This window comes from Ciconia boyciana, chromosome 2, assembly GCF_034638445.1.
Source record: "Ciconia boyciana chromosome 2, ASM3463844v1, whole genome shotgun sequence".
NCBI lineage: Eukaryota > Metazoa > Chordata > Aves > Ciconiiformes > Ciconiidae > Ciconia > Ciconia boyciana.
In genome coordinates this window covers 92392500-92680857 of record NC_132935.1, presented here as the reverse complement: position 1 = coordinate 92680857, position 288358 = coordinate 92392500, and the positions used below count along the sequence as shown (strand labels likewise).

The following is a 288358-nucleotide window of genomic DNA, read 5'->3' as shown; positions in this document are numbered from 1 at the left end:
CATCTGCTGCCTTATAATGCTGAATTATTTTCCATTTTTAAAGCAGCTTTGAAACAGTTTAATTACAAAACTGCATACATACATAACTGCCTCCAAGCCACCTAATTCTTCTGGCTTTTCTGAGATTCATTACACAGCTTCTGTCAATAATTTGAGTTACTAAATGATGGGATCAGTATCTGGGCAAGGCTGAAGAAAGGTACAGCTCTAAGTCCCAGCTTGGAAAGAGCCTGTATATAGTGCCTGTATCATGAGACTACTATTTGTAGCAATGCAAGTAAGCAGACAGAAGAAAGCATTAACTATTACTGGCATTTAGACATTATGGTGATGAAGACTGCATTTATGCAAAAACACACACATATACAGTATCTGAACAGGTAGGTCAATATGAGAAAAAATTACTGTCACTCATGTCCTTGATAATCTATGTAGAATCCAGTATGAAAGCCAGAGAAAAGCAACACATTTCTAGAAGCTGAGATTGGCATTGCAGAAAGATCACTATTTATTGATTCGGTTATACTGTAAAACTGAGGCCATTTATAGCTGCCGAAGAAATGTCAACGAAACATCAGCTGACTGTGGTTCTTATTCTCCTATCAGCAAATGGGCGCTGTTGGACATGCTGCAATGTGACAGTCTTCCTATTTTATGCTCAAGTCAGGCTAACTGAACAAAAGGGAAAAGTACACAAGGGAAGTTTTTCTTTCAGACATCTTTTCAGGCTTTGCAGCTCCTGCTTGTTTTATGTCTACACTGAGGTCAAGCTAGCGTGGACTAGCATCGAGCACTGTTTACCAGAATGCCTGAACTAGACAAAAAGCTCCAAATCTGGCATTTCTATGAATTCATGGAATTTGAGAGAGAACGTGGCAACCGGGGTCATCCATTGATAGGAGATACTTTCTTTTCTTGCTAAAGACAATAAGTTTGACATAGCTTTCTGAACTCCACAAATATTGTTAGATTTTTCTCCTAAAACCAGCAGTAATGAAATACGGTTTACAAAGTGAGGGATTTGTGGACAAATCAATGAATATCCCAGCTGTTTGCAAGAACTGTATCAATCTGAACAATATTAGTCAGCTACCTATACTGGAGAGAACTTTACATTCAAGAAAGAAGTTCCCCCCTGTGAACATTCATTTTTAAACTGATTGCAGCATTAATTCAGACAGGAAAGCAACTGGTGAAGGTTGCCTATTAACTACAGGCAGTCTGGTAGTTACAAGGCACTGGAGGCTTTTGGTGGGTTATAAGGCCCTGCAGTCAACTGTTAAAAGTATAGGTGTGTTTTTAACCAGTATTGTGCAGTTGATTTGCTCACTAAAAAGCACATATGCAAAAATAACGTTCATTTTCAGTTATCACTCAGCAGCTTTGTCTGGAACAAAGCAAAGTGAAAAAGCGTTTCCCACAGGAAGATGTAAATATTTGGCAACTTTATTTTCTTTTTATAATATTGCTTTTGAAAATTAATTAGGATCCAACCTAAGATCAACAAGGATAGGATAATTAAATAAAAATATTTGTACCAGCCGGAAAACTCTTTGGGCAGGTGGTATTCCTAGAAGAGCTGTTTAGATGGTTTTTATAACTTCCAGGAAAGCAAACAGCTATCTCTAAAGTGGTAGCTGCATTGTTTCACAAAGTTTCTGCCCTAAGGACTTAAGGCACAGTAACCTGGTGGTCACTGTGGCTCTCCCTTGTGTAGACGCTATGTTATCTGCTCTGTTGTTGTCATGCTATCTTTTTAAAAACTAAAAGTGAATCCAAGCAGAAGAGTGGGGTTGGTTTTTTCCCATGTATGGGAAAGACAATACCAAAATAAATTACGTGCAGAATAAGAAAAAAAACCCCAACCCCCAAAATGTATGCAGCATGTGTAAATGAGCCATAGCTTCAACTGGTCATTTTGAAGGCCTTCTTCCATGGTCTATATTTATTTAAAGTATCAGTCCTACTCTGGTGAAGATTGTCGAATCAGGTGAGCTGCTAAAATGCTACTCATCTGGGCCCTGTGGCATGTCTGTTCATTACATTTTGAAGGCATGATAAAATGTCCCATCTTTCTAAAGGATTTGACTTGCTGTCAAGTCATCATTTATGCCCATGGGAGGACTGATGAAATGGTCCTAGCTGAAGCCCTATGCACAGCCAATGGATCCAAAGAGTTCATGTTTGTGTTAACGCTGTCCTTTCCAACCCCTCATTTACCAGGTCCCTCCTCACCTGCCAAAATATGCAAGCATTCAGCAGCACAATAAATTCGTGCTTTTCAGTCTTGAGAAATATTCCATAAGTCCAACACTGCATCATTCACTTGGAAAAATGTAACCAAAGAAAAGTTTGCATCCAGAAACAAAAATCAGATAACTGAAACACCTAAACTGTGTCTGAAGTTCTACAAACAGAGAGGTTGGATTTGCTCAGGCTCATGCCAGGCTTATTTAAGACAGTGAAACTCCACTTGGTTGTAAAAAAATGATTTGGCAAGTCTCTGCTAAAACTGACTTCATTTTATATAAATTATGCTAGTTTCCTCAGAATGGTGGCTCCAACCAGATCAAAGCACAAAACAAGGTAGTCACCGACCTAGGCTATGCTCCAGATACAATTTCTCTTGGCTGTTTTGCCCAACTGGGGACTTGTCCTTTCTTTAGGCTCTTAGCACATCTCAGAGTTAACATGAACAGTCAGTGGGATCGTGTTCCCTGTGGTCTGCGGACCTAACATCAGCTCCATTTCTTCACATTTCATTTATTGCTTTCCTTGGTTATGGCTTCAATAAGATTTAGAAAAAAAATGGGTTTAAAGTATATAAAAAAGGGACATTTTGATTTCAGCTTTCCCCCAGGTGTGGGTATGTGGAATCAAAGCACCTGGAGCTTCCCAGAGCACAAGACCCAAGGCCATCTTTCCTTTATGACGATGGCTTTTGTTCCTTCTCTTCAATAAAAGATACTGACTAAATAATGATCATAATCCTCAGTTTGTGCAATCTAAGGAAACTTATGCTCTTTCCAGTCTCTCTTGTGGAAAATGTGGGACCACACACTCAGTTTTACCTTTTTTTACTAGGTCATTTCTTTCCCCCGTGGTCTTTTATAACCCTTTTAGCTGACCACATAAAGACAAGGTAATGTGGCAGAGTTCTTGTAATTGAAAGTGCTGTGGAACAGATTTAAGGCCGCCTTGGTGATGGAGAGGGGCATGGCCTCACAGCTGAAGGCCAAGTTCAGAGCCAGTATTGGCGCAGTGGTTTGCACTGACTGCTTTAGAGCCATGCTCACTTTCTGAATTTGGCCCAGAGTCTCTTTGGCTAGGGAGTCAAACAATGAGCAAAAAACCAGTGGTTATGAAACTGCGCAGTTATTACAGCCTCTAAGAACTCAGCTTGTAACGTATTAGAGTTGTAACAAAAAAAAAAAAAAATTGCAATCTTTGCCTAAATTACTTCACTTGTTTGACAGCTGATTCCTATTAAGGGTTTGTATGGATCATACCAGTAATCTTGATAAACCTCTGATAAGGTGTCCAGATGTCCTGGTTTTGCCAGTTTCTAATTAGCAGTCCTGGGGTCCTGTCAATTTAAGTTGGTGTTTGCTGCCCAGGGCCATAAAGTGAAAAGTTCTCTGCATCTGATGTCAATTCTTCAAAGAAGGACCCCCTCCTTACCATTGGATATTGAGTCCCAGTTGGAGAGACTGCAAATTTGATCAGCCTAACAGAAATTACAGGCAAGCCTGGAAACAATATTCTCATGTGTATGTCCTAAGAAAGTGCCATTCTTCCTCCATGCTTTGCCTGCGCCTATGGACAGACATGCCGCAGCCTTCCAAGGGAGAGACGGGGCTTCCTCTTGTCCTGTGTCCTGCACAGACAAAATCCCATACCGCTTCTCTCTACACCCTGACAAGGTTTGTGTCTCAAATATGACAAAAGGAGAAAAAAATAAATATACTAAATCCTGGCTTGATAGGGCTCATTTCCTCACAGGAATACAAGGGCAGCTGGAAACAAATATGAATGGAGAGGTAAACATATATGTGAGGCTCTTCTTAAAGCTTGCTGTCCAGAGACAGTCCAAGTGACTCAGCGCTGAACTGCTGCTCCAAGGATGGTGTTTTCTAGTCTAGGACAGGAAGCACAAGTCATCTCCAAGGACCTCATGCTTTAGGGAAGCTTGGGGGTCTGTATCTGGGCACACCATTGCCTCTTTTTGGCAATATAACAAGTAAAGGAAACGTGCAGCTAGAGAGGACTCCCACCAGAGGAGAAAAAACCCTCTGGTATCTCAAGTGAAAGAAACTGGTAGCTGATTTCCTGTCCCTTCCCTAGCACCGTTTCAGTAGTGATGCACATTGCATGCTGCTAAGAACATACACCACAGGGAAAAAAACCTCCCCACCTTTACCTTGCTGAAGGACAGCCACTGGGAGGAGGCAGAGGTCGAGGGGGAGCCAAGCATTTAAAAAGTGAAAACCTGAAGGGCAGGAAGAGCAAGCAGTAGGTGTGCAGATAGAGTTAATCTGATTAGTCCTTCAGCAATGTGTGTCACAGCATTTTGCTCCCTCCCTAAAAATATCATTCATTTATACCAAGCAGGCTGAAGCAACGCCAGCTACTTCCCTGCCTACAGGGATCCCAAGATGACACTCCTAAAAAGTGGAACCATTTAAATTTAAAATTCGTGGGCCAGACAGATCCAGTTTAAAGACTGAAATGAAAAGTGCAGGTCATCTACCACCTTTCAGACTAGTGCTGGGAAAGGGAATTACGTGTGACAGTTCTGGCAACAAATTCAGTCAGACCTTTCTTTGCTCTAAATGCCCTTAGATCCTGTAAAACCCTTATCCTTTTCTTCCATAGCTCCAAAGGATAACATTTCAAGAGCAAGCAAACTATGAGTTACTGAGGTGGGAGGCAATCTAAACGTTGCCATAGTGGTTAAAACTTAGAGTTCAGCTTAAGACATTGAGACTTCTTGTAGCTTCTGTAGTAAGACAGTTAGAAAGCAGTAGATACAATCTTTCATGATGCACAACAGTGTAACACTTCTGTTTTAGTGTCACCATTTGCTCATCTTCTAGTACCTTTCGTTTTTATCTCTTTTCTCCTGCCATTATGTGTGCATGCACATTGGAGTTGCAAATTACAGGGCTGCTAGAGGCTTCAGAAAATAAAAAAGCAGCTACAGAATCCTAAAAATACCATCTCAGGCACTGCCTTTTCATCCGTATTCAGGAGGAGAGAGCTTTTGCCGACAATCCCCCTGTGTTTTCCATGTTAGGGGAAGGCGTGACCCCAGGAATCTGCCAGAGTGGCTTCACTGCCACCTTCTCCACCCTCTTTCCACTTTCCTCGCGGTTGCAGGAGAAAAGCAGAGATCTTAGAGAGCACAGAGTTGTCTCTGAGATTATCAAGGGTCAACCCACCAAAGATTTCTCAACCAAGGCCTTAACAAGGGTATTGAATTGTCACGGTGAGAGGTAAATCCGGGAGCAACAAAAGCTGTGCTGTGAGCCCGGACACCCTGCAAAAGGAAAGTTGCTGCGGTGCTGTCCTACAGGCATCGGCTGCTGCCGAAAGCACAGACGCAGCACTAGATACAGACGCGCTCAGCTCAGGGGTTTGGTATGCTTCCTCAGCAGACCGGAGTTGTCCCTGTTTAGTTTCAGTGAAAACTCATCCAGCCGATTCCACAGAGGAGAGCCTTCAATACGAAACACAGTTTGCCAGGAAAGTTAGCCAGTCATGTGAAATCTCAGAAGTAAAATGAGGAACCCCATTTGTCAGAATTATAAACTGATAAAATTGGAACCTTGCCTCTCAAATAATATTAATGGTAAATATAATGCAGCTTTTCAATGAGGAGGCAAGCTAAGCAAAAAATAAAACAATTAAAATAAAACTTCTGGATGTCTGTCCCATCACTGGCTCTATGAAATGTGTTGATGTGGGAAGCAGAAGCCCTGCTTTGTAGAGATGCAGTTTTTCACTCAGTGCCCGCTAGACTGTATTATGTCCTTTACGTACACTTTATGCAGTGCAGGGACCTCACTGAGCAATTTCCACTCATGCTGCTCCTGCCCGGTATCAAGCTTGCCGCAAACTTTGCATTCTTGTTTTCTTTATGAACTATGGTAGTTCAGACCACAAAAGACTATTGTTGGATATGTTGGAAAAAGCAGGATTTATAGGCTGTGCCTGTTTTTTCTTTCGACAGATAAACGCTAACACCAAAATTATAGCAGAAACTCTTTAAGTCCAATAATTAAAAACAAAAGTTAGTCCCTATGGCAAGAGGTACTAAGGTCTGCAAGATGTCCTTCAAATTGAAACTGACTGTGTAACTCACAAATAATATGGATACAAATTAGCTATATGTGATCACCCGCTTCTGTTTATCCAAAGCTTATTCTTTTCTTGTGGTTTTTGCATACATTGCATTTACAGTGTGAATGAGCCACACATACCTAGTGTTTACCATCCAGTATTCCACATGGGGAAGATGGTAATTAATGCTTTGGTTTAAATTCAAGAAAATCTTCCCTCCTTTCCATGACCCAGTGCCTGATTTGACTCTTATGACAACTACAGCTGCTTACCTTAGAACAAAACAGAAAGAAACATCTATAAAACACAGTACTTCTCTCCAAAAATATGATACCCACTGAAGAGGGCTGCAAAAATTCATTAATACAGTGCTGGAAAAAAATAAATCATGGAAAGATTAAAATATGTATTTCAACATTTGTCTGGTGAACTAACTCCTTGTGATGTACAAATTAGGCTACACATCAAACAAGCCCCTGAGAAAATTTCTTGCGCTTCCTGATTTCAGTGACATGTGAAATAAATTTTTTCTGGCCATTTCCAAAGACTTAATTTGTAATTTTAACAAAATGCTAAGGACCAGTCCAGCCCCTGGATAGACTTAGTTTTACTATGCTTTTGACTTCCAATAAACGAAAGACAAGTTGCTGTCATGGTATGTTAGTGTTTTTACATCAGACCCTTGATGGAGTCAGGGAGTAGAGAGTAACAGCAGTTACCGAGGAAAGCTAAACAAAACCCAAGCAGGATCAACAAGCCTTTTGCAGAGCTTGTGAGCATCTGAGTTTGGACTGGGCTGCATTTGTGGGGAAGATTCTTGTTGATTTTTATCTTGGCTGAACCTCCTCCCTAGCGTCTCCAGTCTGCAGCATGGACTGGCGCACATACCAGGACAGTCCAGTGCCTTGGCAGAGATTTCCACCGCTGGCAGCTGGAGCTCAAACCCTGGCCAAGGTCAAAAGAAAGAGTGATGGTGGTGGTCTAGACCTATCTCCCGGAGGAACTTTGTCCACGTCATTCACACACACGCAAATACAGCCCCCACCACATGTATTTGGAAGTCAGGGCTTCGGAGAGTCCCTGACCTCTCTCCACAGCGCTGGAGCAGCAGGGCTGCTGCCGGTCAGGACGGCGTCACATTAGCGGAGCTGTGTGGGAGGCTGGCACAGTCCCTGCTGATGCTCTGCCTGGTTTCAAGCAAGCCTATGAGCCCCTCCTTTTCACGAGCATTACTTTGCTATGAAAGATTTCACCATAACGAAATATTTTGGCAAAGCCCCCCAGAAAAGTCCCCAGTCCTTTAGCGATGACAGGGCAATCGTGCGGAGGAGGTTCCCACCCAAGCGCTGGGAGCCGAGCTGCACGGTGCACGGGGATGGCCACTAACGGAGCAGTGGCCAGCAAAAGCCCTCCCATCTATTAGCACTTCTGACTGGTCCAACTCATTCCCAAGGAGTCTTTCCTGGGGAAACACACTTAACAGGCTCATACATACACACACTGGCGCTTCACGAATCCCTGTCTGCTAACAGCAAAATAAACAGGGCTGGTCTGCAAGGCCAACAGGGCTGGACTGAGAGCTGCAGTCACGTAGCTCCTGCAGAAGCACATGTCCCACTGCTGAGGGAATCAGACACCCCAGCTAACATCCTTAACTCCCCCTCGCGCCCTTCTTTCCCACCCCTTCCTCTTCCCCCTCCCCCACATTTTTTTTTAATGAGCCTTTTCCTTAAATACCCGGGGCTCCTTCTTTCGTCTGACTTCCCTCAGGGGCACTACCAGCCCCATCTCCTTTATGGACTACTGGACCTTGGCATCCCTCCAGCACTACAGAGTTAAGAAAGATATTTTCTATTCATCAGTTCTGACTTCATCACATATGTCTCTGTAGAGTAGGTCAGAAGGCAAAGCCTGCAGAGTGCAATAATATTTGTACTGCTGTCTAATCCTAAAGGAAAATTCGTAGGAGGGAAGCAGAACCAGTTAAGAGAAAGCCAAGTACCTCCAAACCGCAGGCCTCTGCAATAAAAAGGGGAACAAAGAGAGATGGCTCTAACAATACCCACAGTGTTTCTTAATCTAATTATAATTTTACTCTCAAGTTTGTCATCATAAGAAATGCCCCTCATAGGCTTTTGTTATCTTTTGCTCTTTCATAGGTAAAGTTGCTCACCTGGTTAAATAGAAAGTTGCTAGTAAAACAGTCCAAATATATAGCAGATGCATAAACATACCTTGAGAAATGATTGCTGGAGACATAAAATCTGATTTCCCCCACCCCCCCCAAGTTCTTTTGTTTTCTTCCTCCTGTGGTGAAAATGCACCTCTCTCAGAAAAGTCCCTGTTTTCTCTTGGACTGAGGCATGGTGTCCTGCTTCAGGCTTGAATTATAGCATCACAGAAAGTATTTAAACTTACATTTTTATGAGACAAGTATCCTATAAAGGAGAGCTTTACCTTGCTCCATGGAAGAAGCTTTACCCTTTGCAACACCTAGAGTGAGGAGACTTAACAACACAGCTCACTTATCCATTAGAAATATCTCAGGTGACAAACTGTACTCCATTAAAGGTTCAAAGTAGAGGAATGACCCCCAACCATCAAGAACACCTCTAGTACTACCTGTGGCTTTCTTTTCTTCTATATGAAACTTTAATAAAAAATCCTTTCTAATTCTTTCCAGGAAGACAAAAATATCACCTCTAAGTAACACAGGTCCTGAGTTAAAACTATCACTTTAATTATGTTGGTTTAAGAGAAGAGAATCCTGCAAGAAAGAAATAATATAAATCAATCTCTCTTGTGAGAAATTTCTGTAATCACTGTAAAAATGCTTGCAACAAGGTATTAGGAGGTAGTATCACCTCAATTTAGAATCAGTAAGCATACATGACTTTGACTGTTGTCCTTCCATTACCCTTCCTTGGAAAAAGCAGTCAGAAATGCTGAAATGACACCTAATTCTTCTCATTTCCTCTGTGGAATTATTCTTTCAGTTGATCTGAGTAAGTCTTTTCTGTCTAGAAAGAGCAGAGAAAGGTAAAGTTACCTTTCTTCCCTCAAAACTGGTGTGGTTTCCTATTTTCACTGGTTCTGGTTAAGTGAAATACCGTGGGCTCAGCTCAGCTGCCCAAATGTCTGCTGTTTGAGATGCCATTGAGCATCCCGCTCGGCCTCCTGCTGCTGGAGCCACGCTTTGGAGCTGTGTAGTTGCATAAACTCTCTAATCCACTCAGCGGGGTCAAAACCACTTGGGAGAGATCGCCAGTCCTGAACTATTGAACACAGATCCTGTGCCCCTGGCTACCAACGGCTCCAGAATCACACAACACCGTTCAAGAAAGGACAGCCTTGACATGGTTGCAGATCTCTTGGGCTTTGCAGACAAAATGGCCTAAATACTTGTGTAATTCATCTCTGCCTTTAATAATGACAGGAGGGCTACCATTGGGTTACCTTTTGGATCTTTCTTCAATATACATGCCATTATGGAACAAGACAAGAGGTCAGTTTTCAAGGTGGATACTGAAAATTTGCTGCAGAAGTGGCAAGAATCATTAAAGTAATCATTTGGAGAATCAGCTCAGCCCTGTCCAGGGAAAAGTACTTTATTTCTGAAATGTGGAGACATCAAAAATAATTTTTGCCTCATGTTTGGGTCATTTCAAGTATGGTTTGAGAGACACAAAATAGGAGCAGGGAGAAGAATGCTATATAAATCAAATTAAAACATCTTTTCCCCTTTCCTCCCCACTTTGTCATTAACTAAATGCTTGATCTCAAAATTTCTCAGGAATATGCCATCATCCTCAACCTGTCATTAAAAAATGCTTGCTGTTCTGCAGAGAAAAAGTACCAAAACATGAACAGTAAGAGGGGTAAGAATATTCAAAAGAAAGTGGGAGGCAGAATTGCCACAATCTCTTAATTAAAGAAATGAGGGATGAAAGAACAGACTTATGATCTCCCTACTGAGGTTGAAAAGCTGGATAAGGTGATTTGAGACCATATTACACTAATGCCTGTGACAATATGGGATAGTCATGTACTGAGCTAGACGGTCCATTAGGATGCAATATGGGAAGAAAACAGTTTGGTCTGAAGCTAATACGCGAAATAGAGCTGTGGTGAAATAGATTAAAGTTTTTTTGAGGATGGAGGTGAAAAGTAATCACATCATAAAAGAAATAAAACATTTATAACTAATTCATGTGCTTCCTTTTTCAAATGAATCTATGAAAACTAGATGTAAACTTTCCTCTCCTGCCAGTTCTGAGAAAGTTTGTTTTCCAAGAAAAAGAAAAAAAAGGAAAATAGCACAGTAGACATCATTCTTCATGAAAGATGAGGAACAGGATACCACGTCTTAACACCCATTTGTAACATTATTTGCATCCAAATGTAGGTTCATTTTTTATACGTCCCTGTTCTACTTTTATTGGTCTTGGCAGATTACGTGATATGAGATGTGCTGCCTCAGCCTGACAGATGGAGCTGAAAAGCTTTCTACTGCTTGAAGATAAATCAAAATAGTAAATGTAAAACTTGTGGTGGACAGAAGAAACAAAGATTTTCTTGCGGCTAGATACAGATCCAAGGCAGGTATCATACCTGTCCCACTGCAGCATTTGTTCCCCAGCAGCATTCATGCTCTCCAGGATTGCCCTTCCTTTTTGTTTGTTGACAGTTGACTACATGCCAGGGGAAAACTGACAGCTCAGAGCTATCTTAGTCTTGGTCAGATGTCCCCCAACAAGAGGAAAAATCTGCTGTTCTTCTCGAGCCAGATGGAGAAGGTTGCTCCCTGCTGCCTCCCTGACCTGGACCAGGAAAGCCCTGCTGCAGGTGCCTTCTCTGAAGCAGCGCTCCACACAGCTCACAGGATGCCAGCACAGCCAAAATAGCATGCAGAATTTATCACAAAACAGAAATATATGTGAGGGTGGAGGGAAGCTGTTGCAGTGCTGTAACCCAGGTAAAAGTCAGAGCACTGCCCTTCTATTCTGCCTTGGATCGAGCCAGACTTTGAGGGCTGCAGTCCACTCTACTCAGTTATGACTGCATAGAGAATTTCAGCTTGAGTTTTGGCCTGGTTCCAGGCAAGATGAATGAGACTAATTATTGACAAGTTTTTGCAATACTTTTAGGATTCAAGTATACATTTATGTCACAAGTCACCCAGGTCTTCTCAACTCATTTGATTTTCATGATGTTCTGATTAAACATTAAGAAGGTCTGGTGGATATATATGGTTTGAGTTTTCAAAGATGCTCAGTTTCTCACAAAAGCATTGCCCATAAAACTAGAATAAACACAGAAAGAAGAGCCAGCAAGAGAAAAGAGTCATCTTTGAGCTAGGAATTACAATACGCAGCAATCAAACACAGCATGGGATGATTTAACGAGGTTTTCAGATGTGCTAGAGTGGCTGCGCTTTGGAAAGTCCTCGCTATTTTTAGTGACCTGCTAGAACATCAGTATCACCACATAGGCTAGCACACTTCTTTCTTCTAAGAATAAACTTGTTTCCTACAGGTCTCAGAAAGATCTTTTCCTCCTGAGTGCTGCATCACGATGAGGGGTTGGGGTATTGACCAGCTCTGCAATGGGATGTCAGGTAATAGCTCTTTGCTGAGTCACTTCAGAGAGTCACACAGGAGCGCTCTGCTGTGCTCTGCTCGTTTCTGTGATCTCATTAGCTCTTCCCCTTTGCAAGCATCTCGTTCACCCACAAAAAATGTATATGCAGTCTAGTCATTACCCCGTTCCAGTAGCCTGGATCTTAATCACTGCTCCGTTCCTAGTTGTTCTGTGATGGGATCAGGCATAAAACAAATCTGCTCCTGATTCTTCCTGTCAACAAATGAACTAAAGGCCATAAACTACCCTCTTCCTAATCTACTGTTTCAGCATATTAGCTAACATAAACCTGTTCCAGTGACCCATGTAATAGCCACACTGACATTTTATGCTTGGTTTCTCAGTACCATATGTAAATGATTAAAAACTACAAGGGTTTTCTTTATACAAATCTATTAATAGCTTGGGCATTTTTTTGTTCAGTTTTTAGGGTAACGTTTGAGTTTGAAGTGTGGCACATATAGGAGCGGCTGGCGTCAGAAGCCACTGCAATATACATTTCAGTTTCCTTCAGGCAGCCACAGCAAGAAAATTGATGGCCTGTTCTCTGGGGCTGGTGTGTTCCTCCTTGGCTGCTGTCTCCCACGCTGCTGGTGTATTACTCTGTTTTCACTGGAAAAGAATGCAGGACATTCAAGCTATTCCAAGCAGCATCCTTGATGTCTGGATTTCATGGGAATGTTTCACACCGCAGTTATTGCTAACTGCTAACTTTCATACCTCGGACTGTTTTTTTTGGCAGCTCCCTCTGTTTTGCTAGCCGAACAGATGTAAGCCAAAGCAGCCTTCGGTGCAAACACGAGATGCATCGCCGTCTATCATATTGTTGCCAAGTGGGAGACCCAGCTGATGGCACCCTGCTATGTGCAAAAAAGGAGGGAAAGAAAAAGAAATAGAAAAGAACTTTAAAAAAAAAAATAATCCATCTTTGCTCTCATCTCCAGGAAAGGCTTTCAACTCATTCCATGGAATAACTTGGAATTTCAGCATCTTAGTGCAGTTAACAGGCATTTAGGCAACAGTGCGTGCATGTACAGGAGCAAGAAGATGATGGCCGTGTCTAAGAAATTCTGCCCCTCTTCATGATCTTCTCCATGCTGTAGGAAAGCTTTTTAAAGCAGTTAGTTACTCTCTGAGGAGTGACTGGAAAGGCTTGGAGGAGGTAGGGGGACTGTAACACATAACCCGCCATCTCTACCACTTGCACATCTTTTCTGTTACTAGTGCTGTCTGCTGTTAGGAGGTCACAAGCCAGGCTGGGTTAACCATTCTTTACGGTCTTACAGCTGGCAGCATGTCAAAATATCCTCAACACTGGCTTGACATTGCAGGAATGAAGAAGGGGCATGGGAAGAGAGGGATTATGTTTGAAGCTGCTCCTGTAGTTGATTTGATTGATACCAGAGAGATAATACAAAGCTTGGACTCAGACCCAGAGTTTGTCAGAGTTCATGGGTCTTCAGATGGAGAGGTTGGTTCAACTCCTCAAATTAGGGGCTAAAAAAAGTTCAGATGCCGATCTGGTTTGCAATTTTCCTCATGTGGAGTATGAAAAACTAGGGCTTTGGACTGAGTTCACATACCACACAGAGAATAAACTATTGTTTATGTCACAATGAAAAAGCAGGATAATTATTATTAGGAAGCTGGGTTTACGTTCTATTCAAGAACTCTGAAAATCCCACAGACTGTGGTGAGTAGAAAAACAGAGCAAGACAGGAGTCTTTCAGCAGATTATTTAACAGGCTTTTTATGCTGGTTTTCTTTTCACTTGGAGCGCTTCTATATAGAGAACTGGTTGCAAAGTGTCATAGAAAAATCTGCTGACCACAAGGCGTTTCCTCAAAGCATGTCGAATGCGACAGCAGCGCTCAGAGAGGGGAGCCTGCCACCAGCCCTGCCAGGTCCGCTGTGGCCACAAGCCAGTTGCTTGCCTTCCTCCCATCAAGATTTGGAGAGCTGTCATCCTGATGTCCCTCTGCAGTCACTGGAGGGAGAGGTGCACGCTTCCAGAAGGCAAAATGGATGTTCGGCTCTTTCAGAGAGTGGTTCGCCACACAGTACTAACCGTTGAATTCAGAGGGTGTTTGGGTTATCTGCATTCCTTAGGAACTCAATAAAGACACCCCAAATGAAATGCCATCATTCTTCTGTAAGTACTGAATGGATTAGGCATCTTTGTCAGCCAGCCTTTGGTGTAAAACAAAAGAATATCAAGCTGTAAGGAAACTACAGATTTGAGAGGGGAAAAAAAAAAAAAAAATTGAGTTTAGTCCAGTTCAGATCTTTCCTGCTAGTATAATCATCATCTTACTGACAGAGAAGAAAAACACAAAGGCATTAATGGTTTGTTTGAGGCCACACAGGAAGCCTGAGAGAGGGCTGGAAACTGAGACTGTATCTTCAGCATCCAAATCCTTAACCACAAGGCCATCCTCCTTTTCATAGCTGTCTGTCTTGGGGAAGAGAAATAGAGTAATTCTGAATCCCATGGGCCAATAAATTATATTACCATGACATGCAGAATCAGTGCTTTGTGCTAGTGTATTCTTTGCTGCTTGCAATTACCTTACCAGGGATCACTGGGCTGCATTTATTGGAAGACCGGTACATAATTTGGTGGAGATAATATGTCTTACTGTTTCGTTAGACCTATAAATGAGCTCAGTGGTCTCTAAATCTATTGTCCAGTGAGTAATGGCCCATATTGCAAAAGCTCTCCACAATTTATCATCATCTGCAATATATTTTGAATCAACTTCTGACTGGAAAAGCAAAGGCTGCTGCAGATGAGGCTGAATGACACAGCTGGCTAGAGGAAGCTCGGACATACTGCCAATAGGTCTATCTGGCAATACTTCTTCATGTTTCTTATCACTCCTTGTGCTTTTAAAGATTGTGATGGGGGGAGGAAAATAATGAGTTTTTAGTGATTTTTTTTTAAACATAGCAGTCTAAGGATCAAAGATGAAGTGAGACAAGGCTGGTAGGGAGAGGTAAAGCCTTATTTTAAGCATATAAAATAAAAACATCTGGCCTAATAAAAGATACTAGCTCTGCCCTGTAGTCTGGCTGGAGGTCAGTAAGAGTGCTGCTTTGGTGTGGTATGTAGCCTTTGCTAGCTGGTGTTGCAGTCATGCACGCAGCAGTTCCTCACAACACTGGCCCTTGCAGAGCTCAGAGATGGAAATAAATAGCTTACTGTTTCCTTCAACTCTTAACAGAAAATATTGAGCCTTCCTGTGTAAGATGTCTGAAATGTTAAAGTGAATCAATGTGCTGTGAATGAAGGATACGCAACAAATAAGTCACGCATCGTACTCTGGGCCTTTAAATGGTGGAGATTTGGGAATTGCTCTTCATGGCAAAGACCAGGAATGACCATTTAAAAATTGTTCCATCATTCAAAAGTAGTAGATATAAGAGGAGGTGGGAAGGAAAGAACACAGTAATTCATTATTATGAGTGGGAGCCACAGTGGGGTTTAGTATGGGTGATCTTCCTTTCCTTTCCAGAGGACAAGTGACCGGGTTATCTGCACTCTTCTGAAGGGGTTGTGATGGGAGAACAGTGATGTCCCCTCACTCGGGGCATGACTGTTGCAGTTTTTCTACAAGTGCAGGATGAACCAGGTGAGGCAGCTGCAACTGGGCTCCTCATGCTGATGGTGCTGCAAGAGCCACCCACAAACAGCAGAGGGTCTGAACCCATTCCTTTCCACAGGTGTTAATTCCACCAAGACATTGTCAACTAAGCCTGGGTATAGTCATCCTGCCAAGCTGCTCCATGCAACCCAACAGACCATAGTACAACTAATAAAGGAAGGAAGCCAACCTTGGGAGCAATTTAGGATACCGGAAAAGGTTAATTACCTTGCTGCCCTGAGTCAATCCTTCCCCTGTGGCTCCCATGTCAATCCTACAGCATTTTGGAAAGCAGTGCTGTGGCTAAATGGATTTTCCCAGAAGAGGCAGGGTGAAGCCCTATACACACATTCCAACACGTAGATCAAGAGGTGGAATTTCATCAGCCCACACTGAAAACTAAGTATGTCAGCACCGCTTATTAGAATGAGGTCTCTTCTTCAACACCCAACTGTGGAGTTAGAGGTCTTGTGAAGCATTGTCCTCCAATTCTAGGCAGAGACACATACCGATGAGGTGCTGTCCAGATACCCTTTCCTCTTAGCTCATGTCCTTGTCCTATAATAATTCTTAGGCATTTCAGGATCTTCTGAAAACTGTAGAGCTGCTGTGACTAGACTTCATGCAAATACATGTGACTATTGGAGGCCACATGTGATATTGGGCTAGCTGATAGCTTACGACTGCGTCCGCTTCCCAGTGAGAGAGACTAAACAATTTAACTCTGTCATAAACCATTTCTGTATGTTTAAAGTACTAAGGGAAACCACGTGAAATGCAATGAGAGAGACAGTGTCAAACTTTACACGCAGGAAGCACCTTATACTCATTTTAGAGTGAAATAGCTGACCTTCACATCTTCGGAGGCATACAGGGGGTGTATTCTAATTTTGTAGCCTTCACCTCTCCAGTCTTGTGCCTGTTTCAGGCTCAGGCTTCAAAGCTGCTCAGAAGGACCTGGCCAAATGCAGAGATAATTTGCTAAACATCCTGAAAATATGCAGGTTTGTGAAAGTTGTGCCTGGCAGCTATTTCCATACTCCCTCGCCAATGGAAAAGAAATCTAAGTGCCAGAGGCTGTTCAGTAAAAGTTCACTAATAAACCCTGAACTGTGTGTTATAGGTATTTTTGTTAGCCAGTGTGTGTTATGTTTGGCTGGAGAAGTACCTCAGCTTTCATTTTATGCAAATGAACCAGTCAGAGACAACTGACAAAATCTTGGATGACCAGGCAGTATGGCTTTCTGGACTCTGTTGCACTTCAGAGAGAGGGAGCATGCATATATACGCAAATTAAATTCATCAGAGGTTGGTTTCTCTGCAGACATGAGCTTCCTGGAAATGGAAGGGTCCTCCATGTGGGCTCATAGAAAGGAGACACACTGGCATCTGCTCTGGTCCCACATTAAGAACATTTCATGTTGAAGAGGAGCCACTTCACTGCCAGCCTACTGCAAGTTTAGCATCCATATTTCCCATTGACTGGGTGATATTGAGGAAAACCTTATAAATCTGAAGCAACCTATAAAGGGACGGTGCTTTAAATAGTTGTAAAATTTACATCAACATAAAAAAACTTAATCCAGATGTTTGTGACTGGATTAATTACTTGTAAGTGTTCAGGTAGTGTGAGTCAACAATTTCTTGCTTGTAAGTTGTTCACTAGGGAACTACTTTCTCCATGCACCATTTCTGCTGTGTAATTCATCACTTAGGCCCCATAATCATGTTTCTGATTCCTGGCTGAGTAACTAAACACTTTTAGTCCTGTGGACACATTTAAACAGGAGCATAAGGAAGAAACAAGTGAAAAAATAGTGAACAGACAAAAAACACTTTTCAAACACACTAACATCCTAAATTAAAACAGTTGTGGCCCAAATTTTTAATGCAAATAAAGCCTCTGTGCAATCATTGACATCTGCATCATCAGTTAATCACAGAATTGGTGGAGCTAGACAAGAACACAAAGAACTTGGTTACAAATGCCACTCTTACTAAAATCAACACACCCTGGTGTCAAACCTATTCTACTTCAGCACAGGATGGTCAGTATAGATACCTTTAGGCAAAGAGAGAGAAGAAAATCGTTACCTTTTTCCTGTATAATTCTCTCTCCCATTAGACAGAGGCAGTTTTTGTTACGTTGATTGAAAGGTATACTTAAGAAAGGTACTGCTTAGGTCTTGTTTCACTATAAAAAGTCCCTGGCATAAGGCTAGCTATAACTCTTCTAAACTATCCATTTTGAATGACTGTCATTAGGAAAGAATTTAGTGGCTTTGCATTTCATATAAGGTAATAGTTTCTAGAGGATTTTGGGGCAGCAAATAATAACTTTAAACGGTCTCAGGAGAACTGTGGATGACGTACAGCATTCAAAGCACCTGAGAGTGTCTGTCTTTTACCACCAAGTTTAAAGCAACTATTACTTACCTTCTTGTTCTTGTCTAAACCCGTTTCTCCAACATAGATAGGAACAACTCACCCAGTATTGCCCTACCATTGCCCTCTCAGTTACAGTTCATACTAATCCTAGCCAAGTTACTACCCAAGAGATGTAGGAACTGCAAAACAATATAGTGAACACTACTGTAGAAGTCCTGGGGACATTTTGAAAGAAGACTAATTTTCTTTATAGTATTACATCTTCAGTGGATGCTTCACAAACCAATGGCTGGTGTGGTGAACAGAGGGAACACTGTCAGAAGATTTGAACCCAGCTCTTGTGATGATGTAAATCAGAACAGATCTATACACTGCCAGTTTACACAGCCTCAGACTTGCCCCGTAGTCTCCTGTTGAGGAGAAAAAATAATTCATGCTGTATGCTGCTAATGGAAGCGCCGTGTAGCTTTATTGCATGCTACCATTGAGCATTTGTGGAGAGATTACAGAAGCATCCAGTGCTCTGCATGTGTGGGCACACATGGCTTTCTTTGAATGTATGGATATCATATATAGATGAAAGTTCCTGGGAATAAGATCTTGTCAACTCGAGGACAGTTGGGTTTTCCAGCTGAGTTCAGTTCTTTCCTTCGAGACAGGAGGAAAGAAAGACAAGGGGAAGCAGACAGGTTTAAGGGGCCAAGTTCTGTAGCATTCAACTCCAGCAAGTTTGAATAGGTTGAAAGTGAGGGCAGAATTTGTCACATGGATGAAATCCTGGTAGTGCTTCCATCATCTCACTGCTCTGGCCACAAAGAAGCCAGTAGGAAGCACTGAGGAGCTTTCTTCACTTCGCATAGCTTAAATTATTTTTAGTACAGAAAGCTCATAATAAGACAGCAGATTTTTAGTGTTTCCAGGAGGGCTAAGCAGGTTTCTTCTTTGGGACAGAAGGAGGGATGAGGAGTGAAAAAAAAAAAAAAAAAGAAAAAGCTTGTGTTCAAAATCTCTCTACTCAAAACCACTTAATCTTAGTTGTACTTCGAAGATGGATAAAAATAAGGAAGAAAAAAACTGGTTTTGGAAGTGGTAACATGTTATTTTACTAGTTTTCAAATACTTTAATTAACATAACTGGATTCCAAGAGCACTCCAGCACAGGCCACAAAACCAGAATAGGCTACACACAATTTCTAGGTAGAGACAGATAAATAGATGCTACTACAGTACACACTAGAATTTGGATGAAAACAGTATCTCCCCCTCACTCCATCGTGAGAGTCATAGCCAGAATATATGTCTTTTCATCATTCAGTCATTTAAATCCTCATATAATGTGGAGTAGCTTCAAGAGGACAAGACAAGGAAAGGCAGATTAGAATTAAATATAACATTTCTCTAGGAAGAATATCTTCTCTGAATCAGGTAAAAGACGTGTTATGAACTTCGTTCCTCTTGATTCCCTGTTGAGTAACCACGGTCCATTGCTTAGGACATAGATTACAACTCAAGTTTCTACTTTCTGTTTTGCCAACAATTCCAAAAATGCATATTCGTTTTTAGGTCAGCCCAAGATCATTTATTTGTTTTTCTCCAGTTGGCCAGCACACCAAACCCTCCAAACCTCAAATTATTTATGTTTTCCTTGTCTCTAACACTGTATCCCACCAGAGTGAGCAATACATCTCCTGGGATTACACTGTTGCCGTGACCCAATCTTCATCCACGTTTTATCTAACAGAGTTCAGAAGAACAACTTCTAGCAGAAATAAATTTCAGGTCCTACCAAATTATTTTAAAATAAAACTTGAATGCAAAATTAAAGTATTTATTACACTCAAGAAGCTCCAAAATAACCAGAACCACTTTAAATATGGCTATTTCATCAATTGCGCTTTTTATTTAGCTGAATCATCAAAAGAACAAAACGAATAAACAGTGAAGTCAGCACTGGGGGTGGTAAAGAAGCTTTTCACTAAATGATAATATCTGTGTTTGAACTGCCTACAAAGAAGACTTTTAAGTACAAGGAAGACACGTAGGGGAAGGGGAGAGGAGCAGATGACCAGCACAGGCAGTTGTGGATAGAAAAATGCTTTTGCCATGTTTTTCTTCTCATTCTTGGCCACAGACTTCTCATGTGATTTAAGATGGCTCTAGAGGTAACATGTTCTTGTACTAGGGATAACATAATTATGGTTGAACAAGTAGTTTTGTATCCTTGGAGATGCTCTACTCCTTTACCCCTTGACTAAAGTTTTTTCTATCTTGCCTTGAAATCCAGAATGTGGTTTAGAAATTTGATTGGACCTTGTATGGTTTTGGTTTTGCTCTTGCTCCAAAATCTTCACCTTGCTGCCTGTTTTGGGTCCGATTTTAACAAAGCACAGAACCACATACTTCAGTACAGCTGAAATCAAAGAAAACTATTTAAAGTCATTTAGCCACTTACGGGCTTTATTGATTGAGGTCATAAGCATATACCATTAACAGAACTGTGCCTTGTGCATGATTGAAGAAGAAATAAGAAAGATTGAAAAAAATTAATTGTAAAAAAAAGAGAAAAAGAGAAGCTGTGCTTATTCTAAGTAATTGTACTTCAGGGCAGAAGGCTACACTTATAATGGCATTGCAGAAGACGGATTTGCACACCAATGCTGTGTTCCTGAAGCTCTCCAGCGGTAGGTGCGCATCCCTCCCTCCAGAGGAGATTCCTTTCCAAAATGTCCCCCAGTCCCCACCTTGAAAACTGCTTTCCACTGCTGTCTTACACAAGAGAGGACCAACACTCCTAACTCAGAGGATTTTCACACTTCAGAGTGTCTCCCCATAATTGCAGTTGTGCTGCACTGCTCTCAGGGTTCCTGGACCATCTTTGCAGCAATTTTTCAACCAGATGGTTGTCCTCAAATATGGTTACTGAATGGCACATTAAAGAGTTCACAACAGAACATGTACTGCAGGTATAAACATGACGTGAAGAATGGCTAGGGATGGGGCCAGAAGGAAGTATTACTGCAGCTGAAGGGGATGGTCCCACTTCAAACTGCACTTCTTCCCCCTCCCTCCATTTCAAGGGGTGAGAAACAACCTTAAATATCAAGACAGAATGTTAATCTTTATGTGAAGCATTTATTATTTTTTATTATTAAAGTTCAAACCTCTAGACTGTAGCCAACTCTTGTTAATTTTTATTTGTAACAAAATTCATATATGACAAAGTAAATAAAAAAAAAGGAAAGCTCTGAAGATGTGGATAATTACAGCTGAATCTTACTGACATCATAAATCACAAAAGACCCTAGAAGTACTTGTAACTATGTCACTCTAAATTTCCCTTTGGGTATTCTGTGCATTATTACACACGCTCTCTCTATAAATGCAGATTTAAAAACCCCATGAGTTTCAAATGGCACTTTATTATGGAGCATTTAAATCATTTCTGAGAGCAAGATCAATTTAAGCATGCAGAATTTTTATTAGTAGCACAAAAGAGGAGTCCAGCTGTTCCTATGGAGCAAACGTGTGTGAACCAGGCTTCAGAGCAATTTCTGCTGTGCCAGCCACAGTGTTAAACGTTGGCCAAGAGGGACTTTCGCAGAACAGAGTGAACTGAGTCTGCAGCACAGCTGAGGCAACACTGCCCCACATTTTGCATTTCTTATTAGAATGACCTAGTCCCTGAATCACCCAAACAAGCCTGTCAGAGATCTTGATTTCACAGCAGCAGGAGCTGCACAAAACACAATATAAGAAGTTCTTCAGGCTCTCAGAATATGAAAGGGGGGGGGGGGGGAAGGTGTCAAGACTCAAATATTTGTCCATCTAAGAAGAGCATCTACGTTCTGGGAACCAATGAGTATGGCCATTACAACCGTAGTATAGACTGGCACATTATTTATTTTACCCATATATACAAACACTGGCTTAAGTTGTTTTTTTCAGTCCAACTCATGAGCTCAGTCTTAACTGCCAGGAATATACCTCCTCATTTGGGAATCACTGCTACAGTGCAGGTAGCTAAGTCACCATAGAGCACTCACTGGAGCTACTAGAGTTTACACCATTTATGAATTCATCTGCCCCTGGAGCCATTTTTATTTCCAACAAAGCACTCTTCTTCCAATGAAATATATGCCTTTTTAAACACATAAGGAACATTTTCCAGAATAATTGATCTTTTTCTCTGAATGCTAAAAAAAAAAAAAAAAAAAAAAAAATCAGACAGAAAAATGAACTGGGTCTGCCCTAGTTGGCCCCTGATGGCAATTGCAGAGTAAAATATTTTAATTGCCAAAAAAAGTCCCTTTTGCCAAAAATCATGTCTTTATGGAGCTTGTCAGAAGTTTTCGGTTTCTGTCCAAAAAGCTGCCAGAGTGAAATCCAATCACTAATGACAGCAGGATTAAAAGTGCACAGACTGGCTGTCTGAATAGCAGTTTATAATAGAACAAAAATGTTGTGGATTTTACACAGTTGATTCATGGCAAACTTTTTAATAGGACATATATTTTAATATCAAATGCCCATTATTTTATCCCCTGGCATTTCTTGAATACATGGAAGATGTTGAGCTGGAATACTGAAAAACAGAAGTATTACTTAAAGTACATTTCCCTTTCTCTAGTGACAGTTGAACAGTTAATAAAATTAATTAGAAGTGGGTACTATTGGAAATACAACAATGTTTGAATCCTTCCCAGTCTAGAACACTAATCTTGATTAATTTACCAAGGCTTCTGTATACAGTAAAATGGCTTTCTCTGCAACAGGGGAACAATGCAAAAGGACTACAGCAGAGCCCCACCATACGTTAGCCCATGTCTCTAACCACAGGATGGATTTGCAGTGGCAACTCCAAGTAATTAGCTAAGTATTGTATGATGTTAGCTTATAGCATTTAAAAGTGGAATGTACTGTATGAAGACCTCATAAATATGATTTATAGAAGGAGGTGGTATGGAGGGCATATAGGAGTTTTGCTTTCTGCATCTTTAAACACAGGCATTTCTGACCAGCAGAGCAATTGAGATTTTGAGCATGTGAAAGAAATTTACACCTCAACAGAGTATTAAACCCTCTTCCTCTCTTTGATGACTAGATTAGCTTGAGTTAGCTAGACTCAGGTTAGAGGTACATCTGTCTGTGCAGCATTTATACTCTTTCAGCTACACATGCATGCACATGCACATGCGTGCACACAAACACTCAGAGCAGCTCTTGGCTCCTCAGCCCTTCAGCACAAACACTCGGGGCCAAGAAGATCCCACATGCAAGCTTTGGAAAAGACATGTGAACCCCTCGCTACTGTTAGAAGCTGATGGGTTAAGAAAAGCACTGTTTCAGAATCTGGGTCAGAGATGTCAGGAGCTGGGGAAGAATAAATTCCAACCTGAACCACTGTAATAGAACTGCCCTAGCATAAATCAGAGCCAGTCAGGTATATTTTGACATTTTATATACTCATGGCTTAATACAATAATTTAAATCACACATCTCCTTCATTCATCTACTGAGCAGTAATGTCACTATGTATTTACCTGCATGTACACTGAAGCCAACTTTTTGGCTCAAATACAAGATTAATTTTACCCACCATTTTAATTCTTATTGTAATATACAACTCAAGTATGAGACTTTCCTGAAGAGAGAAATCTATACTATGTGACGGTAGTACATCAAACAGTTTGGAAATGAAAACATCTGCTCTGTTTTACTGAAATCATTTGATGCTTATCTTGTCCCAGTCAAATCAGAGTTAACACCTATGGATTTCATTAAATTTATTCCTTTCATGGGAATGTTCGAATCACATCTTTGGGATGTCTCATCGTATATAATATATGTATATAATACAATAAGACACAGGGACTATTATTTTGCATTTATACAAGAACAATGTGAAAGAGCTCCTAATATAGCTGTACTGTCCCTTAACACTCTGGGAGGCACCATTGTCTTTAATGATGTATTTGTGTTCGCTATACCCCTAGATTAAAGAAAAACACTGTTTGGATAGACACAGCAGTAGTTTTGCCACAGAAGTATTAAAAAATAAGAACCAGGATGAAAAATAGTGTAATTAGTACATTTGGACCTCATTATGTCTGCATTTATTAAGCATTCTACTTTGGATGAAACATTAACAGAGAAGATTAACAAGCTTTTCCCTCCCAATGATATGGATAGTAAAATGATGAAGGTCAGAAATAAGACCCATTCAGCGCAGAACAGCAAGACAGCCACTAAACCCAAGAATATTAATAAAGACTTATCTGTGCATCTTCAAAAACAAACACACACCTCCATCCCTAAACCCCACAAGCAAGACCTCCTTTTCCTCAGAAGCAGATTTTGGAGAGATAACATTGATTAGTGTGGGAAATAATTGCATAGGTTGATGAAAGCTCTATATAAACATAAAAGGTCCTTTGGGCTCCATTAAGAAGAATCTCAGCTGTTATGGAAAGTTAAAAAGAAAAAAACCACAAAGCCCTGGCTCCTTTCAAGTCAATTGGGCTGGACTCATAGCATAAAAAGCTACAATGTGCTATACTCTGGGGGCACAAAAGGTTTGGGCCCTAGATTTCAAAGCACTGAAGAAAACGAGGGAAAATATTCTTCCTGAAGTCTGAAAGAATGTATTCTTTAAAAACCATTAGGAGATGGAAGGTAACTTTAAAGTTTCTCCAAGGGAGATAAATAAGTACCAAATGACAACAACAACAACAACACCTTTACAATACTTTCACTTTTTTTTTAAATTCTTATTCAGCAGCTGAGCTGTTTTCAAGCCAGTAGGCAGTTTCATCTTCTCTCTGTGTTTGTTACTGTGATTACTGCAAAGGAAAAGACAGAGGTTCCTTATTTTTGTTTTTAAATGGGAAAAAAGTCATCACAGAGACTGCATGTAAGAATCTGCAGCACCTTAAGAACTAAATAATTGATATTAAATAGTAATATTTTAAAATAAGTTAGAAGAACAAAAAACCCCAAACATTTGCAACATCCAGTAATTTCAATTTAGATGTGTTATATAAATTCTTTTTTAGATTCATCTGGTCTAAACTAGCACCATATACTTTCAATAAGGGACTTTGGTTTTTCCCTCACTCTTTTACATACTTTAATTATTTTAATGACAGTAATACACTTTCCACCTCAATGCAAACCTTGGTGAATGATGATTTTACTTAACAGTGCCATAATGCCAATCTACCATGCCTTTTAGGTGACAGTTGCTGTTACTTCTTGTTATTTTACATTACACATCTCAAAATAATTTGGCCAATCATACACCTTCTTGTTCAGGCTTGTTCAGTCTAATAATTCTAGGTGAATAATAGTTGTCAAGAGATTTCTTCTTTTTCTAGGCCTGTCAAACTAATCAGTTGATTGTTGTTGGGAGTTGCCAAATATATGATTTATGTTCCTTAGTTTTGGGAAAAGTGATTAAAAAAATAGAAGTGACAAAGCGATCTAGATACTTTGCTGTTATAAAAGAACAGGTAATAATAATTCTTAACAGAACTCACTCCCAGCCATCCTGTTCAAGCAAAGTATTTTCTATTCATCTCCTCGTTGCAATACCATGAAAGAATAACGTGACTCATGAAAGTCATCACAGGTACACAGTACTCCTCTTCCGCATGTCTTTTAGATTGTTGATCTCTCAAGTCTACTACTTTTTCCATGGAAAACACTTTCCTTCTCCCATCTTCCGGCGTCCACTTCTCAAGGGTGCATACTAGCAACGAAGACAAAATAGTAACAATTGTTTTTAAAATACAGATGAAAGCCTGTCAACACAATATTTTAAGCTCTTGCCAAAGACTGATCTGGTTAAAACCAAATGTGTAGGGCAATGCAAAAGACATCATTGCCTTGATTCAGCAAAGAATTAAATTATTTTCTTACATTTAAGTGGCTGGCTGTCATTATTGGATGATTAGCCATTAGCTTAGCCATTATTAGATGATTAACATCTTGCAACTCCTCTCTTTCTAAACTATTCAGAGCTGTTTAAGTAAAAATTCTTGTTTTATACATCTGAACTGCCCTAAAATTATTCATACATATAGGAAAAACTTTTCCTGGAAGTGGTTAGTTGAAAACTTCTCTATTCCCCTGCCCCTTATCCCACCCCCTTTTCTTAGGAGGATTCAAGTCCCACTTTAGTCAACACGAGCTTTGGCATTGACCTTGGTGGAGCCAGGATTTCACCCCTAAAAGGTCAGGAAAGGAAACTAAAGAAGCATTAACTTCATAATTCTCAGTCTGAAAGACAGCCAGGAAAATAGACTAATGGAGTCTCAGCTTGCAATGTACCAAGATAACCTATTAATCAAAGAGAGAGATAATTACATGCATAGTACTTTACATTAGTAATCAAAAGATGGACCACCATAGGAAAATAAGTGCAAATCTAAATTAAAGGGGAAAAAAAAAGAACATTAAATTCAATTGAGTTATTCTCCTTTATCCACTGTGGAAAGGACTCAATATGTTGTTTATTTCAGTCTGGGCCACTCCTTGGCCTCTCAGTTTTTCTTAACACAAGGCTCATCCTTACAATTGCAACTCATACACAAGACAGAAACAATTCATAGTTATCTTATTGAATCTTATTGCCTTATTTTTTCACATCTCATTCAATTCTTTGGTCCACTTGCTCCCAATCTAGACTATGCTTTTGTGTTTTTCCTCCCTGCATATTTGAAGATGAAACTAATTGGAAAGGTAACATTCTTTTTCTTCTCTGTGTGGTTCTCTGGAGTCTATGGGAAACCATCTTCGCTAGCTACAAAGTTGGTTATTTCCTTATCTAGGGAAAATTCCAAAGCAAATTCTCATAGTGTTTCTAAAAGGATTTAGACATAAGCATAATTAACAGTCTAATTGGCCTTTCACTTGCAGAATTAGTAATTTGCTATAGACCCAATTCTGCCAAACCCTCACTGACTAAAAATAATACTTCTCATTCAAACCAGCAGAGAAAGCTCTTGGAAGGGTGTACCCTTTGCTAGTGCTTCAAAAAATATGGTTGATTGTCAGACTCTGCTGTACTTAATGACAATTAAAAGGACCAATCAGTCTCTCATCGTTCAGTGATTGATCCTTTGCAGGCACAAAACATTATTCAGCTATTTGCAACATTTTCAGGGGACTCATCAAGGTAAAGAGAGATGACTGTTTATAAAAGGCTTCCTCTCTGTCATATAACTCTAGAGGATACACAACCCACTAAAGAAAAATGGTGGTAGGAAAAATGGGCATTTTAGAGGGGAATGCATCAGTCACCACTTATTTTCCATGACAGTGGAAACATTATCAGAGATATACAATCATATCTGTCCCATCATTCTATCAAGACCATATGATATTCTTTTCTAAGGACATAAATCCAGCTCCTCCCAGTACTCCAGTCAAGCACAAGTCATACAGTTCATCACAAGTAAGAAGTTTCCTCTACCACAGCCAGCACACAGCTTCTTCCAGCAGTCTCCACCACAGACCTATAATAGATTTACACAGGTCTCTTTCCAATGGCAATGATTTCAGAACCTCGCCAGCATAACTATACACACTTTGTCTTACTACATGAGTTACTACAGCTGAGGAACGGATGTTCTCTCTATTTATTTATTTTTTTAAGGATGTGATATACCTCTTTTAAATTCAAGGCACTTCAAATGAACTAAGGTAGTACTGACACACAGAGTGGGTTAACGCCTTTATTAAGTCTTTTCAGTATGAAGAATACAATCAACAGAGCCACAAGAGTTCTTCAGATAGAGAGTAGGTGTCCGTCTCAGGTAAGCTGGTTCTTTTGCTGTACTCCACTGACTGTATTGATGAGCTCTCCACTAACTATAACAGGAGCTTAGATATTAGCTCACATTTACACAACTACATGCAGAAATCTTAATTTGTGTTTTAACGTGGAGCTGAATCCCACACACAGTTTCCATCCTGGATAGCTGAGCACCACTTCATTTGTGCCTTGCAGCGACTGAATCCCTCTCTTGCCGCCTTACACAGGCCAGGTCCTCAAAACATCCCTCCTATACCTTTCCAGGAAACAGCTGGCACCCGGCCTGAGGGTTTACCAAACCCAAGCTCTTGTTGGGCAAGTGTCACCTCCGAGCCTCAGGGGCTCTAGGAGTACCGTGGCAGTTATTTACAGTTGCAGCAGCGTTGCACAAGGGTAAGGATAATTACACACAGGCAGCCTGGTTGCAAGCCAGGCATACCTCCCCCCTGCAAAGACTTGAGCAATCTCTAAGGCACTGAGCGGTATTTCAGTAGGCCCTCAAAATGATCTACTGCTCAGTAAACTTGTTGCCACCTTTTTCACACTGATCTCAACACCTAACCACTGTGAAAAGCCAGTTCTCTCTGGAATACTCGAGCTAGATCCTCCCCAAGTCACCCATCATCACTGTATTCAAGCACAAGATATTTCAGGAGACCTTCTGAGATGACAATCCCTTTGGGCACTTGTACTACCATTTGGCATAACAGGACTGTTTGAGAGACAGGTCAGCACAGCCTGGAGACAAGAACTTGGACTGCATGAAAAATAGCATCATGATGCCAAGGGAAAAAAGATGACTATGCTAAGTCTTGGTAGACCTAAGCACCAATGTGTAACAGCTTAAGGGACTGATCATTCTGTATATCCCAAGCCTTACAACGAGCAAGGGCCTGCTGTCACGGCAGTGATGTAGCCCGCGTGGAGCAATGGATCTGAAATCACCTGGTTCATATTTCATTGCTTTTGGTGCAATATACCGTCATCTATCTTGCTCTGTCACACCACTCATCATACCCTGAAATAGGGTCGTTGTTGAGCTTTTTTTGGTTTCAGCTGTTTCACTGCAATAATATGACCTTATGAAACATTTTTTAAAAATGTTTTCATATATGAACCATATTTTTAAATTTCTGCTTTCAGTCTCCAAACAAAGAATGGTTATTCTGTAATATAGTAAGAGCTATTTACTGGTATTTAAACCACAGACTTACTGTAAGTTTTACAGCATTCAAAATGCAATGTAATTCTTCTTTTTTTTAGCCCATAATAATTTATTGCCATAATCACATCAGCACTGTCTCACTCTTAAAAAAAAAAAAAGTTTGTTGAAAAGCAGACTGTGAAATACTTGTATGTTACTATTTAAATTGCTATTTAATAGATCAACAGCAAGCCAGTGGCTAAAAGCAACTTAAGCCTGACTGGCAGTGTAATTCTCCTTTTTTACTGTTCTCTTTACCTTCTCTCTTCTGACTCAGGTTCCCCCAAACACACATACACAAACACTCTCGCTAGTTCACATAATGGTACTGTCTGCTGAAGATCAAAATTTCGGCTCTGTACCTTGACCACAGCAAGAGACACAGTCTTTCTTTTTCTCCCACGTCTGTTTAGAGAGTCTACCCACCTGGCTTTTCCTTGTGCAGCAATGTAGGGTTTGCAAAGTAAAAAGACCCACCCACACAACAACAACAAAAGAGAAAAAACAAACCTCACACCCCAAAGAAACCCAGGAAAACCCAGATCTTGAAATCCAAACCCTTCAATTCCTAAGCACACAGGAGGCATGCTTATTGTCTGGGCATGTTATTCTCTAGCTAGGACTAAATGAGACTAACTTTATTTACAGTACATACCTGAAGATTGATCCAAAGCTCTTTAATATCCATGGGTTCACTCCCACTGCCACTCTCACCACGATTTGAATCAAAGCTTTACTGTGCTTCTCAAGCCAATCTTGTACAAGTCTTGCCAGCTCTGTCTGGACCCAAACCTGTACAGATTAGTCCACCCTCTTCAGCTCTGTAGATGTCACTGGGGGAGCTTGACTCCTCCAAACCAAATTTGTTTAACATCTTTAAATCCTGATTTGGGCTCATAATTTGGTGTGACTGGCACATCTCCAAACTGGCAATTTGCTGTAGGCCCCCACATTGCTCCCTATGCCACTTGTTCAGGAGAGACAGAGGATTAAGGAGACCTTTTCATACCACTCAAGTGGATCAGGTTGCTCAGAGCCCCATCCAACCTGACCTTGAAAGTTTCCAGAGATGGGGCCTCCACTACCTCTCTGGCAACCTGTTCCAGTGCCTCGCCACCCTCATTGTAAAAAATGTCTTTCTTAAATCCAGTCTAAATCTGCCCTCCCTTAGTTTAAAACCATTGCTCCTTGTCCTGTCACAACAGGCCTTGCTAAAAAGGCTGTCCCTATCTTTCCTACAGGCCCCCTTTAAGTACTGGGAGGCTGCTATAAGGTCTCCCCGCAGCCTTCTCTTCCTTCTCTTCTCCAGGCTGAACAACCCCAACTCTCTCAGCCTGTCCTTGTAGGAGAGGTGCTCCAGCCCTCAGATCATTTTCGTGGCCCTCCTCTGGACCCAGCCTTACTGGGTCCAAATTTACCTGGCCTTACTGTTGACGTAGTGATTTTTGCTCACATTGTGTGACAGGATCAGAGGAGATAAACTGATTTTTATTTGTTTTACACTACAAAGGGAATGCTCTTTATATATTCATCAGTCCAACCTCTTTCAACATATTTCACACAAGAAGATCCTAAGGAAACTGCAATTTCTAGAAGTGTGTAGAGTCTTCTAAAGCAGACTTACTGACAGAGAATACTTCCAGTTGGTTGCTAATGTATTCTAGAGTTTCTTTTCCTCCAATCATTTATTTCAACTTCTTTTCTCCCTTCTTATCTTATTCCTTCTCCCTCTCCCCCAAAGATTCCCATCCTCTCAGTTGCGGCAAATGTTAAGCCAATTGTTTGAGTGACTGCATGCTAAGGGAGGAGAAAGTGTCTAGGGAAAGTTGATACAAGGGAGAAGGGATGCTGGCAGAGGGAAGAAAAAGAGGGGTACTTCTAAACGTGATTCTAATGAGTTACATTTATTGTCTGTGTAATTAATCTATGCTTTTTTTTTTTTTACAGATCCACATAACATGATCAAACAAACTGAGTTTAAACTATTGTAACCAGTCAGATTTTGTTCACTTTATGTGGCTTGTTCTGGTTAGGGCACGTGCATATAGGAGCACATTTGCATTTTTCACACTTGGATTTTCAAGAAATGTCTTTGTTCAGCCTCTAAACTTGCTATATTCTGATGGCCTGGTAGGGACTGTCTCTTATAGTTTGTTGTTGTGCAATCAGAAAAGTTTCCAGTTATCTTTCAGTTTTACACCGTAGAATGTAAAGTCCCTTTATGATCCTTGATTTTTCCACCACCTAACATCTTGGCAAGCATTCCACATTTTCTTGAAAGCTATTTCCTTTCTTAAGCAGTCAACCTAAATTTAGAAAAGCTGGGATGCTGATGACCTCTACTCATATTTATCCACAATTAGGTAATTCCACAATCACTCTCAGGGCTCTTTCACCAAGTTATTTGTCTTTGTGTCACTGTGTTATACACTCACAATGAACTGTTGTCTGCTTGACTACCCAGATCTTGTTTGGAAGAACAGACCTATCAGACCTTTTAACATCAACATTATTCAACCCTGAGTCAGACAAGATGGCTATTAAAAAGAGGCCTTACAACATTTTAACCTCATAACATGTAAGCACAGTTCAATTGTGAGATGGTTCGACCTTTTTTCCCACCCAACCCTCTCTTTCCTCAACATATAAAACCATATCCCAGAATCTGGCACTGCAGTGCTCAACCAAAACCCAGAAAGATTTTGCTAAACCTACTGCTATAGTCACATCATAACAGACATAGTGAGTGTGGGGCAAAAAATAAAAGAAAACAAGAAGAAATAAAAGAAAACAAGGGGGGAAAAAGAAATCAAAATAGGACAAGTCTGTTCTTTTATAATGGACATGAGTTTCTTATGTAATTCCTTTCCTCAGCTTAATCAAGGGGAATTTTCACCATAATCCTTTCTTTCCCTGATTTTCAGGCTTATGGAGTAAGTTTTTTTAGAGGACATCACCTTTAATTTTTTCCCTATAATGAGTCAGTCTGACAGCCTTACCTATTGTTTTGTGTTGGTGGCAAAGCCTAGCCATCTCCACAGGGCAGTAGGAGGCAGAGACACTTATTTCAAAGCTTCAGTCCTATCCCGACCTGAATTAACCAACCTCAGCAGCTTTATCTCAGCCCACACATAGCATGTCACATAACTTCTACTAGCACTGCATATCTGTTGCTGTGGGAGCTACACAACAGGGTTTTTAAACTCTCTTCCTCAAACCTGAGGCTTCTCTTTGGCATCTCCCCTGGGGCAGGATCACCAGGGTGGCAGCAGAGAAAGTCACAGATGAAGAACTAGCACAGAATAAGGGAAAACCACATAGAAGCATGCAGACACACACATGGAGCACCTACCCTCAGGACAGGATGGGCAGAGCCACTGCAAACTCAGCCCTTCCTGCAAGGAAAGGACACTGGAGAAAGCTGAAGGAGGAAAGAGAGGGAGAAATATAAAGGGGCCTTTCTTTCCTGAAATGAGCTTTCTTCCTAGAGGACTCAATCTTTCAGCATGTGCAGGCTTAAAACCATTTGACTCTAATGCAGTTTTGTCCAAGAGGACTTCAGGACTCGACCCTACAATCTGAGAGCAGAGAAGTTGTCTAAGGGAGAACTTTGAAACTATATTCAGGTCAAGACACACAAATATGATGGAGATGCACATACTACCCTAAAATTATGGATAACAGCTGCCAAATATGCATCTTGTAGGACTGGTATATTCTACACCAGTAATTTTCAGTGGTTTGGTAATACAAAGTGTCCAAAATGCACCAATTACTTGACTATTAATTTCCAGCAAGGATTTCTACCACCCCTGAAGATTATACTCCTGACAAGTTCTTTAGAGCAAGAAATAGATAATTTAACTTCACAGCATCTCTAGACTTTATCACACCATTATCATCATACAGGGCATATCAAATGGCACAGCAGACAGTATTCGTGCAATTTATGTAAACGGAGCTTACAATCAATTGATCCTGATATCTAGAAAGACTGCAAAAAATGTGTAGGAAATCTCATTCTGTGGGGAACAGAGAGAAGAGCTCCCATTTAGATTTTATGGCTGAAAATAGAGTAATGGAAAAGTAGTCATATTGCATTTATTGTACTGATGATTTAGTGGAGTTGCTATGTTTTCTCGTTAGCTGAGAAAGAGTTTTCAGTCTACCTAGATACACACCATCCTTCCCTTTTGGGAAGGACTCCAGGTTCTGAAAGAATTCAAATGTGAGTTTTATTTACCCTGCAGGACATATAAGCAGTAAAATAAATTACATTAATCCTTCATTTCCAAAGCCAACTGAAGCCAGTGGAGTCTTCAACTTCATATCAACAGTCTCTGCTCTTCCTTCTCTTGAGGTTTCCCAGCCCAACAGGGAGTTATATGCTGTTCTCAATAAGGGCCTTCAGGGATGCTGGTTTTCACCAGAGGTTCACAACTGTATCACGTAGCAAGTGACACAGGTGAAAGTGACACTTGTGCCCAGTGCAGTAACGTGTGACAACAGAAGGGTTGCTTCAGAAAAAAGGGAATTATTTCAACAGTGGAAGATGACTGATGAAAGCAGAAAGTCTTAAAGAGCAGCCAAAATGGGAAAACCCCCAAACACTGAGCCTTTCTTCTGAACCAGTTATATTTACAAGAAACAAGTACGTGCCCACACTAGCCACTTAAAGTCGGAGTGTCAAATATTTACAGCTAAATTAACCTTCACTCGGCTGGAGCAGAGGCACAAGGAGCTCAACAGCAGCCACTTCTGCCCAATGCCCTGTTGCAATGACCACAAGAAAATGGTTAACGCCTCTCTCCTAAGCCCTGCAGCCAAAGTGCTGGACATGGAGTGGGGCAGGGGAACCACAGGCCCCTCAAACCCACTTGTGCCAAACACCGCTCAGCTGCCCCTGTCCCCTGGCTGCTGTTTGAAGGGCTCCGGTTCCCCAGGAGGCCCAAAGATGCTAGGTGAGGAAAAAAGCCAAAATAAAACAGACTCTGATTGCCAGCTGAGCACAAGGGCTTACTGCCGGAGGAATGGAAATCATTCCTTGTAAACTGAGTGCCTTTAACAGGTGGGTTGCTGAGAAATAACACTCGGGTCTACTTTTATTCAGTTTCTCGAGCTGGGCTCCCTTTGAAAGCCATAGCTATTGCTCCCACACTTGAAGAGTCCAAAGCTTTGAATCTGTGACTAGTGTAAAGCTCACTGTAAGTTGTATAAGCACAACAGACATTTGGAGAGGTCTACAGTGTCTTATGCACTTGTATGAACTACATTTCCAAAAGCAGTCAACACCCAAAGCTCTCATAGAACCCCTCATTACTAAAGCGCCTCAGCACCTTGTTATCCTTAAAAAGGGAAACATTCATATAATGCCCCCACATGCTATTGCGCAGTGGCAAGGAGAAACACAGGGAGATCAAGGACAAAATCCAGAGATGAGGGAGTGGAGAGAAATTTCAGCACGTAACATAAAACAGCAACCTTGCTTGGAAAGAAAGGCTGACAGTGCCTACCTCAGGAGAAGGTTCCAGGCTGCAGCTCCAAAGCAGCCTAAGGCACCTCCAGCACCCAGGAGAAAGGAGCAGGGCTGAAGGCCAACCCCACTCCATCCCAGATCCTACCAGCCAGGTGCAGGCATTTCCCCGCTCATCAGGGGGCAGGAGGAGGGGGAAATGAACTCCTTTTGGAAGGGCCATACTTTTCCCACAGACCAGATTGGGAGCACTGGTTCTTAATATACCGTTCTGGACTTCACTTCTGCCAAAAGCTAAGCTTTTCAGCACCTGACTTTCAGACACTTAGGTTGTTTTTTGGATCTATCTTTACAAGGTTTGCCAAAGATTGCATAGGAAGGCTGCAACAGTCCAAGGTCTTGAATCTCTGATCTCCTGCAGTCTATATTGAAGCGTTAATCACTGTGTCATTCTTCCTCCCCAACAGGTTCTTTCTAAGAGTTACAGTAACCAAAAGAGGGAAGAGTTATATCCCATTATAAAATACATGACCAATCATATAGTTGAAATTTAATGCATAGCAGCCACTTACATCAGCCTGCCAGCAAGCTTGTGACAAAGAATTATTCACAAAATGGCAACTGGCCCAAACTGGCAAATGCCTTTGAAAACAGAAGCTGTAATTACATATAGCTTGGTTTGGGATAATTAGCTAAATACCGGTCTCTTCTTGGAGAGAGGTACTTTCCAGCAAATAGTGTTTTTGACCTAAACAACCACTATGAAGGACAGTAGAGCATAGAAAAATTGTGGCCTCCCGCCTCGTCTTCTTGTGTCTAGCTTTCAACTTCAGCCCTCGCCCGGCACCGCCGAGCGGGATAGCAGCACGCCCGTCTGGCTCCATACATACATTGCCATCCTGTGGCCAGGCTCTGCCAGCACAAGTGACTGTCCAAAGGAGGCAAAAATAATTCCTGTGAACTGAGTGCTGCTATTTCTAGAGAAGTAAGGTACCACATGGCACAAGCAAAATAGGGCTTTATAGTAGACACAGGCTTGAGCTAGAAAATGCAAATCCAATCACATTTTTGAACCTTTGCAGTTCAAGGTGCAGCTGGATTTATGATTCAGCGGACTGTTGAAAAATACCTGAATAATATTGAGATGCAGGTAAGGAGCAAAGGAGCTTGAGGGAGAGGGGAAGGGAACGTCAGACTTTGAAATCTTAAGCAAAACCAGAAGTGGCCACCATTGACTTGACCCCCACGCGGAGCATCAGGGAACAAAAACCGACCGGGGAAGTGTAAACACAAAGGAAAAGTCTCGACATGACAGATGATCCAAAAGCCTCTGGAAGCTTGACCCTCCTACCAGGAGGCAGTCAGAAGGAGGGCATGACTTGATTAGGGTGAGTGACAGGAGAAAGAAAGCAGAAGCTGGGTGGGAGTCTGAGGGTTGCTGGCGCATTTCAGAAAGTTGCCCTGGGTATTGTATCCAGCCCTCTATGGCCAGGGCAAGGGGGACGTGCAATTCTAGTAAGGCTGTGTTTTGGTTGCCTAATTCTTTTGGCCTCCATCGAGGAGGCAATATTCCCCTTGCAACTGCTTAGGAAGGCAAAAGGAAGATGTTGATTAGCACTTAGCAGAGGAAGTGGCTTATTTGGCCTGATTATAATCATGGGAACTTTGTTCCCTCTGCTCCAGTGACCACATTGGTAGCATTAACTGGAAAGCCAAGTAACTGGTAAAGAAAATGCTGAATCAAGCTTAGTCTCATACTGCTTCTGTAATTTTCCTTGAACAGACATACCAGGAACCTTAACTTTCTTCATACATTGGGCCCTTGGTGGCTTTCTCCCAAATAAGCCATTTCACAGCTCCTTATTGCGTCAAAATCTGCCTCTCTGTCCCCTGCGTAGCTGCTTGGACAGCAATAAGGTTTCAACGGGGGTGCCTGACAGCAAAATCTGGGCCTGGGATGTACTGTAGCTACCAGTGTATCATCATTAAATATGCTGAACTTGTGAATTATGTCTTGAGAGCCTTTTCTAGACAAGGGTTTTTGTATGTGTGTTTAAAAGAAAAATTTACAGTGCCATAGACATTAATTTCAGTTCAGGGTCACGCAGGCCAGAAGCAATAATGAAATGGTATTTTCATAATAGACATATTTTATGGTTGTATTATTAAGTGCTGGAAAGGCAAACTGAGATTTTCCTTAGTTCTGTTAAATTAACAGCTTAAGTCAATGTACATATCAATTAATAGGCATTCATCTCAGCACGGGCTGGAAATCCTTCAATGCGGGCAGCTAGAGCTTTTCCAGGGCCTGCTTATGTGTCAGTGTAGAGCAGCCCAAGGACTGCTTTAGGTCATACTTTACATTTCATTACAGTGGTGCATTTTAGCTACGCCGTCTCCCTGCCTTGCCATGTTGCATGTCCCCCAAGGTAGCATACGCTCTGTGAGACCCCTGAGTCTGGGTCTCTGTGGGCTGTGGAGGACGTCTGGTGTGGGCATGTCCACACCTTCTGAGATCTTGTTGGTTTTCAGATTATTAGTGTAGCTGAAAATTAGGCCCACTGGATTTGAATAGCAACAGCAAAATCCAGGAAAAAGACTGGCTTTCCCCTTCGTAACAGAGCATCGCTGTTATCCTGCAGCACTGCAGAATAGGTTTCTTTTTTCCCTGTTGCCCTCAAAGGCAAAACAAGAAGAAAAAAGGTAGCAATCTGGCAACTTTCAATGAAGAGAACAGGTTAAAAAAAAGAAGAAATCTTGCGGTGTAATTTTCAAGCCCTGTTTTGTACAGTGGAGACTACCAAAGCTTATTAGAACGCCATGTGGGAAAACGATTTTGTTTGGAAGATGCAAATAGAAAAGAATAATTAAAAGGTAACAGAAGACCAGTCCACTTAGTGCTGAAGCAGACACCCTGGGCTTAGGAGCACCAAATAAAATTACCCTGAAAAATATCCACGTAATCCTCCCATCTTCTCTTTCTCTTTAGATAAGAGTGGGGCAGAATATTCCAGGGATTTAAGGCATCATTTGTTTACATGGTCATATTTTAATCATCTGCAAGAAGCTAAGGTTACACAACCCCAGCGTTCAAACGATCCCCTACCTTGCTGTTTATACGAAGTGGGGCCTGACATTCATAACGTTCCTGGGCTGCTCCGAGGGGACAGGAGGAGAGGGATGGGGAGGGAGGAGGAGGAGGAGGAGGGAAGAGAGGAGAGAAAGGTCAGCTCCCTTTTTAAGCATTTCTGAGCTTGCTGGAAGCTTTCAGCGTGTGGGTGGTAGGTGTATCGGCTGACACGGGGAAGTGTAAGCGTGAAGCTGGCCACCCAAGACCTCAGGGTCACTGCTGACACTCCAGATCTCCGAGCTGGGGAAGGCACCTGCTTTCTTGCCAAAACAAACCATCTCCTGCTATGGGCATACTTGAAAAGACCTGCTTTTGTCAGCCCGGGGGAAGAGGGAAAGGGAGGGGGGGAGGGGGGAGGAATTAGAGGGATGTGGGGGCTTTTGGTTTTACTTAAACAGTCTCAAATAACCAGTTTACAATGCAGCGATGTTCTTCAGAATTTATTAAAGGGGTGGGGGGGAAGGAGCCGAGGAGACTTGACTCCAGATCTGGTGAGCATTAATATGCATCGTGCTAGAATTTCATGAGGCAAGCGAGTTTTGTAGCCCTTGCTCTGGTGGTCCTCTGCTGACAGGATCTCAAGCCGCTATTTGTTATCTTTAGGCCTGATAAGTACATCTGGTTTTGATTCAGGTGGCCGCGAGCTTGTCTCAGAGTTGAAAAGGGTGCTTTGCTCAAATTGAATTTTCTCACAAATTTCAAACTGGGATGAGAACCAGAAGAAGCTGGGCCCTGTCACACAAAACTCCCGTTTTGCTTGCTTGGCCCTTGGGCTCGTAAAAACCTGGCACAAATCAGTTTCACCTGTTTGGCTAAGTGAGTACATGCTAAAAGTAATAAAGCTATTAGTGCAATCAGATATTTCTCCCCATGTGTTCTGATGTAAAAAGAGAAAAAAAAAAGAGAAAGAAAGTGGGGAGGTGAACTCTTCTCAACCCTGCCTGTCACATATCTTCCTGTGTCCCTGGAAATTAGTTGCAGAGAGGCTGCTGCCGGTTCTCCACGCCTTTCTGCTTGGGCATCGTAAGCTGGCAAGGAGACCTGGCTGCAAAGAGCTGTTCGACTCCATCACCCTCCTTAGAAAAGCAATTTAAGTTGCCATCTGAGGGGAAAGCACTTTCTTTGTTGTTCACCATCTGATCCTTTCCAGCTCTCTTTGTACCACTACCAGACTTGCCCCTGCTTTTAGGCAGCGAAGCCCCACCTGACCCTCCAGTGAGGACTGCTTCAGTGCCTGAGCAACCAGAGTCCTCCTGGCCCCAGACACAGTCCCTTCCAGCAGCAGGACAGGGCTGGGGTGATGAGCTCCTGGGATGCTATAAAGTTGGAAACAACGCACGCTTCTGTCACCATTTCCCGGCGCAGTGTATCATGTCCTCACAGCCGGTGTCTTTCATGGCTTATGGGAAAGACTCTCAGGCAAACTTAGAAATGAAAGAATTTAAGAGGCTTCTGGCCCCCAACAAAGACCAGTGACATCTCTAATTAACTCCACTCTGGCAACACATTTTATTACCCATAAATTTGTGGCATTCCAGTGGTGTCTCTTGCTCGTGCATGATGCCCTGTAAAATGCCCTGGGAACCTGCTGGACAGAAGACACCATAAAAGCATACTCTGTAACTCTTCACCCTGTCATTCATCCATACTCCGCTTGAGGAACCTTCAGGACAAAACATGGCGCATTTTTTGTTTGATCTATTATCTATTTTCCACATCCCTTTTTTCCATTTCATTATACTTCGCTTTGTTGTGCGTTTTTCGTTGCAGTGGCTTCTCTTATGTCTCCTTTTATAAGAAGCTTCACCTGCCATGGAGATTAAGAAATTACATTTGTGATACATACTTGTCATGCCGTCAAAATGTAGATAGTCTTACCTTAACAAAATGAATAAAACAAGCCCCTTTATATAAAATAATAATCCTCACAGAGATATTTTAAAATTGTGTCAAAGCAACTCCCTAACCTAGATCTGACTGAAGGAATAAAAAGAATGATACTGTTGGCATTTTTCATAAGTATTTCTCCATATTTTCCAAAACTAAAATGCTATAAAAATATAAACCATCTGTATAGCTTCTTGAAGAGAAGGGTGTCATTCTTGAGGAAAAAATTACTGAATTTTCCTTAGAATGTTTTATATGTTAACATCTTTTAAAAAAAAATCTGACTGGATGTACCAGTTCCCACTCCTAAACCTTCAGAGCAAGAAAACTGGCAGCTTTCTGATATGAAAGGTCAAGAAAGTGCAAAAAGCCATGTGATACCCATTTCCTCCAATATTTAATAGCCAATATTTAACATGCTAATCCATGTACTCTCTGGTGTTCTCAAGAAAGGTACCCCATTTGCATGCTCTATCTGTGTACCCCAGGTCTGAGAGGAATTCACTTTTGAAAGTGTCATCATAATTTATCATGGTCCCTTTTATTTAAAGTGCTATGTAATGAAAATACCGTACCTTGCTATTGTGGGTGCTCCCATGGAGCGAGCGTTCCTGCATAGCATACAAATGGCGCAGTTCCCAATTGCATGACTGAGCTCTGAACAAAGGAAGAGACCTGAAGGATGCTGAGAGGACCACTGGGTATAAACCAAAGGAGGAACTGAATGCTAGAGCCAATGTATTTCTGTCCACCAAGACCCATCTTGTTTGGGGATGATTTTTGTGAGTGTCACATTCTTAGGCAGGCTGGTGGAGACAGAAATCCACAGAGTATCTGGGTGTCTCCTTCAGCCAATTCTAGGCCCCTCAGGTGCTTGAGAACGTCTGAGGGACCTCTTCTCATTGTCTTCATAGCTGTATGGGGTTTCCTACAGCAGCTTTCTACCAGATGGAGACTCTGCCATCTTTGTGGGATCCCCAGCCTCATAAATGCAATACCATGAGACATCTCTGTTGGCATTTGGGAAGCACTGTAAAAATTCAGTTCTGTGGCTGTTCTGATACCACCAGGAAGGTCACCGACCCACTCCGTCAAACACACAGGCAGAGCTTTCAGACAATGTCTGCCCCATCTCTTCAGGGTGTAGCTTTGCTTTTGAAAAAAGCAACAAAAAACCTGCTCATAGCCATATATCTCTTTATGTTGTTGGAGATGTCACTTTGAGCCTGTCATCAGGCTGACTGAATCCATGGCATTATGTAGGTCGTGGTTCTCTTCCACTCACCATTTACTTGGCACGGAGTCACCCGGGTCTGGGACACAGAGGCAAGACGTGGATGAAGGCATGCCCACGGCATACCCACTTAGGACGTGGTTCTGGATTCCCTGTTCACACCAGTCCGCTCCTCTAGCATCGCACCACTCGCATTTCTTACAGATGGCAGTAAGGCATTGGTCACCATAATGGCAAGAGCAGCCTTTGCGACTGGGTGGTACAAAACTGATAGCTGTTTGCCACACTTGCTGCCCTGAATACCTCTGTCTAGTTGTTCCTAAAACTGCCAGTCCGACTTTCCCAAACTCCAAGTAAATGCAACTTCTTATCTTTTGTCCACTTCTGACATCCTGCCTTGCCTTTGCACCCGACCTGCCGAAATTCTCCTCATTCTTCTGGTGTTTCTCTAGGCTGTGAATGACAGAAAAGAATGGGAACAATCAAAAAAGAAAACACGCTTAATTTCTACCGGTGGGCTGCTTCCCTCCACCCACACCGGCCTTGTTTAGGTGGCTGTGCGCACACCATGGGCCTTTCTAAGCTGACAGAGTTCATGCAGGGGCAGCAAAGCCAGCTCACTGCAAGTTCACCATTGAATTAACATCCGCAGTGTTTCTTGGCCCCTCTGCATGATCTGTAGGGAAGAGACAGATCAAAGGGAAGGCCATCGAGTTCGGGGACTTTTGCCTTCTGAGTCACAGGGACAAAATGTCACTGGCAGAAGAACAGCGGTGGGGGCGTTGGAGCATCATTCACCGTGGGCAGGCTGAGGAGACAAGGAAAGGGTAGAGCCCTGGAAACAAGTCGATACCCCTGTCCCTATCATCCTATCGTCCGATGCCTATCGTCCCCCAGCTGGGGATCACGGTAGCAGAGTACCATGGGGTGGCTCATTTGGTCTTGGTGCTGCAGCTGACACAACTCCACCAACCACGACTTGTCACCTGGCCTCTCTCAAAGCCCACCCTAATGCTCAGATCAGTTCAGAACAATTTTTCCTTTCCGTTCTCCTTTCTATTCTCTCAGCTAAAATATAAGAAGGCAGAATTCATTTAAAAACCAAAATCTCAGTACTTTTGTTTTTTCAGTAAGCTATTTTACAATGATGTATGCTTTTCCGCTTTACCTTTCTCATTTTTCTTTCCACCAAATATTTTCCAACAGCCACAGTCTAACAATAAAAGCAAAATATTTAAAGTACCCAGAAAAAAAAAAATCAGATTTAAACTGGTTGAAATAGATCACAGCCACAGAAAGCACATAGAAGCAGCAAGAATGACAAAACTGCAGAAGAAACATACTTTAAAAATGAAGGAGATGAACAAAACAGGTTGGAATAAGTAAAGTCTTTTTTTAGAAGTCCTTGCTTCTAGGTTTTCTCTCTACAAAATCTTGTGCTGTTTGTCTTTTGCTCTTTCTAAATTAGACAATTCTTATGTGTAATTCTGTAAATTCAGAACTATAAATATATATTTTATACTTTTTATAAATTTTTTGGTTTAATAAAATTAAAAATGGGTAAAGAAAAAATCTGTTTTAATTTAATATGTCAGAAAGATGCTGGAAAAGGCAGGATACAGGATAAGAGCAGAAAAAAAGACAAACAAATTTACTTATTCTATGGAGGGATACATGCCATCAGTAATATTATCCTGATGTTTTTTGAATAGTTTTAATTCCAGGAAGTGCTTAGAAAATTTACTTTTATTTTTTTCCCCAGAAATCCACAGAGGTTTTACTTTTCTCCATTTTTTAAATAGATCTTTAAAGTTAACCACAAGCATAATTACTTTTTTAATTAGGATTAGTGTTGAAGTGATTTACAATATTTAAAAGGTGTGAAGTAAATCAGAAGTGAGTTTTGGGAAGAAATGACCCATTTGTACAAAACTAGATATTGAGAAACTCAGAATGAAATTGACCTTTGTTTGCCATACATCTCTTTCTGTAGCAAAAGGGCAATGGATAATTTAATATTTCTATGTTAGAAAACAATATTACAACAGAAAGTACTCTATTGCAAAGTCAACAGATTTTAAGTTATGAAAGAGAAGAAAAGGTAGAAAGAAATGGGTTTGAAAATGTATTTTGTTTCTTTAAGGATGGATATTCTTGGTGCAGTCTTGTGGTCTTAGGAATTTCAGGATCTATCTTTCAGTTTATTTAATTTTCTATTTCCTTTTCTCAGCCCACAAATAATCCATACACAGACTGTGATTCAGTGTGTATTTTGTTTATTGACTGCAGTAGAAAATACCATCCTATCACTTCTAGAGACATTTATTATAGTGCACAGCCCTCTTTCCTCAAAAGGAGTTGATTTTCACAAATATTTGGTTCTCTCCACTGACTTGGATAAGCTGCACAACCAAACAGCAACCTTGGTCTCCCAGTTAAGTGGGAACATGCTCAGAAACAGTTATTTTGGTGTAGAGCTCTACGAAACAATTCAGCAGACTATCCAATAATTTAACTGCTTTATGTATATGAATAACCTAAAGCAGACTATGTTTAGGTGCGATACTGAGCTATTTATCTCCATTTTGCAGGAATGGAAAGAACCTCATCTACAACCACTCGAGACATGCACCAGGAACACAACCTCACCTCTGTTCTTTGTGAAAGGCATGGAAAAGATGTGCAATAGATGCACAAATTTTATTCAGTTCCTAACCCTTACCTATGCTGCAGTCTGCTCTTCTTGTTGCTTTGACTTAAAAAATATATATTTATGTATTTTTTTTCCTTACCCTTTTCTTTTCATCCCCTCTCTTCTACCTGTGCTGAAATTTTACATGAAAGCACCAACCAAAAACTTAGGCTTTCTCTTTGAGTACTCCCAGCAGGAGTTACCTACTACTGGGTATTGGGTAAGAGATTTTTTTCCACACTCAGGGACATGTATCATTCAGAGAAGCTGTCAAGGAACATTTATATATTTACCCTGTAAACTACACCTGAAAGTTTCATTAGTTAGCCTTGGGGCTCTGATTTGTGAAGGGCTGGCACGGCTGTTGCAGCTGAGAAGAAAATAATCCCTGCATGTTTTCCCTGCCCTATGTGTAGGGATGGTTCATCTTCACATGAGCAAACCCCTGACTCGCTGCAATTTTTAGAGAGGCACTGAAAAGCAAATAGTGACGGTTTACCTTAAAATACCATGCAGTAAAGCACAGCTGTTCAGCAGCTCCTCCACAAGCACTTTAGCCATCTGCACGGTAAAGGGCGAGTGGGGGCTGCAGCCTCTCACGGTCCAACAGATCCCATCTCCACGTTGTGAATCAGGGCACAGGCACATTTATACGTCACAGATTTTAAAGCCAGAAGGGAACACCGTTGCCATTTTAGCCTGACCTCCTATATGCATTATAATGTAACCTGACTTGGCAGTCTTATTACAATTAAACAATTACTTTTTTCATTACATTTTGAACACTTTCCCCCATAGAAGAAAGTTAAGCATGTCAGAAAAGCTGTTGTTCCCACAGGAGTTTACACTGAGTTCACAGAGTTCACTGGAGCAGGTTATAGATGCAGGAGTTTCGTATAGTTCCTGAATTCACCATTTGCTGATGCTTTTTTTATGGCACTGAGCTCTTTCTACTGTCATGTTTGCATTGTCAAAATGCTACAAAAATTAAGCATAGACAGACCTATAGTGAAAATAGTCTGTGAGGTACATTATTTGAAGCAATAAAGAGCCCCTTAAAGTTAGTGGCAGCTGTGGCCTGAGTATGCCCAAAGGCATGGCATTTGAGGGGTTAAGGTTGAAAACTGGGATCCTAAGAAGGTTTGGAAGATTATAAATCCAAACTGGTTCCAACCAGATACCCACTAACCAGTTCTTTCAAGAGGTGTACAAGAACATGACTATCATTTTGGGGCAGCCGGAAGAGAAGTAGTGGAATAGTATAACTTGTGCACTATAAACCTGTCTGGGTATTTCTGGCATTATTGTTAAATTAAAGTTATATTAAAATGAAACACTTCACTATTTAGCTTTCTGTCTGCCTGGCAGGTTTTGCTACATAAATCTAGTCAGAGAAAATTGGCCCATTTGAATTGGACATTGGATATGGCATTTCTGCACCATCAAGAAAATGGCTGCACATTTTTTTAATTGTTACCCTCACATATAATTTTTAAACAGCCTTATAAAAATGTTTTCCTTGTTTCACTCCCCACTGAATTAAGAATGCACATGAATAGTTGCCAGTTGGCCTATGCGATAGTCATTCCAGCAGGCAGCAATGAGAAAGTATGAAGTGGTTTTTGGAAGAACTACCTTTCTTTGCAAAATGCACTAGACTTTGCATAGCTTGAAAGAGATGCCTTTTATTCCCTGCAGACCATTTCCTTCAGATTGAGAAGAAAGAAGAATTTCCTAACTGGTGAACATAAGGGATAAACATAAGAAGTCTTGCATGTACTACTTGTGATCTGCTTTGCAAGTAAACAAACTTTTGCGATTTTGTTGAAATTTAAGTGACTTATATTCTCCAAAGATCTTGACTGTGCATTAAGATAGAAGTCTCTTGTTGATATAGGCATGTATGGTATTTAATTCTTTCCTCGTGCCCTCCAGACTCTGCCTTTCTCACAAATACACATGTGCATAAACATACCCATTAACATATTGATGACTGCCATGTAGTTGCTTGGCTATAGTTATTTTTTAGGGGGTTGGGGGAGGAGTCACAGTTTCCTGGAAAACATCATCATGCTGACATAGAAAATGACATTTGAGATGTATGGTAAGGACAATGACCAAAGTACTTTTTGCTGCCAGCTTATCGGACAAAAGCCGTATGAAAAGGTGCATGTGGTGCTTCTGTTCTGTCTCCGGAAGAGAGAGAGGGGAAGTAAATTCCCAATAGGGCTGCACTCACCGCTGATGTCTCTAGAGCGGTTCAAAGTGAAGAGATAAGGAGACAGCTATTTTATTGCATTGTATTAAAAACAAAAGTCAAACAGTTTTCAAAAGCAAAGTCAAAAAAAGACTTGTCAGATGGAAAAAAAAAAAAGAGGATGACTAGAAGTGAGCGCAGGCAGGGCAGTTACGTGGTGTGACCGAAGGCACCGGCGTTAGACGGGGCTGCAGGAGCTGCCTGCCCTGTTGCACCGACCCCCTGCCTGGGGGGCATGGAGCTCCCCAGGGCCCCCAGGCCCTCCGAACAATCGCTGGTTTGTTGCAGGGACCAGCTGCCCGGGGCCACCAGACCCAGCTGGAACAACACTCCCCGCTGCCAGACTGGCCTGGGGAGCTCCTCTGCTGGGTAGCACCGGGCAAACCTACGGGAAGCATGAATAATTGAAGGTTTTTAGCAAAAAAAACCCCCTAACAACTAATTTTCCACTCTGGCACTTGCTTGATGCTTTCAGCTCTCAGGTAGCCCCAAAAGACATCCACACTCCGGGACCAAAGCCCAATCCTGACCCCAGCAGAAGAGCAGGAACCTCAAATTGCTTTTTAGGAGTCCCTACCACATAGGAACATCTCCCTGCTCTGCCCAGCTCCTCACCTGGTGAAGCCGATTTATTCGTGAGCACCATGACAGGGTGAGTGCAGCGACCACAGGGGACACCCGCTTCTGTCCCAGGGCTCTGTCTTGAGCAAATCGGGGCTTTGCTCAGGAGCTCCCAGCCCGTGATACAGGCACCATCGGTTTGCTCCATCTCTCATGAAGCTCCACATGGCGGTTGCAAGAGCTCCCAGAGAAATGCCAGGGAACCCTGGAAAAGACACCTTTTATAAAGATCTTTTCTTGTTTCTGCTTTTGAGGATTTGGTTTCTTTCAGTGTGCTCTGGACTGTTGTCATCTGGCAAGAGCTGGCTTTATCTAGATCTAATTGTTTTCTCAATTAAGCCTAGAGAGAGAAGTTTTCCCTCTTGGATTACTAGGCTCATTTTAAGAAGATAATTTAGTGGCTTAATTTAGTGACTTTAAAATTAAATTTTAACTTCAGTTTTTCCCCCCATGCTGAGGCGTATAATGAATAAGTTGCCTCCTGGGAGGGGTAAATTTCTCTCCTGTTTTTCCTTAGAGGAGAAGACACTGGGGAGGAAGGAAGTAAGAGATGAGTTGAAAAAAATTAATCTTTTCATGTTTGGATCCTAATTCGGAGAATTAAGACTAGGCTAAGAAAAATACAGGTTAATCTTGACACCCCAGCATGTAATCAAAAGCAAGATCTTCCTGCTGCCACCAGGCTTCTTCTATCCAGATCAAGTTGTGAAGAATAAAACAAACGGAGAAGGTATCTTTTATCGGTTTTGGAACCACAGCACCCTGTGCCCCCTTTTAGCATTAAACTGAGTAGACCCAGGCATGGGTAGCACTTTCCCCTCTTTCCTGGCTTCACCTGTGAAGGCAGTGGGGCTGTGAAGGGCCAGGTGGAGAGGCAGAGCTGCTTGTTCCCTGCGGCACCAATGGCCTCCAAATGCAGAAGAATAGCTGCATTTGATGCTAGAAGAATAGCATCAGTTAGCTGACTCGGGCTATTTAGTTTACCTCTCCCCTCTTTAGGTCCTGTCTCCTGTTCCCCCCACATCGAACCCTTCCTCCATCCCTTTCCACCATCCTCAGCACTGCCAGCTCCCCAGCAAGCCCCCACTCAACAGCCAACAGAGAGGTCCTGACTCCACCGTCCCCACCAGCGCAGGGAAATCCTGTGGGTAACTGGTTGTCCTCGCATAAATTCTGCTCCTCCAGAGAGGCCTGGTCTATTGTCATTCAAAGTTAATAATTTCACTGGGATTTGCACAGTGTCCTGGAAGTTCCCAGTCTGGAGATGCTGCTAAGCACCCAAATCTTGTGCTAATCTCCACTGTGATGGACGGTTTTTAAAGTTTCTGAAAATCAGGGTCTGTGCATGGGGGGCCACAGGTCTGGAGGAGCAAGCAGAAAGAGCAGCAGAGCTGTCCATCCAATGCTTCTTCACAGAAGGACTGGAGTTTTAAGGGGATTTATACTATTATAAGTTAGTTTTCTGGATCCTATTCAGATCCCCTTTCTTATGCTTTGCACAGACAAATCTGTTGACTGCAGCTGAGATCAATGTGATCTTTGTCTCGCAAGGATGTCAGGAACATTGAATAGGGCCTTTTGTTCCCATAATAATTTTTATTTTTCAAAACATACAGTGACACTTCATAAGCAAATGACAATACAGCTTTAGAAAAAGCTGATGAAGGATTAATGTGCCAAAAAACCTGTTAAAATCTGTTAAAGAATGGCAATTCCATTAAGAAAATTAGCACCTGAGAGTTGAAATGCAGTAATGTGGTGCTACTAGTACTGCTATCAAAAGACTGGAAAGCACTCAAGTGGCAGCTATGTAATAAATAATATATATTGATCTCCAAATTTGTAAACTAGAAGATGTAAGTTTGTTGGGCAATTACTTTTTTTTTTTTTTGTAATGCAATTCAGAAAGTGTAGTTGATACACTTTCTTCCTTACCTGAATCTCTACACATATTTTTAAAATATTACGACTACTAAATACGCCTGCCTTACAGAATTATTAGCAATTTTGTCTTCCTAAGAAACTTTACCTTTTAAACATGTGTCTCATCACATATCCACTTATTTGTCTCTCCCCATTGTACATAAAAGTTCCTTTTCGCACCTCACCCCTCCCACGCACAACCCCTCACTCGTACCTCACACATCGATGTACAGAACAACAGAGAAATAGCAAAGCAGGCTTTTTCCTGAAGTCAAGAGTAAAAAGCATTTTAAAAATTCTCACTATGGAATGTAATTAAATTTATCCTTTAAATGTCCTATATTTTAGAAATAAAGGCATTTAAATTACTCACATTTAAACACAAACATTATTTCACATTTGAGTACTAACTGAAATTATTAATGTTTTCTAGAGAACTTTTCCTGAAAAGTTGGATAATTCACAATGAAACCTTTCAGTAGGTAATCAAGTTTTTTACTAAGAAAAAAAAGGAATTGCCTCCAGAAAAATCTGTAAGATTATTCCTTCATAATTCTGTTTGTTAGTCTTGCCTGATCCTACTGAGGACCAGTTGTACTTTATTCCTAGGCGTGCTTCTAGAAACGATACCTGTATACTTAAAAGTTAGCCTTGAAAATTGAAAGTCTAATGCTCTATGCTAATTTCAGACTTCATTGTGTAGGCTGAGCCCATTTCGTGTTGAGTGCTGCACAGAAAAAGCAGGCAAAAAACCCCACGTCTCTGGTGTGACTCTTCAAAGGAGCCCCGAGATGATTCTGCCCCGTGAGTACGGCCGTGGAGTCGGTGGTGGTGCATTCAGAGGTGCGGTGAGGCCTCTGAAATGCATTTCAAATATTTTTACAAGAAACGGAGAGATTTGTCCTTGAGAATTCTACGTGCCTTGCGGAGGGCTCATAAATAAACAGCTTTCAGGATAATGTTTCACACTTCAGCTAACTCAAGAAAGGAGAATATGTTACTCCAACGATTTCTAAGGAAAAGAGTTCCTCACAGAGCCTCGTAAAATACAGAAGTGCTTTCTGTCAAGATTTGCCTCCATATGACTGTGTTTCCTTTGGTGTGATTTAATTACCTGTATTCTTTGGTCTCTTAAGTCACCCTAGTCACATACATACCTATAATTCTATTACTGAGTTTTCAGTGTTTGCTGGTTCCACTTTCACACACACCCCCCCCCCAAAGTGTTTCTCAAAACCCTCAACACTTCTTTTCTGGTTTTTGCTTGGTTTGGGTTTTTGTTGGTTTTTTTGGGTTTGTGTTTTTTTAAACATTTCCTGTTTCTCTCAATTTGGAATCCGCAGCTCCATCAGAGCAGCAGAATATGCACCGTAGTCACAGATCACACATACATCAGTTCCCACTGGGCACCAACAAGGATATACAGATCAAAAAGGTCCTTTCTCATTAACTTATAGTTTAAGCACTAGTTTACAGGGAACACTACAGAAAATCCCTACTGTAAAAATTGCCGATTGCCTCCTTAGGTTTTAATTTCGTCCAAGCTATTTGATCTATCCTGTTATAAGAGAAAAAGATTTGGTCTCACCTTGCTATATAATTTAAGAAACCTTTGTGCCACGCGTGATGATCCCTTTCGGTGTACTGTGGGTCTCTGCTCAGGGGTCTGAGCTACAACTTCTGGGTGACTTCTATCAACTTTATCAGATTTTAAATCAGACTTAAATTATGAGCACTGTGTTTTTCTTTGCTGCATACTGCTGCTTCTAGTGGGGTTTCGTGACAGCTTCTCAGCCCCTAATTCAGGCTACCTGTGAAATGCATAGAAGTGTGCTGTAGGGATCAGCTGGCCGCTCTTTTCCCCAAAGATGAAAATTAGCAAAAACCATGAATATTTCTGACCAAAACCAAATGTTTCATCTAAAAATGAGAAAAGTCTATGGCAAATAAATGTGAACAACATGTTGTTTTGTCTTGCTCCCTTCTCTTCTGCTGCTTCCAGTTTTACCTCCCCAAATTTAAAATCTGTTCAAACCGTGTTGTCCCACTCCTGTGCCTGTGTCGTAGGATGATAATTGCATATTACAAACAGCTGCTCACATCTTTACATTAAGGTATAAGTTCTTGATTCATACGTATGTAAGTGCAGGTATAGCAATCCTAATTAAGATGTAACCATAAAGCTATTTGATTTTTCAGGTCACTGGTAAAAACACAATAATTCTTTCATCATTTTCACCTTATCCTGCAAATAATATTTTTCCACCCTATTGAGATAAAAATTTCATTGTGAACCAAATATTTTATTCAAGGCATTTCATTTCCTGGATTGCCTTGCCAATTAAAATTTCATTTCAGTAAATTATATCTTGAAATATTTTTATTTTCAGAAGAAAAACTGAGCCGTTTTAGTTTGAGAGTGTCAAATCAGTATTGTGAAGCTCTCTCACATTCCGTGGAGGGGCTTTTTTTTCCCAGCCAAGATCCTTCACCAAAATCAGGAAACAGACCAAACACCAAGGATCTGGACCATGGCCACAGCAAGTACTTCTAAGCTGTGGTTAAGCCTTCCTGCAGGATATTTCACACTGCCCCTGCCCCTATAATTTTGAGTGCAGGTGAGCTAAAAGAGGGATATTTGATGGAAAAATTGAATTGAAGAACAAAATTGAGGAAACCAGTGGCATCTCATAGGGACAGAGCAGGGCTTCTCAGGGATGACCCTGATGACAGTGAAGTTTAAAAGAGAAATGGGGCTTTTCAATAACTTGTCAGCTTGCCCGGCTGTTTTCTAAATGACAGATATATCCATATGCCATTTTACAGCAGGGATAGGGTTGCTTACGAGCACGAATCCGCAGGAAAATTTGGAAAACCCGCCTGAAGCTCCTTTTCTCCCTTAACCCGCAGCTGGAATGTGGAGGAGGGAGAGGGGTGACGGGGGAGCTGTCGTGGTGGCAGATGCCGCCGTCCTGTTGCCCAAGGTAGGGCAAAGGACCGTCGGTGCAGCGGTGGCCTCGGCTGGCTGGCTGACCTCCCCCTGACTTGGGGCAGGCAGGAACAGAAAGATTTTGTGCTCTGGCGGAGCCGGGCCTTCCCGTGACCCGAGCAAAACCCTCCAGCCGCTTTCCCACAACACCGCGCCGAAGCCTGGCTGCAGCTCTCCGTTTATTTTTTCAGGTGAGTAGAGGCTGTATCAAGTACTGGTTTCTCAGTTGCTTTTAATTAGGCTTCTGGAAGCTGCTCTTTCATCTTGGGCGAAGCCTGCGTCACTTCGCTCCAGCTATTTTCGGTCCTAAAGCCATGGGTTTGCTTTCATGCGGCTAATTGAAGGCACACGGGAAAGCAGAAAAGGGCTAATCCCAACGATTTGAGATATTTTACGGTTAGGGTAAAACCGCACGTTTTTTAGCTGCAGAGAACCACTTTCTAAATTTTAACCTCACAACCACTTCCCTGAGGGGAGGGGGGGGGTCACGGGACAAACCGGCTGTAACGACATGAGACCCCCACGGGCTCCCACACACTGTATGGGAAGGTCAAGCAGGTGATGAAGACCTGATGGGATATAATAGACTGTCTTTGTTTTTAAACTCCTGCCCTTCTGGTCAGCTCCTCCTTATCTCCCAGGTAAGCAGGTGAAGAAAGCTGGAGTAAGTCCAACAAATTGCCAACTAAACTTTCAAGGCACCAGGCAGGGACGTGCAAGGCGTGTGACTGCCATTAACATTGGCTGGACTCCTGCGATGGGATTTACCTTTGTGGCTTTGAAAATGAAGTGATAAAAGACATTTCACCAGCTTACAGGAGACATTCATAGTTGCTGTCCAAGTTTACGGCTATAACAGCTGTGCCCCGTGTGGCCATGGCATCCATCACCCTGTCCTGCTCAAATCAGCTGCACAGCCAACGTCGCCTTGGCGCGCAACAGGGCATCGGCCCTCTGTGGCTGCTCGGTGTTGTGGTGTGTTGCTGTGTGTTGCTGTGCGTGTGTGTTGCTGGCACTCTCACATGCACGCCCACCTGCTCCCTCAGGCTGCATCCATGCTGCAGGTCCCAGGGGGACTCCTCTGTGGCTGAAGTGCTGTGTGTAGCACACCTTTATGGACAGTCATCAGTGACAAGACGTCTTACCACCTCTGTGTTTCTGAACGCCTGAAGAAATCACTGTAATGACAGCTTTGGAGCTATGCTTATAGACATGTACGCTTTAGAGGCAACAGGGTGAAAGCTGGTGCAAATTTACGTAAATGCATGTACTGGGTATGAGTTTATATCTGTTGTGAACCCAGCCCACAGTCTGATACACCTGAAATACCTTCTCACATCAACAACTGCTTGCGATCAGAGCCTGCCACCCCATGATATAGACATTCATTTTCTCAATAGTGCCACTGAACTACGTAAGGGCTTTTGACAAGTGTTTCTTCTGTAACATCAGTGTCTGACACTTAATAACTGGCAATTTTATTGAACTTTGAGGCAGATAACCCACAGCACAATTCTTGTATTGATTTTTAAACACATATATATAATATACACATACACATACATATATAAAAAAATATGTATACCAGTTTGCAATCATCTGTTCCTGGACATGTAGCAGTATGTTTTGTGTGGCAGTTCAATGAATAGCACAAGCAGTTAGGAGCAGAAATCCCTCCATCCCAAAACATGACAGTGCTATGAATTGCCAGAGGCCCACAAAAGGTTGAAGAAGCAGCCATTTTCTGCCCTGGCTGTTCCACAGGCCTTTGATAGCTTTTCTCTTTCGTGTTGCTGGAGTCATATTTTCCTTTTCTGGCTAGCCGGTGTGTTGTGCAATACACCAAGTGTGTGAGCAGCAGTGAAGCGTGATGAAGCAGAGAGATCAGGGGTACCACTGGTGCGCTGGGCTGTGTGAAGGGCTCCAAGCTTGGGCACTCTTCTTCCTCTGGCAGTTCAGAGACCTACAGGAATTTAGGAAATAATTACGTTTGTGCTCACTGCACCTTGATTAAGTTATCTAGATGAATGGACAAAGTGTTGCTGCTGTTAATTCCTCCCCGCACCCCTTACATACCATGGGACAAACTTTTCCTCTCCAGAATACATGTGCAGCCTCTTGACTCGCAGTGCTGTATGCCTGTACCTGGGGGGGAAACGCGGTTCTCTGCTCAGGTATTGGTGGTGGGAATACCGACAGAGGGATGGCTGTGCTCCGGGCTAACACAACCAGCACAACTGCAAAGGCTTGTGATCCAAAGGATGCAAATGGGTGGACGGTACTGGGTAGAAAGACAGTAAGGAGGCAGAGGGGTCAGAGTAATAGTCAGCAGCAAACACAGTGCTCTATTTTTGGTCTTTCCTTTCTTCTTTTGAACAATAAATGAGCTAAAAAAATGCATTTCTGGGACAAGGCTTTTTGCAAAATTGGAACAATAAAGATAATGTGCTTATGGGAAGATTTTAAATTGTTGAACGAGTTTGTCCTGATAGTCTTCTAAAGCAGTAAGTTTTGGGAAGCCAAATCTCTCTGTTTGAAGGCTGAAGTGACACCGCGACTATTCACTCTGAAACGACATTTTTCACTTCACAGGCAATCTACAGCTTCTAAAGCATTTTAAAAGGATTAAGTAATTTGAAACAGAAAATAAATAATTCCTGTCTTTTTGCATTTCAAGAAAATCTGAAAAATTCTGCTTTGGTTTAAACCAAACATTTTTTCGTCTGATACTTCTGCTCAGCAACTGAACTGAAAACCCACTATTCATCCAGTCCCTACATAGGTAATTGCAGTTTGAAAATGGGAAAGGTTACATAAATTATGCTCAACAGTCCTTCTACTTAATTATTTGCTGGCTATTTTCTTGTAGCTTCAAAGCACAAGTGGCTCTCAAAGCAGGATTTGAACGACGTGAAGGTATAGGGCTAGCTTACAGTGGTTATGGGTTCATATTTTGCATATGGAGCCATTATTCCAACTAATAGATCACCACCAAGAGAAGCCATTTAAAATATCTTTATGGCCTATATCCTGACAGGGAAGGAGTTGTAAAAAGGTCATAAACTGTGCCAAGAAGCATAAAAAGAAGTTGGTGTTCTGCATTACAAGAAATGCAAGATAAGGTACTTGCACGTTCCAGGCATGGTGGGTGGGTGGGCAGGGGGCCTAACAATATCCAGATGGGCCCCGGAGCACGGGCTGGAGGTAGGCTCTGCAGAGCCGACCCTTTTCGTCTGCCGTTTCTTATCCAGATCCCTACCTCCTCATCCCTGAGTTTCAGCCTTTGCCTTTCATAGCCTGCCCACTCTTCAGTCCTTGCTGGGCTGGCTGCCCTGTGTCCTTCGGTGCCTGGGCTGCTTCTTTGCCTTTCCCAACTAGCCAGGAGGCTGTACCCCCCAGGGCTTTGCTCCTCCAGCCATGCTATGCTACGAAAGAGACCACAAACCCTCTCCTCGGCCCCCGGCAGAGCAGGTGCCTGCTATCTCAGGGACTGCTTCAGGGGTGGCACAGGGGCAGAGGAAGCCAAATGGGTGGGCTGGTTCTGCAGGAGTTTCCAGTTGCTGGTCTCGTCCCCTGACAGCAGTGAGGTTGGGGACTCAGTAACTCTGTCTAAATCCTGCGCCTACGTCCTCTCCCAGTTCCCCCAGGGAGCCTTTAATGAAAACACGGTGGCAGCTGGTGGCTGAGTGGGGTTTGTCTGCTTTTGCACCACCACAGATTTCCAGGCAGGACACACTTATGTCCCCACAGGATTTAGCCCTTGTGCATAATGCCTTGTGCATTCCTGCTTTGAATTTTGCGCTCTGTCTTTCAAGAAGAATCTTAATTTTGAGTTTCTAAGCTGACTAATATTTGGATATTTTGAGAAAGCTTCAGTGCTCTTAAAATGATTTCTTTTTTTTTCCTGAAGGAATATGCTTTTTCCAGTCTTCTTAACTAAATCTGTCAATGGAAACTGCAAAGGGGCAGATCCCCATTTACGCTGTGACTTTTTTACCTTATGCTGCCAGCTTAGACAGACCGTATGCTGAGTAAGTTGGGTCCCAGGCTCTTTTGAAATATCACAACTGTGCAAAAGAACTTTAGTGTAAATAAGAAACAGGCTGTAATGAGCAAATGTTTGGGTATTAATTCAGTCTTTACCTTGGCAAAAATCTCCCATTGCCTTCAATGAGAATTTCCGTACGTGGGAACGGAGCAAATGCTATAAGCTAGTTTTCATAACCTTTGTACATGCTTGTGAGCACTTGCACAGATGCTGAGTCACACTGGGATGAATGCTGTGAGTAACTGCTTACCTATCTTGCTGTAGTTTGCACAGTCCACTTCTGAGTAAAACCTGTGAAGACCTTTGACTCAGAAGGGACAACATGTCCATGCTTGGGACACTCAGGGCTTCCCTGTCAAATTCGGTCTCCTATAGATAGTAACAGCAGAGTTCTGATTATAGCTGTGCTTGCGTAACTCCTGCAACGGAGATTCACTGAATCCAAAGTGGCAGAGTCAGCATTATGCCATGATTTGCTGGCATATCGCATGTTAAACCTCTGCTGTGGAGACTCACAAACCTGCTGGTGCTAAATAATCACTCCCTTTCAGTCTCTTCACTTGCACCGCTCCTTGCCAGACTCCAGTAGAGATGACTTAGCCAGCACCGAACTCTGCAGGAGACCATGGGTCTCAATACCTACATTTATTTCTGACAGACCTCAGCCAATGTGCCTCTCTTTTTCCAGCAAGAGGGAAAAACATACTTTACCATTTCTAGCTCTGCTCCCTGCTATGCCGTCTTATGAGCTCTTTGTCTGACCTATATATTATATAGCTATCATACTTACGTAATGACTCTACTGAGGCCAGGGCCAGAGGAAGCTAATCCAGGGATTTAGGTTCATATGGTATAGGATCGCCTGGAGCCTCTCCTTCCACCTGCAGCAGAGGTGGCCAGAAAACTCCCTCTCTCCTGTAAAGGCAGGCATTGTAGCCAGTAACACCCTTTCTCCAAATGCACACCAAGCACCAAGAGAACGTGTGTGGGACTGGAGACAAGGATGGGCTCATTTTGGATACTACTGGAATTGTGACTGGCACTGAGGATTTAGCTTTGCATGATAAGGCCCCTGGTAAAGTCCTGGGACTCAATCTCTGAAGGCTCTGCCTGAGGAAAACATGCTGGTCTCAATTTCAAAAGGCTCCAGAGGTTTAAATAACCCAAGAGTGCCTAAAGCCCTTGCTCAGCTACCTTCTAATTATAGAGGTGTGTGAAGTCCCTTGTCACGTGTGTTTACAACACTGTCATCTTCTAGCCACCTAAAGCTCAGGCTTTTAGATAGTCTCAGCATTGTTTACCTCTCTCATTTACCATTCTGGGTTGCAAACCAAGTCCTCCACACCTGGGGTTTACCACGATCCACAGAAAACTTGTCCCTTGCCCATTTCACTTGTGAAGTTGATCTTGGACACTCCAGTTGGATTGGTGCCTACAGAAAACACAGCCAGGAAAGGTGGTCCCTCCTCACCATCTTCCTCCGAGGGCTGAAAGGTTAAAGCATTCACTGAGGATCTGGGAGACCCTGGTTCAGATCTTTCCTCTCTCTGCAGTAATTTGAACCTGCATAAATAGCCAGTGTGCCACAGAGAAAGTGAGTGATAATGTCACAGGCCACACACAAAGCCTCCCCTTGGGATGAATGATGCAGATCTCCGTATTCCCACATAAATGCCCTGACCTCTAGACCTCACCTTCTGCAGTCCAGTGAAGAGTTATTACCGACAAAGTGAAACAGCTTCAGTGGTGGGAAAGGCCTGCCCTGGAACACCATATACAGCCTGGTCATGGCTCACATGCACCTACACTGGAAGTAGAAGATGTGCATTCAGATCCCCTCAAACAGAAGCAAGAATTAAGCTAAGATCTGACACACCCCAGGGTACTTCTCAGTGGTCCCATCTGTGCCTCAAGGCCATGGCCGGGAGACTCATCACAGCATTTAGTGTTAAAGGTGCCTGTAAAAGCCCTGTAACAAATGCTATAACACCCTACAGACAAGTGTGCTTACCAGCCATTGACTACCCAACAAGCAAGTAGGGACTACCACCCTTACCAGCTGTAAGAAAGGCCTGGCTTAGGTGATTATGGCCAGAGCTACAAATCTCAAACTGATGCACATGCTTTTCTAAAAGTGCGTGAAACATAAATGTCACTGTCCTGAACATTATGGCAAGGAAACTTTCTTTGGGATCTTTTTGAGGGTCCTTTCGGTGTGCTGGGATAAGAGAGGCAAAAACAATTTCTGCAATGTCCTCTTATAGGAGAGGAATGATAAAGCAGAAAGATGGAGCCATGCACATTTCTGATCCTCTTCAAATTTTCCTGTTTAGTAAGTGTGATGCCAGAGTCACTGTTACCACAGTCTGAGTCTGCTGGGCATGCCTATGCACAGGTCCTCACAAGGGCTATCTGTGTCCCATGTAGATACATCTAGCTAAGTCCATTTTGTGTGAGCATCCAGCATCTCCTGGTGAGGGTCAGATATAAATGCAGCTATAATCTTTTTGGCTATGAGGAAAACCCTGTAGTTCAAGGTTTTTTGTGCAACGAAGAGTATTTATGTGTGTATACACACACCCTTTTAAAAGTATAATCCTTTTGCAAATGGACATTTTCCTACTGATCAGTAAGTGCATTTTGAGGACACTAAATGCTCAACTGATACTAAAGGGGACAATCTCATTTTTATTTTTGGACCATGGTGAGTGATAGATTTCAACCTCCTTAATGCTTAAAATTCAGAGTGTAGTTTTTTAGTATGACATCATTTCACAGATTAATGCAAAATTACAACCAAACCCATATGGGAGAAAAGCTAGCCAGGGGTGAATTCCCCAAACTGAAATCCAAAGGCTTGGGGTTTTTTACATGTAATATTGCCCCTAAAGACCTTTCGTGTTTTCTGTGTTCTCTGCCTCTGGTAAGCTAGGTGGCTCACAGCAAACAGGAAAGGTTCATGGCTTCTCTGGACTAATTACCAGCTGAGAGTTTTAACCTCAGAATCCTTTATTTTCTTCTAATTTAACTGCTGTGGTTTAACCCAGCTGGCAACCAGGCACCACACAGCCAGTCGCTCACTCCCACTCCCTGCCGGTGGGATGGGGAAGAGAATCAGAAGAGTAAAAGTGAGAAAACTCGTGGGTTGAGATAAAGACAGTTTAATAGGTAAAGCAAAAGCCGCACACAAGCAAAGCAAAGCAAGGAATTCATTCACTCCTTCCCATGGGCAGGCAGGTGTTCAGCCATCTCCAGGAAAGCAGGGCTCCATCACGCGTAACGGTTACTTGGGAAGACAAATGCCATCGCTCTGAATGTCCCCTGCTTCCTTCTTCTTCCCCAGCTTTATATGCTGAGTGTGACAAACTATGGTATGGGATATCCCTTTGGTCAGTTGGGGTCAGCTGTCCCAGCTGTGTCGCTTCCCAACTTCTTGTGTACCCCCAGCCTACTCACTGGTGGGGTGGTGTGAGAAGCAGAAAAGGCCTTGACTCTGTGTAAGCACTGGTCAGCAATAACTAAAACATTCCTGTATTATCAACACTGTTTTCAGCACAAATCCAAAACATAGCCCCATACTAGCTACTATGAAGAAAATTAATTCTACCCCAGCCAAAACCAGCACATTCTCCACCCTTTATTCCATACCATTTACGTCATGCTCAGGTCCCACACTATCCAATACATCCTCATTACCCACCACCCCCCTTCTCATCCTTTGATACAATACACAGATATCATTGCCTTAGTCTATGGACCACCCTTGTGAAATGTCTGTAAAATGTCCATGAATGTCCACAAATGTCCACTGAGTTCATTTAGTCCATGACTTTGGGCTCTATCTGTTACAGTGGTCACTCAGGACAGGAGAGGTGGTGTGTTGCTTGGAGTTATTGGGCACCAAAGCCAGCTCAGGTCGGGTCACTGCTGCACTTGCACTGTTTCTTGTAAGGCTTGTCCTCCACTGGTTCAGGTGGTTCCTGCTATAGTAATTCCTATAACATGCAACTCAGATCATGGGTTACAACAATTTAAAGGTATTTCCATTACAATCTCCACCCCTGGTCCTTTTGGGACAGGTTATAGGGTTTAATATTGCAATGAACTCCTCCCCTTGCTCCTAGCCTGGCTAGCCAAAAGGGGTTCCTGCTATAGTAATTCCCATAACATGCAACTCAAATCCCAGGTTACAACAATTTAAAGGTATTTCCATTGCAATCTCCACCCTTGTCCGTTTGGACCAGACCATCATGTTTAACATTGCAATGAACTCCTCCCCTTGCCCCTGCTCTGGCTGGGACTTACCCACAGACTGCAGTCCCTTAGGGTTGTACCAGCTCCAAGTGGAGCCTTATCTATGTGCCACAGTGTCTTCAGGGATATACCTGCTGTGGCATAAACTTATCCACACCCACAGTCGCTTTGAGGTGCACCTGTTCCAGCGTGGCCTTCTCCATGGGCCACAATGCCTTCATAGATATACCTGCTCCAGCGTAGCCTTACCCACAGCCACAGTCCCTTCAGCAGTAAACCTGCTCCAACACGGCTTTACCCATGGCTGTAGTCCCTCCAGGGGTGTACCTGCTTTATTGTGGGCTTATCCACGGCCACACACTTTGAGGTGCTCCAACATGACCTGTGATGCTTCAAGGTGTACCTGCTGCAGTATGGACTTATCCACAGCCACAGATGCTTCGAGGTGTACCTTCTCCAGTGTGGACTTATCCTTGGGCCACAGTCCCTTCAGAGGTATACCTGTTGCAGCACAGACATAACCACGGCCATAGATGCTTCAAGATGTACTGGCTCTGGCATGGGCTTACCCACAGCCACAGATGCTTCGGGGTGTCCTGCTCCCACGTGAACTCATCCACAGGTCACCGTCCCTTTAACTAGAGTTCATACTGGAGTTCCAGCCTGTCCAGTACAGCAGCACAGAAACAGCAGCGATGCCCTGGCCATCTGCCAGCCCAGGTGCATCGCCATTGCTGTTATTAAAATGTTCCCAGGCACAGCAGAGTCAGATGATCAGCAGTACAGTAGTACGGCAAGCAGCAAAAGCAAAAAGCAGCCACTAAGGAGCACTAGACTCTAACATACAGTAAGGCAAGCAAGCCCCATGGCAAGCACTGGAGCCTGCCAATTAATAGCTAAACAGCAATAACAGCTATAAATTCGATCTAGCACATTCCAATCAAATCTGTCATTATCTCAAACCCTTCAAGCCCCATGTTGGGTGCCAAAAAGGATGCTCAGCAGTAACTAAAACATCCCTGTATTATCAACACAGTTTCCAGCACAAATCCAAAACATAGTCCCATACTAGCTACTATGAAGAAAATTAACTCTACCCCAGCCAAAACCAGCACATAACCATGGTCTCTTCAGAGCAAGAAGACTGTGTCAGCAAGAGAAGATCTGAGATTTCATTTTTCACCTCATGTCTACTTACCCAGCCTTCTAAAGAACTGACTTTTAGGCAAGACTCCCTGGAACATGGCCCCAGAGACTGCAGTCAGTGAAAAAAGGGATCAAGCAAACATTGAGAACGACCTTCAGGACTGATCCATTGAGTCACAAGACATAGTTGTATCAGTGACTACATTTGCTGTCTCCAGATGGAAGTATCCTCCTTTGCAGCAAGATGTGGGAGGGAACAAAGGAACCAAGTCTTTCTCCCTGCCTTCATACATGCACAGGATTCTTGAAGAGGGTGCTTATGTCAAATATATATGTAAACGAGCACCCTAGTATACAGTATTGCCAAGGCAATGCAATCAGAGGCCCTGCGAAGTTAGATTGTGGATGAGCAGTAAGCAGTATGTTAAATTGCTTGGACATGGAGAGTTAATCTAATGACTCATCAATAATTTGTGACTACTTTCTATTCCTGATAATATTTCTGAGACATCATGCAGCTCCAGAAGAATGACCTATGGTCTCTTCCAGTTCTCAACATCACCAACAGGATTTCTAAGTTCAGGCAAAAAGACCAAACTGCTCCTTCAGTTATACCTGGAACTGAAGGATGTGACAGAAAAGGGAGTGCAGCATTTGATTTTCAGAATCTTTATTATTAATAATGTCTCAGAAGCCAGAAAGAGCTTAGTTTGGTTTTTTAGATCTATTGGTGAAGCTAGAGCAAATTATCTTTCTATTTGTTAAACAATAAATCTAATTCCACATTTATTTCAGTTTTCAGAGTACAAAGGCATGGCTTACTTTTCAGAGTATAATTGTGCTGGCCAAGTTCTTAGAAACGTGTCTTTTCTTTTACTGTCACCCCAGTCCATTAAGTAACAGTTTTCAGGCAGAGAGCATGCCATAAAGTATAGCATTCTGTTCTGCTAAATACTTTGGTGATTATCTCAGATCTAAAAGCAGCATTGGCTTCGACCTTTGGTTATAGACCACTCTTTATTGCTTCTGTGTTGTAGGAACATAATTTGCTCTGTTCCCTTGATAAATAGCTTTCTGTAGTTTTGTCCCCTTGCATTTTAACCTTTTGTTACAGAGTTAGCAGAAATGACTGAGCAAGGAACATTTATTCAGAGCTTCTTATGTGACAGACTGGGAAAAAAAGCCTTCGCACACTGCCGAGTTTGGAAGGTAAGGAGAGAAAGGGCATGTTTTGGGCAAGCTCCTTTGGCAGGATGGGGATATTTTGTGGTAAACTGTCATTTTAATCTGAGGTATTTTAGACCAGACAACTACAGCTGCTGTCAAAGAGAAAAGCTCCCCATTTCTGCTGATCTTGCAACTTTGGATAACGTGTGTATTTGCTGCTGCCAGTAAAGCAAAAGGTTCTTCCAGAGGGCACTGCTGATCTAGAGGGCAAAGCTATATATAATATTTTTTGGTATACCATGATATGTTGGTCCTAAGGGAACTCAAGCATCCAGGAAAGATTGAAGTTAGAAACGTGGGTGGAAGCTTTGCAGCCCACAGATATTTCTAAATCCAAACGACATCCTGAGGAAGTGAGTCTGGAAAGGCACTTTCTCATGCTGTAGTCTTTCCCAGCTATTAAGAGCGTTATGTGCTTCACAGCACCATTCATGCACCAGAAATGCAATCACTTATCAGAGATGAAGGCTATTTAATCTATTAAGGAATTCAGCCTTCAGATTAATGCATGGCATGCTGCTGATACTCCCTCTCCAAACATAATCTATTGCAGCCATAAATGGTGAAATTAGGCATGACAGACTGAGACTTGCAGTCTTAACTGCCTGCCAGACGGGTTTGAGTTTTGCGTAGCCACCCACACTGAAAAGAGCGTCCTTGGCCCCTCAGATGTTTTAGGTACAGTTGGAGCAGTCAAATCGTTAAAGAAGATGTCTATTTGTAAGAGGTGCTGGTCAAATCTGGGCCCTTATAATGAGATATGTAAATGTATAAGGAAGATGGTTTTGTGGTGTCCTGCGCGCACACTTTATGCACTTATTTTTTGAAATTTTGACCCAACCCTATGTTACTAGCAATTGGGCAGCCCAAAATACATGATAATAAGCTAGTTGGAGTGATAACATTTCCTTCATTTGACTCTTAGGTGAAAATTTCTTTGGGACTCTCTTTCTTTAGACCTCCTCAGTCTGTCCAAGTGACAACGACTCTGTCTTTGTTCCAGATATCCTGAAAGCGAGGCTGTTTACAGTTTCTGTACTTTAGTGTCTCATCTCTCTTCCCACCAGGGAGACAAATGAATAGTTGAAAGAAACAAAATAAGGGAAAAGGCAAAAATAGCAGCTGCAGCAGAACGAGTGATGAAACATACATACTGTTTTTTAAAAACGCTTTGTCAGAAAGGGCTTTATAGCAATGCAGTTCAAGTCTGCAAAGGACTGGACTGCTGGGGAGGTCATGGCTTTCTAATCTGATGGTAGTTCTGTCATCGGAGACCTCCTAGTGAAGAGGTACCAGCACCATACAGACACACAGGCATGCACGCATGCACACGTGCATGCACACACATCCTGCAACGCGGCTGGCATTACCTGGCACTATGGGAACACCGTGGCTAGCGTGCGTTTTACCTGGAAGTCTTGGAATGATTTTCATAACGCCGTTTCATAACGCCGTTTCTTGAATTTATGGCACCCTTATGGCACAGAATTAGTTCTGTTTTACAGATTAAGAGATTCAGAGCCAGTAAGCCTTGTGAATTAGGGACAGGTTAGAAGAAAAGGGCTGGGTTGATAGGGACAAATATGGAAAGGTACACGGGCAACTACAGAGAAACTGAGTCTTTTTGGAGCCTAGATAACATCTAACTGTCATAATTCACTGTTGACAGCCTCATCAAAAAGGCTAAGGACTTAAGAAATGTGGAAAATAAACTGTTCTTCCCCCACTTTAGAGCTCTCCAAAGCTGAGATGAAGCCCCTTGGAAGGCAGATGTTTATACTGCTATGTGTGCTTTATTAAGATTTTTTCAGTACTTATATTTTTCACAACAGGGATGTATCTTCAAAGAAAGGACCACCAACTATCTCCAAATGACTTAGTGGCCTGTACAAAAAAAAATGTATTTCAGAAACACTTACAGGAATGGTACAGATTTTCTGATATTGCAAAGAGAAACACTGCTTTGGAACAATGTCTTGTCATTACAGATCCTTTATGACATGCCGCTCACTTGGCTGCTGCAGATTTCAAACTGTTCTGAGCATTTATCGTGTATCTTTTCAAAGGCTCTCTATCTGGTGCATTAACACTTTACATTCCTTTAGGTGCATTAATATCCTGCCTATTGTGGTCCTTCTCCATCTTCCTGTTATGCTATGGTAACATCTGCTGGTGGAAAAGTCTCTACTGCAGTAAATGGCCTTTAAATACCCAACAATTAATAAGCAACTTCTAGAGTCAGTTTAGCAACCTGCTTTAAAAAAATAGTTCTAGGAAATGCTTTTAGTTGGTGTAGATTTCAAATAAGAAATTAGTTCAGATCATACAAATAAACGAGGGGAGGAAGGTCAACATGTTCCGGCAGAGGAACAGAATTTATTTCCCCAGCCTCCAACTTACAGTAATATTCAGGGTTCCAGAGATTTGATTCTGATCAAATACTAAAACTCTGCTTTCAACAAAAGCAGGGTTGGCAAATTTTTGTATTTTGTACAGGAGCAAGGCCAGAGAGCTGGGAGAAAGGAGAGTGACATGGTAGTGCTGGAGTTGGGTAGCGGGGAAAAGAAAATAATTTATATTGGTACACCTGATGTTCTCTTTCTTACAAATGTGCTATTCTAGAAGGGGACGCTCACAGAAACCAGTTTGTGGATATAGGTGCATCAGTATGAACTCCAGATTTCTTACATCTAAAATTCAGAGGTCCGTCCAACTTGGGACACGAAGGGCTGTGTTCAGGTCAGGCACCTATGGGCAAGGTGAACATCCATGGATACGCTAAACTATGTAAAAATGGAGGGATCATGAAGCTTCCTTCACCAGACCTTATTCCAAGAAAATGAGTGTCCTTAGGAACAAACCCATATGGAGGAGAAGTGATTTCTGGCTATTATGCAGATCCCTTCATTGGGCTTGGGGAGGCTGGGCTGGAGACCTGCCTCTCCCACCTGTCTTTGCTCAGGCTTTTCTGTCAGCAAGACTGATGTGACGTCAAATGGCTCCTTCATACGTCAGCACCTGGGACTCTTAATGCAATGAGCATTATTTCCTTCCTTCCCCTCTGGATCAGACCCTCCATGCCTCTGGTGCATCCCCAGGGAATTATTTCCCGCTGTCTCCCTGCAAGTTTTGAATGAGATGGAAAAAGAAGGAAACCAGTTTTCTGTGTTGCAGAAATGACAAAGGAAAGAGCTTTCATATGTGCCCAGGGGCTCAGATTGTAAAGACTGATTTGGTGCTATCTCCCAGTCTCAGGTGTGGGTGGGTTTTTAGCGGAGAGGTGAGGCAGGGGGAACGCAACAAACTCATCTGAGTTTTCTTTAGTTCAAGCATTTCTTGTCAGGACTTACTGAGGAAAAAAAAAACATTGAAAGAGCAAAAGCAGGAAAGGGCCATTTGGCTTATCTTGTTCACTTCCTGAAATCCAAACAAACTTTCAAAAAAATCCGTATCACACCCTATCCATTCACCCTGTTTCCCTGCACTGAGGATGGGAGAGTCTAGACAAATCTGGGCTTTGGGAAACCATTGGAACTTTTTCTGAAAATGGGTTCCAAATATTTTGTTAAAGGCTTCGAACACGTTGGAAAACACTAGCTAGGGGGTTGAGGGAGGTTTTTGGGTTTTATTTATTTGTTTTCACTCTAAGCACCATTGCCAAGAGCACAGGGGAGACGGGCTGGGAGGTCTGCGCCAGAGAGCAATTACTCACACGAGGCAGTCTCGGTGACTTCCTTGGGACACCATTTGCCAGCAGTGACTCAGCCAGTATCACCAAAAGTCAAACGCCAGCCCCGGCTGGATGTGACAGCCCCCCTGGCCCTTCCACACCAGGTGCCTCGGGAGAGCTCCTGCCTTTAAAACTCTCATGCCAGGTGCAAGAGCATGGTTTTCCAGGGTCTACCCACCTGGCTTTCCTCTGGCTGTGCCCTGTGGCTCCTCGTGTGGCTGTGAAGTCCAGCTGTGTGGCTCCTCTTTTTGGCAGGAGATTTCTGGCCCCTGGGGTGAGAAGCAGCAGCCCCTTCCCAGCTCCCGTGCCTGGTTTGCACCACCTGGAAGCCAGGTCTGCAGGCGTACGCAGGTACTTCATTTCAAATGAGGTGCCTAAAAGCCTGTGTGCATCTGGGCTTTGCTCTCTGTTGACCCAGGGTGTATTTTAACTGCTGGCTGGCAGTTTCTAGACTAGTGAAAATCCAATTCTTCTTTACAAGTCAGATTAAACAAAAAAAAAGAAAGAAAGAAGAGCAGCAGCAGAGATATCCATAGCACTATTGGAGAGGGGAATTGCCTCAGAGCGTACGCCCACCTCCTTTCCCTGCTCACTCCTCCAGCCTTCTGCTATGGTTGCCAGCTAATAAATATATTCCCCTTTTCTTGAATCCCACCCTTTGCAAATATTCTGTTCTTTCTCATGTCCTGATGGAAGAATTGCTCCAGAAATGAGCCAGTCTCTCTGGGCGTCCTGGAAAACACATGGCTGCTAACTTTCTGCCATGAAATAGAAGCAAGCAGGGGATTTGCTTCAGTCCATGGAGATTTAATTGACAGTTCACTGAGCTAAGTGATGAAAGTTGGGAGCCTTCATCACAGATTTGACTTCTTAATGTCTTAAGCCTTTCTTGTAAGAAGCAGGGAATGTGCATGTTCAATTTCTAGCTGGTTTAAGTGCTTTATCTAATCAACCTATTTGCGTAAATGCAACAAAAATATACATGAGGATTTCAGAACACTTTTACTACTTGTATCGATTTTTTAGTTTTATTTTAAACAGTCCACAAATCCTGATACTGTAGAACATTTTTTACCAGCTCCATAAGGCAACTAGCAACCTTAGAAAAGCTGTCAGGAAAAAATCATGGGGCGATGCTTCTGGGAGACAACTAAGGGTTTAAGGGCAAGTGTCACCAGAAGGGTAACATGAGGGAATTTTTGACCATTTCCCAACTAATATGGAAATCAACAATCATAACACCACGTTGTGAGATCCTGAAGTGGCCCAACTCCTTCTTTTATGTTATTTAGCGGAGGCTGGATGGCTTTGGGAAAAAGTTAGCTCACATGTTCCCCTGGAATACAGGCTGGGCTTTGGGAAAGTGTGGGAAATGCATGTAAATATTTTTCACACACTTCAGCATATCTTACATTTAGAAGTGGAAGAAGAGAGAGTGAAACCAGGGGGGGCGAATAGGTTTTGGTGGATCTGCGCTTCTCAGATATCCGAAACCAAGACATCCTGGGGAACTTGTAAGGAATCTCTTTCTCCAATGAAGCAAGGACCAGTTTCTAGTTTGGCCATGCAAGTAACAAATTTGGCTAATCGCCTGAAAGTTTGGATTAAACTGTTAATAAATTAAGCCTAAGGAGCAGCCAAAATTCACCTCTTGCTGCTAAAATCTGTATTTGATTGAAAAATCCTGTGGTTTGAAAGAGAAAGGAATTTTGTGCCAGTTTTATGTTGTTCTTTGGATCGACACTTAATTGTCTCTTCAGGAGAGGCTCTTCCATGACCTGCCCTGTGCCGGGACAGAGTGGAAGGGGGAGCACAGACCTCCCCGTCCTCCCCCCGGCCCCTCTCCTGGCTCACACCCCACCGCTTTTTTCATTAGCAAGCTACAGGGCCCAAGTGGACCATGCCTCATTTCAGAAAGAGGAAGACAAATCCAAGGCTCTCAGCCAGCTTCTAGGGATTAACGGGCATAAATAGTCCTGGAAATGCCTGGAACTCAAGTGACTCCTAAGAAGGAAAAAAAAAAAAAAATCAAAGCCCCGGCCCATCCTGTAAATTGCAGCACTAGCACAGAACTTAAAATTTCAAACGTGTGGTCCTCATGTTTAAAAAGAGGTCTTTCGCTGAGCGAAAAATATAGGAGATGTTTTTCACAGATTACATCTTATAATATATTCTTGACAGGAAGAGAGATAGGATTATAAACCAGAGCAGTCCAATACAAACTGTGGTCTCCAAAACACCAAATCCCCAAATATTGCACCATGGGCCTTTCTGCTTTCCTGGCCAACAATCCCTTTAGATGGATTAGTTTCTGAATGTCCTTCATCTGGTAACGGAGATTCAGTCAGGTAAATCTCACTGAATAACACAGAGAGAGAGGTACCTTCTGATAAAAAAAAGGGGGTGTGGGGGAAAAGGGACAAAACCCGTTTTTGAAAGTTGGCAGAGGCAATTTGCCCCCTTCTGTAGACTACTACTTTTCACCTCTGAGCCAATCCTGTTGCACAAATAAGACCAACCAAAAAAGGTCAGGCTGGCGGAGCCTTAACTTTGGGATAAAGGGAGACACTGGTGTTATGTTTTGCTGTTTTCTTTGGCTTCTTTGTTGAGAGGGTGGGGTTTTTTTGTTCCTCCTTGTCTGAGCTCCAGTGATCTATCCATCTCTAAATGTTGACACTTTAACCCAATACAAATCTCCCTGCCTAGCTTTCTGTCTTTTCCATTTTCAGTTCAGATTTCCCTTGTGGACTTGCAATTCACTCTCAGATCATTAATGTCCTTTGCTGGCAAATCCCTCTCGATGTATGGAGCAAGAGCACTTGCCGCTGACTGATCTTCCTTCACCTCTTACTTCCAATAAGGAATGCAACTTCAGCTCCCTTTTGACGTTTCCGGCTCCTGTTTTTCTACCCCTATCATTCGTAGTTGCATAAGGGCCACTTTACCTCAGTTATCAAGGCTCTTTATTTCTGCTCACTCATTGCTGATGTTTGTCGGTAACCTCACTTTTCTAGAGGGTTGGCAGACAGGAGGCAAGACGGACTCAGGCAGCTGAGCACGGGCTTTTCTGACTATCCAGGATGTGGCATAAGCCAAGAAAGTCCCCCCTCCTTCTGAAGAAATAAGGACAGGGGGAAAAAAAAAAGAAGGAGCAATCAAGTCTCAAGACCAATTTAAGCAGAATGAATGGGTCTTTGTTCTCTAGGGCAGGGTTTGCATTTATATTTGCTGTGTTAGCCACGGTCGTGATTTAATTGCACATCTTAATGACTTTTGGTGTTTTCCTTAAAGACCCAGAAGCTGGAATCAAGGGATTCCACAAGGCCCTTTATATTCATTCAGAGCAAAAGGTAAACCTTTACTTTTGCAACAAAGAGGAAGCAAATTCTCCCCAAAAGGCTCCAAAACCCAAAGGAAAATAAAAGGAAATTGACATTTGTTGTTTTTAAGAAGTCTCAGGATCTTTAAGCCATTCTCAGGATTTTGGAAGGCATGATGCTTTGATGCTCAAAACTGACAATGCTGCCTTTATGTTGAGTGTGCCACCACGCACGAGTTTGAGAAACGAAGAGTAAGGACTCCGTCTGCTTCGTCAGCCCTTTCAGCTTGTTTCTTCCTCTCTTGGTTCATCTTGGTTCAAGTAGCGGCAAAGAGAGAAGACACTGCCCGGCTCACCTTGGCTGCCTTTTGAGACTGCCCATCCCTCATGCCTTTGCTAGTTAGACACTCGTGACATCTCACCACTTACAAGAACGCTGGTGTCAGCACACGCTGTACAGCGTGGAGCTTTTTTCTTATTTAAATGGGAACACATGAACACAGGGTTGGGGTTCTCAGGAGAATGAGGCCGATGGCTGATCTCACACTGTCCTCGGGCGAGACCCTTCCCCGCAAACCAGCCCAACCAAAGGCTGTGACCCTGTCTAGCAAAATCACCCGTAACATTGCCATAACTTCAGTGGTGATCACCATGGCAGGAAGCAGAGTGTGAGTGGGATGATCTGTGTCCTCTACCTTCTGCTATCTGATTTTGCCTATTTGTCACAAACTGCTTTCTGCAGACTTTTGCCCTCCTCTGCCCATTCTATCCTCCAAACGACTACCAGATTTGTCACTGACAGACTGGGCTGCTGGGGCTTACGTTAACTTTTCTCAAGTGAGCTAGCCGCATTCCCTATCTATGCTGGGGACTTGTGTAGGCAGCATGAGCTGCAGCTGGGATAAGCACCAGAGACTCGAGTTGAAGCTCTTCCACAGAACGTGCTGACTGGTCCACCAGGCTGCAGCTGAGCTGGCTGTGGACATGAGGAGCTTCACCCCACCCCTGGCTGTTCGTTGTCTTCCCTCTGCCAGAGCTGCTGCCAGAGCTGCTTTTGCTAGTGTTTATTAGCTGCTCTCTGTCAGCATGAGCTGGTTTAGCAATGATCTACCGCCTGAGCTTAGTTTTTGCTTGGGAAAGGCCGGGGAATGCTCACACTAGTGGTGACGCAGCACACCTGGGTGGCAGGGGTTTGTGGCAGCATGGATGGGTGGTGGCCAGCAGCTGGGGATGTAGCTTGTTTAGACAGGACTCGAGAGGAGATGTGTGACCAAGCCTGGAACAGGAGTGGACTCCGGTCAAGCCACTTTGCATCTCTGCTCTCCTTGCTGCCTTTGGCTTGCTTGTCTGCTTGGATTGTAAACTGTGCAGGCAAGGGACTTTCTCTCAGCTATGGGTTGGAAGACCAAAATGAATGATAGCAGATGAATTTGCTCTCAGTTCTTTTAGGCCTTACTTTAAAACATTCTGCTAAACCCTCAAGAGTATGTTTTTTCCTCCCTGGCAAACCTGATACCGCTGGAGTTCCTCACTCCTACCCCCATCACCATCATGGGCTTACAGTGAGCCAGATTTCTGACTTCTCTTAAGGCTGGATTATTTCTGCCTTGCTCTCATACTACCTGTGGATGTCTTCCTTCCCTTGACCCTCACAAACAAGGCGTTTCTTGATTTATGCCATATTTCCGTAACAAGTCTCCTCTGTTGACCTTCCTGGTTTCTTTGGAATTTAGGCTTTGAAAGAATATATAGCTCCAGCCATTGGTGGCTGGGATGAAAACCTTTGGACTGATCTGAGACACTGTTGTCTCATGGGTTCTTCAGCTGGTACGCAGAGAGAGGGCAAGGCCACTCACAGCAAACTGACATTATTTCTGGAGCCCAGTGACTGCTACTTACGTATCAATGTTGTTAACCAGATGCCAAAGGACGCAGGTCCTGCCCGTAGACTGGGAACTTCTGTCCTGGCAACAGTGAAAGCCAGGCACTGGGAACTTGCAGGTCATAGCCGAAAGTTAGTGACCTAATGACCAGTGAGGCTAATGGCGATCAAGAGCATGGAAACAGGCAACGGGGGAATGAATACAAAGGACTCCATGCTCCAGTTACACCTGGCACTGAGGTGACAGATACTGGTATACTGTGTTATATTTACAGTATAAGAATGGCCTCAGAAAACCGACATATAAATACAAAAGAGACTTATGAGAATGATCCAAACTTTTTGTGGTGAAAGATGGGCAAGAGCAACCCCAATTATCTTAAAGAGAAGGTCAAGGTGGGGCTTGGACAGTCAGTCTAGAAGTATTTTGGTGAGGAGGAGACATTTGCTAGTAGGGATTTGTTCAGGCAAATGTAAAGCAAGAGACAATGGCTAGAAGGTGAACAAAATCAGACAAGAAGTAAGATTTTTTTTAAAAAATATGCTATAGTTTAAAAGGAAATTAATTGGGGGAGGTCTTATGGCATCTAATGTACTGAAGATCAGACAAGGCCATCACAGAGGTCTTCTCTGACCATATAATTTCTGGTTCTATTTCACGAATAATCATTCAGCTTTCATACAAATAGAGAAAGAGATAATATATGGAACTTGAGACCTCCATTCTTGTCCTTTCTCTCAGGACAGCAACAGGACTTCTGTGCACAAAGCAAATACAGAATAGGTGTTTTAGTACACGAAAGACCAACTCTAGTAGTTGCCTAATGCCCTCACATCCCATTCAAGCCAGTAGAAGAGTACTCGTCATCTCACTGGATGTGTGTAACTTCCTACAGAATCTGTTTCTCAACATACAAACCATATGGTATGGAGATTTCTCTTTGTAAAAGGAGTATGCAAGCTTCTTCATGCTTTTCTACTCATGTCAGCTGATTTACATGCAAATCCTAAATCACATCTGTTTTCTGCTCATGTTCTGCAGAGGACCTCGAGTAGTGCTATTGATAAAGGAAGAATGGTGTAAAATGGCAGTAAGTAAGAAGCACTCCCAGCTCCACCATTCATTTCCCCACATTCACCTTGGCCAGTCTCCACATTGCACAAACTCTCTGATACTTTTCTGGTATCATACCTCAGACACTTCCCTGGGCTCTTCTACTTGTGTGCTAAGAACAGGCTTGGCATGGGGAGAGGTTAAAAGCTGTACTTAGCACAGTTTGTGCCTGAAAATAAATAGCGTTATATTAGTCAGAGATATTTTAAAGGTCACCCATCTCCACATGCACGGGCTGGCAAGGTGGTCCCTAACTGGGGTTTGGGAGTGCCACAGCACTACATACCCCAGCCGGCTCTGGCAGTCCTCTATGTAACTTTACTTTCCAAAGCAACCCCTCAACAAAGAGCTGGAAGTGACCATTTTATTAAATCAGAAACAACAATGCTGACCTCTCGTGGCCATCCTAGCCGTTTGCAGCAAGGTCTCACAAGTGGCATCTTTGCACATCAGCTATACACAGCTACCAGACTCTGCTGGGTTACCAGCAGGACTGAGGCTCCCTGGCCCTGGGGAGGAGGTGCAAAGGGAACCAGCACCTGCCCCACACGCTGTCTCTTGAGATGCTCCTCATAATGGGGGCATCACCTTCCCATTGCTACCAGCTCCACCCCAGTGGTACTGACTGACTGCTAATTTTGGCCCCAGCTCAGGAAGGCATCCATGGTCAGGACCCAATTGCTGCTGTTGCACAGAAATCAAACTGGCTGCACACCTTTGCTTGCCTGCTGAACAGTGACCTATCTGAAAGAGAGCGGATGGGGAGCACTGAGCACAGCCAAGTGCTGCTGAAGCTGAACATATGATTTCAACGCAACAGTAATAGCAGAAAAAGCATTGGGACAACAGGTTATAACAAGATAAAATTCTACCATGAGTTGATGTAAAATACATTACAGAAAATTTTCTTGGTCATTTATGTGTGGCAGTGCCACCCAAACAACAAACTGCAGCTTTTTGTGACATGCCACATTTTTAATTCGTTTCTGAACTTTGCTTTTTTCTCTGCCTGCTAATGCTTGTGGGACTAAGTCTAACATTTCAGGCCCTCTGAATAGCTCTTAGACAGCACTTTTACCAGGAAAAAAAAAAAAAAAAAAAAAAGACCTCCTACAATTAGAAAGCTTCTTCCAGTCCCTGTAACATGGGCATCTGCAGAGACTAAGACCAGAGTAGATGAAAGCTGCTCACAATGGATATTTCTTAAGTCTGCACAAGTGAACCATAACAAAACATAAAGCTAAAAGCAAAATGAAGAAACCTAGCAAATGTCAGTGCCAGTTAAATAGCTCCTTTCAGCAGTCTGGTGGTTTGGCTTACTTAAGTGTTACCCATGAAGTGGGCTTTGTCACTGAGGGATCAGAAACCCACTATGAACTGCCTGGCGAAGCAGAGGGGTACCAAGTGGCAGGCGACACCGCGCTGCCGCAGGAACGCTCAGTTGCCACATCGAGGCCATCACGTTTTAACGAGGCAAGTCCCTGCCGCATGTCTTTAAATCATCTCCAGCCCCTGAGACCACACAGTCTGAAATGGGGTTGATACGTCCAAGGACTTGTCTCTGCTTCAGAGCTGGGGGTCTTGGTACCCTCTCCGTGAAAGTACTTATGTTTCTGAAGGACCAAGGGTACCTCAAAGGTCACTTGCCATGACCTGTTTTCAGTTGTCAGATGTCACACCCTGCACATGTTATGGAGATAGCCAAAGATAAGAGTTTATGAAACAGTGGCTGGACACCTAAAGCAATGAGGGGAGGTGCATTTAAATTAGCTGGTGAGGAGTGGACGGCTCTGGAAAAGGACAACTTTCACCTTCCCTTCCTCTCCCTCATCTCTGCCACAGTCACGGCCCTGTGTCCACAATGGACAGCAGGACGTTGTGCCCTGGAGACAGCTTTGCATCTGATTTGTTGGTGGTAGCGAAGATGTTCATCGTGCACCCACTGGCGATGGGTGCAAGCTGGGAGCCGGAGGGCAGACACAGCCAGCTCAGCACAGGGGCGGTGCTGCTGAGGGTGCTGGCCCTGCTGCACCCAGGAGAGCCTGAAAACTGTGACCCGTGGAGCAAGCCCTCCAGCGCTGCCTCCCTCTGCAGCTAGTCCCGTCACCGGCGGTGGGGGCAGACCCCCACGCACTGCGCTCCCTGCCAAGGCTTTCATTGATTTAGGAGCCGGTCCAAAGGGGGTAAAGGTGCTCCTCGATTTCTGCAAGCTTTATAGCAGGCCCTCAAATGGCACAGCCTGGAGCTGTGAGAGTTCGGTCCTGCCCGTGGCCAGGCACCCTCGCTTCTCACTGCAGTCACCCAGAGCCGAGGGGGGTCTGGCCCCTCACCCCCATATACATCGCCAGCCTGCACTCCAAGTACAAGATGGCTTAGCTCCCAGATGAATACCTGCTGTATGCAAGAGATGTGAGTCACCCCAGATGAAGTGATTTCCCCCCGCCTCTTTTTTCGGATGAGGAGGCTTCAGGAGAGGAATTTGGAAATCTCCAGTCCCTTTCCAAAAGCTTTCATTAAAACAGCCCATAAAAGCAGGCTCTGGAAACTTTAGGAGACCTTTAAGAAAAAAAATTAAAATTAAAATTCAGTTTTATTGAACAAATGGGCAGCACTGAAAATATTCAGAAAATTAAAATTAATTTGAAAATAATTAAAAATAAGAGAAGCTTAGTATATGTTTCCAAGTTCTGGGTAATATTAAAGTAGCATTAAAAAATTGCAAAGGAAATTTACTGTGAGCAGGTGTTTGAAATAATTGGGGGAGAAAAAGGGTTGACTATTAATTAATGAAGAATTATGAGTGTCCCTTGTTGGATTTTTTTCCTGTAGTCAACATATTTTTAACCACATGGACTTAGTGAACACATTTTAAAAGCGTGGAGTTGCTTTACAGACACATACGGGGAGCTGAGTGTTATTTTATCCCCATTTATTTTATTTTCGCCAGTGGCATGCATTTAGCAGGAGCTGTTGAGAGGACCGAGGTACTATGGCAAAGTCTTCCTCATCAGCTATAAAGCGCAGACACTAATATTTTCAGCACAAAACCTCCTATGCCAGGGACAAAGGCACTGAAAACTAAACCACAGAGACTGCCTTCAAGAAAGGCAAATGAAGAGCAAATGTATAAGGCCTGGTCATGCACAGGAACTCACTCTGGGGTTTCACCCCAAAAGATTTTTGGACACCTTCTGAACTCATCAGGGCCCCATGCAGACACATGCCGGAGCCTGAGCACGGGCTCAAGATGTGGCTACGGCACCGCGGTGTTCCCAGCAGCGCAGGGTTGCTACCAGCGCTGATCACATTAGGGACCCCGCTAGAAGACATTTTTCAGAAGAAAGGGGAAGCAAAGCCTTTGTGTGGATGCTATACAGCCCGCTAATTTGGAAGGAAAATCTCTCGCCTACTTCCATAGGAAGGATGCCAAGAAAGAGGCTTTGCCTGGGCTAACCAGCATGGGGCTGTTGAAATGACTGGTAGTCTCGGGGCTGTCTTGAGCAGGTGTAAAGAAGCAGCAGCTGCATGTCCTGCGCTCAGCTATTGTAAAATTGTTCTCTCGCCTCTTTGCTTCCTCCAGCCCCCAAGCTCTGCCAGCCAGGTTGCGATGGCTTTGCTCCGTGTTGGCCAGGAGTGCTGAGCTCCCCGGGGGATGAGTGCAACTCTGGTTGATTTAACTTCCAGCTTAATCAGGAGGGTGTCTTGTTCTACGCTTAGATTTTACACCTGCAAAGCTCAGGCTCGTCAAATACAGGCTGATATTAAATGGGAGCCTTCCAGTGTAAGAAGCCAAAGCTGCTCCTCAAGCATGGTGAATGTCTCAAATGCTGCAGCCAGAGTTGTGGATAAATCATGCAGAAAAAGTGCTACTTACTGAATATAAACCAGTGCCAGTCAGAGGTTGCTTCCTGCTTTCTCACCCTCTAACTTTTTTCTCAGTTTTTGCTCTTGCTCTTCATTTTTTCACTAGCCAGCCCAATTTAAGGTTGATTTAACTCTGCAGGAAACATTCCTTCTGATTTCAGGCTGGTTTATTAGTCAGAGAACTCCTAGATGAGGTAAGGTTAAAGTGCGTTCCCCAGACAGCAATACTGAATAACAAGCCAACAGTCCGAGTGTGACAATTTAGGAGAAAAGAGTGACACCAGGTCCCTTGACCGAGCACCAGAAATTTCAGTAATCTCTTCTTTCCTCCCTAGTGACCTGGTCTAAGCACTTGCAGCAAGATTGGAGCCGAGAGCACCTCACGTCCTAGTTATCTGCAGAGAGAGCTGAGGCTTTCTTACAAGGGGTGAGTACAAGCTGTGAGCTTGAACAAACCTTCAACTTTGGTGTATTTATTTCAGTGGAAATTACTCTCCTTTTATCTTCATGTATCTAGAGACAGCAGTCGGGAAAAAGGCCATGTTTCTTTTTATTGCTTACTAGTATAAATGACAGGCACATTAAATACAGCAGACAAAAACCCTGGAGTAAACAAAATCAGCATTTATTCCTCAGTCATCTTTGTACAAGATTGCTTCATGTTTTTCACAAAAGAACACATACCAGAGATACAGGCGTTAATCTACAAAACCAGATATGCAAGCCAAAGTGACATGGTACATGAAAATCCATGTGCTTCATAATTTAGTTCTCACATGCCTGTCATCTAAATTTAAGCGAAGTTGCTGTGGGGTACACAAACATTAGTTCTGCCACGCCAAAATGTGATCACTAACTCTATGCACATAGCTAAACAACATATTTACAAAGCATTATCTCTACCAGTCTTCATCTAAGATTTGAAACAGGTAGTTAGTTGTTCAGCTACCAAGCCTTCATGGAAGGTGAAACAGTCTAACGTCCCTAAACGGATTCATGCAGTGTTTAGTTTTATTCACACGAGACACAAGGACAAGTATCTATCGGTGATGATAGAAGTAGTATATGAAGATGCAGCATCCTCCTGGAAGGAGTTTGGAACATGGGTGCTCATTCATTCATCACTGCTGTGGGTTTGACACTAAGCAAAACTTCAATCGTTATCACCTATTAAAAGTCCACAAGCTAAGAATTGCCCTGCTCACTGGTGGGGCCAGGGGAAGGGGACAGCATGTTTTCAGGTCCCCATCAGCGGAGAAGAGCTGACAAACACCTGCTTTTCTCACAGCTCCTGCTGGTGGGGGCCATTTTGCTGAAAGAGGCTGTCAGTGATTTGTAATGTCAGCCTTAAATTGAAGATGCTAAAATACCTTGACTCTTACTGCAGCAATTTAACCACCGCAGAAAAACAGTATCTTGATTGAGATTCCTTAACTGTTAAAAAATTAAGGTTCTTTTAATTTTACAGGTCAGGACGGGTGCAAAGTAGATTTTTTTGGCAGGGAGGCAGGGGTTAAACTGGGCTCTTGTGCTACTCACATCACAAAAGGTGGACCAAGCACTTCCCTTATTTAATTCTGTGGAGCTGCACTGTTATTCCTGGTTGCAATCAGGTTATAGCAGAATTTAGCTTAGGCTTTAACTTTATTCAGCTTCTGACACCAGAAGGAATATGAAAAAGAAATTAAGTAGCTGCTTCTGTTGTAATCTCCTGAGTCGATTATCACAGATTGCCAACTGCTTATGCTGTGAGGGTACTCAGGGGAGTGACTGGCTGCAGGTGCTTACAAACATGGATATGATAGTATGGACATCTTTCTGTGGAAAAGGTTTTTATCCATTTCATCGCCTCCAGGATGATCAACATATAAAAAGAGTTGGAAAGCCACTAGTGTCCCACCCTGAGCCAAAGAAATTTGCTTCTAATCCTGATGCTAATGGTAGACTACTCTAGTATATCTTGGGCAAAACTCTCCAAGATTTTCTCTAGCTGAATCTCTCTGCTGCATCTATAGAAATGGGAATAACAGCATCCTAATTCTTGTAAGTGCCAGGTGATAGCTGTCTTTCAATGCCTGACAAGTAAAGTCGTGCTTTTCTGAGTACAGTTACATCTGAGACCCTAGGAAAATCTGCCAGTTACAGAGTGCCTTCAACTTCCAATGACTTCCCGCAGGTCATCCCTGCAGAACAGCCCCCATGTAACATTACTGCTAAAGCTGCCTTTCCGAAGAAAAAGCCCTCTGCCTTTTTGCAGTCCAGCAGGGAGTCTGTATGCAAACCTGAGGGTCAAGTCATCACCTAGTATAAATCACTATGTTCCCATGATATGGCCTTTAATTTTTACAGGTCAGGAAGAATACAATGGTGCACACAGGCCAAATACTGCATCTTGACACTTTATCCCTTCCACCACAACTGATGTTTCTGTATCACTCTTGTAGTACCTGCAGCCATCTCTGACTGTCTGTGCATATAGAGCTAAATGGAGTAACAACAGCTAGTACAGTGCCTTTCACACCCAAACCTGCTCTCGAGCACAGTAATTCACAGTTTCCAAATGCAATTGCTTAAACCAATACTCAACAAAAATGATAAGCAAACTCACATAGATGCAGTTGACTTATTAGAACCTAGTCAGCTTCTTATTATTACCTAGTAGAAAATAAATAATGATGTGTCAAAACAATAATTTAATAATTAATAGCAGTCTCTAGCTATTAGTTGTTCTAGAACGTATTTAAGGAAAACAGAACCAAAAACAAACTTGCATGCACACACACACACAAAACAGCATGCTGCTCAAAGTGCAATGAGACAGAATTAGAAAGCCACTGAAAAGAAGCTGTGTCAAGTTATTATTTAACTAAAATTACAACAGCCAGAAAAGATACAAGCTAACATCTCTGGAGACTTTTTCTCAGGCACATTGCTATACATGTGATAATTACACAGCAGTATAATTTTTTTACCCTTGATAACGATAATGATCTTGGTAATGTGCCTCCCTTTTGACTCGGTGCTGCAGAGCTAGAGTCTATGTGGTAATAACAAGAAGTACGCTTGGGATTTTCTCCTCCTCCGCTGGACACCTGCAGGCTCACGTTTGTGCTTAACCCTGGGCACTAAATGGCACCTTCAGTCACTGTAGAGACTCGCTCAGTTCAACCTCCTCCAGCTGTCCCCACCTCAACTGCATTCCCCACTATGGGAGCTGTTCCAAGGATGAAACAGTGGAGCAGTTTACAGATAAGACTCAAGAGCGTGACCATCATGTTAGTAAGAATGAAAGTTAAATCCCTTGAGTAAATTAGCACACTGTCCTGTTGCACAAGCAAGGGGATAGCGAGGTGCTCCCTCCTCAACTCATGCCTTCTGAAAGGGCCTAGCCTCCCAAAGCGTGTGAAATATGTCAAGTTCTTCCATCCTCCCTAGTAATTCACGTGTGCATATTTCTGCTGTACAGATGAACTCTGTGGATGTGCACAACAGAGGCCACTTTCTCCTATGGCTCCTGGAGGATTTGTGGCTGGCTCGACGCAACACACTCTAATACAGGACTGATCTTTATGGCACTAAGCTCTTAATTACTACTCAGATGTATATATCCACAAATGATAAATCCTCTTAATTCAACTGAGCAACAAAGCAGATAAGACTGTAGTCACACTGTTATTTTAGTATAGTTAATAAGATTCAAAATGACATGCAATTTATTCATACCCATGTAAAATCTACCACAGGAAAAACAAAACCCCCAAACCCAATCCTACAATACTGGCACTAAAGTGCATAATGAGATCTTGTCATTCCAAAGTGGTCTGCTGCATTTTAGTCTGATCATTGAGTTGTTTACTGTACAAAAAGCTACAATACCTTGAAGGCAGTCAGAACAGGAGTGGGAACTCCAGCTCTAACAGAAAGGTAGCTTTTCTATTTATTTTGCACAGGCAAACATAAATGGAGACTAAAAATAAGCAGCCCAGTTTCTATCTAAAAGTCATATGCTCGTTTTCTTGCTTTGAGACTGCTTAGTCTTTTCCCGAAGAAAGTTCCATTTCTGCTAGTCAAAGTTTACTTTAGTTAAGACTACAGATAAGGATTTGAAGGTGGCAGTGCTCTACATGGTATCATAGTTACATGGTGAGTCATTATGTGATAGTAGTAATGGGTCTCAAGTATTTGCAACAACTAGTACAACACATCAGTATTTCATAGATTTCACAGCTGTAAGAAGCCCTATTCATTTACAGGAGCAGTCTTAAGAGATCTACTACAAATGGCTTTAAAACACTGGATCAAACTAGCTGTAGAGAATGTCATGGCCATGATGTACCATTAATGGGCCTATTTTATTTCAATATGAATGCTATCCAGAAAGGACAAAGGCATGAAAAATAATTCATTGGGTGGTGATGAATAATACTGTTTTGTCTTTATGTTGATCCCCTTTAAAAAAAGATATAATTTAAATATAAATACATATGAAATGTATAGATAAATATACAGAGATAGCTATGTTAATATGTAGTTTGATCAGAACTGGATTAATCAAAGAAAATCTAAAGGCACCACAATATGTCAGCATCATTGAATAAAATACTCACTATACTTTGCATTTATGTAGTTCTGAAACCAAGCAGTCAGAAAGCCATATACAGCAGGGAATAAGTCTCATTATTTTAACCTCACAGCCTAGGCAACTAAGACTCAGATTCACTTAATGACGAGCCATAATCAAACAATCTCAGGTAAATAATTCAGCTGTTCTGACTCCCAGTTTTTTATCTAGTTAAGAATCAGAAAGGCCTGGGAGCAAGATAAGAGAAGAAAACTTTAGAAAAACAGAGAATTTTCATTTGGGCCTGTACCCAGAGGTTATAATGAGCAGAGGACTGACGGTCCTCTTTGCCAATGGCCTTAATCAGTCCTATTAGCATTAAACAAATTAGCTGGTGTAAAATCACCCTCTGTTAAAATAACTCTTAATTATACTTGCATAGTGGACAACAGAGTCTGCATGGGTACAAGTGAATAGTGCCTCGTTTTCTTTCTTGTTTAATTAATCCAAGTGTATTTAAAGCAAACAGTAATTCATCAGGCTAAAAAATCCTAAAATGTGTCATAACACGGTTGCAGCAAATTCACCTACGTGCAAGGAAAGTCTCATTTCTCGCTTCCACTGGTGTTACATTAACATGGCTTTAACTTTGGTTGAGCTAATCCTTAGCTCATTTTAGCGTGACAGGAAAAACAAACTTCAAATCTTCTACATAAGGCAGCTGTAAATTGGCTGCAATTTTTTTTTTTTTTAATTATTTGACTCCAGTGTCAAATCAGCTTTGGCTACAGATATAACACAGGGACAGACTGCCTTCTGGGCTGAGATGAGAAACAGTCAACTTAACCTGATAATTTGAACCTTAAGGAGCCTTTGATAAGTAAATGAGGATGTAAGACGAGATAGATAGAGAAAAGTTCGTTATGAATCCAAGCTAATGTAGCGCTCCCACACATGGAGAACATGGTGCTCCAGAAGAAACACTTTCCTGCAACCTGGATAAATACTCTCCTTCTTTCAATAGCTGAATAGAGAAGAAGCAGCTCAGCAATGCTGGGACTTGTCCTGCAGCTAAAGTGCTGTTGGTCCATTTAGTAGAAGTCTCGGTCACGGCAGGGGGGTAAAGCACCAAGACTGCTGATATTTTCCAATCTCTTAGCAGCAGTAACCACACAGCAGCTTTTCTGCAAAATAAACAAAACAAGAATCCAGTTAATTCAGCAGTATACTTTTTTATTTGGTTAAGGGTTCTAGGACAACCACATGGTGGTTTCTTTGTACATAAGGAAAAGAAAGCAGCGCTGAAGCTTCTTGCTTACAAAGGGTTGCTGCAGCCACCTTATTTGTAAGATGTTTTATACAATATTAAAAAGACAAGGCCTCTTTGTTAAGTGGAGAAATGGTCCTGGAGGTCTCTCCTGAAATGCAGCTACTCTGCTTTTTTGCCTCTCTTGTCATACAGATCACAGCATGAAAAGGCATGCTGCAAACCTCTCCATTTATTTGTGTTACCAATGCAAGCATTTATAATGCCAGGTCTAAATCAACTGGCACTTGAGTGTATTATTTTGGGTTAAATGTGGTAACCATACTGCTTGCCTGATAAAAATAGCTAAAGGGATTCTTTAAAAACAAAGCACTGCTATGACTTTAGATCCACTCATTAAGTAAACTCAAATAAACTCCAAAAACACATGCAGAGGAAATAACACTGCAAAAGCCAAAACCAGGTTTTCCTGCAGGTTAGATCATGGGTAGGTTACTATGTTACAAAGCTATAAAAAGTTTATTTAAAAATAAATTTGACTGTTGTTGGACAGTCAATTTATCTCAAAGTTGATTTTGGTTGTAATAGAAAATTGTGTAATACAGTGCTTCCTGCATTAGAGAGGGAGAGTTTTCACCATTTGGTTGCTGTGCAGTTAGTGGCTTGATATGGGAAATACAGATAAAAACACTAGGCCTCTAACAGGTCAGGAAAACCTGTTTAGAAAACTACTACATAGAAGCACTCAGGTGAGTGAACAAAAGCTTCATGTAACCTGTCCCAGCACCAGTGAAGGGGGGATGAATGCTGAGGATCACAAAGATGTATTCATTCCCACTGGATTCCCACTGCAGAAGTTGATGCTGAGACATTACCGTAGCAGGAAGTTATGTGGCTTCAGAGAGCAAGTAGGATATAATAATGGCACCTTAGGCCTCACTGACCTCCAGTGTACCATGGAAAGGCAGCTTCAAGTCCCCAAGGTAGCTCATTTAAAGATCATTAACTTCTGTGTTACTACACTACACTATATAAAATCTGTTCTAATTTTACTTAGTCAAAACAGAACAAAAATTTCAACCTCTCACACTACTCTCTTTACATGTTTCTGGACAAAACCTGTTGCAAACAAAACCCAGTACATCACTTGCCCTACCAAGCGGACGATGCATGATGGCAGCATCAAAAACTTGCTTGTGGTGAAAAGTGGACTACTTTTATTCTGGCATCCTGGTTGTTACTCATGACGCACGACTAAAAGGAAGTGGTTTTACAGTGTGTGTGTTCTCAGCCTCATTCACATCTTGACCCTCCACTGACTTTAGCCCAGAGATGCCCCCAGAACCTTTGAGTGGTTCCCATGGTCCTTCAGCAGAGGCACCAATTTCTGTGGTAGTTGGTAAAAGGGGCTGTGGGAATTGGTATACTGGTTTATGGAGATACTGTACTGCCTGAGGTAGCCTGATTTCAAAGTGGCTGAGTGAGTATGCTTTGGTCAAAGACCAGAGACAGAACATGAGAGCAGACTTGAGTCTCCCTGATCCCAGGGGAAGGCAACCAAGCCAGCCTGAGAGCCACTAATGAAGTGTTTGTTAATGAAAGGGCAAAGACAAGGAGACAGAAAAAAAGGAGAGAGAGAGACGGTCTGTCAGAATTGTTTGGGTTGCTATAGGCTACAAGGGCAGAGAAGTGCCCTGTCAGAACTGGGTCCTCAAAAGTGTGGAGCAGCTTCTTTTAGGGGACACCTCACTTTCATTTCACTACAGTTAGTGGAGCTGCCCTGAGGGTCTGGCCCGTGCCTTTGCTAAAAAGTAATTACTTTTCATATTTCTACCCTTTTTAAACCATACTCCTAACCACAGCATGAAAACCTGAAAGCTTTCAACACTGAAAAATTATTGGGTGAAATCCTGCCCCATGACAGCCAGTGGGAGCATAACTATTCCCTCTAAAATGGCCAGGGTTTGAAGCTCATATGGCTTCATATATATGATCTTTTTTTCACATTGCTGTGACTTGGTGTAAGTGATAGGGCCAGTTTACATTTTGAATGCTTTCCAAACAACAGCAGGGATGGTGGTGGTGAATACAGTTTGGACCATGCACTTTGGACTATGCAAGGTCTTCAGCCACCCACTGATCCCTTCCACAGGGGCTCCAGTACTTATGTCTGAAGAAACACTTGGGACCCGAAACAAACCTTCTGTTTGGCAGCTCTTTCAGAGAGGTTATTGAACTGAGGGTGCTTGGGACACACCTTTAGCCTTCTTCTAGGGGAAAAGAAAAACAAAAAAAAGAAAGAAAGATGACATTATTGGAGCATTAATTGAAGATCAATCACATCTTACCTCTAGTTAAGGTAATGGCAGAACACCACAACATCAGCATGTTTAGTGAAGCTATTTTTGTAAAGCACAATAAATATAAACAAAAAATACCAGGGGAGGAGCTACAAAGGATGACATGAGTTGTAACAGGTAGGGTTTCCCCAGAAGAAAATTGGTGACAGGAAGCAGCACAGCAGGTAAGCAGCCCGTGTTCTTGTAGCACTTGGAAAAGACAGCCTGTTCCCCAGGTTGCAGAATTGGAGCTTCACTAGAGCCCAACTAAAGGAGTCAAATTGTATCCTATGAAACCCTCTAAAGAGATACTTACCTCTGACAAACTCTCTTATTTTTACTGTGTATGCACACTTATAAATCTTCTAATAATCTCAGGGGCATTGCTGTTCTGGAATATTATCATGAAAACTAAATTTCAATGAAAATTACAATAATTTATTTGATTTTTATTATTTCCCATTTTATACTACTACTTGTTATCCTTACTCTGTATAACAGGAACATCTCACAAGGACAGAGCTGTCAGGACACTACTCAGTCCATCCTTCCCAGAACCCACACCATCTCATCAGCAGAGCTACTACTGCTTTCTTATCATCATAATCTTTGCTCTTATTTTAATAAGATTATTTTATTAATTAATAATATGGTCTCTTCATTCTTAATGATGGCTATAGTTCAAAAGGCACCTTCACATATACATGCTAGGCAATAGAGCAGTAATTTTATTTAACATAGATGGGCTTTGCCAGCAAAGAAGGAAGTGAATATTGCACTTCAAACACAGTAAAAATTTTGAAACCTGCTTAAAATTATCCCCTGATGAACCACTGAACCACAGAGTGGACTCGCTTAGATTCAGCCAACAGCAAGCACATCAACAGCATGAATCTCCCAAACTCACTGACTACTAACAGAGGAATATCCAAAACGATTTAAAATCTTGTTGATCCTCCAACTCAGCCCAGTGGAATTGTTCATGTGAACAAACAACTGCTTCTTTTGTGTTGGCCACTAACCTGGCTACCCTTGAGGGGCAAGAAGGTGCTTAAGTACAAAGATGTGCACTGGCTGAGGTTCCAGGCTCTGTTAGGAAAGGTATCCCTTGGGAAAAGGTAGGATGAAATCTAACAGCACTCATAGGGGACTTCAGGAGAGCCTGAAAGGGTTTTCAAAGCAGGAAGCAGAACCATCCCCAGCTCAAAAAATCTTTTCGTATGGTAATTCAGTGCTCATTTTGTAAATAGTCTCATTTTGCTACAAAATGGATCCACTCCGCAACACACAGCAACTGCATGACCATATATTTCTTCCCAGACATGCAAGAACTGATGAGCAAGTGTGAGCATGCAAATTATAACAGCTAAATAAAAACAAAAGGACACACATGTCTCACAGCAGCAAGAAATACAGCAGCAATGGGGACTCAAAAACAGACAAGAAAAATGTCAAAGCAAATCGTGATGTGGCAACACAAGAAGGCAACAGCAGATCTACAATGCACAAGGATATTTAAATTTAGGGACCTGGAGTCTGCAGTGGAGCTTGTGGTCTGATAACCATGGGTGTTTTAAGGCAGCAGTTGCACTTATTCTCCAGCTAAAGGAAAACCAGAATGCTAGTAAGTGTTTTTCCTAGAATCTTACAATTTGACAATTATCTCCTACAGGTCATGTGTTCTGCCACCATGCAATGCTGTCATTTCAGGACACTACGCCAGATGGCAGCTAATGCATAAAGTTAAATTCGGTTTCACAGCAAAAATACATTCAGGTAACTTCAGATCATTTTATGGACATAATGAACACCATCAATGAACTGGCATTAGAATATTCTATGTGGACATAAAACACTTTGATAATTCATGATAGTTCTGCAATGGAGCAGTAGTGACACAACTGTGACATAATGGCATGGAACACACATTTCAAAGATACAGGGATTATATACCATTTTTCCTTGATGAGAAGCTTTGAGATGAAATCTTTGGCCTGATCAGAAACACCTTGAAATTCCTCATCTTCAAAATCCCAGCTACAGGACAGGATATTGTTGAGGGTCTCATTGTCATCATCACCCAAAAAAGGAGACAATCCACTGAGGCTAAAGTAAAAAAAAAAAAAATGTTCAATCCTCCCATCTTTTCCCCTTTCTGTACACAAACTCCAATGTGCCACCTATGATTGTTCTGTTACTCCTGGCCTAATTTGCAACATGTCATTGTCTAAGAAAGTCTCCAGAGCATTCCCATTCTCTCTTCTATTTACATGTTTAAATAATCACCCTTCTTCCTTCCCTAACAAACCAAGCATTACTGTCTTTCATGGTAGGTCATATTTTCTTGACCTCTGACCACTCTTGCATATACCTACTGGGAACTTACCAAGCAGTCTACATTACTCTGGAAGTGTGATGCTCAAACAGTCATGAGAAATGTCCAGTGAAACAAAGAAGTTCATGGTGATTGGAAAAGGGGAGATATTACTGAATATGTAATTTGGAAAGAAGCCTACATTTTCTATTTTGGGTACAGATTTTGTCAACCTTCCAATATAACAAGGAATTTGGATGACTGACACAGTTCAACACAGAAACAGCTTACAAAGCAGAGATTAAATCTGACTTACAGCATATAAGCAATGACTCCTACACTCCACATGTCTGTAGGAAAGGAGACAAACTCATAATTCACAACTTCAGGAGCAAGAAATTCTGGAGTCCCAAAGTTAACTCGAAGTTTTTCCCTGGGTTTATATCTAGGAAATGGAAACATTAACAGAGAACATCAATTATAGCCCTAATTAAAGTTGTATCGTAAGTTGTTTAGCACTTAGAGGGATTTCAAAAGCATACAGGAAATTCAGTAGGAAAACAAGGACAGACAGAGGTACAAAATAAAAATAAATATACCCATATATAGAATGAAAAATGTTTGCAAGCTTTATATCACACTTCAGGGCAAAACTCAACTGCTATACAAAGGAAGACATGCAGATTTCAGGGACTCCTCAGAGCAGCTGTTATCATCTTTTTGGGGCTTCTCCATATCATAGGTATGGAATTTTTAACCAGTAAATCCTTCACTGAGGTTACAGTACCTAATTAAACTAGAAAGTGCTATAGCATGGGATATATTGTAACAGCCCTTGATGGCCTCTTATACTCTTTTTTGAAGAATCTTGTAACATCGGAGACAAGAGACCAGACAAGATGTACCACTGGTTTTGTCCATTCTAGCTGTTCCAATCTACTTATGTGCATGTTCAGTCAGCATCAGCCCTCTTTCAACCTTTTACCTGAAAAAAGGTTTCAGAGCAAATCCTTTTTACTCAGCTCCAAATATTCCTTATTAAAAGATATCCCTGGTAATAGAGATATCCCTATTGTGTATCCCTAGATACAGAAAGGAGACCATTATATATCTAATATGTCATTGTAGAGATGTGCTACTTTTTTCATTGTTTCCTAATTCATTTATGATTAGCAAGAACACATGCACATACCTTCTTGCCAATCCAAAATCAATAATTTTTATTTGATTTGCTGCTCGGTTCACACACAGGATATTCTCGGGCTGCCAAGAGAAACCAAGAAACACTTCAATGAGAAACAAGTATGAAAAACTGGGCTTTTAGCAAACTGTAGGGAGAAAAAAACTAAAAACACAGCAATCATCTCATAAGCACCTTTTGCTTTTCTCTTTCAGATTTCTCTGCATGGGTCCCCCCCCAGCTATCACACAGCAGATGAGGTCGTGTGTTCTATGCCTTGCAACTTCTTTTTCTTCTCCTTGGCTTTTCAATTTGACATAAGGCAGCAGTTCAGATAAATAACTCATTAGGAGGAGGGGGACAGAGAATGCAGACTTCCAGAGGGGGGTTTCAGGATGCTGGCACAGTGATTTTACAGACCTTAATAAACTGACACTGATTTTTTTAGAAAAAAAAAGTATTTATTGGGCTTTGAAGTTTATCTTACAGCTTTAAGTTTCTGAGTTCATGAGTGTTCTGGCAGTAACTCTAATTGAACACTGATATATTAAGCTAGTCACATCAACTTTATGCTTTTCTCAGATATTTTAGCAAAAGGTAGGATTCACAGGTTAAATCTCTCTGGGTTTTCATAGGGCCAAATGCTGTTCTTCATTTCCCTGGCAGGAATCCATTAACTTCCTAGAATTACTCCAAATTCATACAGAAGGGACTGAGAACAGAATTTGGCCAATTGTCTTTGAAACATAAATACCTAAAATACAGTCTCATATTCACTGCCAGCAGTTTTACAGCTACCTCTGTCTTGTTGCTCATTGAGTCCTCTTTGAAACAAAACAGCCCTCAACACTTAAAACATTAGTTAACCTTTGTCACCATTACTAATTCATTTTACATGTAGGACTTTTAAACACCATAGGACTTTTAAACACCATATGTCCATAGTTTCTGAGGTCCTGGATGATTATGGTCAGGATGATTTTCTTTCAATTTCAAGCTTTTTTCCCCAAATTCATTTGTTACTGACAGCGATCTATGAACAAGCAAAACAGAAGGGAGAAGCCATAGCTGGCAAGCACATGAAAAGCAGTCGCTGGGAAGAATTTCTTGGATTGTATATGTATCTTTTTGTCAGCAGTTTGACCTCATATTAAAATTGTGCCATCCCCAATAACATAATTAATGTGTCCCAAAGAACCATGCGAACTTCTGCTTGACAGGTTTCTGGGTAACTGGATGTTTATAAAGAAAGAGAAAAGTGAGTCTGGTCATTGATTAGCAACTGAAGCAGGTCCCAACAAGCATCTGGTCGTTTGCCTAACCACTGCAATAATATATACACTAACAACATTAAAGATGTACTATATTAACTCCATTATTACAAGCCAAAAACAGCACCCATAATAAAAATCTCAGCAAAGAGAAAACTGTCTTGTGCATTTTTTGGGCTTTTTTTTTACTTTGTTGCAAAGCTCAGTGATCACTAGGAAGCTTTATAGCCAGTCATAAAAATAAAGACATCATCCCGTTTTATTCCTGCACTAAACAGAGGTAAGAAACAAGCCTATTATTTGATAAAAACTTGGGTTAAGGGAGGAAGAGCCAGCTCAAATGTACAGTCTAATGAAAAATACCTTTACAACAAATGTTTTCTGAGGGGTGACAGTTAACCATTAGCAGTCAACCAGAGTAAGAATGTGCAATTGACAGATTTTTTTTAAAAAGAAGTGAGGTGACTTTTTGTGTATATAGTTGAATAGTTCAGATAACTAAGCAAGTACATGGCAGACAATCTGCCACCCTTCTCTGGGCTTTCAGCTGCACTAGCAGCAACTGCCTCACCCAACATATATGTACTGTATTTGTTACATCAGCCACTGACTATTTTCATTTCTTTCATTTTAGCGAGTACATTTTAATGTATTTTCCCTTAAGCTGGCTATCTATTGATGCCTTTTCATGACCATGACAGTGTAGTGTAGTCCTCAGAAAGATGTGCAGGATTTCCACTGATCCTGAATGACCCTTGAATTTAGCTCCACTCACTCATGCATTGGTTTCTGCATGGTAAAAAATGGGGATAATAGCTACCCCATAGCTGATGTGTAAAACAGAGATCTTGTGCAGTTGAATTAAATAATATTTGCACAATATCTTGAGATCCAAATATCAAAATTGAAAATAGCAAGATACTTGTAGTCAGCTGCTGGCTTTCTGTAAAATCAGTCTGTGGAAAATTCAAGCACTATGGGGCTTGATGACATATGACCACAATTCTCATCTAATTTACTTACTCCTGTAGTAATTTAACTGATTTCAATGTGGTTAAAGTAAATACATATTGGTCTAAGGAAAGCAGAATAAGGCCCTTGGTTGTTTCTGCCATGGCAATCTGCTAAGCTGTATGGCCTACCATTAAGAATGAGTTTCCACAGCTGTCATTGCACAAAACATAAATCTCAATTCTCTACCTTGAGATCCAAATGAAGAATGTACATTTGGTGCATGTACTGAATTCCCTCGCAGATCTGTTTTATGAACAGGATAGTATCCATCTCTGTCAAATTGCAGTTTTCATCAATAATTCGGTCAAATAACTCTCCTCCTTCCACACTGATGAGAGAAAGACAATAAAATGCTGACAAAGTCCAAATCCAATCCCATGCAGTTAGAGTAATACAGAATTTATGCTATTGACTATTTTAACCATTCACAGTCAAGTTCAGTAAGGTGGGTCTACAATATGAGCTTTTACTGTGATCTGAACTTTCCAAGAACTGGGTTCTGATGCATACTGGCCTGAACTTCTTCAAGGTCTGACAGTCCAGTCTCCCATCCATTGATAAGTATGAAAGTCTTGAAATCTGAACCTTATGCTGTCTTGAGTCATCATTTTGTACCAGTGAAATTAATGAAGTCACATGGAAAACCAAGACAACATGCTGGAGAACCTGCATTTAAATCTGCAGTCTCCTCCCTCAGAGTTTGAGAGGGACATGAACCGAAATTTCACTTGGAAACTACCCAAAGTCAACAAAAATGACTTCTTAATTTCTCATCACATTTCAGAATGCCTCCAGCTTACCCATTCATAGCTACACAGACATTTACCTTTTGTGATATTCTAATCATGTAGACCAAATTCAGAGGACTATCTGAGAATGTCCAGAATATCCAAACTCACATAACTTTGAACCTTCTGTCATGCCTTTCAATGTTCCAGTTACTCCTTTTTTGGCTTCCTTAAGACAACATCTGCTTAACTTGACTTTAAGGCAGCTATTTTGTGCCTAATTAGCTTGATAACCCAGCATAAAAAACAGGTTTATCCATTCAGGCAGCCAGTGTAAGGATTAGGCACAACACCTACAGCTGGCTTGTCTTTGGTGCAAGATGTCTTCTCGTTTGCCTCACAGAACTGGAGGTATTCTGAGAGGACTGTTTCTTAGCTGTCACAAATTAAAATTTGAAATTACAGAGAAGATATATAACACAGTTCTATCTTCAAATGGAGCATTGGCTTTACAGCACCAGGAATGTGGCACATCACTGGAAAAAATGCATAAATGGCTGCATGAGAAAACTTTTCTCTTAAATTCCATTATTTTTGTTCCTGAGAACATCTTTCATATGTTCTTTCCACCTGTAAGAAGCTCTATTTCTAATTTCAGGAGAAAGTAAGAAGAAAATGGACAATTCTAGCAAAAGTGGTAAAGACAGGAAGGGAAAGAACACACTTACTATTCCATGACTAGTACAATGTCATTTTTTGATTCAAAGGCATCATATAGCTGGATGAGGTTCACGTGATTCAGCTGGTTCATGACATTAATTTCATTCTTTACTTCATCCTGTAAAGAGTCATGAGTATTGTTACAGGAGCCTTTTCTCTAAGAAAGCTACATGAAACAGGACATAGTTTGAATCAGACATCCACATTATCTTCATATTTTCACTCGTGGCAACCAAACACAGGGTTTTTCCTTCAACTACTCCTGCAGTGGTAGATGTCAAGGCTATAGGAGCTACTAGACTGAACTCAGAGCCTGAGTGGGGGACTGCTTCAGTAATAAGCTATTTGGGGGGAAAAGGAAGGGGAGAGCCCACATGGACAAGTGGTGGGTTCACAGGGATGTAAAGAAAAGAGAGAAGCAGAACAGGACTTGGTTCAACCAGCTGTAAGTATACAAAATCAAGCTGTGTAAGAAAAGTCCAGGATAGTCCTCAAACCCTTCCTTTGCAGTCAGGGGAGAGAGACTGGTACCTCCATTCAGCCCAACTATTTTAGACATGCAGTTTAGGATGGGCTGAATCATTCGCTGGTGGTGCTAATCTGTCTCCATTGACTATAAGGGGATTCTTGGTGATCAGCTTGGCCACAGCTATACCTTGGCAACCCCAGTTAGCTGAGACAAATCCCACCCTTGAACGCTATTAATGACACCACTATCACACAAAGGATGCTATGCATGTCTTTCCTGTGAAAGCAAGTCCCACATGGCCATGAGGTTTGCAAAGCAGGCCAGACTAATTCTTCTCATCTGTATTTGTGTTGATGTCAGGAGTGCAGATCATGCTTGTTATCAGCATCCCTCACAGTGACATCAAGTCATTGCAGCAAAGGCTACAGCGTGCTTGGGAGGGAATACGCTATGTCACAGGCCTGACAAATGTTTTTACCACTAAAGAAAACACTAATAGAATTAACAGCAGAAAGCAAAAAAGGAAAGCCAAAAAAGAAACACAAAGAGCTGAAAAGAAAGTTGGAAAAATTAAGATTTAAAAACAAAAAGAGAAAACCCAAAAAGAGGACTTTGATGAGTTACTCGAAGTTCTGGAGGAGAAGGGAAACAGAACTAGAGCCAATGGTAATCCAGCAGGTCCTATGAGTGTGATGGCTTGTGAGCCACTTGGCCATGGTCTGTTGTGTAGCTGAGGAACAGTGTGAGATCCATCAGGGAACAAAAGACTAATATCACACTCTACCAACCTTCTGTTTAGGACCTTTCGCTTTTATAATTTTGGCCGCTAGCTTGAGACCTGTTGCTTTCTCTTCACATTTGTGCACTTGACCAAATCGCCCCCTAGGGAAAAAAAGGAGAAAAAAAAAATCATCCAGTGGTACTGGTGTCAGCCCTGAATGTAAACTAGGTTATAAACAACAGAAATTATCCTCTCCCTACTGGGTTCCATTTCAATTGCTCTATTGCTGCTATTTTGTTGTGTAGATTAGACTTGCTACTACTCATTTAGGCACACCAAAATCACACACTGTTCTCGCTGTGGGATATTATCCCACTTGTATGATTCACTATACTCACCTCATAACATGCAATGACTAATCCTGGGGAAGTCAACATACTTTAAGGATAATAACTCACTTATGTGCACAATCTGCCCCTTTCCATCTCATCATTCTCCTCCAAGGGAGGGCTGTGATTTCATGATGAAACAAAGCCTTACCCAAGACCATGCCACCATCAAAAATGTCAATATCACTCTCTCCTAAACAATGCCAGCATGAGAGATCAAGTAACTACATGGCCTGCCAGATTAACCTGCTGATCTATCTGAAAACATGCATGTGTTTTCAGGGATGGGACCCACTGAGAGAAACAAGGCTACAACATGTCTCTACATCCTGCTGGCTGCAATATGAGGTAAAGTATTACAGCATCCTAGGAGCCCTGTCATAAAGCCTGAGGGCAGCTGGCTGACCTAGAACAATATCAAATACAAGCCAAGTCTGCTGGTGCCAAACCTTAAGCAAAAATTCACTCGCACAGTAAAATCAGCCTCCTGTTTTCATCCCTCTCTAAAGCACTGTTAGAGCTTAGACTTTCATGACTTCGGCTCTAGTGAGACATATTGCTTCCATTCACCTCCCGGGGTGCTTGGCTGTAAATTTGTGTCTTGCTTTCCACGTTGATTGGGTTCACCTGACTTACCCTCCCAGGATTTCATTCTCGCTGACATTATAATAACTGCTGATCCCCACCCTTTTGGCTGAGACAATCCGGTGATCAAATGGTGCTGGTGGAGTAGAACTATCATCTACAAAAGACAAAACAACAGATAGCGTATGAGTGGTCACATGCAGTGCTTGTCTATCTCGTATTTTAGTCCCTCTTTTCCCCAGATAAGCTCATTTAAGAACTGAATACACCTACTGTAAGTTTTATAGATAGGTCCTTCTCTGTTATTTAAGAAGGGTTTTATTCCAGGAGCTCTGGCTCAGAAAACAGGGTGTGGTTGGGGAGCTACACTACTAAGACAAGGACTCCTTTATTAAGTTAGCATATTCTGCACAACTGTAGCAAGAGGCAAAGTGAAGACCGCTAGACTAATCCAATGTATCTTCATGCCCACAAAGTGCCTCAGCAATTTGTTTGGAAGGAATTCAGCTTTTTCTCTGATTTTTTTTTTTTTTCCTCAGGACTGTTAATAGGTGAGTATGTACCGTAACTCTCCAGTGCAGTAGGAAGAGAGACTGAGCTCTCCTCTAGGCCCAGCTAAAAGAGGCTATTTCCCAGCTTTTGCTGTTCGTCATGAAGAATGCCCTTCTCTACTGATTGACACAACTTCTCATTCTCCATAGTGTGGTCATCACCTTTAAAGATCACATTTAGAGCTTGTGCACATGAGGGAGTTTCACCCTGGCAGGCAGCACCTGGGATTTCCAGTATAGCTCAGGACTTGGTGTGGTAGGACACATGGTAACTGTCACGTGCTGCTCTGAAGAATTTCTGTCCTTAAAAAAAGATGGCAGATAAAAGGTAAAGAGGGGCACAGAGAAGGGATGGGTTCCCAACATCACACTGCAGCAGCTATGGAGTTTCGGCACAAATGCAGGTCTCTGGTATTATTGTCCAGACCTCCACATGCTGGACCATTCTGCCATCCTGATGTCAAAATCCCTGCTGGAGACCAGCCCTGCATGCCTAATTTCTCTTTGGATTTTTTGCGGGGTGTTGCGACTTCAGTTTCATACCCACGTTGTTTTTCATTTGATTGATATTCCCGAGAGTGACCTTTGGCTGACCAAGGTGACAAATACTTCTTCAACTGGTTGGGAGGGCTAGAGCCCCAGCGTTTCAACATGAGCTCTCTGGTTTGGAATGCCAGCTCCCTTTTGTGTGAGGCTTGTTGAGCAATTTTAAAACCGTTCATTACTCCAGTGAAAATGATTAAAAACACAAACAAAAAAAACCCATGACAGCATGTAGCTGGCAGGAACACTTTGGTCATTAATGTAGCAGTAGATTGTCCTTATTCACAGTGAATGACCATTTTTCCAGGACACCAGCTGTGTACCTAGATTTTTTTTTTTGACAGTGTTAATAACTTACATGGTCAGGAAGTTAGTTCATGGTCAAGGAATTGTGAAAAGCTGTGGCTTCTGGAAGTTTGCCACCTACTTGGGATTCTGCAGAGTTTGAATTGCACGTCCTTAAGTATGGGTCTTTGTGTGTTACCGAGACCCACAAAATGCCAAGAAAACCTCTACCCTAAAGGCAGAATTTGACTCTAACAACACAAACTCAAAGGGCCCCAGCACGTAAGTGACAGAAGAAAATGTCTTTCTGAAAGCTCAGATCCCAAATGTTACCAAACTTTGGGCAAGGACATGTTCTTTTAAAGCGGACAGAGTGCCTCTTTAAAACTATGCCTAAGTGTTAGCCTTCAAGATTTTCCCAGTGACAGACCCTCTGTTTTTCTTTTCCTGAACACCAGAGGGGATTTCTCCCTATTCAAGAATGACCTACTATTACAGATCAAAGATGCTCCAAGAGAGACACTCTAACCTTAATGTCATCCCTACCAATCTGCTAGAGCTCAGGACAGGTTATGGAGTTTAAAGTTTTAGTACACTATCTCCTGTTTCCTGCTACAAGAGACTAGCACAAACATTTAATAAATGTTTGCCTTTCCCACTCTCCCCCCATTCCCAAAGCAAAGAAATTCATTCTGAGTCCTATGCATGCACACACACACACATATATCTTCAAATCCTTCAGGCCATCCTCTCATGTGCCATCATTTCATATACAGGGATAGGCACTGAAATTCTCAAGCTGAAGGTCTAATAGTAGAAATCTCTGCTTCAGCCCAGTAAGCACTGCTTCAGAGTTCGGTGCCCGAACACCATTTATCTGACTGTTCAACAGCATCAGTCAGGCTTCCACACAAAAATCTGTATTTTTTTATTTTATAGCTGAAGTTGTTCTCACTTCAGATTGCAATGGTACGAATATGAGCAAGCTGGTTTTGCAGGCTACATCCAGAGCATTGCAGATTCTGTGTTAACACATGTTCTCAGCACTTCCACAGGTCAACCAATTTTGCCACACATTATATAATTTCTCCCACCACTCTATACTTAGGAGTTTTAGCTCTGTTAAAATAAGAGGGAAAGAGGATAGTATTAGTGGAGTAGTTGTGGCAGAAGCGAATTAGTTGCGATTAATTTCTGCCAGAACAGAAGCCTTTAAGATGGAAGCAAACAGAACCATGTTATTTCCCATCAGCTTAGGATGGGACATGAACAACTGCTTCCCGTCAGAGCTACCATGCACACCTTTCCCCCCTACTAATTACAATCATGAAATCATGCTCTTCTACGGATGTCCCTCTCTGATCGTCACTGTAATACCAGTGGAATCAAATGCTTTGCCTTTAGGAATACTTCCTTTAAGAGCTTTTTTTAGTTTTACATATGCCATCAGCACTTTCTGCATCTAGCCTGCTCTTTTTATTGTCATCTTTGATTAGGCCTTCATCATTCACTCGATGCTTACTGCTACCACTATGCTCAAATTGGCAGGTCTGCTCAGTGACTGAACTATAATTTCCTGTACCTTTTTCGCAGCCTTTACACCTGCAAGGACAAAACATGGCATTAGAGCAGGGTACACTTAAAGCAGAGCAAATTTAGAAACATACGTAAAAAATGCCTACACATATATTGCATTCAAATAACATTAGGTTATTTTGCTTCATGGTGTAAAATAAACTGTTTTAATATTCACTTTGAGAAATAAAAATGACCCCTAAGTTAATCATGACAGCAAAATGTTTCTCCATTACTGAAATCCTCGCTTGAGTTCTTCTAAATTTAACATTTGGCTATCAATCTCACCTTTAAAACAATGGGAGAGCATTGGGATTTCACTCTGTTCATATAGGTTCCTGAGAGCTTAAACTGGTTTATCCCTGAAGGGCTATATATCAAATGCAGCAAAGAAAGAATTACAGTGAACAAATTTATCAGCTTAATTGCCTGGGCAAAGTATCACAGTTTTATGTTATCACTTAAGTTACTACATTTTGCAGTAACTTAATTCCCAGTTGGTATATGGCCTAATCTAACCTTACTTTGCTCATAGGTTATATGATGCTGCAGTATATAACATAACAATGGGAGAATTCTCAGAGACGAAGAATAGCCTAATATAATTCCCATGTCCCTAACCTATTTCCCAAGCAAACACCCAAAGCACACTGCTAGTACCACATATGGTAGATTGTTTGCCTGTCTTTTTTAAGGGCGTAATTTCAGCTTAGAGTTAGATCAGAGAGATAAACTCATTTTACACTTTTGTATTGGGCTGGATTTTCACCAATATTTATATTAACCAGCCACTTTGACTTGAAACTTGAACTACATATTTTTCTAAAGTATGGGTGTCTTAAGAATGTGCAGCCTGAGCTTCAGACCTTACCTTCCCTCTGGTGCCTCTTGATCATGGCTTTGTCCTGCCTCATCTTCATTTGGGGAAGGAGCTGGTGGTTCCTCAACTTCTTTTTCACTCTTATCAGCATTTCCCTCCCCTTCATTCTCCCTCTCCTCTTGTCTTTCATCTCCAGACACCTGATGTTCCTCCTTCCTCTCCCCATCTCCTGGGGACTCACTCTCTATCTCCTGCCCAGTTATCCTTCGACAAGCATCATCAACAGCATCTTCTTCTTGCCGCTTTTCTGTAGTGAAGGATTTCTGAACCGAGCTTCTCCTGTATTTGTAATAGCTTTCAAAAGCCAAACTTTTTCCTTTCTCCTCTGGCCCTTCATTATGAAATTTGGGAGGATCCATTTCAAGCAGAACAGAACTTTCCCTCTCGGCATTTTCCTTGTTGAGCTTATCAACTTCTTCCTGAGAGCAGTACTGGCTCTTCTGGATGCCCCCCCCTGTAAGTAAACAGATTACCAAGGAATCTGTCAGTAATTCTCTGATAGTAACAATATTAAAGTAGGGTTGCGCACTTAGCATAAATTCTATTGCATTTTCAACTAGGCACTTGCTTTCCTCTCCCACTTTCAAGGTCAGTGTAAAAGTCTCCTAAGCAAGAGCAGACTACTTCTTTAAAAAAGGGATTATCATGGGTCACAAACTCTTCCTTTTGGACACAGCACTGGAAAATGTTTTTCTCACTCAAATTTATTGTCAGCCAAGTCAAGGTTAATAAACTCCTCATGCAAAGCACTTTTTTGAGCAGTTTGCCACCATGTGCACAGGCATGTGAAAAGTAGGTTGATGTTGCTTGGACAATTCTCATTCATGCTGATGAGCACACACATAACCCAACCAACTTCAGTGGAGCTGCTCAGGAGAGTAATGGCTCTTTCTGTGCAGTTGTACCCTTAGGAACTAGAAACTGATCAGAAAAAAAATGTTCTAACCTCTTGAATCTGGTGGCTTCTTCTCTTTTGTTCCCATATCATTCAAATATGACTTTTCTTTGATGACCTGTGAAGAAGGCAATCAATGTATTAGTATATACAGCGTTCATGTTGTATTGTTCTGCATGAAATTGCAGCCTGATTTTTTTGGTCAAATCCAAGTACTCTGTGTTCTAACTCACGCTTTTCCTATAAATGATGGTCCTTATTTTAATCACTACCAAGCTGATCAGATTGGTACCAGTGTAAAGCAAGAAAAATTATCTCAGTTGTAATCAACATCAGTGTTGGCATAAACACAGCCCAGAAAAGATCAAGATTAAGCCTCAGGGACTAAAAGAAAAGAACATCCAGAAATGAGCTGTTGCCCTGCACTAGCTTTTGCTGTTAAAAACTAAGTTGGTTAAACCAAAGCTAGAAATATTTAATATTCTAGTAAAATGTTCAGTAACAGTCTTACTGACAGATTTCAAAAAGTTTTTTGCTGTTAATCAACATCTGGTAACAGCATTTTTAATGATCGAATAATTTATTACAGGCTGACCGAAACAGTTAGCAGCAATTGGAGCGTATAAACCATAATGTCAGCTTTGTAGCTTTCTCTTATCTACATTTTACAATGTTACAGTGACATCTAGAGGTGCTTTATACCAGGCCAGCTCCTCATAAAAACTTTACTATTACTGTTACCTTTATGGCTATTTACTCATATTCCTGTGCCGTTTGCTCAGTGTGTTTTTTCATCAGCCACTCCTAGACTTGTAGTAGGATGGTGACCACAGTAAACCATTGTGTCTGCTGTTGCTCAGTGCTCCTTTTCCACCCGCCTTTTTCCTCTCACAGTACTATGAAACTGGCACTATCATTATTAATAATAGATCCACAGGGTGTGAAAAATGCAGATACCTCCAAACATCTTCCAGGGAGACTACTTTCGGTCTTTGAGCTACCAGCTGAAGCAGCATAATACATATTTCAACAAAATATACAGAGCCAGACACTGAATTTTGAGTGTCTTAATCATGCAAGCACTCCCACTGCTTATTCTTATTGTACTCTGGGCATGAATCAGTCCCATTAGTAAACATTTGTTCTGGTAAGCCCTCTGCGTTTTTTATGCTTCATTTTTTTGGTTTTAATTTCATCAGGCTATATAGAAAATAGGCATGAAATTAAAGCAATGTGTATCCGCTATAAACACTGAGTTCAAGGGAAAGGAAACTCCATGAGAAGCAAAAAGAGTTGAGAAAAACTGGATGAAACTGCATGAAAGGATTTCAGCAGGAATTTTTCAGAAAATCTTGATCTGCAAGAGTCAAAGAAACTGTAATATGAGCATAAGAACTGAGACTGACACTATTTGGGATGCAGTTGGTCCCAGGAAGTTGCAAGCTACAAAATGGAAAAGGCATAAATACCACTAGGTAAGTACCCTTGAAATATAAATTGGAGCCTTGTTCAAATGGAACTTAAATATAAATGTCACGATTCCAGATGGATCACAGAGAATCAACCAATGCTCACTCTGTTTTTTTAATGGTGAAAACCATTAAAAGAAGTAGGGAAAAGCCTCGGACTTATTCATTCTGCAATGTGACCACAATTCGTAATGCAATCAGATTCCTGTAAGTATGTCAACCTCACCGTACCACTGAGGACATCAGCTCTGATCAAATACAGTCAGCTGAGCAAATAACCAGAGAAACGGCCTCCAAGCTCTTTGATGCATGGGGCCAGATCTCACTTCTGCATTCAGAATTAATTGCAGGCACACAGCACTTCCTACTAAATATTGCTGTAGTTTGCAGGTGTGAAATACAGAAGCCAGCTTTTGAAAATCTATCTAGTGGAACGCTGGACGATGCCAAATATCTGAAACTGCCAGGGCGTTACATAAATTACTACAGCGTTTATTCAAGCATCATTTCTGATCTCTTACATTTTAACAGCAGATGAGGAGCTCATACTAATTTAAATGAGAGAAAAAAAAAAAGAATACCAATGAAACATTTACTGGTATCCTTCAGAATCAATAAATGTAGCTATTTCAAATAAATACAGGGTCAGTAGTGCACTAGAATAAGAAATACAAATATAAGGACTAGATATTGGACTATTTGTAGGCACATGAGTAGTCTATACGTGAGCATCCCAGTTTTCTCCATGTTTTGCTCTTTACAGCAACATGTGACTTCAACTTGTCAAATCTTGACCTGGCAATAAAACCACAAACTTTTGCTCATTATTTCTTCCCTGTAAAGGGTGGGATTTTGCCAGGTTCTCTGGAGCTGACAGAAGTCAACGCATCCCTCCCAGCCGGCTGCATGCCGCGAGAGGCACAAAGACCTCCCTGTAGTTTGTCGGGGGTATGCGTCCCCACAATGTCCAACCCCAGGCAGTCGAGCCAGCTCCTGCGAGAGCCCACAGGTCATGAACACCCAAGGCCATCACACTCTTCTGAAAACCTCATCTGAAAGGCGTGGTGGTTTGTTAATGACATCCATCCCCCCCGACTACTCTTCATAACACTCCTCTTCCTTCAGTCTGTTAGCAGTGCTTTCTTAAGAGTCTTTTTAACTTAATCCCTAATGAGATTTTATTTATTTATGTATTATTCTTCCTGAACTTTCGTGACATGTGACTTTTTCCAGTCTGTAATTTCTAAAATTACAGGAATCAATATTTCTTAGTGGAAATTATGTCTCCACCTTATTTTTTCCCCTTCCTTTAATGACTTGAATAGGCACAATGAATTTAATAGCACTACAGTCATTTTCTCTATTCGTACAAGCCAAAAGCTTTCAATGAAGTTTTCATTTTAATTCCACAAAAGGTTAAATATGAAAGGTTGCATTGTGACCCTGCAAAATATACCAAATCAAAAAGGTGTCTGTACCTACACAAGTTGGTATTGTGTCTTCAAAAATACATTTTCCAGACTTAAACTTATTCTTTCATACAGAGTATTGCTAGACCCTAAGTAACAGAGACAGAATAAAAGCCCACGTGATGATAACAGAATAATGCGAGATACTCCAGAGGCTAAAACTTCAGTATAGACCAATGGAAAAAAAACACACTTTTGGAAATTATTTAAATTGACTTTAGAAACCTGCAGAAATTAAGCAATAAGCAATTATATATATAAATATAATATATTTTAACAGAAATTTCAAATGCAGCGAGAAATTAATGTTTTTTATAGACATCTGACTCCTTTTTAATGAGCTGTACTTAGTTAAATTCCTTCTTTATACTGTAGCAGTCCTACCCTTGGAATGTTTTCCTAGCTAACTTTCAAATTCTTTTTATTCACCTAATAAAATTCTTTGATTTTTTTTTTTCCTACTGCAAAAATTTTTTTAATGAATGGCCTCATGAAGCAGCCCCAACCGTTTAGTTAGAGGTCCTTTATCACCCCATCACCTTTCATTTGATGTCAAGACATTATTCTCAACTTCAATCAGCCGATACTGAGACACAAAACTTTGCATATACCTAAACCACATTTCTTACTCGGTGTCTCTTTCTCGTGTTCTTAAGATACTTTGCAGAGCTCTATTATGGCAAGATATCCTGGTTTTGTGTAAGACCTGATCACCATCCATTTACCAACATGATTAAGTTACTTGAGCTTTGTGATGAATTCATTTCACTAACAGCCAGAAATCAGCCATGGGCTTTGCCACCTGAGCACGGTACTGTGGACGCTCCCAGTATGTCCACATTGGTATGCAGGAGAATGCATCACATACGACAGAGACCTTGGGGCAACAGCATGCATGCTGATGCCTCCTGTGCTATTCCCCGAAGCTGGAATCCATCCCCTCCTTCCCTTTTGTGTTCTTCTTCAATACACACCCTTTTTCCCCTCAGCAATGTAAAATATTCAGTGAATTTATTTCTGATACAAATTTATACATGATACAAATGTACACATGGGAATTATGCTTTTACTGGCAGGCAGTACATCTGTTTCTGTGTCATTATTTTTTTGCTACACTACACAAACTGATGGCACCTTCAGGCAAAGATTTTGACTCTTCCATGATCTTTATAGAGCTCCTTGAATGAGATAAAGAAATCATTCTTCTGTATAAACCAAACTCAAGTCACAAGTACCTTTTAATCACACACAAAAATAACCTCTGAGCCATGAGAACTGTGATTCTCCCACTAGGAAATACAAGAGAATTTCTATGTGACCTGCTGCCTTGAAAATACATTGGTAATGAGGTAACAACCTCTGCATGAAGACACATACTAAATACTGAAAAATCCCTTGGAATAACACCATCCTAGGTGAGAAGCTGAAGACCAGTGAAGCCAAAGCCTTGTCCATTCCCCACTTCAGTTTTCCAGCTTCCCACCGGCTGCACTGGAGGAGCAGTGGCTGTCCTGTTTCAAATGGATGCTTCCTCCTGCCAGGCCATTCTTCTCAAAACAGGGAGTCTTACAGTGAAGAGTAGAACAGGCTTTCATGCAACCAGGCTCCTGATGAAGCCCATGGTCTCAAGCGTGCTATCTGCTATGGTGAAGACAAAGCATATTGCACTAATAGTAACAGGTTGCTTTTAAACAGCTTCACTTTTGCCTTGAGGTCTAGTCACTGTCATTTAACAGAGTCAGCATCAGGTAGAAGAGCAGCTTTGGAGGTTGATTTTTTAACTCCAGTTGATTGGTATAATTTTAATGTCTCTGGAATACATGGAGGCCTGTAACAATAACCAACAAATCTGAGGCTACCAATCCACCTCCTAAAACCAGAGCATTCAGTATTACCTAGCTTTGACACATGTCCTTTCACTTCACCTGGGAAATCAAATCAACCTGTTACTATCACTTTTGGGTTTCTCACCTGAAGAAATCAGGGGCAACATCAGGCAAGCAGAACCACTGGAGACTCTGGCTGCTTGTCTTACCAACATACTGGACAGCCTCATATCTACCCCTTCTCTGTACTGCTCAATGCCCTCACATGTGTGATAACTGACAGGGTCCCATGTGCTTCACAGGTGTACATGTGACTCATATGCACCTGTGCCATAACCACAAAATTTTCTAGGTGCTATTCTCCACTTTTTCCCCATTACCTTTAAATGGCTCATCCTCTAAAGTGGGCTCCACTATCGTCACAGTGTGAGAAAGGAGGAAAAAAAAATCCATCTTGAAAGCCATATCAGTGGCAGATCTTTTTAACCGTGGGCATAAACCACCCATCTGTCAAACTACTCAGGCAATTTTTTGCTACAATATCAGTTAAGTAGCCTCATTGTTAAGAGAGTATTTCTAAGCTTTACTAACTTATCTGAGCTAAGCATGCAATGATACAAATGGCAAATGTCTTCAGACTTCTTGAACTGCCCTTCCTAAGCTGCTTTTGGGAAATCACACTGTTGGGAGATTTCCAAAGGGTTACAAACTTCAGAAATCATCCCCTACAGCTTTGATGACTCACTTTGAATTGGACTCCAGAAATGCAGGTTTCCTAATAACGGACTTCATTTAACAAGAAGGGGGTTTGGGTAGAGGGGAAAGACCTGGGATCTCTTTATTTCCCCTTTATAGACAGACCTTCTCCTGTGGCACCTCAACATGCAGGCAGCACCCAGCCAATGGAATGCGGTGGGACTCCTCCCAGGCCCTGTTGGGGCTGCTGCCCAGCCACCCATCACCGCTCCTCCTCACTGGCACACGTGCACAAAACCCGGGGGGCTGCCAGGATAGCACCAAATTAATTGCATTCCAGAGTGGCTACCCTTGTCATCAAAAGCCAGTGTGGTGGAGACCCCACATTTAGTTGCAATAGCACTCTCCTACCAGAGGAGGCATCCAAGGATGGTACCCTTACTACTGGCAGATGTATCTGACTTCTGACAGGGGCTGAGAGGAGTCCTCACCTGAAAACTCACTAAATGGCTAGCATATCTGATGACAAAAGGTGGATTTTAGATGAATGGAGTGGGCGAAGACCTCTTGCCTGAGCAAATCCCTCCTACCACTGTCTCACCTCTTCAAGGAACCTTCTGCTTTTACAGGACTGCTCTCTGATGACCTGCCTTGTCTTGCTCTCCTGCACTTACCAGATATCTCTTCATCATGAGGTCTCTAGTTTTGCAAAGGAATTGTAATGGATTCCTAAAACAGTCACTGTAACATGCAGGCATTAACGTCATGCCTATAAGCCATCTGAGGTGGTGTGCAGGTATTCAGAAATCAGCTGTGCCTGCTTTGATTCCACATGTTCCTCAGAGTTGTAGAGAAAGCAAAACCACAACAACAGTGCACAGGGCAGGATCCTACCCAGGGAACATTGTAGAGCAGACAGCAACTTCAGAGGCTAAATGAAAGCAAAATTAAACAGCATTCTGAATTGGAAGGGCATTATAAACTTCCTATGGCCGTCAGTAAGGGAGAAAATGGGGCAAAACAAGATTAAAATGTCTTGTCTGGAGAAAACATACTGGGTTTATAGACAGAGAAAGTCAGAGAGAGAATTATAACTCTAATATATTATAGGTAACTCAAAAACTGGAATACCTCTATCAAGAACATATTTAGATAAAGGCATCAGTCCTGAGGGGAAGAGGAGCATTCCCGAGTATGAGGGCAGACGAAGGCGCTGACTGGCTGCATTGCCCAAGCAGCAAACAACCCATCTGCTGAGATTCTGCAGAAAGCCTCTACCCTCAAAATCACTGAGGATGGCAGAAACTCTTGCAGACAGATGAAAAAAGAAAATGAAACAATTCCTGCCTATTTGGCTGGAATATGAAAAAGTCACAGAACACAGCCAATCTGGAGAGAATTTAAATAATGCATAAGGGACCCATTAGTATTTGTAGGCAAAATGAAGGAATCAGAAGAATGGGTATAGACTGAGGCTGAATGGATCTTAAAATACACGTGGCAAACAGCAGTTTCATTGCAGACTCCTACTAAAGCAGCCAGTGAGTTGCGACTGCAGTATGAGACCTGCACGGGAGGGACAGGGGGTTCAAACAGAAAGCACAGCTCCCACTGCTGGGGGGTTTCTAGTGTGGGAAACAGCCTCAAACTGCTAATAGTTATTAGTCCTATGGCAAAGCCTGTAGAAATGGCAGGAGACTGAAGTTACAGCAACCTACAGGCAACTGCAGAAAGTTCAACACCGCTTTACGATGGCAACAAAAGGGATTTTCTGACTCTCCAGGTGAGTATTCACAGGTTAATAGTATGGAATCTCTAAACTGTTTAATTTGGAGGAAATAAGTGAAGTATTATTTTACTCCCGTTCTTTATAAGTGGAAGGAATAGGACTGAAAATGGAGTTACAGAGTCATTTTGCAACAGGATTATCACGGACTACTTAAAAAGGTGAATTTGAGGAAAACCTCAAGACTTTTAAAGACCCTTACTGTAGAACCACTGATTTCCCTGGGTGGTAGTAGTGAGAAAATAACTTAAAACGACAAGTGATACATGCTACTCCTCTCAGCTGTGTGGTGATAGGGTCACGCTGCACTCAGTGGAAAACGGCTGGGAGACATTTGGCAGCACTGACAAAGCATGAAGTGTCTGCAGGCTACACAATATTATAACTCCAACCCAAAACAGAAATAAACTAACCTCCTGTATGAGGCAGTGGAGGTATTTCAGGATGGCAGTAAAAGGCAGGAAAGCAGAAATTTTGCTTCAGAGGAGAGCAATCCCTATATTTTGCAGAGCACAAAAAGTCCCTGTAGAGCCTGTGATCTGGAAACTGTTCCAGCTGCTGCTGAAGCCAGAAGAAAGTTTACACACCCCAGCTGCTTATCACCCCCTCTTTACCTCTCTCCAATTCCCCCTCTTCCCTCCCCGTTGTTCTGCCTTTTCCACTGCTCTCTACTTAATCCAGGTCTGTAAAATGAGCCAGTTGGGAAAAATGAAAAAACAATCCTACAATTAATAAAGCAAAGAGCAGCACCTCTCAAAAGAGGGAAGGATGGGAAGGCAGGTGATTAAGCAGTATGTAAACACAATCCACTGCCTTATCTAGATGTATCCATGGCCACCTACTGCACCACCTACTAGTAATTAAGAATGACTGGATTATTTTGCAGAACCAGGCTGGGGACAGCCAAGTATTTGTCAGTCAGCTCAGCTGTTAGAACTAAGAGGTGACATTTGCTCCTAGCTGGGGCAGGGTGGATGACAAATAGGCACATCACCCAAAATATCTGACCATATCCAGCAGTGCACAAAAGCAGGTACTGTCCTTTCCCATTAGCTGTAGTGAATGGATCACTTTGCTCACAGCCATAAGGAAACAGAATAGGACTGTGTATGTCTAAAGTGATTGCAGGGTTGCTCAGTGTTGCCATACGGAGCCCACCTAGGATAAAAGAGATGTTGGTCTTACTGCCTGGCAGCCAGCGCTTCTTCAGGTTCAGCATTGTTCAAAATTGTTGTCAGGTGGGACTAGAGACAGTGATAAGGATTGTGTTTACAGAAGCAAGGATTGATTTCTACATAATCAGGTAGGTTTGTTCACTGCTATGCCACTAGGTATCAGTGGTACATTTCAGGTGTAAAAGTCTGCAAGGGTGACATCCCCTATTTCTGTATTCCTTTGCTTTTCTTTTTGCTTTTGTCACAATTTAAAACCTCATTTGTAAATCCAGTTTGAATATGTGGCAGGCAGAGGCACAGGCAACCAACTTCACAGTGTCTCAGTCTTTTTACTAACTTGCTCAGAGATGCTGTTCTTACCCCTCCAGGCAGAGGAGAGTCTGCCCTGAACACTGGTAAATACTGGCTCCTACTAAACTGTCAGCCAAGCTCAGCAGTCTCTGCTGAAGGATATCATACCATGTTCTTTTATTCTTAATGCAGGGCTGAATTCAAGTCTGTTTTTACTTAAACCAAAGATGACTGTTTACTAAAGCCAGCTGTTGTTCACAGGATAGCTTGATAATTTTATGATGGTTCTTTACTAATAAATCAAACGCACAGAGAGGAAGGTAATGACAAGCTAACATATGTATGCTATCTCATAAAACAAACAAAATATTAACAACGTAATAATATCACCAGCGTGATTCCAGACATGCTCGTGCCGCCTTTCCTAAGTCCTCATGCTAGACAAGCTCCTACCAAGTCCACTCAACATCACTGAGAGTCTGCCTAAACAAAAATGAATCAGTGAGGGGATTACAGATGGAGCTGCTGTTGGAAAAAGACAGATACTCCGCTTGCCCCTCTTCTCTTTGGGTCTTTGTCAGTAGGCTGCTTCTGTTTCCATCATGTTTAAGCCCCCTACCCTCCACTTCCAAACCCTTCGTAGCTCTGAACTCTCCACTGGGCACCTGCATCTCTGCCATCCCAGCTACCCTCTGACCTGCCAGGAGCACGACTTCCCCCTCTGACCTGCCCTTCCACTACACCCACCGGCTCCCACAAACTCACCAGCAAAGCCTGCATGGTCCCCTCCTTTCTCTTACCATGCATTTGTAGTGCAGAGAGCCTCGCACCTACTCGGGCCTCCAGGAGATGCCAGTTCATTAACATCCCAGTCCTGATTCAGTTTGTATTTATAAATAGGTTAGATGCATATGTAATTTCACCAAGACAGGTAGAGCTCTACCACAAACTGCAATGATCACAGCATTACAGAGATGACCTGTGGGTCTCACTATGATGGGGCTTTTACAACAGATGTTTTCATTGATGTTTTGAAAAGTAAAAGAAGCCCTAAACTCAGATGCTCAAAATAAGCAATCTCTTCTCATCAAAGTAATGGTACAAAAGAATAAAACTTCTCTTTTGTTAAAATTCCTTTATTGAAACCAGTCCAACGTGATGTTCAAGAAGGGCCTGTAGAAACCACTTTTGTTGTCAGTCTCCTTTGGCAGGGCAGCCACTTTTCCCTTCAGTTAATGATGCTCTGGAAACAGGGCTGCACATTTTATATCCTTACATAGTGGCAGATCAGCCAGTTCAGCTGACAGAGCTTTACAAGATGGTCCTCTGCTGCTACTCAGCACTGACTGCTATTTTTATGGTTTCCTACAATGGCTCAAACACTTCTTGTCTACCTGAGAAGTGGGGCTGCCTAAGAGTAACCAAGCTGAAAAGCACCTGGTTTGCTGGCCAGACCAGTCTGAGTAATATTGGGTGCTTCTTTTTTCAAGCAATGCCATTTCCAATAATATCTTCACACGATGTTTTTCCTGCTCAAAAACTTCAGAAAAACAAACTCAAGAATTAATCTTTAAATGTATCAAAAAGTCAAGCCTGTATGTGACTTTTTTGGGGGAAAAAAAAGGCAGAAAAGAATATGAAAGGCAACCTTTTTGGTTCACTGTAGGTTAATTAAAAATCAACACACTTTGTCAGAAGAAATTCCTTAATTTTCTAATACTACTGGGCTTCTTTACCAAACAAAGAATAGTTAAACTACCTTACAAGAGCCTATTATAATCAATGGAGCCTTTCAGGAAATTTTTGTGGTCTTTTAATCTGACCTGTAAAGAACACGATGAAACTCCCGTTACAGTGACACAGGCATTTTTTCCCCCAAGGAAGTTTACACAAGCCACAGCTCCAGTTACAGTAACCCTACCTCAGATCCCAGTTTAGAAGTACCCCCCTCCCCACCAATGTCAGCAGAAATACCAGATCGGAACAGCACACTTAAGATGTTCTTTGAAATAAAGGACATACATATGTACACGCCCTGACCCAAGAAGGATTTTTACCAGTTTCACTAAGCTCTAGACTCCACTGCATATAACATGACTGCTGCAACCTGATTCCCCCAGATAATTATAAATCCAGAGAAGATCACAGTAAAATGTATGGCCAGGACCCAAGCCTCCTGAAGTCTGTGTCAATCTTTGTCACCCATGTCAGTGACCCCTAGTTATGTTTTACAACTGTAGAGAAATCGTTAGAAAAAAATGAAGGTATTTATCACTCAGTAGCTTTTCTGTATCTTTTCCACTGAAACTTGCTCAGTTTGTTCTAATACTTTTCATTTTTAGAGCATATTGGTTGTTCTCTCTTAAACGTTAACAAAATGAAAAAGTTAAACATATAGCAGAACATATCCGTAGCTTGCAATGATTCCTGACAAGATGAAACACAAACCTGGGCTCACCTTTTCACTTTTCTTCTTGAGCAGGGCATCAGCTGTTTTCTCTGAGAAAACGTGCATCCTAAAAAGATGTCCAGCTTCTTTTGTATAATCACCTGCCTTGCAAAGTTTATGTTTTTGAACATGGTGTTTTGCACTTGAGTTATGAATTACTAATGTTTTAACCTTCTCAACCAGAGGCCCTACAAGCTTCTGTAGTCCAGAAACACTTTGTTCCAGTCCATCTAGTCTTTTAACCTGCCGGTCTGCATTCCTGTTTATATCAGAAAGAGATTTTTCCATTTTAAGGCAAAGCCTCTTCATTTCATTACTTCTCAGATTTTTGTTTCTTTCCATCCTTGATCCAGGTTCAGATGTTTCCACCTTTACAATCTCGATGTCTTTTTCAATGCAACAGATTTCTTGGGAAACGCTGTTAAGCTTCTTAAGGACAGTGTCTTGCAGAGTCAACAGCTTATCTATTTTCTGTTCAAGGGAAGCAAACTTCATATCCATTATGTTAAAACTTTCAGATGTGCTGACATCACTGGTTGCAACATGAAGAATTTGCGGGGGTTCCATTCTATTATCAGGCCCTTGGTTTTGCAAAGCGTTTGGATTGAATATTTTGGCCAAGTTGTTGACCATAGACGTAGAACAGCTCTGCCTGCTTGATGTGGTCATTTTGCTGATTTGGGTACAGGATGGAAATGCTCTGATGATCAGCTGCTTGAGGACAATATCAGTTGCAAACGCTTCGCATCCAGACTCCTCAGATACACAGCCAAGTTTGGCAACTCCACCTCAACTAATTTATAAACTACTCTCATATATTTGACTAAAACAGAGGAAAGAGACACCCAAATTATTTAGGAAGAAAACGCCTTTGATCTATTCTTTTTTATATATATATATCTGTTTCCAAATGAAGTGAATATAGAGATGCGCATCCTAAATGCACTCGCTTCAGTGACATCGCCCTAGCAGGGACTGAACTATTTGCACTCCAATGGAATTTGACAGCAAAAAGGCTACGCGATATGTGAGAGGTCTCTAAGAGTAGAGACACTTTGGCAGTGCTGTTGTTGCTTTTCAAAAGCCTAGTATGTAATGTGATCCCTGCTCTGAAGAGAATAAGTGTCCTTACAGGGACCTTAAATGTGGCTGCTTGAAATTACTATGTCTTAAGGTGAGCTTTTCCAATGAAAACCTCTATTGCTTGAAAAGCCTGTTATGCCAGGCAGGAAGTCAACAGAGTTGTTAAAAACCAAATACATTAAAGGAAGTAAAAGAAGAAGGTGACACTGAAATGCAGATATCTGAAAAAATCAGAGCCCGTTTCTCTACCCTGTATTTTAGCTACCACATAGCTAGCTCTTTAGACACAAGCAATTCTCTTCATAGCCAATATCTTAATTTACTTCTGTATTTATTGAGACTGTACTAATTTGCCACAAATGAAGAGGCTCTTATGTTATACTATGATCTGGTCATACAAATTCCAAAATGCAAAGTTTGATAGAGAGACTCAGTTCTTTGCTTTGTTTGCATGCCAGTAAACGTCTCAAAACCAGTGATTAGTATTCATAACTCAAACAGTTTGTTTAAGTTTTGCTTTTGCAAAAGGCCTTCATTTCTTTCAGAAAGACAATATTGGACAAAGAATAAACGTCATGACAGGGAACAGGATTCCCCTAGGCATAGGTCTGAACTGTTGAACATTTTTCATGTTGGTTAGAAAAGTAAAAACATAATTAAAAAGAAAGAATAAAATGAGAACTTCTTATCTCAAGTCAACTATATTCCACATGAGCAAGAAGCAAATCAGTATGGATCACCTTGATGGAGAAAGGCTGCCTCTGAAATACAAAGAAAAGGCTAGCTTGGACAAATGACTGTCATAGATTGACCACACATAGGTCATTCTGCACTTGTGCCATACCTCTTATAGAAATCAACACGTAAAGTCATGCAGCTGGTTGTAAAACAGCCAGACTGCTGCTCTACTCAAAGGATCCCAGTGAATTATTTATTTTGCCAACCTCAGTTTCCCATCCTTTAAATGGGGAGCATGAGGGATAATTAGGTAAAGGACATAGCGAGTTCTGAATATCTAACACACTAAATAGCCTTTCAAAATTGCATCTGTTCACTAAATGAAGAATATGAAAGATCTTCTCTTCATTTTTAGGTGCCAAAGATGTCTTTTAGAGTCAATCACAGCTGAAATTTTCAAAAGTTTCCAAAGGCATTCTCCCACAGTCATTTATGAATCAACATGTAGTCAGTGATAATTCAGGAGCTTGTTCTCCAGTTACCACAGGTTAATAAAGGAAAAAAGTTCCTAGGTACATTTGTCACCTTCTGAGAGCAGTGTGTTACTGTGAGTGAAAGGTGAACTGTGTCCATGCATGACCCTAAAACATGGATTGAAATATCTTCTTTACATAACACACATTACCAAGAGGTGACCACCATGTTTTATTGTGCATAGCATATTCACTGAGCAGACTGAGAAGGTTAAATGATTTTAAAATAGGAAACAGGATAGGAAAAAAAAAAAAAAAGAAACGGAGTTTAGGGATCCCTATTTCATGGACAGAATAACACACAGGACAGCAGTCACAAAAGAAAAGAATATGGAAGCAAAGAACATCATGTCAATTCCAGCAGAGAGCAGTTGTGTTTGAACCCCTTTGCCTTCTTCCGTTCACCTCTGTTAGAAACATAAACTAAACCCTCCTGACAGTTTCACATCTGCAGAAGCCCCTGTTAGACACAAACTTCCAGGAGAGGTGTTTGCATGTCTTTAAAATGGCCAGGTTTGAAGAGCCATTTATCTTGGATGAAACATCCCTGCAGGAGTTCATGGTGAGCTTCCCCCCTGACCCCCACACCCCCTGCACAAAAAAAAAGGTTAAAGGTTTATTAGACCTTGCCACCTGTCCAGCTAGGACTCCTGCTCTGGGGGATTTCATAGGCAAAGCCTGTAAGCCACAAGGATCCTCTCCAAAAGTAACATTATTTTGTAAAAGCAAGGAAATTATTAAAAAAAAAAGGACATACAGATAGTAATGGCAAAATCATGTGTTATATTAGTGCGCACAGCCACATATGTTAAACATTTAAATCTCTCCTAACAGTTGCCCAGGGAAACGTTACGTGAAATACCTCAAACCAATACTATAAACACTAATAAAAATTTTAAGCTCTGTGAGGTAAGATCCTATTATCAAGTATCATCTGTAAAGTCCTATTGATTTAATATTATGTCATGACATAGAAAAATGCCGGACACTTTTAAAAAGTAGAAAGCAAACTATAAAAATGCTTCATTAAAACCTCATCAGTATGCATTAGTAGTTCTGTCTGAAGCTGAAGTGAAATGGAAGAGAGAACTGCTGTGTAGTGGCTAGAAAAGAGGAAAAAATGAAAGCAAGCTAACATTGGCTTGTTTTCTGGGCTCAGAAAGCTCTTGGCAGTAACTTCTTCACAGCTGGGAATCTGTGATCTGTGCCTCTTGCTCTGTAAACTGGAAATACTCTTACATATTCAGGTACCTTTCAAGAGTTCAGTGAGAATGAATTACTTAAGGGAAAGTCTTCTGTAAAAAATTGTATTATTTAAAGTATTTGAACATTTCTTTCTTTGTGGGATGGATTATTACCGCAGCTACTTTATGAAATTCAGTAGCATTACATGTAAATAATTTGAGATATTTTTAATAGCCAAATACCTGAATACACTTTTCCTAGTCACTGAAAGAGTCTCTTAGCAACTGTACCTATCATTAACACACAAAATAAGCCCACAGAGCAGCTTTCTTATTTTCATCTCACAAATTTTAGTGATGACTGGTCATTGGATTTGCCTAGCACCAAAACTGCTAAAAAGTCTGTTGGAGATTAAGGGTGCAAGCTGCAGCAATGGTTACCCTTCATGAACTGAAAATAAACAAACACAAGTGACCAAAATACTGTAGAAAGAAAGCAATTCCACTAGTTTTGAAGATGACACAATTCCCCATATGCCTAACTTTGCCTAATATTACGTTTCAGAATATTACCACTAGGACGCTACACTATGGCGGTGACAGTGTCAGCCCAAAGGCTGACATTGAACCCTGAGAATTTTTGCACACAGGTGTAACAAACACCTGCACTATAAAATATAGTGCCAATCAACTGTGAAAATGGATAGTATTTAATGATCTGCCAAAATAGTTTTATTTCTTCCATACAATTGCTGCTCCATTGATGTGAAATTCTTCTAAGTGGCTTTTACATAAAAAATTAACCTGTATTTCTTTTTTATTTCAAGTTCAGCTGAAAAAGACCTTAAAGCAGCATGTGTAATTTTCAAAGCATAGAGGCACCTAAAATTCGGAAGAAATAGCAATGAAGTAGCAATGGATAAGTTGCTGCTACTGTGACTTTCCCATTTTTAACATGTCTGCAGACATGATACAATGAGTCTGTAAGAGATGTGATAAAAGTCCATACTTTGTATAGACATAGATAAAGGGGCTAAAGGTGAAGACTGGACAGACTAGAGAAGTAAAGTCTTCCTTTTGCTTTCTCTCTTGAACTCAAACTGCGGTTAGTGTTATTTTCTCTGCGCACACAAATATGGAAAGCTGGCTAGCATTAGGAAATTACCACAGACAAGTCTGTTTGCTACCCCAGCTCTGTTAGCTGTCTGCTTCTGAACAGTGAGCCTCTGGTTCAGAGATGCCTGGACCAAGCTTTTAGCACGTTCTGACCCAAAGCCTGTGAAGGACAGGAGGACCTCAAGTTCCACAGCATTTGGATGTCAGTCTCATAGGTATTGGAAAGAAACATCTTTTAAAAATTATCAGAGCCCAAAACATCCAAACAGTCTCTGATCAGTAAAAAGAGGTAATACTTGCTTTTTTTAATTTCACATGACAACTTATCAGTGCAAAGAAAGCCTGCTTTCTGTTTAGAAAAGTTGTTCACTTAGTTTTCACCAGCTCTTGGTCCTCTGATTGTACTCCTGAGATGTTAACTACCCTGCCTTACCTTATCTTCTTCTACAGGACCCACATTAAAAGTTTTCCTCCCCCTCCCTGCTTTTTTAGCCTGAGTCTTTTCAATTTAGTTCAGTTCAGTTCTTCATATTTCCTAACCATTAAAGGCCCAGACAGAGCACCTCGTAAATTTATGGCTGCTGGCATCAAACATTATAAACAAGAGCACAAGTGGAAATGTTTGAGTCGTAGAGTCTTATTACAACTTTCTTGAGCTGTAAGCCGTGTACTGCATTTGCTGCATTTCGTGGAAGACTGCTATCACTGAACCTTATCTGGAAAACACAGTACCGTGTTCATCAATCTCGACCCATTCTAGATAAGATATCTCCAAAACTCCCAAGTCCAGTTTGGCATTTTACTGCTGTGGAGGCTTTTACTGCTGGTGTTTTTCCCCCAGAAATAACATGGGGCCACCTGCCATGCATGAGTTTGCAGCACGTGTATGACACGCCCCACATTCCAGCCATTGCTCACTCATATGTGTAAGCAGCATATGTTCTCCTGACATTTCTGTACCTACATCCTGGCAAGGATCAGGTTTGCATAGGGTATATATTTAGGGTGGGGAAGTGTGAACAATTAGCTCTGACTTACAAGTGGTAATTTAGACCAGGCCACCGTGACCTCCACCTTCAGAAGAAAAGACCTTATAAAACAACCATCCTCGATCACTCAGAGATGCATTATATGAAATTTTATGCAATCTAGGTAAGAGTGGACAGGGCATGATGTATTTCAAGTTATATCCATACTGAAACTTCCTGCACATTTATTACTAAGATAGTGGGAAGATCTGGAGGAAAGTCAGCTGTCTTTATGCAGCTAAAAGACAGTGTGGAGCAAATACAGTTCTTGAACTTGTATGGAAGTTTGTCTCATACATTAAGCTTATTCTTGAAAACTCCTAGTGCTGGAGCTTCCATAACTTCTCTAAGCAACCTGGTGCAGTGCTGACAATTTTCTCTGTTAGAGGGTTTTCCCAAAGCATAATCTAAATTTCCCTCAGTGCAACTGAAGTTGATTTCTTCTTGTCCTATTCATGGATGACAAGAACAGTTTATTCTCTTCTCCTTTGCAGGTACCTTTTATGTATTTGAAGTTTATTATTGCATCTCCCTCTCAGTATTCTCTCAAGTATATAGTTAGATTGCACACAAAAATATATTACCATTTTCTAGCAGTATTGAGAAAAAAGGGGAAATTTTTTCTTGAATATTTTTCTGAAGAAGTTGCCTTCCTATATGAAAATAAATTGAAGATACTCTGTGTCTGTGGACATATAACAAATTCCGTTGTGAAAACGGTACAAGTCAACATGTTATGCTTCATCACCCAGAAAACAGTGTAAGAGCTGGCTTTCCTTTGAAGGTATTGATTTCCTCTTCTATTAAAAAAATTGCTCAAATCCCTAAAATAAAATCTCAGGATAGATAAAAGAAAAACATCAATTCATAAACATACAGCAGGATTCAACTTTTCAGAAGCTCAGATAATAAAATTATCTACTGTTTTATATTTTAATTACTTAAATTAAGACCTTTGTAAGATTATCCTTATCTACCACTCCCTTACTTTTCTGCTGGCTTTTAATTTATTTTTATTCCTTTCAGTGTCTATTTTGTGCCTTATATATCCCTGCCCTATATATCTGGAACTTCTATGTTCCTCTTCCTTCCTTAAAAATTAATTCTCTCCAGCAATCTTGACCACCTTCTTGTCTTCAGCTTTTATCCTACGGTTGATCTGTATTCATCCACTTAATGCAAACTCAGTCATAAACTAAGAAAGGGCAGGGAATATATGTTAGCCTACTTTTATGAAGTTCTAGTTCAAATTCTTCATCCTAGTGCTGTATCTTTTACAAATAAACAACAAAAAAAATCTTTTTCTGAAACTCCGATCAAGAGAGATGCAGATTTTACTCCCTGATTTGCCATAGAGATGCACATTTTTTGGCTGGACTGGCCATAGGACCTAGCAGAGAAGTTCCAATAATATATTTTATATCTGAATCATCAATTGTGTTTTACAGATAAATCATGTCTTTGTATTTTTCCCCATCGTGACAGTGGTCATAAACTGTAGACATCCCTAGCAAAGGCGGCTGCCTCCTTTATTCATTTGCAAAGAAGTTGTTTTGAAGAAGACCTTTATATCATTTACAGAATATTTCTGTAGAAATCTCAGTAAGATTCAAATCTCAATAAGCCTCAAAGAAGAAACAACTTCAGACTTCGGGGAACAGGAGAGCCACTATCTAAAATATTAAAGGATTGCTATACGCTAGTCACGAAGCACAGAAAGTACTGTACACAGTAGTGCACAAGTGAGAGCTAAAGTATGTCTGCTCTTTCTCTAGTACACAACAACAGCTCCCTGAGAAACAATATAAGCTTACAGCTGCGCTGCTCTGAAACAGATTAGGAAGCAAGCATGAAAGCTATGAAACAGATTCAGAAAGTCATGCTGTTTACTGAAAGTTCACAGATGTCTGTGATGGTAGAACAGAAAAACCATTCTCTTCCCCCTCCCCTCCTCCTCTCCACCCTTCCCAACCAAAAAAGATACATCAACATGGATCAGGGAATTTATCCAAAATGATACATTTCTACAATCAGCAGTCACGTTGGACTCTTTCTCCATGGGGGCTGAAATAACTGTATGCCTAAGATTAAGTGACATACTGTGTCATAAGTGATATACCTTTATGGCTCCCCTGGGGTCTGCCCAAAACACTAGTCTGGAACTCTGCTTAAGGTCAGAAAAGGAAACAGCTTTATACTGGGCAGGAGCATACAGCAAGAAAAGTCTGGCACTGAACTTCATGAGGTAGGACTAGGGAATTTACTGCTCCACAGGGCTCTCTGCATACAACTACTCTACGACCTGTTAATTAATTATGAATTCTGACTTCCTTTACTATAATGACCCTGGTAACTAAGTATCCTGGAGATGCCCTAGTGATAAATGATGGCAGCAAGTCCCTGAAACAAACTACAGAGACATCCCGGTTGCAGTTCAGTGATCAATCTGCAGATGCCATGTAGATACACTACCACCTTCAAAGTTTGAGCATCTCTGTAAGCATTCATATGACCACTTTTTGCCAAAAAAACCAAACAAAAAGTTAATTGAGCTGTGGATCTCTTTGTAGAATATATCTAGATCTTTGAAGATGAAAATGATAATGAAAGACAAAATCCATGTTCTGGGGGTGGTATTCCTCGTATTCTGGAGCTCTGCAGATCTCTTTCATGTGGAAAAGCATTTGCACAGGAGAGGTAATCCACTGCAAGTTGCACGGTGCAGCATTTATCCAGGTCAAGCACAACTCACTCACACATGGCGTCCCACTGTTAATGGGTTTCTTTGGGTGAGTAAGAACTGCACAGCACATAAAAAAGCCACCATAATCAGCATCTGTCTGCTTAACAGCTGAAGCTGAAGTTCAAAGCATTTCACTGTCAAAGTGCACGATGTTCTTTCACTGTGGGTTGGTCTCCACTATCATCATCTCCTGCTGTCAAGATATCACATCAAGAGTCTCACCTCTGCTTAGCTGTCCCCAATTTACTATACTAAAAACAAAACAAACCTCAAAACCCAGAGTTTCTTACGGTTGAAAAATACTGTGTGATAAATTACCCATTAATAGCCTAAAACTCTATTTCCAGGAAGCCTGTTTAAAGGAAAATTCCTGACTTTCTGAGGCTAAAGCAGAGGTGTCATAACTCTGAAACAGAGCAATGAAAGAAGTACTGTCTCCAGGTGCAGCAGGAGCCGTACCTCATTTCATCTGCTGGGTAGACTGGTTAAAATCTTTGGTTGCAATCCAAAACTTTCTGGCAGCTAGCATCCTGTATTAAAATTTATAAACCACGAAAGGCCTTTTCTTACAAAAAAGTTAATTCAGGATGGATAGGCTGAAAAGACTTGAAAGGGACAGTCATCAGAAGTGGTTATATGGAAAATTGGATGTAAGTAACACCTTTTGCTCCATCAGAACATACTAAAAATACAGTAAATGTAATTTCAGTGAGAAAGGGAAACTGTATTGATTAAAAGATCTTTAAAAGAGCTGTGGAGAAGAGCCCCAAAGCTGCCTGACCTGTTGGGAGGTAGAAGTTTTACAAAGGATGTATTATCTTCTCCAGAAGAAACATACTGATAGCTCAGCTTCCTTCAAGCTGCAAAACTTAACTACTGTCCAGCCCACAATATCAGAGCCCTGGTCAGAAACAGTGGACATCCTCTGCAGTGGCTGCCCACTCAACAGGCAGTATCAATAGAAGGGGCAGTCAAGACCCATGTGTGTCTCGGGCTGTCACTCAGTGAACAGCTAGCTTTATAAAACTAACCTTTAAAAAGCAAAGGCAACTATCTTTGGATTCATTATGAGTTAACCTATTTTCTCTGCTGTAAGAACACTGCAAAGATAACAACACCCAGGCTAGTGAAGGTCCCAGCGTGGCAACAAGGGGAATGTAGTGCTCTTCTGATGAATTACTACTGATTCACTTTCACTTGTGGTGGTTTGTTCCCTGCTGCCTTCTACTGTGAGACCAGCTATGGGAGTGCAGAAGTGGGAAGGAGTGTTTTGGGATTTTTGCTTGTTTGTTTTTTTAAAATACCAGTAAACACTCTCCACAACTACTATTAGCCTATTTCTGCATCATATACTCACTAAGAAATTATTTTATCCTGCTCCACTGCTAAGGCACTGCACCAAAACCAGGAATCCACTCATTCTGTAGGTAAGCCAGGGCATTGGTTATTTATCCAGGCAGACATTTTTTAATAGTATGACTGCAACCAGAGTTGGAATTAAACAGACTTTAACTAAGTAAATCAGCACAAAAAGCTGCGTGCAGAAAATACCTTGACCCATCTCTTTTTCTTCCTGAAAGTCTAGTGACAAAAAAAGTGAAATAAATGGCACATTCATATTCAGCATGAATGTCAGAATCCATGACTGTGTAGAAGAACAGAAAGCACCATGAGATGCATATACTGGAGGCCAGTGTTTTTAGGGAAGGGGTAATTTCAGCTGATTTTATTTGTAGGGTTGGCTAATTCTGGTGAATACTTGTTGATATTTTAATAGATTGTAACTTGCGCCTGGCAAGTTGCCATAGCATACCTTTATGCTTTAGGGATGAAGAATTCAAAGAAAGGGTGTTACATAAAATTTAACTTCTGAGCTTCTATTAAAAAGCCCTAAAATCCAGGAAGTTAAGTGTTACAGTGTTTCTCCCCTTTGATCTCTTTGTTTTATACCGATACAAATAGCCCATTCTGCTCAATTTCATATGACAGAATGAATGGACATGAGGATAAATAAAGGTCACAGAAATCTTCCTCCCTGTCTTCCTATCCTGCCCAGGGTGCATGTGCTAATACCATGTGGCACTGGTGGATATTCTCAGTGACAGAAATGCCTTTTAGCTACATGTCTTCTTTTGTAGCTATTTTCTTCCCCCTAGAGCGTTCATTCCAAAATGAAACATGGCAAGTTCTCAGCCTTACAGCTGAACTTTGAAAGCCATCACAATCACCACCTATTTTTGTCTCCTTTAACCCCTGCTTATTTCAACCATGATCATTCCAGATGCCCAGCCACCTGGCTGTAAAGATTAGCCACATTCAGTGCCCAACCAAAGACATTCAGGAAAAGAACTATATCAACAGCCATTACAAAGATCCTGTGTGGCACTTCTTCAATTTTCAATTACCTGATGAGATCTAAAAGGTGTTATGGTAGCTGGCAGGACACTAATACATAAAACAAGCTGAGATTCACCAAATATCTTCTATAATAAAGCCTTTTTGTTTTAATTAGTCAAGCTTTAATAGTCCAACTTGAAACTTCCAAAAATGAACATCAGTCTGGCCTTAACGTTGTGAGAAATTTCAAATTAAATTATTTCCAAGAAAAAAAGAAACTTAAAAAGACATTTTCTGTGTGCTAAATATATCACCACTTACACAAAAGCTGTGGAGAGGACTCTTGCTGACAATTACCTGCCTTTGCTAACTGAATAAAAAAATGCTCAGACTTCACCAACTGCTAAGGCTCTTATGCCAGAGATTTCACAGAGTCTTTTCATAGCTACATGCAAGCTGCATAGAGCTTGCTTTCCTGGAGGCCATCGAGTCACGGGAGGACTTTCCTTGCAGATGCAGGGCATCTTGGCAGGATTTACCTTGCAGATGCTTCTCGCACCTTCAAGAGCCTGCAGTGGCACTGGCAGATGCACCCCTGCACACTGACATCTTTTCTCCTGTGCTTTCACTTCTCTCTATGATATCCTTCAGGCAGTCTAGAATCAGTAAAGAACCTGTTTAAATGGAGCAGAGTGAGTAACGCGAGGAAGGATGCACTCAATGGGAAGAAACAAAAGTCCTGAGAATCGAGTTGTTGTGAACAGGTTCCTGTTTACCATCCAGGAGGGTCCCAAAAAAAGTAGTATGTGACCAGATGTTAGGACAGTCCATAAGAACTGGGGGAGAAATTCTGAAGCTGCACATTTGCCATTTTTCAACTTCTCAGTGCTTTTCTTGGGAAGCAGTGTTCCTTAAGGCAGGCCAGGAGTAAAATAACAGCTGCATCGTTCAGTAAAGAAGATGAGCTAAGTTTTTATTTCATAGAAATGCTGCAGAGAAACTGCTTTCAGAGGTCAGTTTGGCATCTGATGAGCACAATGACCCAAAAGACACACAGCTGGATTACAGTGCCTATAACTGAAACACTATTTCCCTACCTTAACATGCAGGCTAAGTAAAATCATGTAAGATTTAAAGTGCTTGGCCTTTGGGCCAACTGGCTAAGCAAAAAGAGTGCTTCCTTTGGCCAGCCATAGCTTTTCCCAGACAGAAGTTTCTTTTCATAGAAATTTTATCAACATGTAACGCTGGATAAGTCTGCAGTTTGAATAAACAATAAAGTACACCAGCGTTACAGAAGTTGGCTAAAGAAAACAGTCTGGCATTACTGATTCATTAATATTCCACTGCTGAAACAGTGTGCTTCAGCCTGTAAATACTGAGAAATTACTTTTTTTTTTTCTTTTTACAAAAAAAAAAATTTATTAGTGCTACGCTGCCTGCTGAGAAGCCTCACCTCCCTACCACATTGTATCGCTTACACAATTGCAGTCCTACCTCTTAAACCCCTGATTTCATGCAACTACCAGAGTTTTCTCTTTTTTTTTTTTCCCTCCAGAAAGTGTAAAGCAGTCTTTCATTAGACTTTGAAGAACTCCAGTAGTCAGCATTATTAAACTACAGTCCAGAATGAAAGCCTTGTGTTAACAGAATGGCTTAAGAATAGCTTAAACTAGCTCACAAGTGTCTAACGCCAGATATTTTTTCCCAGTGAGTACAGAAGAACCAAACCAATGGACTTGATCTGCCTACTGCAGCTCAGCAGTTGTATCACTTCTTTGGCAAAATGCACACATTGTGCTTTCCTGTTGTCACCTGCTCCAAATTAAAATTCAGTTACAGTGCACACCTGCAGGCTACTGAAGTGGAGGCTTTAAGCCTTTGCTAACTCCATGCTGTGGGATTCAGCACTAGTGTTATGAGGAGGATTTTAAGCTAAAGACACCAGAACTGAAGTATGATCCATTTAGGAAGGAACTTCCACACAGGCGGCCAGAACAGGTGCAAGGTAACCTTTGCTGAGAGTAGTCATGTTTCAGTGTGCTTCACCATCTGATATCATTACGTGCATCCAGAAGTGTTTCTGACTGCTCTTTGAAAAGTCTTTGGGGAAAAGTTTTGCCTGCTGTTCGTACTCACTTGTGAACTTCTGAAGTGCCTGCTTGAACATTTAGGTGAAAACAACTTCACTGCTATGTTATAGGAGTCGGAACCCTTCAGAAGCTGAAGAGAAGAGCGGTCATCCTCTGAACAACTCATGCAGGAAACCAGCTGCATGCACTGGTAAACAGGCCTAGTTTCCTAGTGAAGCAGGTGGTCAGAGAAAGCACTGCCCTTAGGAGAGCCTCAGTGCTCTCCTAGAAACTTGTCCAGCAAAAAGGAAGACAGGTGAAAAGTTTGTACCCTTACCTTTCCCACTTGCTCCATGTAGTTGTCCCAATAGCTAATTGGATTTCTTATCCTATCTGAGAACAGAAAAGGGGGTGACAATGTTTAGCCAGCATGGTCTGCTTCCACCTGCTTCCCTGTGCTTCTGCATAAGAGGGACTATAGGCTATCTCTAACTTTGCATTGTTAAAATGCAAAGAAACAAGGAACAGAAATGTTAGAACTCTTGCTGCATTCTACAGCTGACCACAGTGAACATCCAGTATCATGCAGTAGTATACCATTTAATAAAACCTCATAAATAGGAAACTCTGACTTGAAAAAACAGCAGGATTAAGAAACATTATAGCTATGCAATGTAAGAAAACTAACATTCCCTAGGACACAGCTCTTCTGCATTTCTTGATGTGTTTTCAGGATAAATTGTTACCTCTTTTTTGTATTTTAAAAAAGTAAACATAACATTGCTTAGAATAAGTTTGTTGTAGTTGTGTTAATGAAAGACCAGATCTGGATTCCTGAGTGTCTAGTGACTCTACTTCTGGGACAGGGAAACACGAGAAGAGCAGTCTTGTTATGAAACAAACTCCTCTTACCTCAAAGGCCCTCTCCTCTCTTCCCCTGACCTATCCTCATCTGCTCACTTCTTCTATTTACAGAACTCCATTAACGTTACTCACTCTAATTTGATCACAAGTTTTTGGGCTCCAGACAGAAACTGCCTGGCCAATTTCCATGGCCTCTGCCCTGTGGAAGGGCAGAGTGTAGGATCAAAATGGTCTCTTCTCACTTCACGCAGCTGGTGGAAGCTTATTTATAGGCCTTTTTCTCTTTTAAACTCTGGAATATTTTTGGGATCACAGATACAAGTCACACCCTTTTTCTCTTTCCTATTTGAAGGGAAAGCATAGGTTTCCCTTCAAATCCCTACGGATACTCCTGTCTGGCTTTCCTATCCACCTCAGCAGCATAGCCAGCAATTAGTACTATTACACTGGTTAAAGCTGGACATAAATGCAAGGAAAATGAAGTTACAGATGCTCTAAAACCCATAAATCTAACTCTAGTCATCTAAAAGATGTTTAGCCTAAGGTAGGCACCCTCTATAGCCAAAGGAGAAAAAAGTGAGTGATGTCTACAGGATAGTTCAACCCCATGTTACAATGAAGGACAAATAGGAAGCGTCCCTGGTGGTACTGCTCTCCCTCCTGACTAAAGGAGGAGACCAGCTTTGATTAGACACCTGACTTTTCAAGGGCTATGGGCAGAGAAGACTAATCTCACATTTCACCCCCACTTCGAAAATGGTTACAACTATGCTTAGAAAACAGTCCATCATCATCATCACAGAAACTTCAATTACAGCTTTCAGCATCATTTCCATTATGTCTCCCCTTGTCCTGGGCAAGACCCAGTTCTGTAACCCTGCTCCTTCTGCACCGTTGGGGTAGGCTCTAACTAGAGAGAACAATAAAACAGCTTATTCTCATCTCAAAACATTAAGTAGTGAGTCTTTGATTCTGTGAGATGATGTGGCAGATGGTATTTTCATCATGACTCCTAACAATGTATCTCTCATTAATTTTGCTTGGAGAAATGGCATCAGCAGGAATCATGGATTAGACCTTGTCCTAAGGGTATGAAATATATGAGGACTGATCAGAAATCACAAATTATTTCCTCACTCTGCCTACACAACACAAATGAGCATTGCAAAAGGGATTATTCCTCTCAAAATATCCGACTTTCACCCTTTGGAAAGGCAATTTTCACAAGCTGGAAAAAATCCACGCTCTTTGGAAAGGTAGGGCAATTTCACAGAGCAATCTCACTTTGCAATTAGGCCATGCTGTTTGGTTTCTTCTTAGCCTGCTCAGCTGGTTTTATGGCCTCATAAAACAGTTCATTCCTCTCTCTCTCACTTGCTTTCTTTTTTCTTTTTGTATTTTTTAAAGAAATATGCTGTTTTTAACTAATGCCTTAGTCTCAGTACTCACTGAAAAGTCATACATACACCTGTAAGTAGTTTCATGGCTCTAGAAAATCATGATTGCTGTGACAAGATGAATGGGGAAAGACTGACTGCCGTTTCCCCCAGTGCAAGATGATGGAGACATTCAACACAAGTATTGCACATCAGTTTCAAATGAGAAACAACAGATTTTCACACTAATTACTTGTTGTGGCGCTTACTGCCAACAGGATATTGTGGGGGCGATGGGGTAAATGGACAGATAAAAAGGCACTGGACAGAATTACAAAGGATAGCTTCATTAGCAGCAATAGTGAAGATTTAACTTCTGGCCATGGGCTGCTGTCTGACTGTCTGAAGCTAAGAGGGTCTCACCAGGAAACAATGTCACCTCATGTTCCCCAATTTTAGATACTGCTACTAGCCACCTGCAGCTGGGATGCTGGCCAACCTCAAAATCCAGAATATTCATATGAAAACCCCTGCTTAATCACTTGTAATCCTTTCTTTCTGCCACTAGAACATAGTGAAGATATTCATTACTTCTAGGTCTGTCCTACCTAACATCATGGAAGACTTCTGGCTCTTTGGCTTCTCTCCCATCCTGCTTGCACCTGGAAATATTTGGAAGCCTTGCCGTGACCTCACTCACCTTTCTGCCTGTGGGATTCAATTTCGTGACTCCTGCTTTTTTTTTTTTTTTAACCTAGATTTTTCATCTGACACTATGGAAAATGAATTGTGATTACCAGGAGCACAAGTCTCTATTCCCTGACCAATTCATCAATTTAATTCTCCAGCACGAGAATTAAAAATAGTTGTCACTGGAGCTAACCAGAGAGCTTTGAAAACAAAACACTGGAATGTGTTGGAAAATGATGGCTTATGAAAGCAGAAGACTTTGACAGACACATGAGGATGTGCTACTTCCAAATAAAACTAACCAGGGAAGAAGGCAAAGCAATGCTTCCAACCCTGCTGGAATGAAGCATGCCTAATTTTCATTTCAGTGCAGTTTTGCCTCTCTTCAGGGGCACAAAATTATTACAATGAAATGGAAAACCTTATGAAATGAGCCAGATTATAAATTTCTTTGCAAATTAATTTCAACCAGCTTGCTTAGTCAAAGGTCTTGTTAGCTTCTGGAAACCTACTGACTGAACCGAAGTATACTTATTGTGAAACAGAATCAACTAAATTTGACATAGAAAGACAATTTTATGTGAAGCTGGGTCTAGGTATTTCTGGTTTTGTTTGAAATGTGTCTGTGTTGAACACAGCATACAGAGTTAAGGCACAGCATGAAGCTCTGACAACAGATATAACTGTTGGGATCTGCACAGATTTTTTTAAATATTTCTTCTTTCCTTTCTCCTTTTACCCCTGCACTACTACTTCTTGCCATTTTCCTTAAAAGATATGGTTTCTTAACGTCATGTTTCAGCCACAGTATCTGCAGAGTACAGCCAAATCCTTCAATTCATCGGTTTTGCTGCACTAGCTGTTTCAAATTTACTTTCAGTGGTAAACATGCCACAATGGGGAACATCACTATATATCAAGTAGCTGTGATCAGGCAGATCAGGTACCAGTAATTTTCCTAATGGAGATCCAGTGTCAGAGATCAAGCATGAAGGATCAGATGTCTGCATTGCCACCGTCCAGAATCAAGTGTCATGGATCAGGACTGTAACGGCAAGGAACGAAGCATCACGTGTGGCAGAGCTGGGAGCAGATACCGCCCTGGACCTCAGTGGGGGGACTGCATCTCTGTAGCTTCACCACTGGCCATCGAGGGTTAACGCAGCAAAGGAAAAGGTGGTTAAATGATTGCTCTCTTAGGTGAACCCAATGCCTCTCTGCCAAACATTGATTTGGTCATACAGGAGTATCTCTGGGCAAGCAGTACCTGCAATATTGCATCTGCAGTTAATCTTTTTAGACACTGCTAGTCATGCATTTGATTTGCTGCTTAATATAGAAATACTTACATGTTTTTTAAGGAACACTCCCTGAATGCACGTAGTGACAAGGGAACATCCCAAACTTGCATAGCAGTGCTCCTAAAGGGAGCTGAAGGGGCATGATTTCTTGAAATGGTGCAATGTGAATCTCAAGGACCCGTCAGTGCCTTCTACTCCTCTTGTGCACATTATCACTATGCCCAGTGCTTTTAGACTTAGCTGAAACTGGGAACTGTAGTGGAACATGAAGAAAAGAAAAAGAATTGGAAGAAAAAAATCTGGGATTGTTTTTAAATTAAAAAAAGAAAATATTTCTTCTCATTTGGTTCATGTTTCAGGTTTTTGCGATCAAGGGAAAATATCAGGGAACTAAGGTCAACTCTCTGCTCAGTACCTATTTGCTGTGCACCCCCTTAAGCAAGTTGCATAACACTTTTCTGACTCAGTTTCTCCATTTTTCAAACGGGGATAATAATACACCAGTATCATTCAGAGGAGTCATAGGATGTTTTGAGAGTTTTAGGATTGGAAGGAGGCATCAGGCCATGAAAATGCAAAGAACTGTTATGTTGAAAGCTATCCACAGGAGCATCTGTAACTGTCACAGACATCATCAGAGCTGGAGTGGAGTGGATATGTGTCACACTAACACAAAGAACAATTATGCCTCTTTTGAGTAATAATAGTTAAAGTAAGCAATCTATTTTAACCTTTCCCCTTTCTGAAGGAGTGCTCACATGATTGCTTACTGCTATAAGAAAAATAACCCATAGACACAAAGCCATGAGTAACAGCTGAAGGAGCATGATTTCTTGAAATGGTCCAACTTGAACATCAAGGACCTGTTAGCCATCTGCTCCTCTTGAACACATTTATCACTGTGCTCAGGTCACTGTTCAGAAGCATTTTGTGCAAAGCTGTTGATTCTTGTAACCTGGGTGTTTAGACATGACAGAATGCGCATCTGCAGCATGCTCTCTGCCTACACTAACTCCATGCACAGCATCTCTTAGGCCCTCAAAGCATGAAGAAACTTTCAAGGAAGAATCGTTGACTTAATCCATGTGCTAATACTGTATATGTGAAGATTAAGTAGGGAGCTGCTGGTAGGCTCTAAATTCACATCATTTCAGCACACTAACAGGCATTCACCTGCTTGAACAGACTAATCCCGATCAAGGAAAAATTTCACTGGACAGGAGACAGTGAGGGAGAATTACACACAACAAACATTTTACATGAACCTTGAATACCTTATTCCACTGTGGGGTACAATAATTTACATGTCCCAAATAGAGACTTAGAAGTGTGCTTTAATGTAAATAAACCATGCAATTTGCTTTTTTGAGGTTTCTCGGGCTTTCAGGGCTCATTAGAAATTGAAGAGACAGAGTTAAACCTGATTGCAAAGTAAAAGGTTTCAGTCTGCTTCATTAATGCTCCAGTCTCCCTCACAGCACTACAAGTTAGTCTGCTCAAGCTCAGGACAGACTATTCAAGTACAATTGTTTTAAAACTTAGTTTGTTTTTTAAATACTCAACAGAAGAATCTGAGCCAACAAAATACAATGGAGAAAGAGAAAGGTAGATTGAAAGAAAAATAAATTAAAAAATAAATTCAGCTCTTCCACCTTCCTGTCTCTTCCCACCCTACCTCCCCAGTCTATAGGTAGATATAACAATCATTCGAAACATGAAACCCTGCAAATGTCTTGCAAACCTTGCATCCTGGCTTTCCTTCATCCAGGGTGGAATAGATGGAAGTCTCTAAGGAAGGCATCAGAAGTGCCTTGTACAGTGATATCGTTCACTCCTTATCTAGACACTCATCATCTGGAGGCACAAATCTTCTTTCTGCCCTGCTTCATTTTGAGCTGGGAAATAAGGTTGGTGAATGAAAGCAGCTTTAATTTTTTTACGTTAATACACAGAGTCACAGATCTGTAGATTTCAGGATAGGATGAGCAGTTTATAATCATGTATTCTAATTAGCTTGCATTAGTTCCTGAAGATTATCTTGTGATTCTCAAGAATCCCTCAAAAACAGCTCATTGTCAAGATGCCTACCACTGCTGAACCAAAAAAGGAAACACCATTGTCCTCAGGAAGCACTCCCGGAAAGTACTGACACAAGTAGGTTCACGCAGAACATCCAGAACTATGGTTTGAAGCTATGATATATTTTGATAGTGCTTGGTATTAAGTCCTTGGCATATCAGCCATCTCTAAATCCCATCTATTATTAGCAGGGATAAAGGAATATGCCTGGAGCCATTTAAGGAGCAGAAACAATTGGAGAGAGGTGGACTTATTATAGTTAACATTCATATCACTGAACACCATGTTTAGAAAGTCTCCTAAGCCCACAAGACTCGTCACCATCTGCAGGTACTTCAGTTTCCAGATAGCTTTGATATAGATGGTTTATAAGCCAGGACAGAAGAGCCAGCTACAGCCATTGCACCATTACATTTCGTGTCTCAGGTCTGAACCTTTGTCACTCCAACACCTGCTGTGCTGCTGACAACTACAGTCTTCTAATTTTTCAAGCTGCTCTGACACCATTAGTATCTCTTCAGAGGTCCACAAGCTCTCAGAGGGGCATGAAACCTGATGTCTGTGTTCCACTGCCCAGAGATTATTGGCAGAACCTTACAGGATGAGCAGCACATGCCTGTCACTGCAGAACCAGCCGTGCCTATGTCTATCACTAGTTCTTCACCTCAACTCCAATGTGAGCCCTGTTTTTTTGTCAGCCTGGAAAGCCAAACAAATGGGCTATTCTTATACATGTTTATTCCACAGCTATGAGAAATATGCACTCAATTTCTAGGCATTTGCAGAGTTCACAAGGAGCAGGCCACCAAGAGATTCCCAGGAAGTTAACTGGTTCCTTGCCAGCATGGCACCCAAGCTCCCTACCTCTTAGGACTTGAATATTCCCATTTACAAGCACAGTTGCCCCCTTGCAGCTCAGGGTAAAGGAAAGCAGAAATGTGGTCAAGAAGGGTAACGCCCCCTTTTCTTTTACAAGAACAACAGGATCTTTCACTCCCAGGCATTGTGGTCATAGCAAAGGTACGGAAAGCCTCTCTAAAGGAAATTCAACAGCACCCAACTGATCTCTTTGGGAAGGATTTATGACAGAGCCAGCCCAAGCACAGTTTGCAGAAGAATGTTTCATGCTTTATCTTTCAGTGGGCTGCTCTGCTGTGTTGTTTAATTGCTTAGTTTGTTTTCCAAATTTTAGCTCATCTCAAGCAAGACAAGGTACTCTACTCCAACAATCTCTCAAATACCATCCCAAAGAAAGTCCATGAGAATTAAAGACCCATTATAATCAGCAAAACCTGGTTCAGAAAGTCAGCAAACAAGACTTCTTTTGCAAATTCTGAAACCTGATCTTCATACCTGTTTTTTCTGTTTCTCCATCTAGATATTCCCAGGAAAAGACAACTCCCATTATAAGCTCGTTGGTAACTCAGACTATGTCCACTCAAGTCACGCACATGTGAATTTACATTCACAGCAGCTGGCTGAAGTCTGATGACTTCTGATCCCTTGCATGTCTACCACAGAGCACATTTACTTAGTATATGATGTGTAAAAGAATGAAAATCATCTGGGAAAGGCAAGTGATTCCTGTATCATATTAACCCCCCAAATTTTCCTCCCCACCCCTATAAAACCACAAATGACCTGACATTTTGACTGCTCTTTGTAGAATCCAGCTCCATTTTCATTCCTGAAGATAGCTCTCTGTTTTCTAGAGAGAAAGGTCAGTAATTCTAAGAAATTGAAGTAAAGAATGCCAATCACTTGAAAGCAATCAGGCTAATCTGTGCTGCCCACAGTACAGAATTCAGCATAGGCAAAGACAAGAATTCTTCTAATAAAAATTGCTATGAAGGACTCTAAAGCATAAAGGTATGTTCTGCCTTGTAGAACATGAAAATATCTTTCCTCCACCACCAATGTCATATTCCAGCATCACCAATTCCAAAAATCTACTCTTTCATACTACTTGTGGGGTCTGGGCTAGCCAGGTGGCTAAACCATTGCAGAATCAGCTCTTAACATAGAACACTGAAGAAGCCAGGTTAAGTGAAATGGAAAAAGTCCTCAATGAACAACATATGAGGGACTTTGTAAATATATGGGAAAGCTAGAAAGGCAGATGTGGAAGGAGCTGAAAGGAATTGTGAGCATAGAGGAGACTACAGAAAATAAGATTTCTGAGGGGAAGAAGACCATAACTGATCTCACACTATTATACCAGGAAACACATAATCAGCAAAGCCTCATAAAGCTCATATACAATATTGCTCCACTATGACTACTGTCGACTATTGTCAACCATTGTCAATTCAAAAATCAAGAAGATGATGAGAGGAGAAAGAGCAGAAAGAAGAAAAATCCAAGATTTTTTTTTAAAAGCAACAACAGATACAAGGCTCAAAACATGATAAATAAATCTGAATGTAATACGCTTTATAGGACTGAAACCCGCATCACCTAAACCCTCTAAGGAATGACTTTTAGACAAAATTGGGATATTAGCGATGTCATTCTTCCAGAAAGGTTTTTCACCACTAGAGGCCACTGTAAACTGTAGTTGCTCTTCATCAGTCCCTCAAAAGAAAAAATACACTGTACACAAGGTATGTAGGATCCATGTTTTGGGGTGAGACAGAACTGAAACATCACTTGCAGAGTATTTGAAAAATACCTGTAGCTAATCAGTGAGGACTTCTCTTTGCTGGGGACAGACTTATTCTTGTTCCACCTTATTCCAAGCAGAGCAACTTACAGACCGCTGAGAGTTTAGACGTGTGCCTGCACATACACAGGGACCAGTTTTGCATCTGTCAGCCTGCCTTTCTTACAGGTCTTGCAGATACTCTTCCTGAACATCAGCAAGCTAACAACAGGTAAGGTGATTGGGGACACAATGGGACACCTACTATTGCAGCTCATAAAAATCATGGGTGTTTTTTTAGAAAATGAATGTAGGATTATCTGCATTAGGATCTCTAAAAAAAGACAAATGTTTGGCAACAGTTCCTAATAAAAACATAAGCCTGGTAGGTTTGAAGGTTTACATCCTATGCAAGCCATAGATCACAGCTCATCTGAATGCAATTTTCTTCTCTCTTTTCATTGCATTCAGATAACCATTATTGGGAACAATTCCTAGCCCACCCCATTCAATCAGATAGCAGTGGATATATACTATATATATTACAGATTTTAAACTGATGCTCAGACAGTAAAGGGATGTTAGTCCAAGTTTCTGTCTCCCATATTGCAGGAGTCCTACTGATAGGAATATCAGAAGAAACAGCTGATGTTCACAAAATAGAAATGATGTGTCACTTCCAGGGAAAATAAATATGAAAGCACTGGGAAAGAATAAAGAGAAATGAGCCCGGCTAGTTCCCAATGGCTTAAAAAAAATAATCCAGCTTCATAAACCAAAGAATTTACATTTCAGGGGTACAACTGAAGCTCCCATTTGACCACAATTCTGACAATGAATCAGTGGCAGCTGGGCAAGTTTTATCCGAAATGCACATTTTATTTACTGAAATTCCACTTTTTGGTGGGGAGAGGGAATCATCCTAATGCAGGTTTCTTTATTTTCTGCTCAGTGAAACACAGCAGACTGATTCTTGGCTTTTGTCAACCAGAATAACTCCAAAGGAGTTTGGCCTGTTTTGATCTCAATGGAGAACTTCTGTAAAAGAGAAGCAATCTGGGTCTCTGACAACTCAAAAAGAAATTAAAAAGGGGCCAGCTTTCCTTCGCTCCTCCGATTTATCTTTTAGCTTTCCCTTCATTCTTTTGTACTTTAACCTATTTCAAGGAATCAGCAACAGAAGGTTTATCACACAATCCACGGTACAGCAAAATCCTAACATAAACTAAACCCTGCAGAATGAAGCTTGAAAAAATCCTCTGATGTGATTAAAGCATTATACTGGTTAAGCAAAGGCTAGCCACAAAGACAAGTTCACTGAACAATAACTTCATTACTTTGTTGTGTCATTTTCCTTTTGTTTTTATTTACACATAGAATATGAGCTCCTTGAAAGAGTAATTGCCTTTTTACTGGATGTATGCTCAAACAACCTCAATGTAAATAAATACATAATACCTAACAACCCTGATTTAACAAAGCATTTCAGCACATGCTTAACTTCAAGCATGTGAATAGACTCACTGTAAATAATGTGTAATCCAAGACCACCCACATAGTGAAGCATCTCCAGCCATATCCTTTAGCATGTCATTTTAGCTCACTGGAAGGTAGAAAATCTCAGCTTTCCACTGGAACAAACAGTACTTGCTTGTTTGCAATTATAATTGACCAACAGATAGCAGTACTTTAAATGTCTTATGTAGTTCAGAAAGCTACACTTTAGTTTCATCTAGTTCTTTCTAATACTGAATGACTGTTTTGGACTGCAGTGGAGTACCACAAAGACCAAAGGAAGCATGCCTTTATAAGCTGAGAAGACAAAAAACAGGACAGATATTGAACAATGGATAAACAGATGCTCCAAAGCAATGTTTTGGGGTTTTTTTCTATAAAATGTTTATTTGGCATAAACCTCAGTGTTTCATTTGGCACTCAAATTAATTCCCATTCCAAATTCATGCTGATAAAACTTTTATATAACACTACAGACATGCACTTCTCTTCTTCTTGACCTTCCCTGCATTGATAGGTTCCTATAAATTATTATGATTTCCAAGCTAAAACACAAAATGCAGTTTCTAAAGTCAAATGTAAGTGAAAGACAATGTGAGTTTTTTATTTTTAGAGTCTAATTTTTTCTTTGGTGTCTGCTGAAGATTTTGGAAAACAATTCATAGTTCCAGACACTGCATACATTAAGAGTATGATTCCAGATGCAGGAGATCCTGGGAACTATGGAGACTTGGCAGATCTGGAAATAGAGCTTAAATCATTATTGCCCACCCATATTCTTTCAATTAAGCATTCCACTGATTTTAGAACCCAGAGATAGCTAAGAAGCCAATTTTCTCTACCACAGTCACATGACGCTGAAATGGAGATGACTGAAGAATTTGTGGGGGGAAAAAAAAGATCACCCACACACTTGGCAAATGCTAGCTAATAACATGAAGGCTTTCATACAACGTGTGTTAGATAATACAATTCCAGATATAAGAAACAGGTGTGATAAGGAAGACATTTCTTTCATTGCAAGGGGGCCATGCTGTGGTAGGAGTATACCTCAAGCCCCGGCCTGGAAGTCAGAAAGTCTGGCTTATAGCCCTGCTTCTGTCACAGATCTGCTGGGTGACCTTGGGTGCTTCTTTCCACCCCTCTGAGCCCCTGCTTCTCTATACAGTTCTGTAACGGCCTGCCTACTTAGACTGTCAAGTCTCTGATTTGACCACTTTCACTCACTCACAGTGTCCATAAATAATTTCTAATGCAGTGAAACTCTGTATTGCCTGAGAGCACAAAGAGCAAATGCTCATCCTGAGCTGGCCTCCTGAACTAACTAACCGCCCATGAAATTACTGCTAGTGAAGCAGAGAGACCACGTACAGCACAGGCGTGAGCCAGGAAGAGTGCAAAGAGGCATCACACAAGCTTTCTTTACAAGTCCCGTACTAGCCCTCACAAACATCTTGAATCAATCTGTTAGCAATTGGTGGCAGCCAGAAAATATTTCATAGGGATTCTTTAAGAAGATCATTAAATAAAATCTGCCTGACTTGTTAGGAATTCCAACCACAAATTCCTAGCTAAAGATGTTCCTGCTTGTTCTCTGGAGCAGCATCCTGATAAACATAAACAATTTTGAATAAGCAACGTACAGTTGAATTTACAACTTATATTTGTTGTACAACTTTATAATAAAGATTTTTAATACATATTTTATTATGCAGCATTATGTGTACAAGGTGTTCTCCTTACAGCAAGGAAAGCACTGTAAATACTGTATTTAACGAACCCGGTAACTAACATGACAGGAGAGGCAGTAGTTGTATGTAGAATCAGGACAATGAAGAGAAAATGCCTTCAAAAACCTGGGCAATTTAAGTATTTGGATAAATCCATACCTTTGCATGTATCTCTATTTTAACACAGTGAGTTGTTCTACAACTAAAAATGAAGCTTGTACACAATGGAGTTTAAAGATACAGATCTTGGATGTAGTGCTGGAAAGCTGCAACAGGGAGACAGATCTGCCTTTTTAGCGGCTAGAGTATTGTCTTGAAAGAAGGACAGCTGAGAGGATTAGAAGTGACTAAAATAAAAATATAGAAACTCTTTATAGAAACATAAGTTAATAGTTTTAGTCAATTTGACTGATTCATTTGTCCTAATCTTCTGAATTCTGTTCATTCTTCCATTTTAGTGGTGCTACATGGACTTATGTTTAAACCCTCCAACTCTTTAGATGTCCTCACCAGCAAGCTACATTTCCATACTGTACATTTCTATTCTTATAGAATAGAACAGGTTTCTTATGAAACCATAATAAAGCCCTGTTAAGATATGAGTTGGAAGAAATACATAGGGTAGATATAAATAGGAGACGTAGGATGCCTCTGGGGTTGTCTAAAACATGCAGGACCACGAGGCTTTAAGCAATTTCTCCAGATTAAGAACTACCAAACATGGGTCTACTATAAATTTCAGAAAGACAGCAGAAAGTGTTTGGTTTGACAAAAGCAACAATTCTCTTGGTGAACATGTCCTTTAAAATGTAATTATGATATTAAGGGCTGTGGCATCGTCAAAGGTCAACAGAAAATCACCCTGCACCTTGTTGTCTCACTGCCAACAATTAAGATAAAAAGCTGTAATTTTCTCCTATCATCTTCAACTGCAGTCACTATTTAAGATATGAGGTCAAATAGACAGGCTCATAACTAGATAGGGTCACAGCTGAAATTAAACCCATCTGCCCACGTATCTGCTCCATCACTGTTTAGTCCAGGCATGGAGTTAGGGAGATCTTCTGTACCAGTATGTGTGCTTAGTTAGCCTTGAAGACAGGGAACTATGGAAAAATATCTCTCTTCTCTTTTTAGTACCAATAGCAAATTCCTTTACGTGTAACATCCTGTGTGCTTTCTTTAGCATAAGGTCATATTATAGAGCTCCATTTTAATTTCTCTCAGGAATTTAATTTGTAAATGTCAATCAAGCACTTAAAAGCACTTGACTACACAGTACTTAAAAAAATCCTCCCTTATATACAAAGCATGCCTAACAAACAGTTATGTTTTCAATATAAGCAATTAAGGGATTTAACTCGGGAGTGAAAAATAAACCATTTTCAGCAAACACAGAAGGACCAAACACCAGGAATTACGTTGGATTGTCCATATAAGGGGAAAAATTAAGATCCTCAACTCCTCAAAATGCTCATTACACATGAGGTTTCCGTTCGAGGTGACAGAAATGTGACCTCTCCTATGCAAGGGCCCTTGTTTGGAGTCATCACGCTGCACTCAGCACTGGAAAGTCACTTTTACTGCACCGTGACTTCTGCTAAAGATGTCCACTAGACATTGCACAAGGGTGCCAGAAGAGAAAGGTCACAGGGACAGTCTGGATGTATCTCCCTGCAATTCCGTGTATATTACAAATTGGCTGGGTAGGTAACCTGTAATAAGATACCTTTGAATGATCGTGGCCAAAAGAATTCTTTGCTAAGCCATGCATCTAAGGTCAAAGAGGAAAAATACCTCCTTCCCTTAAAAAGTCTAAACAGACAAGATTCAACTTTTTTTACACTGAAATAAATATCTATGCCTTTGCTGTATCAAAACTGATCTGATTTTCATACGTTTTAACAGTCACATATTCCAAAGGTTATGACAAACCTCTCACCACGGTATTCATAGGATCTAAATAAAAATCAAGGAGAATGAACTGGGGGAGGAAGAAGTGAATTGCATGTAAATGAACACCAGAAAAATAAAGAAGACATCTAGAAGCTGCTACAGATTTTTGAAATTTTAGATCCTGGACCAAATGGTGTGCAGGACCTTTGCAAAGTAATCAGCATTCATGAAATGGCTGGGATCCAGGAGTCTGAGGGTTCAGAGGCATGCCTCCCCTCAGATCTCAGCATATAGCTATGTAAAGAGGATACTAGACAGAGAGTCAGCAATTCATTTCCATATTACAGATGTCTCTGTACGGATGTCACAGGCTGAGAGCATGACCTGAGGAGACTCTTCATCCATCTCTCTACCTGTTTCTCATTTTACTGCTCCCTTATCCAGCTGTTCAGACAATGAGTTCTGTGGAGTGGATTCGACCTGTACTGTGCCTCACACAATCTCAGTTAGGGTCTCTGCTTGCTCATAATAACACATACAATTATTACCAAAGGCCCTTTACAACCCACCTAACAGATGCAGGCTTACCAAAAGTACAGTTACCTGCCACTGGCAGGAGTATTCTGCTGTAGTATCACATACCAAAAGAAAATTGATTTACTGAAAGTTATTTGCTATAGCTTTAAATTTTCTTTCTTGATTAACGCTGCTTTGAGGAAGGAGCATCATGACCAAAGGGTAGCACTGTTCACTCACACTCCCTTAGGAAGCCAAACTCACATTTTCTCCAGAACCACAGAAAAGTGAGCAAGACCCATAGAGCTCTTTAGTTCCCATCCCCATTCTCTCCTCACTTCGGGAGTTCAAGGAGAGTACCATTCTCAAATATTGAACTCTGGTAGAGATCACCAGCCTTTCTGATCACACCAACGATGCGTCCAAACCTTCACAGGTCTGAGCCACAGGACACGTATCAGCTTGCAGAGGAACAGGGGAGCTCTAGGAACAGTTTACTTGCAGTTGACAACAATACTTCTCTAGAAAGAGAGGGGGAAGGATGAGTCTGGAATGGACATGCCATGGGGTCCTGAGATGACACAGCAATCTTGGTCTCAGGCTGCTGTTGGCTCATTTCCTCCCAAAGCTAAGGATTCAGATTGTCCAGGAGTCCCTGCACGAGCACAGCCCTACTGCCAGTCCCTGGCAAGGACACTTGCCCTGCTCTTGAAATACTTCTGAGTCCATGCCACCTTTCTACGTATGAGGACTTATGAGATAGCCTGGGAAACTTGGACTTCATGAGAGACGTTTTAACTCAAAAGAACAAATGTAATTTATGTGCAGAGCAATCAAAAAACAAATCTCTGACAGGTGTTACCACTCTGAATGTCAAAAGTGGGTTCATGACATGTGCAACAAAACTGGCAAAGAGCTCTGACAGTCACTGACTTATGCAAAATTCAGGAAAAAAAAACCTTACTGCAGATAAGGACTAGAAAGCAATTTTTGGTAGTCTTAGCACGGGGTATTTTAAAATCTGTTTTCTTCGCAATGCAATGGATATAGTTCTCTTGCTAACAAATACCATTTAATACACTGGCCTTAGGTCTTAAAAACTGGAAAATAAATTGACAGTAGCAAAACAGTAGAAGTGCAATAAAAATAGGAGAGTGGAATGAAGTGAACTTCTTTTTCCTTCCTTTCTTAGTGAGCTAGGCATAAACAAAAAAGTGGATCTTTTTTCAAGCTCATCTGAGTGCTGTAACAGCTTCAGACTGCATCAGAGACAAAATGCAAACCACCAACCACAGACTTGATTTTTTTTATTTGCCAGTGACTCTACAGAAACCACTTTCTATAAAGAACAGAGTGCTAGTATGTTTTTCATGTGTCTATTAATTATCTTCTCTTTACCACTCTCATTTGACTGTCTTACATGAAACGCAGAATTCTACACTGTTAGCAGTTTCAGCAATTGAATGTGACTGAACTTTAGATTCAACAGAGCTGCATATCAGGGACAACATTCTCCTTGACAGTATGGTACTGAACAGCTAGCTCTTCATCTTCTATCAAGTTGGTTAAACAATGGACTTAAAGATCATTACTTAAAAGGAACATTAAAAAAAAAAATCATCATTCAGTAACTGACACTACCAAATTAATTAATAACATGGATAAAGACATTTCTAACATGTTTTTACTTTCTGAGTGTCCCCTTAGTTTTTCCTTTCTTTCTATTTATCCATGCATATATGTCATAGAAGCAGAATCAGTATAAATGGAAACAGCATCAAAAACCTTAACAAAATCTGCCTGGTTTGCTTTTACTGAGAAAAATATTAGTACAGATTTCTGAAAGAACAATTTTTCTGATGGATTAGAGGATATTCATATAATGAGCTTCTTAGGTCATCATGGAAGAGTATACAAAGATTCTACACTTTTTTTTTTTCTTTCTTCAATTTTTTATGAATCTTATTAATCTTGAGAGCTGATTATGTGTAGTTAATATTTCAATTATTCTCCTTACCACTGTCCTGCAAGCTCCTCACACAATGTGTGAAAAATTGTTATATATTCACACTAGGTCATGGCTCTTTTGGCTAATAGTACTAGAAGAATATGCAAGTGTGAGGTTGCAGACTTTTCGGACCTCAAACCTTCGACATGAAATCAGTTCTGAGATTCTGCAGGTGGATCTCTTCACAGAAAGAAAGAAAAATTTCATTTGCAGCAAACTAATTAAAATCCTAAGCATTCTGGCAATCTGCATCCTTGGAGCTACTTTAGAATGAGTGTCTTCCATTTTGCCTTTCTAAACTCATATATTTCTTTTGTTTAGGCAATGTTTCCTGTTAAGAATTCTTCTAAAAGCTCTTGAGTTAAAACATGACAGGTCATCACAGCACTGTATTACTTTCTGGGAAATCACAGCAAACGTACATACTATGTTTGACTGCAACATCTAGTGATGTATTAACTAGTGATGCTAGTTGTTTGGGGACATAATGCTACGTTCACTTGACAACAACAGGAAAATAACGGGCATGAGCCTTACTGGGGATCTGCGAGCCCCACAACAAGAAGGGCTGGCAACCTTGCTCCCACCGTGGTGAAAGAGGTAACCTTGAGGCAGTCCCTTGTACTGCACCCAGTAGAGGTCACTAGAGGATGCATCATGTTTTAATGGCAAGACAAAGCACTCCGACAGCAAGGGGAGAGACACACCTTCCTGCAAAAGCACATTAGCTGTCTAAGATTTACTGCTGGAGAGGCTCTCGTAAAAGAGAGGAATATGTGTCGCTCCATGAAAGAACAGATAGGTTTAACTGGCCACATCTGAACACAGGCAGCATTCATCCAGTCAAACAATATCGATGCCGATCCGTGAAACATATCTAACTTATTAAAAGTATATCTACTACCTGCACATTTCCAGATGCAGGGATCTCTTTCTTTCTTCCACAGCTTAACACAGTCCACAAGGTGTGCCAGAGATATGAAGCCAAAAGGCAGAAACTACCTGCAATCCAGGCAGCATTTCTTTGCAGGGGTAGATCCATCCCTTTATTTTTAATCAACTGATTAACTTGGCTTTCCTGGTCTAGCAGATGCAATTTGGCAGGCACCCTCAAAACCCTCCCCAGCTCTGTAAGTACAACCTAGGTAGACAAGATTTGGGCACGCAGCAGGATCCCATCTCACATGTCAACACGTTCCCTGAACCTATAAGGAAAAGAAGTGATGGCCTACTGACAAGCGTGAAACAGGTGCAGGGATCTACACATGAGATGTGTATTGCACGGACTTGAAAGGCAATTACTCTGACATCCCAGAACTTCTCAAACGAAAGCAAAATGTTAGCACAATCCCTCTGCAGTTAGCAGTTCGGGCCACTGGTTATCTTTTTTCCCTTTTAATAGGCAAGAAATGGAAAAAAAATACCCAAAGAGCAAAATTCAAGACAATCACTTAAAATGTGTCATGGTGCACATGCACAGGAAGGTCAGTTTGAAATGCCATGGCGTTATTGTCTACAGTCCCTTCTGTTCCTGTGCTTGCAGTCTATCTACATTGCTCCCATATCCAAACCACCACCATGCAGAAAGTGGGTCCTAGCTGTCTCCCCATCTCATATCCAACATCTGCTCACCTGCCAACCATCAAATCCTTGATCCAAAGGATGGAGGTGCCCAATCATTTGAACCACATGGATGTGAGACACTCAATATCATCAAGATAACTTCTTTCCCCTAAAATTTCCAGAAATGGATAGACTGCTTCTGCTGAATTTTCCCAAGCAATTCAATATGATGCAAATTCTGCATGGAAAATTTTGGCTTGAGCAGCCAAAACCTGGGAAATTTTTAAACAACTGAAAACGGGGTCTTAAAATTGGAAATGGTAAGCAACTTTAATAAAAAATTCTGCTACTAGCTCCATTATAAGCCCAGGGAAGCTATCTTACTTCTAGAGATAGAAAACTAAAAATCTGAGGAACAAAGCGTGTCATGGTTTATTGTCTTATATATAAGGATATAAAGATATATATAAGGATTGTGAAGGACAATTACATAAGGTCCTAGGTCTATATATAAGGAAGGAACCCTTATATATAAGGATTATACATCTTCTGTGCAACAGGTGCCCATAATTACAGAGCGCTAACAGTCATTGTGGAAGATGAAGCAGTAAGAAGAAACAGTGCCATTTCTTCTCTGCTTGTGTATTTATCTGACCGGAGGTGAATAAGCAAAGAATTTAAAACACTCCCTCTGGCTGTGGAGAAATATGAGTGCCAGAAATCTCAAGTACTAAAAATTCACAAATCACACTACAAAAATCATGACATCATTTGAAAAAAGCCAAGAGATTAAAAAATTATAATGACTGTTTTCCTTTCCCTAGTCAGCTCCTGGCTTCTGAGACTTCAGAGCACTCTCAGGTCACATTTTGAGTTATTATGTAGTTGTTACGTTGGGGAGGGTGGGTTTAGTTGTGGTTTTTTTTCAGTCAGGAAACTTTGATACTCCTCTCTTTCTTTCCGAGACAGACAGACATATTCTCACAAGCATGGGAACAGGGAGCACTAAGTAAAACAAAGCTGCCTGAAATCGCAGAATCACACACATTGCCACATGACAACAGAGTGCCATGAACTTAAGACCTAAAGAGTGCACTGCAGAAAGGATATTCTGTAAAACTGCACCAGGCTGAGGCTGGCAACATGACACCTGATAACAGCATTTCAAGCAAGCTGAAAAGGAGGTTGGTAAAAAAAATTGTGCCCAAATTTTTTTAAAGTCCACTTACACTTTTCTGACCATACCGAGCCAAACTTTAGACGGGGTGCTTTGATTTCAAGGCTGAAGAAAGCCTTTGAGGGTTTTGATCTCTTCATTAATTAATAAGTCTCACTGCAAATGTACAGAATCCCTTGCAGGATTTTGTTAAAGAGTCATTCTTGATTAAAATTGTAAAACAAGAAATAGGTTTCTGTCAAAATATTTAGATCAATATCTTGAACAGTGTTTGGGGGCAGAGAAAAGTTATTTTCGGTTAAATTATGCAACAGTCATCATTTTGTTCCCTGTTTGAAATACTGCCATGACTCTGGCCTCCCCTGGAAAAAGGAACTTGCAAAGGTATGGTTACCACCACGGTCGTTTCCAACACAGAGGCTGCAGAGAAAGTAACTGCTAGAGAATGTGTGGCAGTGGTCAAGAGGGATAAAGAAGGCTCAGAGGAGACAAGGCAGATCACACTCTGACTGGAGACAAGGAATTAGAGGACATTTAGCCATCCCCAGGCCTAACGTAACTGAACACCAAATATTGAGTATATCCAACAGCTGGGCTAAATATTTAAAAGTTAGTCCTTAAACTGTTTTCAGAATAACATCAAATGGATACTTTCACATGGAAAATTGTATTGCCAACTCAAGAAACAAACTACCAATGAGAAGTATTTTTTTCCACCTTTGTTAAAAAAAAAAATCAAGAAAACAAACACCTGTCCTGAAGTGAAAGTACTCCAAATGTCTCCAGAACTTCAAAATGAACTGGCATAGCAACTATCTATTCAAATAACACTAGCTAGTGGGAGGTTTAATCCTTACTAAATTATTGTTTCCTTAAAAAAGCAGGACTAAGAAGCCCCAAAATATGGCAGTAAGGAAACACCGGCTCTGCTTCTTGCCACTTCTGTTCTTTCAAGGAGGACAGCAAGGGCAGTATAGCTACTAGACGTTACTGCTCATACAACAGTAAGTTGCAAATGACAAAGTCACATTTTTTAGCAAATGTTAGGATTCGCATTTATGTTTACTGATAATGGGAGAAATTCTATTCTGGTACATAAGACTGTGGTTTCACTAATTTAATACATCTCAGCTTATGAACTCAACTGCAGTAAATGACTAGAGTACAACTCTGCAAATGTAAGGTAAAACCATAGTAAAAGAAACATTTAAACAAATGAGTTTTACCAATGCCTTTTCTTTCCATTTTGCGGCAGACCGTAAGTGTGCAAGCAGTCAGTTGCCACCGCTCAGTGGACAGCAAGCAATGCATTACCCACACTAGTTCAGCTGTATCTGAGCTCTAGCTAAAGGTCCTTCACAATGCTTACACCTCCAAGGGAAAGCTTGCTCATGTACATGCACAGGGAGCATCTCTCCTGTCATAGAATATTACCCAAATGAACGTATTGGCACCACATAGCAAATAAGTAAGAGAGATGGATCGTAAGTCGAGGTAACAGCCAAGCCTTGTAGATGCAAATTGATAAGATCCAGAAATCCTACAGTTACACTGTGGACTAGTAATAGCTTAGTTGACTAGTAATAGCTTCAGCCATAGTAACTGCAGTTGGAGCTGCAGCTCTCTAGGTTGCAAGAAATTTAAGAGCAGCAGCATTATGCTTGCAGAGAGACCCTGAATTTCAAATCTCTTTCCCTGGGTGGTCTGCCAGAGTTCAGAAAGCTTTGAAGCTTTGCTTAGGACTAGATTTAGCTTTTGTTGAATGTTTATTTAATATTGCTCTCCTGAAAAAGTGGTCATGTAATTATTACCCAATGTGGGTGGCTCACTTTTGTTATTAACTTGGTAAATACAAGCCTAGGAGCTTCTGTAGTTCTGAATGTTACTAACAGAAGAGAATCAAGCTGCATACATCTGAATCATGGAGCCAGGGTTTAAAAACAAGTCACTGACCCTGAAGAAGATAATTTTACAGTATTTAAAACTCAACAGACATTGAGGAGAGGGAGTTAGTTCCCTAAATTCACATAGTGATTCAAAATCTAACAATTTGAATTGCATTCTCGCACCCATCATTTACCAGGTAAAAGCCAGAAGGAAGAGACTGCAGGTTTGCTGACCAATAGCGTGCAACTTTGGCTGGGCCATCAGAAGCAGTCTAGGTGGGGAACATGGAGCTCACTGGGAGCTAATGAAGCTGGGTAAATTGTGCGGTAGTTTCACAATCAATTTACCTTTGCATAACCTGGTGCTATTGTCAAAAGAGGTGGTTTTACCTTCTCACAGCTGCTTGTTCCTACCCTGTGCCACCCCCTCCCTTGGACCAGCACAACCCCTTAGCGTGGCTGTTCAGTGCAATGGGTCAAGGGCAGATCTGGATTTTTATTCTTTTTTTTAATCTCGTTCTCACACATGAAAACCGTTCCTATAAAACAAAATGTCTTTCACTTGATATGAAGCAAAACTTAGCCGAGACACAAAGCCATGTGCTGCCAAGTGTACAAATGGGGGGCGAGAGGGCATTCTGAACAAAACACATGTAAAACAGGTAAAGAGCAGTTTTGCCATGAGTTATTCTGAGTCATCCTCTCCAAGAGCAAACGGTCCCTGGGGAGAGCTGGTGTGGCAAAGAGTGCCATCTAGAGGACTGCAACACCACAGCTTGTTCACGGCGCCGAGACGTACATTACACTGTAAAGTCATTACTCATAACTGATGGTCTACAATTGCTGGGTTTGCTTTCCGTAGTTATATGTTAACGTCTCTGGAAAGTCTTTTTTTTTCCCTTTTTTAGATTGGGGGTGGGGGGGTGCAAGAATATACTGTACTGAAATATGAAAATCGTGTTTGCTTATTTTATAAAAAAATATATCTAGAAAAATAGTTGGCTTGAGGAAGGGGATCATTTTGTTCTGTAATTATAATCAATTAGTCTCAGAATATTTATCTCTTCCAGCAAGTACACAGTTTGACCACTCTCTTTAGATGCTCTCTTGAGTTGTAACCCACTCCCATTGAAGCTAACATGTTTTGTCACTGCTTTCAAAGTGAGCAGGACTTCATCCACAGAAATTACGTTCATATGCCCACAAGCATACACATGTAAATGCATACATCTGAGTAAAGTTTACTGTATTTCCTGCGAGCACAATCTTCTTTACTTCCTCTCCTGATCAGTATGATAAAACTGTTCATCAAGCAAGCAGACCAAGCTAAAAACTTTCAAAGGAAGGTCCTGGTTTTCCTTTCATCAACATTAACAGCACAGCTAGGGCCCAATTCTGTATCCCATTGAGAAATTCCCCAAAAATTTGTGTGAAAGTTAAGTTTTGCAATTGAATTTAAGCTTGTAAAAGCTTAGGAGAAATATAACTAATGTTTATGTATCTGGAAACCTCACTCCAGTGGTATATTACCAGAGTTCAGTTGGACTGCCTTTCACCTTTGAAGTCTTGTCCCCAGGAGACCGATGAGCTAAAATGAGAATACAGAGCTATTTCTCCAGCTTGCAACTAGCCACCAGCTGTTCATCTTCTAAACCCATTCCTTTCTCTCCTGCTGCACCTCCAAACTCTCCCTGCCTTTTCTCACAGCATTCCTAACAAAGAGCCAGTTCCAACCATTAGATTGAAGAAGCAAACATCAAGAGTTTTTGCAGCAAAAAGTGGTGTTAAATCCCCCTACCTCAGCTACTTTCTGCAATTCGTCATCAAACTAAGATACATTAACACAGGCAAAGCAGCTCACGTAGCCTTTTTCTTGATCCTAAAGGGACAAAACTCAAAGGCAGAGCTACACAGCGGCAACAGCAGTTTTTACTTTCTCACCTGTGCAAGTTGTGATTTTCATACTGAAAGAAACCTTTCTTGAAAGAGCTAATAACATCCTCCAAACCCCAACCACCCAGATTTTTTTTTTAATTCTCATTTTCACTGTAACACTAAATGAAACTCTCTAAAATAAACACATGCTACTTATGTGAGACATGCTTTGTTTGTTTTAATATATGGATCATTTTCTTTATCTACAAAGTAAAAATTGTAGTAGCTTGCTGAAGACTGGAATAATTTTGTACAAAAGTGGCCCAGCAGATTAAGAATTATCAAAAATTCAACTTCTTAAGTTGTGAATACAAATGAAAACATCATGAAATTTACTTTACACCAATGCTCCAGGGTAACATCTGAACAAAAAAATATTCAGAATACTTGAAAAACTGCTCTACCATATCAGCACAATCAGCACACAAACAGCCACAGCCCAAATTTTTCAAGTCTTTTCACAAACTGGTGTGTAAAATTAATTTCTCGTTGCCCTATTGCAAGCACATTTTCTTAGTTCTTGTCTAAATGACGTGTCAATAAAAACACTGGTTCCTCTACACTCTCCCATAGAAAAAGCATAATACAAAGAAATGTGTTGCTACTTCTAAATACATTTTGGCTGATCACAGAGTCATTTTTCTGCCAGAGACCCCATTCTATGATGCCCAGCACCGTTCTTACTGGAGACAGGTGCTGCACAGATACACCAGACAACACTCAGCCTTGCAAGTACAGCACGCAGCATGTAACCATGCCCTGCTCCTCCAGTGTTAATGGGGAGCAAAGGACAAAGCTGCCTTAGTTCCTCTGGGAAATCTGCTCTTTCCATGGGATTCATTCAGTCCCCACTAACATCAGAGCTGTTGGATAGGACAAATGCTTTCAAAACATAAATCCAACAAAATCCACGTTTACCTTCTGCTTCTGAAGAGCTGCAGAACCACACAACTTCTTTACAACTTCTGAATATGAGTCCAGCTGTAAATAAACCCCAGAATAAAAACACATGTGCTCGCTTCTATGAATCCAAAAGATTAAAAGATGCTGACCAGTCTCTCATAGCTGCAATACATTTTCACAGATGATAATGAAAATTTCAATTCTACTGGGAAACACACATAGTAAACTCTTTAACTAGCTGAAAGAAGAAAGGGACAGTGCTTTGGGAAGATAAAATTAATTATGCAGTTAGTTATTTACCTTTTCATCTTCTGTTCCAGGATCTGATTCACTGAATTTTTCTTCCTGAAAGCTTCTAGTCCTCTCCATTTTTTCCATGCTCTGAAAAAAGGCTGTTTTTTCTAGTCTGTTGCTGTTGAATCGTGTATTGATCTCTTCCAACCTGTTAATCTTAAGTAGCCTCATACTATGCCCAGTTAATTTACTGTCTGTTTTCCTCTCCACCTTAGATTCGTAAACCAGTGAAGACTCATAACTTCTGATTTCTCCTCCTTCTTGGCTGTACAAAAGAAAGACAAATAAAAAGCATCAGTGTCATTCATGCATTTTAGCTTAGAAAACTGCCATTGTTGCAATATTTTATATTTCAGCTCTCTCTCCTTACACTTGCTGAACCAATACACAAATATAGAGTTACTCATATAGAGTATACTCATCTACATTGAACACCAGATAAGTCAAGCAGGCTACAAGACCAATGTAATTTAGTTTGTTCATAGAAACTATTTAGTTCTAGCAAGTCTATACATATCGCTGCTGCTTGCAGACCTTGCTTATGGGACACTGCCCACTTTTTAACCACTTTAGTGGTTCCCTGTTACTCAATGTGTTCTCCTTCTCTCTGTTGCAGTTCCAGCAAGTGGACGTGTGAAGACCCTGTTATTAAGTCCATTAATATTTTAGATATTAAACAAAGTGGTTTAGGCCTGAACACAGTCCTTCCCTCTCTTCCCACTATCCTATACCACAGAAACAGGTAATTGCCAAAATGGTGATGATTTCAGGCCCTCTGTTGAAGGCTGCAGAAGAACACAGTCCTCGGCTGGGCTCCTTCCCACTCTAAGCGCTCACTATGGGCCTAGTACTTATATGATGTACAATCATTGAGGCTTGTCTAATGGTAAGATTGGCTGGAAAGTTGTTGCAAGTCAAGCTGTTAGTTTTGATTAATTCTCTGTAGAAGGGCTTTTATTCCACAGTGGTGGGTTTCCCCCCCAAGTAATCACTTGGTTACACTTGGAAAATATCTCCTTTTGCACAACTAATTTTAAAAGAGTAAGAGAAAGTACTTTAAAATTTTACTTAGCAACTCTGTGTAGACCCAGGAAATAGAGGACAAAAACGTTTTCATTGTTATTATTGTAACCCTTCCTTCACTGTACTGGAAACCCAGCTACAAAAAGCATGGCGCTAATGTTTTAGTTCTACTAAGCTGAATCTGGTCAATCTCATTACACAGCTCATGGTTTTCATTTTAGCTTGCACAAATACCATAAACTATATGGTGTAATTAAGAATGTATATACAACCTTACAGTCATTAGCAGCACAGAGAAACAGCTTTCAGTGTACAACGAAAGACCAAATTAAATCAGTTCTTTTTACCCAAACACCTTCCAACAGAAAGTGTTCCTCACTGTGTTTTGACCCCACATCTTGTGCACATGCAACAGATCAGATGTATACCCACATCAACTAACTGCACTGCCCATAGTTACCCCTCCAGACTCTTCCCAGATGCGAAAGATGCCACATGCTATCACGTGTGACACAGGAGGTGGCTTGCTAGGGGTGACATTTATAGATGATGGACAGCAAAGGACAGTGCAAGCTTGCAGCTTGCAAATGAGCCTTTCAGCAAGATTCCTGCTACCATGTTATTGCAGCTCTAGAGCGTGCTGTTAATATGAGATGCAGGGACTGCAAGACATTCATCGTCTGAAGAAGTCATGCACCCGGTATGTAAAAATGCCAGGTCTGCTGCTTCTAGCCTCTATCACCACCTCTCATGGCTCTGACATCCCTTTCCATCCCCTTCAGGTGAAAGGACACTTTATGAGATTTTCTTCTCCTGTTTCTCAAGAGCAGGGTTCTTGAGTTTTGCTAAATGCACTGACAATTGCAGCTGACATACCACAAGGGCTCAGTCTAACCTTTGAGCCATTATTCTACAGATCCTTTGATGTACTCCACACCAAGGGGTGATGCAACATACTCTAAAGCTGTCAGAAAAAACAGGTGATGTTTCCAGATGCCCTCCCACTGCCTCCACGTCTCCAGCTACTCAAATCCCACAGTGTTTTAGAGCGACCTGGCTGTGAAGACTACTGGCCTGACATGACTGTAACCAAGGAAAGTTGATTCAGGCTCTCCATAGCTCTTCAAAAGAGCACATCATCCTCTAGGTTATGATCACCAAATGTGGCCATCCATCTAATGAGAATGACAAGTTCTACTGAAAGGACATGTTGCTCCTTCAAGCTGACCAATGGGTCAGTTATCTGGGAAAATATTAATGGATGGCAAGCTCAAAGGTATTACTGAGCTCTGTTACCAAGCACAAACTAGGACTGAGTCCAAACATGCTTGCCCTCTCCCCCATTATTACTTTAATATACGCCTGAAACAATAAGCTAAACAACGGGAAGTTTCTGAGGTGCACACAGTGAAATTTGTTTGCAAGTGCCTCCTCCACAGTCCCAGAGAAGCAATCCCACCCTGGCCACGTGCCACTGAGCAATGGGAGGCTGTGGCCTTCCACCTTATTAAAAGGAAAAAGAAAAAAAAAAAGATCAATTGGGTCTTGAGTTCTGTTTCCCCCAAAGGAGGGTGAAAACCTTCCCCCCATCATTTACATTCCCCAACTTTGGAAGATGCTTTCTTCTAGGTCTTCAGCAAGCCAATCTCCTACTTTAAGCAAAATAGCTTGCTTCATGAACAACACCAACGTCATAAAAACACAGAAACTTGCCTACCTGTATGCACAGGCGGTATATACCTACAGTCCTACTGCTTTTTCTGCCCAGTAGCAGGAAATAAGTAAATTTGCACAATAAAAATGTAAACAATAAAGTAACAAAATGTGCACAATAAAAATATAAACAATACAGTAAATGTTTATAAAACTGGTTAGAAATAGAAATGGGCAGGCAAATAGGTATCAGCCAAAAAGAAGAACCCACAAACAACCCCTTTTTCTTTCACCATCTGTTTTTAGACCATAACCCCTTCAGCCAGAACTAGGTTTACCTGACGGGCAATAAAGCACTTCGCTCGAAACTCAGTCCTTTGGCCTCCATCTTCAGTTCAAATAAAAACTTTATTTCTGACCCGTTGCCATTTGCAAGCCAGCCATTTTCAAAATTTAAGCTCGGGAACAGGTACCATTAGCCAGCAGCCAGACTTGTTTACCTCCCAGTACATCTTGACATTAGACTGACCCCAATTTTACAAGCTGGGAGTGATTATGTAATGGTATATAATTAAACCCAAATATATAATTTAAGAAAGAAAACAAGATGTGATGTGGAAAGAATTACAGTGGGTTAAGTTCAGGTGGTAAAGCAGGATGCAAATAGTACCATTTACTATGCTTTTCTTTCAAATACAACCTGCCCTGCATTCTGTGTAATACAAGAGATGTATTTTCTCTATTAAAAAAAAAAGAATTTATTGGTAGCTCTTCAACTGAGAATTAAGTTTTCACATATTTCAACGAACGGCCAGGTGGACCCCCAAATACACAGACCTTAACAATATTGATCAGTGTGACCCCAAAGTAGCTCCACAGTGCTTCAGGCCATTTGAACGGAACTGGTGTGGCCTTGCTCTTCTCCCACCCCTTCCCCAGGTTTGGCTGCACAACCCCACTGAAGCAGCGTGCTAGCTGGAAACCTGCACACCACAAAGCCAGCAGTGACAACCCTACACTGTCCTGGAATCACAGCCTGACAGACCACAGAGATACTTCCGTAATCCCAAATAGATTTTCCAACACCTTATGTCAAGGTAGAAAAACAGTAGCACGGGTTACAAACACAACTAAAGGCGGACGGGCCTCTGCGGCTAAGGAATTTGCCCTGCAATGCCCTGGGAGTGCCCGGGCAGAGGGCAGCCTCTCCTCAGGGCGCCATGTTGGTACCTGCCCACAGAGGCCTTTCCGCCCCTGACGGAAGCCCCCACAGCGCGGAGGGCTGGCTGAGGACGTTGTCCCCTTCCTCCCCTCGAAGCCAGCGAGGCTGCTTGCGGGGCGGTAAAACGGCGTCCACCTTCCCCCGCTGCTAGGGGCGGGGAGCGGGCGGACTACAGCTCCCGAAGGGCTGCGGGCTCCGAAGGCTGGCGGCGTCGCTTCCTGCCCCAGCCTTGCCTCGCCTCACGGGCCATCCGTGGCGGGAGCCGATGGAGGGCGCCGAGGAGGAGCCGGTGGTGCAATGCCCCGTGTGCCTGCAGCAGCTGCCGGGCGCGCACATCAACTCGCACCTGGACCAGTGCTTGCAGGCCGGGGAAGGTGAGGCGGAGCCAGGCTCATCGGTCCCCTGCAAGCGGCCGCGCCTCGCCGCCGCTCCGCCGGGGAGCCAGGCGCAGGGGGAGCCGGAGGAGGCCCGCCCGGCCGCCACCCCCTCCGTCTTCTCCCTCTTCCACAAGAGCCGCGGCGGCGGGCAAAGCCCGGCAGCCCCCGGCAGGAAGAGTGGGGCGGGGCGGGAGGAGGCCGCCAGGCAGCCGGAGGACGGAGGCTCAGCAGCAGCCGGCTGTGGGGCGAGGCTGGCACAGAAGCTGGAAGGGAAGCCCCTGGCCGAGCAGCTGCGGCCGGACACGCTGGGGGATTACGTGGGGCAGGAGCGGGTGCTGGGAGCCCAAACCCTGCTGCGGTCCCTGCTGGAGTCCCACGAAATCCCCTCCCTCATCCTCTGGGGGCCACCGGGCTGCGGCAAGGTGAGTGGCGCCGCCGGGCCCCGCCGCCGCTGCTCCCGCCCTGCCCTGGCCCCGCCGGCGGGCGGCTCTCCCGGGCCCGGGGGCGGCGGTCAGCGACCAGGCAGAGGTTCACACCGTGCAGCTCGGGCTGGACGTTCAGGCCCTTCTCTGTTTCATGTGGCTTTCGAGGCCGATGAACTTCAAGGGTGGGACCTGTTTATTTTTCTGAACTCGCTCCTTTTTCCTGTCTTCTTGGCTGCTTCTTTGATGTCTTAATGTTGGCTGATGCTCCCAAGTTTTCGCTTGGATTACAAAAACACAACCTGCCTCCTGAATAAAATAGAAGTGCATCACCCCCACCAACCCCACTCCCTGCAGCTTGCACTTTGGTTATGCATGCCCTTGTTGGTTTCACATAATTTAGATTTGGTAAACTCCAAAGCCGTTACCTAAGCTGAGAAGCTTAAAAACAATAACAAACAGAATCCGTAAAAATGTCTAGGAAATGGGGTGGAATACTGGCAGATTACTAGCGTAGGGTTTGCTTTACCTCACAAATTCTGGCCCCTGACAGAAGGCAGCTCAGGTGTGGAAGGGAGCTAAGGTTGTGGCCAGGCACTCATCCACCTATAAACAAACCCTCTGAAACTGATCAGTCTTTGCAGGATCTGACCGCTGCATGCTCTTGTTCTGCCTCTTTTAAGATACCAGGGGCTGACCGTGGTGAATCCCAAAGCACACTAATTGCAGCACAGCGGTGAAGGGATCCATAGCTGTAGTGAGGGAAGGACCAAATGAATGCCTCAAGTGTGGTCAGGAGGGAGCACTCAAAGACCTCCCCTTCATTTTGTCCTTTTTCTCTGTATTCCAGATTTGGGGGGGGGGGGGGCAGAGCTAAGCAAGCAAAATATGTGGTTATCTCTGTCAGTCTAATGTGTGCACAGCACTAAGTTTTGCATATTTATATATGGATAGATGTCTTGGGTATGTGTGGGAAATCCGGGATAGGGAAAATAATAACTAATGAATTAATGCTAGCAGAGGGGTTAAGGACAGAGCAGCAGCTTGCTTGTCTCGGCATACTTACTTGAAGATAAAAAGAGAGTTGATATGTATGGTATTTGAATAATAATGCCAGTTAATCACAGTTAATAAGGAGCAGGTATGAGAATAATTGAGAGATCAATACTGTTAGCAATGATGCAACAGGTTGTTTAGGCTAGAAAACATACACCTGAAAAGAACCAGCTGGTGAACTTAAATAATTGCCACTTTCTTTAAAATAAAAAGGTAATATCAGAAAGAGAGAGATAAGAGGAGATAAGGTAAAGAAGGGCTGTTTCTAAAAACTCATTAAAGGGTAGGTGGATTGACTGAAGCAAGATGGCCTATGAGAGAAGTGGAATTGAATTCTTTATTAAATAGGAATCCACCTTACTGAATGAGTAACATGTTCAGGGGCCTGCTTCTATATTTATTCATACTCTTCTGCCTTTGGTTTCTTGTTATCTGTGTCAACAGTGTCTGCTTGCTCTTTCTTGAAACCCTTTTTCCTTAGAAAAAAATGCTGTTACAAATACAGTGGTAACAAAGCAAAGGCCGCATACAGTCTCTAGAAATTAGAACTGGATTCAGTGGCTTTTGGATTGTGATCTGATGAACCCAACCTTTTTTGTCTGTGGAAATGCTTTTTCATGAGCTTGTGACAGCTTACGCTTGTGTTTCAGGTCTTCTTTAGGAACCTTCTGTGGTACTAAGACTGTCTTTGAGTAACAGGTGATCTGTTTCATGCCTGTAATAACACAGCTTTCACTCTCCTTTCTCATGACCTGTCTTCCTCACCCATATGCCTTATGCAGAGTTGTATTTAGTAAGCTTGCTTCTCACAGAGTTTAAATTCTACTGCTCGTCAGTCATCCAGCCTGCCTCAAGACTGTGCCTTTTGCCCCATCAAGGAAGAGTTCCACAATTTATCTGTCACATTTTCTCTCTCCAAGTACTTAAGCTGTTGGGTAGCTCATCTCCTTTCTAGGTTACTCCTCAACAAACAGTTCTGAGGCTACATGCTTTCAGCTAGCTCTTGATGGACCATCCGTTCCTGGCTGAACCAGAAATTCCTACTGCAAAAAGTTGAACTTTTCCCTTCACCCATGCTTGTCAATATTTCTAGGATGGTGCTAGACTATACTTTCGTCCCAGGCCTTCCTCCCCATAAATCGTATTGTCTATCTCAGGTAAATGGCTGAAAGTTCTATCCTTTACTTGGATATTTTTTAATTAAATTCCTGTCCTTACAGATTTAACATGCAAGGCAAAATAGTCTTCCTAAAGATGGAAAAAGAAGTCTGTGGTTGCCTGCCTCATTCACTTACTATTTGGGTTGTACATATATAGCATGTCTAAGAAAACATTTCATGAGGAAGTAACCTGAAACAGGTGGAGGATGGACAAATGAAAAGGAAGCCTATTTCTCTTTTTATGTGAAGAATCACATAACTTAGTGCTTGAAACTTGAAAGATCTTGTGAAGGAGAAATAAGTATTCTCACTGTCTTAGGACCTGGTTGGACTGATAATAAAAAACTTCTGTTGAGTACAGTCTTTTTCAGTGGGAAGAATATTAAGAAATAATTGTGCGTTATGTAGCTTCAAATGTAACAAGCCCACATGCTAAGCTCTGCCCATCAAATAAAATAGCCTTACATTAGAGGGTAGGTGCTAAAATAGGAGTATAAATAGATACGCCGGTCTAAATTCAGAAGTGCTGTGTAAGATGGTCATACACTCCCTTAAACCTCTTCATACTCCTGCTGCCCATGGAATCTGGTTATTGCAGCCCATCTATGCTTTCTTCCATTTCTACAGCCAAATGCCATGCTAACCGATACTGCTTTTGAAAAGGGTAGAGCAGGACTAAGTAAAAAAAAATAAAATAACTGGAGATGGAATTAATCCTTGGCGCCAAATTTCAAATTAATTTATGTATTATTTATCAGTCTGGATCTTTATGAGACGTAGTAGTTCAACAGACTTTTTCTAAGCAAGAAGAGAATAATCTTGGCTATTAAACTGCTGTAAGTGCAGTATTTCATATTGTAGGTCAATAGTACTTTTGGAGAATTTTTATCATGAAAGTAATGAAGCTAGCTACCTGAGTAAAAACACATGTGCTTTGTACTGCTCTGCCCAAATTGATTTCAGCCTCAGCTGGTTTGAATATTCAAGGAAGCACAATGAAAACTGAAAAGACAAAATCAGGGTACTTCTGTTGTGGGTTTATTTTCTTTTGAGTTTCCATCTGTATTGAGTCTTCTTATTTTAAGGGAGCGTGGTCTTTGTACTTTTTATTTGAGATCCTAATTTCTTAGGAAGCCAAGGTGCTCTAGGTGAAAAGACTTTGACTCTTTGTTTTTGCTTTTGTCACTCTTAAGTGTTGAATACAAGAACATATTTTTTGCTTTTAAGAAGCTGACCAGATGCAGGCCAGAAGAGATGCCGTGGTTATTAGCTTAGGAACAGTTAGCTTGTTCATCCTGACTATGCAAATTTTTAAAAGCCTGTATGAATCCTAGTGTAATCCGAGTAAGCCGTACTGTGATTTATGATACCTTAATGCAGGGATTTAGATTTTTGCTTGTCTGCCATGGGTCACCAATTTTAGTAAAGAGTTAGCAGAGGGACATAGCGTAATTTGAGCACTGATTAATTTTGCTGCCACGGATACAGTTTAAGCCTTATAAACCTGAACATTCTGTATTTAAATGTGGTAAACATTCCCTCTTATGTTTGCTGTTTAACAAGAAAAAATGTAGACAGCAAGTGTCTAGAACCTGCTCCCTACAAAAGATAAGACAAAGAAAATTAAAGCGTGATTTTCTGGGGTCCATATCTGCAATCTAGTACTAAGGTAGAATATGCCGTGTTGATATGTGTGCAAAACATTAAAAACCCCAGTAAGTGGTCTTTGAAGTTTCTATCAAATCTCCACTGAGTTTATATTTTATTTCTAGGACTCCCTTGTATTTCTTTTATTTGTTTTTATTCAAGAGTCTGCTATATGACACATTGAAACACAGACAGCAAGTCCAACTTACATATTTTGCTCCCCGCATATTTATTGTCCCTTTCTATTTTGCTAATTCAAGTGATTACCTAAATGGCTATTTGATTACTTGAGTATATTTCGTCTTCTCTTATTCATACTGCTTGGGGCCTGATTTGAACCGTTTGAAGTAATGAGTTCTTTTGACTGATTACCGTAAGACTTTTAACTGAAAATGCATGATGTCTTTTACAGTAGCGTAGAGTGAAAGTCTAGAACAACTCAGAAAAATGAGTTTGTCTTTGCAGTTGCCTGGGCGAAGTCTTTGAATACAGTGTGCTTGATTTTTCTTATGCCAATATAAGTCAGGAATAACTTAGGGTAGCTCTCTAGGAAGAGAAAACTGGAAGACAAAATACAATTGTATTTGTAAAGCAGATGGAATATAAGGAGACAAATCTGGATGCAGCAATTCGAGGCACAGCTCCATTTCAGTCAACATTATGCAATGACCTTGCCTCTGTTTATGCTTGGTCAGACTTGGATTTTGGAAGTGCTGTAAACCACATGCTGTGGCTGTTGTTCAGTGACACCTTACTCCTTCAGTAGTCTCACAGTGGGCTATTTGGGGTGTGAGGAACCAAACAAGATGGGTAAGAATAGCATCTGCCCTTATATAAATGCCAACTGCTGCCACTTTTGATTGCATTTATCTCTATAGACAGTGTCCTTGGCCATGTTCATCTGCTATCCTGCCAGTTTCTTTAGACACAGGCTGGCTCATCTCCTGTGATGCAGTGTGGTAGCCTAAGGTCAGCTCAGCAACATTGGGTAGGACAGACCCCAGCTTTTTAAGCTGCATCCCAGGGAACTGCTCCCCTGGCTGGCATCCAAGGATGCCGGCACTGTTGGTGTCTCACTCAGGACAGTGAAACTGAGCGTGGCCTTTCCTGACTGCTTGTCAACCACAGTATGGCCCTGCTGCCCTCAAAGGGAGGGGTGAGGGTGAGGAGAGGCTGTTGATGGCAACACCATGTAAGCAAAGATATGGAAATCCTGGCCAGAATAAAGGAAGAGGCAAAAATACCGGGAAAGTAATGGTCAGAGGGCAGCAGAAAAAAGCAGGATGCCAGTTCAGAACTCTGATAACATAGTTTAGACCCTACAAGTCTATAGGTGTAGCTAGCCTGTTGGGCTTGTGTTTTGCACTCGGCTGTCAGTCTTTTGTCATCCCTGCCACAAACATAATTCACGCTGTGGTTTGCTCTGGAACAAACCAGCAAAGTCACTTGGTGGGAAAGCCTAGATGCTGACTAGATTATCCCTGCTCAGGAATAACCCATGCTGCGCTGCAGTCTATACACTAGTGCAGATCTGTGCCAGATCTGCTTTGGTCACCTAAACGTGGCCTAGAAGACCATACAACCTTCCAGACTTGTTGAGAGAAGCACGTATGTTGGAAGGGCCCATCCAGATACAAGGAGAGCTCTTGTACCAGTGTGCTCCCATAAAGTGTAGTATGAATGTCGACTCCTCATGAAGAGGCTGTGAGAGGTGAAAAGGGCTGTGAAGCTGGAACAGAATGACTGTGAGTTGTTCTGTACACCTTGCAGGAGCTCTCTGACATGACTGCTGAACACAGTATAGATGTAACCTGAGAGACCATGTTTTTTCTGTGACTGACAGCTACAGTGGCTGTTTTGCTAAATTTATGCAATTTAAGAATGAATAAGGAAAGTCTCCATTAACAAGCAACCACAGGCAGATCCCTAAACAAGGTCTACCTGATCTTCCACAAGAGTGAGATAAGAATGACCTTAGATTTCAAAATCAACTTCTTGACTGGAGTCTTCTTGGCTATGATCTGACCATACACGCTAATCTCTTCCCAATTTTTTCAATTCCACTTTCTGAAGAGAGCTAGGCAGTGCCACTCTTTATTCCTGGAAGGGGTTTTGGTGAGCTAATGCAGTGGACATAGTTTAATGGCCTGGTGAAGATGTGCAAAAATGAAAAGACTACCTTACTCTTAAGTAGGTAATGTTAGTCATTGAACATCAGCATCAGTAGGACAGGCTTAATTTGTACTTGCTTTTTACTGTTTTCTTCCAGCCATGGGTGTGAGGTGGCATTGACTAGTGGCAGCGCAGAGAATAGGGAACTTGGTTACACTCAAAGAGAGTTGCCCAGTCAAGGAAACTTGTGGATACACAGAAAATTCTTGTCTCCTAATACAAACATCAAACTAACCAAAACAGCAAATCTGATTGACTTATCTGCTCTGACAGTGAGAGGTGTGTGGAGCCAGGCAAACTTTGTGGGTTACTTTTATTTCATCCATAACTCTTACCAAAGCCTGGAAGAACTGGTAGCATAGTTGCTGGGAGTGGACTTGTTTGGCTATTTTTTTGTTTGGTTAGTGGGTTTTTGTAAATCTCGGATGGTTGCAGCCTTTGGGAAAGGATATTCTCATTTGGGCTGACATGAAGAAATTTGCAGGATGGTGGAGGAGAGTTTCGTGAGTTAAGTGTTTGTTCTGTGTGTAATGAATTTGAAAATAAGTGACCACACACTCAAGTTGAAAGTGTTCTTCATTGGTAAGTAATGGTTCATGAGTTTCTTGGTGGATATGTTTCCATATTTCAGAACGGCTCCTTACGGTGGCACTTCTTTAGCTTGTCTAAACAGATAAGTCAGTAAGGTCTTGCAATTTTCAGCATAAAACTTGAGATGATAGGTGCGAGTTTGGACAGTTTGGTGGGATAATGGGAGAGAACTGAAATTTCTGGAAGGGGCAAGGATACACTGTGAGTTTTGTGAAAAATTTGTAATTTCTAGTGAAGTTAGGAAAAGGTTAGTTTGCAGGATCACTCCTATTCTCATGGATATAAATACCATTTAATTTATGGGAAACAATACTTCTGCTCCTCCCCATAAGGAAAAAAACATGGATCTAAAGAAGAAGCACCTGTATAATAAAAGGAGCAGAATTTCAACCTGTTTAGATTTCCTCTTCCTGCTTGTTATGCTGGTTCTGATACAGACGTATTCATTCATATTAAATTGCAACATCAGTGTCGCTATTTTAAAATACTTTTTTTCTAATGTAACAATCAAACCTACTTAAAAATTTATTTCAGATAATGAAGGATATTCAGTATGGTTTCTTCTGCCTTATTCCATATCGGATTTTAAATTTTCTTCTTATACTTCAAATACATTGCCCCTGAATTTACGGAGAGAAACTAGGTGTTTAGCATACTAGTTGCAGTTCTTCTGTGCTAGTGCCTTCATACTTAGGCTACCCTGCTTAAGTTAAGTCTCCACTGGGTTATAGGTTCCCCAGGTTGTAACCTGATAGTAACAGAGGGAGAAAACAGTGTAGCATGTTACTGACTTTTGCTTGAGATGGTAGGAGAAAAAGCAGCATAAAAAATTGAGCTCATGGGAAATAATAGGCTTTCAGAGGAATAGGGAAAGTTCAACTTGTATGTGATGGGCAGTTTGACTTGCTAGATGATTGATTGTGCAGAACAGAAGGAAGAGGCCGTGAACATGCCGATCCGTGTCAAGCACTGCTTTTGAACGGCGATGTATGTTATTCTTATTACAACCTTTGTTGACCCAGAATTTGGCAAAGCGGGAGAGGTACATGCTGGCTGAGAGCTGTGCAGCAATTTTCAAGTAGATTCTTGGTCTAATAGTAACTTTCAAACAAATATCTTTTTAAATTTTTTTTTTCCTAAATTAGGGGTAGAAATACGGACTCCTGTGCATGTGTTTAAAAGCAATTCTTCACTGCTTTTTTTTAAACAACAAAACTGTCTGTGACCTGGTGAATGAGGGCCAGGATGCAGTATGAGCTACCAGTTCAAGTGGAGCTACAAGAAGAATAGCCGCTTGATTCCGCACCCCCCGCCACTTTTAGAGAAGGAAGAAGTACATTTTTTCCTTTTTCATCCTCAAATTTGATGTATTGGGGGCTTCCATGCTTTCAGTGATTTTTAAGGCATGGGTATATCCTCTGAAGCTACATTCAGAATCAAGGCCCTTCTGTAAGGAAACACCAACTTTGTTTTTATTTTGTTAGCTTAGTTTCAAAGATAGTTTCACTTTTCTTTTTTGGTTTCCCAGATCTTCCTGATTTCTGTAGGCTTTGCTGCAAACACTTTTCAATGTGTCTTTCCAGTCTTGTCTTCTGTAGCAATACAAGGAGAGGAGGGGCTGGTGCTTTGAGCTCCAGGGGTGAGAGAGGATCTGACACAGGATGCGAGTCTTGTATCAGGACGTAAAATGACACCTCTTCTGAAGACAATCAGGAAGCCCTTACTAAAACTAAAGCAAGAATAAATAGCAATACATCCTCCCCCTTTAGCCTCCCCTTTCCCATCTTGGGCCGGTTGCCATTTCGGGGATGAGGAGATCCATTAAAGAGAGAGAGCAGTGCTATTAGGGCAGTGAATGAGGTCCTGCCAACACCACTGGTAGCCGTGTGGTAGGTGGTTGCTTCTGCGGCCTCCATGCTAGAGGATCGGGTTGGCAGCACCTGCTGCTTTAACCTCAGTACTTGGAATATCTTCTGAAGGGGTTTTGTCAGCACCTGTCCCACTCCTCATCTGCTGAGTTCCTCCTGTCTTCAGTCTCCTTGGGCTCCTTCTTTAATAGAAGAGTGAGCTCGATGGAAGAATCACCTGTTTTTCTCTAGCAGTACTTTCAAACAGAGATACACTCTGCTTGGGACATGCAGATACACCTACCTTTACTAAGGGTTGTGAAGGAAAGTCTGCAAATTATGCCTGTGATGTGTTCAGGTGTAGTGAACCTTCTGTGCTTTGGTAGGCTCAGTGAAATTCCCTATATATAAATTCTGATTTGAAGGAGTTGTCTATAAGGAAAGAAAAACAACATAGCTGCTCACTAAAACCAGCCAACAGTTTGTTCAGTCAGCTGTCTTTTACTTCCCTGGGCCAGTATTTGATTGCTGTTGACTGTTTAGCTTTGAAGAGTTACATTTTCTTAAGTATACATAAAATTTTTCAGTACTAACATTCTCATGCTTTTGTAGGCAACTACTTTCTGATTAATTTCATTTCTATGTGCAGTGGAAGTAGGAAAGGCTTTAATTGACAACATTGTGGCTTTTTATTTCTTAAATGTGGTTGCACTGTAAACTCTCCTGCAGGTGTCTCGGAGTAGTCCAGCTCTTTATCCATTAACATACTCTACAAAATAACTGGACAGTGAATTGCAGTCAGCCCATCTTATGTGACAGAAATGTATTTGGTGAAGAGTTCTTCCGTGGTAAAGGAGACAGCTGTCATTGCTGGCCTTTTCAGTATTGCGACTGAATAGGTCTGGTATGTAAAAGTGCAGGCATTAGAAATGCAGTGGTGGAATTGGCAGCTACCTCTAGCAGGAAGTCTTCTAAGTCTTCTGTGTGCTAGAATAACATGAACTAAAATACCTTACTCTATAAACTGTTTACACTGTCCATATGTCCAGAACATACAGCTTTGTTCTTTACATATTTCCTTCAAATGAGTAGTTTCTGTGTCCAAAACGATTTTTACAAAGCTTTGTCCTGTTGCTGTTTCAGACTACACTGGCACACATCATAGCCAACAGCAGCAAAAAGAATGGCACAAGGTTTGTGACACTGTCGGCCACAAGTGCCAAGACAAATGATGTTCGAGATGTCATCAGCCAAGCCCAGAATGAAAAAAGACTCTTCAAGAGAAAAACCATCCTCTTTATTGATGAGATCCATCGTTTCAATAAATCTCAGCAGGTATTGTACTATGCCACTTTTTGGAAAAAGCCTTTGTCAGCACTTCTGTAAAATTTCTCACTTTGCCTTGAGATGATAACTTACTTTGGGCTTTTGACTTTAATGTTAATGCTAATAGGGAGATGCTAATGTTAATGCTAATGTTAATAGGGAGAAACATAAAAATTAAATTCCATAACTAACTTCCAATCAATGTTTAATTATTGTGATTCAAAGACTTAAATAAAAGTCTGAGCTATACTTATAGTTGACTTATGTGCTGGGCTTTGTGACATTTTTCTGAAATTTTATTTCTGCAAAGTCATGTTAGTAGTGTTTGCTGTACATATCTCCATTTCAGCCTCCTCCCTGGGGGGTAGCATTCTGCATTACCTTTAAAAGATCTGGAATGTGGATTTGCCTAGGGTGTTTGTGTGGTTTAATGTTGTCCCTTCTTCTCTGCGAGAAAAAAGACTATAGTACCATTAAAAAAAAAAAAGAGACCATAGTCATACCATGGAAAGCTTGAATTCTGTACTACAGGTTGCAGTTTCTGTATCAAATCATACTCCAACCTTCCTATAATTTTCTGAGCCATCCCATAGAATTATGTAGGGAACTGTAGCCCTGAAGATTGGTTCAAAGAGTATTTAGAAGTAGCCTTACTATTTGTTATATTTGATAAGGCAATTTGCAGATTCTTGACACTGTTTCTTTTCAAGTGGTAGGGTCATTCTCAGTGCAAGCACAAGTTATTAAGGTGAACGGCCCATAACGTGCTGTATGCATGAAATTAAATCATTTAGATAGCTGAGCAGATGAGCTGCCTTGTCAGTGAGGTTATTTGTCATATCAACAGGGAACCCAAAGACTCACAAGACATGAAAAACGTAGCCTACTCACATGGGATGTTTCAGGTTGTCATTGATCGAGATCAGCTTTTTCTGCTTCCCTCCCATCCTCAGGACACTTTCCTTCCTCACGTCGAGTGTGGGACGGTGACCCTGATAGGAGCGACCACAGAAAACCCTTCCTTCCAAGTCAACGCTGCTCTTCTGAGCCGTTGCCGGGTGATCGTCCTGGAGAAGCTCTCAGTTGAAGCAATGGAAGTGATTCTGATGCGGGCCGTCAGGTCTTTAGGGGTCCAGGTTTTGGGCCAGGGCGACCAGCACGGCAACTCTGCAACTGGCAGCAGCAGCAGCAGCAGCAAGAGCTCAGAGTGAGTACTTTATGGGCTGCAGGGTGTTAACGCACACAGCCTGAGGAATTGACTGCCTGCCAGGGAGAGAATGAAGCAGTTGGGGGGTGGGAAGAGAAACCCTAGCCACTTCTGATAGTAAAGAAAAGAAGTGGCAGCATATGGCAGGGGCGGGGGGTGGCAGGAGAGAGAGAATTCAAAGCACTGGCTCTCTCTGTCCAAAACAATCTCACCGTGAGGATTAGGAGAGTGAGTTTTATACTTGGATCTGTAGCTCCTCACGCTCCCAGGATATTTAAATCTGTTCTGCTCCTGAGGATTTGCTGTGGAAGCCTGTAACTGGGTCTTTGTCATGTCCTAATGTGTGTTACTTCTTGCTACTGGTTGTAAAAGCATCATGTTACCATTAAGTGTCATCCCTGCTTAAATTAATTTGGAAGTGCCCAACAAAAGTTCGTTTTCTGATAATTTTTTTTTAAATAAGATCAGGGAGGACACTACTGTTCTTTAGTTGCAGGATAAGTGCTGTGGCATGTTTTATGGTATGCTGTGGGGAGAGGGGGCTGTTACTGTGAGGTGTTAATAGGTTGTTTTAAGATAGACTTTGTTTTTCTCTGCTCCTTGTTGTCCAAGACAGATAGAGTCACGTTAAACATTTGGGAGAGTTTTGGAAAAAACGAGGTCCACATTTGTCCGTAAGGGATGTTATCTGCCTCCTGAAATGGCTAGCTGGCAAATAAGAATAATGCTTCATACTGCGCTACTTTCATGCAAGTTATTACAGTTCCTTCAGGTTGATGCTTGTCTATACTCCTAGTAATTTACAGTGTATTGACGTGGTGGTAATTGGGCAGGCACTCCATATGAAATAAATGAGAGGGAATTCACTCTGTCCTTTAGCTTTATCACAGAATGTAAGCACTAAGAATTGCTAACCTGAATGCTGAAGTCGGGGCAGGGAAGAAAAGCTATTGCCTTTTTATTTTTAGGGTACCCTGCCTCATGGTTTACTCATTTGTAGCTTTTACATATTGTAGTAATGTGAATTTTAGAAGAGAGGGCAGTACTGCATGTCAGCCTTAATGTAATGGCACAGCTGTGGTTGTGGCTACACCCTGACTGGGGTTCGGAGACTTTCCTTTCTGTACAGGATTAAAGTACAAGGCATAGTTTCAGCTGCAGTTGTTTGGGTTTGGATTTCGCTAGACTCTCCATGTCTGTAACCTTCTGTTAGCTATGGATGATTTAAACAGCACGGTGTGGTGCTTCATCAAACTGAAAGAAGTCTGGCAGGCAGACTGTCAGACTAGCAGAGTTTCAGAAATCTATCCATGGAGAGACATCCCATCGCACTCCAATGGCTAATGTGGGAGCCAAGCATTTAAAAATAAAAATGGGGTTCAGAATTTAGGAGTGTTTGTTGCAGTTGTGTGTTAAGTCTTTCTTGTCTTTCTTGCTGCTATGTGGTTCTGGTTTGTAGTTGATTCATACTGTTGCTGATGAGTTTGGCTTTTTATAAGCCATCCTGTCCCTTACTGTGGTTCTGGTTTTGGTCTCCTTGTTAATTCCTTCTTCTTGCTTCACTGTCCATACCATTTCTGCTCCCTCATTTCCTCCCCTCCTACTCTGCAGGAGCAGCTGTGTCTCGTCTTTTACTTCTTCACCTCCCTGCCTCTATGAAGCAGGGCTGTCATTAGATGCAGGCAGGTAACAGTGTTCATGCTGTCCTGAGGAATAAATGAAAGTCACTAATTACAGTTGAATTGGTCGTTCACTATGCTTACCTTTGTTCCAGAGTTGGAAAAGGAACTGTAAGGCAGCATGTCCCCAAATATGGGGCATGCCCACGTTGAAAATGCTGCAGAGATTTAGCCAGAAGGCACAAGGGATGTGTACATTGAATTTTGGGTTTCAGTTCCCATGTGAGTCTCCCTTCCCAAACCACAGAAGTGTAGTATGAAGTCCTGCGTGTGCTGCTTGGCCTCAGTTTATCAGATGGTTTTGGTATCACATCACTTGTCTGACATGATGGCTGACCTAGGTGAGATTTTGAAGAGTATGGTTCTTTGTGGTCTCTCCTATGACCTTGAGGAATAAGGTGAGGGTGAATCTTCCTTAGTCTCTACAGGCATCTTCTGTGCTCAATGAGAACACGGCCATCACTGAGTGATTCAATAGGTTTCATTGTCTCTGAACTCCATGCACGTGCAGCGGTTATCAAAAGGAAAGTGTGCTCTGCCTAAATCTGTTTCCTTAAATTTTCTTGGTGGCTTTTTCTTGCTTCCACCATTGCTGCAGGTTTCTGATAAGGTTAGGTCACCTGGCTTCTCTTTCATCCTGCTGTGGCCTTTTCTTGCTGTAAAGCTGAAATAGAACTAGCAGGAGGTGTTACCTACTTCGGTATCTTTTTCTTCATTATATCATCACGCTCATAAAGCTTCTTTGACAGTTTTTATATTAGTTACTGGATTTCTTTAGGATAAGATGTGCTTTGTGTTATTTTTTCATCAACTTTACTGCCATCAAATTGTGTCTTTTAAACCCTGCAGTAAATTAAGCTGAAAGATGGGGGAATATGAAAGGAAGGAAACATACTCATGAAGAAGAAAAGTAAGGAGGAGTCAATGTTAAAGACTCTTTATATTGCTAAAACTTCACTTGTGCTTTCTGCAGTTTACACTGTCTCAGTAATAGCACAAACTGTTGCAGGTGTCCACTGATACGCTACATTTGTACTGTGTCAGTGATGGAGGAAATAAAATTCTTCTTTTCTTGTTTTTTTATTTTTATCATTCAAGTGCTGCCCTCAGAGTGGTATCTCTAATTGAAGTCAGACAGTAAACTGTGTGGTGGATTAATGTATTTGAAGTTAGGTAGCACAGAAGGCGCACAGCTGAGGGTAATGAAAGGATCCCCAGTTTCCTGTTGGCAAGCCCAGACATCATGCAGTTCAACTCCTTAGTGGCTGTATTACAAGTACTGACAGGTTTTGAATTTACTGGTTTGTAAATCACGATGTTGAAGATGGGCTTCCTTTGGGTCTTCAGTGTTCAATACCTTTTTGAAAATTATTCCCTTTTTGGAACATCCATCCAATTTCCTTGCAGAAAATAGAATTGCTGGGATGAGAGGCGACATTCAAAGACAATGCTGTAAGGCAGTGAGAAATATATATCATACTGCAGTATTTCAGATGGAGAACTGTATTTGCCTGTAAAAGTGTTGCAACCTGTCAAGGAGTGAGTGTAGTGAGAATAGTTGCACTGAGAAAGTGAGAAAGTACTGCTTTATATGTGAAAGAAGCAACAGGTACTTTATCTCATATTCTGCTCAATTATTTTTAAGTCTTTCATTATACAGGTTCTCCTTGCTTGGACTTCCTTATATTTACTTTCTGATATTGCTTACACCTTCTTGTCATTGGAACAAACGCTGCGGTGTCGTACAGGTTTTATGGGTTATTCATCATACGTTCTGTGTTGGTTCTTGGCACAAACCGTCTTGAGGGCATGAAGATCAAGGAGGAATTGGAAGAAGGTTTTATTATCCTGTAGTGGTAGTTTTCCATTCCTTAAGCTAGTATATCTTCTTCATCTCAGTGAGTGATGGATCCCGGGGAGTCCCTTTTGACTTGTTGATGTTTTTGTCCCCAAGTATCATCGGTTACAAGGTACCAACATTGAGCATTGGCATCCAGTGAGTGTTCAGTGTTAATTTTGGAGAATGAAAAAATACAAGATTGTCCATCTGCAAGAGGATCAGGAGGTTGGGAAGAGGTCGGAAAGCATGGGAGTTATTCTGCCTTGGGGGTGCAGATTCTAGGTGTGCAGAAGTCGGGTAAAGTGGAAGGGCGCTTGAGCTTCTGAAGACAGGATGGGCTTAAAAATGTAAAATACAGTGAGTGTCTTTTGGAAGCCAAGGCATTGAAATAATTATCCTCCTGATTTTGAAATTAGGCTCCTGCCTAGTGAAGTTAAATCATCAAAAAAATGGAATTTAATATTTTAATTCCTCAGAAAAAATAACTGAATTCAGTTATTCTGAGTATAAAATGTTATTATTTTGAAATACTGAGTGTGAATGGGGCTGAGATTATGGAAGAGGGAAGCATTATGTTATTTCCAATCAGTGATTGTCATCAATATGCTGTGCAAACAGCTCGTATGTGGAAATTTTCTGCGTTTATTCTTGTCCTGTATGTCATGTCCTTTATCATGTCCTGCATGTCATGCTATTGTTGTAGACATGAACTGGATCAGCCTAATACATAATACATTATTTGGAGCAGAATTTCCATTACCAATATGTTGTAACTTGGATTTCACCATGGAAGTGGACAAGAACTTTGCTTGTAACCAGATTTTCCGTACTTCCTTGTGCATATTTGTTTCAATTCCTGTAATACTAATTGCTTGTGTTGAATCAACAGGGCACTTAGAGTCCTGTAGTGAAACTGAAGAGGCAGGAATACAACTCTGCTTTCTTGCCCAGCTTCTAATTAGCAAATAAATGGCAAAAGTGCTCTGAGGCCTCAACTTTGGGACAGACTGTTCTTAGCTTCTTGCAAGTGTAGTACCTGCCTTTTAGTGCTTTCAACACTTCCCCTCCACTTGTAGTTGCTGAGTGCAGTTGTGGGTATCAGTGTGAGGAGGCCTCAAGCGTGTGTTGTTCTTCTCTGCAAACAGCAGGCAAAGAGCTTAGCCCTTGCAGGTAAAACCTTCTCTTGAGTCTGCCCTGCTGGTGTATCCAAAGTGTTTGCTCAGTGTGCAGCATATTTGGTTTTGTTCCCTGTTGATGGAGGTATTAGCAGCAGGATGTCTGTGTGTAGTGCCTGCTGGGTTTTTAAAAATAGCTTTTTGCTTTCTTTGCTGGCTTCTTTCATGGCGTATAGAAAAATCTGGTGCCCATCTGTAGTGCTGAGGGGTGAACATTGCTCCCTGATTTTCAAGGAATTTGATGCACGAGATACTTGACTGAGTAAGTCCCTGTGCTGTTATATTCTTCTGCTTTGCCATTCAAACATGAAGATGGTGTTTGAAACACCTTGGAGAATGTGTGGTTATTTTTAAGGAGTGCCACTGTGCGTGCCTGTTAATTTTTTTTTTCTAGCTTTATCAAATACATGAGAAATAAGGAGATGGAAATAAAAATATGATGAGATGCATACGTGTATATAGATAGATTTATTTTTCCCACAGGATGTGATTCCTGCTGCCTGCTCTCTGCAGCATGGGTTGTGGCCCTAGAAGACATTTGTTGGCCTTCACTTGCAGTGGTGTGGATTAACATTGCAGCTCTACAAGCGTTTCCCTCTTAAGTGTGGGCATGAGAGGGCTCAAATACTGACTGTTGAAGTTTTTCCAGCACCTACTGTCTTTTTGTTTTGTTTGACAAGTGCAAAGTGGGTTTGAAAGGAGGAAGAGGAGGCAAGTAATGAAGATTAGTGGATGTGTGTGTCTGGGAACCCTGGCATTGCCTTTTTGTACACCACTGGTAATAACAGTAATAAATCTTTCTGGTGAATGAAGTGCGGGGCTATTGTGAATCCTTAATTATTTGGCACACAAGGGCTTCGTGAGAAATTGCCTCTCACGCCAAGCTCTGTGCATTAATCCCCACTGATACATGTCACTCTTAATTTTCAGTCCAGTTACTAGAAATGGCTAAGTTAGGGCTGTTACTTAATGCCATGCTTTAACTCTGCTAGCTGCTGTTTCCAAATCAAATCAGCTGTACCCTCTGCCTCGCGAACACCTTAGCCGTCACCTTGTCTACATAACTAAAGTTTGAGGGCTGTATCCTCAACACTATGCATGTGAAATGTGCAGAGGTGAGTTGGTTTGCATGTGCCCTGACAGTGGGGGCTGCAGCCCAGCAGATTAAAACCTGGAGAAAGAGCTTGAGGACTTTGTTACTTTCCCAGATTTTTCATAGATCTGCTATGAGATTGCAGGAGATCCTTCACCTGATGCTGCATTTCTCAACTCTTCCCATCTTGTTAATTTAGATTGTGTGTTCACTGGAAATTTGGCCTTTTTCATGTGTTTGTATAGTCCTGGCACACTTAAAGTAGTAGATGGCAAGAACAGTGACTTGCATGCACTGGGATGCCTTTTCTTTCTCGTAGGATATTTTTTGTACCCCAGTGACTAAGGTGTAATACCTGTTACCATTTAAAAAAAAGAATGTAGGATGAGTGTATGCTTTACAATGTAAACAATCCTTCCAATTGTTGCTTTTTAAAGAACATCTGATAGCAGCTCTTGCTGAGGGTAGTTAGTTCAAAACCTTATGCTACTTACTTTATACTTCACTATATTCTTTCACGTGCATTTGGATAGCTTCCTACCTTTTCATTGTCCTTCCAACAAGGAATTTGAAGTGCTAGCTATGAAATGTTGATGGAGTAAAACCTTGTAAAGTTCAACTGGCTGTGCCAGAATTGTGCTCTGTCAGAACCCTAACCCTAGTTTGCATTGAACTTAATGAGATGAAGAAAAATAAGGGGATTAAATAGCTGAGAGCTCCTGCCCTACCTTTTTCATGTGCAATTGTATTTAACATGCATTTTGGCAGGAGGAAGAGGAGTTGGGTCCCACAGTGTTCTCCCAGGCTTTGCAATGGTTAATCATGACAGAATGAGTTAAGAACAAACCTTAAACCCAGCTGCCTCTCAACAAACTTTGTAAAGAAATGCCATCTCTAGCATGATGTGCAAGGAGAGGAGCGTGATGGGGGGCTAACAGTGTATGGTTATTCTGTTGCAGATTCCCGGTGTATATAGAGGAGAAAGCTCTAAATACCCTAGCCTACCTTTGTGATGGTGATGCAAGGACTGGACTGAATGGACTCCAGTTGGCAGTTCAGGCCAGATTAGCAGCGGGTAGGACCACTCCTTTGAATATTACCAAAGGTGGTTCTGCAGATGGCATTCTGATAACAGAAGAGCACATAAAGGAAGGGCTACAGCGATCTCACATCCTGTATGACCGAGCAGGTGAGTACCTGATACAGTTTCTGAGATGCAGCATTCTCAAGACCTGATAGCCTCTATAATTTCTGTTTCTTCTCCCCCTTTCGTACCAGCTGCTCTGGTGAAACAGTGATTGTACTGAAATTTGGCCAAAAAATTACTTTTCCTTTACAGTGTAGCAGACTCACCCACAAATTCCTTCTAAACTGGGTTTCCTCTTACTGCTTAGGAAGTGTAGGTTAGCCAAAAGACATATTTGCTGCCCTGCACACAGTTGCATGGTTCAAAATTATTTGTTCTTTAAGGTTATTAGAATATGGGAGAAGTAATTCGATGAGGAGAATTGTTCTTGGAGGGTTGGAAATCTTCCATTGCACTTCTGCTCCTTTGAAAATCTTGGAAGTGCTCACATTCACAATAATATGTTATGTGAAAACCTGAGCAGTTTGCTTTATTTTTAGAGTTGCTTTTTAAGGTAATGAATTTTGTAGCTTGCTTAGGGCAGGTCACGTAAATCTAATTTTATTTAAGGTTTCCTGATGTGATAACCCCTCTTGCTAAATTTGTGACTTGGCAATGTTAGGCATCGCAATAGTTGGCCTCTATACCATTTTATGTGAGAGGGTTAAAAATCAGAGAGTGAATATTAGAGATTAGGTGAATCCCCTTGAATGCATATGCTAGTTCTTCAGCAATACTTGAATCACCATGCAGTATAGTATCAAATGATTACGCCAAGCAGTATTTGGAGAACTGATTGATTCTTGTTTTGCCACTGTATCTGATATGCTCAATTAACTGTCACTACTCAAAACCTGTGATGAGAGATTTCTCGAGGTTGTCTGTAACATATATGCCTGCTTGCAGCCTTCTTGCTACAAAGTGGAAATGATGGCTTATTGTCAGGAAAAAGTCAGCTGGGCAGATATCGATATGATGGTACCTGAGAAGTTGAGAGCAGGCAGGGGGAGGGAGAAGAAAAATTTTATGGTGTCTGTGGCAGGAAGAAGTCATGATTAGGAGGAAACAGAAAATCTGACTGGTTTACTGATATGAGTCTCTTGCACCATGTAGGTCCCTTGTGTGTTTGCTGTCGCCTTGTGGCCACTGTCATGCAGAACTCTTGTCTGTGTCCATTGCTCCCAGCCCTCCTACACCTACTTGCTCTGTTAGAGATGGCACAGAGTGCCTCTTCCTGAGGCTTGCATCAAGTCTAGGTAGCAGGTTGTCAGCCCCTTCTCTGTGACAGAAATCCTTCAAGCTCTGTGTAGGTGGTTTGTTGTTTTGGGGTTTTTTTGTCAGAGATTTTCAGAGAGGGGTGAGAGTGGTGAAAATTCTGTTTTTCTTGTTTGTACAAATGCCAAAGAGCCTGCCACAGATACTGTCACAGTAGCAGCTTGCCCAAGTACATGCCTTTACAAAATTTATCTCCTCTGTGGAGTAGTCTGTGTCTCAGTTGACCACTTTTGTCCATAGTAGAGATAACTGTTTGTCCTTTTATGTACAAAGGGCTTCTGGATAGAGGCTACTGTATAAATAAAGATATTTTTGTAGCATGTTTTAGTTAACATTTTTGAATCACAGTTGTTGTGGTTGAATCTACAGTCCTCTAACATAAAGTGTTTCAGCCTTATAAAGTGGAGTGATGCTGTCTAATCATGATAGCAGCAGCATACATTTGAGTGTAGTGTGTTCATTTAGAAAGCACCAAATAATTGATTAGTGTTCAATCAGAGTTGTGTAAATACAGAATTTTGATTTTACATAATTATTTGGTTTTGGTTACCTTCCGCAAAATTTGCCAAATACTTGTAGTTGGGCATTCTTTTATGTACTTTCACCACGTAGTCTAGGAAGGAAATTATTTGTAATCCAGTCGTTAGGCTATTGTTCTGATCTGTGTGCACACATGCAAAGACAAGATCTTTGTGCAGATAATCTATGCATTTTAGCTGGAAGGACAAAGAAACAGCTGTACTCAAATTTCACTGCCAGCAGCCGCCTGCAGCCTTTTCAATATGAGAGGAAACAAACTATTTAGTCATATTTTAGCTTTTAATTGCAGTTTTTAAAATTTTGATTTTTGGAGAAAATGATGCAGCAACCAAATTAAAGTTTAACTGCAGATGAACAGCGAATAGATTTTTAAGATAGGGTTGTATTGTCTCTTCTTCCTCTTATGTATTGTGTCTCTGCTAACACTGATTTAATAGCAAATACCAAAGATAAATCTCAGAATAATTGCAGGATTTTGTCTCGCTGTCTATGTGGTAACATAACTTATGGTAAAGACTGAGAATGTGTTAACCTGGAGTTAATTTATTCTGTAATCTGGAACATGGTTGTTCCTTCCGCTTCTATGGAGAAGGAAAGAAGGTGTCTCGTGCCATAATGTTTTTTTGCCAGCTTTATTGTTTTCTGCTGGACCAGAATGAGAAGTCTTTTTTTCCATGCTGTTGCTCTAGTCTTTCTTCTAAGGCTTTCTTCTGTCCTTTATCAATGACAGTTGATGTTTACCTTTGGCTAAGACAGAAAATAATGTGAGATGAGCACTGTGATTTTACTTTTGCCCACTACCTTATAAATAGGGGTTTAAGAAGTCCAGATATTAATTATGGTCAGTGAATGAGGCCTTTTCACTGTCTTCTACCAATAAATCAACATCTTAAATTATCTGGAAAACTCTTCATGAGCACATAAAGCAATTTAGGGGCATAAATCAACAAGATTTATGCATCTGTATACGTTAGACACTAGAAAATCCTGTCTTCCACAAAGCCTCTTGTGTAGTATCTTGTTTCTCTTTGGAAAGGTATTTGCCTTTGTGGGAACTGCATAGAGCAAGTGTATTTTGATTCCAAAAACTCTTCAGAATTTTGATTTCAAGAGGCATTCGGGATGCAGAACAGCAGTGATAGATAAGTTGGCATGTGTCTGTCTCTCATCTGAATTGATAAGGCCAAAATCTATATGGTGGCTAACCAGCCTGAGAGACAGAGCTAATAAATAAAGGTCTGTAAAATGTTCTGTCTAATTTTTTTTAAACTGCTTCTGGTGTCTCACATAGGATATATGTAGACTGTATTTTTTAAAAAGAAACATAAAACATCTTTGTCCAATGCATGTAACTGTATTTTGCCTTTCATTGAAACTGCATTTAAGTACAGCTGCACAGTTTTTCTGAAGAAGTCCAAGTCTGGTGTATAAGTATTGTCATTATGTTGATGACTTGGTCACCAACATTTAACTTTGTGAGGAAGGAGATAAAGGGAGAAAACTGTCCCCTTTCTCAGCCTGCGTACTTTGAAGTTCCCTGCAGGTATGTATCTCTAGTCCTAACCTATCCACTGGATTCATTCTGCCTCTCCAGCTGGTGTCCCCAAGTATGACACTTTACATTAGCCCAAACAGTGTATAAAAGCACTCCAGCAAAAAAATTGGGGCAAGTGCAACCTCTGGAGATATTTAAAGGCAGTCTTCCTTACTTTTACAAGACCAAGAGACGCCTCTTCCAAGAGGACGATGCGAGTTCAGCTGCTTGGGTTTATTGCTACTAACTCAAGTGTTATGACGGAGCACAGACACACTGTTTGTGTTGGCATGAGTAATGAATGCATACCGCAGGGCTCTTTGTGTGGAGTCCTAGCAAAAATAGCTGTCTGCCAGCCTGCATACGCTGGCAGCACGTGTGTTGAATTCCCCACAGAACTGCAGTGCAGCGTGACCAGTGACACAGGAAGATGGACCTAGTTTCTGACCTGGGAGGTAGAGGTCTTGCTGGCTATGAAAGGAGCAATTGCAGCAGTATGGGGGCTTTGGTTTTCAAACTCATGCGTGCAGCCTTTCATTTTGCAGGGCCTACAAGCAATGGTGATGTGTTCTGATGGGGCCCTCAGGCTGTAAATCCTTTTAGCCATAGGAAGAAGAGAAATATTAACAGATGGCTGTGCATGCAGCCAGTTGCCTTTATAATACACACTTAGCTGTGAGCCAAGGAATGCCAGGCACTTTAAAAAAGGCAGATTATGTGGAAAGTTTAACAACAATATTGCAGCAAAGTACTCTTACAGTTTTGATTAAAAGAAATGCATAAGAATCAAAACCAGCTGCACAGAGAAAAATTGCAAGCAGGAAGGGTCTCATTCAGTGTTTGTAATGTTGACCCTGTATTTTTAACTGTAGCCCTAAAAGATCTGTGGAATGGCTTTGTTTCTCTTTGGAGTCCATATCTAATCTTATATTAAACTTTAATGTTAAAAAAAATTTCCTTGTAATTCATCCAGTCTTCCCACTCCTTATTTAGCAGTCTGGCATTTCAGGTTTTGTTTGTGGTGGGGTTTTTTTTTGTTTTGTTTTGGCTGCTTACAGTTTTCAGGACCCTTCCAGTAGTACAGGTGTCCACAACTGAACTCAGCATTTCTTAGGGGTTTCCCAGGGTTGTGTGCTGCAATCCTGTTTCCTCCGGATTGTGTAATGTGCCATCATTGTATATCCACAGCAACGTTTCCTTCTTTTCCCTATATAATACAGCAAACTCATGTTTCATTTACTGCACACTTTATTTTCAAGTTTTAGTTGATGTGAGGTTTCTTTTTCTAAAATATCACTAGTGTACAGTACTGGATTTCTCTGATTCTTCTGTTGTCTTCTCAGAGCTGTGTGTGTGTCCAAAAGCAATAGTCAGTGGTTTGTATGTGCTCATACTTTACTCTTTGTCAGTTAGGAGATATTTATATAGTCTTCTTCCTAACTGCTTAAAATATCCATATTTTTTTTTCTTTTGAAGGAAAGGTTGTTTGGGTACCAAAACCAAATTGTTTGCCTTGCAATGTTTAAAAAAACACCCTCTTTTTCATCTCACAGTTGCTCTGTTATGCTTATGTAGTTAGTGGAATGATCCACGTGGCAAAGCATGAAGATGTTGAAAACATTAATGAAGACCCTAATCATGTATACATAAGAAGAACTTGAAAAAGCAGGTTATGTTTACCTGCTGTGATCTAGTAAAATATATTCTGTTCCCTTAAATGCATTTCACTTAATTTCCTCCTAACAGCTTTGTATATCTCTTCTCCCTCATTTTCAATAGGGGAAGAACATTACAATTGCATCTCTGCCCTGCATAAGTCTATGAGAGGCTCAGATGAAAATGCTTCCCTTTACTGGCTTGCTCGAATGCTTGAAGGTGGTGAGGATCCACTCTATGTGGCAAGGAGGCTGGTGAGGTTTGCAAGTGAAGATATAGGTCAGTATTTGCAGTATTTCATGTTGGAATATTATGTTGAATGAAGATCTGCCAGGCTTCTGGTTTCCAAAAATAGGCATTTGAGGAAAAAACAACCCCAAAACTGCTATATGCAAAATAGGTACAAAATACTGAAATGCTTCACATCCAACAAAAACTTTGTATATGCAGACAGAGACCTACATGTGGTGTCATTGTGATGATTACCTATTGTGGGAGAAACATATTTTTGAGGTCAGGTTTTGGCAGTGTATTAATATGGATTCTTTTAAACTCTGGTGATTGCAGATGTTTCCAACATCTGAGAAAGCAACTTTGAAATGTGCATGGATAACCTTCCATCTTGGGGGGGGGGCGGGGCGGGAAGGGAAGAAAGAGACAGTAACTAAAGTAAACTGACTTTAACCTGCTTTTATCTGATCCCTTTTTGTAGGGCTGGCAGATCCTCTGGCTTTAACACAAGCAGTTGCTGCTTATCAAGGCTGTCACTTTATTGGAATGCCAGAATGTGAGGTAAAGGCTTCATTAATTCACTGATTTGAAAGTACTGCGAACTATAAAACCTATCTGTAATTATAAAAAGAAACAGATGGCAAGGACAAGGCAAATTTAGTTACTTGTTCATTCAGCATGCCCCTTCTTTGACAAGTAAGAGAACATCATAGCTCTTAAAATAGATGTAGTTTGAAATAAAATTCACTGCATATTTATTGTTAAAACATGGTATCTGAGCTAACATCATTTTGCTCTGTCCATTTTTTTTCTCTCTGTTATAAATAAAATAATATATTCTGATATTCTAAAGTAGCTATTCCTTTCTAGTAGTGAAAATCATGAAGACCTCTGCTGTTGTTAAATAATAATAATAATAATATTCATACTATAGTGGCAGGCAGAGGTCAGTTTAAAAACATAATCCCTGTCATGCTACAGAAACAACCTGAATAACAGACCTTTTCCCAAAGAGCTTAAAAGAAGCCATTTAACGTTTTCCCTTTTCCTGTTTCCAGGTTATTCTAGCACAATGTGTAGTGTACTTTGCCAGAGCACCGAAGTCTATAGAGGTATACAGGGCATATAGCAATGTCAAAGAATGTCTGAGAATGCACACAGGACCTCTGCCGCCTGTTCCACTGCACCTGAGAAATGCCCCAACAAGGCTCATGAAGAACTTGGGCTATGGTAAAGGCTATAAATATAACCCCATGTACAAGGAACCTGTAGAGCAGGACTATCTACCAGAAGAGTTGAAAGGAACAGACTTCTTCAAGGAACGAAAAACGTGACCACCTTGCTCGGAATGGGTTTTGATTTTATGACTCATACTTTTTTACTGGGATGGAAATTCCCCTCACAGTTTCAGCCATCTGTTACTGTGGTTGAAAGTATTAAGCCACTGAGCCTTTCAGATACTTTTCCTTCTGGTTTTACTACTGTTATTCTGAAGGTGTCTTGTAAAGAATTGCAGTTAGGCAGTGTGGAAATGCAAAAATAAGCTTTATCAGTACAGTGCTGTCACCCTCTGGTTCAAATGAAATGGAGAAAAAATGAGACACTTGTATTTCTGGCTCTTGCTGTGAGACAGGGAATATTATTGTGCTGCTTTTTAAAATCAGTATCTATTTCAGATTTTGAGAATGTTTATTTTCTGGAAAAATAATAAATTGTACCCCCTCTGCTAAAATACGGTGAACAAAATACAATGACAGTGTCATTCTTGCTCTTACGATGTTCCAGAGACTAATTTTGTACAACATTTATTAAACCAATAAAGTTGTTAAAAATAGTGTCTATGCATTTGCTTAAATATTCTTATGACAGCAGTGTGGTTTTGAAAGTTTGAGGTTCCTTTATCATCCCTACTTTCCAGAGCAAGTTTAAATCATTTTGGAAGTAGAATTGTCATGAAAATAGCTGAATTATGTTAGTTTTTGAAGTTGTATCACTTAAAGTTTTTATTGTGTGATGACACACAATTTTGGGAAGTGCTTTTGGAAAGGAGATTCCTGGTAGTAAAACACACTCATATATTTCCAGTTGTGCTTCAGGAATTCCAATAGCTTTGAATTGAAAAGCGGAGAGACACAAATTGACTTCCTGCTGTTATAATAGAGAGTTTGGCTTCCTCTTCCTACTGAAAACATATCCACATCCAAGATTGCTGTTGACTGAACATTTCAGTAAGTGGAACATACGGTCATGGCAGTGTTCCTGATGTTGACAACATTCCTTTGCTGAAGTGCTGATTATTTTTCTTCTCCTCAATCCTTCTTAAGTGTGCAGTGGTCCAGTGTGCTGAAAAGCCAGCAACTGCTAAAACAGCATATGACTGTGCTAACTAGGAGTTGGGTAGCAGAAGACGACCGTGTTTGGCTACAATTACAGCAGACAATTAGCAAAGAAGGTTTTCATTACTGAAATGCTGAGGAGCCACTGGGGCAACTGTCCACACTTGTCAAAGTGCCGTGGAGTAATCTGGTCACCGATGATGAGGATGTGTGTCTTGGCTGAAAATTACCATCTACACAGTAACACAGCGCAGTTACAGCTGGATTTGCTCGGTAACTACTCAGGATTTGCTTGCTGCTTACCCCATATGCCTTTGTTACCAGGCCTATACTGGTTACCTGATGGACTTCAGGCATTCCTGTCCTGATCCTGCTTAGTTTATGAAATGTGATGAGGTCAAATCTTAGTGCTTTATGTAGAGCTTCCGATCTTTTTGCTGTTCAACTAAGAATGCTACGGTCTTGCTAAAAGGAGGTGGCTCTGCTGACTTCCCTGACAGGTGTCAGAAGGTTACCAACTCTCCTCCAAAATTACTATTTACTACAGGTTGGTTTTTTTTTTTTAATAATACAGAATAATTTGGTTTTTTCTGACATGTTGTGTTGGCTGAACAATGACTGGTGCCTCATTTAACATTTACAGTATTGCATTTAACAGTTTTTAAAAACTTGTATTCTGCTACCTAATTCAATTTGTAAATAAGTATTTCATTTTTGGGCAAAGGAAGAAAACTGGTTTGCAATGAAGCCATACCGAGCTGTTTGCACTTCTGTCGAGCTGTACGTGTGATACAACCCAGCCACCTGCTGGTCAGCTACCTGGTATACACAAATTTCAGGCAGGTATTTATTGACAGCAGAGGTATTTGGTACTGTAGGGAGCTTAGATCAGAGGGAATGCCACAACTGCACATCCAGAGTTCGTTCAGAGCAACTTCCACAGACCAGTAGGTCTGTGGTCTAAGGATGCGGTTCCAAGTCAAGAAGCCAACTTTAACTTTCCTGCAGCAGGAAATTCAGCTGATTACTCTTTATGTTTCAAGATAGATTGCTGGCCCTTGGCCTTGATTGAAGGTTTTCAATATACAACCTGCAAAACCTTATGCTAACAGTCCATGAAGAAACTTTCTGATTACTGTCTTCTCTTGACCAAAGGGTATTTGTGTTGGAGATTAATTTTGCTGTGAGGCTCCCAGCTTGGTAGTCTTCATATGAAGTTCTTCTGTATGACAAAAATGTAGGACTTAAGCCAAAGATTGTGGTGTAACTGAAGTGTTTCAGAAATTAAACTGATTGCATGACTGTGTACTGTTAGAGGGTTTGAGTCAGATTCTTTAAACGCTTCTATGTGTTCTCCTTCCTCAAATAAGTACCCGTATTCTTCCCAGCAGGATGGTTTAGCAGAGTAGGAGCTACTTCTCTGAGTTTGTATCTGCCCTTTCAAGATACGTAGAAAGATGGGAACAGAGGTGAAAACATGGATTATATTAATCCAAAATACTCTTGGCAAAATTACTTGTGCTATCAACCAATGTTCATTTTAATTCTTAAGACACAGAGAGTTGATGTAAATATTTCTTTAAATGGTCCGTGATTCGCAAGCTGACCCCAGCTTGCAAAACAAATCAAATCAATGCACTGGTAAACTTAAAGATGGTTTTTTGTCTTACAAGTGTACAAGAGGTTGGTGTGCTTCCCTTTGATGCGACTGGCAGGTAGAAGTGTTGGGCTAATGTAGTCTGAGGTATTTTTCCATTCTTACCTTCTTCTATTAGCAAAAAGAATGGCATAACCTCACCAGACTTCCTTAAATTTGCTAGTACCTACTAATGCTCAGATCTAACTCACTGTAAAGTTTTACCTGAGGGAAACCTCAGACTGTAGTTTCTTGCCTGCGGTTGACAGGGATTTTTACTCAAAGCCTTAATGTTCTGTTTACAGCTGCTCTTTTAGTTATTTAAGACTTGATCAAACTTCCCTTGTTACAACAAATTGTGTCCCAGATGTTACAGCAAAAGTTGCACAGAAGTTTTGCAGAATAATAATTTGTGTTTTGCCCCATATACCTCTCTAGTACCCCCTGTTCTGGAGCAGCTTGGTGTATTCAAGGTGGACCTGATGAAAGTCCTCTTTGGTGGTCTGCACTCAGCAAGGACTTGGTGGAGTTCAGCTGATAGAGTCACTATCAGCCAAAAAAGTCTGTGGCTGTAGAAGCTACAGCCCGTCCAGCTGTGCAGAGATTATTATTTTCTCTGCAGTATCTCCTCTGAGTTGCTTGCAGGCCACTGCAAAATGGCAGAGAGCGTCTCTCCTGTGTTCTTAGTGCTTCCATGATGGTCCTGCCTCTTTCCTGCAGGGAAAGTGCAGAGGAAGAAAATTGGCATTGCTGAGCTTGTGGCTGAAATGAGGAAAATTAACATACGCTGCTGCATGGAGAGAGTGGAAGTGAGGTACTAGGAAAGCCTGCAGGCAACACAAGGTAATTTAAAAGCAGTTATTGACTGTAGCTGTTTGTCCCCTTAAATGTGGCCTAAAAATTTCTGCATCAATAGAAGCAAGAGCTGGAGGTGACAGGAAACTGCAACAATGCTGTATAGTCTGTGCAACAAATACTTTGGGTTTCCAGTGGAAGACGGTCTAGGGGTGATACTTACGCATTCTCTGTAATCGATATGAATTGTGGTTCAAGCAAATGCAGATTTTTCTGCTCTGGTCTGAATAGACTGTGGTTCTCCCTTCATAAATAGTTAGTCCGTGCTCCTTTCTCCCACCATCGGCCTCTAAGCACTCATGCATTATCTCGTGCAGTGCTATACTGCAAGTTTTCTCTGACTTGGCAGTCCTCCTTCTGTTATTTGGAAAGAGACAAAGGCCTATAGCCCTATGCAGAGCCTCGGTCTTTTCCTGATCTATCACCTCACACCTCCATTTACGATGCGTGACATAATACATGAATAGTCTATGATGTGTTGTGATGTTAAGGAAAAAGGATAAGGGATCTGTTCTCGAGACTCCCCTACTGATGATGAAGCTATGCCTGTTCATGGACCAAATCGCAAATTCTCAAAAACCTACAGGAAAAAAATGTTTAGGTCAGATATATCATGAAGGTAGTAAATGAAGTATTCTGTACTAATAGATAAGGTATGACTTAAATGGGTATGTGGGGATGGAGATGTAGGCATTGTCTTTCCTGTAATTTTGCAGACAAGTTATGCAACAATAGAAGTTGCAGAAGATTGTTATATTAAGTACTCACAAAGGATCATTCCTTATTCCTCATATTACAGAGAAAATACCATAACTGTAAACCATAAACTATAAACTGTTAAGTCTCTCAGCTGTCTAACAGGGGCATTGTGTTTTATCTGGTAAAAAACACCTGAGATGGGTGAAATGATAATATGACTAATTTTTTTTTAAATTAATAATTACAGGATATGTCCCCTAGTAAAGATTAACTGACTTTTGAAAAAAAAGCAATGAGGACCTTCAGGGTAGTACTAGAGTCATAAAATATATAATAGTAAAAATTGTACTTGAAGGGGAAGAATTTCTCACACTTGGTAAAACTTTTCCACAACCTTTCATGATACAGTGTATGATAGCCAGAAGATGATTACTCATGGAGCTCTGAGATTAAATGAAAAGTGACTGACCGGAGTCATACATGTACTAATGCAAGAAGTAAGGCTTTCCATATCTGTGAGGGCTTAGATATAACCATTTACATTCTGTGACATGCATAGAAGAGTACAGGGATCCCATCAAGTCATGCAGATAGAAAATTAGAAAGGCAAAAGCCAGCTAGAACTCAATCTGACCACTGTTGTAAGAGATAATAAAAAGTGTTTTTACAAATACATTAACAACAAAAAGAGAGCCAAGGAGAATCTCCCTCCTTCATTGGATGCGGGGGGGAACATTGCCACCAAGGATGAGGAAAAGGCTGAGGTACTTAATGCCGCCTTTGCCTCAGTCTTTAATAGTCAGACCAGTTATCCCCAGGGTATTCAGCCCCCTGAGCTGGAAGACATGGATGGAAAGCAGAATAAACCCCCCATAATCCAGGAGGAAGCAGTTAATGACCTGCTGTGCCACCTGGACACTCACGAGTCTATGGGGCTGGATGGGATCCACCCAAGAATACTGAGGGAGCTGGCGGAGGAGCTTGCCAAGCCACTCTCCATCATTTATCAGCAGTCCGGGCTAACTAGGAAAGTCCCAGAGGACTGGAGGCTTGCCAATGTGATGCCCATCTACAAGAAGGGCCGGAAGGAGGATCCGGGGAACTACAGGCCTGTCAGTCTGACCTCGGTACTGGGGAAAATTATGGAGCGGTTCATCTTGAGTGCGCTCAACAGGGACGTGCAGGCCAACAGGGGATCAAGCCCAGCCAGCATGGGTTCATGAAAGGCAGGTCCTGCTTGACTAACCTGATCTTCTTCTATGACCAAGTAACCCACCTAGTGGATGAGGGGAAGGCTGTAGATGTTATCCACGTGGACTTTAGTAAAGCCTTTGACACTGTCTCCCACAGCATTCTCCTAGAGAAGCTGGTGGCTCATGGCTTGGACAGGCGTACTCTTTGCTGGGTAAAGAACTGGCTGGATGGATGAGCCCAGAGAGTGGTGGTGAATGGAGTTAAATCCAGTTGGCAGCCGGTCACAAGCGGTGTTCCCCAGGGCTCAGTTTTGGGGCCAGTCTTGTTTAATATTGTTATCAATGATCTGGATGTGCACCCTCAGTAAGTTTGCAGACAACACCAAGTTGTGCGGGAGTGTTGATCTGCTTGAGGGTAGGAAGGCTCTGCAGAGGGACCTGGACAGGCTGGATCGATGGGCCAAGGCCAATTGTATGAGGTTCAACAAGGCCAAGTGCTGGGTCCTCCACTTGGGTCACAGCAACCCCATGCAACGCTACAGGCTTGGGGAAGAGTGGCTGGAAAGCTGCCTGGTGGAAAAGGACCTGGGGGTGCTGGTTGACAGCTGGCTGAATATGAGCCAGAAGTGTGCCCAGGTGGCCAAGAAAGCCAATGGCATCCTGGCTTGTATCAGAAACAGTGTGGCCAGCAGAACTAGGGAAGTGATTGTCCCCCTGTACTCGGCACTGGTGAGGCCGCACCTCGAATACTGTGTTCAGTTTTGGGCCCCGCACTACAAGAGAGACATTGAGGTGCTGGAGCGTGTCCAGAGAAGGGCAAGGAAGCTGGTGAAGGGTCTAGAGCACAAGTCTTGTGAGGAGCGGCTGAGGGAACTGGGGTTGTTGAGCCTGGAGAAAAGGAGGCTGAGGGGAGACCTTATTGCTCTCTACAACTACCTGAAAGGAGGTGGTAGCGAGGTGGATGTCAGTCTCTTCTCCCAAGTAACTAGTGATAGGACAAGAAGAAATGGCCTCAAGTTGCACCAGGGGAGGTTTAGATTGGGTATTAGGAAAAATTTCTTTACTGAAAGGGTGGTCAAGCATTGGAACAGGCTGCGCAGAGAGTCACCATCCCTGGAGGAGTTCAAAAAACATGTAGACGTGGCACTTCAGGACATAGTTTAGTAGGCATGGAGGTGTTGGGTTGATGGTTGGACTAGATGATCTTAGAGGTCTTTTCCAACCTTAATGATTCTGTGATTCTATATGAGAAGTCATTGCCTAGAACAGAGGATATATTGCTTAGTTATAACCCATAGTGGGCTATAATTATTTTTTCAAGACCAGTTTAACTCAAGATTTACTTACTAACAAACACTGAAGACAGTAATAAAAACATGGGTTTATTTTGCTTTGCTGGGCTAGTATTTAGAGGACATGAAGTGTTGCTATTTGGGTCAGATGTTAGAGGATATTCCTGGTACATGCTTATGGAGTATGCTAAGCAGGGGATTTAGTGTTGAAGAATGCCAGAAAAGTGTGAAGACAGGTTTAGAATTACTAGCGAGACATTTCAGACTCTTATTCTTGGTAATGTTAACTTTTATATATTGCAAGAAATTGAAACTACCAAGATAATTCAGCTGTAAAGTATGTCACAACTATTCTCTTCTGGGCTTGGACACACATTGCCAAAGGTTTTGGTCAACAGCTGCCCTATCTTGTCTAAAGAGTGGGTTATAAAACTAGCAGTAGGGTTGGTATCTCTCCACAGCATCTGATGAGGCCCAGAAGCTGATAATACTGATAGTTTTTGTGAGCTTTGAGCAAAGTGTCTTTCTAAAGATGAGCAAGTCTTCCGACAGGCTTCATTTATGTAAATTTGCATGTTTTTCTTTTTAACTCATAATTCACTTGATTTTGTTGTTTGGTTGGAACTTTCTTGTTGCTTGAATTAATGCAGTAATTAATTAGATTAGTATTTTTATCCTGCTAGTCCTCTGAAAGGCAAGATGTGGTCATTATAGGGTCACCCTGAGAAGTTAATGGACTTTGATTCTATACAAGTCCAAGTCAGAGAAAGTTTTCATAACCTGTAGATTTGAGCCAGGGATCTTGTCTGGTGATCACTTGGGAGCTTTTGAGCACTGTGTGGAGGAACATGTGGGATGAGGTGGAAGTAGAGGTAGAGGACTCCTGATTGCACAAATGTAGCTGAATCTACACGGAGAGTAATGGGAGTGAGGAGGTACCCCTGAAACACTGGTTCAGAATAATCCAAGCAGCCAGGACTGCTGTGATCAGCACCAGCCATGAGGCTGAAATCACAGAATTGGGACAGGTCCCCACAAAGCAGCTCTTTCAGGACTGGAGCAGAACAGCAGTGGTGAGTCCTCCCTCCCTGATCCCCATGCCTACCACTGAGAGGAGTTCAGCCTGCAAGAAGGGAGCTGAGTAGGTGTAGCATGGGGTGAGACAGAGTCCTGGGTTTCCACAAACTGTATGTTGTGTATTTGATGTGGAAGAGGGGAAGGAGGTTTGATCAAGCTGCTCTTGCACTGGCCACAATTGCTTTTTCATGTGTATGGTGTTCCCCATGGTTCTTAGTACTGTTTCCCATTTTTACCCACCAAAAGAAAATTAAAAAATAATAAGTAGAACCTGCTGACCTTACTATGGAGACTTCATTAATAATTTCCCAGTGGCAAAAATAGTCTGGCTAGGAACCTAGGTCAGTTTTACTCATCGTGCAGATGAACTCCCCAGTGGACACCACTCCCTGGTCTCTCCCATCACCAGAAGGTGACAGAGGATGGCTGAGGCTCTGCAGGTTTTCAGCCACGTTACAGGATGAGAGCCGAAGAGCTAAAGGGATTTCACTAAGTGCTCATTGGGGTGGCTAATACACAGGACAAACGAGCTTGCAAGTGTCCTAGGCCAGGAGATATTGCCAACAGTTAAGCCAATAGCTCACCTGTGGTATGAGGTGGATACACCCTAATATTTTTCCTTGTGTCTGAGTTTACTGTGTACGCTGGGTAGGGTGCCTTGTACTCACTTCCTTCCCCTACTCCTCCCTTTCCAAGGAAACTTTATCAGTTGTCTCCTCCCATGCCCCAATTTCAGAGCAGGGTTAGTCAGGGTATCTTTTCCAGTGCTGGAGTAAATCTAAGCAGCATGTGCTCGCCTTCAGAGGGCAGCACAGCTTGGCAAAATGCTTAGAGGTGCTTTTTCATTCCTCATCCCCCGGTGGGTTTTTCTGTCAGTTCTGCATGAGAAGAGATTGTGTCCCTCAGGACAGCTCCATCAGACAGTGCAGTCTAACGGGCTACTAAAATGTTGGCAACAACAAGTTAAAGTTTCAAAGCCATTATGCCTCGTGGCCTCTTTTCAAGCCAAAGTATTATTTACCTTTCCCCTTCCTACCTGTGGTAATTAGCAAGATGCTACACTGGAAACGGAGTGGCTGCTCCCTGCCCTCTCCCTCCCGCTGATGTGCATCTCTTTTATATTCCCTCTAAAGATGGTCATCTCCACTGTTTGAAGAACTCCATGCCCTCACAAATGGATATTTCACCTGGCACCATTTCCTGTCCCACTGAAACAGACCCAAGGCAAAAAAATTGATTTCCTCTCAGGATGATGTGTAAAGTCTCCACATAGGATTGGCAATGCCACTTTCAATAAGCAGAAGCCAATCTCCTAGTGACATTGCTTCAAAAGCACAAGATGAAAGAATGACATTAAAAATTAGTGAAGTATATTTCTTTGTTTTCTGGCTTTTGAGTCCCTGGGGCTTACCTTTTGAAGCTCACTTAAGGGCAAGAATGGTCTCTTCTTAAGAATCGCATGCTGATATACTGGTGTATTTATCTTCAGAGTGTAGAGCTTTAAGGAAATACCAAATATTGCAGTGTCACCAAAAAAACTGGGGATGAGATTTGGATCCCATCAGGTGACAGTTTCTTCCACTGTAAGGAGCACCATCAAAATCCACCATACCACGATCTCTTTTTCTTTTATATAAGTTGTTCTACTAAGAAGTAACGCAGGCCATGAGAAAGGCCACGCCATAGCCCATGTTGGGCAATTCAATACATGTGAGAAACAACTTGTACTGATCTAAGTTGTTTCTCCCAATAGTAACATACCAATGTCTGAGATATGGATAGCAAGACCAGAAACATCAATTAAATAATGCCCCAATTAATTCCATTGCAGTTTTTTAGAAAATTATCTAATGAATATTGTTTCCATTATTTAGCTAGTTTGACTCTCACAGATAAAAAAATGGATGATATAGCTGGTAAGGAGTTGTCAGACTTTTATACTAAATATTTATATAAAATCATGACTTCTATTTTAGTTTCTATTTCTTGTGCTGTCTTCCATGCACAAAGAGTTTAAATCCTCAGTTAACCTCTGGGCTGCATTTTTCTCCCTTTACCATGAGTGTTTTCTCTCATGTTGAGAGAAAGAGTATGTACTTAGTTGGTACCATAAGATGACATGACAGAGCTAGACAGCTTTGCTAGGAAAAAAAAAACAACAAAAACCACCCCACCCAAAAGCCAGTTTCTGATTTCTATTGCACCTTTTTATCTCAATAGGTTCAAGAGTGAATTGCACTGGTCTTATTCCTGTCTAATGAAACCATATTAAAAAAATCAAGACAAATATCTGTCTCCAAGTCATCTGGGGACTTGATTAGATTTATGTACTTTACCAGGATTTTGGTCATATATAAATACATAAAAACATTTAACAGTAAAAGTATTACTAAACATGCTCTGAGGTAACTCATCTATGTAAATTTATCTCTAGGATAAAGTGACTTAAAATCCCAGGTAACTGTCCTCCTTATCCACGCTATGGTATTTACTTTCTAGGAAGAGCAACTTAAACTGCATGAATCAGATAGAAAGCAGCCAAATGGTGGTTGTGGGTGGTATTTTTCCTTTTTAAATTACTGAAATCAAAGGGCTAAAGAGTCTATGTAAGCAGTAGTACCAAGTCTGGCTTATCACATCACAGTGAGCAAATATTGCTCTGAGTTTTGGATTGTTATAAAGCCGGGTCTGCTTAGGAGAGGCCAAAATGGAGAGTGAAGTCCATCTGCTGTAATCCTCTCTTCCACTGGAAGAAACTCATGTGTTGTCTTCTCAAACCAGCAGCCTGTTGCAAATTGGTTTTGAACAGGGAAGTTCATGCTCAAGTACTTATCGGTCCCCCCTTAGGAAATTCAGCTGCAGTCAGTCAGACTTTTTAATCTTGCAGTCTCCTAGATTGATAAAAGCAAAAGATTTTCTATATGGAAAGTATTTTTTGTATATTGTGTGTGTGGATTTATGACTGCTACTTAGCTAAGACTCAGGCTAGGCTCCTGATTTTATACTGAGACTTCTGATGTGACATTCTCTCATCTTGTACGTTGCATCTTTAACTCATTAAAATTACAGTTTCTTCCCTGGTCTTCAGTTAAAACCTCTCATACTGAAAATTCACCAAGCTCTGAACGCAGTGAGACCTGTGTTCATTCAGTAGTTCTAAAAACAAAGTCCTTTGCATGAGCTAGTTGAAGCAGCATTTTATTTTTTAGAAATGTGAATAAAGTTGGCATTCCACTTTTCCCTGTTGGAGTCAGCCCTTGTCAGTCACTTGTTCTGACAGGAGCACAGAAAAAAAGTATTAAGTAAAAACACCCACCACAGTCTTATTGTGGGACATGAATTATGGGAGGGGAATATTTGCCAGTAGGTTTGCTGTTTTTTAAAAAATGGTTGAATGTGAAGCAAATACTACTGACTTTATTGAGATTCTTATTGCTGAGATTTTGTGCATCCTGTCTGTAGAAAACCAAATGTGTCTCAATATAATAATTCAGTTTCTAAATACTGAGACCAAAGTAATAAATACAGGAGTCTCCTCATAAAGCTACGCTGATTGGTACTATTATGCAAGGTTTTATCTTTCTTCTGATCTCCTGATAATTACAGCCCTGAAAGCCTTCAGACATCGTGTATCTTGCACGCATTGACTGAGTTTAAGCATGTAATTACAATGGAGTTTTTGAGCCTTAGTCAAAACCTATCTATGGCAGCAGCAGCTTTATTTGCTAAAAGACTGAAGATAAAGGCCCAGAAACCCAGAACTAATGCAACATCAAACCATTCCAAATTTTCACATGGCTTTTGTGCTAATATTTTTTTCACTTATTTGCAAAGCATTTGTTTTTCAAAGCATTCAGCATAGAAAGGGTTATGTTCACATCTGCACGCTGCAATACACGCTCTCCTTTACAAATCTACCAGAGCCTTTGCAACTGAGGTATTGCCAAGACACGGAAACGTGTTTACTAATGTGCAAACCGAGTGCTTGTGTCATTTCATATAAACCGTTACTCTCTCCCTGTAGGTGCTAGCAGCTGGGGTCATTACACTTACAGGGGAAGCTGATGGTTCACGCAATCATCTCTTCTATTGAGTAATTTGTTTTTCAGTATTTGCACCTACTCTGAACAAGCCAAGGACTTCATATAGCTGATCACACCTGCTGCACCAGTGGTTTTCTTTGGAGTTAGCCTTCAGGTAGACAGTTATTTTTGTATTCTGAAACAGTAAATTGGCTGCAGAAATTCCCATTTTGAATACAAATTTAAGAAAAAGAGTTTTATTTGTTGCTTAGAGACAATATACAGTTTGCAATTACAGAAATTATTGTGCCCCACTTAGAACTGAGGTTGTACAGGTAAGTGTTACAGTACCCAAGATATACATCATAATACAAGCAATTACCTCCAGAAATAAACACAGAACACTAACGATATGTAATTGCAGTGGCTCCCATGCATAAGGCTGCTGGACAGCACAAAAGGTTTGTGTATAAAGAGGTAGTGGAAGTCAGCTCAGTAAATGTTGAATGCATGTACATAAAGAGACACATCAGATATTCATTGCAGATTATACATAGGTTCTGGCCAGAATCTAATGTCGTATTGAAAGCTTCTGAACTTGCAGAAAGGCACCCATCATCTTCAAGCACCTAAAACCTCTAAGCCCTGACACATTTTCACATTTTCAATAACTAAAATGGCACCAGACTATAAATTTTAAAAATCCTCTTTAAAAGTCACCTAAAGTTGTTATGCATTTCTTCTCCTCCTCCTCACTCAAAAGCTGTATTGCAAGTTTTCTGGCTAATGACTGGAAGGGGTTACTTCTGTTTAAACAGCTTAATCCTTTATCTATAGATAGATATCTCTAAACAAATGTTATCTGACCTTCTATTTCACGACAGAACTGAGTAAACTCAGCTGTTCAGGAACATGCCTTTGGGTGCCTAGAAGTATTTTATTAAGGTATCTTTGAAAAGCAAGACTTCAGGGGATGAATAGCTTTGCAAGAACATCCTAGTATACATGCATAAGGAATGACTAGATTATTGCAAGTTATCACAACAGGAGGGTGTCAACACAGGGAAACCCCTGCAAGGATGCATCCAGGGTGATCCTGTGCTTTAAAAGACACAAGTTTCTTCCAAGAGTATTTCTAGTTCTAGTCCAATTTCAAAAGATTTATTCTGCCTACAGTTAAGATTTTCATAGTTATTAAAGATGATGTCAATCTCAAGAAAGAAAAATAAATTACTCCTCAGTTTCTCTGGGATTGTTTTAATGGGAAAGGCAGAATCTCAGTCAAAGTTACTAGGAACTCAAGACAGGAGCATTAACTTTCTGTATCAAAATCCAGCTCATTCGGAAGCACAGCTTTCATCGACTACAGCAAGAACTGGTCTGCAAATGCCGAGTTCTCTTCTATGGAGAAGTGTATCTGCCGAAGAAAAGTATGCTTTTTGTTGAGTTGTGGCGAATAAAGAAAAGGAAAGGATGGTCAGCATTGAAATCCTCTTCCGTAACCATGCAGAGCATTGCAATGCCAGCAGTGGCAGCTGCAGCTTCCGTGCCTTCCTCATTCACTTCAACAAAAGCCTTGTGGACAATTTTAGAGAGAAAGAGGTCACGTGCCCCTGACATTCCTGACAAGTCAGCCTTGCCACTGTCAAATACATCCAACAAGCCCATGGCAGCTAAATCCGATTTAAGGTCATAGCTTTCTTCTAGCCTAAACTTTGGCAAACGCACATGAACATCAGTGGAATATAGATGCTCTGGACGTGTCCATTCCTGGAGTTTCTCTAAGGTAAGCTGCTTTTCCAGCTAGAATTAAAAAGACAGAGATCATTACATATCACCAGTGTAGAAAGATTTCATTTTCAGTAACATTTACAAGGCTTTATAGAGCACTATACAACTGTAAAGCAACTATACAAAAATGACCATACCCGTATCTTTGATAGCTCCATATAGATCAAACAAATGCTATTAAAATTAAGTGGAGTCAGTTCAGTTTTTACTTTACAAAGCAATGCAGACATTTGCTTCTTGCTGCAATGTACAGAATGGAAAAACATGCACTGATAGCAACTAAACCCAGCCATTCTTACTGTTTAATCTAACTAAATGGAATTATATAATTAAAAATAAGTAACAAAAATAATCATCAGAGAGCTCGAAGAAGCTGATGTGTTCCTGGTCATTTAATGGAAAACAGTCTTACTACTTTAAGGCTAAGAAAATAAAGACTTTCAAAGTAATGAAAGAAAAGTTCTGTCATTAAAAAAAATAAGCAAGGCAAGTTAATTCTCATAGTGAACTTTGTTTTCGCAGTCTCCCTCATGGTTCAGTTCAGCAAGCCAAAGGACACATGAACACAAGCTACAAAACCAGAACACAACTTCTCTTCCTGATGCAGCACGTGCATGTATTCTTTATTGCAGTGCTGGTAGAGCACTGTCTAAAAAATATGCTTGATAGATATGGGGCTCTGAGAACATGGGTTCATTAAGGCTTTAATTTTGAATGGCTGAACTTATCAATTAAATAACTGCATTAGCTTATATGGTCACCTTCTGCAGTCCAGTTGAGTCATCTTCAATGTCATCAGGTAACAGGACAATCATACTAAGTTCTCTTCCATCGTAAGGCAGCTCTAAAACACGGACCTTCACTTCAGGGATATACCCAAAACGGAATTTGTTCTTCTGGTACATCATCTTCACTGTCTTTCTTTCATTCTGGATGGATAACAGGTACCAAAAGTAACAGTTAAGAAAATACTAATTTAAAGAACTGATAGGAAACAAGTAAGTTAAAAATCGCATTATTGCAAAAAACCTCTTCCTCCGTTTTATCAGGTGATTATAAAATTGCCTTCGTCAGACTCCTGACTGCCTGTTTAATAACAGTTTCTTCTGAAGACATAATGAGTTTGTATTATATTTGGTTCTCCTTTGGCTTCTATAGCACAGTCCTCACAGAAACGGAAACAATTTCTTTGAGTTGCTGTACCTTTACATTGTTCTAGCCCCAAAAATGATGTTAAAAGTCAACAAAGATCAACTCTGTTCAGCATAAAACAGATTACTGTATACAGTATCTTGTAAAGCTGTTAACATAAGCAGAATATAGAACAAGAAAATGGGGCTTAAGCAAAATGTGCAATCATTTTAATACTGTTTTCCTAGCATCACAAATAGGCACAGTTCACACCAGCTGAAAACTGCTCGCAGACGGAGACTCTGCTAGGCACAGGCAGGGTCCTAATCTATACGTGGGAAGTATAGATATCTGAAGTGGGAAGTATCTGATACTATCCCAGTAAGTGAGAGAACAAATAGCTTGCTGAATACAGAAAAATACTAGAATTTATTAAAAACCCTTCAGGTGAACTGAAAACATTCATGCAAGACTTTATATTTTTTTATTATTTTATCTATAAGCAAAGCTCCACTTTAGCACCTATATTATTTGACCTTTTCCTTAGATGTATCTGTATTACCTTATTTAACCGAAACGGCATGTCAGTGGTGTTGGCTTCTTTGAATTTCTCTGCCCAGTTCCCTTTGAAATAAATAGCATTCACCAGTATGAGCCTGGTCATGCTATCAACTGAGCCTTCAGACAGCAGATTAGGGATTTTACCTTCAGAGGGGGCAAAAAAAAAGTCACAACAAAATCTTGTAATAAGTTGATGGCATATAAAACATACATGAAGACACTGAGGCCACAGAAATACTACAAATATAAAACTCTAGTCCATTCCTGTAATACAGTGTGTTTCAGTACCTGTCTCTTTACTTCACCATACTTTTTAATAGTACATGCTACTATAACTTTTGATATACAGTTAATTTGAGGAAAATGTAATATTTTTAGCTTAAAGTGTCCCGTACGACCCATCATACTCATCATACAAGAACTAGAAAACACCCACATTTAGGATTACTGGATTTAGAAATATATAAACAATATGGACCAGGACTGACTAAAACAAATTCTCCAAGGTATAAATCTATGTTTAGGCATCTCTCCTGCACTCATCAGCCTGAACACAAAAAATGGAAAAGCCTCAGGACTTACGGAACTGTTTAAATGTCTTGCTTAGGTATTTTCTGGTTCTGTCAACACATCAAGTGAATATCCCAGGGCAAAATTAAACTGTTCTAAAGGCGGCAGAAAAGAAAGCCTATTCCTGCTCCCCAAGTATGAAACACTACCAGTTACTTCATTAACCGAAGTAGTTTACCTTCAGTTTTCTCCTCTACCCACTGGTTAATTTCTTTCCTGGCTTCATCACAAGCCTGAAGAAAATCAACTGTAGCCAAATCAGCTCCATGTAATTTCTGAGTATTAGTCAGGAAATCCTAGATTTTGGAACAATAAGAATAGCTTTCATTGCATGCAGATAAGAAAGCAGCTCTTTATGATGTAGATAAGGTGCATGTCAAACAGATTATCACCTGCTGTGAGGTGGGGCTCTAACACTGCACTGCCTCAGGCGTTTCTAGGGTTGGGTTTGGTTCCCCCCCTCCCCTCTCAGAGTAAGCCTCATGGTACCTCTGCCACGTATACAGCTGATGGGGTGATTACTGCAGGTGTTGCAATATTTACCTGTCATTCTCCTGAAACAGGCTCAAGCACAGCTAGGATAAAACAAAACTCTCCGAAAGAGCTGAAGAGGGATAAAAATAGCAACCTAGCTACACAAAGGTATAATTCACTGGTGAAGAGGCACGTTGTTTAGACATGTTGGGCATCCCCTCCCAAATAAAGACAGTGTTTTCAGAAATATTTAAGTAATGTGGTACTAGACCAATGAAAATCCTAAAAAGCTGATTGCAACAGACACAGAGCTGGTTGCACCCTAAAAACCTGGTTGCAACAGGGTGGGATGTTATGATAGTCACTGTAAACTAAGAACCTAGACAAGTGATTTTTCTCTTGAGCCCAAGAGCAGCAGAACCAAACAAGCAATGAAAAGGATTTGCTGTGTAACAACCTTTAGGTGAGACGCACAGATGCCTACAGACATGGAAATGCATATGCATGTACGCAATACTTTTGTCACATTTAGAAAGTAACATTTAGAAATATGCCTAGAAATATTTCTACTTCATAAATACTCAAATAGCTACATTTTCCCACCAGGTTCCACCACACCATCACAATCTGCACCAGCGTACCGGTAAAAAGCTGTAGGACTTCTCTCCAAAAAGCCGATTGGCAAGCCGTAAGACATAGGGAGTATTGTTTCTGTTTATATCCATAGTCAGAGTCTGAAATCTTGAATGAATATGTTGAACTTTGTCAAAATGAAGTGTCTGAAATAACAGAAGAGAACTAGCTGCTGCTAATACTGTCTTAAAAGAACATACAGTATATCTATAGGGTGGTAGGTAGGTTGAAGAAGGAGAAAAGAAGAGACTGGAAGCTGCTTAGAGACTTCTGTAAACCTCAAAGAATGAATGAAACAGTTTCTTGGTGCTACACTACCTGTGTCAGCCACTTGTATTAAGCTCCTAGTTTATATGTAGTCACGGCTGAAGCTGTTGATCATAACCCCGAGTCCTGTCCGTGTGACACCTCCATGCCTCCCCTCCGTGGACCACTGGACATGAGGACTCATTCCCAGGTGGGGAATTGAAAAGAGAGACGATGCCATAGAGACACTTTAGCTTTCTTGCTTCCCCCTTTGGCCCAAGGGAACCTGGGGTTTTGCTTTTCAGAATATACAATCAAAACCAGCACAGGTGAGGTCTTAAGAAAACTTAGAACAATTATCTTTTATGGTTTTATGAAAATGTAACTGCTTATAAATGTATTTATATATTAATAAAAAAACCCCTGTATCATCTTAAAAGTCAAATGCATTGCTGCAGTTTCTCTTTACCAGTACCTCCTTTCCCAGAGGCAAGCTGGCTAGCCAAGGCTTACAGATACAACAGCAGGAGCTGCCAGACCTCATTGACAGGGAAGACTAGACCAAAGCAGGGACATTCACATTCAAACTTGAATCATGTATTTCTCAGTAGGGAAGACTGCTGTGAAACAGCCACTGCATTCAAAGGAAAGCCCTCATTTTATCTCACTGGGTTTTTAGTCAGGCCTTGCTGCCTGCATTAATGTAACCTGTGTTGTACATATGAATAGCTGAGCAAAAACATCACGGAGGCAACTCACAATAGGATTATGATCACAGAAACAAATTTCTATATGCTTGCAAACAGCCCTTGACAGTTATCAATCACTGCCTCCCTAATTAGCTATGTTTTCATAAGTAAAGCACTATGGTACGGGAACATGCATCACTGAAGGTGACTGTGCTGAAACACATTTTTTTCCACAAATTCCTTTTGCATGATTTCTGCTGTCAGTAGGTTTACCCTAGGCGGGGCTGTCAGTTTGATTACATGGCATATATGTTCAAAGTCTGTTTTTCATTGTCTTATTCAGTAAGCACAGCACCACTCAACAGTATAAAACAGCTCCTCCTAAATTCGAGAATACAAAGGTGAAATTACTCATAGGCAAGTACGTAATGATGACTGCAATGAGAAGTCTCATACACCCTTTTGCACTAGCGGGTGTTAGCCTAACAAAGGGGAAAAATAATAGTGACTGAGTCCCTTCCGTGCAGGAAGCCTCAGGGGAAACTGGCACACTCCTATGTACACAGTTTTTGCAATTTATAATGAGTTTTTTTAAACTATCGTACCTACCCTAAGGCTATGGTAAGAACAAGCATGTGGGCTTAGCTCCTCTGAGGTATCCAAGGGCCTAGCTGTTACTAAGATACTGATACTTAGGTAGCATCATCATGTATTATCATAGTTGTTCTGCTTTAAATATAAAACTATATATTATTATTGTGTTTCTTACAAAATACACAGTATTATTAGTAATGAGCGTACCATTTGTAACCTTGCATTACAAAGCCATAGCTCTTTGTCAAAACATCTAAACAAAAACTAATAAGGCCTTGCTGCTGGAAACTCCAGTCAACTTAAATGGAGACTGATTAATTAATAAAATTATTTTCCTACTTCAAGAATTAACTTAAGTGAAATTCAGAAACAAGGGCCATAGCAAATACGGAAAGAGGGCTCTGGAGCAGAGCAGGCAGAAGACAACTGCAGAAAGGAGCCCGAGAAAGACTCTGTGAACACGACAGAAATCTTGTCCTGAGCACATAAAAATAATACCCTCCTTTCGTTTTCCCTCCTCTAAAACACATCAATTTTTAATGTAAATAAAATATAAAGCAAAAAAGATTTTCTTTTTTTTTTACTAACCTTCAGCACCTGGGCCTCTGTATTACCTCTGGCCCCTAAAAGGACCATGGCCAGAGCAGCAGAGACACTGACAGGAGAGAAGAAAACATTTCCTGTTGGGTTGGTCTCATTAAACCTTCTGAGCAGATCAAGTGCAAATCTGCTGTTGGCATTACGCAGGTTCTCCATGGTTATAGCTGAAAAATAAAACAGTCAGTAAGGACTCCGGGAAACACTCTTCAAAAACCTAACCTAACCTTGTGTGACTCACAGAGTAAAGACTGGATTAATCTGGTTGCAGCTGGGTACAGAAACAGCAAGAATTTCATTGTCAGTGCATCTTCTTAAAAAAAAAAATCAGTCACATTGAAAAAGCATATTTTTTTTCCACGTATATTGTATATCCCAACCTTCCCTATCACACTAACTTTAAAGACATTATTTTAAAAAATTCCTTGCCTTCTACCTTGAAATGGGAAGTATGTGTGCTGGCAGGATTGCAAGTTAGTGTCTTTCAGTCTCACAGACCCAGCACACCCCAGAGAGCTCACTCATGTAGCTTTCCCCGACGTCTTCTACCCAAATCCTGCACAGAAAGTATTCACAGTAACTGCTCAGGGAGATTTAAGACACCTTTCAGCAAGCTGCCCATCTTCATGGCACAAAAAGGTGTCAATCCTGCCAAAGGCTTAAGTACACGCTTACTTTCAGCCGCGTAAACCACCACTATTTTCACCAGCCTGTTCTGCCAAGAACAAGCGACCTACCTGCAATGCTGCATCCAGGTACAAATGCACCTGAGTCCCAACAGGGCTGAGAGGCCCTAAACACATGGGCAGAGCCTGGGGGTTTTGTTAGCTGAAGGTGATGTACCGGCTAGCGAAGGCACACAGGAAGCGCAGCACAAAGCTTCAGGGCTGACACTGTGCAGCTGGAGCAGTGATACGTTTTGGTGAGATGGTCCCTACGAGGCCCTTGGAGCAGGGTGGGGTGAAAGGTACGAGGGATGGGTCAGGTGCAAAAACCTACGCAAAGGCTAGTGGCAGTACCGCTTGATGCTGTAAAACGTTCCTGCCCGCCCAGCTCGGATTCTTGCTTCTCTTTGCTTGCTTGCCATGGGACTTTGGGATTTGGCTGTTTCTAGCCTGTTTCCTCAAGGAGTTTCATTCTAGACGCAGGCATTTGTGCATCTGCCTCCAGCAACCAGGGCAGCAGCCCAGTGATACCGTTACAAGTACTGTCCAGACCCAAGTACATGGAGGAGTTGGCATGACAATTTGGGTATTTCCTGCACAGTCTTTCTACAGGAATTGCAAAATAACACTATCTGCTTCCACCGCCAGATGGATAAACGCCCTGCATCTTTGCAATGTTCTTCTATCTAGTTCTATGCAAAAAAAAAACCCCAACAAACAACAAAAAAAACCCAAACACAAACGCAAAAGCGTACTTTTACTTTCATTTACTTACAATACCCCACTGTGCAAGCGTTTCACTGAAGCCAGCCGTTTTACAACACCCCCCCCCCAAGGCTGCCCGAGAGGCACCGGCCGCCCCGCGCAGACCCCGCCGCCGCGGAGGGGGCACGGGCGGAGGGGAGGACAAATTTCCGCTTTTCGTCCCGTTATGGCCCCATTCTTGTATAAAGCACCCGGGGGCAGGGGTCCCCCGGCCCCCTCCCGCCCCGCGGAGCCCCAGCGCAGCCAAGGGCCGCTTGCCTGCCTACCTGCCCGGCCCTGCGCGGAGCAGTGCGGAGCGGCAGGGACCGCTGAACCCCGCCACCACCCGCGGGCGGGGCGAGGGGCGGGCCGCGGGGGTGGGAGCCCGCGGCCGCACCGGGGGCGGCCTGGATTTCCCAGCGGAGGGGACCTCGGGAGTGTGATTAAAAATCAACCCTCTCCTGCACAAGTGATACGGGATTGGGGCTTTTTTTGCCCCGTGGGACAGGCTCACGGGGCCGCCCAGGCTAGCACGGCTCTGTCTTCCCATCACACTGGTCTACTTACACTCAACGTTTAGGTTACAGTTATCTTTACATTAAAAAAAGCAGATAAAGTAACAGCATGCAGAGTTCTCCGTTTTAATCTGATGTTTTTTCCCTGTCAGCCCTCGATCTGGCCCCCAGGACCACAGTCCACCCATAGTGCCCATTCTGGCATTGGGTGTAGCACCAGCCCTTTAACCAGAGCTAAAGATGATCCCCTTTCAAAGAATGATTTTCTTCACCTGAGACAGCCAATTAAGCATAGGGCAATCTAGCACCATTTGGATGATGACCACTAAGCCTTGATTCGGAGTTGCACGCAAAGACAGAGGTCGCATTAGAGTCCTGCCCAGAAACAAACGCTTGGCTTAGGACCCCTTTGCTGTAAAGGCTCTTTGCTGCAAATCCTTGCAAGGCCAACTTCAAACTTCATAGCAACCCAAGTAAACACCTCAGGTTTGCAGTATTCAGAGAATCCCATGTTTAGCAATGAATTCCAAACGAGTACAACCAGCCTCTACGTAGCTATCAAAAAATAATTGTTTTCCTCATACTACAGATAAAAAAATTCTTAATTTATGGTTGGGAAAAAAAAAGGAAGAGTCCTACAGCACTTACAGTTCTTTTATTATTTCAGGAACAGAAATAGCAAAACAAATCACTGTATTAGGAAAGCTATTTCAGTCTTTGGTATTATACAGTTAAACTGTTTCAGAAACTCTGAATAGGAAAAATATGTAACAATAGCAAAAAAGTAAAGCTTTGTCATTCAAATATTGCACTGTATGCTTTTTCATTACATTCTTTGTTAAAGGACTAATAAACTAGGTGACAGGTAATAAACCCAGGTGTCCTGTGGTGATACAACGATGATCCTCACCCCCTGAATATCCCGTAAGGACATTTGGTACAACAATATACTTTTAGTCCCATTCTTGCCTAAGTGCTTGTCCAGTTATTATCCCAAAAAACCTGTCTACTCAGGATGATTAGCAACACTTGCAACAGGCTGCCAAAGACTCCTTTCATCTCTAAGGAATGTATCAAAACATTAAATAGATGAGTCTGGAAGAAAAAGACAAAAAGGAAGGGGCATGGGAAGAAAAAGAGGGGAGGGAGTTAAAGATGTGCCCCTGCCTGACTTGCTACCTGGTGGCCACAAAAAGTGAAGTGCAATGCAGACTACAAGGACAGATGAACTGTTCACTGAGCGAGATGTTTCTTGTGTTGGCAAGAAGTTAGAGACCTCTGCACTCAGGTGCACAGGGCAAGAGAGTTGTTGTAAATGGCAGCTGCTGTGTATGTCTAAGTGGCTCTGTTATTCTATATTCAAGCCTGAGATGAAGACCACAGAAGTGGATTCAGGCACAGCTGAAAGAGGCGATTAGTGCAAAAAGAGTAGCCCTACTCTAAAAAACCAGAACATTACTGTGTAACGGCAGCTCTTCTGCCAAGATTATCTCCTTTTTAGGGAGAGCAAAATCTGCCACAGAACAAAATACTGGAAGTTTTGTTGTGCCGGATGAAGAAGAGGAAGGGATGATCAGCAGTGAATTCTGGAACAATCATTGCACAGCGCAGCGTCATCACTCCTGCTGTGGCAGCTGCTGCTTCAGTGCCTTCTTCGTTGACTTCCACAAAGGACTTGTGAACTACTTCAGAGAGCACCAGCTTGCTGCCAGCTGACATTCCCGAGAAGTCTGCCTTCCCCAAGTCAAATGCATCAGGCATTCCCATGCTGCTCAGAACGGGCTTCAGATCATAATCTTCTTCCAGTTTAAATCTGGGTAAAGACACTCTCACCTCTGTACAGTCCATCATTTCAGGATTGATCCAATCTATCAGCTTCTCATACGTAAGTTCTCTTTCCAGCTAAAGAAATACCAAAAAGTTACATAATTAAAATAAAAGAGTCAGTTTTACACAGCCAAAAGTGGTGCTTACTGTGTTTGTTTACATAGTGCATAATATGCATCTTTTTTCCAGGGTCTCAAGTCAACAGTGCAGGTTATACTTTTCACTAGAGACTATGGCTCCAGCTGAGATCAATCCCATATGCTTTTTGGTAGCTACAATAAGGATAAGTCCCTTCCACATAAAGTTTACTTCTATAAAACATGTTAGATTGGGGTTTTTTACATTTTTACATATGGGAAGCAAAGGCACAGAAGAGCTGATGACAAGGTCCCAAAGGAACTGAAGCCAGTTCTTCTGTCTCTTAACCACAGGATCCTCCTTCAGGTTGACAGGCTGATGAAAAAGTCTGCTCACAATGCCCTTTGCAGTGAGTGTTAGAAAGCCTTATTAATAAATTTTTTCTCCAGAGTATAAACTAGCCAAAACTTGTATCATATCTCCACAACAGAAGTGATCCTACACTTTCCTGTGAGCCTGTTTCCAGGTGGCAGGCCAGAGACAATCTGCCAGATGTTCAGAAGGGAAGATCTATGGGACAAACTACAGGACTTCTAAGAGCTCCCCCAAATCCCTTCGTGCTATATACGACGCTCACCATACTACGCCCTCACCATAATCACAGCTAACCTCTGCTCCTGAGGAGGGTCAGGTCTTCTTCCAGAGCCTCTGGCTAAGGGGGCCGCACACAGCTTGACCAGTAGTGATCCAAGGCATGCCAATCACTTTGGGGGCAGTGAAGCATGGGACATTTCAGCTGGTGTTGAGCACCAATGACATAATAGCTTTGGAACTGAACTGCAGGTCTATATGCAATATCAGCCTCTCTTCCCTGTAAGGATACAGCCTGTCTTTGCATTTAGCTCAACAACTTACGCTCTCCAAGCCAGTGGATCCATCCTGAATTGAATCAGGGAGCAGGATGATCATGCTGAGTTCATTACCAACATAAGGGAGCTCAAGGATTTTGGTCTGGAAGTCCCCAATATAGGTCATGTTAAATTTATCCTTCTTGAACATCATCTGCACAGGTTTGGTCTCTTTCTAAAAATAGAGGTGCCAACAGTTAGTACTTGGGTAGTATGCTGGTCTCAAAATACAAAGCAGGCATCCAGTTACTCAGGGCTTTTTAGAATTTGACTAAAGAGAACTAAACACACCACAGAGTACAGCCCCACCACTGTCTTCTGTAAAGCAAGAGACAAGAAGTAAGGATCCCTGAGATTTAATTTTTAATTACTGATGTGGAAATGTCTGTGAAGCTTCCTTTAAGGCAAAGAGGCAAGAACACATACATTTGCCCACTTAAGAACTAGTGACAAGCACTAAACAGAGCTGGTAAGGAGCAGGGCCTGTGTTCCTTGCTTTAAATGAATACAAAATAATTTCAATGTAGGTATTTTTAGTCCATGTGGCTCCAAGTGCTACAACAAAGAGGAATTAAAAAATTTAAAATGATACTAAAAATGCTAAGGAAGCGAGAGCATTATTTTGAATTCTTAAAAGTCATATGGATAGTAGGGACAGGAAAGATTTTTCTTCTCAATTTCACTATCTATCTCCTTCCATTTTCACATGGAGCATCAGCTACTATTGTTTACATCATTTCCTCCTTTTCAGTTAAGTTTCACTGCTTTCTCCCATACCTTCATGAGATAAGAATGCAAGTAGTTTTTTGTTTTTAAAATAAAGCCCATTGAAACAATGCCCACAGAGCATATGGCAGTAATTATTTTGCAGCAGCAATGACACATGAAAAAGATGGATAAGTGAAGAAAAGGCCACACAGCATGTGAAAATTATCCAGTGAGTCATAAGCAGTGCAAGAGTCACAGAAATAATGTCACAGGATGCTGGAAAGGCTCCTGGGATGTTAAAGTAAATCTTTGCTACTGGACAGATTGTAAAATAACTAGCTTAAAACTTCAGGTTACACCTGGGGTTTCCAATTGCTCATTTGAGCCTACTCACAGACTTCTGCAGCTCATCAGTGGCTAGTCAGTAGTAGAATGAAAATACAAAGTTAAGCCATTTAGTTTTACAAGGAAAGAGATGTGCAGTTGTTTGCATATCTAAAAGTAAGCTCCTTGGGTGAGCCAAGGCAGCATTCCCCAACCTTACAACTTTCTCCAATAGTTACCTGGATCCCAAAGACTCAGATCTTAAAATAATAATTGACTGAAGACTTACATTCAGAAGCTTCTGCACATGTAGAAGTGCTCTTTTCTGCCTACAACCTAAAGGAACATCTATTTTCTTATCCACACCAGTTTTATGCTAAAATAATCAAGTTCACTGACTTCTATGAAATTGTTCACAACTCTCAAATAGCCTGACACCTTCACTCAACTATTTTTTTCTCCTCAGTTCTGTTTTAAGATCTGTAACTATGTGGAGGACTACCTCTCTCAAACAAACAAGAAGGGTAAAGGATAAAAGAAAAGACAGAATGAAAGAAATACTTAATTGTTATATTAAAGTTTCTAGTAATTATGTGAAACTTAATGGAAACTAAACAGTGTTCATACTAAAGGGAGGGGGTATAAGGAATTTCATACAGCCTGCCCAAGGTAACCCTGCTTGAATGATTTTTTTTTTTCTTCAGAGTTAAACGTATTCATTTCAGAGTAACAGTGTATTGTGAGCACGTTAGCACATCATACCTTGTTAATTTGAAATGGCATTTCTGCTGTTCTCTCTTTGTTGAACTGCTTTTCCCAGTTGCCTTTGAAATAGATGGCATTCACCAATACAAGTCTGGTCAGTGAATCAAGGATCCCCTCCGCCAACAGGTTCTGAATTTTACCTTTATGATACATAGAAAAAAACCAATTTTTAACAGTTTGACATGTATCTAATTATTATCTAATATAGTACCTACTCTGTAATTAATACACAGGAAAGAAGAGAATTATGTACCAAACAGAGCAAGAGCTCAATGTTTGGGGGTTTTTTTAATTCACAATCTTATATCTTGAAATAGCTGTTTACCCAAGCCCTGGCTGCCATTAAATACAACAGGGCATTCCGCAAAACACTCACCTTCAGTCCTTTCCTCTACCCAGCCATTTATTTGTTTTCTGGAATCCTCCCAAGCATGCATGAAGTCAGTCTGTTCTAGTCCAGCATGGTAGAATTTCTGACTTGACTCTATAAATGACTAACACAGACATTCAGAACAGCTTTTCAGCAATATATTTTACTCTCATTCAGCCACAGACGATTCTTAAATACACCAAGAACATCTGCCCGCTTTCCTACCCCACCTTCATATAGAACCATTGAAGTTTTGTCTGACACATTCCTATTAGGTTTTATACCACCTATTTGAACTAGGAATTGCCCACTGTATGTTAAGTCAAATGGCTTGTTTACTATGCTAGAGAGTTCTACATAACTAAATTGAGAAATGACATGGCTAGTTTTGGGCTTTTTTGCTTCAGTGAGAGAAAATATAATTTTGTAAGCTTCTCCCTACATAAATTTCATTATTAAACCTCCCAGAATAATAGAAAACTTTTAGCTCAGAGGGGAAACCAATTTTTCTTAGAGAGGAAGAAAACATATCTTCTCTCTGATTTAATATTGTTTGATCTTTATTGCACCGATGCAAAGTTTTAGAGTACCACCCATGTAATTTTTATCTACTAGACAAATGAAACACTAGCATTTTTCATAAAAAAGAATCACTGTAAATCACTCCCAGGGGAAGGGAAAAAAGAAAACAAACAGCGTCTTACATCTTCTTGCTTCTAGGGAAGCATCTAAAGGAACACGTGTAACACAATACCTATTATCTTCATTTAGATCTTCTGTTAAGGAAAATTTTAAGTCACATACACCTCTCAGTATGCTCTCTGGATGACTTGCGTAACAGAGGAAAAAACTACAAAATACTGTCCATGCTGAAGAGCAATAACAATTCTTTTTTATCATATTTACACACAATCAAGGCAAAAGAGATACGTGAGCCATCTGTCCCACAGCCAAAAATATGAATGGATCATGGAACCCTGAAGATTCAGAGTCTGATAGATTTTATAGTGCTTCACACCAGTTGTACGTTCAGATCACAGGCTATCTAAAAGGAACTTCTCGACCAAGTTCAGATACTGGGTTTTGGCACAACCTATCACATTGGTAGGTCACAGCCTAGAAAGTTTAGAGAGTAAAATCCAAAGCCTGCCTTTGACCTCCAAAGGAAACAGGTGGCAAGTACATTATACTAAAAATGCCACAAATTTAACAGTTACTTACTGAAAGAAACTCAAATGTCTTTTCTCCATAAAGTCGGTTAGCAGTTCTCAGTATATATTTGGTGTTTGGATCATTAATTTCAGAGAGAAGTGATTGATACCTATTGTGAACATCCTCAGCTTTGTTCAGAGAAAGCACCTGTAGAAAGACAAACATCCTCAGCAGAGTCCATGCCTTCTCTAAACACACTTGCTTCAGCACAAATTTTTTTTTTAAAAGACTTTTGGGTTTAAAAACTGTGACTTGAAGCCAAAAGATTTTTCATCACACCTGCCATCTGGAGCTTATCATGCAAGTCACATATGATGCACCCCACCAGATGTTGTACAAGTAATAAATTAGGGTGCAGAAGAGTCAGCAGTATTCAGTTTCCTTCACTCAAGCCAAGCATTAGAGAATCACAGAATGGTTGAGGTTGGAACGGACCTCTGGAGGTCATCTGGCACAACCCCCCTGCTCAAGCAGGACCATCTACAGCTGGTAGCCCAGGACTATGTCCAGACAGATTTTCAATATCTCCAAGTATGGCAACAATATAATATAATTCGAGAAACTTTTATAGATTTAAATGAAAACAAAATATGTGTTTATACTCCTCTTCCACTTTGCAAAAAGAGACAAACATAATAACAAAAATGACTGACTATGCATTTAATACTGTCAATTGAATGTGTAAAAAAAAGCCAAGTGGTATTTGCCACCTGAGCAAGTTTAAAAAAATTAAACCAAGGTGCAGCTACCATTTTGACATGCATACAGGGTGGATTTGTAATTTTTTTTTTTCATGTGTGTGGCTACATTTTCAAAACATGTATAGTCTGATATTAAGCCCAAAGAAGATAGAATAAAATATTTTATGTAGCTAGAGATTCATCAAACCTACAAAAAAAATCCTAGGTACATCTTAATGACATATTGAAGGAAGATCTCTGTCTCAAAAAAACAAAACCACAAAAAACCCCACACAATAAAAACCCGGAACCTCTTAGTTTCATACTGAAGGAAGCCCCCCCGCTATAAAAACAGGTACTGCTTACATAAATACCAAAGGAAAACCTCTGGCTCTCCGAGACCAGAACGACAATAATAGTTTAGCATAAGCGCAGGTCACAGACATAATGACAGATTTGTTGTTCATATGGTCCTAAATTCAATACACTACGTTTATTCAGACACACCTTTGCTATTTGGGCTTCGGTGTTACCTTTTGAACCCAGCAAAATCATAGACAAAGCGGAAGAAATACTAAAAGGAGAAAAGAATAGATTCTGCCTGCTTTTGTTTTCACACAGCTTTCTTAAGAGGTCGAGTGCAAAAGTGGTATTTGCTGCACAGAGGCGATCCATGGTTCAGAGCCTGGGAGATAAAACACAAAACAAGAACAGCTCAAATTTGTTTGAAATACAAACTGATAAGTTATTTCTGTTCTTTACATTTCCCAGTATGAACTATGCAGCAAGTGTCACAATTAGGCTGGAAAATTATCAACTCACTGAAACACTGATTTGGTGGAACAAGCACCTTAAATCCCATACTAGGCACTTGAGTTATTTTACAGATTTATTGTTTGCTTTTCCATTTCAGTCCCATACCTGTAACAGAGACAACGATTCCCACTGGCATCGCTACACTCTTCACTGGATAAATAATATTACATCTTTTGAGATTATCACATACAACAGTGTTTTGTTTAGGATTTATTAAAACAAGTCTCTTTTGACTTCACAAAGACAATTATTTGCCTTCATAGGAAAACCAGAGCAATGAGAATGGCAGAATTATAAACTCTTACCTTCTCTAAATCTATATCTCTTCAGTATTACTTTCAGCTTAACTTTTAAGTGTGCACACTGCGTTTTAAACCTAACAGCCAGTCTGGTAAAAGTCAGCAGAATGACTTGACCTACAAGATTTACAAAGAAAAGAAAAAAAGTTATTTGGTAGTATGGCAGATTACTGTAATTTCCAGCTGTAGTACAAAGAAAGATCACAGTCCATTTCAGTTCCATTTTATTGCCTACAACACGGAAACACGCACAATAAAAAACCCCGCTTACAGATAACTTTACAGTACCCTGTTTATACTTCAACATGTGTAACTTGATGCCTGTCATACTCTACATACATCAGCTGTGTAGGTAGTTAACTAACCTGAGATTAAACCACGCACCTATAAAAGGAGCAATAAATACTAAAATGCTGACTTAATTATAGGTAAATATCACCAGACATCATAAGATATCAGCTGGTAGTAAAGGTTTTTGTGTTTTGTTTTTCCCTTAAGGCAGTGCTTAGTGTTCATATGTTGTTACAAAATACAAAACCAACACCTAATTCATGTTACTAATTCATTATCTCAGACAAATTGGTGGAAAGAACAAGTTTCTGCATGAATGATTTCCCACCTAAGAAAGGTGGATTTTCCACCTTCCTAGTAACTTTGCAATAAACGGTAGTAACTTTTCTCCTGTTTCTCTTCTCCCATGACTGAAAGAAAAAAAAGGCAAGCTCAGATGGAAACAATCCTCCAATTCTGTCTGAAACAAGTAATTTAACTACATGTACTTTAAGCATAAGTAGGAGGCACTTCGTATTTTCAGTTCATGTTGGTTACAATGAAGATTGGAATTTTCCTGCTGTCCTGATACCTGTCAGATTGCTAGCAAGAAGGTTTTGTGGTTTAGCTTCAGTCAGCAACTAAGCACCACACAGCCACTCACTCACCCTCCCCCCAATGGGATAGGGGAGAGAATCGGAAGAGCAAAAGTAAGAAAACGCATGGATTGAGATAAGAACAGTTTAATAACTGGGAAAGAGAAAAAATATATATCATAATAAATTGTAATGAAAAGGAAAACAACAAAAGAGAGAGAGGAACAAAACCCAGAGGAAAAACCAAGTGATGCAACTGCTCACCACTCGCCGACAGACGCCCAGCCAGTCCCTGAGCAGTGATCACTACCCCCCTGGCCAACTCCCCGCAGTTATATACTGAGCATGATGTCATATGGTATGGAATAGCCCTTTGGCCAGCTTGGATCAATTATCTTGGCTGTGCCCCCTCCCAGCTTCTTGTGCACTTGGCAGAGCACTGGAAGCTGAAAAGTCCTTGACCAGTGTAAACATTACTTAGCAACAACTAAAACATCAGTGTGTTATCAACAGTATGCTCATACTAAATCCAAAACATAGCACTATACCAGCTACTAGGAAGAAAATTAACCCTATCCCAGCCAAAACCAGTACAGGTTTTTTTGACCTGGAGGTGAAAACACACAGGAATAGTGACAGCAGAAAGCAGTATTATCTAGAAAGTTTTTGTAGGGCTTCCATGACAGACAAGAATTTACAGACAAAAGGACACAACTCACAATATTTGCCTACCTGAAAATCAGTGCATTTAACCAAATTGTAAGTAATAGTTCAACAGCTGGGACACAAGGCTAGGAGTTGTATCTCTACAGTTATCTGTGCCTTCCTCACAGCTCATGAATAGCAATGTAACTACTGATACCCTTCTCATCAGAGCAGTTTTGGAGACAATACAAAATGACTGCACTTTAAGAAACAAAAAACATACAAGAACGTATTTGTCAGTCAATTGTAAACTGTTTGCTGCAAAACCCTCAGTGATCAGAGGGTTTGCCCACAGCAATTCATTCCTCACTCTGGTCTCCCCGTGGGCTCTGCAGGTCAGTAGCGAGGCACTCATGTGGACATTTCTGGATGCCCTGACCCTATGTATTCCTACCACTATGAATTTAAAACATATATTCTCAGCAGTGGACACCTATGCTTTAGGACAGTCTTTAGGGACAGAAAGGCTGTATCTGGATTAAACAGCAGATACACACTGCAATGTCTCTCCCAACTACCAGTTTTGTCATGGGGGAACCTGGCCAGAGCAGGGTGCAGCTGTCCTCCAGCCTGCGGCCCAAGAGACACATCCCACCAAGACTACGACATGGATTAGTGCCTAGTATATGCAGATACCTCCCCACCTCACCTCAGAGGAGGCACAAGCTGACTGTTTAAAGTACAACCAGAGGTGGAACTCAGGGTGATGAACATCAGGTGACATCCACCTCCACAGAGGAAGCTGCATCTGCAGCACCGCCGTCCCTTTTCCCATCCCCTGAACCAAAGCATGCTTTCTTGAGGGAAAGGCGCAGAATTTAGGATTTGGAGAGTTGGGAGTGATGTTAAAACGCTTGCAGGGTAAGATCTGCAACAGCTCCAGGTAACAGCTCCCCACTTCGCACCTCTCCAGGGGCAGGTGGTGGGACACGGGGGAAGACAGAGCCCTGCGACTGCCCACCACCGCCGGCTCTCGGCCCCATGTGCCTCAGCAGAGGCGGAGAGGGGCTGGGAGGAGCCCCGAAGATCTGACACTGTCCCACTACGCTCAGCCACAAGAAGCCAAGATTTTGGCATTCACCAGGGCGTAGGCTGGGGAACAGGAAAGGAGCAAAAAGACCCTCCTCCGCCCCCGCACTGGACTTGGCACCATGAAACACGTTAAAACTCAACATTTCCGCGGTGCTCCCGTCACTCCTACACATAAAAAGCATTCCCTACACACCGCTGCGACTCCAGCTAACAAGAAGCAGAAACCACGTCACGAAAGGGGGAAAAAAAAATAATAAAAGCAACGCCATGCAGCCTCCGCTTCTTTAAAAAAAACACAAGCGCAAGCTTCCCGTAGAAAGCCACATCTGCAGGACAGCGGAGCCGCCGCCTCACTCACCTCCTTCCGGGGCCCTTTCCTTTCCCCGGAAGCGTTGCCGAGCGAAGGAAAGGGCGGGACCTCAGCCGCGCCCCAGGCTTTTGCCGGCGGCTGCGGCGCTTCCACTCCGCGGAGGCCAACGGCCATTTGGCTGTCGCGGCGGGGATGCACCGCAGCCCCCCAGACAAAATGGCCGCCCCCCACCACTGCCGGGACGCCTCAGAGCCGCCTGCACTCCCCCCTTTATATCACCGCGGGCCTCGCCTCGCCACAGCCGGTGATTTTCCACCTCTACCTCCCTCTCGTGGCAGAGCTGACACAAACCACCACCAGTCCATGAGGGGTTATTGTTATTGTTATTAATTATTTTTGAAGCACGGGTTGTTTGGAACAAAAGTGAGGTGTTGCTGTAGCTGGAGACCATACAGGCTTGGCCCCTCCTCATGTACCTAAGGGTCTGAGTGAGGCAAATAGGCCTCACAGAGGTCTTTTTTTTTTTTTTCTTTTTTTTTTTTTTTTTTAAGGAATCAGTAGCGTGACATGTGAAGCCAATTGAGGTGAAATTGGGAGCTGAGGAAGACTTACAGCTGGGATGTGGAAGGAAGGCAAGGGAATGGCTACAGGCCTTGGGTAGGGAGGGTCTGGCTCCATTTGTAATGCAAGGAGCTAATCAAGGGCTAAGCAGGAGCAGTGTCTAACTGCTGCAGGGTGGGAGTAAGTGCTAAGACCACATCTGAATCAGGGGCTCTAGTCATGAGGGTGAGGAGAGGGCCTGTGTTAGCATACATTTGTACACACTGCTGTGAGGGGAAGGGACAGAAATGCCATAGCTAACAGTGGTTAGAGGACAGAGCTAGCCTTGATGGCCTGGTCTGAATAGCAGCCAGGATTGCTTTGTGGATGCATGGCATCATGCACTCCCCACTGCTATGGCTGTCCCTTCGGTGTAGGAGAGAAGCACAGGAGGAGCTGCGCCTCAGGCTGTGGGGTGCGTGCTCTGATGGAGTAAAGGGTTCAGGTCCCACTCCCCCCTGTTGCAGCAGGAGTTTCAGGTTTTGGTATTTGTCTCTGAGCTGGCAAGCAAGTGTCTCCTGCTCTGCAGGACAAGCAGTAACTCTGACTAGGGTGAGCAGAGTCTGCCAAAGAAGAGGATGGTTTGTGATTTGTTGTGTCTGATGAAGAAGAGAAAAGGGTGGTCAGCTTTAAAAGTTGTTGGTGGTGCTTTTGATCTCAGCACCAGGACACCTGTGGCAGCTGCTGCCTCAGTACCTTCTTCATTGACCTCCACAAAAGCTTTGTGAATAACTTTTGAGATACAAAGATCCTTCTTCACTGACATCCCTGTGAAATCAGCCTGAACTGGGTCAAAAGCATTTCGTATCCCCATGCTGCTCAAAGTGGATTTAAGGTCGTAATTCTCTTCCAGCTTCAACTTGGGCAGGTACAGATCCACTTCAGCTTTCATCATATTGGCTGATTTGGTCCATTCAGCCAATTTCTCATAGGTCAGCTCTCTTTCCAGCTGCAATGAGTTGAGGAAGAAAATAACTGGAATGCGAAGGACAGAGACAAGACATGCACACACTAGTGCCTTAACACTCATCAAGAACATGTAAAACAAAGTCCAGCTACCAGCAGTGGGTACAGCAGGAACATGCACTAAACTCATATAGGGCATGATCCTGCAAAGTGCTAAGTGACTTATACTCCTATTTATTTTCCTAAAGGTGGTGAGGTATAGGCCTGAACCCTCAGAGTAGTTCATTATTTTTTTCTGGTGTGAAGAATACTGCTTTTTTGAAATGTGTGACTCATAAGGATATTAATAGGTGCTTGCTATGTGTGCATATGGATAACTTTTCTCTAAGTAGTGGTAAATAAGTGGAATGCATGAGGCCTCAGGTATAAATAAAAAGATGTTTGCCCTGATCTGTTTAGAATCTGAAATTGATTCTGATGTGGTCATGACTGTCTGTTGATACCTTCTGGGTCAGGGTAGTCAGCAGTTAGTGTGAGAAACCTCACCACAAAATATCAGGTGCAAATCTGGGCTGCAAATGACATAAAAATGAATTAATACAGCCCTCAGGAGAAGATAACTCTAGGGCACAGTGATTCAGATTTGGTCCTTGCTTTCCTTGTGCTATTCTGGCAATAGAAAAGAGCACACAAAATAGGCTAACACAGTTGTGTGGACATAGTTTTTAGATGTATCCCTAAGTAAAAGACTGTGTTTGCAATGTTACCAGATGTCCTGAATCCTAAGCTGAGAAATCATGGTGTTACAGTTTGTAAAACAAAGTGTGCACACATCAGAACCTATTCTACTGGGATTTTGGACTTTGTTCTTCCTCACTCTTTTCATCTGTTTCTGTTACTGTCTCACAGTGTATGTGATTCAACAGTAGGTCAAGTGTTACCAGCTCCAGACCAGTAGTGTTATCATTGATGTCATCTGGTAGGAGAACGAACATGCTGAGTTCATTTTCCACATATGGCAGTTCAATGATTTTGAATTTCATGGTTTTTTCATGGAGTATCAAAAATTTATCTCTCAGAAACATCATCTGTACTGGTTTAGTCTCGGTCTGTGAAAAAATTCAGACATAAAAAATAGTGTTACTTCATTCCTTAAAATGGATGATAAAGATTAGTTGCTTCATCGAACTGAAAGCAAAAATTTGTAAACAAGTACAAGACTCAGCAGCATTCGGATACGCAGTACCCTTTCCTTGGACAGTATCACATGCACCCCCTTTTCAAAGTCATTGGGATCTTTACAAAAAATCAGCATAGACACATATGGTATCTACCTGCTAACTGAATCACATGTAATATATTTCTTATTGTAAAATAAAGGAGTTAGCTTTGATAAGCAAGTAACTACTGTAAGTGTTTCATGTTTTCTCCCAAATACTACATTTTTGGAGTGAGGACCTTGATTAGGGGGAAAAAATATTGACTTTCTTCCCCTGGATGCCATCAACTCTTTTGCCTATTTTATACTTCCAGGCAATACTGATTTTCTCACTTTGCCTCTGAACGATATTTTCTGTGACCTGTGCTGGCTTTTCTTCTTCCCCAAACCATAGAGGACCAGATTACCAAATGAAATTGTATTACCCAATAGTCTAATGAACCCCTATAGTGTATTATGTTCACAGAGCTTTTACTAATATATCCATTCTCTCCTTTACATTTGAGTTACATCTGAGTGCAAAAGTTTAGCTGTTTGCAGGCTTTGTGTCAGGTACCATGTGAATTAAACCCTCTCTGTACACCAATGTGTTGGGTTTATGTGGCAAGGTTTTGGTAGTGGGGCGGGGGGGCTGCAGGGATGGCTTCTGTGAGGAGACATCAGAAGCTGCCTCCATGTCAGGCAGTCAGTTCCAGCCAGCTCCAAGACAGACCTGCCACTGGCCAAAGGTGAGCCAGTCAGTGACGTTGGTTGCACCTCTGTGGTAACATATTTAAGAAAGGGTAAAAACTGCTGTGCAACAGTGGCTGGGAGAGAGGAGTGAGGAAACATGAGAGAAACAACTCTGCAGACACCAAGGCCAGTGAAGAAGGAGGGGGAGGAGGTGCTCCAGGCACCGGAGCAGAGACTCCCCTGCAGCCTGTGGTGAAGACCATGGTGAGGCAGATATCTACCCTGCAGGCTGTGGAGGACTCTGTGCTGGAACAGGTGGGTGTGCGTGAAGGAAGCTGCAGCCCATGGAGAGCCCATGCTGAAGCATGCTTGTGGCAGGACCTGTGACCCCGTGCAGAGGAGCCCACTCAGGAGCAGGTTTACTGGGAGGACCTGTGACCCCACAGGGGACCGACGCTGGAGCAGTCCGTTCCTGAAGGACTGCACCCCACGGTAAGGACCCATGCTGGCGCAGTTCTTGAAGAACTGCAGGCTGTGGGAAGGACCCATGTTGGACACGAGGGACTGTGGGTGGGACCCCACACTGGAGCAGGGAAAAAGTGTGAGGAAGAAGGAGCGGCAGAGACAAAGCGTTACGAACTGACTACAGTCCCCATTCCTTATCCCCCTGCGCTGCTTTGGGGGATAGGTTGAAAATGGGACCTTGATACTTACGGAAATTTCCTTGTCCTTAAGCTACTTAACCATGGTGTTCTCAAGTGTTTCGATACTGAAGAGCTAGCTGTTAAAGTGAAAATCATAGTCTCATGCATGTGCGTAAATAAGATAATGCTGACTTATTTGCACAATTGCTGTTCTCACTGAGTTTATACCATGTGTACACCAGCTATGAGTAGTGTTGCAGTGGCATACGAAATGCAGATGAGATATTTAGAAGTTTCTTGCTCTTCAGTAATAGACATATTCATCTATTACAATAGGCATATAGACAAGGAATTTACCTTGCTCAGTCTGAAGGGCGCCTCAGAAGTATTTTTCTCCAGAAATTTCTTTTCCCAGTTTCCTTTGAAATAAATGGCATTTACTAAGACCAATACAGTGTGAGAACTGAGAGATCCTGCAGGCAGCAGATCCTGGATTTTCCCTTCAAAATCAGACAAATAGGACTGTTATTCCAGTGTGACTGTGTAACTCACCAATTTTAATTGTGCCTTCTTTGTGCCTACCTATCTAGCAAAAATGTTTGCATTTCATTTGGGAGATTTTTTTACTGTACATTTTTCATGGTATACATATGTTAAAAATGACTTTTGAAGTATCTCTATATCTTTTAAAAAAAAATATATTTATTGCTATTTCAGTAATAAGTGGCATTGGAAAGTGGGTAAAGTGGAATAGCTTGGATGTTCTGTGAAGCTGGTTGCAAGCAGCTGAAGAATGCAGAAGTAAAACCCTCACTAATCAGAGTGGAGCCACTCAGTATCTACCTGTGCCTCCCTCTGAACAGAAATAAATCAGAAGAGGCTACAGCATGAAGGAACAGGGGAAGGACCTTGTAAGGAGCAGCAGGTTTGGAAAGAGGCATTCTTCAAGCCATTTAACTGCACTTTGCCCATTACCTCCCCTAAGTTTCCATCTTTTATGGATCCTTGGCTTTGAGAGCAATAAATGTGGAAATACAAATGATTTGAAAGTGAGACAAGAAAAAAGCCATCAGAGTGGTACTTACTCTCAGTTTCATTTTCAACCCATGAATTGATCAGTGCTCTGGCTTGTTCTGAAGCTGTCTTAAAGTTTATAGCTTGTGGCTTTGCATTGTAATAGGTTGTAATAAGCTGTAAGAATTTCTGAAAGATAGAATTGGAAAATGTATGCTTATTTAGTTAAATGTGAGTTATAAAAATGTTAGAAATAATCCCTTCAACAGATTATACAATCTGCTAATACATGATTGAAGAAAATACAATTTGTTTGAAATGGGATAACCCTTAAAATAAGGTCTGATACATTCTATGCTAAATATTAAGTAAAGACTGATCAAACTTCAGTCTCAAGGAAACTGATACTTCAAATTTTTGTGTTTGAAATCCAAAGTGCAAATTTGTAATTTTGAAATATCCCATGAAACAAACATTCTTCACAATTTTTTTTAATTTCTCAAAGCGACATTTTATATCATTTAAATAATTTTTTCCTGCTTGGTGATGTAGAGTTCAGTACAAGAGGGAAGAATAGTCTCATATAAAGTTGAAACAAGGCTTTTAGTTTGCTTCAGAGGTGAGGAACCTGCCAAGAGTTTGTGAGGACAATAGAGGATCAGGTATAAAGAGAATGTTCTGGTAGAATAAAGTCATGGCAGAAAAGCAGAATTAACATTTGCATTGCTGTCTGCTGTGAAACAGTTCATGGAGATTCCCAGCAGGAAATTCCCTAGATTCTCTGTAAATAATAGGTACATGAGATTATCGAGAAAATGAGCAATAAGCATTCAGAAGGACAAATTACTCATTACTCAGGTGATCAAAACAAACTCCAAGATCAAAGAACAGTAATCTCATTTAAAACCACGTTCCAAGAAATTGTAAGATTATTAATACAACATCGGTTTTAAAAAAGATTTCAAAGATACAGGTAATTACAAACTCATGAGTCTGTACAGGGTGAATGAATAGAATAGGTCCAGTGGGCATATGGATAAACATGACGTATTGGAGGAGTGTCAACAGCATTTTGTAATACGAAGTCCTAAGTCTTTCTGATCTGTTGGAGTTTTTTGAAGGTGTCAGGAAGCATGTGAGTAAGAAGGTTGAGCCATTACAGTCTATTTGAATTACCAAAAGGCATTTCGTAAGACTTCTCACCAAAGGCTGAGCATCCATGGGACTACAGAAATAGGTCTTGTTTGTTTAAACGACTGGAAAGCAACAGTAGGAGGAAATAGTGTTCACAGTGAAGGATTATTACTACTGGACTATCACAGGGATATGTGCTGGGATCTGTGCTAAAATATTTATTCTATAAAATACACATCTAAATATTTACATTAAAATATATATATTAAAACATTTATAAATGCTCCAGTGAAGGGTATGCTACAGAGAATGATTATTACTGTTCAGGAATGAGGTGTTGAAGCTATAATGGACAGCTGCATGAAAAAAATCTGCCCAGTAGTGGCCAAAAAGGCAAATACAATTTAAAGAGTTACAAAGAAAGGAGTAGGGAACAAAAGAGAAAGTATTAGAATGCCACTGTATAAAGCTATGGTGTGCCCATTGTCTGAGTTCTCTCTGCAGCTCTGGCCTCCCCATTCTCAGAAATGCTAGAGTATAAAAGATACAGAGATGGGGGACGAGGATGACCAGAGATACGGAGAAGTGTCCTTTAGAGGAAAAACAAACCAATAATGATGCCAACAGGTAGCAGGCTCAAAAAACACAGGCGCTTCCTAGAGTGTATAGTTCAGCTGTGGAACTCCTGGTGCTGAGGGTTGTTCTAGATTTAAAAGGAAAGTCTGCAAATTCATGAAAGAGCAGCTCATCAAGGTCTATTAAGTAGACATGCCCTCTGGTTCAGGAAGTCCCTGAGCTGCAGATTGCTTGGTGATCAGAGCATTTTCTGGAGAAGCATCACTGCACAGCGTGCCTTGTTCCCATATGCTTCCTAAACTGTTGACCACTGTTGGAGGCAAATGGACCTCTTGTCTGTGGAAGGCTAGCGCCATGTGGCTGTCCTTATGTTCTCACTGAAACCACAGTGCTATCATTTGGAAAATTTTTATCATCTCTGTTGACGATCCCTCTTAATGTAAAAATATTCTTAAGTAAAAATGTTCAACTCACAGGCAGTAATGGGTAGGTCTTTTCCTCATACAGTCGGTTGGCACTCTTCAGCAAGTAGGTGCTTCTGGGTTTGTTGATGGCAGACAGGAGGTCTTTGAAGCCAGAGTGGATGTTTTCAGGTTGCTTGTGCTCAGAATCCTTGGAAAGAGACACCAATTAATACGGAATATTTTTTTTCTGTCTGAAGTGTTGCACCTGCTGTGGTTATTTGAAATGCCCAGGTTGTTTTAATTTAAAAGGAATTTCAGGGGATGGAGCTCTTTTTTGAGTATGTTGCATGTTTGCAGCACTGTGTATAACTGGACAGATTGTTTTCTGTCTGTAGGGTGATAGTCTGTTTCTGCAGTGCTGTGTAGGCCTTTGGGGACATCAGCTGATGGTGCACCCAGGAAGTTGAATCTCCTCATTTCAGTCATGGTCAGGCCTAATTTTCAGTGCCACAAAGACCCATCAAGGCAGCCTTGCGGCTTTTGAGGGGGTGCTCTGTTCTGACAGACACTGATGTCAGAGCATGGACTTACCAACTATTCAGATTTTCTGTTTCACATGAATTTTGCTGTTGCTGTTTGGATTTTGGAGGGAGCTTGTCCTGGATGTCAATGTTGATGGTTTTAGGGAGCATGAGCTTGCTTGCCAGCTGTTGCCAGCTGTTGCTTCACTAATGGAGGAATAAGCTGCTACCTGTCAGCTGCTCCTCTCCAGCTGCTTGGGTGCAGTCTCCTCCTCCATGGTATGTACTGTGCTCAGCACATGAGACACTGAGAGCCTGTGCCACTGACTCATGGTGATTTGTCGTAAGGTTGGTCAGGTGGCATTCCTTGCTCTGGTCTTTCCTCACTCATGCTGAGACATGGGCTGCTAGGAAGAACACCTGGGAAAGAATTTGGTAGCCAGAGGACACAGGATAGGAGAGGTTGGGTTTTGCAAGGGGATGGGAACAGACTGAAGAGGTAATGGAGGGAAATGTCTGAAGGACCAGATTAGGCAGACTTTGCTATGACTCAGAAAGTCAGTGAGTTGCTAAAATGAATGTAGATGTAATGATTCGTCTTGAAGATTCATCCCCTACCACCTAGGGAGAGAACGATATAACCTCCTCCCCCCTTTTATTTCCAGTTTGTCTAATCTAGTTTCTTTGAGCTTTCTTTTAGTTTCTATGCCAAAGAAATATGGCTCGTTTGAGTTTACAAGCCTTTCAGTGCTTAGGGAGTTCATTTGATGAAAAAGATCTGGGCAGTTCCTCCTGGTGGCAAGTCTCTGGGGGGGCTAATGGACAAGAGTGAATCAGCGTGCATTAGCTTAAAGGGGAATTTTGTTTGCCTGATGTGTCCATGCATGAAAAAAGTGGGAGTTTCTTGGGTAGGGCTGGTGTCAGGTATGAATGCAGCAGTTGTTTTTCACTACAGAAGAAAAACCCTGAAGCTGATAAGAGATAGAATTGTCCTAAGCACATTAGGACAATTGATTTGTTGATATTGCCATAGACCAGCTAAAACCAAGTAACACAGTATTAGGGCCAATCAAAATTCTGTTAGTGTCTCAGTTCTGCTTTTGAAGGCCTGAGTTCATGAGTTTTATGGTAACGTTATCTGCTTGTTCGCTTTTTCTCTTTCTATATATAGTTCTTACTGAAGTGAGACAGGAGATACAGACTGAAGACTATGAGGAAATGTTAGAAGTCTAAAGCAGTAGTTGTGAATGAACTGTCCCTTTCTCAGAGATTTTTTTCTCTGAGTCTTTTGTTGTAATAAATACCATCTTTCTTTTCTTTGGTCTCCCTGGAGAAGGCCTTGTTGTCTCAGACGAACCTTCTTCTGCAGTCTGGTTAAAATGAAGAACCTGTGATGATGATAAATGTTCATAAAGACAGCTTGTTTTTTGAAGATAAATGTGCCCAAAGCTTATGTAGTTATGTTCATTTTCTATGGTAATTCACCAGTCATGCCCAATGACAGTCTATTAAAAGTTACTGAGGACAAGACCTTACTCTTGGTTTAGTCTCTATAACTATCATTATTATATAGATTTTAGTCACATTTATTGCTTAATAATAGATCAATATTATGGCTCAAATATGAATTTATTTAGATAAATGGTCAGTTCATGCTTGGCTACATGGAATATGTTTTCAGATCATGACCAAGCACAACAAAGAGCATATTGCACTTCAGATTCTTACTACTGGGACAGAAATGTAAAATTACAGATTTAATGTGTTTAAGTAAATGCATATAACCTAAAAGAGTACAAGACTGAAATGTTCTGCTAAAGCAGGCATAAGTGAAGTCATATTTTCAGTACTACTATGTCTCTATTATTCGTGGGAGGATTACCTTATTTATGGACTAACTATGTCACAAGCAAAGGTATTTGTACTGCTCCTGTGCAGCCCAACACGTGTTCAGGAGAGCTTACTATGGTATGCAGTATGAGAAAGCAAATATACTGCTTCCAGAGCCAGCTGGTGCCATTTTATCTCTGGCACTCCTTTTTCTAGATTATTTTAGCTTTGTATTAATTTTGCTAATAAAGCTGTCTCTTTATTACTATTTGAGCACTATATCAGGTGAATTATTCTCTTCAAAAGGCAATTAAAATAGAAGGTGGAGTTCCAAGCAAGACCAGCAGTAGTCTCTAATGTCACTAACTTCCCTGTGGCAGACCACTTGCAATGCTCTGGGAACTGTAAGTGTAAGCTAAATGTAGGGGTAGTGCAGAGCAGGGAGATCTTGAAAATAAAGTCAAAGAACAGTGACCTGCAGGACTGCTGGCAGCATGAATGGGGTTATTTCCTGTACCCAACATTATGGCAGGTCACTGTTCTCCCGTTGTTCCTTTCCATTCCCCATAGGCAGAAGAATAATGCAATTTATGTGGGAACCACCCATAAGGTGATATACTGGTAATTTCAGAGCTTACCTCAGCCATCTGGGTTGCAGTGTCACCTTTTGCACCCAGGTAGACCATGGCGAGAGCAGTTGCAATACTCCAAGGAGAAAAGAAAATGTTTTGGCCTTTGGAAGTTTCATTCATCTTTTTGTAAAGGTCCAGAGTGAAGCTGTTAGTTGACACTGAGAGAGACTCCATGGATACAGCCTGAGGCAAATGAGTGTCAGAGAGAGGTGATGACTGCTTCTTCACTTCTTTTAAAAAATAAAAAGCTGCTAGTGGGAGATTGCCTGCACCCTCTCAAACACAGTGTGAGGGTGTCCCTGTAATGGGTAAAATACTGCACGGACACCAGGTACAGTCAGCTAGTAGGTCTCTTTTTAAGACCTGTGTTATTTCTGCCTTCCCCATCACTCCTCAATGTCCTCAGCTTTTTTATTGATTCTTCATCAGATGAGCACAATTTTAGCTAGAAATGTATTCGCAGACCAAGCTTGTTTCAAAAACCCATTTGCTTAAATTTCATATAATTATTCTTTGATTCTGAGGGACTGAAACAATCATTTCTCACTGTGCTGCTTTGAGCTTTTTTCTGTTTCTTTAAACTTCCTATGCTGTTATTTTCTGCTGCAAAAAGCATGGTGAATTCATGCAATTCACTCCATGTATCTTGAAGGCCACTAAAGATCTGTAGATGTTTATATGTTCTTGGTGTAGGTAAACCCACATTTGGAAGCTGTAGCTAGATTTGTTAGTTACTGGTTTTCAACTAAATTCTTGTATCTTACATACAACCCCAAATAGTTCCTGTTTTAAACAACAACAAATTTTCCTGGTTTTCTGCTGGCTTATCAGAACCTGCAGATTTTCCATCCTTGTTCTGCTTCTTTTTCCAAGTATGTTTTTACAGGACAAAACCAAAACAAACAAAAAACCAACCCCAGGATTAAACTGATTTTCCATATGTGGATCCAGAACAAACCTGTGCTTCTTATTAGCATATTTTAGATCAATCTAATACTGTTGACAAATATTAGTATAAATTCAGAAATTTCCATTGTCTTCACCAGCATAAGGACTACTAAAACATGTACTGAAGTCAGTGTAAGGTGGCATCAGGTGAAAGGTTAAACATTAGATCAACAAAAGCAACTGGACATTTAAATCTACCTTCACCCACATTTTACATGCTTAAATCAAAAACTGCACTCCTCAAAGCCAGCTGCCATGCACTGTTAGAGATGCCTGGAGCCTCTGGGATCCTCGAGTTTTGATTTCAAAGCTTTCCAGGGCTCCACAACTGCTTTGAAGCATTCTCAGGAATGCTTCAGAGGTGAATGCCCTGCAGCCTAGCTCATACCTAAGCATTTTTAGGACCTTCAAATCAGATATCTCTTACTGCTGTGCCCGGAGATGCTGATACTCCCAGAGCTTATCTAGGGAACAGGGCTGAGCTGAACATTTTTGCCTGAAGAATTTCAAACCGACATCTCCATCTCCTGTTCCCAGAGAGTACCTGAACTGAATCTGCATGGAGCAGTCAAGCATTTCTCAAGCTTGAGAGAGAGAACATGTGTGTTCACTGGTCCTGTGAGGTTCACTGGTCCACTAGCCACTTTGGTCATCTGGGAAAGGGAGAGTCTGGATGCCTGATCCAGTAGTTATTTGATATTAATAAAGCAGAGGCTTGAACCAATACACCCCATGCCAAGCATCCAAAACACTGTGCTACAGAGTCATGCTGTCTGTGTGTTCAGTTCCAGGATCAATAGGACTGTATTCTCCTGCAGGCTGTTCTCAGTCCTCTGATCCTAAATCGACTGGTAGCCTGGTGATTAAGGCACCCTTCCTACAAGTGAGGAAACTTTCTGCCCTTCTAGGCTGTGTAGGTTTTGCCCAACCTGGGCTTGCCTTCTGACCACTGTGCCTTGGCACAGGGTTTTCCTAAGGGCTACACTTTGTACTAAAAAATGAGCACTCCCCTCCCCTGCGTGACTTTTATGCCGTCATTTAACCACTCAGTTCCAAAAAATTTAAGATTAATTTTTAGGACTTCCAAAGCAAAGCTAGTTATTTTGATATGAATATTTACACTACCTGAAATCCTGAGGGAGAGAAGAGTTAAGATCTGTCTTCAGTCAGAATCTGTGGCAGTCTGTGAGGCAATGAATACTTCTGGAAATGTAGAAACGTTTGCACCTCCCTTTTCTTCTCTACATCCTCTTCTTGTATTAATGTGTGCATTGCATCATTTATCTCCTCTCTATCACCTGCTTTCAGAACTTAGGGAGAGAGAGACCTCCTCAGTTCAAGGCCACTGTTGGGGCGTGTATGTCCTGAAATGTGAAGGCCAATATGCCTTTCTCCAACAGGTGTCCTCCACAACCTTGGCATTTGGCCTGAAAAAGTGTAGGAATTGCAGAAAAGAATTCAACCACCCTGCGTTGGCAAGGGACATGTTGAAATAATTTTACATCTTCCTTTTCTTTTTACTCTACAAACTGGGGAAATTAATAGAAACTAATCTCAAAGATATGGCTAAAAGGGAATGTTGAAATAGGCTATTAGTCTCATTCATCCTGTGGTTAAATGTGAGAGGGGAAGGATTTGAATACTTGTGGCGCTCAGGTCACATAAAGCCCTTATTTTGTGATATTTTACATTTTTGCTCTTCCGTTTCAGAAAGTAGATCACAGAGGAAGCTCAGAAGGTATTTACACAGTCACCTAAAATAAGTGATGAAATAAGAGTGAACACTGGACTCATTTGAACTGGTGGATGTTGTTTTAAGAGACTGCTGCTCCTAGGAGAGGAGGTGAAGGTGCTTTAGATACCTACAGGCCCTACACTGTACCGAACTTACTATTCCTCTGTGATGGATTGAGGGAGTTTGGATCATCCACCAAAAGCTGCAAAACTGCTTGAAAGCTCTGCTTGTAATGATTTCTTTTACTGAAACTGTTAGTTGTATTGGAGTAGAGAGCCAAAACAGCAGAATGTGTAAAATTGGATATCAGCAAAGGTGTAATACAAAACAGTTATGTGTGCACAAATGTTTTACTTTAAACCAGTGTAATTAGCAGTTCTGCTGGTTTAGTCTGCTCTTATCTGTGTGACTTAGATTAAACTGCATTGACAAATTTCCTTTGCAATCATTATATGTCTTTTCTGCTACATTTATGGTTAGTTAGGAATGGCCTCTGCCCACTAGTATGACACATGCAGAGTAAACCAATTACCATCGTGCAGTTGATCTATACAGAAAAGGCATCAGTATAAAGATTACATGTCCATATTTTGAACTAGAATTACATTTTTGTGCTTATATTCACTTTGAATCTGACTGGTACATATGCCATACAAGGTTTCAAGAGTGATATATGTGCCTCTCTTTTTTCACGTGTTTTGTTTTTAAGTGTGTGCAGTTTTTGTGCCTGGAATATCCATCTTATTTTCTTGCTTCAGAGTTGTGTTAGACACTATTGTGTTTAGTTATGTGCTTAAGAAATGTTTCTGCCATGTATCTGAAACTGCTGTTGTCTATTTTTTAGCTAAATGAATAGGAGAAGAAAAAAACCCAAACAACTGTTATTGGTACTACAAGCTACAAAGATTGGCCAAAAATACAGGAAAATGAAGAAAGGGTACCCAAACTATGTAGACACTCTTTGTGGTATATTCCAGCTGCTGCAAGATCCTGTTTAGTAAGAGACAGTGGAGTTTCAAAGGGAAACAAATTGGCCAAAGAAGAGGTGCTCTTGATTTTGCTGTGCGGGATGGAAATAGTGAATTGCTGCAACTGGAATGGTAGAAGCAAGGTTTCACAGCATCACAACACCTGACTTGTTGACCTCAAGTGGATTGACCTCTGAGAAATGGTCATAAAAAGTCTTTTGATAAAACCAGTCATTTTCCTCTGGCATACTGATGAAGTCATTCTGACCTTTTTTGAAGCCATCTTTCATCCCCATCTTGCTCAGCATGGATGTGAGGTTGTATCTTTCTGCCTGTTTCATTGTCGTACTCCCATACCTGTACTCTGTAAACGGTCCACTCTTGAGTGGACCATTTCTTGAAGATCAGTTCTCTTTCAGTTACATCTAGTAAAAAGCAGCACAATTTACAATCAGTGCTAGACTAAGTCAATTTGCAGATTTTTACTCTGCAGGAAATCCCATTCAGCTATGTCCCCCAGGAAGAAGATGAGACCAAGTATCACAGCTGTTGCAATAGAACTCTAGAGGATTGGACTATAAATAACATTTTTAAAAGGATTTTCTTGTGCCTGCTACTGATGGCAAAATAAAACCTTTAAAAATATGGATGCATTTGCATTTCAGTTCTAAAACAGGGGGGTTTTATGTATCCTTGTCGTGAATACTAACACTATACCAGCACTGTAAACTTTCTTGTCTTTATTATTGTGTGCTGTGTCTGCCATTTCTGCTTGTCGTGAGGTCAGTCTACCACAGAGGTGCCAGGGATTATTTTATGAAGCTGAGATTTGCACTGGTAGAAAAAAGCCCCATCTTTCATTGTAGGATAAACTGAAAGGATGTTAATCTACTGTGTTTTGACAGGCATAGAATCACTAAGTGACATGCAGTCCATGCTTACGTGTTTGTATTGAGGCTTATCTCAGCAGTTTCCTGTAGATACTTCTTTCTTTAGTTTTCAAAGTCCTGGGACCTTTCAAGGAGGAGTTTGTGGACCTGAAGTTACAAATTTTGATGATACAGAACAAACCCAGGGCTTCTTGAAAGCAGTTATTTGGAAATGCTGGCATGTAGCACCTGTTACTTGGCTATCTTGGAGTATTTTAGAAAGGTTATTAAATAGCATTTTCCCCAATATGGAAGACTAAAATGGAACTGTCTTTCAAAAGCATCAAGCCACCCTTTGTGCCAGACAGGAGAGAAAGGACAGTGCTTGAGAGAACCCTGGCTGAGAGGAGCATTGGAACTCCATGACCTGTTCATGGCACAGGAGCTGCGCTGCCCCAGATCTGACTTCTCTTCCCTTCCCCCATCCAAGCCTGTTGCCAGCCAGCCCGACACCTCCAGGAGCCCCCAGGCCTTCTGGAACAACAGCAGCAAGCATGGTTAGCACATTGCACTGCAAATTCAAATTCCCAGGACTGCCTCCCTTGCTATATCCAAGTGTGGCATCCCAACCTAACAGGGGGAAATAATTGTGAAACCATGGAAACTAAAAGACTTGCAACTTTTCTTAACTTCCAGCACTGGCAGATGCACTTTCCAGATCTCAAAGGCCATTAACAAGTGTGAGGAGTGAAAGTAACTGCAGGGGACAGGGCCCACATTTGTTGACGTGATTTGTCATCTGGGTAGATTTGCTGATTGCTAGGGGCACGCATTTGGGATGTTGTAGAGAGGCTACTGAGGCTCCTCTGTCCTTCCCCCTGCTGCTCTTCCATGTAGGCACTAATGATACTGCCAGGAGTGACCTAGTACGAAGTATGAAGCATGACTACAGGGCTCTGGAGGAAGTGGTCAAGGACATGGGGGCGCAGGTAGTGCTGTCCTCCATTCTGCTGGTGAGGTGGACGGGCCTGAGGAGGACTTGACAGATCCTGTGGGTTAACAATTCATTGCACTGCTGTTGTCGGCAGCAAGGATTCAGTTTCTATGGCCATGAGACCTCCCTGAGAGTCACCAGCTGCTTGGAAGAGAAGGAATCCACCTGACTGAACAGTGAAGAGTATCTTTGTCAACAGGCTGGCCAACCTGCTAAGCAGAGCTTTAAGCTAGAAATGGATGAGGGAGCGAGTGATTCCTCAATGAGAACGGAGGTTGTAAATGTGATAGGCACGCCAAGGGCCTGGGGTGATGGGAACAGGAGGGATATAGCAATCAATGAAACAGCTAAAGTGGAATCACTTGAAGCATAGGCATGTAAAGAATGAAGTGCCTGCAGAAGAGCCTTAAGGAAAAACCTCTCAACCCTGTACAGAGGAATCGGCATGCTTGCGGGCCTCTCTGAAATGCCACTACACTAATGCAGGCAGCATGGGCAAAAAAGAGGAGCAGTTAGAAGTCTATGTGTGTTTACAGGGCTATTATCTCATTGGGATCGTGGAGATATGGTGGGTTAGGTCACACGATTGGAGTGCTCCCATGGAGGGATACAGGCTTTTCAGGAAGGTCAGGCTGGGAAGGCAAGGAGAGGGAGTTGCCCTTTGTGTGAGAGAGCAGCTGGAATGCACAGAGTTCTGCCTTGGCACAGGTCGGGAGCCAGTCGAGGCCTTATGGGTCAAGATAAGGCAGGCCAACACAGGTGCTGTTGTAGTGGATTTCCTGATTAAGAAGTAGATGAGGCCTTCTTCAAACAACTGAAAGAAGCCTGGTCCTTATGGGGGACCACCCTGACATCTGCTGTAATATACAGTAGGGCTCAAGCAATCTAGGGGATTTCTAAAGTACTTGGATGACAACTTCCTGGCACCAGTGATTGAGGAGCCAACAAGGAATGGTGCTCTGCTGGACCTGATACTGAGAAACAAGGAAGAACTGGTCATGGATGTGATGGTCGGTAGATGCCTTGGCTGCAGTGACCATGAGATGATGGAGCTCAGGATCCTAAGAGGAAGGAGCAGGGCAAAAAGCAGGACTACAGCCCTGGATTTCAGGAGATCTTCAGAGATCTGCTTGGAAGAATCCCATGGAATATAGCCCTGGAGAGGAGTCCAGGAGAGCTCATTGATATTCGAGAATCACCTCCTCTAAGCTCAAGAATGGTCCATTCTGACAAGTAGGAAATCCAGCGAATGTGGCTGGAGGCCTGCATGGATGAGCAAGGAGTTCCTAACTGAACTCAGACATAAAAACGAGGTACGTAAGATGTGGAAGCAGGGGAGGTGACCCAGAAGGAGTACAGAGTTGCTGTCTGATCTTGCAGAGATAGGGTTAGGAAAATCAAGGTTGACCTGGTATTGAATATGGCAAGGGATGTGAAGAGCAGCAGGAAAAGAGTCTACAAGTACAAGACAAAAAGACTAGGGAAAACATGGGCCCGCTGCTGAATAGTGCAGGGGAAATGCTGACGGAGGACATGGAAAAGGCTGAGGTACTCAATGTGTTCTGTACCTCAGTCGTTACTGGTAAGACCGCCCTTCAGGAATGCCTGAGACCAGGGTGAAAAGTCTGCAAAGAGGAAGACTTACTCTTGGCAGAGGAAGACCAGGTTCAGGAGCATTTAAATGAATAGAACATACATAAGTCCAAGGGGCCTTATGACTTGTACCCATAAGTGCTGAGGGAGCTGGCTGATATAATTGTGAGGCTTCTCTCAATTATCTTTGAAAGGCCACGGTGACTGGAAAAAGTTCCTGAAGACTGGAAGAGGGCAAATGTCACAACTGACTTCAAAAGATTCAGGGAACTACAGGCCCATCAGCCTGACCTCAGCCTGGGAAGGTGATGGAGAAAATCCTCATGGAAACCATTTCCAAACATGAAGGACAAGAAGTTGATCAGGAGTAGTCAGCATGGATTTATGAAGGGGAAATCATGCTTAACCAACCTGATAGCCTGCTATAATGAGTTAACTAGCTTGATGGATGAAGGAAGAACAGTGGATGTTGTTTACCTTGACTTTAGTACAGCTTTTGACACTGTCTCCCATAACATCCTCATGGACAAGCTGACAAAGTGTGAGTTAGATAAGTGAACCCAACCAGGCCCAGAGGGTTGTGATCAGGGGCACAAAGACCAGTTGGAGTCAAATCACTAGTAGTGTACCCCAGGGGTCAATACTGGGGCCAATACTGTTTAACATCTTAATTAATGACCAGGATGCTTGGACAGAGTGTACCCTCAGCAAGTTTGCAGACAATAGAAAACTGGGAGGAGTGGCTGATACACTGGAGGGTTGTGTTGCCATTCAGAAAGACCTGGACACAGTGGAGAATTGGGAGGAGAGGAATCTTGTGAAGTTCAACAAAGGGAAATGCAAACTTCTGCATCTGGGGAGGAATAACCCTAGGCATCAGTACACACTGGGGACTGACTGGCTGGAAAGCAACTCTACAGAGAAGGACCTTGGGGTCCTGGTGGAAACAAGCTGACCATGAACCAGCAGTGCATCCTCACAGCAAAGAAGACCAACAGCATCGTGGGCTGCATGAGGGTGTGTTGCCAGCAGGTCGAGGGAGGTCCCTCTCTGCTCAGCCCTGATAAGGCCATGGCTGGAGTGCTGTGTCCAGTTCTGGGCTCTTCAGTATAAGGAAGATACCGTTTTCCATATCTTCCCCCTGAACAGGGCCACAAAGATGATTAAGGGAGTGGAGCATCTTTCATATGAGGAGAGGCTGAGAGGGTTAGGACTTACAGCCTGGAGAAAAGAAAGCTCAGGGGGATCTTATCTATGTGCATAAATACCTTATGGGATGTAATGAAGAAGAAGGAACCAGACTCTTCTCAGTAGTGCCCAGTGAGGGGGGCACAGATTAAAGGCAATGGGCACAGATTAAAAACATTAAATTCACTCTGAACACAAGAAAACACTTTTTTACTGTGAGGATGGTCAAACACTGGCACAGGTTTGGCACTGGAGAGGTTGTGTCGTCTCCATTGGTGGAGACAGATATTCAAAACCCAACTGGACACGGTCCTGTGCAACCTGCCCTAGCTGACCCTGCTTGTGCAGGGGGTTGGACCAGATGATTTCAAGTGGTCACTTCTAGCCTGAATGATTCTGTGATTCTGTAAGGGTTAGCCTGACTTGAGACCCAGACACTGGTTACCATGAAAATAGTACAAGGAGACACAAATGAAGCAGCTTCCAGTGTTGCTGCAGTAGCTGAGCTCTAAAGAGTGTTTCCCCTGGATGAGTTCCTTTCCTTCTCTTTCACCCTTTTCACCTGCATCCCAAGTATGTCTTACACTGGAAGGTGTGCTCTTGGCATCATCTCCCAAGCAAAGCTGAGACTGGGAGTAGCTTGGTACCAAAACCAGCCTGTGTGACCCTTTGCATCTCTCACCAGCTGGTGGACACCGTGCTGTAGTTCCTTCAGAGAGCCTCAGAGATGTTGCTTGGCAGAGCCCTGCAGTGTGGTATGAGTGAGGGGATGCACAAAAATTATCATGGGAAGACCTTTCATTTGGTTTGGCATGGAACGTTTCCCACCTTTTTGGGCAACTTTTGCTCTTACATGAAGTGTCTCTTCAAACTGGGTATACACAATTTAGGATTTCCTGGTAAATACTTATTGTTGAATATACACAGCAGAGAGATAGGATTAACATGCTACAAGGCTAAGAATTAACATGCTTACCACCCTGATAAGTCTTTGCTGGCCAGGCATCACTCAAGTGGAGGAGAGCTGTTCTTTGTTGCTCCCTAGAAGAGGCTCAGCCTCAATGTTGCTAGTTGTTGTCTTCCAATTCTTCCTTTTTTTTAAAGTTGAGATTTTATACCTCTGCATGCAAGTGTTTCTCCTCCTGAAGCCTTGCAATGCTGACTATTCCATCCTGACAATAACTTATCTGTGTTTTTACTTTTCTTATTTTGCATGGCCTTCACTCGTGTGCTTTTCCACACCTAAACAACAAACTTCTTAGTAAAGCTGAGTCAATAGCACACAGCTGGGCTGTACCAGCATAGGTCCTGGATGACAAAGAGCTGAACCCTGAGCTGAGGGTTACAGGCAAGGAAGGGCACTGATTTTAGAAGCAGCACTTTGTACAGGGAAGAAAATGCAGGTATACTTTGTTGGGTGGAGGTGTGTTTCCAAATAGAATACCTTTTGTGGAGGTGGAATGAGTTGTAATTACAGGTGGAATTTTGCTGAGAGTAAATGTTTTTACAGTACCTCCCTCCTGCATTCAAATCTTGTTGGCTTAGATAATGTTCTCTGACATGTGGTTACTGAGTACCACAGTGGCTACAAAACTTTATGCTATTCGTCATGGCCACAGGAAAGCACAACTGCTGCCATCCCAAGCCAACAAAGGGAACTGATGTTGCCAGTGCAGCATTACTTGTTCACTATTGTACATGCGCAAAAAGGGTGTTTGGAAGCTGCTTTTCTGGGCTATAAGCTCTAGTCAGACTTTTTATTTCTAGTGTGTTGTGACAAGAAAACAAGCCTCCTGAGTAGGTTCCAGGGGGACTGCACCGATAGTGCAATAAGCAGTGGTCAAAAATGGGAAACTGAATGCTTAAAAAGAAAAGTTCAAATGCCTTGACTCACTGAGAAAAAACTTGCTCATCACAGAGTTTAATTTGATTTGGTATGTTTAGTAAATGCCTAGGATAACATGCTGAATAACAGTGTTTTCAGGGCTGTTTGAAGCCCACTGGAAATAAGACACGAAGTGTGTCAGCTTTGTCAGTTGGGATGATGTGGTGGTTGATTTGGAATGGCAAGAATGGAAACGTGCTCCAGCCGTGCCCCTTACATGATGCTCTAAGAGAACCAGGTAAGTCAGTGGCTTGAATAACACAAATACAACTCCAAGTTCATTTATTGGATTAAATGGAGATCATAGTAAAATTATGAAGTAAAGCATCAGTCAAAATCTCACTGCTGTTTCTGTCAATACTGTGACTATCTTTGCTGAGATGCACTCATAAGTTACATAATTCATCATAAATCATTACATAAATCATACATTGATCAATGATACAGGTAGCAAGGAAACTGTGTGGATATTAGCCAGGAAACAGGTGTAATTAAGTTAACTTAAAAAGAGGAAGCAGATTTGAATTCTGGAGGTTTTAGATTGCATATCAATAAGAGGTAACAAGAAGCATGTTGCTCGTAGTTTTCTTAGCATTTTTACTGATTGGAACTCTCAGCAACCTTAACCTAAAAAGTTTAGAAAAATGAGGAAAAAATGCAAGGTGATTAGAAGTTGGCTATTAAATATTAAGGGCTGGACTATTTTCCATCGCTGCCTCATTTTTTCATGAAGCTGCAAGGGCAGGAGAGAATGAATGTAATGTGTCTGTATACACACGGTGAGATGGGAAGGTGAGGGGCATTTTGAGATTATTCTGGGTTTGTATTAAATTTTGTTAATTTCCAACAGTCTTTAAATTTGAAATGAACATAACGAAACTGCATTGTAATGCAAATGCAAGTTTCCCAGAGAGGAAAAGAGAGCATATAGATTTCTGCAAGTTCTTTTTTTTTTCTTTCAGGGATTTTTTTCCTCTCTGGGAGATTCAAGAGGATGAACTGCATTTCCCTTGAAGTCAGCACTTGGCGTGGGGCTAGATGATGGCCTGTGTGCAGAGAGCTTTTATGGCTCCACCTTAGTCTCAATCAACAAAGCCAGAAGAGCAGGTTTGATGCAAGGGAGCAAAATTCTGCACTGTTTTCTGTGGAGGGCTGTCTCATTAGGACAATAGAAAGGAGCAGTAGAGGGATGATCTTTGAGGCACAGGGTGGTCTCTGGGTGCTGCCTTACTTGGAGGGGGGAAGAAAAAGGACATACATTTCAGTACATATGGCTACATGGCTTAAGGTTGAGCTTTTAACACTGCCGTTCACATTTTTCTGTTGAACAGTGAATCTTGGGTGCTGTTTGGGAGCAAGTAATAACTCATTCTCAGGGAGAGCAGAATCTGCCAAAAAAGAGGATGGTCTTGGATTTGTTGTGTCTGATGAATAAGTGGAAAGGGTGGTCAACCATAAATTTCAGAGCATTGCTAATAGGTAGACTTGTTTCGCCTTTAATTATAGTTACAGCAGCTGCCTCAGTGCCTTCCTCATCAACTGCAACAAAAGACTTGTGAAAGACTGTGGAGATCCATATATTATCCTTCTCAACCATTCCACTGAAATCAGCATTGCTGCTGAAGGCACTACGGATTCCCATGCTTTCCAGATTATCAGAGAGATTATATGTCTCCTCCATTATGAACTTAGGTAGGTACAGATCCACGAGAATTTTGGTCATCTTCTTGGAATCAGTCCATTTGGACAGCTTCTCATATGTCAGTTCTCTTTCCAGCTGTTGTTTAAGAAAGAGAAGGAATTTGATGTTTGCAAGGAAAAAACAATTAACTAACTATGAATTAATCAATTTTATGGCAATTTAATGAATTAAACAGATTTTAAATGGTGAATTTAACATTTAGCTGAAAGCATGGAATACAAATTGGTTTTACTGATGATCAGAGGCAGGGTGCACAACAAACATTTGAGGCTTAATGCTGCAAGGTTTTGAACACCACCCCTGCCAAATTCATTGCAAAAGAAAGACAGGGCACTCAACACCTGCAGCTGCCATCCCCTGAGGTAGTTCTTTCCTCTCTTTTAATTCAGTCTTGATGTGAAGGAAATTGCTGGGAGATTGCCAGCTGTGCGGCAGGTGGTTTGGTCCAGTTCCATCGAAACAGGTGTTAATATTGCATGTATTTCCTTGGCAATTTTAAAACACACTGCTTCCAGCAAAATCTTTCACTGCTACTCTGTGTCCTGCTCACTATGTCACCAGGGTTCAGCTAAGATGAAATGGAGGAGAGCAATGAATGGTATTCTTGACATGATAGACACCAATAATTTAACAATCTTAACAATTGTAGTAACTACAGTGGCAGATCTCATTATTGTAGCAAATGCAGTCTCACCAAAATCCTAGTTTTTCAGACAGCAAACAAATGTGTGTGGGGGCAAACAGAATGAGAACAAGTTGGTGAATAAAGTTCCAGGCCATGGAGAAGAGGTGTCTGTTATCTCAGGAAGAGGCTGTGCCTACTTGTGCAGTACTCTCCCTCCTGAATGTGCAGTGAAGGGAAATTTAATCCTTACAGATCATGTAGGATTGAGTATCAGTCATGGGGCTGTTGAAGAGCTAAGCATCTGATTATGCACAGTGTTGACTGTCTTCAGTTCTTACCAAACTAAGGGCACTCAGTGTGGAGGAACTTTCTTGGGATTAGATAGGTATTAAAGGAAATTAATTCAGCTAGTGGAAGAGATCAAACAGCATGTCCTCAGAGGGGGAGATAAGGTTGCCAGCCTGTCCTTTTTTTTTTTTAATGACTGGGTGGTGATACAAAATGGATGTAGCATACTTTTTTACCTGTTCGAGACCCGTAGTGCTGTCTTTGATGTCATCAGGAAGGAGGATGAACATACTGAGTTCTTGGTTCAAATATGGCAGCTCAATAATTTTGAGATTCATTGTTTCCATGATGAGAACGGGAAATGCATTTCTCATGAACATCATCTTCACAGGCTTGGTCTTGTTCTGTAAAGTATTTATTTATAAGTAAGAAACCATTCCTTGAAAGGAAGGATGATGATGACTCAGTGCAGTGGAGGGAGAGGAAACTTTTGTAAGCAGCTTTTATAACAGTGATTTGTCATTCATTTTCCAAAGCTTTTCTTGACTGGACAATATTGCTTATCCTGGTGTTTGTCCCAGAGCATTTTGTTGGGGGCTGAACTGACTGATTTTTCTCTTCTCCCCAAAACATGCACAGCAGCCCACAGAGGAAGGAGGAAGAGAGTTAGAAATGTCTTCAAGGATTAGGGAGATGGAGCAGGTAGGGGATATGACCTCACAAGACTACGGCAGAGAAGCAGGTATGGTTTAAGAGGATGGGTGTTGTGCAGTTTTTCTGTGGTCTCCTCTCTCTGGCAATAAAAAGTAACTATCTATCTGGTTGCTCTTTATGTCACAACCCTTAACAGAAGATAACACTAATGTCTGAGCAAAGGGGCTCACGATGAGGGGAGTTCCTGGCAAGCAGTCACCTTTGCAGGAGTATGTAACCTCTCTTAACATCTTCGTCCCTTCATTCAGGGAAGCAGCCGACATATACATGCTAATCAGAAGGCAGAAGCTACGGTTGGTGGAAATTGCACAGAGCTCTTGTCTTTTGATGTGAATTCATTGACATCTCTTCTGGATACACGCCATTAACATTTCTTCTAGTCTTGCCCAACCATGCACCCATTCAAGGTACCCTGTTGCAGCTGTATTTGAGCAGATATGTTTGCGCCTAGCTAGGCTGCACAGCACAGAGGCCCGCGTACCATACTCACCCATGACACGGCATGTAGTTCCTGTCCATGAAGCTTGGACTCTCAAAATCATATTTTTACAATCATCTAGCCCTTTTAGCACTGTTTTACAAAAAGGTCTTCAGTGACTGTAGTGCTTTTGGAAACAGTAGCTGTTACCTGGAGCTCATTAACATTTACCTGAGCAGCACCTTAATGTTGCAGTGAGCTGAGCACTGACACATTTTGCTGTAACCAGCTTTTCACAAAGAGTCTAGTTACAACAGGGATACCTAAAAGACTTAGGAAATTGAAAGATTTCAACAGTAGCTGTTGTCACCAGGCTGTTTACGGTAAGAAGGATACCAGAGGAGCTTACCTTGCTCAGTCGGAAGGGTTGCACTTCCGTATCTTCTGCTGCAAATTTCACTTCCCATTCTGCCTTGAAGTAAAGGCAATTTACCACGATCAGCATGGTGTTCCTTGCCACGTCTGGTGGATTCAGCACATTCTTGATTTTGCCTTTTGAAATCAGAAGAGTCTGGTTTCATTCCAATGTAGCACAGTGAAGACATGTTTTGATTGTTTTTTCTCTCAGTTCAACTCCCTAGTGAAAAAGTCCATGCCTCAGTGCCCTACTCCCTAAAATACTCCCCTGACATAAATCAATTAGTTTGTTTACAGCTTCCAAAGCTGTTTGCTGCCTGGTTCTCCTGGCTAGCTGACAGGGATTGACTCCTTCCTCAAAAAAATGTCACAGCTTCATGGCAAGCAGCTAGAAGCAGAAAGCCATATACTGCCTCACCAGCTGGCTATGCCAGGTAAAAGGAGGCCAGCACCTCTGGCCAGTGCAGGATGGTACAGCTAGATAGGCATCCCCACCCACCTTGGAGCACACTGGTAGGCAGAGGTGTTTCTGCCCTCTGCCTGCTCTGCCTGCGGTGCCTGGGTGCAGCACCAGGGCAGCAGTTGTGCTTGAGGACCAGCTGATGCAGAGCACAGCAGAGTTGATGGGAATCTCCCAAGGAGCTCACTGAGATCTGGATCCGGTATTTGAAGCTGCTTAAGTGTGTTGCTCTTTCTCTGTCCTCCCACTGCCTCTCTGCTCACTGTCCACATTGGAAGGCATGACCTGGCTGCTGCAGTAGCATGTGGGGAAGCAAGGACACCTGCCCAAAGGAAACAGCAGGCTGACTTAGTAGGAGAGGAAAGATGTTGGGGCTGAGCTTGGCTTACCCTCAGTTTGTTTTTCAATCCAAGCGTTGATTTCCTTTCTAGATTGGTCTGGTGCTGCCTTAAAGTTAACCTTCTGTGGCTCTGCTTTGTAGTAGTTCTTACTGAGCTGTATGTATCTCTGAAAAATAGCAAAAAATACCCCAAGGAAATAAGTTCTATACTGTACTGGATTTTTCAGTCCCAAAGGCAAGTTGTTAGCTCTTGGACTTTTTGATAGCTTCTTGAGCCTAGAGCACTGCAGGATCTTGCTTGTTACTCTCTGTTGGACTGTGAATTAACAGTTAAGAAATAATCAAAGGACAGAAAATTCCCTTATTTTGTTCCCACTTTTATTTGGAGAAGTGAGGAAGGCTGTGCACGTCCCATGGATATGCTTATTTTAATGTCTCATATACAATTGTATATATTGGGGGTTCCAATAATAAAGCCATATTGCATGAAAAGGAATCCCTACGCTACAGTCAAAGGGCAATGCATCCTTAAATACTGTGAGCAGACCAACTGGTATTTTCCAGTCAGTTTCTCGTTGGAATCCAGGGCTCTTAATTTGCAGTATTCAGGGTCAGCTTCAAACCTGTTCTATTAATGGCAAGGAATTAAAATGAGAAATATTTTTTGCATGTTTTCTTCCTCCTCTCTGAGATTTAACTTACTGGCAATAGTGAGAAAGTTTTTTCCACATAAATGCGGTTGGCACTTCTCAGCGCGTAGGTGCTTCTCGGTTTGTTGATGGCAGTCAGGAGTTCTTTGAAGCCAGAATGGATATCTTCAGCTTGCTTGTGCTCAGGATCCTTGGAAAGAGAAACCATACATTCAGCAATTGCATTTTTGCATGAAGTTTTCAAAACATTCTAAGTGACATATGTGGGAGACGGATTTGGGTTCCTCTCTCTTTTTATTTTTCCAAGTTTACCATCACTGCAATTTGCAGGGCTCTGTTTATGACTGTATTAACTGATTTGCCATATAGCAAACCTTCCAGACTATCCCAGTGACTTGTCCTTCCATGCTTCTCAGAGTCTGAGTGAGTGAAGGGAACTGAAACTGAACCTGTTGTGAAGTATGTTGGGGTTTGTACTTTAAAGAGGGGTGCAGACAAGAAATACTGGACTCCTAAAGCTGTATCTGGACATTTTGATTCTGGAGATTCTTTATCTTGGGATTTCAGTTCTAATAGATACCATTTTTCTTCTCTTTGGTCTCCCCCGAGAAGGTCTGGCCACAGAAGAAGAGCCTTCAGCTCCTGCTGCTTGAGTGAAATGAAGAACCTGCAAACAGTGATTCCAAAGGTAAGAAATAGGCATGAAGGAACTGGTGTGACTTAAAGCCAAATGGGGATCAAATGGTTGTCTTGGTTTGCTCCGTATGATAACTCACTGTGCTATCTGCTGTTTAGGTGACTAATCAAAGGGATGCTGAAGCTGCAGTATACGTAAATCCCATAGAGTAACAATGAGTAGCACTATCCCCCTCCCAGAGCATCGACGCAGTACTCCTGTCTGCACACTGCAAGGCTGTGGAAGTCCCTGCTGGAACTCCCTTCCACAGCTGCTGCTCTCAGCAATAGCAAAGTGTATGTGCAAACCCAAATGGTTCTCCCACAATGATGGTACAAAGGCATCTGAAGGGGAGTGTGGTGACACAGTGGAGAGTGCTGGGCAGTGTCGAGCACCACAGCTCCCTTTGAGCCAGCAATGTGCCCATGTGGCATTGGGAAGGATTGGGTAGGGGGTTGTGGAGATTACAAAACCCTTCCTATTTTCCTGCTGGACTGTCAGGCTGTTGTTTAGGAAAGCATAAATCAAGATAGAAAGATGCATCCTGGCCAGGGGAGAGAGGGAGGGTGCTGGGATCTGCAAGCCTCCTGCCAATTAGGAGCTACTGGCATCAGCTGTTTGCTTCTCAAAGGGAGTATCCCATCTGTGACAGAATCATAGAATCACAGGATAAATTAGAAGGTGTAGAATAATTTAGAAGTCAGGTTCAGAAAACCTCTGTGCTCAGCATGTGATACCCACAGGACACTTCCTCTTACTGGAGAAGTGTGGGACCTGCTATGAAATGAATAAAATTTATCATTCACTTGTTACATTCTCTGGTCTGCCTTGGTTCCTTGTCATTGCAGTGGCAAGTTTTTCTATCTAACATTAAATTTTGCAGCCAGTAAAGGAGCCAGGTATTGTATGGGGTGTATGCTTCATAGAGCAACCTACCTCTGCCATCTCTGTTGCTGTATTGCCTTTTGCACCTAGGTGCATCAGAGCCAAAGCAGATGATATGCTCCAAGGGGAAAAGAAAATGTTTTTGCCCTTGTGGGTCTCATTCAGCTCGTTGAAAAGATCAACTGTAAACTTGCCAACTGATGTTGAGACCAGTTCCATTGCTACAACCTGGAAAGAGGCAACAGATGGAATCATACTATTTGAATGTTTAAAATTATGTACACAGTGCATATTAGTGAGAAATGTTACATGTGCAACACAATGCATTGGCACTCACTAAAACTAATAGCCTAGTTGTATGTTTTATCTTCCACACAGATAGTGTTTGCCACCTGTTAGGAGCAGCAATTTCTTTTAGGTTTTTTGTTATCCAGATAATATTTTCCTATAATTGTACATATGTACTCTTTTATACAGCTGCAGTTTTCTTTGTGTTTCTTTCTGCCTTTGGTTTTCAAAAATGTGCAAATTTTTAAGCTGCGTATTTTTCTTCCTTTTTGTCCTTAACTAATGATTTATCAAAGTAATGTTCCCAGGGGAATTGTTATCAATTCTGCCCCAAATTAGCAGTTTTCCTTAGCCTCACAGATTTATTTTCTCTAAGGGTTGACATCTAGAAAAACATGAGGCAAGAATAATGCACTATAACACTGGTATATTATAATTTACCTATACAGTCATGCAAGCCACAGATCACTTTTTAAAAGCATCAGAAAACTTAGTTAAATTGGTTTAAATATTTACCTCTGATCCCGTGAGAGAGAAGACTTAGGTCTTGTCCTCGGTCAGGTTCTGCATTTGTGTGTTAAGCAATGAATAAATTTATAAATATAGTACTGCTTGCACCTCCCCTTCCTTCTCCCCTACATCCAGGTTGTTTCTGCCTACCCAAAGCTCCTTTTTACCAAATCCCCAAAAGATCTTATGTAATTTTGTCCTCCTTGTTGACCTTCTCACTTTTCAGTTTTAGACATTTCAAAAGGACAATGGAATCAAAATCTCAGCTCTATTGTTACACCATGATAGTCTACTGACAGGATAGCAGAACAGTTCACCCATTCCAATGGTCTTCTGGTGTTGTGGAGACAACTGGTCTGTTGTTTTAAATTAAATGACTAGTAAAAAGGTTACACTGGAATGCTTGGTTTTGGTTTCTGGATATAAGCAGATATTATAGGCCTGATTCTCCTCTCGGGCTTTGTGCAGCTGTGACTCCTGGGTTTTAAATGTGCTACGTCAGCATGAAACATCAAGCTTAGTGATTGAATTAGACACTGTGAGTCCAGCTTCAGATTGAAGATCGTTAGGAGCATAGACTGAGGCAAAGCCATGAAGGACCATTCAGGGTAAGGGATGGACACCCCACTGGTTGTGTTGGTGAAGAAATCTCATTGCAACCATGGCTGGGAATCATTTGAGAGAAACACTGCAAATCATTGAGTTACTTGCATGTAGTGAAGGAGGGCAAGGACTGAAACAACCCCAGTGGGAGGGCTCGAGCAAGGACGGAGTGAAAAAATACAATGGGGGCAAACACAGCACAGTAGTTGTCACTCTGCAGTCCCAGAAGAGAGCCAGGCTGCTGCTGGGTGGTGGAAGAAGGAGAAGGTGGTGGCAACAACTGTAAGACCCTGGGGGCAGGGGAAGGGAAATTAAGGAAGGGAAGGAAATGGTACTGTGTGCTAAGCATTTTGCTGCAAGCCTGATTATGGGAACAGAGTAGGTCAAGTCTTCTAAAAAGTGGCAGAAATAAATGTTGTGCAAGGCAATGAAGAAATGCCAGAAATTAAACAAGTGTTGGTTTTAGTATGATGAGTAAGTCCTCAAGAAATCAGGATAGGAGAAAGGTCAGCTGAATGGTTAGGTGGTGGGAAAGCCCAAGCCAGGAGACTCCAAGTCCCAAAGAAGTATGCTGAGAGTGAGCAAGCTAGCTCCCTTTGCTAGTCAAGATGCAAGGATGCCAGGCAGGATGAGAAAGGGAGGTGGCAAGGCAGAATGGCTGTTGGCAAGAGAGAGAAAACCGCACATGTTAATTGAAAGGGACATCCAGAGGTCAACCTCCTGCTTGGAACAGGGCCATCAGTAGATAAGGTCAGCCACAGCCCTTCCAAGGGTGGAGATTTCCCAACCTTTCTGGGCAACCTTCTCCAGGTGCTGCTCACCCTGGGTGTCCTGGTTTCGGCTGGGATAGGGTTAATTTTCTTCCTGGTAGCTACTATAGTGCTGTGGTTTGGATTTAGGTTGAGAATAATGTTGATAGCACACTGATGTTTCAGTTGTTGCTAAGTAGTGCTTACACTGGTCAAGGACTTTTCAGCTTCCCATGCTCTGCCAGGCGCACAAGAAGCTGGGAGGGGGCACAGCCAAGATAGTTGATCCAAGTTGGCCAAAGGGCTATTTCATACCATAGGACATCATGCTCAGTATATAAACTGCAGGGAGTTGGTTGAGGGGGGCAGCAATTGCTGCTCAGGGACTGGCTGGGCGTCGGTCAGCGGGTGGTGAGCGGTTGCATCACTTGGTTTTTTTTGTTTTTCCCTAGGTTTTGTTCCTCTCTCTTGTTATTTTCCTTTTCATTACTATTATTAATATTATTATTATTATTATTATTATCATTATCATTATTGTTATTATTATTTTATTTCCATTATTAAACTGTTCTTAACCCATGAGTTTTCTTCCTTGTGCTTTTCAGATTCTCTCCCCCATCCCACTGGGAGGGGGGAGGGTGAGTGAGCAGCTACGTGGTGCTTAGTTGCCAACTGGGCTTAAACCACAACACTGGGCAAAGGTTGTTACCTAATGTGCAACTCACCCTTCAAGCGTTGTGGCCATTGCCACTTGGTAATGATCTGGCACGGCCAAGAGGACATTAACTCTGTCATCTTTGCAATCATGCTTAAAATAGTTGAAGGAGAGAGAAAAGTTGACTCACATTTCCATTGACTTTAAAGGCCTGTGAGTGAGTTTGGGAGCATGTTGTCATGGTTTTGTTCCTCCTTGGCCTCCCAGGTGTGGCTTTCCTGTCTTTACTCCTGAGGCACATCAGGAAGTGCTTAAGGGGCACTTGGCCATGGGGACATGAAGCCCTTGCATTAGGTGAAGCAGGGCATGGCAGAATTGCACCTGAATTGCACAGGGATCCTGTGTCATGTTTCACAGCTGAGTCAGACAGAAGGCAGTGCTGTTGAGGTTGTACGGGGGTACAATAAAGCACTTGCTTCACAACACTTTTCCTGTGCTCCTTGCCCTTTGGGAAGCAGAGCCAAGAAGGGACTCTGGAAGCAGCTGGTCACATGGAAGAAAACAGAAAGGACTCAGTGACAGCCAGCAGTCTCCTCCCTGTCAGGAAAAAGGACTCCTGCCGTGCCAAGAAGATATATTTCTAGTAAGACGCAGATGGTGTGTGCAAGTCCTATAAGAGACCCAGTCCTTTGCTCTCTGTTCTAAATTCAGAGAGTTAGGAGCATCCCCTGCAAATGTGCATGACTCATTAGGACACTCTCCTTAGGAGAGGGAGCTGCGACAGGAGTAAATGTGTACTGGGGGATTTGCATGTAATCTTCCAGAAGGCACTTAGGGAGTTAGTATTAAAGGCTTCATTCTCCAATTTGATCTTGCCTCAAACCAGTGAAAAAAGTGACAAAGCAAAATGAGAGTAAAGCAGTGCAGTGCTGGGCTGGCAACAGTGTTGAATGCATGAAAGGTTACAAAGGAGAAGGTTTCAAGGCACATACGTTTTATTTTCCTCCAATTCTATATTGTTGTTCAATATTTACCAATTGCTGTGGGACAGAGATTAGAAAGTTCTAATTTAATAGAAAGTTCACAGCAATTGTAAAATGTGTTAGCCCCTTTGCATGCGTGAAAGAAGCACCAGTATCAGGAACACAGAGGATTTTGCAGGTTTATTTCACTACCAGCTGTGCCAGGCTGCTAAGTTAGTATAAAACTGACAAGAACGTGGGTGAGGTAGCCCTCCTGGGATGACCAGCTTAGTGAGCTGAAACCAATAGAGATGGAGCAGCGTTCTGCAGGAAAGAGTTTTTCCTGTTTCTTTTCTTCATATGTACCAAAGCAAGTGTGTTGGGAATTACTGTTTTAGATCAACATAGTCTGTTCTGCATTGTGGCAGTTCTGGTTCAGAAAGTGCTGAAAAGATGCATCGATGTTGTTCTGTGCAGTTTGGTACTTATAGTGTAGTGCTAACCATTTTTGGGTTCTTTGGCTAGGAAAATGAGCCAGAGGCTTTAATTCCAGGTTATGTTTAATATGTGCTTTCTTCTAACATTGAGAGGTTTGTCAACAGTATGGGAAAATGAAGAGGTAGTGCACAGACTATTGAGATGCTCTTTGTGGTGTGTATTTTGTTCATTATTGTTGTTGAGAGAGCCTGTTTAGTAATGGTCAAGTTTCTAGGGGGAAGAGAACCTTCCCAAGAAGAGGATACTCTTGGTCTTGTTGTGCCTGATAAAGAAGAGGAAAGGGTGATCTGCTACAAAAATAACAGTAGCACCAAGACTTCGTGATGCCAGTGCTGCTGAACTGGCAGCTGCTGCCTCTGTGCCTTCTTCACTGACTTCCAGATAACATTTGTGAAAAACTTGTGACAAAAACAGCTCGCCGTTCTCTGACATTCCTGTGAAATCAGCTTGACCTTCAGTGAAGGCATCTTGTATCCCCATCCTGCTCAAAGTAGATTTGAGGTCATATTTCTCTTCTAACGTGAACCTGGGCAGGTAAACTTCCATTTTCATTTTCTCCATTAATTCTGGGCTGGTCCATGCAGACAAGTTTTCAAAAGTCAATTCTCTTTCTAGCTGCAGTTAGTAAGAAGAAAATCAGAAAATTACAGAGTGTTCAACAACCTGTGCCCTAAGGGCTGTTTCTTCTCTTTTCTTAAATGGAGAACTTTTCAAGCTATTGTAAGAGTACAAAAAAAACAGGAGTGAAAGACCAATTCAGAGTTCTTTTTGTCTAAAGGAGTATGTTGCTCTACAGTAGGTCAATGCAGTATTTGAACTGTTCTCAGTAACTGTCAGGAAATACAGCAGGGTTAAATAGTTGTAGAACAAAAACATGAGTGTCAAGTAACAATAGTCTGGTTGATTTGCTCTTCACATAGAATTTACTGAAAAGAGCTTTTTTTCTACAGAACACACACTAACATAAATGAGAATTTAATAAGAGTTTATTATCCAAAGGCAGGATCTGTCTCTTTACAGAAGGTGGCAGTGTCCATATGTATTAGCTCTGGACTTCCTGGAAAGTAATGGAGGCTGTCCAATTTGTGTGGGGTTTTTTTGGAATGAAATCATATCTGTCTGAATCGGTACAGACAGTAAATCTCAGCAGGGCTCGCTTTCTGTCCTCATTTTTGTTCAGCTGGAAGAAGGGCCAGTCTTGTAGGGTTTGGGTTACCTATTTCCAGGACTGATCAACATTAGGAACCACAGAATTGCCAGCTGACGAGAGTAATAAATCCAGTCTGAGCTCCAAGAGGTTCAAGTTCACAGTGCTAGGCTAAGTTTGGGGTTTGCTTTTCCTTGAGCCTGATCAGTACCCTCCTTCCTAGAAACATGACTGCAACCTGGTCTTTTACCTTGCACATGCATAAAATAAGTAAATAATGACACTCTTGTTTTTTCATATGATTTATGTTCTCAGTTGCTTTACCTTTTGTAGGCCGGTGATGTCACTTGGTAGCAGGATAAACATGCTGAGGTCATTATTGACGTATGGAAGCTCAAGCACGTCACTCTGGACTGATTCTATGTAGGTCCAGTTAAAGTTATCACTCAGGTACATCATTGGCACTGGTTTAGTTGTATGCTGCAACAAATCAAAGTAAATGTTTGCCATTTGTACTCTGACTGAACAGTAAAGGACTGAGTTAAAGTAGCACAGGTGAAGTTTATTGTATTTACTGTACAAGCTGCCTAGTGTGTCTGAGACATCCTTATGGCTCTAAGTGGTAGGACACAGGATCTACAGAGGCCCTCTGGTCTTCTGGAAAGGCACTTGGAGGCTAGGCAGGCTATCTATCTAAGCTGTCTCAGATTATACCTATTACAGGAAGCTGCATTCCACTCTGATTTGTCATATGGTTAAAAATGAAAATGTAAAGAACTAACCCATACAGTTTTGTTCACCTCATTGTTTTCCCTGCCTTCAGAGAGTGGAAGCTTGTTTCAAGTCAGCTTCTGATAATTTTACTTGTGGCTCAGGTGCTAGTATGCATGTGCAGTCTTTGTGCTGAAGATGTGGTGAAGAAAATATACTGTATGCATTAAATGAAATAACTTTCATGCTGGATTTCATGTGAATTTAAAGACTGACAGGAATTTATCTCCCTCATCTTTCTCACTGCTTTTTCCACCTGCGGTCTAGGATATAGGTCAGTATATTCCCATACCGTGTTTATTCTGAAAGGCCTTTGCCTGGTAGCTTCAGCTTCAAACTTTGTTGCCCAGTTTCCTTTGAAGTAGAGCGCATTTATCAGGACTAGTCTGGTGAGCGAATCTATGGATCCAGGAGGCAGCAGATTTTGGATTTTACCTGGAGAAAACAGAAGGACATTTACACATTTTTGCAGTTTTACTGTTTCGGAGGAAGTGTTGGCACAATTTCTGCAGATAAAAGCCAGGGAAATTGTAAGTGCTGATATAGCATGCTTCTAGCCTGAGATTATTCACAAATAAGTGATTACTGGAGTAACCTTCATTTACAAAGAAGAGTAAGCTGCATTCCTCACATGTTCAGATGGAGTACACTAATTTTAGTAAGGGCTTGTCAGTGGATGACTGCTTTAGGAAACTGATCTGATTTACCTTTCGGAGGTGAACTGTTTACCTGCCTTGGGCCCCTTGGGTACAGAGACTTTGTTCAATGCCAAAATGGCTTCTTTTTGAATTGGGAGAGGAAAGGCAGGAGCTTACCTTTGGTCTGGTGTTCAACCCTGGAATTGATCTCTCTTCTGATTTCATCTGCTGCTCCCACAAAATCAACTGACTGTGGCTCTGCATTGTAGTATTTCTTGGCTAACTGTAAGTATTCCTGCAGTGCAAGAGGGACAGCTGTCTTATGTTTGTTGCCTGCCAATATGAATGCTAATAAATAACTACAGCCAAACAGAGAGAAAACATGATAAGAATGACACAGACTGCAAGCACAGCATTTTGTCAAAGGAACAAAGTATTTTTTAGTGGAAATACTCAATTTAAATGTTTGCGCCTAACCACATCTGCAAATCACCCTGAAATTAGATACACATCCCATAAAACTAACGTTTTAGTGTCCGAAGTCTCAGGAAGAGTATCATAAAATATTTATGTTAAGAATAACAACATGATTTGCAGATGTAATAAAAATATTTAAAAACGTATAGTTTATGGTATGTTGTCATAGATAGATCATAAAGGTTAAATGGCACTACATAATCTGAATAAATGGCCTACCTACCTTACTGAAAGGCAATGTTTTTTCTCCATATAACTGGTTGACACTTTTAAGCAGGTAATTTTTAGTGGGTTGGTTGATTTCAAAGTTGAGTGCGTTAAACCCAGTATGTACGTTATCCGAATTGCCAATTTCTGTCTTGGAGAAAAGGAAGAAAAAAGTTACTCATCTGTTGTGTAAAATAGTTCAAAATTTCTAATTTCTTCCTTGAAGCAATTCCATGTAAAGTATTTCTGTTGAGGTGATCTGTCACCTGTATTGCAACACAAGAGGTGTTCTAAACCAGATAGCTATTAAAAGAATCATTTGAAAGTATTAAAAGTATCATTGGGAAGTATTAAAAGTTGCAGACATGGTACAGACACTGTAAGTGTCTCAGAATGCAAGTGGTAAGAGCTTGAACTATGTAAAACATTTAAAGGTTTCTAAGTGGAGATTGTGAAACTAAGTATATCCAGAGAGTGAGAGACAGAACGTAACTGTTAAACAATGCATGAAGATTTGTCTGTGTGACTCCTTTCATTTATGAAGTTGAGTGTGTAGTTACATGGAAAGTTTGCCCTAAATTTCTTAGTCTTGCTCTTAATGGTAATATTTTGTAAATTTTTTTATGTTGCAGTAATTGCAGTAAATTAGTTATCTTTAAGTAACAGGATGAAATGAATGTGGGCTCAGACTCTCAAATGAGCTCAAGGAAGTTAAGCTGTGAATTAGTAAAGTGAAAATCTGTGCTGTGTTCATCTTGTCAGTACATCAGAATCAGAGGCATGAACAGCCGCTTAAATTTCTAAACTGTTAGAAAGGTCCCTCTGCCCTACCCACAGCGCTCTGTAATTCTTACAATTCAGACAAGCATTAATCATGAGGAACAATCCCTCTCCTGTTCATGCAGTGCAAATGAGTTGTTGACATAGCCCCTAAAATAAATCTTCCTGCCATAGGATTTGGCTGTGGAATGCAGATCCAAGTTCCCATTCATCAGAACTCACAGCCGCTGCGGCTTTGTGGGCAGCCTGCAGGGAAATGGCTCACTCCCACAAAGAATAAGGATGATGGGAAAGAGCAGGGAGAAGACCTTGATGACACCGTGGTTGAATTGTCAATGGGGAAAACCTGCCTTTACTGACTCAAGAGGGATTATGTTTGCTTTTCTGTATTTTTCTGCTATCTTAAATTATGTATACTTTGGTACAAGATGCCTGCCAGTATGTCAAAGAAATATCTCAGGAATATAATGGTTTCCACTTCTCTAAGATTTATTGCAAGCAACTGGTCTACCCTGGGAAATTCCACCATGTCAATTTATTTTGTTAACTAGTCAACTGAAATGGAGACTAATTTCTGAAGAAGGCTCCCTGCCAAGCATAGGTAGCCTGGAAAAGTTAACACTCTGGTTTTTGTTGTCTTGATGCTGCAATCAAACGTGTGGGAGGGCAGCTCTGTTGTTGTGATTAGCTCTATGAGGTAGGGACCATGCCTGTTCAAAGAACATGTTTTTGCTAAACAGCTAGCTGTTGAACAGTAATAATTTGAGAAAGAAATCCCTCCTCAAAGCTAAAGGAAAAAGATCAAGAGATACATTGACAGAGAATGGTAACACTAAATTTTAAATTTTGCAAATTTGAGGTTAGTTTTTGCAATTCTGCCTAAAAAGGGGAAGCATGTAATAAGTGTTGCATTAGATGAAGGTATCACAGGATGCTGTACCAATTAATTGTGTACACTACATCTGAGGAAGGCAAACATAGGCAAATGCAAATGTGGAAGCAAAATACAAGCAGGAGAAGATGTGACCATGCCCGTAGCTCGATCACTAGACTTGGTAAGATACCTTCTGGAAACAGGCACATCGACTTGATACACGCTCTTCTGTTCTGGAATAGACTTGCATTTTTATGGTTGTGGTGATGTTTCTGGCTCCTTCAGCTTTGCTAAAGTGAAGTACCTATAGCGGAAAAAGCAATAATAAATGCAACAATAGAAAATTTGCTGTTTCAGTAAAATATTTCAATTATATCATGGGAATGGTGATGAAGAGAGTCAAACTCATATTTTATTCCTTGTGTCCAGTCTTGACCGAATATGAAGTCTTTGATTAGGCCTTGAGGCCCATGTCTACAAAATGGCATGAGCACACTAAGCTGAGGGTTGCAGGGCAAAACTCTCATGTAACTAGCCTTTCTAGAGGAATCTGCCTGCTTTGAGTTATGCCCTGGGGTGACCAGTTAATACCTGGGAAGAGCCAATTATCTCCAGATGGAGACTATCAAAGCAGAAGTCTAAATGGAGCGCTGCTATGTGTGTCAGAAAGCATGAAAACGATGGGGGCAGTTTCATGCCTTAAATCCCTTGCTCTAGGCATGTGCACCTTACCCAGGCTACAAAGGGGTGCATCCAACCTTCGAACATTTTTCAGAAGAGCTATGCTTTTTTTGTTTTGTTTTCCCTTCTTCCTAGCAAAAGATCACTCCTTTCTTTGTTACCCTGCTGGCCCTCTTCTGTCCTGTAAATCAGGAGTTAGATCACTGCCTTAGCAGGTGGGACAACTTCTTCTGCCTTAGCAGATGCAAAGTCACAAGCCTCACCTCCTGCCATAGGAGCTAGGTAACTCTGCACTGGGACTGTTCTGCCACCTGCTGAAGCTATGAACCTTGCACAAATACGATTTAGGGATTTCAGTAAGCAATTTTGCCTGTAAAATACATACCCCAAAGAAAAGGTTGCAGTCTCACCATGTTTCTTCTCTGGTCTTGTGGATGTGGATTTATCCTCACAGTTTAGCAAAGTGCAAAATTTATAATAGCTAGGGGAGATCCTTTTTGTGTGGGATCATTCCCAAAGAGCTGAGATGTGAGGTGGGAATTGTCTGTGGCAGAGTAGAAGGAGAATCCAGGTCTCCCACTCCCTGGTGAGTGCTCAAGTTACTGAGCTTTGGGATAAAGATCCCTTACTTCTGCTGGTGAGATTTAAAAGGAAACAATGTCACCAGTGCCACTTCTCGCATTTGTTGGGGGCCTGTTTCCAGAGGCTAGAGTAGACTATTTCTTTGCCCTGCACAAGTGGAGAACTGGTCTATTCATTGCAGCGCACATCAGGGGTGAGACAGGAGCTGGCATATGTGTGTAGAGTTTTGATTAGAATAATTTTTCTGCTTATGGCTTTCCTCTGTTCCATCATAGTAAATTTCTTGCATAGAGGATGTTATTCCAAGAGATCAACCCTTTCAGACAGCTACCTTTTGAAGCCCAGACTCACCTTCGCCATCTGATCTGCAGTGTTACCTCTGGCTCCCAAATAAGCAGTAGCCAGGGCAGATGAAATACTCAAAGGGGAGAACAAAATATTCTTGTCACCATCTTCCTGACACTCATGTTTGAAAAAATCGAGAGCAAAGCTTGTGTTTGCTTTATTCAAAGCTTCCATTGTTCTGAACCTGCACAGAAAGGGAGAAGAGATGCTATTAGCGAACAACTAATTATGACTGATATGTGCCTGCAAGTTTCTCTTCAGTTTTTGAAGTTTGTTTTGTCTTTTAAAAGCTTTCTAAAATTATTTATCTATATGAAGAATGAGGAGGATTGACTATTATCAAGTCATACAAAGGGTAGCATGTCCTGTTTCACTGATGACACTAGCTATCATTCGGATTAGGGAAAAAGCAGCCTGCAACCATGTTTTGTATTTGTTCACCAGGTCATTTACTGCACTGTCCTTTACTCATCTTGGAGTGAGAGGTTACTCACTAGTGCCTGGGCTAGAGGATACTGAAAGACTGTCTCTTATGACATCTTTTATGCTTCAGTTTGTGCAAGAGCGTTTTGATGCTCGTAACTGTAGTGAACAAATATTCTGGTAACAGTAACAGTCAATCTATACTTTTAGGACAGGACAAAATACTCCTTCCAATGCTTGGGCAAGCACTGCCTCAACTATTGCATGCTAAGCATCCTGAATTCCCTTTTTGACTTTCAAAAATGTCCTGAAACTCTGTCTTACAGCGCTAGCCCAGATCCCAGCTTCCCAGATCCCCTCCTGCAGGACAAGGTTTCCATATTCAGTAGACCACAAGTGCTGCTATCTGTCATTTGCATTGCAGGTTTAGCTGAGAGCTCTAGGCAGGGCCTAGGAGCTATTCTGGTTGGTATAGGATGGCCTTAGAATAAAGACAGTTCGTGTCTTGAGCAGCTTGCAAACCAGGAGCTGACCCGATGTTCATGAGAACTGAAGAGCACAGGAACAAATTAGCTGACTTAAGCAAACACAGTGGTTCTTACACTGCTATGATATATATGCTAGCCAGTGAGCTCTAGAAATTATAGAACTCTGTACAATAAATTCCTCTTCCTGTATATTTTTAAGACTTCCACCTTCTAGACCATGCCTGTGCCATCTTAGTAAATTACTTTCCCAAGCATTTGTCGTTTCCAATTCAGATCCCTGCTTCCTTTTTTCTATGCATTTGTCAACAAAGCAACATCATCCAAGAATATATGAAATAAATAATCTCTAGAAATCATTACAGTACCTGATTTTGTGCAGGGAGGAACACTGCTGCTCTGGGTGTCTCCAAGGTTTCTACAGTTCATGTGAAGGGTAGGGTGAATTTATAGTGTGTCCGGCCAGTTGTGCAAAGGTTCTTATGACTCAAGACGGTGGAATTTCGTATGCCCTGAAGGCCACATCCCTGTGGAAGAACTGAATCATCGCAGAGTAGGATGTGAAGTGAGATGGATGGTGAGAATGATACCATACAAGAACGTAACAAAACTGACTGCAGAAGTATTTCTATAAACACTTTTGTGGCAACAGGCTAGTAACAACTTGAACCCATGCTACTTTAAACAACCTTTCTTTTGTGGTTTGGAGGGTTTAAAAAAAAGGCAGTTGCTGACCTACTTCTTTTATGATTCGTCTAATAGAAATTATTTCTGAGAAACAGACAGAGGAAAAAGACAGTGACTTCTTATGTGTGAGTTTTTCTATTGCCCGTTTCCTACTGAGAAAGTATTTGTCACTCCTGGTGGGTTTCTGTTTTAGAAAAATGGATTTTGTTAATCTTGGAGGATTTTAAGACTGTACAACCAGGGAAATGTTGTCACTGTGAGATAGTGAAAGTTAAGAAACAGGCACCAGACCCTTGCTTTTATTATCAGTGGCGACATTGCTAGAACTTAGATTAGACTCCATTTTTCTTCTGCTTCTGTTTCCCCACCCTAATCTGAAAGCTGCTGTTTGACCAATGTAGCACCTCAGAGATCTATTCCTTATTTTCCATTCCAGAAATGGATATTCTGTCAAATCCTCTTTTTCTTCTTGCCTTGGCTACTAAAATACCTCCTTCCCCGATTTTCCTTGCAGTCATGCTGTCCCTTCCTGTGTTGTCCTTTTTGTAGCTGCCCATCCCCACTCCGACCCCTAACTGAAACACCCTGGGGAATCCTACCCTTGCCCTTTATTTCATTCTTTACCTCTCTGTACTGTTGATAATACCACCTTGAAAACTTGGATAGGAGCTGCTTGTTTCTCCAGGGCTGCCTCCTCGACACTGAGCAAGACTCACCCACAAAGTCTATCTCCTCAGCATAAACTGCCTTCTGAGAGCTTTCTTCTGACCTGCTGTCTATGAGCATACATTTAACACGGACTTATGTTGTAAGTCAGTGGCTGGCACAGAGGATCCTGTAATGAGGAATGAGCCATAGGAGTACCTGCAACATTTGGTGTAGGGCATAGGAAGGCACAGCTGCAAAGGGTCCCTTGCCAACAGTGAACCTTCTGCATCAATATAATTTGGGAACTGAAAGCTTTGTTAAAGTTGCTTTCCTACTTGTGAGGAACCGCACAACTTTAATCAGATGGTGTTTTCCTGCCCTTCGGTTCTTTTGAAATTGTAGCTGCACAAAACCAGCACATTTCAGTGTGAGTTGTAATTAGATGCATCTGTTACATTTTCCAGAGAGCGGCATAGTGTAGGAGAGGTGTTCACTGCAGAATTAATTGCTTCCATTGCGCCTGGGAAAGCTGTAATCTGTTTACATTGGCCTTAAGTGATTTCCAAAGCCGAAATTATTTGACTAATCTTTGCAAATTTAGCCATGTTGTTAAACGAGTGATATATACACTGGATAGACTTCATCCCTTAGAGCAATTACGGTGGAGTTTCTGGTTTTCAAGCAGGGGTGAATTTAATTTGCTAACTTGTAATACTGCTTGCTGCTTTACAAAAAGTGGCTGAGGTGTTCTGTTTACGCAGAAATGCTGGGTTAGACTGAATGAGAGGCTTGTGCCCTTGTACAAGGTTTTAAAGCTACCTTTTAAAAACACCTCTTGAATGGCATGGCTGGTCATTAGCAAAAAAAAAAAAGCATACCAAGTAACTAAAATTATACTCGTCTCAAAGGACAACATATGCTAAATCAACGTGATGGATTGATAACATTTTCCAATATCCTTTTAAATTAGCACCACCAGAGGACGCGGCTCAATGGGTAGTGCTACTGCTGAGCAGCAGCAGTACTGTCACTCCCACTCTATACTAAGTCAACACAGCAGTACACTAGAAGACTTATATTGGTATTAATCGTATCCTTCCTGTGGGAAGTAAACCTGTGCGCTCTTTCGCTGTAGTCATTCATGTTTCCATTTGGTCAGGACAAATATTGGCAGGACATCAGTGCCCTGGCCAGATCTCAGCTGTATAAATGCATTTGGTTTTCCTCCAGTTTCAGTGTAACTTAGCACAAGTCATTGTGACTGTCCTACACAGTGTGTTGCTCTGTTCATTAGCACCTGGGTTCAGGAGTAGGTGAAATACTTGATGTCTAAACAGAACATTGTAAAGTGCTCTATAAAGGCTCTTGAGCGTCTTGAGAGAAAGACTTTCTGTCACAGAAAAACGGTAGCTTCTGCTTTCACACAGTATTTTAGGATACAACTTTCCATGGCTGGTTTTCATGTTCGTTGGTAGCTTATTTTAGCTATCAACTCTGTATAGCTCTTGGAAATCTGATTTAATTCAAAACTAACATGTTCTATATTTCAGATAGATCAAAAGAAGAAGGGATGTTTGAAGGAAAGCTGTTCAGTTTCCCTGACGTCTTCAAATATTTTTTACCAGTAAAAGTACTGTTTATTTACTTGGGAGGGAAGAATTTCTGGTTCAGCCAGCAGAGCACTCTATTCACGTTTTTGGCTCAGCCAGAGCAGGGCAGTAGATTCTAAACATGAAAAGATTTTAAATGTCCCCAAACCTTTAAAAGGACTTCAGGAGATACAAGCAGCATGGAGAGGAGAAGGATTTTGAAATCTGAGAATATTTTAATCCCTTTGGAGGTCTGATGTAATTTTTTTTTTTATCTCTCTGATTTAAAGTTAAAAACTCTAAGGAGGACAGGGGCACAGAAACTGAGGAAATAGTAAGGGTGCTGAGTGACCAGATACATGAACTTTCCTATGCTAAGGAGGACTCTTCTCTGGGTGATGCCTCTGTCATAGTGTAATTGAGAGCACAACATAAGCTTTTCCTGAGCTTGTCAACTAAAAGAAAATAATAATGTATATGCTTTACCTAGACTGGTTACAACAGATTGGGGGTTGTGCCATAGCAGATTTTTATGTAGGATAAGTTTGTATCATCCTGAAATCTCAAACAGTTTTTAAGTTTACAAGACATTAGTTCTCTGGGTATATTTTTTCCCTTTAAAGTGTTGGTTGAGAACACACATGTCTTTATTTTGAAACAGAGTAGATAGCTATCTGTTGTGTACCTCCTACGAGTAAGTTTGCAAGCCTTCCCTTGCCAAGCAATCCTTGCTGACATACTCTAACAGTATTTAAACCTTATGAGTTGCCAGAGGGTGTGGTGAGCTTCCTGTATAAATATTACTGAGGCATTTTGCTCCACGCCTACAGAAAGCAAAGGTGTGGTGAAATTTGACCGTACTGGCACAATTCATCATACTTTACTATTACTTCTACATGCTTTGGCTTAGACACTGTAATTAATAAAGGTAGTGTTTTTCCTGAGAAATTCAGCCCTCTTAAGAAGTGCAACACTTCTGAGAAAGGACTGATCTCTATATCTGAAAAGATATAGTTTATCTGTTAATGAATATGCACACTGTTTTCACATATGCAAGGGTGCAGTTTTCCTTTGAATGACTCAGGCCATGAGCATTTTTAAAGTATCCCAGGTAGCAGCTGACATAAAAAATATGAAGAGTGGCCTGAATTTCTCAATCATGATACACAGTACTGCATTATGAGTAATGACATATGTGTGGCTTGTATGCACTTTAGCCAAAACTTGGGGGTTTTGTGAAGAAATCTCTCAAAGGGTGTAACTGTACGTCAAGTGCACCGCTACTGAATCAGAAAGCTGATCCCTGCTTTGTGTTAATGGGAGTTTCCCAGCCTGCAGTGCTATAGTGCAAGATGAGCCACGTTGTGGGATGAAGAATGTGAATATCAAGTCAATGTATCTTCAAAGCACATTTCTAAACAACATAAACAGGAGCCTTGTGCTGATGTGAAAGAGCGGGGTATAGAGGAAGGGCTCTGTCCTGGTTTCAGCTGGGTTAGAGTTAATTTTCTTCCCAGTAGCTGGTATAGTGCTGTGTTTTGGATTTAGTATGAGAATAATGTTGATAACACACTGATGTTTTGGTTGTTGCTAAGCGGTGTTTACACTGGTCAAGGACTTTTCAGCTTCCCATGCTCTGCCAGGTGCAGAAGAAGCTGGGAGGGGGCACAGCCAAACTGGCCAAAGGGATGTTCCATACCATATGTTGTCATGCTCAGTACAAAAACTGGGGGGATCTGGCCAGGGGTCAGGGACTGCTGCTCGGGAACTGGCTGGGTGTTGGTCGGCACGTGGTGAGTGGTTGCATCACTTGTTTTTGTTTTCTTGGGTTTTGTTCCTCTCTCTCTCTCTCTCTCATTGTTTTCCTTTTTATTACAGTTTATTATTATTTTATTTTATTTCATTTCAATTATTAAACTGTTCTTATCTCAACCCACGAGTTTTCTTACTTTTGCTCTTCAGATTCTCTCCCCCATCCCACCCCGGGGGGGAGGGTGAGCGAGCGGCTGTGTGGGGCTTGGTTGCCAACTGAGGCTAAACCACAACAGTCCTTTTTGGCACCCAACGTGGGGCCCGAAGGGTTTGAGATAATAACGGATTAACCAGAGCGTGTTAAGGAATTTGTATCTGTTAACAGTTGCAAATCACTATTGATTCATCTGTTCTTGATATTAATTTATCTGATCTGCACCATGCTCATTGTTTTGCTGTACATGTTAAAGATCGGTGTTGGTTTTTGCAGTTTGCTGTGCTCTGCAGTTATTAATGATGTTTTACCTGGGAGATTTGTTAATAAAACACTGTCCTTGAGCTTAATCTGGTATTTGGGTTTTGTACTGAAGCCGTTACTGTACTTCAGGTACCACCTCGTGGAGACAATTAGCAATTACACTTCTTCCTCTGAGTTTTTTTGGGGAGGAAATACAGAATGGCACCTTCGCTATCTTCTTCTATGATGTTTCCTCCTTCATTACAATAACTTTTCAGTATTGGGGAAAGGGAGCTCCTGGATAGCAATGAACCATACCCAAGGGAAATGAGGCAGAATGAAAGAGAAAAGAGGGAAGAGGAAAGAGGAACTGCTCTTACACACAGCCCTGTAAAGTTTAATGATTCCTCCTCCACCCCCTTTGTTCACTTTTAATTCTCTGTGCTGGTTTTGGCTGGGATAGAGTTAATTTTCTTCCTAATAATTGATATAATACTGTGTTTTGGATTTAGGATAAGAATAATGTTGATAACACACTGATGTTTTAGTGGTTGCTGAGCAGTGCTTATACTAAGTCAAGGACTTTTCAGCTTCTTATACTGCCCTGCCAGCAAGAAGGCTGGAGGTGCACAAGAAGCTGGAAGGGGACACAGCCAGGACAGCTGACCCCAACTGGCCAAAGGGATATTCCATACCATAGGACATCATGCTGAACAAAAACTGGGGGGAGTTGGCTGGGGGGGCGCAGCCGCTGCTTGAGAACTGGCTGGGCATCAGTCAGCGGGTGGTGAGCAACTGCATTGTGCACCACTTGTTTTGTATATTCTTTTATCATTATTATTATTTTCCCTTCCTTTTCTGTCTCCTATTAAATTGTCTTTATCTCAACCCACGAGTTTTACCTTTTTTCCAGTTCTCTCCCCCATCCCACTTGGGGCGGGGCGTGAGTGAACAGCTGTGTGGTGTTTAGCTGCCTGCCCGGTTAAACCACAACATTCCTATATCTCTGCCTTCCTTACAGGAACTCATCTGACACCTCACTATTCTCCCTCTCCATGTTGACCTCTTATCAGAGCCACAACACTGGAATTTTACCATTGTGACTAAGAAGTCAGCCTTCCACTGTAAGGATTTTCTCACCTCCAGGATCCTGTTCCTGTCGTCTGTAAGGTGCCACTAGTAGAAGTTCATTGTTTGCCTGCATTGATTTTAGACTGTGGGTTGCTATTGCTAACATTTAGACAAAGTAGGAAAGTGCTGTATAAGTTGAAAAAATAAAATCTCAAAATGAGTTTGGAATATTTTTTTCCCAGGAGTAGCATGCAATTGTGAGCATTGGCTCATGTCACAAGACAGTTAGACCGTATGGTATTAAAGTCTTTATCTTGTGATGTTTAAGAGTATAACAGTGAGGAAAGGGAGGCCAGGTACAAATGATAGCCCATTGATATCCACATATAATAAAATGGAGACAAAGTATAAATGATGCTACTGGGACTAAAAATGTGTAGCATGAAGCTCTGTATCTCACCTTTGCTCCTAAGCATTGTTCACCATCCTAGGAATTTGCTGTTCACAGTGTGACTAAGCACTGCTTGGGACTTACAGAGGTATTCTGTAGAGTTTGGTTCCAAGAGGGTTAAAAGTGAGGAAAGACAGTGAGAGCTTTGTGGGCTGACCATGGGAGAATCAAAATGAAGGAACTGGTGGGGCTTATTCTCACATGTGGCCAACTCTCATTTGGTGAGAGAAAGCTAAACTGGCTGGATGGCTTACACTACTTCTGCATTAGTGAGATTTGGATTTATGTTTAAAATGAAATTAATCAGAACATTGTGGATTCTCCAACCTTAAAGATATGCAGCATTTGACTGGGAAGGGCCCTGAGCAACCTGGTATATCTTTGAAGTTAGGGCCAGATGACTGTCAGCTGCCCATTCCAACACAAGTTACTCTGACTCTGTGAACTTCAGGAGACCAAGTTTTGCAAATAACTGACTTTGTTCAACTGAGCAATATTACTTGCATTCTTATGTATTTGAAGAATTAGGACCGGAATAAAGAGTAGGGCCCTAGGGTCAAATTCTGTCATCTCTATGGAAATTCATTACGTGAATTACCTTCCCATTGTACGATGGCAGGCAAGCAAACAAGTGTGGTCTTGTATCTGCACAACTCACTAAGCCTTTGAATTAATTGTGTCTCTTTGCATGTGGGAAATTACAAATATATATGGGGTGTGGTGGTAGAGCAGTAAAAGCCTCTTATGACAGGTCCTAAAGCTGTGAGTCTGAGCCTTCTTCCATACTTGTGCTGAAAGAAATACTGGGGGTAAAAGAGAGGGTAATCCACCTGTACTTCATGACACAGCAGAGAGCCAAAGTCTCTGGGACATGGTGCTGACTATTTTGCTTCTTTAGGGATGGACTGAAGAAGCTGTAGCCTCCTGTGTTGGCACAAAGGAGGACTTGTTCCATGCTGGGTGACAGAGGTGCCTGTTATTACGGAAGCTACAGTGCCTCAGGTGTGGAAGGCTGTTGAAGTTTTTAGCTGATAGTTTTTTTCTACTTCTCTGTCTGAGATTTGAGGACTCCAGCATCCATTCCTTGGTGGGTGTGTGATTTGCCAAGTCCCAAAATGGTTTCAAAGTTTTCAGTGTCTGAAAACATAAGACTGAGAATGTATGTTTGTATATTTTTTTCATTTGTGTATTAGAGATGGATGGCCTGCACAGCTGGTTGAGGAAGTGACTACTGAGGACAAGAATATGACTGCTTGTTGCGGTGCTGGCAGGAGAAGTCAGCAGAAATCAGGAGGCAGCACTGAATCTATCTGTCTACATACAGGAGCAGATGTACTTCTTTGCATCTTCTGTTTGTGAAGAAGTATGTTTTAATTGATAAGAACTTCAAGGGCCTAGAAATAGTGCAGTTTTAGAACAAATCTGCTGAAAATTAATTGTCCTGAGAATTTTAGGTGCCCTATTTCCATCAACAGAAATGCCAGGACAATAGTAAACACACTGTTAGCTCTCTTGCAATAAATTTCCCCATTTGTTATCTCCTGACCAGCAATCGACTAAGGTACAGGAAAGTGAAGGAAAATTTTTGAACTATTTATACACCAGTGAAGGTGGTGTCATGTTATCTTCCTCCTTTTGCAAGATCATGTTTGCTACCAGCAAGTTATGCCCCCTAGGTCCTGTCAAAGTATGTGTTATCTTGGGGGATTGGGGGGGAAGTCAAAACAAGTAGAACAAGCAAAAGACTGTGCAGTGGAGCTGAAAAAACATTTCACCACAGACCACCCAGCACTGGTGCCATGCCATGCATACTGGAGTCAGGAAAGAGCATAGCTTTCTTGCAGTAACTTCACACCCCAAAACCTTTCTCTTTCACTCTTCTGGTACTTCTCTGTGACAGTTTCTCACAGATCTGTTTCCTTTCTTGCTTCAGTGACAAAGGGAAGAATAATTCATTCCAGAGAGAAACTATAACTTGCCATAGACATTGCTTCTCTTAGCATGATTATTCTCTTTAGTTACAAAATAAGAGCCTGTAAAGCTTTATAAACACACCACAAAGATAACTAGAAAACTCCTTCCTATTTCCCATTCCCATGTGTTCTCCAAGGCAGTGTTGTGTCTCAGTGGGATGCAGATTCTGCATGTATCCAGCTGCCTTCCAAACTGCTTACCAGCTCCTGTTTCAGAGAGACTGAATGAATCATGGTTTGTGCTGAAAGTGTTATATCTGACTAGTTTGAGTTGCATGCGTGAGGGATTATGGATCACGCTGGTCCCTTCCTGGCAGAAGATTGGTCTAAATATTGTATCTTAGCCCAGAGTTAGGACAGACTCTCATTCCTCATCTCCCTGTAAGCAATGAACCAACTCTGATAAAAGAATCATAGAATCGTAGAGTATCTCAAGTTGGAAGGGACCCATAAGGATCACCAAGTTCAACTCCCTGCTCCTCGCAGGACTACCTAAAACTAAACCAGATGACTAAGAGCATCATCCAGACGCTCCCTGAACTCTGACAGGATTGGTGCTGTGACCACTTCCCTGAGTAGCCTGTTCTAGTGACCGACCACCCTCTCAGTGAAGAACCTTTTCCTAACGTCCAATCTGAACTTCCCCTGATGCAGCTTCATTCCATTTCCTCGTGTCCTATCACTGGTCACCAGAGAGAGCAGATCAGCACCTCCCCTTTCACTGCACCCCTTGAGGAAGTTGTAGACTGTGATGAGGTCACCCTTCAACCTTCTCTTCTCCAAGCTGAACAAACCAAGTGACCTCAGCCGCTCCTTGTAAGTCTTGCCCTCGAGGCCTTTCGCCATCTTGGTTGCCCTCCTCTGGACAGTCTAACAGTGTGATGCGCTTCTTATACTGACGTGCCCAAAAGCGCACACAGTGCTTGAGGTGGGCCTGCACCAGTGCAGTGTAGAGCGGGACAATCGCCTCCCTCGACCAGCTAGCTATGCTGTGCTTGATGCATGTCAGGACACGGTTGGCCCTTTTGGCTGCCAGGGCACACTGTTGACTCATATACAGCTTGCCATCAACTCAAACCCCCAGATCTCTTTCTGCGGGGCTGCTCTCCAGCCTCTTGTTCCCCAGTTTGTATGTATAACCAGGAATACCCTGTCCCAGGTGCACTTGAAATACTCCAAATGAAATGCATTTGCTTAAACATGTTTTTATTATGATTAAAGGACCAAAAGAGTACATCTGTAAGACTCATTACATATGGATACATGGAAAACAATTTGAATAGTAACATGCCATATTTCATGATGATTGAGCCAAAACAGTTTAAGGAGAAATATGAATTATAAGATTTCTATAATGTATCTTTAGAAAGTGAGGAAGAGCCTTGCAGTATCAGGAGCACAAAGAAAAAGCAATTGCCTTGTCAGAGTAGGAATGGTTGGTGATAGTTTAGAGTTTAATCTGGGAGCTTTCGAGTGACTAATTCCAGAGGAGTCACCACAAAGCTTGGCCATAGAGAAACCTGGCTTAATTAGAAGGCTGCATTCTTTCCCATAAAATTTCTGCTGATAAATGGGGTTGTGTTTTTTCAGTGTGATGATTCCGCAGTATTATTGTTAACTTACACCAAGAACATCTCTGTTCATGCTCATGCTTTCTTTGGGTCCTGTTTTCATGCCCTTAACTCTTCATCCATGAGTAAATAATATTGCTCTGCAGAAAGGAAAGGCAAAGGGCCTCTGTTTTCATGGCATAATTTCTCTCACTTTTTTTTTTTTAAATAAAGCCTTCCGGTTTTAGAAAATATGGATGAAAGAGAGAGTATGCGTTTCTTTCTACCCCTGATACTGCAGTACTTTGTGTCTTGCTGTGAGGGACAGAAATTCTTTCTGCTTTCTTCTCTTTAAGGGGAAAAGCATCTGCCAAAGAAGAGGATGCTGTTGGTTGGGTTGTGTTTGATCAAGAAGAGGAAAGGGTGGTCAGCCCTAAACTCTTCAGAGACAGTAGTAGCCTCCATCCCATCTCCTGTTGAGCCTACCACCTCACTGCCTGCTTCAGAAATTTCCACAAATGCCTCATGGATGGCTTCAGACACTTTCAGACTCTCTGCTGAAGAGATGCCAGAGAGATTGGCTGATGAGCTGAACAGGTCAGTCACACCCAAGGCTATTAAGACAGATGTGAGGTTATATTTTTCCTCAATCTTCATGCGGGGGAGATACACTTTCATTTTCCTCTCTTCCATCATATTAGAACTGGTCCACTCCACGAGTTTTTCAAAGGTGATTGCAGTCTCAAGCTGCAAGGAGACAAGCAAACGAGATCTCTGGGATGAGAGCACAACTTCCTTTGTGGCAATGCAGTACCAGTGGTGGAGTTTTTTCTCTTTTAAACTGACTGCTCTTGGCATGGTATTTTTCTAGGTATATACAGAGTAATGTATCTAGGAGAGGAAAGCAAACTATGACTCTTTCTTCTCTGCTCTGTCCTGCTTTCTATTTCTTTAATAGGCTCACTGCCAATTAATTTCCTTAATGAGACGGCTACTCAGCAAATTTCATCTAAAGCCCTTCCATATTTATCTTCTTTGCTTGGGAAATACATTCCAAATATAATTCTGTGCTTTTGAGGTGTAAGCTTTTTCTACATTTAAGACCTCCAAGTAACCAGCTGTTAATGGTAACAAATTACTAATACCTGAACTATCAGTTATTACTGAGAAAATTTAGCTGTGTTCAAATGCCTCTTAATTTTCCTAATTTAGATTCTTTGAGTTAGTGTACAAACATTTCAATGAACTCTCATTTATTACATAACTTTTCCTATTCAGACTAACTACAGTCCTGCTAATGACAATATCCCATTCCTGTATTCTGTTCATATCAACAATAGTATATCATGTAAATTTTATTTTCTGAAATTGCTTTAACCATTCCAGTATCCCTCATATTCAGTTTTTAGATAGTTTAATTTTTGAACATATGAAGGAAGCATGTTAAGCACAGCTAAACCAAACAATAATTACAACTACTAAAGCTAACATGAACTTCCCAGGAAGCTCCTCAGTGTGCAGGAATGGAGATATAAAACCTTTTGCATTCAAGCTGCTAGAGTAACAGCTGCTTAGCTGAGAAGAATCTGTTCTGCAGTGACCAAGATTTAACCCACTGAAGCAGTTCCTTAAGCAATCCATGCTCAGCACAAACTATTGCAGGACCACTGAGACAGCTGCATGCTTCTATGCAACAATGCCATGTTGCCAGTGTTCAGATCTGTGCTGGTGAAGTGTTTTAGGATAACTTTATTGTGAAGGGCTTGGCAGCACCTATATTTCACTGTGTTTATGGTTTTCTGAAACCCAACTGCCAGGACCATACCTGCTCCAGGCCAGAGACATCATCAGGCAACAGCACCAACATGCTCAGCTCCCCACTGGCATATGGAAGCTCCAGGATCTTCGTTTTCTCAGAAGCTATCACTGCCACTTTAAATGAACCAATCTGATACATCATCTGCACAGGTTTGCTTTCTTGCTGCAAAAACAAAGAAGATAATATAGTTTTCACAAAGATTATTCTTAGAGTGTAGAAATGTCTACTTATGGTTAAAACTACTGATTGCTCTTGTTCAGGAAGATTGTATGACAACTTGTCTATTCTCTTCATGAATTCTAGAAGACACCTGTAAGGTGATGTATGCCCATGTACCTCAGTTATTCTGAAAGGCACTGCCTGGGTGTCTTCATCCTTAAATGCTTTCTCCCACATTCCTTTGAAGTAAATGGCATTAACAAGGACGATTTCAGTCTGAGGATCCACAGAGCCCGGTTGAAGGATATTTTTGATCATTCCTTTAAGAATGCATAGGAAAAGAGAACACATGTATATAACACATCTGTGTATAATACATCTTACTTGGCAATCACAACATTAAATGAAGGGTATAGAATTTGTGGGGAGGGTGTAAGGCAGGGACATTGTTTTGTTTTTGCAGCTGTAATCTTGTACTTCTGAGGTTGGTTTGCTCACTGCTGTTGGCAATAGTTCTTGTTTCCCTCTGTGTAAAGAATTATAATGAGAGTTATAAGACCCAGAGATTTACTTGTTACAAAATTAATAAACCTATATATTTTGTGACAATAGGAAGAACCATTGGAACCTTTTATCTCAAGATGGTCTCCAACCCAAACGGTGAACATAATTACTTCTTGCTTCAAACCAAAGTTGAAAAGAGATATCTGTATAAAGAAGGTAGCAGGAAAGGAAACCAGAAGTTTTCTCTGCTTTCTTCTTATATTTTGTTATTGTTTATTCTGTGGTCCTCATGCACATGTAGCTTAATCACGGCCTGGTTTTCTCCTTCAAAGTATGACACCATACCAGAGGTTGTGTCATTGTGATATTTTCATTTCAGTTAAAATTCAGCATCTTTTATCTGTGTTTGCTGTTCAGGCCATGTGTTTCAAGCATGAGGGAAAGGAATGTTTTGAGTGGGCCAGGAAGAGACTGGAAGAATGGAGGAACCACATGGAAGTGCAGTAGGGTAAAAATCCCAATTGTGGTATACCTCTTTCTATGCATTTCATACACTTCCCTGCCATTTCTTAACTCTGTGGTTTTCCATTGCCCTTTACCTGTTAAGATTTCTGAATTACCTTATGACTGCATGCCCTACTCAACAGGCACACAACAACTCTGGGAAGCTTGAGGGCAAAGCGTGCTGATCAAACGATAGCCAGAATCTCAACATTAGTGTCAAACCATTTGACAATGTGTACAAAGCATATTCTAGTGCTGTCCCTTTCATCAGGACTGGAAGTATTACATACCCGCAAAGCCCCTACAGATATAGAGAGTCCTCTAAAAGGGATGTGTCTGAGGAAATAAAAATTGTTAAATGATAGTTCTATATCTAGGAACTGATCTGTTATCCGGGAGAAGGAACAGAGGGAGAGGTTTTGGGTTTTTTGTCTCCTGACTTAAGTGTTCTCATATGCTGTTCAAACATGGTGGCAGAAGGGAAAATACCTATGCCGATACTTGGCTTGCTCTTACCATTTGTCTGACTTTCAACCCAGGAATTGATGAGCTCTCTGGCTTGATCTGCAGCTGTTTGAAAGCTGATAGTTTCCAAGCCTCCTTTATACAGTTCCTTCACACATTGTAAGTATTCCTGCAAAGGAAGAGTATGCAGTTTTCAGATCAGCATGTCAAAGCATTTTGCAAATGTGAAATACAAGACTGAAATTAAGAGATATGAATAATCTGCTTATTAAGGCTAATGAGTAAGCCATTATTCTAGTTCATAAGCATCTTAAGATTTGACATTCATTGCTTCAAGCAAGAGTATATGCTCACATTTTAAAAAATATTTTCCAGAACTGAGTTTGATCCAAAAATGGCATTCATTTCAGTTGAAGCATGATTTTTTTCATTTTGCCCACTTTTTAACTTTTTTTTTTGCAGTGGTATTTTCCTTTAATTTCAAACTAAATGTTCCTTTCAATGGGAAAACTTGGAATATTTTTGAGAACCTGAAGTTATTTTTCAGGTTTGTTTTACAAGTTGAGAAAACAGTTGGAGTTAACTCTTTCCAACTAAAGTTATCAATTATACCTTGATGTGATTGGATCATGATTGTACTTTGCACAAACATCTTTTTGGCTAGGCGTATTTTTTCTCAAGACTGTAGAGGGTTAGGGCTGTGATAGAAAGAAGTCATGAATCCTGTCTTCCATATGGAAGAAAATTTCTTTAGTAGAACCTAGACTTCTGATAGTGCTTTTGCATTAGAGAATGGTACAGCTTTGACATGGAAATACACTCAGATCAGGTCTTAGAGCAACTCACCGGTAGGATTGGGTATGTCTCTTCAGCATAAAGTCTACTGGCAAAGCTGAGTGAATAATTGTCACTTGGTTTGGTGATTTGGGTGAACATGTCTTTAAGTGAAGTGTGGACGCTTACAGATGTGCCGCACTGAGTCGTTGGCATGAATACAAATAAAAAGATAAATGATGTTATTTTAGTGTTAGTAGGTTTTTCATACTATATGAGAAGAGTAGAGTAGTTCAGACACTTCTGCTTACAATACTGTTGTTCATCCTGTATGTCTTGTTGCTATAACTACACAGATGTAGTAATTTTCTAAAACACACAGTTCTGTGCTGTTTTTCTACTGTAATTTCCTCATCCCTCTCTCAGGGGGACTTTTAATTACCCGCTACAGTAATCTAGCTCCAGCAGATCAGGTAAGCATTCCTCCATTCCCAACCAGTCCCATTTAAACAGTAACATTCATCTACCTTGCCTAAGCATACAAATATCTATAATTTTCCCTATTTGCCCAATATTATGGTGCTGGGTTTCATCTTATGTTTGTTCTGAATCCTCTGTTACCTCCCTTCTCTGTCTATTCTTATGAACAAAATGTTCCCCCAACTGCTGGATGCAGATCACTAGCTGCTCATCAGAGAGGGGTTGGAACTGCTAAGAGACTGCTTTATCTGCTAGATTTTGCTCCCAGGAGAAAGTGACATAGAGAAGGAGATGAAATTATTTCTGTACCTGAGATTCAATACTTTCTCCAAATCCTGTGATTTTATCAAAGTGAACAACCTGTAATTGAGAAGAACAGTAGTTGAAATAACAGGTATGACAAAAAGGTTACGCAACTGAGATTAACACATGATGTTTGAAGTATTGGCTAACTGAGAAGCTGGATGACTCAAAAGGTGCAATGCAGCCATACCATCTGTGAATAGCTGTGCCTACTGTTGGCTGCTTAGATGATCTCTTTTTCTGTTGAACATCTAGAAATCAGCTCCAGTGTGTGCTATTAATAATACTAACTTCCCTCCGGGTAACGAGCCAGCCACTCTCTATGAAGGAAGTGAGAGCTGTAGAAAACTCATGTGAAACATTTTGCAGTCTGGAGACATGTTTTGGCTCTTTCCCTGGAGATTTTATCTACTTTCCTTACGCTAAACAAAGGACCACTGGAATGTGTTGTTCTGTTTGAGAATCCTACTGCTAACAATGATAAAATTAAAACTTAAGTCCAGTTTCAAGATTTCTGGCTGATGCATTCGTTTAACACTATGGGAGTTTGAGGTGGCCACGGCTTTTGATAACTCTGGATCCAGATTATTTAGCCTCTGAGCTATGCAAGGGACATTATCATATAATTAAGTGCTATGGTTCTGTTGACCAGCAGGAAGGTTTAAATCCTTAGCTGTAGCCTCACCTTATCTATCTGAGCCCTGGTGTTTTCTCTTGCACCTAGGTAGACCATGGACAGAGCTGAAATGATGCTCAGGGGGGAGTAGAAGATGTTCTCGTTGACATGCTGGACTTTCAGCTCCTTGAATACATCAAAACAAAATTCCGTGCTTGCTGCACCGATGGAGCCCATTGTGAAACCAGTATTGTCTAGAGCAAACAGCAGAATGACAATGTAATGACGGAATACCATACAAAGACAGCGCAATGCACTTTAATAGTAGTTTTTAGGCAATGAAATATAAACAAGTAGTTTTGAAGTAATTCTGTGGTAACATGCCTATTGCTATGCTCACCTCTTATGCATGTTAGAAACTCTGTATTCATGAATCTGTTTCTTTCTGCATTTGTATTTGGTTGCTTTTTTGGCAGTAAAGTTCCTCAGAGGTCTTAAGTCTGTATGTGATTTCTGTTTACCTTTTCAAAGCAGTCAAACAACAATTGCCTGTACTTATTTTCATTCAGTGAAGGCTAGAATTCCTTGGTACTTTGTAGTACCTTTGATGAAAACAAGAAAATATGATCTGTCTTTGATATACTTGCAAAGCTGGAAATTTAAAGTGCAAATTTTAGTAGACTTGCTCAGGGTTCAGGCAGATATAAGTAAAAGCAGAGGCTGGCTGACTATTTTTATTTTCTAAAAATAAATAAGTGCAGTAAAATATCTGATTGTTGCACAGTACTTACTGTCAGTAGATCTTCAAAGGCTCGTATCTTTACCCTTGTTTTAGTAGTGGAAGCATGGATAGGCAATATAATTTGTCTAAGGTCACCTAGTCTAGGAGAGAGACTGATGCACAAAATTCATATTCCACCCTATTGTGCTTTCAGATATAGCTTGCTTTGCTTAAATATATCTATATATACTACACTATAACCTTTCTGAGAAATTAAATTTTATTAGTGACATTCAGGTAGAATAGAAATGCAGACATGATAAAGTAGCAATGTCTACCATAATACAGCACTGTTAAATGAATATTTGTTTGTGGCATAGACCAGTAAAAGCTTTATATTTGTTTCTGTCTGAGGCTGCTATAAAGTGCTGGACGGTGTAAGTCCTGTGTAGCCACTCTGCTTATGTAAAGCACAACTTCTGAGGTCAGCATAAATCTAGTTTCCTTACTGTCATTTATAGAAATTGTGGAGGTTTGTTGTCTTTCAAAATCCAGCCCCTTATGTAGGTGCTTAATGCTGGGATCTCAAGTTTGCCTTTGGAGTATTAAACCCCAATAAAGTCTTTAGTGACCATGCTTGTGAGTATACACATACACTTGTACACACATTTCTCTCACTTTCCTTTCTGTATACAAGTTCATATTTATAGATTATTGTAAAAATATAAGTCTGCACACCCACACAAATTTTTATCTTGTGTAGTGTTCACAAGATTCCCTGTATTTTCCAGGGATGCAACTGTTAGAGAAATTTCACACTAAAATAAACCTATCAAATTCAATGAATGCCGCAGTTTTGCTCTCAGTGCACCCTGTTGAACCGGAGGTCAATCAAGCAAACTTATTCTTTGGCTGCCAAAATCGAACTTAAAAGATACTGAATGAGAGGATAAGCTGCTCTGAAATAAGATCATATTTTAAGCATAAAATAATATTTTAAGCACAAAGAATAAACTTTTTAAAAGTCTCCTGAAAACAAATACTCAGGTTTTACACATAATAAAATAGTGTAGAATGCGTACACACAGGTGAGAAGATTTGTAGAGAATATAATGTAAATATTTTGTCCTTAAAGATATCAAGCACAACACAATAATTGCTCACTTTTTAAGTCTAGGCATAAGTGAGAAATAATATAGTGAGAAGGTAAATTTTCCTAGAGAAATACTTACCTTTTGAGCTTCAGCACCAAAGGCAATACAGCTTTCCAGTTGTATGTAGACAGACTGACTGGGCCCTTGGGAATTTATACAGGCTGAATTGTGACCCACCCACTGCTGCCCTTCAGAAGTTTGACCTTTGACACCATAAAAATAATTTAATGGGATTAGGTGAGATTTTAGTTTCAATGGGTCCATTTTTGATTGAAGGGAGAGCAAATACTAGTTTTTCATTCTGTATAACAGTGTTTTCCACCAGTACATCAGGACTGTTGCATTGGAGAAAAGACTGGGAAATAATGCTCATGTTCCTTTAAGCCTCATTTGCAACTAGATACCAGGATGTTAATAAAAACAAAAAATGTGAACTCCTTACTGATGGAAAACATAATTAGCACTTATTAGTCAATCTGTCAATAACTAATAAATTTGTTATTATGGTTGTAGTAACAGACCAGAACTCTATTTCAATTGATCCTTTTTGAATGTACAAAATGCAGCTGAGCCATGCTAGACAGAAAATAAGTGAGAACAGGACTTGGCCTATTATTCTACTAACAAAACTGGGGAAATAAAGAAGGGTGCGTGTGAGAAAACCAATTGAGATGAAAGTCAAAAGCAGGCACATTTTCTTTGAAAAGTGGGATATTTAAAAAAGATCTTTTGATGGGTGTGAAGGTTTTATAGCAAACTATTTTATTCTCAGGGAGTAATAGCAAAACATAGCCCCAGACAAAGTAAAAAGTAGTCAATTCCAAATGTGTTTGTGGTATGCACTTGCAACGTACCTCTCAGATCTTCCATGGGTAACTTAATGGCCTGGCAGATGACAGAGGAACTGTGAAATCCAGCTAAAGGAGTGTTCATGGTCTGTGGGACAATCATAATATACAATAGAAAATACATTTCAGTTATAAAAGCAATTGTTCTGTATTGAAATAATAGAATGGACAAACAGTAAAGAAACCATTCTGACCTCTGTAAAGCACTATGTGATTTTAAAAGAGGTGGGGGGGAAATCCCAAAGTCAGTACGACATAATTCTTTAGAACATATATGGAGATGACTGTGATCTCTGTTAAGAAGAGGTAGGCTCCTGTACTGCTGTCAAAAGTTTAGACAGTGCAGTTTTCTTTGCCTCAGTCTGCTTCCTTTTGTGAAAATAAACATGCCATAGAAATCTACATTCTCCTTGCCGAGTTGTTGTCACCAAGGCAGTCTGAGGACTTAGACAAGATTGTAGTGGAAGTGTTACTTTTTGTTAGATCACTACTCCACAGTTATCAATCAGCCAAGTGTTTTGGTTTGGTTTGGGTTGGGTTTTTTGTTTTCCCACAGATAGTCTGACAGATAAATATCTATACTTAAGCACAGAATAATTCTCACTTTTTTTAATGTCAGGCCTACTGCTTTTGTTTCAGCCTTTAAGAAAGCCTAAAAAGCCTGTCTGCTTTTTCTGATGATAGAAGTGCTTCTCAGAAAACATTATCCCTACCTACAAAATATGTATTAGTATGTTGGTGGAGAAAGGGAATGGGGAATGAGTCTCCCTGGTGTGTTGTTAATCAAAAATCTCCACCATCTGGTCAATCAAACGCCAGTAATGAGTTGTGTACATGTATTCTACTTAGCTCTTCGCATCTGTTTGCTTATGGACATGGTGTAGTGCTGGTCTTGGTAGTGTTAGGTTTACCGTTGGATTTGATGATCTTAAAGGTCTTTTCCAACCTATAAGACTCTGTGATTCTGTGATTCTGTAATATACAGATCAATGTAGGCCAGGTGGTCCTGCCCCACTGAAACATCCTGGTGAAATAACTAGGAAAAGAAGGACCAGTTTGCCTCTCACTGAGGCAAGGAACTGTTTACCAGCCAGCCAGGTGCTGGAGAAGACATCCAGCATCGAATGCTTCCCGATACTTTAAAGCATTAAGACAGTGCTACCATAGCTGAGAAGAATCGTCGAAGATCTACTTGGAAGGGAGGTAGTAAGTAGGCTGTTTTAGTAGGAAAATTTCAATATTTCTAGAGGCCTGGTCTGAGACCATGTCTCATAGATACAGCCAGGGGACTGGGCAGCTCAGCTAGTACCTCAACTCCCAGCTCACCTTCCCCTGCGTTCAAAGGGAAAGCAGCTGTAAGGGTGAGCAAGCCTTGTGAAACTAGGAGTATGTGGTGCTTTTTTAATGGAAACTCTCTAGGAGAAGCTCTATCCTTGGCTGAGTTGTCAGGTGGAGGATCCTAAATAATTTCTGTCTTAGGAGAGTCTCCACTACAGAAAAGGGACGAGTTACCCACTACGGCCAAAACTGTCAGCCATTTTTTCTGAACAGACACAAGGTCAGGTCAGTAAGAGCAAGGTGTTTCCAAAGTAACCCTAGCATATATAATTAAGCTTTTCTTTTTCTTTTTCGTTTTTTTTATCACTTACATTTTTATGAATATTGTTCAGTGTGTTGCCTCCTTTGGATGTTATGAATAAATGTTTTATTAACACTTCACCATAACCTGTCTTAAGAGTGGTGAATAACTACAGGGTGTTTCTCACCCAACGGTTTGGTGTACCAGTGAGCCAAGCACTGAACACTTAAACAAGTACCCACATTCCCTCTTTTGTATCCACTGGCAGAGTGGGTCCCCATTTCATCTGTGTAGCTCAGGAAGTGAGGTGGTGCCACAGACATCAGCAGTGGAAGAAGTGCTTTCTAGTGCTATGTGGCCAGAAGAATATCTGGCATATAATAAAATACTGGGAGGCGTGCCTGGATCGTGAGAGTCACAGGGAGTGTATCACACCTTGCTTTGCTTTTAAGCTTCATGTCCACAAAATAATGGTTATTAAGAGTCCTTCAAAGCTGAACAGGCTGAGGAGAACATGCCAAAGTGAGCATATGCTGATGATACTAAACTAGGAGGACCTGTGGACTCCCTCGAGGGTAGAGAGGCTTTACAGAGAGATCTGGATAAACTACAGAGCTGAGCAATCACCAACTGTATGAAATTTAATAAGAGCAAGTGCTGGATTCTCCTTGAGGGACGAGGTAATCCTGGTTATACATACAAACTGGGGAACAAGAGGCTGGAGAGCAGCCCCGCAGAAAGAGATCTGGGGGTTTGAGTTGATGGCAAGCTGTATATGAGTCAACAGTGTGCCCTGGCAGCCAAAAGGGCCAACTGTGTCCTGACGTGCATCAAGCACAGCATAGCTAGCTGGTCGAGGGAGGCGATTGTCCCGCTCTACACTGCACTGGTGCAGGCCCACCTCAAGTACTGTGTGCGCTTTTGGGCACGTCAGTATAAGAAGCGCATCACACTGTTAGACTGTCCAGAGGAGGGCAACCAAGATGGCGAAAGGCCTCGAGGGCAAGACTTACAAGGAGCGGCTGAGGTCACTTGGTTTGTTCAGCTTGGAGAAGAGAAGGCTGAGGGGTGACCTCATGGCAGTCTACAACTTCCTCAAGGGGTGCAGCAAAAGGGGAGGTGCTGATCTGCTCTCTCTGGCGACCAGTGATAGGACACGAGGAAATGGAATGAAGCTGCATCAGGGGAAGTTCCGATTAGGACATTAGGAAAAGGTTCTTCACTGAGAGGGTGGTTGGTCACTAGAACAGGCTACTCAGGGAACAGGCACCAATCCTGTCAGAGTTCAAGGAGCTTCTGGACGATGCTCTTAGTCATCTGGTTTAGTTTTAGGTAGTCCTGCGAGGAGCAGGGAGTTGAACTTGGTGATCCTTATGGGTCCCTTCCAACTTGAGATACTCTGATTCTGTGAATCTATGTGTCTACACCTAGTAAGCTGTTTTCTCACACTGTTTATACTGAACCTCAGATCTGTGCCACTATTTTCACTCCTTATCCCTTTTTTGTTCAGGGCCATTTTGTGTTCACAGGAGTTTATTTCTATTTCTACCACACTGGTCTTCCATTGCTGCATATAAGACTTGGCCAGTACATTTAACTCAGTCGAATCTGCCTTCCAAGTGTCCCTCAAGACTTCCTCCTAAACAACCATGATTCCCCTTCCCTTAATCTGGTTTATCATACATGAATTACATAAGTGTCCAGACCTGTGTCAGAGGCCCAGCTCATCAAATGGCCCGTATTTTAGGACCTACAAATGTATCCAGGAAGCAGCTGCAGTTTTGTCAGTGATCATTTTTTCACAGCATCACACTGCAAGTACAGAATAAAAATTATCCCAGAGGTGTTTTTTATACCTGGTGAATTTGACTTCTGTGTAGTGTCCTGGTTCCGGACCTGCACAACAGTTTTGTATGTGTTTGATGCAAAACTTTGTTTAATGAGTTATACCAAAGCCGCGTTTTCTCTCCAAGAATTGGAGTTTCAGGTTCAGAACACACCCACAATAAGCAAAGACATAGAGGATAAGAAGCTCTGCTTTGGTAGTGTATGAGAAAGACATGCTGTGCTCTTTCCTAGAGGCCTGTTTTGGTTTTCTGTGCTCAAACTGATAGTTAATGCAAGGCAAGTTGCAAGCAACAGAATCTACCCGTGAGCAAATGAAGATCTGGATGAGAACAGGCCATCAGGATAGTGTCAACACACGAAAGGTCTTGTATAGTCTGCTTGACATGGGGTCTAGAGAGAGTAAGCAAACCTTTCTGCAGTTGGAAGGCTACCTGGGACAACTGGCAATGGATTGCCCTGTCCAGCACAGCTGTGCAAAGCAGTACAAACAGTTCTGTCACACATCCTTGTTTGACAATGCTTGTCTCAAGAAAGAGGTCAGCTAAGGCTCTGCTGCCCTTTCCTCTGCCAGGCATTTCATTGTGGAGCTGTCCCTAAACCAACAGACTCTTGAGTACCTGAGCCTTGGACACCTGAGAGTATAAAAGGCACTTTTTATCCAAAAGGATATGAAGTCCAGGTCAGCTCACAGACCAAAGCCTCTCATCCAATCACAAAAACCTATGCAGAACTCGAGATTTTGTTCTCCTCCTTGTTCCTGCTCTTTTGCCAGTAGGAAGGAGCATGTTAATTGTTTTGTGTTTGTATTCATTCCACATTGTGAATCTGGAAGCTGCCTTTCCATGAGGGAACGATTCACAGAGAGAAAAATCATTTTACCCAGAGTGACTGCAGCTGACTGTCTAAATGGTGGTCATTGCGGACCTTGGTGCTGTAGCTCTCAATGATGTTTTCTCTCCCAGTTGTTCTGTGGGACTGTGTTCTTTCCCCAGGCCAAAGAAAATGAGGTGTCTGGTCAAGCTCCTTCAGACAGGAGATGGTAGCCCACCTGGCATCTTTCTGCAGCAGCGCTGTGCCATTCTGAAGAGACTGACATTGTTGCCTGCAGTGCTGCCTTGACCGTTCACAGATTGTGATGAGCATTTGTCATTGCTCTTGATTGTCATTGGGATATCCCATATCAGGTCTTACATTCATTTTAACCTGACAGGGGCTCAGCCTTTGTTGTACAGCTGATGATTTCTTAATGCTCCCCCATAAATATTTGATCTGACATAGGTTGATGTGGCCTTCATGGCATAACTTTCAATGATCACATCCCACAAGCTAGCAACATGTTGGAAGGGAGTACCTCACCCAGAACCTGAAGGTCTTCGTCACTGTGATTGAATGAGTTTTAGCCTCACCTACATGCAAAGCCTTTCACTTGCTCCCATACATGCCACATATCTTGTTGCTGAAGCAATATACAGGCTGTCTCTGATGATGAAACTGCCTTCATTCTGACTGAGCCCAAATAAATACAAAAAGGAAGTGCACAAGAGGTGGAAGCAAGGACAACCCACCTGGCAGGAGTACAGAAGCTTCTCCCATGCATGCAGGGATGGAATTTGAAAAGCGAAAATTCTGCTGGAGGGAAAACTGACAAGGGATGTGAAGCGCAGTAAGAAAAGCTTCTTTAGGTAGAACAGCAAAAAGAAGACTAAGAAAAAGTCAGGATGATTGGGGAAGGTTCCTGATGATTTGAAAAAGTGACTAATTTTCAGAAAGGAAAAGGAAGAGAATTCAGGAGACTACAGGTCTCTGCAGTCACTGAAAAGGTGTAGTGCACTGCTGCAAGGCACTAGGGCTAGTGTTCGTTACGATCTGTCTAAGAAAGGCACTCAGACTCTGTAAGATATTGCTTAAAATAACATTTATTGCAGCTAACATTAAAAGGAAAAGAAGGATAGTATTGATAATCTCATATTCCCTCAGATGCAGGGAACTCCAAGTTGTGCAGCACTGGACAGACCACCAGTCAAGGCATGGCAGCCAGTGCAGGTCCCATCCATGGAGATAGATGTTGACTCACACTTTGGTCTTTAGAGCTCTTGAAGTATTTTCTTCTTGAAGAAGAAAACAATTCTCTTCATTTCTACTGTGAAACAAAAGGATGTTCACATGAAAACATGCTGCTTCACTTTACAATAAATACAAGGACACAGGTGTTGCAATCACCCATGCCAAGTGGGAGCTACCTGCAGGTTCCTTCCTTCTGATTGGCACACAAAGTTTACCCTGCAGCCCAGGGGTACGTGCAGCACAGCACAGGATGGGAAGCCAACCTATACAGTCGGCACAGCACAGGCCTGCACCTTCTTGTGTCAACTGTTATGTGGATCACTAACTCCTTGATGTACAATTGTATTCAAGTTCAAATCACTACAGAAGGCTATGAAGCAAAGCCTCCTGGGAGCATTTCAAGACACATGAAGGAATAAAAGGTGATGGGAGAAACCAGCATGGATTTACCAAGGGCGTATCCCTCCTGACCAACCTCATTTTCTTCTAGGATGGGTTGGCTTGTTCTATAAGCAAGGGGAGAGCAGAGGACGTTGTACACCTTGACTTTAGTAAGGCCTTCAGCATCATCTCTGAGAATATCCTTGTAGCCAGATTAGAGAGATATAGGCTGAGTAAGCAGACAATAATGTGGGCAGCAAATTAGCTGGACTATCAGGAGCAGCAGGAGCAGGGCTGCTCCATGAGGACAGTGAGCTGCACCAAGGGTCACCCCATGGTGGGCAATGCCCTCACCAACTGGCACCACACCACAAGGTCTGACCCCAGGGAGGCAGAGCTGAATGCCAGTAACAGGGTCCATCAACAGCTCTGGACACAGCAAGAGACGAACCAGGGCCGGGGTCCACCTGGGGAGCCCAGGGTTAGGGAGCAGTAAGAGCTGGCTGCTCCCTGTGGGATGGGAGCTACGGGGATGAGAGCCAGTGGGATAGGGGCCTCACTGACTAGGGCCCAGTCCCATGGTACCTGAGCAAGGGAAGCAGGACAGACCCTTAAATGGTGGCCAGATCCAACCAAGTGTTCAGATCATAAGGCAATATCATAGTGACAGGGCAGGTCCAAGGTCAAGCCAGGAAATCAGTCTGCAAGCTAAGATCAAGAGGCCCCATGGCTGGGCAGGGCAGGGCTGTGGGGAGCTGGAGACTGGCCCTGCTGTGGCATCACTGGGGCAGGTGCTGATGGCCCCGGGGGCTGACATGGGGCCGTGGGCCAGGTGGGGAGGCCCCATGGGAGGTCAGGGCCAGCAAGGGCTGTTAGCACCCTCAGGGCTCAGACACAGCAGCCTCTCCTCTGAGCAAGGTGCGTCCTCACTCCTTACAGAGACCTGGGCTCAGGAGTGGCTCAGTGGCTGTGGGGTGTTAGCGGGCTGTTTCAGGGGACACAGAGCCAGGGCAGGGACAGTGGGTTGGAAAGGGACATAGCATGAGAGGCCTGGGGCTGAGTGAAGTGGGCAGGCTGCCCCGACAGGCCCCACAAGCTGAGGGGGAAAGAGGGTCCGGCTGGGTGGAAGGGGGTTCACTCAGGATCCTGGAGCTGAGTAACAGGTGAGTGCTGTGGAGAGATCAGGAAGTTTTGTAAGGACAAGGCCTTGCATGACCAGAGACCGGGCTCCTCAGTGCTCGGCAGAGGGCTCAAGGAGCCTTCGCTGTCAGGGAGCAGCAAAAGCCAGCTTCTCCCCAAGGAAAGACAAACCAGGAGGCAAGGGAGATCCCACAGCCAGCAGGGCAGGAGCCTCACTAGCCAGGGCTCAGTCCCACAGGATCTGAGCAGAGCAGGCCCAGAGATCGCAGCCAGCTCCAACCACAAGTCCGGATCATAAGGGAATGTCATGGCTATGAGGCAGGTCCAAGGACAAGCCAGGAAGTCAATTCACACGTCAGACCGAGGCTCAGGTCCAGTGATCACAAGGCAGGGCCAAGGTCACACTAGGAGTCCTTGGCCAGGCATAGGCACAGCTGTGTTTGAACTGGAGACTGGTACACCTCTGATGTAGCACAGAGAGGGACTGAAGGTCCAGAGCATAGCTTAAATAGAGCTCCTGGGCCCACAGGTGTGGGTAGAGGCTCCAGGTGTGGCTGGTCAGGACCATTAAAGGCTTATTGGTGCACTCAGGGCCCTGTCACCCACTTAGGAGCAAAAGAGATGGGCCTGGAGACAAGGCCACAAGGCTTGGGTCTGAGGTCCATCGGGGGCAGGCCTGGAGACAGGCACACCTACAGTGTACTTTAGGAAGGAACTGAAGGGCCAAGGCTCAGCTGAAATGGGCTTCTGTTGCGGGCAACAGTCTTGATTGACTTGGGGACTTTCATAAAATTTCTTGCTAATTAACATATTTTTTTTGTTGTTGATTCATGTATTGGCAAAAAACAATGTAACAAACTATGAAACAGACACTTAGACCTTTCATCCCCCTTCCCCACATTCAACTTCAGTCCAAAAACTCTCCTCCGCTTTCTAGTTTCAGCTTTCTTGTTAGACTCTGTGCTTCCCAGTCCCTTTGGTGAAGCAGCAGGCAATGCAAGAGGTTGGGGTTAGTGTATAACTGTTTCTATCTGCCAGTTGTTGCTGCTCACTTTTTTCCTGTGCTCTAGTCTGCTCCATGGGCTGCAGTTCCACAGGGATGTCCTTGCTCCAGTGTCGGTCATCTGCAGGTTGCAGTCCTGCTGTGGTGTCACTGCTGTGGCATGGGTTGCCTGTGGCTGCAGTCCCTCACAGGTGCCTCCTCTGGCATGGAGCACCTCCTCCCAAGAGTGTGGGCTTCAGCTGTGCTCTCAATAACATCTCCTTCCACCTGTCTTCTCTGTTTTGTTTCTCCAAACACGTCTCACATTCCTTCTGCCACCCTTTCTTAATTATGCTTGAGCAGAGGTGCCATATGCTCCTCTGACTGTCTGAAGATTTGGCATACAATGAGTTCTTTTCATCCATTACAGGGCCAGCTGCAACTGGCTGTGACTGGCTGAAGACAGCTCATGTCCTCCTCTCACAAAGAACACCCCTAGTGCCAAAATGGTGCCAGTGCCCAATACAGCCTCCTGGGCCCATGCACAGATGGTGTGGGGGAAGGCTCCTGCTGAAGCTGGTCATGCCGTCAGGGTCCTAACATTGTCGGTTTTCAGTCCTGGGACTTCACTAGCTGGTAGTATTTTCTATATATTTATTACCTCTCAATGGATTTCTCTTCCATGGTTTTGTCAAGTCTCCCTTCAAAATCATGTAAAATTTTATCATCTGCAGCATCCTTTGACCATGAGGTCCATCATTCAGCTACCTGTTTGTTGTCAGCTACCTCTATGCGGTTTTTTTTAACTGCTTTCTACTAACTTCTCTTAATACCCTAAGTTCCTGTGTCAAAAGAGATACTGAATAGTCAATCTCTGACATTGTCTCCATATCATCCAAGACTTCAGAAACTTCTGCTCTTGAGAACATCATCCCTCTCCTAGGAGTTTGGCTGCCTGGGCTCAGGCACAACTGAAGCAACTGTCCAGCCTTGAATCAGAGCACTGTTTCATAGAATCATAGAATAGTTTAGGTTGGAAGGGACCTTTAAATGTCATCTAGTCCCACACCCCTGCAATGAGCAGGGACATCTTCAATTAGATCAGGTTGCACAAAGCCCCATCCACCCTGACCTTGAACACTTCCAATAATGGGGCATGCACAACTTCCCTGGGCAACCTGTTCTAGTGTTTCACCACCCTCATTGTAAAAAATTTCTTGTTTATATCTAGTATAAATCTATCCTCTTTTAGCTTAAAGCCATTCTCCTTGTCCTATCGCAACAGGCCCTGCTAAAACGTTTGTCCCCATCTTTCTTATAAGCCCCCTTTAAGTACTGAAAGGCTGCAATAAGGTCTCCCCGCAGCCTTCTGTTCTCCAGGCTGAACAACCCCAACTCTCTCAGCCTTTCTTCATAAGAGGGGTGTTCCAGCCCTCTGATCATTTTTGCGGCACTCCTCTGGACGTGCTCCAGCAGGAGCTTTCCAGTCTTTCCTGTGCTGAGGGCTCCAGAGCTGAACACAGTACTCCAGGTGGGGTGTCACCGGAGCGGAGTAGAGTGGCAGAATCACCTCCCTCGACCTGCTGGTCACGCTTCTTTTGATGCAGCCCAGTTGGCCTTCTGGGCTGCAAGTGCACATTGTTGGCTCATGTCCAGCTTTTCATCCATCAGTACCCCCAAGTCTTTCTCCACAGGGCTGCTGCCAATCGCTTCATTCCCCAGCCTGTATGGATACTGGGGGTTGCCCCGACCCAGGTGCAGGACCTTGCACTTGGCCTTGTTCAACCTAATGAGGTTCACACGGGCCCACTTCTTGAGCTTGTCCAGGTCCCTCTGGATGGCATCCCGTCCACACAGGCATGTCAACCACACCACTTAGCTTGGTGTCGTCTGCAAACTTGCTGATGGTGCACTTGATCCCACTGTTTGTGATTGATAGAGCTGTGAGATGCCTCCATGGGGGTCTACATCCCCCTCACTTGAGAGAAGCATTTAAACTGAGTCTTTTGATTGTGGTCCTTGCTACCTTGCATGCCTGTGCCTGGCCATGAACGTCACCAAGCTGGACCCTGTAATGCACCACTGCAAGCATTCATTTTGGACACTAGTAAGAAACTGATTAAAATGCAATTTACTGGCAATAACATGAAAGGGAAAAAGGAGATAGCATAGATAATTTCATGTCCCTTCAGATGGTGGGAACCCAAAGCTGTGTGGCATTGGATGGATCTTCATTCAGGGCACAGCACACTGTGCATATCCCATGCCTGCAGAGGTTCACTGGTGGTGTGATCTTTACAGCTTTTATAGGTATGTTCTTAGAAGTAAACAACTCTGTTTATCATTTCTACTGTCAAAGAAAAGTATCTTTATATAGAAACATGATGCTTCACTTCAAGATAAAGACAAGGATGTGCTGGCAGCATCATCACCAGGTGCCAATCCAGGGCCATCTACAAGCTCCTCCATTATGATTAGCAGAGTAAGTTTATCCTGCAGCCATGTAATACATGCAGCACAGTATAGGCTTGGAGGCCAAGCAATATGTACAGCATAACATAGCACAGCACAACACATGCCTGTGCCTGATCAGGTCAACTTTTATGTGGGTCACTAACTCCTCGATGTACAGCACTCTTCAGGTTAGGTCCACTACAGACCCTGACCCATGGGCTTAACCTCCAGGCTTGATATTTGACCTACCTCATCACTTACAGGCTTGTTTGGGAATCACTGGACTGCAGTGGTAGCATTGGGAACTGTAGCACTGAATGCCTTATCAGGGAGGCCCCTGCCCTGCTGGCCTTGCTGTCACATGCTGCCCTGGGCCCCCTTCCCTTGCCGAGCAGCCTCACCCCTGCTGCTCCTTGACAATCCCTTCTCTGCTGTCTCTTTTCCAGATTGAAGAATCTTAGTTCACTAGCCACAAGAAATAGAAAACTGAACCACTGCTCCGTGTCAAATCCTTCCCAGCCAATATGTAGCTTTCAGTTTGATTCAGCATGCTGTGCTTTCTCACATATCATTTGGGAGCCCAGGACAGCTTTCCCCCTGGAGTCCAGGAGGTTCTCTGAGTGCTGTTCCTCTGGTGACTATGATTAGAGCATATTGCCTGCAAAGTCCCGTGCCTTCCGCCATGGTTTGCTTAGGAGAAGATAGGCCTTTCTTGCAAGTCAAATGTGCACAGAAGTGTGGAATGGTCTCAGACAATTATGTTCCCCAAAGGGCAGAAAAGATATGTCAGCTCCAACCCTTCCCAAATGACATGAGAAGGAAAGGCACACTTAGTCCACAGAGCACTTCTAATGCTGTCCTACGCAGCATTAAAAAGAGTGTGATTGCATGTGGTTGGTTTTGTTCCACAGACCCCTAGCAGTACTGTGTATCCAAAACAACACAGCACATAATGAAAATGGAGTGTAGCGGATGACAGATAGCAATTTATTGACATACCAACTTCAGTCATGCTGCCAGGGAACAAAAAGGACTCTTGGACAATACCTAGACTTCATGGCAACTGGGATTCATGTTTTTAAACTCTTGCTGGACTTCAGAGCTCAGAAGCAGCAGGCAGTGTTTGCTCCCCTCATGGCTGCTCTTCCCTCATCCCTTTGTAACACCCTCCATGCTGCTCTTTGCAGAATTGCTTCCATGGGGACTGCAGCAGCCACATTCACCATGACAGCTCCTTTACAGCAGGTCCTGCTGGCCCAGACCAGCAATGCACATGCACGGTTCTGGGCCCAGCCATTGATACAGGGTGTATAGATTTTATTCAACTTTGTTGAATCTCCAGTGTTACTTCTCATTTTAGCCTCTACAGAGGACATTTTTTCCTTCATAAGCCAAATAGCTCTATCCCCTCTACAGTATTTGACTATGTTCTTATATTTTCATTCAGGGCACAGACATCTTAAAATGCCTCTGGACTTTCAGGAAATAATATTTCTGTCTTTTTCTTAAAAAATTACTGGGTTGCAAGCACAGTGCCACTGGTCTACATTTTCAGTATAGCAATCAGAATCATCTGCTTGCACAAAAATAAAAATAAGAACAAAATTGGAACCTCCATTAAGCTCCCAAACCTAGTTTTCAACAGATGTCTTTCTCTCAGAAGACTGATAGACATCACTTCATATCCCTAGTGACACCTGAAGGACCAGTTTAAAGCAAGAGTCAAATGCTTCTGTTTCACAGTGAGGACATTAGGTGGACTCTGTGCCTTGGAAACCTCTCTCATGTATAGTTTCAGGAAGCTGCTTACCATTTCTGCCTTGATTTCCTCCATTTCTTCGCTTTAAAATAATCATCAAGCAGAAGAAAGATTAAGCAACAGAATAGCTATTTTCTTCATGTTATGTAGTAAATCCATTGTAAAGGTTGATAGTTTTACTATTATTGTACCTAGAAAGTGCAGAGTGACAGACATGCTTATTTCAGGTTAACAACAGTTTTATAATTGCTTAATAACCTTACACACTCTGCCTTAGAAAAATGTCTTAGAAGTCCTGCCTTTTTTTTTTTTTTTTTTTGTAGTTGTAGCAAAACTCTGTTGACGGCTTTTGGCTATAAGGAAGCAGAACATAATGTACACAGCAAACCTTGAAATGTCGTATCTCCCATAGATTTCATAGCGGGTATGAAAATGTGCTTCCCTGCTGCCAGCATCATCATTTCAAGTTATATTTAATGCTGACTTTGCAAATGGTTGAGGCAGCCAAATACCACCATGTGTCTCCTTTTTTTAACACTTTATAAGTACTGATACTGTAATTTGCAATTCCGCATGTGTATCCCAGAAGGGAGATGGCTTAACTCAGCAATTAACACTAATAATCTTTTTAATTAGATAAACTGTAACCTAAAGAACCTTCCCTCTAAGGACTGTGAAATAGGAAATACCTCTAGCAGATTATCACATCAAGAGGCAATAAGAAAGATTTCCTCATATGATTCTTGTGGGTATGAGAGAGCTGAAGAAGTCCACCTTTTAAGATAAACACTCTTCTCATGTTTTTGGTTACATCTCTTAGGCATCACCTCGATATGCTTACTTAGAAGAAATCGTTTAAAACTATCTGGAAATACAATGACAAATTCAAATAATTTAGTCATTTGATATCCTATATGGAGATAAGCTCAAGGTAAGTATAGGAGCTGTAGGATTTATTTGCTTAAACTCAAAATTTTTAAAAACATTCTTAAGCTGTTTAGTGACTTCATGTATGGGTACATTCTGGTTTTGAAAATAGGATCCAAATCCTAGTGTAAACCACTTCTGTCAATAATCACTACCCACTGTATCATGTTTCAGGTTATGTGGTGCGGTAACCAGAATAGGTAATGACGTGTTTAGTTTGCAATGCTTTTATTAGAATAAATAGAAGGACCACCAGTTAACATTCATCAATCAGTGATATGTCACTGGAATGAAGACGGGAAATTATATCAGTCAGGAAGATGTTGTATTTGGAGATGATGATTTATGAAGAAATGGACTTTCTGTAAGCTTCCTCAGAACAAGAGTCGCAGCCTTATAGTACGTGCAGCACAAAGAAGCCCAAATGCATTCCTGTAAGAAGAATGCTTTGCTGAAGTTTAGAATTTAATCTGCAAGTTGTCCAAGCATCAATTCCAGGATGGTAGCCCAGCAAGTTCAACAGAAAGGACCAGGATTATTCTGAAAGCTGTGTTTATTTCACAGAACTCCTATAGAGAAACCAGTTTCTCAATAGCAGTGGCAGGATTTCTCATAAAAATCAAAACACTGGCCCTGTCTCTCAAGCTATTCAATGACAATGGGAAATACTCCTAAGCTACCTCCTGAAATTCTGGGTATAAGTCCTGAACACAAGTTCTCTGAGCAGAAATACCTGCACCTAAAGATCTGAAAAGTCACACACTTCTTCAAGAGTACATCCCTAGATATTGAAAGCTTTCCTCTTGGAGAAAATATTGAAAAGATGAGATTATACTACAATGTTACAGTAAGGGGGGATCTGTTTCTGAGGGGAAGGCAAGCATTATTTCCAGCTCTTTTTCTCCTTAGGGGGAACAATATTTACCAAAGAAGAGGATGATGTTGGTTGGATTGTGTTTGATCAAGAAAAGGAAAGGGTGGTCAGCCCTAAACTCATCAAACTCAGGGGAATGTTTGATGTCTCCCATCACACCCGCTGAAGCTGCCACCTCAGTGCCCTCTTCATTGACTTCCATGTATGCCTCATGGATGGCCTCAGATATCTTCAGGCTCTCTGCTGAAGAGATGCCAGATAGATTGGCCGAAGGACTGAACAGGTCGGTCATACCCAAGGCGATTAAGACAGATGTGAGGTTATATTTTTCCTCAATCTTCATGCGTGGGAGGTACACTTTCACTCTCTTCTTTTCCATCACATTGGGACTGGTCCACTCCATGAGTTTTTCAAAGCTGATTTTGTTCTCAAGCTGCAAAGGGAAGCAGGGAATGAAATGCCTGAGACAAGAGTGCAATGGCCTTAATGTCTGTGTTTATACCACTCGTTACTATTTTTTTCCATTTACTTTACACAATAGAACTGATACTTAATCTTAAATGTATTTGTTTATCTTGTATGCATCCTCCTGACTACAGCCTATAGCTCATTGTCTTGATGAAGTTCTCCAAAACTTTGTCATCTGAAAATTTATTCATCAGATCAAGGCTTTTTTTGTGAAAATACAGTTCTTGAAAACATCAAATCAAATTGGCCACAAAACTGTTCCTCCTGGAGAATATTTTATTGATCCCTTCCCTCATCTTATTTCCTTTTAATGCTACTTTTCCTATTTTCCTTTTAGTCAGCTCTTGGAATGCTTTCCTCATCACTTCCTTTTTTATTTCTCCTTGGATAAACTTCCCTTGTTTAGCAAACCACTGAGTGCTCTGCTGGAAGACTGAAATCACTGGAAATGAAAAAAAAAAATCCTGCTAGCATGTCTGTTTCTGGTACCTATGGAGATTGCTGCATATAGCAACATCCTCTTCTGCAAGGCTACAGCAACACTATGGTCCTTTACCTTTGTTTATTAGATCAAGGCCAGGGCTCTCCCTGGCTAGTCTCTTCCTGAGCACCTTGTAGCATCTGGGCAGCTGTTGCACTCCCGTCTGCCTAACACAGCCGTGCTGTGCGCAGCTGGGGTGTAAATGGACAGCAAAAGGTCTGACAGTAGCCAAGTCCCACTGAAGTGGTAACTCTTCTGCTTCCCCTGCCAGGGCCATACCTGCTCCAGGCCAGAGACGTCATCAGGCAACAGCACCAACATGCTCAGCTCTCCACTGGCGTACGGAAGCTCCAGGATCTTCATTTTCTCTGCAGCCACCACTGCCACTTTGAAGGTACTGTTCTGACACATCATTTGCACAGGTCTGCTTTCTTGCTGCAAAAACAGAAACGTGAGATGATGTGACCAGGGAGCAATTTTTTCTTTAGGCAGGCAAATGTACAAGCCCTTTGAAAGGGATAGGCCTCGGTCTTCAAGCATGTTGCTTTTGAAGAAGAGCTGTGTCTCCATTTTCCTCTCTTGCCTGCTGGTGTGCTCTGGAAGCCTGATCAGACACAGCTCTTGCAAACACTCCTTGGCCTTAAGCCCGGGCGCTGACACTGAAGGGCTCAGCTAAATCACCCGACCTGTGAGAGCAACAAGTTGTATGTGTAATACCCAGACTGCTGGCTGTGTGAGCCAACAGCTGTCCTGGCCAAGAGCTGTGTCCATGCCCTCCTACCTCTGTCACATTGAAGGGCACTTCCCGAGTGTGTTCTTCTTTAAACGCCGTCTTCCATATCCCTTTGAAGTAAATGGCATTCACAAGGACCAGCACAGTATCAAGATCAACAGAGCCTGACACAAGGAAATCCTGGATCTGTCCTTTAAGAAAGAAGCAGGGCAGAGAGTGGTAAGATAGACCTCCTCTAGTGTGCACAAATGCCTGCAATGAAGGACATGGGCGTCGGGGGTGCCGCTTTGTGGAGTTTTGTTTTCATAGCACTAAGCAACCTGCTCTTGCTTGACCCACTTTTTCTAGACATTATGGGGAGAGGAAGACAAGGGTATAAATTATGGTAGGTAGGGGAAAATATCTGCTACCCATTTTTCAGTCCTTACCATTTGTCTCTTTCTCCACCCAGGAGTTAATGAGCTGTCTTGCTTCCTCTGTAGCTGTTTTGAAGTTAACTTCTTCCAGCCCTGCTTTGTAGAATTTCTTTGCACACTCTAAGTATTCCTGTAAGCAGAAGGATTGCAGTTGGCAGACTGATGAGAACTTGAAAATGGATGAATGTGAAATGCAAGAGTGTGAAATGAAGCAGAATGGTTAAAAGAACAGTGAGCTTTTACCCCTATGTTTGAACATGTCAGTCACAGCTGTCTTCCTGTAACTGAATCTTAAAGCTGGATAAGAAAGACTACTTCACATATTTAGGTCTGGCACTTTTTTTTCAGATAGGATTCTAAGTTAAAATTTTGAAATATTTTCTTTGTTTTACCAAAACACTTTCAGTTTAACAAACATTTTTAAGGACAATGTTTGTTTCCATCTCTTTGTGCCCACTTTTTATTTTGAATACTGTGTTCTTCATTCTTAGATTTCAAAAACAAAGCTTCCTTTAACCGGGAAGATTTGATATTTGGTTTTGAAAAAATCCAAATCTGACTATTTCAGTCTTCATGCTTTCAAGTCATAAAATGTATTTCATTTCCTTTAAAAGTCACATTTTTCATTAAAAGCCATTTTCTAGCAAATGAACAGCAATCTTGATTATTCCCTGTGACTGTTGCAACATGGGTATATTTTATGTCATTTTACTTTTGCCTGGCCTCCACCTAACAGCCACAGGAAGGTTCAAACTCATTCTGAACCAGTTCCCCTCATGGCTCACAACATGGCTTCTTCAACAGACAGTGGGCTGTCGTTGGGCTCCTAGCTTCTCTAGGGTAGAGTCACAGGGGCCTTTATGGGGATTCTCACTGAAGTCAGGTCATAGTACAACTTACCAGAAGAACAGGGTATGTTTTTTCAATATAGAGTCTTTCAGCGATCTTGAGTGAGTATGTAGCATTTGGCTTGGTGATGTCTGAGAGAAGATCCTTGAATGAATTGTGGATGTATTCAGAAGTGCCACACTGAGGTATTGACATGAAAATAAGAAGATACATTGCATTAGCTTCTTCTTATCTAGGAAATAAGACCCTAAAGGATTGTCCCTATCAGTTAAGAGTCATGCTGCAGTGGAATTCTGCCCCACAGACATAGAGCTGTCATCTTTGGGACAGCAGGTGCTGTGGTGATGGTGCATTGAACTGACAAGTTCATCCTTCTCAAGATAAGTCCCCTGAAATGTGCTTTTTGTAAGAGTGCAGTTGTGTTCCCGTCACTGAGACTTCTGGGCTCTTCTCTGCCCAGCATCTTCCTGCCCTGCTTTGGAGTCTCTCAGCTGCAAGTCTGACTGCTGTACGCTGGCTCCAGGTGCTGAGCCCCTTTCACACACTGTTCCCCAGCAGCACTTGCCCAGGAAGGCACCCTGGTGCCCAAAGTATCCTGCCCCACACTGTCACTTGTTCTGGTGCAAGATGTGCAACCTGCCTTCTTTCCCTGTTTTTTAAACAAATAGGTGAGTTACACCCTCCTTCCCTCCCTCCACAGGTCTCCTTGGTTTGAGGGTGTTACCATAATTTTTCACAGGGTCTAAAAATGCCAGGAGGAGAGGCAGAACAGTTCTAGTTTTGTTCTGAGGAGAAAATATGACAGAAAGGGAGATCACGTTATTTCTCTACCTGGGAGTCAGTAGTGTCTCCAACTCCTGTAACATTATCAAAGTGAAGAACCTGCAAGAGAAAATGCCAGTGGTAGAAATGACAAGCATGACCAAAAATGATGTGAATTTGAGATTTACACACAATGCTTGAGGTAAAGCTGTTGGCTCAGAAAAAAAGTGCTAACTAAGAACATAAATGAACTAAAAATTTACAAGCAAGCTTGCAACTGGTTTATGCCCTCTGTGGCCTTCTTGGAAACTGTAAATACCACTTTTTGCTTAGATGATATTTTTTCTAGTGAATGTCTAGAAATTAACTGAGTTACATATTATGTACTGCTAATAATATTCTGTCTTCCTCTTTTCTTGGGATTTATCTTTTTTATATATTAAAAAAAATCTGATCACATTATCTGGAAGATGTCAGAATTTAGGAAAAAATCATAATAAAATTTGCTGACTGGTAATCCATTTTTTTATTGTCCTTGAGATTTTTTTTTTCTAAGTCAACACTAACTGGCCCTTATAGTGAAAATAGACATCTTTTTCTAGTATTTTCCCTAAATAACTCTCAATCCAGTTCTCCATTTTGTGACTTTGGCTTATTTCTTGTGCATTAAAACAGGTGAGAACCCCGTCAGTGGATAACATATTTCAGTGATGTTACTTAGAAGGAACAACAAGCACAAGCAGAGGTCACTTTACACCCATGTAAGTAACTTACCTTCTCCATCTGAGATTGAGTGTTACCTCTTGCTCCCAGATAGACCATGGCCAGGGCTGAAATGATACTCAGGGGGGAATAGAAGATGTTGTCATTGGCATGGTGGACTTTCAGCTCTTTGAATACATCAAAACAAAATTCTGCATTTGCTGCACTGATGGAGCCCATTGTGAAATCAGTGTTGTCTAAAGCAAACAGAAAGAGTCTGACTTATTATGATGAAATATATTAATTGTAATGCAAGAAAGTCAGGGCACTCAAACCCCTGAACTTGGTGCATGGGATTTTTTTCAGCAAACAGAATCTAGTGGTGTGGATTTAAAAGGCAGACATGCTTTTGGATTCATGAGCAACCAAAATGCTGGATAGCTACCAGTTATGCATAGGCTGGTGACTCTTATTTGAAACTTGAGTTCTCTTTCTCTGTATGTGTATATACCATATTGTTGAAAATATTGCAAAGAATATTAGTTACGTTGAAAGAAGCTCACTAAGGAAAGCTCTCTCTTAAGGAAAAAAAACACACATAGATTTGTTCTCAGAATCTTCATTTTTTTGAGACTCCAAACCAGGTTCTTCACTATAGTTTTTAACATCACTTTTAAGATCAATTAACAGATCAGCTCTCTATGATCCAAACTACAGTTAATTCCAGTATACAATGTGCAATTCTGAAGCAACAGCATAAATTTTGCTAGATTTACTCTAATTTCAGCCTAGTCTAATCAGAAGCTAGGCTCTTACACCACCTACTTTATCAGAGGTCTCAAATGTTAGCAACATTACCTTCATTCTTTTAAATAGGATAATGAAGACACAGCAATGGAGACTGCAAATGACTTACCAAATTCATCCAGTTTATGACAAACATCTATAACTAGTACGTTCCATTCATTGTTGACTCAATTATATCTCACTCTGTTTTAAAAAAGTGTTCTTTAATTTTTATTATCACCTTTTCCATAAAATCCACCTTTTAATAAGACAGTGCTTGTTTAGCCTTGTGTTTAGTTTGCAGAAATCATCGCATTTTCAATATTTAAATATTTTTTCTGCCCTTTTTCTGACATTCTTGTAAAATTTTCCCTGTAGTTTCAGCACGTAGCATTTAATCTAACACTGAAGGGAAGGATTTTTTACTAAAGAAGACAATACACAGTAGAAAATACAGTACTGTAAAGTCTAATGCAACAGTATGGTGTTTACACCACTTATAACTTACATATGTTGACACAAGCAGAGAGAACCTTGCTAGGGTGGAATTTTGCCTAGCTCTTGGGGATCCTCAAGCAGTGCAAACTTTAATTTTTTTCCCTCTGTGGCTGCTAGAGAACAAAATCCAAGATACTCTGCCATATGCATCACAGACTCTATGGAATCATCGCATTCATATTAAAGATAACACAGAGCTGCAGTATGCTGGGGTCACCTGAACACGCTGCATTCCTTAATTTCATTCAGATAATATCTTCCATAGACCCTGCAACTGAGCTTTAGTTGTGTCCTCTGGAATTTAAAGAAATTCAATTTTGTCTTTTAATTCTACATGAAAAATTAAAGGGATAGAGGAAGAAGTAAGAAAGGGTGTCATAACATCTCACCAGCTTTTCAACATGGAAGAGTTAGTAAACAAAGCTTTAGTTCATACAAACAAAGTTTGACTTTATGCATGGCAGAATGCGAAACAGTAAAATAATGCAGAACACACATGCGAAGCTGAGATGAGGTTTCTGCAGAAGGCATCCTTTAATCATTTGTTTCTTCAAGTGATACTGAAGGTCATAAGCATGAGGTTACATCAATCTTTTTGTAAGTTTTGTAACAGATTTTTTTTAAAAAAATGCAGATTAGAATTTAAATCATAATCGAAAGAAATGCTTACCTTATCAGCTTCACCTGCAAAGGTAATAGTACAGCTTCTCAGCTATACTTGGGGCAGACTTGCCGAACTCCTTGAAATATATCTTGTGTAATTTTGTGACACGCCCTATGCTGTCTGTTCTGTGTTTACCAAATAAAGTGATGGATGGAGCTCAATGTCAGACATGCACTTTTACTTGGAATAAGTCCATTCTTTAAAAAAAAAAAAAATGCCTGAATGAGAGGATTTTACCGTAAAATCTCCAGAATGGAAGATTCATTCATCATAGCATGTGAATCCTTGCAGAAAAGGAAGGAGCATATTGAAATGGCTGAAGCAAAAATAATGATAAAAGCTATTCTTTGGAACTTGAGTAGTAAATATGATTTGGTTACGGCAGCAAAGCGTGGCATAGCTCATGAAAATAAAACAAAAAAAGTGAGAAATTCAGTCTTGCAGAATGTCTCTAAGGAATTTTGAGTTAATTTCCTTATTATTTCTCTGTAATGAGTACTGGCAGGCCACATCCCTCTCAGAGTCACCATTCTGTGAACTCAAAAAAATTTGTAAGATCAGCATGTGCAGGACTGCTTGCTATGGTATGCCCACACTATACTTATTGCAACTTTACTCTCTCCCCTTGTTGGCTGGACTACCAATATCACTAGTCTTTCTTCCCACCAGAATCCATAGCTCTTGCTGAGGAATGGAGAAACTTCTGCTACCAAGGAACTTGAGGAAGAGCACATCCTTCAAACGTTAGTTGCCAAATTTAATAATATTGAAATAGATTGTTCTGCAAAAACTTGTATGTAATTGGCCGGTGCTACTTGCAGCCTGCATTGTAAAAGACCACAGACATAGTGTTTCACAGAGCACAGTTTTTCATCCTAGAGCAATCTAGCTCAGGGAACTCAGGCATAGTCACAGTCTGTGCAGCACATCAGTGGAACAAAACCTTCAGTGAGCATATTGTGGGAATACAAATTAATTTCAAAAGCAATATTCAGAGCACCTGTATAGAGAAGAATTACAGAGCTGCAGAAAAATGTGTTAGGGAAAGAGGGGTTGAGCAGAGAAGAAAGGCAACGTTTCTGTTGCTTTTTAAATTCAGGCATCAGGATATTTAGATCCCAGTCAGATGCTACCAGAAAAGGATTTAAACTTGCTGCTAAAATTTTGAAGGATAGTTTAAGGTGAGTTGTTCTGTTCCTTTTCCAGAGATCACAGCACCAGATGCTAGGTTCCAAATGTGCCTTTTGTACATACAGAGACCATTCTTACAGATCTTCCACAAGTAACTTTGTGGCACATCAGGTGAACAAACCAGCTGAAGAAATATTCATGGTCTGCAGGACAGTCATAATATACAATAGCAAGCAGAAAGCAGTCACATAACTCCTTTGAAATAAAAGAATGAACAGGCAATAAAAGAAACTGCTTTGACCTCTCTAAATGCCATGTGATTTTAAAACAGAAATCCAAAGTCAATACACAAAATGCCTCTGAAATTGTCTAGAACAAATTATGCTTCTGGAGAGAAGAGGCAGACTTTTTAACTCTTTTAGTTGTCTATGCAAGTGGAAAGCCTCTGAATCATCCATACCTTTCTCCCTAATACAGTCCTTATGAGCCCCGTTCAGCTGAAGATCCTAGTGCAGTAATACCCATGAAGAGCTCAGTCTGGACTGGTGCACTTACATACCACTAGTACTTTACATGGCACAGTGTGTAGCCCAGGCTGGTCTGCTACAGCTGTTGCTGTGCAGCAACGCTGCTTTTGAGGAAAGATCTTTAGGCCTTGCCTCTCGTTGGTGGCCCATCCCTGCAAATCTATTGTAAAGAGAATGAGCTATTCTCTCACAGGAGCGGTACGTAAATTCATCACTGCGGTTGTAAGTACCATTTAGCTGAAAATGGTATCACCACTCTGGTGGAAAGACAGGTCAAATGGGTGAATGTGTCTGTACGTAGTGAATACCTTTAATCACACAATTGGGAGTGCTCCCTAAACTGCAAGCTGTTTCTGCAGCTGCTGCCCCTTCTGCCTTTCCTGCTTAAGACTGCTTTGTTTCTGTTCAAACAGGCTTTAACACTCACAGCCATGGTCCATTCTTATATACTTTACAGCTCAGAAGTCAAAGGATTAGCCAATATGTTTCACCCTGTCACTTCTAACTTTTGAATATGCCTTGAATCTTTTTCCTTGACAATGAAATTGTCTAGAGGTATGCTCCAGCTCGCCATATGTGAACCACCTTGGCATTTGTGCACCATCTACCTGAATCACATTTGGTTCATCATAGACGGCCTGTAACTTGGTAGCTACAAAGATGTCCAGTGAGTCAGAACAGTTGTTTCATAACAGCCAATTCGCAGCATTAATGTTGTTAGCAATGGCATGGTTTTCAAAATACTTCTGAGTTGAATATATTAATTAATGAAATAAATTTTTTGTTTTGCAGTAGAGAAGGGGCAGTACACTCCTCCAGAAGCATGTTGATACACAGCCCAGGTTACTGTTTTTGTTAGCATTTCTATTTTTTATTGATCAAATGAATGATTAATGTAAAGCAAGTTGTAGAAGCAACAAAATAATTCCACAAGTAAGTAAAAATCTTGATCATAATCATCCATTAGTGCAGAATCGTAAGAATATAAGAGGTATTGCATAGTCTACTCAGCGACTTTAGATCTGTCATGGAGTCTAGTGAGATTAAGCAAACCTTCCTGTAGTTGAAATGCTTCCTGGGATAAAAGGTAATGGATTGCCCTGTCCAGCACAGCTGTGTAATGCAGCACAAACACA

General features: G+C 41.6%; 9 protein-coding genes across 13 annotated transcripts; 1 reads left to right on the top strand and 8 right to left on the bottom strand.

Annotated features, from left to right (window-relative positions):
- Nucleotides 1–81363: 81363 nt before the first annotated feature.
- MYLK4 (myosin light chain kinase family member 4) lies at nt 81364–149482 on the bottom strand. The gene is made up of 15 exons (XM_072851595.1): nt 149433–149482; nt 146425–146683; nt 98161–98227; nt 97206–97668; nt 96342–96361; nt 93432–93537; nt 92474–92567; nt 91225–91334; nt 89955–90096; nt 87496–87566; nt 86620–86748; nt 85943–86095; nt 85519–85591; nt 83851–83920; nt 81364–81567 (listed from the first exon to the last, which is right to left on the bottom strand). The coding sequence occupies exons 1-14, from the start codon at nt 149480–149482 to the stop codon at nt 83879–83881; spliced, it is 1779 nt and encodes a 592-aa protein (XP_072707696.1). The 3' UTR covers nt 81364–81567; nt 83851–83878.
- Nucleotides 149483–150449: 967 nt separating this feature from the next.
- Nucleotides 150450–176105, top strand: WRNIP1 (WRN helicase interacting protein 1). The gene is made up of 7 exons (XM_072853186.1): nt 150450–151115; nt 160732–160923; nt 161868–162121; nt 168868–169097; nt 174163–174318; nt 174752–174831; nt 175329–176105. The coding sequence occupies exons 1-7, from the start codon at nt 150582–150584 to the stop codon at nt 175602–175604; spliced, it is 1722 nt and encodes a 573-aa protein (XP_072709287.1). The 5' UTR covers nt 150450–150581; the 3' UTR covers nt 175605–176105.
- Nucleotides 176106–187642: 11537 nt separating this feature from the next.
- Nucleotides 187643–196414, bottom strand: LOC140647947 (leukocyte elastase inhibitor-like). 4 transcript variants are annotated; one of them, XM_072853183.1, is made up of 8 exons: nt 195404–195649; nt 195103–195222; nt 194658–194833; nt 192549–192686; nt 191612–191729; nt 190865–191007; nt 189933–190100; nt 187643–189183 (listed from the first exon to the last, which is right to left on the bottom strand). In XM_072853183.1, the coding sequence occupies exons 3-8, from the start codon at nt 194823–194825 to the stop codon at nt 188782–188784; spliced, it is 1137 nt and encodes a 378-aa protein (XP_072709284.1). In that variant the 5' UTR covers nt 194826–194833; nt 195103–195222; nt 195404–195649; the 3' UTR covers nt 187643–188781. The 4 variants fall into 4 exon arrangements, with proteins under 4 accessions (XP_072709284.1, XP_072709283.1, XP_072709285.1 ...); XM_072853182.1 differs by lacking the exons at nt 195103–195222; nt 195404–195649 and adding an exon at nt 196363–196414; XM_072853184.1 differs by lacking the exon at nt 195103–195222.
- Nucleotides 196415–197235: 821 nt separating this feature from the next.
- On the bottom strand, nt 197236–207729 carry LOC140647946 (serpin B6-like). 2 transcript variants are annotated; one of them, XM_072853179.1, is made up of 8 exons: nt 207539–207729; nt 204584–204694; nt 203970–204147; nt 202792–202929; nt 201577–201694; nt 201198–201340; nt 199411–199578; nt 197236–198492 (listed from the first exon to the last, which is right to left on the bottom strand). In XM_072853179.1, exons 3-8 carry the CDS (start codon nt 204135–204137, stop codon nt 198088–198090), a joined length of 1140 nt encoding a protein of 379 aa, XP_072709280.1. In that variant the 5' UTR covers nt 204138–204147; nt 204584–204694; nt 207539–207729; the 3' UTR covers nt 197236–198087. The 2 variants fall into 2 exon arrangements, with proteins under 2 accessions (XP_072709280.1, XP_072709282.1); XM_072853181.1 differs by lacking the exon at nt 207539–207729 and adding an exon at nt 205708–205731.
- A 152-nt stretch (nt 207730–207881) lies between these two features.
- LOC140647945 (heterochromatin-associated protein MENT-like) lies at nt 207882–219785 on the bottom strand. The gene is made up of 8 exons (XM_072853178.1): nt 219716–219785; nt 217649–217825; nt 216485–216568; nt 214730–214867; nt 212617–212734; nt 211889–212031; nt 209938–210105; nt 207882–209039 (listed from the first exon to the last, which is right to left on the bottom strand). The coding sequence occupies exons 2-8, from the start codon at nt 217814–217816 to the stop codon at nt 208638–208640; spliced, it is 1221 nt and encodes a 406-aa protein (XP_072709279.1). The 5' UTR covers nt 217817–217825; nt 219716–219785; the 3' UTR covers nt 207882–208637.
- An 8374-nt stretch (nt 219786–228159) lies between these two features.
- Nucleotides 228160–235913, bottom strand: LOC140647944 (heterochromatin-associated protein MENT-like). Its single transcript, XM_072853177.1, has 8 exons — nt 235802–235913; nt 235049–235225; nt 234017–234103; nt 233489–233626; nt 232836–232953; nt 231979–232121; nt 230674–230841; nt 228160–229599 (listed from the first exon to the last, which is right to left on the bottom strand). Exons 2-8 carry the CDS (start codon nt 235214–235216, stop codon nt 229195–229197), a joined length of 1227 nt encoding a protein of 408 aa, XP_072709278.1. The 5' UTR covers nt 235217–235225; nt 235802–235913; the 3' UTR covers nt 228160–229194.
- Nucleotides 235914–238775: 2862 nt separating this feature from the next.
- LOC140647942 (serpin B10-like) lies at nt 238776–247158 on the bottom strand. Its single transcript, XM_072853176.1, has 8 exons — nt 247041–247158; nt 245771–245948; nt 244347–244460; nt 242519–242653; nt 241996–242113; nt 241473–241615; nt 240734–240889; nt 238776–239877 (listed from the first exon to the last, which is right to left on the bottom strand). Exons 2-8 carry the CDS (start codon nt 245936–245938, stop codon nt 239473–239475), a joined length of 1239 nt encoding a protein of 412 aa, XP_072709277.1. The 5' UTR covers nt 245939–245948; nt 247041–247158; the 3' UTR covers nt 238776–239472.
- A 10043-nt stretch (nt 247159–257201) lies between these two features.
- On the bottom strand, nt 257202–262711 carry LOC140647941 (ovalbumin). Its single transcript, XM_072853175.1, has 7 exons — nt 262544–262711; nt 261865–261915; nt 261148–261276; nt 260353–260470; nt 259006–259148; nt 258676–258831; nt 257202–257597 (listed from the first exon to the last, which is right to left on the bottom strand). Exons 1-7 carry the CDS (start codon nt 262709–262711, stop codon nt 257202–257204), a joined length of 1161 nt encoding a protein of 386 aa, XP_072709276.1.
- Nucleotides 262712–279236: 16525 nt separating this feature from the next.
- On the bottom strand, nt 279237–283856 carry LOC140647940 (ovalbumin-related protein Y-like). Its single transcript, XM_072853174.1, has 7 exons — nt 283689–283856; nt 282984–283034; nt 282204–282332; nt 281316–281433; nt 280936–281078; nt 280434–280589; nt 279237–279638 (listed from the first exon to the last, which is right to left on the bottom strand). The coding sequence occupies exons 1-7, from the start codon at nt 283854–283856 to the stop codon at nt 279237–279239; spliced, it is 1167 nt and encodes a 388-aa protein (XP_072709275.1).
- Nucleotides 283857–288358: the final 4502 nt, after the last annotated feature.

Coding starts and splice junctions, on each gene's coding strand:
- MYLK4 (XM_072851595.1), bottom strand. CDS start 149,482: ATGGAGGCCAAAGGACTGAGTTTCGAGCGAAGTGCTTTATTGCCCGTC. Junction 146,684..149,432: donor AGTGCTTTATTGCCCGTCAG/GTAAACCTAGTT, acceptor TCTTTTGTACAG/CCAAGAAGGAGGAGAAATCA. Junction 97,669..98,160: donor GAAGCCACCAGATTCAAGAG/GTTAGAACATTT, acceptor GTTTACTTACAG/GGGGGGGCATCCAGAAGAGC.
- LOC140647946 (XM_072853179.1), bottom strand. CDS start 204,137: ATGGATCGCCTCTGTGCAGCAAATACCACTTTTGCACTCGACCTCTTA. Junction 202,930..203,969: donor CCGAAGCCCAAATAGCAAAG/GTGTGTCTGAAT, acceptor GTCTTTCTACAG/GTGCTTTCTCTGAACAAAGC. Junction 201,695..202,791: donor AGACATTTGAGTTTCTTTCA/GTAAGTAACTGT, acceptor TGTCTGTGTTAG/TCATTTATAGAGTCAAGTCA.
- WRNIP1 (XM_072853186.1), top strand. CDS start 150,582: ATGGAGGGCGCCGAGGAGGAGCCGGTGGTGCAATGCCCCGTGTGCCTG. Junction 151,116..160,731: donor GGCCACCGGGCTGCGGCAAG/GTGAGTGGCGCC, acceptor TTGCTGTTTCAG/ACTACACTGGCACACATCAT. Junction 162,122..168,867: donor AGCAGCAGCAAGAGCTCAGA/GTGAGTACTTTA, acceptor ATTCTGTTGCAG/ATTCCCGGTGTATATAGAGG.
- LOC140647947 (XM_072853182.1), bottom strand. CDS start 194,825: ATGGAGAACCTGCGTAATGCCAACAGCAGATTTGCACTTGATCTGCTC. Junction 191,730..192,548: donor AGTCCTACAGCTTTTTACCG/GTACGCTGGTGC, acceptor TCCAAAATCTAG/GATTTCCTGACTAATACTCA. Junction 189,184..189,932: donor ACTCAACTGGACTGCAGAAG/GTGACCATATAA, acceptor TTTTAATTCTAG/CTGGAAAAGCAGCTTACCTT.
- LOC140647944 (XM_072853177.1), bottom strand. CDS start 235,216: ATGGAACTGGTCTCAACATCAGTTGGCAAGTTTACAGTTGATCTTTTC. Junction 234,104..235,048: donor CAGCAACAGAGATGGCAGAG/GTAGGTTGCTCT, acceptor CACTGTTTGCAG/GTTCTTCATTTCACTCAAGC. Junction 230,842..231,978: donor AACCCTTCCGACTGAGCAAG/GTAAGCTCCTCT, acceptor AATACTTTACAG/AACAAGACCAAGCCTGTGAA.
- LOC140647941 (XM_072853175.1), bottom strand. CDS start 262,711: ATGGGCTCCATCGGTGCAGCAAGCACGGAATTTTGTTTTGATGTATTC. Junction 260,471..261,147: donor AGACATACCCAATCCTACCG/GTGAGTTGCTCT, acceptor CTTCCTTTGCAG/GAATACTTACAATGTGTGAA. Junction 257,598..258,675: donor ATGTCTCTGGCCTGGAGCAG/GTATGGTCCTGG, acceptor GTCTCCTTGCAG/CTTGAGACTGCAATCACCTT.
- LOC140647940 (XM_072853174.1), bottom strand. CDS start 283,856: ATGGGCTCCATCAGTGCAGCAAATGCAGAATTTTGTTTTGATGTATTC. Junction 282,333..282,983: donor GAGACACTACTGACTCCCAG/GTAGAGAAATAA, acceptor TCAATACCTCAG/TGTGGCACTTCTGAATACAT. Junction 281,079..281,315: donor GGTGGAGAAAGAGACAAATG/GTAAGGACTGAA, acceptor TCTTTCTTAAAG/GACAGATCCAGGATTTCCTT.
- LOC140647945 (XM_072853178.1), bottom strand. CDS start 217,816: ATGGAGTCTCTCTCAGTGTCAACTAACAGCTTCACTCTGGACCTTTAC. Junction 212,032..212,616: donor GGTTGAAAATGAAACTGAGA/GTAAGTACCACT, acceptor CTGATTTTGAAG/GGAAAATCCAGGATCTGCTG. Junction 210,106..211,888: donor CGCCCTTCAGACTGAGCAAG/GTAAATTCCTTG, acceptor ATTTTTTCACAG/ACCGAGACTAAACCAGTACA.
- LOC140647942 (XM_072853176.1), bottom strand. CDS start 245,938: ATGGAAGCTTTGAATAAAGCAAACACAAGCTTTGCTCTCGATTTTTTC. Junction 244,461..245,770: donor CTGCAGATCAGATGGCGAAG/GTGAGTCTGGGC, acceptor TTTCCGCTATAG/GTACTTCACTTTAGCAAAGC. Junction 239,878..240,733: donor ACATCACCGGCCTACAAAAG/GTAAAGCAACTG, acceptor TACTAACTGCAG/CTAGAAAGAGAATTGACTTT.